This window comes from Mesoplodon densirostris, chromosome 4, assembly GCF_025265405.1.
Source record: "Mesoplodon densirostris isolate mMesDen1 chromosome 4, mMesDen1 primary haplotype, whole genome shotgun sequence".
Lineage (NCBI taxonomy): Eukaryota > Metazoa > Chordata > Mammalia > Artiodactyla > Ziphiidae > Mesoplodon > Mesoplodon densirostris.
This window is the reverse complement of record NC_082664.1, coordinates 160,389,796-160,678,153: the sequence shown is the minus strand read 5'-3', so window position 1 is coordinate 160,678,153 and position 288,358 is coordinate 160,389,796. Positions and strand designations below refer to the sequence as shown.

Here is a 288,358-nt window from a genome sequence, read left to right as displayed (position 1 = left end):
TCTAGAGTGAATTTTCTCATCATTGCCTCTGTGCAGTTTTATCCACGGGAAAGATAGGAATAGATAAAAGTCTTTGCCACCTGAGTTACTTAATATTTTCTTGTCTCATTTTATCCCTAGTAATTTTTAAGGGCTTAAATAATGCAGGTGAATGTAACCGGGATGGAAATATTTTAAAATAAATTTAATCTGAGATGAAACTCCTGCTTTGTTTCCTAGAGAAAGAATGGGTTCATAATTGGTAACTTTCAGTTAGCCTAAAATTTAAAAACAGTTTAGTAATGGATTTTGTCTTTCAGCATATATATGTTGCTTTGTGTCTCCATTTTATGTCATTTAGGTATTTGATTTCCAAGTGCCATGGTGTTTCATTTTTTTTTTCAACGTGCCCAGTTAAAAATGAAAGTATGTAAGTATATAATCTTAGGTAGGAGAACTCCTTTCTAGTTGTGACATTGAAAGACTAAACCATAAGGGAAAGTATTACTACACAAATATAGTATAGACCATATAAATTTGTATAGACTATACTAATATATTTTAATGTATATCAAAATATCATATATTAGGAGGCAAATAATTAATGAGAAGGTAACCTTAAAGTATGTGAGAATCAAAATTTAACTTCTTAATTTAATTTAATTTAATTTAATTTTTTTAACTGCTATGACAGGGCCCATGAACTTGTGCCTTAAAACCACACTTCATGGAATGTAAAGCATCACACCAAGCATTTTTTGGAGTGAATATTACTAAGATTCTAAGTCTGAAGAGGCTACTGTATAAATATTCCCATTATAATTGGTAACAAAACTAGTCAGCTCCATAGTGTATCTGGGAGGGGGTGGGGCAGAGAGATGGAGGTTAGTACTACTTTAAGGGGGCCCACAGAATGTATGTGAAGGTAGCCAATGAATTAGGGTATTTTAAAAATTCCTATTGCAAGCCTAACACCGACCTTACTAGTGAGACTTTAAAGACAAGCAAGACAGGGCATGTGTTTGGCTTCCAGATGCATGAATCCTATCCTCCCCTCAACCTCCATCATCTTAGCAGACCAACAGGACCCCTGTAGGAATATGGTGTAGGGAGGACAGCAAAGTAATTTCTTTTTTTTTTTTTTTTTTTTTTTAGCATTGATGAGGCTATTTATTTTTTTTCTGCTTTATAACAAATTTAATCAGTTATACATATACATATGTTCCCATATCCCCTCCCTTTTGCGTCTCCCTCCCACCCTCCCTATCCCACCCCTCCAGGCGGTCACAAAGCACCGAGCTGATCTCCCTGTGCTATGCGGCTGCTTCCCACTAGCTATCTACCTTATGTTTGGTACTGTATATATGTCCATGTCTCTCTTTCGCTTTGTCACAGCTTACCCTTCCCCCTCCCCATATCCTCAATTTTAAAAAGAGAGAATACTCACAAGTCAAGAAGACATAAATAAACAAATAAAAGAAAATGAGTAAAAGGCATGAATGAGCATTTCATAATGGAAGAAGAGTGATTGAGCAATAAATATATGGAAGTATGTGCACCTCCAGCCATCAAAGAAACAGAAATTAATACTGAGAGACAGTATTTTTAGCTAATTTCATTGGCAGAATGGCTTCTTTTTTCAATTGTCAACTTAGTATTGGTAAAGATGCAGAAAACAGGACTTTTCATACGTACCACTACTGGGGATGATATTCATTTCCTTTAACCCATCATTCCTCATCTAATAAAGTACCCTAAGGAAATATTTGCAAAGATCTAGCTGCAATGATATTTACTTTAGTGATCTTTAGAATAGTTAAGAAAAGGAAGCAAATTAATATATATCCAACAAGGAGCTACTTGAATTATGATTTTTTTATACAAGAGAAAACTATGCAGTTATTAGAAAGGACATTATAGATTGTCTTAGTCAATGCTCTTCAGTTGAAATTCACTTAATAAGTAAAGTAAGAATGTAAAATATTGAAAGGTCAAAATAAACTTATGAACACTTAAGGAAACAAACTCACCAGGTCACATAGGAGCTGGAAGCAGAAATCGGGTATCAAGACTATTCACCTTTTCACCCATAGATACCTGTGGTCTCCTATCCCTGCCTCTCCATGGATCACGCTGTTACCCTGCTTCTATTTGTAGATCAGCTCGCTTGCTTTACTCATGATATCTCTGCATAACTTCTATTTGCAGGTAGCATTTTATCTTGATTTCACCAGTCCCAGCCTACTCACAGGACAAGTCAGTACAAAACCTCCATCTGGTCATTATAACAGACCAGACTTTCACAGCCTGATTCCAGATTACTGGGAGAGAGAATCTGATTGGCCCCATCAGGGGAGAGAGAGAGATAGAGAGGGAGTATGTGTGTGTGCGTGCACGTGTGAGTGTGTGTGATGTGGAGTAGGGGGACACTGGCCGTGGAGTGAGTGAAGAGGTATTATGAGGTGTGATCATGAGGCCCCTAAGGTCACCTTTTTCAGTCCTAAATTGGGTGGAGAGGGTAGGGTCTCTACAGATGGACTTGGCATGTCTATTACACAGAAGAATTTTTAGTGATGTAAAAAGACATACAAACTCTACTGAATGTAAAACAGAGTGTGCTAAATATGGTATAATCCTGATTTTTTAAAATAAATGTGCATAGAAAAAATTACTGGAAGAATCCCTGGTGGTGGAATAATGGAAGACTTTTCTTTTTTAAGATTTCTCTTTTCTAAATTTTCTGTAATAAAGTAGTATAATATAAGTTAAGGAAAATATATACTTTTTTTTTTTTTTTTTTTGCGGTACATGGGCCTCTCACTGTTGTGGCCTCTCCCGTCACGGAGCACAGGCTCTGGACGCGCAGGCTCAGCGGCCATGGCTCACGGACCCAGCCACTCTGCAGCATGTGGGATCTTCCCGGACCAGGGCACAAACCTGTGTCCCCTGCATCGGCAGGCAGACTCCCAACCACTGTGCCACCAGGGAAGCCCAATATATATATTTTAATAAAGAAAATAAATACAGTAAGGGCATACAACATTTAAATGAATAAAAAGAGCTTAGGATCCTAAATTAATCCTTATGAAAATATAATCACCCATATTAATGGGAGACTACTTTATAACCTGCCAGACAACAATATTGTGGTGGGTGATAGTCTGAGAATCTCAAGGCAAGGAGTCCTTTTGCCGTAAAATTCATTACGGTTCTACTTGGGGAATGTGGGCAGTGAACATTTAAGGACATGTGTAATCTATAGGAAAAATATCAATACTGGGAATTTTTTTTCTTCTAAGATTTCTTTCTGTTTTTTTTTTAAGAGCAGGTCTAGGTTCACAGCAAAATTGAGAGGAAGAGACAGAGATTTTCTGTATCCCCTTTGCACCCCTCCACAGCCTCCCCATTATCAGCATCCCCTATCAGATGGTGCATTCGTTACAATTGATGAACCTACGTTGACAAGTCCTAATCACCCAAAGTTCATAGTTTGCATTAGGTCCAAGGGTTCACTTGCTGTTGTCTCACACGTGGTAGTTTTACTGCCCGAAAATTTCTCTGTGCTCCATGTATTCATCCCTCCCACCATCACCCCACCTGGCAAACACTGATCTTTTTACCGTCTCCGTAGTTTTGCCTTTTCCAGAACATCATATGTTTGGAATCATACAGTGCGTATGTAGCCTTTTCAGATTGGCTTCTTTCACTTAATAATATGTATTTAAGGTTCCTCCAGGTCCTTTCATGGCTTTATAACTCATTTCTTTTTAGCTCAGTGTAATAGCCCATTGTCTGTTGCACCACAGTTTATTTCTCCATTCATGTGTTGAAGGACATCTTGGTTGCTTCCAAGCTTTGGCCATTATAAACAAAGCTGCTGTAAACAACTCTGTGCAGCTTTTTGTGTGGTCACAGTTTTCAGGTCATTTGGCTAAATACCAAGGAGTGTGATTGTTGGATCTTATGATAAGAATATGTTGTTTTACAAGAAACTGCAACGTCCAAAAGTGAGTGTACCATTTTGCATTTCCATTCTGATAAGCTTTCTAAACATTTATATAGCTGTTACAGTTAGTGATCCAAAAAACACTAAGAAAATGTACAATTTTAAAAGGGAAGGAGAATTTTTTAATGCTCTAGTAGTTAGGACAAGACCCTTTCCCTTACAAACTAACTATATTCTTGTTTAAAAACACACTTTTCCCTCCAACCCCCTCACTTGTCTCTTGGCCCCCAAGCCTATAATTGCTCATATGCCCTGAAGATCAGCTTGGTAACAGCCCCCTATATCTCTCCCAACACAAATCTCAGTTTGCCAGCAAGAACAACCTTACTTTGTAAGAAGAACGTTTATGTCAAAGTGAATTTTTAAGAGATGCTGAAAGCTCCCCACTTCCACCCCATTCTTCCTAGAAAATAAATGTCCATTAAAGATTCACTTCTGTGTGTTAAGACAGTGCCCAGAAGCCAGCATTTAAGATGCAAATGGCCCTTGGAGGGGAATGCATTTAGCCACGAACACTTTAGCGTGGGTACTTGTATCAGGATGTGCTGTCCAGTTCCCTTCCGCAGCCCCGAGAGAAGGAGGGAGACTAGTGGCCTTTAAAAGAAAAGAATCCAAGATTTGAATGGATGCCAGGCGGCCTCTAGGAAGAAACAGCTGGGATCAGCAGGACGGCTCTAGACACTTGGCAGGAATCTACCCTGGGCAGGAGATGGGGGAGTCAAGGTTCAAAGGCAAAATAGCAAAGCGTTTATTTAACTCACAGTTATTCCCGAGAGGTGCCCCTCATCTTCACAGTTAACCGCTGGAGTTTCTGATCATCTCCCGTTATACAAATCCAGATCAGTGGGAGAACCCAGAGCTTTGTCCTCACCGGGAGGTGGGTTGGGTTGGTGGATCACCAATGGGCTGGCCGGCTGCCACTATGCTATCGCCGGGGCCTAGGGCCAGTTGTTGCTGCCAAGAGTCATAAATCAAGAGTTTTAACCTGTTGCTCGAAGGTAGAGTCCACAGTTATTTTTCTTGTAGTGCTTTAGCACCCAGTTGAGCACGTGGCTGATTAGACTCACAGGAGCCAGGGCACGGCTTGCTCCAGGTTGTGTTGGCTGAAAAGTGTCCCTAGGACACACTGCTCTGATGTGGCTGCAACTGAGATTTGGGGTTTTAATATTTTGCTGCCTAGTCGAAGCCTACAGTATTTAAGAGGCATTCCATCTCACTTAACCCTTGGCGGAGCATTTTAGGGGTCCTGGGGTGCCGAGATACTTGCTTTCAAGCCTCTTCCTATCCAATAGGGGTGCTTAAACAAATGCAGAATTAATTTGTTCATGTGAGACGGTTTGTGATAAATAGTAGGAAGGATGCCAATTTCCACGGAGGGAGAGATGGACGTGGTGGAGAGGGGTGGGAGTTGTAGGGGGTATAGGAAGGCAAGGGATTATCCAGTGGACTCAATGCAATCCCAGGGTCCTTGTAAGGAGAAGGCAGGGGACACAGGGTGAAAGGAGATGTGACAACAAAAGCAGAGATTGAAGCGGGTGATGTATTTTGAAGATGGAGGAAGGGGCCACAAGCCAAGGAATGCAGGCAGCCTCCAGAAGCTGGAAAAGGTTAGGACAAAACTCTCCCCTGGCGCCGCCAGAAGGGATGCAGCTCTGCTGACATTTTTACTTGGGCCCAGAAGACCCATTTCTGACTTCTGACCTCCCAAACTGTAAGACAATAAATTGGTGTTGTTTTAAGCCACTAAATTTGTGATAACTTGTTACAGCTGTACAGGAAACGAAAACACCCAGGGATGGACAATTTCATTTTGAAGTTTTATTTGGGCTGTTAAGCAGCAGAGAAGGAATGTTAAACACCCAGACTCTGGAGTCAGATGGCCAGAAACCAAACCCTAGGGAGCAGCTCTGTGAATTGGGTACATTACTTAACTTCTTTGGGTCTCGATTTACACTTTTTTTGGTAAAATGGATCCCGGTCATAAGGATTTACATGAGTTAATACAGGTAACATTCTTGGACCAGTGTCTGGTACACAGCAAATGCTCGACACATTTTAGTTTATTCATATAATATTTTGCAGCACATTTCAGCAAATGTTGTAGCTAAGACTGTGTTGAGAGCTCTCTAATGCTGCTTTAGGATGGCTGCTACGACAACCATAGTAACTGCTTAAAAATCCAGAAAATGGGCTTTTTCAGTACTCACCCCCAACAGATGCTGCACGGCTGTGATGACTTTGCGGCTCGGGGAAAGCCCCCCATTGCTCCTCCACAGCTGCACATACTTCCTTGGGAAGGATTCTCTTTCTTCTTCCTCTTTCAGAGTCTCTGAAGAGAGGATCAGAACACTCGTGCCATCTGGCCTTGGTAGTTCTGTGGTTCTTGAAACCGTTTCATTTCTGTTTATGAAGGTAGAAAATCCTCCAGGCTATATTTAAAACAGTTTCAAGACCAGCCTGACTATACTGTTCCTGGCTCACCCTGGGAAATTGCCCTTCCTGGTAATGAACTTCTTCCCCTCCCTAAACTGAAGCATGTACAGGATTTTTTTTTCTAGGAGCCCAAACTTGGAAGAGACTGATCTGGGCTTTGTGAGTGGCAATGAACAACGTTTGTGTGTGTGTGTGCGTGTGTTTGTGTGTGCACGCACGTGCTCATGCACCATCTAAGCACGCATGCAAGCATTCGGCTGCACCGTTAGCTGCATTTCAAAGCTGGCACTTGGAGCTCAAAATGTAACAAGAGTAATGATTCACTGACTGTGGAACAGATCTTCAGAGCTGTACAAAGCAGGAACTTTTAAGGTCAGTCATACTGTTTCTGGGGGAAAGGAACTATTGCATCATCCCAGGTCAGGAAGATGTTTGCCTATGTATCCTTTTAAGAGTTTTATGGTTTTAGCCCTTACACGTAGGTCCTTGATCATTTTTGAATTAATTTTTATGTATGGTGGGAGGCAGAGGCTCAAATTCATCCCTTTGTATGTGGATGTCCCATTGTCCCAGCACCGTTTGTTGAAAAGGCTACTCTTTCCCCATTGAATTGTCTGGGCACACTTACTGAAAGTCAATGGCCTGATAATGCAAGGGTTTATTTTTGGACTCACTGACCTGTATATTCATCCTTACGGCAGCATCACACCATCTTGATCACTGTTTTTTGTAGCAAGTTGTGAAATTGTGAAGTGTGAGTCCTCCCACTTTGTTCTTTTCTCGAGATTGCTTTGGTTATTTGGGGCCCCTTGTATTAGGATCAGTTTGTCAATTTCTGCAGAAGAAAGGTGGCTTATATATATATATATATATATATATATTTTTTTTTTTTTTTTTTTTTGCGGTATGTGGGCCTCTCACTGTTGTGGCCTCTCCCGTTGCGGAGCACAGGCTCCGGATGCGCAGGCTCAGCGGCCATGGCTCACGGGCCCAGCCGCTCCGCGGCATGTGGGATCTTCCCGGACCGGGGCACGAACCCGTGTCCCCTGCATCGGCAGGCGGACTCTCAACCACTACACCACCAGGGAAGCCCTTTTTTGAGAGAGATTGAGTTGAATCTGAAGATCAATTTGGGGAATATTGCCATCTGGACAATCTTTCAGTTCACAGACGCATCCTTGAATCCTTTGACAGCCTTGAATTCTGAACTAATGTCTCCAATATGTACCTGCCAGCTTAGCAAGGGTCAGGCAGGTGACTCTGACATGTCTAGTCAGAGCACTGAGCAGTGAATTAGTTGGATTTGGGAACATTCACTATCTATGCACTTTTCTGGGCTGCTTACGTCTCTAGGATGGAGCATGGTACCAAAAGGCCAGATAAATTCAGTTCAATGACCACAGGCTTTTTCCCCAGCCTCAGTCAGGTATCAGTCAGATGCTCGATGTTGGTAGGATGAAGTCCAGTGAAATTACTTTTCATCTTTGGGGTAATGGGCCTCCCACATGAGAATGTAATCATGTGCTGTTCTTCTGGGGACGTCATCTACTCCACGTGAGCCTAGGTGATGCTTGGGTGGCCTCCTGTATCCCGTCTATTCATCTACCAAAGAGTTTCTTCGAGTCTAGAGCTGGAGAGGGGTGTTCTCAGAGGAAGAGCCCAATGGTCCAGTGAAGATAGTTGCAGTAACTACATCAACCCTTGAGCACCAAGGAATTAGGAGGACGTGACAGCTTCCGGTGTCATTTTAGGAAAGCAGGAGCTGGTAGACCCACGCTTTCGAGCTGTAGGATTCAAACCATCAGTGGGGCTGTGAAATCAATGCAGCAGTTCACAACCAGAATTCGTGAGAAGTGCAATAACGAATAGAACAAGTTCATCGGGAAAGGTAAGAGTATGTTTTGTTTCTTGAAACTGTGAATACCAATGTAAATAATTTTTGAGGTTTTGGCGCTTTTGTAGCTGCTGCACGTTTGTTACTTCGGCTGCCCTTGTCTCTTTCTCTACAGTGATGAGCAGAAGAGGTTTAAAACAATAAGGTCTGAGCATTTATCTCTGAGCTCGTTAGAAAGAGCAAAGCACAAGAAGATTGAGCTGGACAGACAATGACTCCATTAGCGGTGGGTATTCTGGAAGGGGAAAGGCAGCCTGCTAAATCATCCAGTCCTTTGGAAATAAAGAAAAGAACTCATTCACAAGAAACTGGCCTGGGACTGAAAAATGACCACAGGATTTTACCAGCAAGAAGCCTAAATGTTCTTCCTCATTTGGCCACAAGGAAAACAGACCCAGAAAGAAAGGATTTAACTATTTCGGTTTAAATACCTAAACTCACTCTAACTATGGCCAGTCATGAAACGTGAAAGTTGAAATTGATGATATATGCACTTCTCATGCTAGACAGGCACTTTTTTTAAACACTTTTTGCCATGTGGAATAAGATAAGGACAATTCATATGTATGAAATTCCTTTGCAGTGGATCAGGGTAAGAACTTGACCCCCAGGGAATAATGTGCTCCAAATCTGTACTGTCTGCTACTTCCTTAGGTATTAGGTCAAGAGCTTCAGGCAAGGAAAGTCCTTCAAAATAAAGATTAGGAAGGCATACAGGGCACCTGGGTGTATATCCAGGAGTTTCAAGTGTTTTTTATTCACTAACTGAGATTTAACACCTTGCTGAACAAGGCTGCAGCAGGTCAAGTGTAAGTGAGGACAAGATATGATGTTTAACTCCCATCAAAAAGAAGGCAGGTTCTGATAAAGCCTCAGAATATGGTCTGAGGAAGCAGGGGTATCATGTGTGTACATGATGTTCTGGGTCCAGCAAATCCCCTCCTCCCACTCTTCTCCTGAGACCTCAGGGGAAATAGAAGCGCATGTCTATATATACGGTAAAGAGTAAAGGATGGTGCACCTTCCCAAGAGACCCCATTGGGTGAAACCTTAAAATTTGCAGTTGTTGAACCCTAAAGATCAACTTTCACCCTTCCTATAAAAGCCCTTCAAGCCCAAGAATAAAAATGCCATCGGGTACAACTCAGTACTCTGGAAATACAGATTCCCCCCAGCCCAGGGGGTGAGCTCCAAGGAGAAGTGTGCCTGCCACGTTGGTGCCTAGATTCCATCCCTGGCACTCCTAGCCACACCTCTACTCTGCTCTATTTCTTTCCTTTTTTTTTTTTTTTAATTCCCCACACTGTACCTTTCATCCCCTTGACACATTTATTTTGTAACTGGAAGTCTGTACCTTTTCATCTCCCTCACCTGTTTCTTTCTTCCACCAGCCCCCCTCCCTTCGGGCAAACACCTGTTTGTTCTCTGTATCTATAACTCTGTTTCTGTTTGGTTATGTGTGTTCATTTGGTTTTGTTGTTGTTGTTGTTTCTTAGATTCCACATATAAGTGAAATCATACAGCATTTGTCTTTCTCTGTCTGACTTATTTCACTGAGCATAATACCCTCTGGGTCCATCCATGTTGTCCCAAATGGCATGATTTCATTCTTTTTGATGGCTGAGTAACATTCCGTTGTATATATACACCACATATTCTTTATCCATTCTTCTGTTGATGGCCCTAGACTCCATCCCTGGCACTCATATCCACACCTCTGTTCTACTTTTAGGGAAAAAAAACAAAATAAAACATATTTAAAAACCATGAAGCCCACATTATTTGTGGTCTTGTTTTTAGTATTCTGGGGTTCCAGCCACAGTTGTAGTCTGCTCCAAATTGCCCTTTTTCCAAATTGCCCTTTCAACTCAATTCTCCTTTACGCTTTTCCATTTTTGTCATCAACCCTCTCTATTCCTGATTTCTACATGTTCGACTCTTCTTCTCAGACTGCCCCCACTTCTGAATCCTATGAAAAGCCTTGTGATGGGGGAGGGGGGAAAAAGAGATGTAAAACGTGGAAAGGAGACATTGAGGAATCATCCCAAAGAAATGGGACAAATCCGCCCCACTCCCCCAACCCGAGTCCCACAAGGAAGTTTCCACTTTGGTGGTTTTTGCTTCTTTTCACTCCTCTTTGATACATTTCCCAAATTTTTTTTTTCAAGTCAAAGTTGTATCTTCCAAAGATTGAAGTCCAAAACCCTGCACCCAACAGATAACCCACTACATAACATTTTCTAATTTGTATCAGAATGTGCTTGGAATAAGGCTTTTTTTCTCCCCCCAGAGTCGCTTTACCAAGGTTTTTTGGCTGATTATTTGGCAAGAAGCCCTGATTGTATAAAGTTAAAGTTTTAAAAATGTAATTTCCTTATATAAACAACAAGTGCTACAGCCTGATAAATAACTGCAGATTTGTTTGTTGTTTTATGTCGGTCCTTAATTCCCAATCCCTCCCACTAAGTCTTTCCTTATATCAATTCTAATTTTAATTTTTAAAGTAAGCACTGCAAATGATCATATGTTGAATGAGAGCAAAACCATTGTAATGAATTAGTTATTAAAAGGAAGGACATGCGGAATATGTGTTAGAATTTCGTATAAATGCACATCTAAAAGTGATCATCCTATTCATTCAACTCATTTTACAGGTGAGAAAACTGAGGCCCCGGGGTGTGGTAAAATTTGCCCAAAGTTGCATGTGAGTTGGGGATGTCCTGCCTCCCCTCTGGGCTTCTTCATTTATAGTTCTCTCCACCTGGAAACTAAAGGCCAGCACTTTGCCCTACCGTCACCCCCGCCTCTTTTTTCCTTCTCAGCCTGGTGGTCACTTTCCACGGAATAATTTCTGTGAAAATCCCCCAAACCCATAATCTAGCAGAGCAGCCCCTGCTTACCTCTCTCCCACTTATGGCAACGTGGTGCTTTTCGGTTGTTTATTTGTCAGTCTCGGACTCTGAACTGTGAACACTTTTCCTTAGTTCTTTGACACAGAGCTTCTTATAGTCCCTGGAGCCTAATAGATGCTGAATAAATATTTGCTGGGGGATTTATCCAGGTCTCCGGCTCTCCCAGACCATCCTCTTACTTTTATATCAGGATCTGCAAAACTTAGAGTGTACTTTTTGGTTTTGGCCGTGCTGCGCGGCATGTGGGATCTTAGTTCCCTGACCCGGGATCGAACCTGTGCCCCCTGCAGTGGAAGCGTGGAGCCTTAACCACTGGACAACCAGGGAACTCCCTAGAGTATACTTTTCACATTGGTTTTTCATTCTCTTCGGCGAGTTTTGGGCAAAGAGGTTGATTACCACTTTTAAAGTCCTTTGTAAAGACAAAAGCTCCACTGTGGTCCTGCTGACTCTTAGCTTAGAGACCTGTCCAGGATGCTGGGATGCCCGGCAGAGTTTGAGGGCAATTCCGTGTTGCTCTGTGTTCGCATACTACGTGTTACATGCTACTACACACAGTCACATCCCCCTAAAACTCTCTCACTGAGATGTTCAGAGAGAAATTTTCTCTGTTACTCTTTGTAGAGGAGCACACCGTAACTAATTTTAAAATGTAATTCCATTTTTTGTTATACTGGAAATCATTCATTATCTTTCTGGCATTTCATCCATGTCAGCAATTTACTCCAAATGGTGATGTAAGGATTTTTTGATGAAATGCAGTATTAAAGACTGACCTTTCCCCTGTCTTTCCTAATCTTTAAACGTCTATGTCAAATATATTTCTGCATTTAGGCGCCTCCAAAAGTTGTAGAACTTGGCAATTCTTCACCAATGACCTAATCTGGCCACTTTACTGTATAAATGAGGAAACTTGTTCATCACTGAGCACAGCAGGGCTCAGTGTTTGGTAGAGTCTCAGCCCACTGAGCTCTCTCTATTCAACCTCCTCCATGCTTTCCCCTGCACCTAGGCAAGCCAGTCATGAAGAGACATCCAACAATGGCTTATTCTCTTTGGTTCCATTTAATTCACGTTGAAAGGGTGTCCATGATGTCAAGGGCCTGTGACAGCTGGATGTAATGGGGAAGATGTTACTAACAAGGCCACTGATTCACTGTCTTTCTAAATGATTCCCCTCTGTCATTCTCTGGGGATCATCACCATTCTATGCCAAGAAGTTAATTTTTTCAGGGAAGGAAAAGGCGGATACCACCTAAAATGAGACCGCACCTTGTAGCACAGGCGGGCTTGCATGGGGGTTGAGCCAGCCTGTGGGTCTGTGTCTCCCTTAGCCTGGAGGGGTGTTGAGGGTTTGAAAGTCACTGCTGGTGTGGAATACAGCACCTGGGGAACCAGTCTGCCACTACAACAAAAGTACCATTCAGAGTAAGGTTTTCAGTTTTACTCAGCCAGGAAACATCTGAAATCACCAATAGCTGGAATGGTGACAATAGCCTGAAACTGGACCTGGAGATGGTCTCCAAGTCTATGCAACACTTCTCAAAACTCTACGAGCTGAACGTTAAAAGGAATGTTACTATGAATCATGAAGATCCTATCTGGCTCAAGGGAAAAAACTAAAAGCCTGCCCGGGGCTCTGTTTTCAGGGCCTCTGATGATTTCAGGATATTAAATGTCAGTGACACTTTTGGCCATAAGCTCTTCGACAATGGGTCTGTGGCCCCTGTTGAACAGCAGGCATGCAGCCACATTATTGAAGATCGCAACTTGGCAACAGACATAAAATCTAGGTTATGGATTATAAAATGCCCTCAAGCATTTTCTCAACAAATGCAGCATCGTGTGAATGATTTACAAGGACGCAATATTGTAGTAAAGGGAAAGTTCTCGCAACAGGAATGAGGGGTGTCTCGCCCGTGGGAAACCTCACTCCTCTTCTGGTGCATTAGGTTGTTATAGAAAAGCAGGTGTTGGTACAAGAAGAGTCTGACATAGGAATAAAGTATAAAGTAGATCAAATGCAATAAGCAATCATCCCAGAAACCAACTGCTCAAGACGCTGGTTATTAAACCTGATTTTTGCTCCATAACTGACTATACAGTAGGCCTAATCCAGTCACTAAGGTGGTGTCAGATACTTTGTTTATTCGTTTCTTTATTTAGCAGGTATTTTATTGAAAGTGTATTGTGCCAGGCATTATTATAGACTCCAGAGATAACAACATGGAAAAAAGAAAATCTCTGATCTCATGGAGTGTGCTAAGTAAATTTGAATTCTTCCTGATCTTTGGGCATTTTTACTTTAGTATATCAGGTGGGCCTGGGAGAGGCTAAATTACAATAATGCCACAGTTTGAATCTACAGACTAATGGAGTTAATCCTCTTCCTAAAATATACTTGGAGTACCGTGGAAGGCTACACATCTGGTTTTCAGTACATGAGAAGATCAAGTTACAATGCTATTTATACAATGGAATCCCATTTTGTTCAGATGTATCTGCAGAGAAGAAAGTACCAAAAGGCTGTAGCCCAAATTTTATTTTATTTTAATTAATGTATTAACTTATTTATTTATTTTTGGTTGCATTGGGTCTTCTCTGCTGCACGCGGGCTTTCTCTAGTTGCGGAGAGCAGGAGCTACTCTTAGTTGCAGTGCACCGGCTTCTCATTGTGGTGGCTTCTCTCGTTGAGGAGTATGGGCTCTAGGTGCACGGGCTTCAGTAGTTGTGGCTCGTGGGTTCAGTAGTTGTGGCTCACGGGCTCTAGAGCTCAGGCTCAGTAGTTGTGGCGCACGGGCCTAGTTGCTCTGCAGCATGTGGGATCTTCCTGGACCAGGGCTCGAACCCGTGTCCCCTGCATTGGCAGGCAGATTCTCAACCACTGTGCCACCAGGGAAGCCCTTTTGTTTTTTTTTCAATTAATTTTTATTGGAGTACAGTTGATTTACAATGTTGTGTTAGTTTCTGCTATACAGAAAAGTGAATCAGTTATACATATACATATATCCACTCTTTTTTAGATTCTTTTCCCATATAGGTCATATGGAGTATTGAGTAGAGTTCCCTGTGCTATACAGTAGGTCCTTATTAGTTATCTATTTTATATATAGTAGTGTGTATATGTCAACCCCCATCTCCCAACTTATCCCCCCCCAGTTCCCCCTTGGTAACCATATTTTGTTTTCTACATCTGTGACTCTATTTCTGTTTTGTAGATAAGTTCATTTGTACCCTTTTTTTAAAGATTCTACATATAAACAATATCATACGATATTTATCTTTCTCTGTCTGTAAACCCAAATTTTAAAAGCAACCATGGGATAATGGAGGCATTTCATTTACCTCTTGAGGCTTGTCTGTGTTTTCCAAATTTTCTATACTGGGAGTGGGAAAGGAAGATGCAAAGGAAGGAAAACTTAAAAGGATGTGATAGTGAGAAGGTAACACTGTGGGCTCCTGGGGCTCAGCCCTCCTGAGACGTCTGAGAGTCTGTGTAGAATGTACATTACAGTTTTCTCCCCAGGAAGCAAGAAGGCTGAGATTTCTATCCATCAACCGCCATCGCTTATTGGCTAAGGGCTGCTCTCAAGGCATTAACTCTCTAGCACTTCTTACCTATTCTTTATGCAGGACAAGCAACCCCTGTGCCCAAAGAAAGCCCTTGGGTAGAGAGAGACTGGCTCCTTGAGTAAGGATGCTCCAGACTGAGGCTGCAGAGGGGGGGACCTCTTGGGTGGATTCAGGGGGTGAGGGTGGGACAGTGACAGGGTCTGAGACACCTCTGGGGCAGATGGCTTGAAAATCCCAGTGCTTTAACACCATGCGAGTTCCCTTTTTGCTCATGTACATCCCTTGCAGGATCGGCAGCTCTCCTGGACAGCTCTCCTGGGCAACGTCCCCAGTGCAGTTCCCCCATCTCAGTGGCCCTTGCTCCTGGCAAGCAGACAGGGAAGAGCAAGGTCATGGAAGGTGGCAAGGATGTCTGGTGGCCCCGCCTGCCAGGGGAGGAGGTCGCTTCTGCATGTGATTCATTTTCCCAAACTCAGCCATGTGGTCCGCACTGAACCGTACAGGATTTTGGAAACCCCATCTTCTTGCAGAGCTGGTGAGCATCTTGCAAGGCTCGAAGGTGAGTCTTGTTTCCTTGCTGAACCCGTGAGAGTTCTCTAAATATCTGGTGCCTATTGGATGCTCAACGCTTTTTAGAAAATGACCCTGAGTTCTTTATACGGTCTATTTCAGATACAAATAATTCTATGTCATAGTACTGAGAGGCACAGAAGAGAAACTGAGGTCTAGTGTGGCCAGTGCCTTAGACTGGAAGACAGAACAGGAGCTCATTTTGCACCTGCTTTGGACAAGGCATGTGACTTTGGACATATTAGCCTCTTGATCTGAAAAAGAATAATGTCCTGGGACTTCCCTGCTGGCTCAGTGGTTAAGAATCCACCTGCCGGGCTTCCCTGGTGGCTCAGTGGTTGAGAATCTGCCTGCCAATGCAGGGGACACGGGTTCGAGCCCTGGTCTAGGAAGATCCCACATGCCGCGGAGCAACTAGGCCCGTGCGCCACAACTACTGAGCCTGCGCGTCTGGAGCCTGTGCTCTGCAACGAGAGGCCGCGATAGTGAGAGGCCCGTGCACCGCGATGAAGAGTGGCCCCCGCTTGCCGCAACTAGAGAAAGCCCTCGCACAGAAACGAAGATCCAAACGAAACCAAAAATAAATAAATAAAATATTGAATACATAACTACTTAAAAAAAAAATTATAAAAAGAATCCACCTGCCAATGCAGGGGACACAGGTTCGAACCCTGGTAAGGGAAGATCCCACATGCTGCGGAGCAATTAAGCCCGTATGTCACAGTTACTGAGCCTGCGTTCTAGAGCCCGCGAGCCACAACTACTGAGCCCACGTGCCACAACTACTGAAGCCCGCGTGCCTAGAGCCGTTGCTCCGCATCAAGAGAAGCCCATGCACCGCAAGGAAGAGTAGCCCCCGCTCACCGCAACTAGAGAAAGCCCCTGCGCAGCAATGAAGATCCAACGCAGCCAAATAAATAACTTAAATTAATAAATTTATTTTAAAAAAAGAATAAAGCCCTTTATACTTATAATATTCTATGATTGTTTAAGCTAAATATCTGGTTTTATATATATATATATATATATATATATATATATATAAAGAATCTATATTTTTACATTGATTATATATGTGTATATATATACATATATATATATATACGCACACACACACATTAAAAAACTATTCATATTTATGATGGTTAATTTTATGTGTCATCTGACTGGGCCACGGGGCACCCAGATTACACATGATTTCTGGGTGTGTCTAGGAGGGTGTTTCAGATTGAGATTAACATTTGAATCAGTGGACTCAGTAAAGGGTAAAGAAGATCACCCTCCTCTATGCAGGAGGAGCCTCATCCAATCTGCTGAGGGCCTGAATAGAGCAAAAGGTGGAGGAAGAAAATTGGCCCCTTTTGCTTCCTGCCTACCTGCTGAGCTGGGACATTGGACTTCTCCTGCCCTTGGACTGGGGCTTACATCCTTGGCTCCCTGCATCTCAGGCCTTTGGACTCACACTGGAACCACAGCACTGACTCTCCAGGGCTCCAGCTTGCTGAACGCAGATGGTGGGACTTCTCAGCCTCCATCATGGCATGGGTCAATTCTTCATAATACATCTCTTCATATATATTGGTTCTGTTTCCCTGGAGAACCCTGACTAGTAAATATAGAACAGGGCCAGGTGGGGTTAGAACCAGGACTAGAACGCCCACTCTGGAATGTTCTGTACTTGTTGAATGACCTTGGATATACATACACCTGTGTGTGTTGAACTTGACCCTTTCAGTTGTGCCATCTTATTATTATCTTGCTCTCTCCTCAGAGAGGAAGTGTGTTCATCCCGTGGGGCAGCCAGGCAGGTGTGTGTCGTCAGAGGTGAGGGAATGCTGGCAGTAGCAGGGGTTCCATCCCTGTCCTATGTGCTGTGACAGTAGAAACAACACAGGGCCTATTGAGAAACACGAGGAGAGCATAGCCCTGAAGTCAGTCTGGCCTCACCCGCAAAGCTGTATGCCTTTCTCAGTGCTAACGTTTCTAGGGTGAGAGGGGCTTTGGCTATTTATTACGCACCAGAGACCAGTAAACCACATGCCGATTAAAAGGCTACATTTTTTCTAGCTAACAAAACAGTGCACAGTGCCAAGCAACAGGGAAGTCTTTTTTCAGCAATGTTAACACAGACAAGGCTGTCGGCAGAGGACCGTAATTCCAAGAAACTCAGCTAAAAGAATTTGACATTATAATAGGAACAGTTAGTTATGCATTTAGATCCCAGTTTATTTCAGCAAAAAATACTGAGTGGTTTTCCTATCAGATATGGGAAACCATATTAAACATCTTCAGTAACTTTTTCATTCTTCATTAATTTGTTTCATTCTTCATTAAATTCTCCAGATATTGATTGAGTGGCATTTCAGCAGGCATCCAAATGGGCCCTTGACATTACCACCATGGGACTTGGGGGTCAAGGGGCACCAACACAAACTAACATGAAGCTCAATCTACGACTTTTGTCATAACAAAGCCCTTTGTCTATGACCCTGGAGTCTCCTGTCTTCTACCAGCATCTGTGAAACACTATCAGGAAAGCTCGATAGCTTGTAAATAGAATAAAATCTCAAATTCTACATAATTCTTGACAAGGCCACACAACCAGTAAAATGTGAAACTTTAATCTGAACCTTAATAGTTTGTCTCTGAAGTCCACAGTCTTAAACAAACACTGCTCATACTGCATCAAAGATAGGGAACTAATTTTTCCAGTAGAGTGAAGGCAGGATTTTAAAGGGAATGCTGCATTTGAATTGAATATTGGAGAACAAATGGGCATGTAGCAGAAGACAAGGGAGAAAGGATCTTCCAGGCAGAAGGACTACAAGGCAAAGGCTGGAGGCACACAGTAGGTTCCAGACACAGTGAGAAGGGTGTTGTCAACTGCAGTGCTGCGGAATTGCCTGGGCAACAGGGCAAGAGAGGGGGCTGGGAAGAAAGGCAGAGGCCAGACATGAGCGGTCATATGTGCTCACTTATCTTTTCTAGTGGACTGTGTGTTTGTGTCTCTGCCATCAAAATCATATGTTGAAATTCTAACCCCCGTTGTGATGGTGTCAGGAGGTGGGGCCTTTGGGAGGTGATGAGGTCATGAGGGTGGAGCCCTCATGATGGAATTAGTGCCCTTATAAAAGGACAGAAAGAGCTCTTTCGCCCCTTCCTCCAGGTGAGGACACAGTGAGAAGACACCATCTATGAACCAGGAGGAGGGTTCTCTCCAGACTCAGAGTCTGTTGGAGCCTTGATCTTGGTCTTCCAGCCTCAAGAACTAGGAGAAGTAAAAGTCTATAATGATTAGCTCCCCAATCTATGGTATTCTCTTATAGCAGCCTCCATGGACTAAGACATTTGTAGAAATTATTTTAAGGATTTTAAACAGGGAGATGACATGACTGGATTTGCGTTTTTGCAAGCTCCCTCTCGAACAGTGAGCAAGATGAATTGGGAGAGTCAGAGAGATCAAGTCAGAAGCAGGTGGGATCATCTACGTGAGATGTGGTGAAGGCCTGAGCTTTGCAGCATATACTGTTTAGGTGCCAGTATTTTAATGTAATGCCTAATGATAGTAGCAATTAACTTGGAATTACTCCATTCAGAATAGTGTGTTTTTAGTTCCTGAGCCTTGATCTTTTCACTTTATAAAAGAAGCAGAGAAAGTCAACTGAATATCATGATTTTGTGTCTGCCAATTCCAGATGCAGGAGACGACTGGGGAGAAGCTGAGTCCGCAGGCCCTGCGACTGAGGAAAGCATATATGATACTGAGGGACAGGCTCTGTCTCCTTACCTCACTATGGCCAAGAAACATGGAGAAAGGCTAGCAAGGAATTTGTATCCAAAGCAGAGATCCTCAAACCTTTCCGAGCAGGGCCCACTTAGGCAGAATAACATAGCCCATAGCACACATAACTCACTTTTTCCTCTTTCTTCATAGGAAAAACTCTGGTGACAACAAAGGTCATTGGAGAAGCAAGTTAGGGGGATCAGTGTGAGCATGATGGATTTATCTCTGTTTTGGCAATAGGATGTGGATAATTTATTCTTGGTTCACAAATCACGTCCTTAATTTTATTTTTTTTAGTAAAGTATAGTTGATTTACAATGTTGTATTAGTTTCTGGTGTACAGCAAAGTGATTCAGTTTTTACTATAAATATATATTCTTTTTCATATGGTTTATTACAGAATATTGGATATAGTTCCCTGTGCTGTACAGTAGCACCTTGTTGTTTATCTATTTTATATATAGTAGTTTGTATCTGCTAATCCAAAACTCCTAATTTATCCCTCCCCCACCCCCTTTCCCCTTTGGTAACCATAAGTTTGTTCTCTATGTCTGTGATTCTGTTTCTGTTTCGCAAATAAGTTCGTTTGTGTCATATTTTAGATTCCACATATAAGTGATATCATATGATATATGTCTTTCTCTGTCTTACTTCACTTAGTATGATAATCTCTAGGTTCATCCATGTTGCTACAAATGGCATTATTTCATTCTTTTTTATGGCTGAGTAGCCAAATAACGTCTTTAAGTTTAGTTACGGGAAAACTCTAGTCCGAAACATTGTTTATCAAGATATGCATCACTACACCTTGCAGGCTTACCAAAACAATCCACAACAAATTAAATTAATAATAAGGACACAAAAGAAACAGTAATCTGTGGTTAAAAAGCAATAATACCAGCAATCGAAAAATATAACTTGTGCAGAATCCCCTAAGTGAGTAACATCCATTCATTCTTCCTCTTTCTTAAGAGAGCCTGGAATTTGTTTGAGGAATATACTCTCCCCTACACAGCCAAGCATTTTAGGAGAGGCTAGTCCATTCCTAGCTCCCGATGGTAGATTCTAGTTTGCCACCATAAGCCCCATTTGCCTTGCTGGTGATTAATTTAGGTCTGGGCAGGTGACAAAGGCTCTTCAGGATGCTGCTGTGTCAGAATGTATTGCCCAGGAAAGCTTTATCTACCTTGCAACCTTGAGAGGTGCTGGCCTGATACATAGGAAGAAGAGCCAAGACAGATCCAAAGAAGTGAGCTACCACAGCTTTGGACTGCTTGTTATATGGAATAATAAATGTCCTTATTGTTTAAGCCATTTGAGTCAGATTACCATATTTGTTGTAAAACCTTCCTGATACATTGACACACCAAGAGTGATCATGTATTGACAACAAAACCCCCTTCCAGAAGTTTTGCATTAACAAGCCCCCAAATAGCAATCAGGCTTTTTAGAAGAATTCTGAACTAGAATCTTTGATTAGCTCTAATTAGCAATTAGAAATTGCTGATAGGAGTTTGTGAATACCGAGTGTTATTAATCCTGCCAACTCCTTCATTAAGTTACTACTAAGGAGACCTTCCAAGTGTATGTAAAATGAAGGTTTAAGAGACAAAGAACGAATGTCCATTTTTGGACCAGCTCTTGGCAAAGGATGGAATACAAACATTAAAACAACAACAACAGGGCCTCCCTGGTGGCGCAAGTGGTTGAGAGTCCGCCTGCCGATGCAGGGGATACGGGTTCGTGCCCCGGTCTGGGAGGATCCCATATGCCGCGGAGCGGCTGGGCCCGTGAGCCATGGCCGCTGAGCCTGCGCGTCCGGAGCCTGCGCGTCCGGAGCCTGTGCTCCGCAACGGGGGAGGCCACAACAGTGAGAGGCCCGCATACCGCAAAAAAAAAAAAAAAAAAAAAAAACAACAACAACAACAAAAAAACCCCAAAAATCACTGCCTTAAAAATAACTGGTGACATCCCCCCCCAGTGGAGGGACTGGTGGGTAATTTTTCCTACAATAAGTATTCCCAATAGTAGCTAAACTGCTATTTGTTGCATACAAGCTGTAGATAAAACACACTGCTAAGTTCTAACTACCAGGGGATGGTTTATTATAATTACAGTAATTTAGAAAAGACTCCCATAAACTCATTTTGGCTTAGAATGCACAAACCAGTGAAAAATTCTTTCCTGTTCCTCTTCTGATAGTTATATGCAGACTTTCCACTAGACACTTGTTTACAATCTTCATTAAAAATTTGGACTGGCTCATCAAAGCCAACAATCTGTTCTCTTTGATTTTATTTTTTTTTTGTAAACCAATGGGTAGTATTTCATTCTCTTTGCATTCTCTCTAAAGAGAGTTTGTGAAAATTTACATAATTTTAATTGAAAGATAAGGAAGCAGTTGCCTAGAAAGAATCTGGGACCCTGGGAAGCGGCCCTGTGCTCTTTTCCTCTGCCAGGCTGGGTTCTTCCCTCTGCTTTCACATAAAATGTTTGTGAAATGTACCAAAAACTTAGATGAGAAACCATATTGTCTCAAGGAATTATGTTAATTTTCCTCTTTCAGTTTGCAAGGAATAGAGACTTTCTCTTACTTCAGATGATTTATTAAAGAGGAAAGAAAAAGAAGAATCAGGAAATTACATCAATGACTGGATAGCCACCATGCAAAGGAAAAAAGAACATGGCTTTTTATCAGTTAGGACACAGTAACAGCATCAGTGACAAGAACTCTGGGGACCAGACAGCTTTTTGTGTCCTCAGACCTGGACATCTGTCACCCTCTACTTATTATGGCCACACTTGTGACTTTGTTTCTTCTAAATCTGGTTTGCTCTACTGCCATCTACTGCCTCTGAAAGATAGTTTCACTCTATATAGAATTCCAGGTTTTGACAGTGGTTTTGTTTTTTTGTTTCTTTGTCTGTTTTTTTTTAGCACTTTAATGTTATCATTTCATTGTCTTCTGACTTGCGTTGTTTCTAATGAGAAGTCAGTTATCATTCTTATTGTTGACACTTCATTTTTAAAAAAAATCTCTTTTCAATCTCTGACTTACCTGGATAATTTCTATCAACCTGTGTTCAAGTCCACTAACGTTTTCTTTTGAAGATTCAAACTGCTGTTAATGCCATCTAGTGAATGTTTAATTTTAGGCATCCATTTTAGAGTCCTAGAATTTCCATTTTGTTTTTTAGAAATCCCTTTGCTCTCATGAAACACCCCTATCTCTTACCCATTATATTCACCTTTTTCTGTAAATTCTTAAAAATGCTTATAATAATGGTTTTTAAATTCTTGACACTAATTCCAATAACTGGGGTTAACTGCAGGTCTGCATATATTGACTATGTTTTCTCTTGGTTACTGGTCATTGTTTCTGGCTTGTTTGCATGCCTCATAATTTTTTTTTACTGTATCTAAGATATATGTATTCAAAGACAATGAAAACCGAAGTATAATAATATTTTGATTTTATTTCTCAGAGAATGCAAGGCTTTTTCTTCTGTTGACAGGGTGAAGGGCTAATTATTTAGATTCCTTCCAGAGTCTAATTGACTGGGTCTGGGCTGAAGTTTTAATTAGATTGAGATGACCTATGCTTAGACCAACCCTCAGCTCCCACACAACTGCTATCTTTTTGAAGTTTTCCATATTTGAGCTAATGGGCTTCCCTTTTAAATATTTTTCATTTACTTTGGATTTAATTCAGCAGAGTCCTGGAATCCAAGCACTGTGTGAATGCCAGGGTCTTTGTGAGTTGCTTTGAATGTTAGCTCTTTCTTCACTGATTGTTTCTTGTCAAAGTTTGAGGGTAAGGGTCAGAATGTGAGAGTCAGTTGGGCCAATTTGTTTTTGCACTTGTGACTCTTCCATATTCTGGTTCACCTCTCTGGCCTCCACGATCATCTGAATCTCAGCTAATTTCTTCTCCTCCCTGCAAAGTCTCTCTAGGACGGCCCTGCTGTACTTATTCCAGAAGCTCTTCCTTATGAGCAGAGGCTGTCCTGACTCTCCCTTTGCCAAGAAACAGCTTGTTTCTCTGAAATCCAGTTCATTAAGCTTTCCTCTACCCCCGATCTTCGTTAGCCCCTTGGGAGAGTATGATTTTTATATGTCTGGGTTTCTCTTGGTGTTAACCATGTGAACAAAGGTCTTTCATGTCCTTCTACATTCTAACCTGAAGTGGAACTCAGGGTCAAACATTTGAATTTTTAAAAGTAAAACCATAAAGTCAATAAAAGAAAATGGAGGCTAATTTATTTTAAAATTTGGAGTAAAGAAAGTCCTTTCAAAGCAGGATCCAAACCTCAGGATCTCACAAGTCAGAAGGAAAATGATTTACTCTCTCTCTCATATATATGAGATACATATATATCTATATATACATATATTTCTATATATCTCTTCAACTTCAGTGTAGTAAAATATACCAGAGACTGAGATGACAAACTCTGAAAGAAATACTTGCAACACATAAGACAAAGATGATTTCAAAAAATATTAAGAGGTTTTTAAATAAATAAATATATATATTTTTAAATGGAAAAGGTAGGTAGCTAACATAAAAATCATCATAAATAGAGTATCCTCACAAAAATATACTCACACTCACTGAAAATTAAGAACTGCAAATTGGTCTGAGACACTATTTTTGCTCATCACCTTGACAGAGTTAGGTGCTAGCAAGGGTCTGGGAAACCAGCACTCATACACACTGTGGATGGGGTATAAATTAGCACAGCATCCTTAGATGTGTTCGCTTTGTGTTATGTTCAAGTGTTTTTTGGTGATATCTAACAAAATTAGAAAATTAATACATCCTTTGACCCAGCAATTTCAGTTCTAAGAATTTATTCTACAAATACACTGAAAATGCACATAAGGATATATGCAAAAGTGGAACCATTGCTGTATTGTTTTCAAGAGGGAAAACTGAACATAACCTTAATATTCACAGTAGGGTCCTGGCTCAAAATTTACAGCTTATCATCTCAGTGGAATATTTTGTAGCTAGAAGGGAATTAGTAGAGCTGTGTGTGCTGATACAGAAAGATCGCCAAGGTATATTGCCAAGGGTAAAAATCAAGTTATAGAATAATATGATTTATATGTTCCCATTTGAATATATAAATAAGAAGATCTATGGATGTGTGTCTACAGGACAACATGCAGAAGGTACACAAGGAATTGTTAAGGAGTGGGACTAAGAGTCTGAAGCGTTTATTTTTCATTTTAAACCATATTATTATTTGAATTCTTAAAAAATCAAGGACCATAGTTACTTTTATAAAATAAAGGAAGGAAGTTATCACTATGCTATGAAATAAGGCATTTAACAATGCTTATTACTGACTTACATGGATATTGTGTCATAGACCACGTCATATTCTCCAATATTCTCAGAGTCCATTGCAGAGTCTTGCACACAGGAGAAGCTTCTCTTGTTGCGGAGCACGGGCTCTAGGCTCATGGGCTTCAGTAGTTGTGGCTCACAGGCTTAGTTGCTCCGCGGCATGTGGGATCTTCCCGGACCAGGGATTGAACCCATGTCCCCTGCAATCACAGGCGGATTCTTAGCGCCACCAGGGAAGTCTCGAAATGATTTTTTTGGACAGTATGTGGGAGATACGCAAGTTTGCAGAATCTATTGATAATGTTAAAATGCTGATAGATTTAACAAATCTCCTTCTTCAGTTGGCCAGGTAATGACCAACTTTGCTGACCTGAATTCAGAGTTCCTCGTCCGTCATAAAGGTTTTGAAAAAAAAATAAACAAACTTTTCCTTTTGTGGGGGACTGAGCTGTCATTCCAGGAGAAACAAGGATCTCTTGTCTTGCATGAACTGTAACAGCATTTTGGAAATCAAGGGCCACTGGTTTCAGAGTCAGGATTCTGGGTTCTGTTGTCTTCGCTTTGCTGCTAACTGGCGTGTAACCCAAAGTGAGTGACTCTTCCTCTCTGGGCTTCATTTGTGAAATGTTGGCTGATGGCTAAGGTTGTTTATCCCTTTACAATTTTTTTTTTTAAGGACAACCCAAAATACATGTAAGGAGCACATTCTTCATTTATACTTAAAATTTTTTTTTATTTTTGTACAACAATCCAAATGCTAATTTACTTCCCCAGAGAGGCCCAACCCAGTTTGTAGACTTTGCTCCTATAAATCTGAGGCTGGGTTTTCATTGTCGATGGAAATCTTGGCTCTCTAAACTTTGGCTACTTCGTTTTCTGGGGGTATATATAAGCTCAGAGACATGCATTCAACACGTTTCTGGTTCCCTATGTTACCAATGGATATATAGATGTATATATCTATTTTGTGCTAAATTTGTCTCAGTTATCTAGGTGAAGGAGTATTTACCTGATGAGTTCACTCCAGCCATTATTTAGAGCTTCCAAACTTCAGCAAGAAGCTAGAGTAAAGCTTAAGTTCTTTTTCTTACACCTTCAAATGAGGTTCCCCAGTGACTCTGGGGAAAAGCCATTCAGTATCTGGCTTTCTGATGTTCCAGCAAATAACTGCTGAACTCTGCTAATTTGCTGAGAAACCACATCTATTGACAGGCGCACTAGTCTCTGCACAGGGGACATAGTTAAGATAAGCAGTGGTTCCTTCCAGGGCTTCCTTTAGCTCTAAAACTAGAAAGCGAAAGACTATTCATCAGTAGGTGAAACAGGACTGTGCCAAAGGGAGTTCAATTAGGCAGAGACAAATGGGGGAAAAGGGAGGGATGGGGTCTGTATCCAAGCACCGGCAGGATCTCCTTAGAAACGGCGGGGGCAGAGCAACCGCAGTCCAGCCCCATCCCAGAGAAGCCTCTGAGGACAAAACCAGTGTAAACCAAGCCTGTTTCCTCTGCCCAAGAAAAATGAACTTGTAGCCACCTTGCAGGGCTATTTTAGGATAGAAATGCTGCAGCTGGCTTCTTAGGGAGCAGTTCTGTTTTCTTGGGTTCTTTATTTATTTGCAATAAGCACAGTTGAAAAAAAAGCCACTTTTTTCATCACAAGTGTTTTTATCAAGTTATCTTTCCTCTTCACTAGATCAATGGTCCCCAAAAAGGGGGTGATGGAGACAGTTGAATAGTGCATGGGAAGAAAATTGAGAACTTCTAAGTAAGTTTATTTTCCTCTCATCCTTTAAATTCTTCTCCCCCCTTTTTGGGTGTTTTATACTGTATCTAATATATTAGTAGATACTAATATATTATTAGAATTATATTAGTAATAGTACTGTATTAGTGCATGATGATATTCTATAAATTAATAATTACACATTTAGTAAAGAGTTTAGGACCAGTTATTTTTTATATAATTTTTTTACAGGTAGGGGTATGATGCAGTACAAAATTTTGGAGACCAGACCTTTAGAATCTAGAGTCTAAATCCTGGCTCCTGGCTACTTAAAAAGTGACATTGAGCTGCAAGGAAACACTGGCGATTGTGGAAACGTGAGTATCTCCATAACCCAGCCCAGTGTTATGACAGGTTTTATCGAGGAATAGAACAAGGAAAGACAACAAGATACAACAAAAGTAAGAATTCAAAGGAAGATAAAAAGAAGATGCAATGCAAATTATGAGTATAAGAATTTAAAGTAAGGATGGGAATGAAAACAATTTTATATCTTGGGTTACAAGGTGCATAATCATTTATAAAATGTTAAAAATATATCCTTTTTCTGCGATGGAGAGGTCTCCAAATTGTGGACTCTGGTTCTCTACCTGTCCTTTTTACCACCGTGGAGTAGAAGTAGCTGAGGGCTCCAAGCCAGCTGAGGACTGGGTCTATTGATTGTTAAGCTTGCAAATAGTTTGCCCCACCCACTGGTACTCGGCCTTTGAACATCTCACTTAGCAATCATTTGATTGTTTGTTGAAGAGGGTATTTTAATACTAAATTCTCCCTCAGGTTATGCAGGGGAAATGAATGATGAACTTTGAAACCTTGGGACACGCCTAGTGTGTGGATGGTGCCCCAGCAGACATGGTTGTATACAGTCAGAGTGGGGGGACTTCCCTGGCGGTCCAGTGGTTAAGGCTCTGTGCTTCCAATGCAGGGGGCGCGGGTTCAATCCCTGGTGGGGGAAGTAAGATCCCACATGCCATGTGATGTGGCCAAAAAATAAAAATTAAAAAAATAAAAAAGAAGAGCACAGTTGGGCCCTGAGTACTTCCTCTGCTTGTGTGTCAAGGCACCAACTCCTCTCCAGCCTGATACTCACCATTTTGACTTGTTGCATTTCCCACAACAAGTTGTGAGCCTCAGACTCCCCATCACTTGGTACCCTTAGCTCTTCCCTTCTCTCTCCCCACAGCCTCTCCTTGGTCGCCTCCTAAGCCCAGATGCAGCCCTGGTGTGCAAACCAGTTGAGTAGTTCAAGGAAAGCTCCATTGGGAAGGACGTCCAATAGGGAAGCAGAACACACATGTGCAAAACCAAAGCTAGGTTTCTTTTAGAGAATCTGATCGATGGAGCTACTGTCAGCCCATGGGTCAGGAGACCTGTGAGAAGCATTGTATGGGTAGTACAATCACAAAAGTTACTGGAGCAAGGTGCTGATTCCAACCAGCAGGAATATGGGGCGGTCCCCAATGTGGCACTACCTACGCTTACAAGGTGGAATGAGGTGTCCCTGGGCTCTCCTTTTGACTGGTAGGGAGCCAGGTGGGGACCAGGTCAAGTGTTTGGGTTTTACACCAATGCTTCTGACTCCCACTATAATCTTTCTGGATCAGCTCCTTGCAGGCTTACTGTTTGGGTAAAGTGGGCTCTTTGATTGTCCCCACATCTGGTTACATTTCCTGTCCAGTTTATGGCATATTCATATTTCACACATTACAGGGATTCCTGGACTGAGTGCCATTTTCAGAGTGCAAGAAATCCATACTCAGCCTGGAGGAAATAATTGAGTGACTTCGGATCCCTTGGGTTCTAACACACCCAAGTGCTCAGATGCCTGAAACAGTGAGGATTTTTTTTTCCTGTTGGGCAGGTACTTTTTTTAAATATAATTTTTAAAACTTACCTTCCATTTACAATTATTACAAAACATTGGCCAGTGAGGGTTTTTTGATCTTGTTTTGATTTTTGCTTAGAAGTGGGAATCCATTCTTTTTAACTATTCATTTTAACTAGGTACTACCTGCTTCTTCAGTCTCAGAAATAATGCAAACCTTGAACAGAATACCCTATAGCAATCCTGTGTCTCCTAGCAGTTGCTAAGTGTTCCCAGAAGCCCAAGTGATCTGAGGAGATGTTGTACATGATCTTAAAATGGGACTGGCAAAAGAATCATTTTTCTTCCATGCCATCACCTCCATTTCCCTGTGACAAAGACCAGTGGGGAGGTGCGGCTTGACTCAGTGGCCTGAAAGCTTTGTAAATTACACTGGTGAACAACTGATGGATCATTTCATGGCAAGGGGGCAAGGAGAGTGGGCCCCTACACGTTCCTGTTCCCAGTCTCTGTTCTAATTTCATCTTTGTCCCATCTCACTCATTCTTCCCCATCTTCCTAATCACATTTTCTTCAATAATTGCTGGGGACGTTTTCCATGGCAAAAGCAAGCCAGGGAACTTGCTTCAGAAGAGAGGGCCAAGAGAATAATCATGAGGATACCAAGGGGGGCAAGGGGGTGAGATGAATTGGGAGATTGGGATTGACATATATACACTGTTGATACTATATATAAAATAAGTCACTAACGAGACCCTACTGCATAGTCCAGGGAACTCTACTCAGTGCTCTGCGGTGACCTAAATGGGAAGGAAATCCAAAAAAGAGGGGATATATGTATATGTATAGCTGATTCACTTTTCAGTACAGCGGAAACTAACACAATATTGTAAAGCAACTCTACCCCATTAAAAATTAACTAAAAAAATGAAATTTAATTTAATAAAAAGAAGAGAGAGCCAAGAAAAGGCTGAGGGCTCTGTGTGTGTGTGTGTGTGCACGTTGCCTGGATAGCTACACAACGCACGCCTAGAGGTGTGATCTCTATTATCATTGTCCTTTCTAGTTAAGTGACTGCCATGCATTATCCAACCTTGGGCTGCAGTGCAGTGGAAAGAATGTGGGCCTCCAGAGTTGGTCCAACTTAGCACTGAATTCCAGGCTCCGTTACTTATTAGTGGGTGTATTCTCTGAGCCTTAATTTTCTGATCCCTAAGAGGAGGATAAAAGTCCCCACCTTGCTGGGCTGCCGCTGTAAGGACTGTATTCAGGGCGTTAGGGACATTAGTTCTCCAAAAATGAGCAATTCCATTTTTCAGACTCTTACACTGTGATGGGTAAGAAAATAATAAATCAGATTTATTTTCTTTTAGGGAGAGTGTAAACGAGATGAAGAAATGATACTTTTTTTGGATTAATGATTTCAGGGTGTAGGTAAGGCTCTAGTTGGAGTATTTGAATAACAGATCTTCGTGTTAGCAGGGTCCTTGGTCCCTAAGTTGTGGCATGTGTTTTATGAATGTCATCATTCCTCATGCTCCTGTGTTTGCCCAGTGGAGAAACAAAGGTCTGCATACTGACAAATTAACAAATAAAGTTCTTCAGCTACTGCTATAGTCCTTGCCAATGTTTCAAGACACAGAAAGAAAAAAAACCACACATACACCTTGCCAAGACTTATAAAAACTGCACAGTCGTTGCAGAAAGTTCCCAAGCAAGGAATTTCTCCATAACCTAAATTATTTGTGAGGTGTTTTCTTCTTTTTTTTTTGAAATAGAAAATATGTTGCTTGCTTGAACCAATTCCCAAGTTAAATGTCTGCCTTCATCACTCATTTTTATTACCAGTCTAAACACAGACTGTTTCAATGGAGCCCATTTACAGCAGATAGTAAAAAGGATTCATTACTCATTTTCCTCTTATTATCTTTCAATTGCTCGAGCTCGAGATGGGCTTAAAGTGGACATTAGGCCCTGGTAGTCAGGACATTACAGGAATGCAATTAACAATGATACTCAACACCCTCCAACACCCAGACAAGGGAAACACTTTCTCTAATTCCTTAGCTCGGGCTGCCTTTCCTCACATTTTTTCCACTTTCATCTCATTAAACTTCACATTTTTATAGGAAGTTTTCCCTCTTCTATTCGCTAAGATGTCCCCCTCTTAGTCTGCAATCATCACAGGACCCTTTCAATGAGCTTGAACAATCTCTCCTTCAAAAAATGCACACAAAACACCTGCCTTGTCACTCTTATCATTAAGCAGAATTTCTCTAGAAACAAGCTGACAACAGCCACTAAAAATTTAGTGGGAGATTGGAATCCAGCACCACATGCAAATAATAGCTGTTTTTGCATGATCATCAATGGTTATGTCATAATCTGAATAGAGATCACAAGCCCCAAATTATGTTCTGGTATTTTTCCCATGGACTAGTCCCTTCTCTCCAAACCATCTCGACCTTCCTCTGTTTGATCCCATTATACTCATCATTATTTTGATACTTAAATGGAGTTTATTGAAATTGGAATTTATAAATTCTAAAAAAATAGATGCTGAAAAGTCTCTCTGGCTTTTTTTTCTCTTAAAATTTTTTTATTGAAGTATAGTTGATTTGCAATATTGAGTTGGCTTCAGGTATACAGCCAAATGATTTCAGTTATATATATATATATATATATATATATATATACATATACTTTTTGATTCTTTTACCTTACAGGCTATTACAAGATATTGAATATAGTTCCCTGTGCTATACAATAAATCCTTGTTGTTTATCTATTTTATATATAGTGGTGTGTATCTGTTATCCCCAACCTCCTAGTTTATCCGCCACCCCGCCCTTTCCCTTTGGTAACTATAAGTTTGTGCTCTGTGTCTGTGAGTCTGTTTCTGTTTTGTAAATAAGTTCATTTGTACCCACTGACTTTTATAATTCAAGTTAATGTCACCTCGCTCTTTTTTTACTCTTTTATTAATGTACTCTTTCATTAAGCATAGCCATATGGCAGCTTTCTCTATGAAGCTCTAAATCATTTCTAAATCTCATGGTTCCCTGGGGGTTAACTCCTGATGTATTTAATTAAAATGTAGTGGGCTTATACAAACAGGAACTGGCATTCTCTACTTACCACTTATCGTCTTTGGGACCCTGAATAAGTCAGGTAAATGCTCTATACTTTCATCTCCTTGTCAATAAAATGAGAATAATAATGCTTAGTTCTTAGGGTTGTTGAGAGGAACACAAAGGATAATGCCCATAAAATACTTATTGCTGTGCCTGGAGTGTATTAAATGCTTCATAAATAATAGCTATTACGTCTGCACTCACTACTTTTTAGGTGACTATTACGTGACGGGTGCTTTTATGTACTGTCTTAATTAATCCTTACGAAATTCTGTATAGTTGTCATTGTTATTCCCATGCTACAAAATGGGAAAACTAGCTAAATGAAGTAAGTTGCTAGTATGTTTTAGAACTGGCCTTGGAACTTGGTCAGCCCATCTCCAAGGCCTTGGAGGTATGTGTTTGGGTTTGGAAGGAATTGGAGTCCATGCCATAAACATCCGGCCATTTCCTACCTTTACCATCTCAGGCTTCTCTTATGGCCACTTAGTGGCATTCCTGAGCCCCTCCCAGTGATAGGTTAGGCTGTCCCCTGGGTATCCCATTGCCTGGAGCAACAGAAGAGGCTCATCCAAATGAGAAATGCTTATTGATGATTAAATTAAAGAAACTTGGTGCGACCTTCTAAGAGAAAGCTTCTTTAGTCTTGGGTAGTTTATAGTGCTAGAGGAAGGAGGGGATGGATTAATGGCAGAAGGTCTTTAGCATGATGTTAATATCAATGACTGCATATAAGTTCAAGATAAAGCCAAAAAAATACTGTTTGGGTTAACTTCGATCATACAAGTTAATTCTGTTTTTTCATGATGTAAGTTGAGCTTTGGAAAATGTAGTAGGGATTTAAAATCATTTAAATATTCATCTCCTTAAAAGCTAGGCTTTCTGAGTCAAAAAAGTTAACTGAACTTTGATTTCTATCTTAATAAATCACTATAGATCAGATCACTTAACAAGTTCAAAATGTGCACAAATGACCATCATCATTTTGAGTAGAAGGCACATCTGGCAGTGTTTGGATTGAGAGCACCCCTCTTTAGAAATATCACTGAAGTAATGACTCTTCATTTGAAAGTGCTGCAGGAGGTCAGGTGGGGTTTTAGCAGTTTTTTGAGCAGCTGAGCCTCTCCCTTTCATAGGAAGTGGAAAGAGAAGGAAAAGGGTAAGGAAAAAATGGAAGGAAGAACTAGGAGTCTGCTATAAAGCTCCAGGCCAGAACCCTTCACACTATCTCATTTAATTCTCCCACTGCCTCATCTGCTACCTTCCTTTAAGCTACTGCACTGGTCCTAGCAATGTCATACCTGTTCCGTACTTGTTTCTCTACTTAGGCCCATCTTTTGGAGCATGCCCCACCCATGTGGATTTGACCTGTGCTGTTGTCTTCCCAGCTACAGTTGGCTCTTCTCACATTTTTCACCCCAGCCTTCCCTCATTCTAAATCCTACTTCTGATTTTACCTTCCTCCCTCCTCATGTCTCACACTCCAGTCTGCCTGCTCTACCTCTCCTAACCAGGAGCTTCCCTGCAGGTCCCACTGCTGCCTGCTCTCTCTCAGCCTGGAAATCATGACCTGGATGACACCTTCTCAACTCAGTAAGGTGGGAAATACTCTCCTTATTTTATAGATAAGGAAACCAAAGCTCAGAGTTTAAAAAAATGAAGCTCAAGACAACAGAGCTAGTTTTGAAGGCAGAATCTGAATCTTGAAGTCATGTGTTTGACAAAGTAATTACTTAGTTGACCTATAAATACAAGCCTCTCTTATGCCAAAATGCATGCTTTTAAAACTATGCCCCATGGAGCACAGATAACAAGATACACTAATTGAATCTTCTTGATTATTCTGGCCCATGGTCTCCACCTAATCAACTCTTCATGTATGTTTGGGGCCATGGTGGGTGCTGAGAAAGGTAGTCATATGGATGTGATCACACCCATGGCGGGAGCTACTATGAGTTATAGTTTAAGGACATAAACACCTATATAGGCAAATATGTAATGAACCAAAATACACTAGCAATAAGGAATAGGGAAAAAAGGTCTGACTTTCGTTTATCCTTAAATTAAAAAGCTACACGTGGAATATCTGAAAAAGAGAAACAAATAATACCCATCTCTACACCCACTATTATTATTCCCCCAACGTTTAAACCCATACTTCAATTTTCAAGTTAATAAACGTAGACCCTTAAAGTGACACAAGTCTCTTGACACTTTTATTCAGCCATCTTTAATCCCTGAAAATGGGAGAAATCAGGATGGTGTTGGTGCTGTCAATAAATATTAGATAATAATCTGAACAGAGTGTTGAGGGGATGTTTGATGGCAGGGGGAATGCTCAACAGACTGACTGGCTCTGGCCATTGTTGGGCTCAGGGACATTCAGCCTCCTCTCCTACCTTCTTCTCCCCCAGGCACCTGGAAAGGCAGTATTGGGCCTTTCCTGCTCAAGAAACACCCTGGGCTTTGCCATCAAGGACACTGCCTTTCACTAGCTGTGTGGCCTCGAGTGAATTCTAAACCTTACTCTGTCTTGGTTTCTTTCACTGTAAATAAGCAGATCATAACCACCTCACATGGTTTGGGGGAAAATTCAAGAAAAGAATGCTTGTAAAACTCCCAGCTTTCACAAATAGAAAAAGAGGACACAGTAGGTTCTTAACACTTCCTTCTTTCTCTCAAAATCCACCGTAGCAGGAGAAACAAACATTTCCTAATCCCAAAATGAAAGCACACGCTCAAAAAATTATAGAGCCAACCCAGATCATGCAGATATAATCATGACGCCATTTAGTGGCTAGCTCCGTGTTTTCTAATAATATATTTGATGCTTAACTCATCAAGGGAGGCTTGGAGACTGGATCAGTTTCTCTTCCTGACACCCCTACTCAAGGAGTCCATGGAAAATAGGTTCATAGATTTTTCCCAAGGGTAGCCAGAAAGTAGAAACAAAACTGCACTGTGAATGAAGCAAAATGAAGACTGAAACCAGCCAGGTTCCTACCTGCTAAAGTCAGGATTCTAAACTTTATCAAGCAAACGATTTTCTTAATTGCATACATCGTTAGAGGTTGTTAGGGTTATTTATAAGACACTTAGGTCCCTTTTTCAGTATGGCGCCGGTGAACTGGCAACACTGGAGTCTGTATGTGTGTTTTCATGCAATCTGTTGGAGACCTCAGCAAGGAAAGCATTTGTTCCGCCCTTTTCAAACACAAATATCTGTGGCCTCCTTTCATTTGCTTCCCTCATGGAGTACTGTGTCCCCCCTTCAGGTCTCCCTTTGTTTATGCTGATGTAATAAACTGTCCCCACGGAGTTCTGGCTAAACATAATATTAAATAGTCAGCAACGTAATCAATTATTTTACCAGCAGGAATGGCTTGTTTATTTAAAATAGTGACTTTTAAATGACTTTTAAAAATAGTCATTTCTAGAAAGGCATTTCGTACTTTACTTCTTTTGACAGCATCAGGAAGCTCCATTGTTAATCAGAAACATGTTAAATCACACAGACATACATAAAGGCAACAGCCAAGATCTGTCAGCTGGATTGACTTTTACAGTGTAAAGCTGTAAAACATTTTATAGGAGGAAAACCCTATAGCAGCACGGTAAGCACATACTGTGTGTCAAAGCTCAACCCAGATGAATCCACAGACGGAATTGGGCATTAAATACCCAATTTCATTTTAACACACTATTTTTATAGGACAGGCGTACTTGGAAATGAAACTCTAATGATGGGAAAGAATATTAAGAATTAATGAATGTATAGAAAAGATAAAGAGTCAGGGATTCCGAATAACTAAATGTATTGGTTGATTTATTTTGACAGGTGCAGTTTAGTTTTAATGATTTCAAATAACACTTCATAGTAGGGTACTAAAAATCCTGCTGGGTGTGTGTATGTGCACGGTAATAAAATCTTGGTAATATGAGTTTCACTGTAAGCCTTAGCGGCTTAATCTTCATTAAAAATAAGTTTCTCTGCAGGTTTGCATGTCACTGAAGTGAAATTTTGCAGGTCTCTTCTACTTCATGATTTGATTTTTTTGATCACCATTATTTATGTCAAGTTTGGAATACAATTTCTTTCTGAAGATAACAGTGAAAATTTATCCCCTGGATAATCATTCAAGCTCTGGTGCTAAGTCTTTACGTGATTTCAATATGTCACTTTGCTTTCTGCCTCGGTTTCCCAAGGAGGCAAAATAGGTAAATTCCTGCTGAGAGAATTAATTAATATCTGTAAAGAACTTTAAGGTCTTTTTATGAAAGAACTCTTCATGAGGAAAAATACTATGCCATATTAGATAAAAGAGCAAAGACTGTAGATTTCAAACACTGTGGAAGTTACTGACGAATAAAAAAAATACCAGAGGCATATAATTATCTTCAGAAAGATGTCTATCACTGGGCAGACTATAATACAGGGATGAAAGATGTATTAAAAAGGTGAAGCCTTCAGGGAATTAAGCACCGTGTCATTGGCAAGACTACTAAGATTCATGTTGTAAAAACTCTAAATCGAATATCATCCATAAGACTGAATAAAATGGATAGATCAGTCAAATTATAACCTAAATGGAAGCCTTCTAGTAAGCCCCCCAAACCTTTCGAGGACTCATGTTTTCCTCGTGCCTCTTGACATATCATAATTGATGCTTCATTTTTGACTCAGAAAACCCTTTCCATCCTTCCTTATAGATCCGAAGAGCTGGGTAATCCTGAAGAGCTGGGGTGTAGGTTGTATCCCTCTCTCCATCACTTTTTGCTTCCTAGTCTCCCTGCCTTGGGTTTCGGGGGATAAGAGAGGAACATGCCATGTATGTTTGTCTATGTAACTTCAGTTTAAATGGAACTTCACTTTGTGCTTGATAACTCTCCCTCAAAAAAATGGCTTAGTTTTTTTGTCAATACACAGCCCATTTGGTGCAGAAAGCATCCAACTTTTGCAAAGTCTTGGGAAATACCATGTTTCATTTTGTCAAGGACAAATAACTGAAGCCAAAATATTCTTTCTGAAGATGACCTTGAGAGGTTGGCTCCGGAATGATAATTCCAGCTCTGATGGTAATTTCCTACACGGCATCCACCATCCTCTGCAAAAATACATGCATGGTGAACCACTAGGGATACGGTGGTCTGAAGGGACCATGGGTTCCTGGAAGTGTCTCTGGTCTTCCATTTTTTTCCAATAGTGCTGGTCAGTCTTTAGCCATAGACCATCAGGAATTCTCAAATAATAAGTCACTTGAGGGCTTCCCTGGTGGTGCAGTGGTTGAGAGTCCGCCTGCCGATGCAGGGGACACGGTTTCGTGCCCCAGTCCGGGAGGATCCCACATGCCGTGGAGCGGCTGGGCCCGTGAGCCATGGCTGCTGAGCCTGTGCGTCTGGAGCCTGTGCTCCGCAACGGGAGAGGCCACAGCAGTGAGAGGCCTGCGTACCGCAAAAAAAAAAAGAAAAAGAAAAAAGTCACTTGAGTGAGGAAAAAAAAAATTCTTTGGAATAAATCCCAGATGAGGATCATTGTTTTTAGAATCTTGAAACTCATGGTCAATTTAAGAGGTAAATACGGACTGAACAGTCAGTGTGATCATGTAAGTGCAAGCACCCACTACGTTGCTGGGTACACAGTAAGAGCTGAAAATATCCCAGGTGAATCTTTTATGCAGAAAGAAACTTGCTGAGAAAAGAGATGGATAACAATCTATTACTTGATATGGACAAATCCAACCAAATTCTCTTACGCAATGTGGGTATGAATTCAGGCGACTAGAGCTGGATGTTGCTATCAACTGAATGTTTGTGTCATCCCCAAAATTCACAGGTTTAAATTCTACTCCCCAGAGTAGATGGGGCCTTTGGGAAGTGACTAGGTCATGAGGGTAGAGCTTCATGAATGGGTCTCACGCTGGGTGGTGTAAGGACACGGTGAGAAGGCGCCAAGTGGGCCCTCATCAGACCCTGATCTTGGACTTCCAGCCTCCAGAACTGTCCAGAAATCAATGTTCAAGCCACCCAGTCTGTGGTATTTTTGTTATAACAGGCTGAATTGACTAAGACCCAGGTCAACAACTATTATTCTGTTCAGCTTTGTTAAACACTAACAAGTGTTGCATTTTTCAGGCAAACTGTTGTACCTAATTACTTATCTCTAAGCATTCAGGGAGCTATTTCAATTTTCAATCTGCTTCTAAATACTAATTAATCACGAACCCCTCCCAAGAAGTTAGAATTGGGACCAACCATGTTTAAATAACCTATAATTGCTTTCTCTCTCCCATGGATGAAAATATAAATGCTTCTGTCCTCCAAAAGGAAAAGAGAAAAAAATTCTAATAAATACCTAGCTGATTTGATACTGTTTGGAAAATCACTTGAGCAATGGAAATGATTGATAATCATAGTGCACAGCTAAGATATTGCATTTCACATTTATATTTTTAGAAGAGGGTTACATTTAAAATATGGCAGTAATTATCATATCATGGAGAAAACAGCCTAAAAAAAAATTTTTTTTTTTTTGCAGTTGTACCTGAAGACTGGGGAAAAAAACTGATGCTGGGAAAATTGCCCTCACTAAGGAAATACATTTTGCCCAAGACATTTTATCCCATTTGTAGAGATAAGGGTGGCTAGGAGTATATTGATTATGGGGTTCAACTGGTTACAGAAAAGCTGAAGTTAATTCCTATTTTAACATCACCTCTAATTCCCACTTATAACCACAAAAAATATTAATATGCACAGTGGTAGTTTAGAACTGCATGAGTAAAGCTATTTTGTATTAGTCCCTTTATATTTTCCCATTTGCATTTTAATCTTGTCTCTATGGAGCATGAGCCTTTGAGTTTGGCCCCTTGGTAGCACTCAGGTTTTTCATCTGAAAAATAATGGAATTAAATTAGATCGGTGTGTCTCAAACTGTAATGGTGCATTTGAACCATCTGGGGGTGTTGATAAACTGCAGATTTGAATTCAGGAGGTTTCTGGGGTAGGACCCTGAGCATCTATCTACTCAGCTATGAAGCCGTGCCAGTGATGCTGGTCTAAGGACCGTGTTTTGGTAATGATGATAATTCACACCTTTCCTTTCCTCTTCATAAGATATTTTGTTAGACGACCCAAGGATTCCTGTTTCTGTCATCACGTTGCTTGAATTGTCTGTTGAATTTAGGACACTCGGTACCTCGACTGCTCTCAGCATCCTGGAAAAAAAAAAAAAGGTCCAGCTTAGGTTTTTCTGTTAATTATTTACAGTGTCTCTCTGCAGTCTACATCAAATGCTGGATGTGGTTAAGTTTTAATAAAAACCACAAGCTTGGCAAAGTCTAAATTCAACTCACCTACATTTGAGACCACAGACCCTGGCATTGATACAATGACCTCGCTATCCAGTAACTTTCTCCTTGATTCCTTGTAATGTTCTTTGAGTACTCAACGAACACCTCATTAAATGGCAAGCATTTGTCATATTTCCTTTCAGTTTCTTGGACTGTGGCCTGTCACCTGTAAATGAGGCAACTCTTACTCTTACAGGTGAGGGAGTGTGGTCTAGATGCTGTAGAGCAAGAGACAGAGATTCAGGGCTGTCAGCTCCATTGACAGCCCTGTCAATGTCCATAACTAGGAAGATATTTATTTTAGGCATTACAACAAGCAACAACATTAAGTGCTGTATCGAAGCACGGTTTTATTTCTATTTGTCTGCTATAAAACACTTTAAGAGGCTTAGGTGAAAAGTACTGGCTTCCTAACATAAGAAACACCTCCCCAGAGCCCACGTGACCATCTTGGGTGAGTTATTTAATGCCTTCTATGCCTTGTATTCCTTATCCTTGTAAAATAGGGTAAATTTTCCCCAGGATTGTTAAGAAGATTAAATGAGTTAATACCTGTCAAGTGCTTAGAACTACACTTCACACAGACTGAGTACCATGGAAGTATTTGTCAACACTGCTTCTCCAGATCAAACTGTCAAATCTTGTTTCAGACCATATGCATTTATTTAGCTCTTAAGGAGTGATGTATTTCTTGCTTGTTGTATACAAATTATTATTTAGCAGTTATGATAATCTCTAGTATTAATAAAACCTTATAACATGAAATCTTGATATAGTATAAATATTATTTTATTTTATTGTACATAGGCGCTGTGGAGGACACAAAAATTGCATGACACCAATTCTGTCCTCAGAAAAAGGTATATGCATAGTCTTATGAGGGAGAAAGACACATACTTAAATAAATGCAACATAACAAAGAAGGCCTATTCCATACCCCAGAGTTGGGAAATATATTCAATATTTCCCGTCCACTGCTCTATTGCAAAACAAAGAAGAAAATCCAAGTCGTTATATTACGACTTTGGGTCCTTGATTTCAAGTTCAAAGGCTTAATTTTAATTTTCCTGAAATTATTTTTTCAAAACGGAACCAGTATTATTGTTTTTCTGATATGGAAAAGTGTAGACTATCTCAGAAGATTAAAGAAGATAGAGGAAACAGTAATTGCCTTCTGGAAGGGACTGTAAGAGGCAGGGAGCCTTACTTCTAATTGTTTTACTCTTGTGTCCTTTAAATTTTGTACCTTGTGCAAGTATTATCCATGAAAAACATTTTTCTAAATTAATAGATGTACATTGTAATAGACATTACATGATATATACAGAAAGATATAAAGTAGAAAATGAAAGTACTCCAAATGCTACCATGAACACAACACTTTGGTACCTGATTCCTTCTTTAGGCATACATACATGTATTGTTTTTACGAAGACAGGATTGATTGTGGTATATATGATATTTTTAAAATGCTTTCCATGCCAATAAATATAAATGTACAGCACTCATTTTTCATGTCTGTATTATGTTTTATTATACACACGAGTCTTGGCTGGTTTAGTTGACCCCGTATGGTCCTGTGATGAACATCTTTGTACATACATATTTGTGTGATTGTCTTGTTTTCCTAGAATATACTTCTAGAAATTCAACTGCGGGGCAAAAGGTCTGCATGTGAAGTTGAGATTGAAAAGAAACATAACATGAATAAAGAAATGAGCTATTTCCTTTCAATTCTCCCTCCACGGGAGAGAGGCGGGTTGTGGTTTATAGGCAGGAGAAAAGGGATGGAGTCACTCTTGCTTCCCCGTGGCTGGGAGGCGCAGGTGTTTGCCACTAGCATCACCTTCAGTACCCAGGTAGGGAAACGGTGGAAAGGATGAGAGTGGGTCTTGGCTATAAGTTGTGAGTGAGTCCCTGGTTGAATTTCATTTCTCTTTCTCTGTTTTCCAAAAGGAAATTCACTGCTTCATCTTTGAAGTAGCATTAGCTCTCCTTCTGCTAATGGACTCCTAAGTAGTTAAGCTGAATATCGTGTTAATGCTTTCCTTAAGGAGGGTGGGGCTGCAACTGGAAGGGGATCAGAAGAGCTCTTTAGATGGCTCAGCCTAGATGATAAGAAGAGGAGAGAAATGGGGGGTGGGGAGCGGAATGGACAACATTAGATTTAGAAGGCCTCATTCAAACTTTAGTTCCCCCCTCCACCCCCCTTAATATGAGGAGACTTACACTGGAAGGTTACATCACTCATCAAACTCATAAAGCTGCTGAAAGGCTGAGCAGGAAAAGGAAGTTAAGCCTAAACTGTGGTTTAGAGTCATTTGCATTAAACCAAGCACCCTAATTAGGTTCATGTAGAGTTATTAAAGACTAGACGGTACTGTGCATGTCTTTCACCTAGGATTTGCCTTCCTGAATGGTGCAACAAGTTAGCTGGGCAGCCTTGAACTAACACCAAGAGCAACTCTTTTTTTTTTTTTTTTTTTTTTTTTTTTTTGGTACGCGGGCCTCTCACTGTTGTGGCCTCTCCCGTTGCGGAGCACAGGCTCTGGATGTGCAGGCTCAGTGGCCATGGCTCACGGGCCCAGCCGCTCTGCGGCATGTGGGATCCTCCCGGACCCGGGCACGAACCCGCGTCCCCCACATCGGCAGGTGGACTCCCAACCACTGCGCCACCAGGGAAGCCCAGCAGCTCTAATTTTTGCCAGCCTCCTGAATACTTGAGTCCTCATGGGTTAGTTTGGAAGGATCCACTCTCTTCAAGTGCTGGAGGATAATGTGGCATTGTATTCAAACTATTAAAGTAACTGATGCGATAAGTCTTGGATAATGCCTGCAATCTACCTTGAAACCTGAAAGAAAAAAAGTTTATGAGCAAAAAACACTTTTAAACATTTCCTTTGGAAGTGTGGGAACTTCAAGGAGAAAAGGAAGATCATTTGCAGCTCTGGCTTCAAATCTTTTTTTGGAACCATGGCAAGGATCAAACAGAGGTGTTTTTTTCATAAGGTAAAGTGGGCAAGTGCCTGGGGTCGCTTGGTTTCTTGTGTGCTCACTGCAGAAGCCTTCCTCAACTGTAAAACTACCCTCTGCTCTCCCTCAGGGGTTCAAAAAATGTGCTGTACTTGAATATGTCCCTGCTTCATCCACATGTGCAGATTTTGTGGAATCTAGAATTTATGTAAACCATGTTTCTTCAGCCTTATTCAGGGAGACTTTGTGGTCTTTCTCTCACCCTTTATTGAACAGATATTTACAAAGCACCTACTATGTGCCAGGCTCTGTTCTAGGGGTGGAGGATACAGCCATAGTTAAGAGAAAGTCCCTACTTTCGTGGTGCCAACTAAAAACTGGCACTTGCCATCTGCCTCTACGAGGATGAGGTCACTGGCCACTGTAGCCGCTGACCCTCAACACAGCCTGACAGTTCAGGGCAGAGATCAGGAACGAGGCCCTCTGTGCTCCGGGAAAACCGGCAGAACAGGCCTTACGATAGTTAGCTATTTTCAGGAGAAGATTTTATGAGCCCCAATTCTTGTATTTCCTCTCATCTAGAAAAGCACTAATCGTTAACAGTGACATCTGTCCTTCTGACTAGCAGCGAGCCTCCGCCAACATGTGTGCTTGACGTACGTGCCCCTATTCACTAAAGTCATAAACAATACTGACCTCCCCTCCACCTCTCTGGAGCAGTTCCTCAGAGCTTTCTGAGATGCTATCTCCTGGGCTACAGTCCTCATTTTGCCCCAAATAAAACTTAACTTGCAACTCTCATGTGCATTTTTTTTTTCAGTCCACAGCACTGCTTTTGCAGTGGGAGAGACGGATGATAAAGTTTCTTAAAAATAATATGATATGGATGATGGTAAGTCCTGTGAAGGAAAATAAAGCAGGATATAGAGGCTCTGGGGGAGGTGTGTTTTTAAATATAGAAGGAAGTAGAAACCTGGAGGAGATAAAGGAACAAGTGGGCCAGTACTTGAGCAACCATAGTCCAGGCAGAGGAAGGGTGAAGGCAAAGGCCCTAAGAAAGGGCTGCGCTCAGCCTGTCCAAGGAACAGCTGACCCAGCTCTGGGAGAAGCCAGGGAGGCGAGCAGAGTGGACAGGACAGAGAGGCAGGCGGAAGTAGGAGACATAAAGGCTGTGAGAGGATGTGAGATCTCCCCCGCATCAGGTGGGAAACCACTGGAGAGTTTTGGGCAGTGAATGGTGTGGCTTGATTTACTCTTCAAGGGCTCTCTCCTGTGCCTCTGTGTAGGGACCTGACGGCTGGGGGCAAGAGGAGAAGCAGGAAGGCTGGTTTGGGGGTCACTGCTGAGCTGGCTGACCTGGAGGCTTGGGGCGCCTGACGGCTTGGACTAGGGAGGGAGGAGGTGATGGAGTATGGAATACATTTTGAAGGTGGGGTCAAAGCACGCTGCAGCATATAGTGACTGCCAGACTGCTATCTGTTTACTGAAACAAAACTGAAATGTACTAGGTAAAATATGGAAGTATCAGAAATGGTGACTCAACTATAGTCGTCAATATGGCAGTTTATAAATATAATGATGGATTTAAAAAAATCCACCTATCTTTAGTCATTAATAATAAAATAATGTGGTATGATAAAATAACATGAATAAGTACCAGAGCAGAAAACTGGAATCAGTTGGGCCATACACCATACCCAGGGGTTCATCCCCTAAGTGGCCCCAGAAGAGTCTAAATCAATACTTGGCCAAGCGTCGGCCAGTCGTGGCAACTCCACAGGCCCATATCATCGATGCCGAGATAGGTCAGGTCAAGTCTAAGGCTATCCCTTGCAGAATTCCCCCTTGCTTAGGGGAGGCCAGGCTTTGCTCTGTTAAAGCCATCAACTGATCAGATGAGGCCCATTGATACCATGAGGATAACCTGCTTTACTCAAAATCCACCGATTCAAATGTTTGTCCAATCCCAAAAAACACTTTCACAGAAACATCCAGAATAATGTTTGACGAAACATCTGGCACTGTGGCCCAGCCAAGTAGACACAGAAAATTAACTGTCAAAACCTCCAAACCCCAAGTTCCGTTCACTTACACTTTTGCCAAGAGCGAAGAAAGTTGAGGGGTTTAGGCATCACAATGCTGGTGCCATTTATTTACCCCCTGTTTTATCCTCAAGCTGGTGGTCTAAGGATATACCTTTTTAAATAAATTCATTTACAAATGAATGTGTGTGCTTTTCCTGTGATAAACTGGAAAATTCACCTCTCTTTCTACTCCCGGCCATGACTGCACAGGACCTTTTTACCATTAAAATTTCTGGCCTGGGGCCATGACATTGAATGCCAGGTGAACAGTAAAGAAAGCCACCATAAAAAACATGAACAACAATGGGTAATTTACCTCTCATTGCCTTCTCTAGGGAAAATAAAAAAAGACATTTTATACTTTTTGTGAAGAGGAAGGCTCACTTCTCTGAACTATTTGCTCTTTAGAGTGTCCGTCAAGGTGGACACCTTACTTTTTATTTTTGTGTGGTTTTTTTTTTTTTTTTTTTGGCTGTGCCACACAGCTTGTGAGATCTTAGTTCCCCAACCAGGGACTGAACCTGGGCCCTGGGCAGTGTGAGTGTGGAGTCCCAACCACTGGACTGCCAGGGAATTCCCCTCACCTTACTTTTTATTTTTTTATTTTTATTTTTTTGTGGGAAGATGGACATTTTTATTTTATTTTTTCAATTTAATTAAATTAATTTTTTTATACAGCAGGTTCTTATTAGTTATCCATTTTATACATATTAGTGTATATATGTCAATCCCAATCTTCCAATTCATCACACTTTTTAAAGCAATACAATCAGGGTTGTGTTGAGATGAAGTTGCCAGTGTACTAGCAAGTTCTCTCACAAAAGCCCAGCACTGAGGCTCAAGATGGAATAAGAACAATATTAATAGTGGCTCAGATTTGCATCATTCTTTGAAGCTGGCAAAATGCTACTGCAGCGTTGGCGATAAGAAAGATTTTGAGGTCTTTACACCCCTAAGGTTCCCCAATTTGACAGGCATTTATCCACAGATTTTTAAGAGTACAGACCACACTGCAGGGCACAGCATCCCCACATTGTTTTGTCACTAAAATTCAGTTTATAAAAATAGCTTTCTTATTAAAAGCATCGGCAGCCTGCTGCTGGGACTTCTACCCGGCAGTCTCTTTCCTCCTGTTCCAGAGCAACAAAACAGAAAGTAAATAAACCCGAAGAGTGCAAGCAATGGGTCACTCAGAAGCTATGCAAACAACCTTTGCTTTCAAAAAACAGAATCCTTATCATCCTTTTCTTCCAAGAAGCTAAAAAAGCGACAAAACTGTGATGACTTTCATACCATCTTTCCAAAAGTGTATGCATGGTAATATCCCACTCCTTTTACAGAAGGGGAAGAAAGGGAGGTGCCTCACTCCATAGTTTACATTCAGGTCAAGGCCAAAGCCAAGACCAAATTCCACAAACATTCACTGAGCTTTTTCTGTGTACAAATTACCGTGGTAAATGTCAGATTCAGGTTGTGATCTTCAGATATGTATTTTTTCACTATGAAAATTTTGTCAGAAGCATTCTTTTAATTGACAAATGGAATGAAGAGAAAAAACCTGGCATTTTTTTAAACTAGAAAATATTGGCTCTTTCAATGTGATTTATGCTACTTTGAGTCAAGAGAAGAAAGATGGAGATATTTCTGTCTCAAAGAATTCCTGGTTTCACAGATTTTCTTTCTTTCTTTTGTTCTTTTTAGCAGCTGAAGGCACACCAACAAAAGATTCTTAAGAAATAACAGCCATACATTCCATTTTTATAGATCTGTTGCTTCTAAGAGTCCAGAGCAGTTTGAAACCAGTACAAATATGAAAGCAAATAGTGTGTAGCACAGTGCTTGGAATAAAACAGACAATAACTGACAATGACTTGGACTATAGCATTGCCTCACAACATGTCTTTTTCTATGATTTCTTTGACTCATGGTTTGGGCTAGACTTGAAAAACTTAGTTTATTATTAAACAAAACAGGAGGATTAAAGGAAATGTGTTTTTATTTTTATTTTTTAGTACCCAAGTCAAAGCGTTATATCATTGGGTATATTATTACAATACATTTCCTTAAATTCTCTCATTCCTATGAGGTAAGAAGCTATTATGTCCATTTCACAGTTGGTAAATCTGAGGCTCAGAGAAATTCATTGACTTACAAAGAATCTATTAGAGGACACCACTGGGATTTGAATGCAAGTCTCTTCATTCCCTATACCTTTTTTTCACTATTTTGGGCTGTAGTATTATTCTATGATCCATCACATGTGAATCTAAAACAGTTTTCTAGGAGCTGGCTATTGGTGCTGTTGTCTGCTTTTCAAACTGGGTGTTAAAATTCGTTAGACTTTTAGAGATGGACAACTTTTCACAAAAGTAGTATAGCATTGGTATGTGTGAACGCTTTGCTTCCAATAAGCAGAATCTAACTTAAAGCCTTTTAATATCATATGAATCAGTTGATAGCCCCATTCTTGTTCTGGAATATTTTATTTGCATTTTCAGGAGAGGAAACTATTGAATAGTGAAGTAAGAATAAAGGTAACAGGAGAAGATGGTCAACGAGGAAGTGGCTGAAATGATCACACAGGGTGCAAGACCTTGGTGGTGCAGAAAATAAATTGGGGATATGATTTGATTCAATCGTTCAACCTGTAGTTATTAAACACGAATTTTAAAATGTTACAAGACTGTACTAGAAGTTTATGAACAATGCATATTTTGAGCAAGTGGCAGATGGGAGATGGAGCAGGTAATATTTTGGAGCAGGTAGTACTTCTGAAGCTTCTCTTATATGCCAGTCCTTCTCTATGAAAGAGAAATTGAATCCATTTTTACATAGAGACAGGTAGAGAGGGAGGAAGGACAGAGAGACACAGAGACAGAGAGACAGACAGACAGAGACAAAGGGAAACCAAAGATGGCAGAGCTAGGATTTAAGTACCAGTCCTTCTGGCTTCCAGTCCAAGTTCTTTTTTTAAAAATTTTTGGCCGTGCCCCCAGAGTGAGAGTGCAGAGTCCTAACCACTGGCCTACCAGGGAATTCCCAGTCCAAGTTCTTTCCATTCTAACATACTGTCTTATGGGGCAGATGTGGATTCAGTAGAACCAGGGAGTTTTCTGAAGGCCTCTGGTGAGTTTGGCAAAAAGATACCTGTTAGCTTTGAGTAATGCCTAATGCAGTCCAATCTTCAGCGCAAACCTTTTTGCCTCTTAAAAAACATGAATATAGGCAGCACTCAATAAATATTTGAGGTTGATTTTTACTTACCAGGAGTTAATTTTCTTCTATATCTAATTTTTAATACATTTACCATGTCAAGAAATTGGCTTGGGAAACCTTGAAAAGTCCTTGATTCCCTCCCCGACAGGGTATGAAATTAAAATGAAAACCTCTAAGAACTTATCAACTTTATTTCAGAAGCATTTATAAGTGTAAAAATTAATCTTTACAGGGATAAGGAAAAAAATCACAGCACTCTACTAAAAAGCTACTTGTAATGACCCATTTTAAAAAATGGAAGAGGTTTTACTTTCCAAAGAAACATGTTATATACTCTATATGTTATTCAAAAATGGAGTGATTTCATATGAATATATTTCAGTTTACTTATAACTAGAGCTGCCAAATTGTTATCTCTAATCAAATATAGTAAGCACTGAATTCTTCCTTTACCCCTGATAGCTGCATTCCCAACACTCCACAAAAAAACAAAAAAAAAAAACTATATAAAAAAATCTGAAAGCAAGTCAAAATTTGTTTCCAGTAGATGGCACTGCAAATCAAGGCTTTATGGGTCTATTAACTATTATTTCTTTGACCAGAATAATTATTTCTGTAGTGAGATGCACTAAAGAGACTTATACAGTAAAATCGAATAGGTTGGGGGCTTTAAGGCTACAATAAAGCTGCATTGTCCAGTGTCCTGACGCTGATATTTCTTCTCTATTTAGCATAGTTGGGGATTTATGAAGGTAGAGGGTGCATATAACAAAACTGTCTACTAGCTTTTACGTGAAACCCACTTTTTGATGTGGGATTTTGGCTGCCCATTTTAATTTGTTTAGTCTATTTTATAAGTCCAAGGGGACTTTTTATACTTTTGCACAGTGCCTGATTCAATCTCACTCAGGTTAGTTAACTTGCAGAGGCAAAACTGAGCCTGGGTTATAAACCATACCCCTGACCTGTGCTGGTTTTTGGTGTGTGTATGTGTTTGTATTGGGCAATACATAGCCTCAGTTATAGAGAATGTAAATAATTGCAGACAACTCCAGTTCTGCCACGTAAAACGTGACACATGCTTACATGACACATGACCACAGATCAGAGTCCTGCTTTGTATGTTAAGGAATACATGCTTAAAAGATATTTCAAAACCATTTAAAGGAGACATTACACAAAACAGAGACTAGAACATATTAAATGCTATCACGTATGTAAAGACACCTAGAAGAGCGTCTGGCACAAAATAGATGCTAAATAAGTCTCCCCTCCTCTTTCTACTTCTTTAATGGAGTGCAAGAGTGAAAGGCCAGGCCCTGCTCTGCAGCTGTAGGTGAGACCTCTGTCATTTCACCTCCCTGGACTCAGGCTTCCTTGCCTCTCAAAAGGGCTGGAAGCCAGGCTGCAAGATCTAGAATATTCTGCTTCATATAAAATAAGACTCACAAGTGGAGTATGTGATACTAGGCACCCAATACAAGTAGCCTCAGAAGCTGGATGTGACTTTCGTCATAATGTTTGTCTTCCTCAGTGAAAAAGAAGCCATCAGTCAAAACTGGCACTTTCACAGCTAAACCATCTCTGCTCTTTAAATAAATGTCCTAGGAGAGTTCAGACATCACGATTTTTTTTTAATACACCGTGTGTGTGCGCTGTTATCTTTTTCTCTTGTCAAGGAAGCCTGAAATTTCTTCATACTGTACAGGAAGCAACAGTGGGTTTCTGGAATTTTTAGAAATGGATGAGAAAGTGCTCCAGGTGATATCTTTGTGGAGCCCTTACTCACCACTACGCTCATTTACCCATTTAAACAGTGAGCTCCATCACCCAGGCTTTTCTCAGTGACTCTCGGGTACCTCGGCCCAGACACTTAGATGGGCAAACAAAAACCCATACAGTAAATACAAAAACACAACAGTAATCTAAATGAGGCAAAAATATGACTCGAGCAATACCTTTACTGCTGATCAGGAGGGCAAAGAAGGTGTTTCCCCTACAGATCTGTTCCTTTTTTTCCCTCTTTGTGATCCCAGGGTTTACACCTTGGCTATTTTTAATTGGTAGAGATGGTGTTAGGATATTACAGAAGGCAATCTGTGGCTTTGGGCCGTGGTAGATTGATAAGCACTCTTTAGAGTTTGAAAGGACTTTACAGAACATCTAGTCCAATCTCCTTTACCCGTGAGAAAAGAATGGCTCAGAGACATCATTTAATTTACATAGGTCACACAGGAAATGAGTGATGAAATGGGGATGAGGTCATTTGACTCCCAACCCAGGAGCTAAGTGCTTGAATGGGTTTAGGGGAAAAGGGTGAAAAAATAAGGGAGTGTCTTCAGATTTCACTCTTAGGGACCTCAGGAGGGGTGATGGAAAAACACAATCTCACCTGGCCTAAGAGACAATGTGTTAAGATCCCAAGCCTCCAGCAAAAAGAAGATTGCATACATTCTTCAAATATTTGTTTATTTTCAGGGGCTTTTGGGTGACACTTTTCCATCCTTCTGCTTTCATGTTAAGCTAATTTGTCTAATATCTCAGAGATTCTCTATGTTAAGGAAGCAAAATGGTTCATTTTCTTTAGGGCACTTCCTCATACGATAACTTAAACATGGAGTAATTATGAGCAAATTGACCAACATTCTTCTTGGTGTGAAGATTATTGTGACAAGATTTAAGTAATCATATGTTTTTTAGCATAAATAAGATAAATAATATGCATATAGTTTTGGACTCTTCTGCAATACTTTTTGAAACACACAGAATAATGAGTGGGAAACTTTTCAACTGTTATTTTTATTGCTAAATATTTTCCAGTTAGCAAATATAATTTTAATATTTTATATACTTTAGCCCCATTCGTAGGAAAGAATTCCAAAGTCCCTTGGAAGGCATAAATTAGATGTGTAGGTGTATTTTAAAAGTGATATAATTCATGGCGTAACCATTGTTTAGGCATGAAGTCAGTTACACTCAGTTAGTGTGATCAAAGCCTTATTTTTGCCAAGATTTTTTAGAAAATGTTAACAATTTATAGAGAAATCTCGTGGCGTTTATCATGAGATTTACGTGGTTGAACTTCTCTGATTTGGAATGTATTATACCTTCTTTACTTTGAAACAGTCCCAGTTTTTACCGAGGCTTTATCTTTGGCTAACTCTGCTGTTTTCTCTCTCCCCACCCCTTTTCTTTAATTGATTTAGGGTGGATTCTACATCTGGAGACTCACATCCCTGAAGTATCTGCTTCTGAAATAAAAATGAAAGTGGGAAGGTATTGGAATGGGATGAAGGGCCGCGTTAATTACCTCGGGGAGTCTTCGAACCAATTTCTTCTGCCTCATTGATGTCCTTGGATAGAGGAGAATGGAGGCAGGATGCAAAATAAAGAGCCAAGGAACGTTCAAGAAGTCACGTGGGAAAAGCAATATGAAAGTAGAAGGTTGCCGAACTTTGAGAAATTTCACCCTAGACAACGTTGAGATTCTTGGAGGTAACAATGTGATGACCATCGTGTACTGTGGCTTCATGATTTTATTTCTTAATCGCGATAAATATAAAAAAATCTAACTCCTCCACACTGTTCTCCAGACTCACGGGCAAAGTTATACAGGGGTCTGAGTACCAAAAACATAAAGAGACCCCAGTACTTTGGAAGAATCGTAAGATAATGTATGGACAGGCCATCGAGTTAGGGATTCGGTGTCCTTTTGCAATTGTTTCTTATTTTGATGAAATAACGTTCCGTTTATAATAATGACTCAAAACTGGTAAACAAACCTAGAGCCGGCGCAATGGCTGCTGCAGCTCACGTCGCCGCAGCTCTTGGAGAGGGAAAGTGCATCCTCTCTGTAAACTGGAGCCGCCCGGAAGTCCTGGCGCGGGGGAGAGGAGCGATCCTCTGCCCTCTCCCGGGCCCGAGCCCCGCGGCGAGGTTTGGGGCACACGAGGGAGAGCCACGGCCACCGCGGTGGACGCAGCGCGGCGGGGAGCCGGGCTGGCTGGAGGAGGGGATCCGCTCTCAGGCCCCTCTGCTGCGGCTGCGCTTCAGCGGTGCCGAAGCTGGTGACCCTGTCGAAGGGAAGGGCGCGCGGGGTGGGTCTCCCGCGCTGTAAGTCCCCGTGGGATGGCACCGTCCACCGCCCCCCTCCCTGCCTACAGGCAAGACTGTGTGTTGAAGCATCGAGAAGACGAGACCCGGGGGTAGAGTCCAGAAGCCTGCCTGGAGTCCCCATTCTGGATCCCTAGTAGCCGCGGTGCACACATGGACTCATTTGGGAGCCGTCTCAGAGTACAGAGGGCGGCAGTTTGGGGGTGCAGGCGACAGGGTTAATGTGCAGGAACGGGGTGCGGTCGGTTTGAGGATTCTTCGCCTTCAGTGACCTTCAGGTGAAAGAGGTCGGATGTCCCCAAGAGGAGGGGACCAGGAAGCTGGAGGGGATGCGGACTCCGGCTGGAGTTTGAACTATGAGTCGCTTGTCCTTCCTGAGTCTCAAGTGGTACCTCGAATGAACGTGTGACAGGACGAAGGAGTTTTATATCTCGCAGAGCGCCCTCCAACATGTAGGGAAATACAATTTGCCCAGACTGCAAGTGCACGGCGTCTCACTGCCGCCGAAGCCCCCGAGGATCTCCGAGCTCCGCCCACCGTTTCGGTGGAGGGGCCCTCGCGACCGCGTGGCTTGGCTGGAGCAGTTTCCCGGCACGTCCCTCGCATGGTTCTTCTAGACCAGCCGGGCCCCGCTGTCGGGGAGAGGACTCGCCAGGGCAGGACCCTGCCCGTCCCCCGCGCGCTCAGACTCTGACCTCCTCTCGGTCCTCCCCGCGCCGTGTCCCCCGCCCTGCAGAGCGTCCACCTATCCTCCGAGGACCTCTAGTGCCTGAGGTCTCCGGTCCGCGAGGACTCGCGGGGGTGGAAGGACGTGGAAGGGCGGGGGAGGGAGGGCGGAGCTGCGAACTCGAAGGAGCCTGGGAGCGCAGGGTCCTCTGGCCCCCCGGCCCGAGCCAGGGGAGGGCGCGGCGAGAGACGTTCTTAAGAAGGACATGGACACAATTAGGAGACTCTGGGGGATTTTACCCCTTGTGGCAATAGAGCAAAAACCCTGACAAAACGTGTCAGTTCTCCGTTTCCCACAGAAATAAATTCTAGCCCCCAGCAGCATCTCCTCGCTCCTTAGTACAGCAAAGCCCACCTTCGGAAGCTCTCCGTTCTTGCCCACTCGGGCGTCGCCAGCATTTCCGCATTGGGGACATTACGTTCAGTCTCTGCCCAGCCGTTGCTCGGGCCGGGGAGCTCCACTTTGTCTTCCCCCCACGCCCCGGGCAAAGTGCCCGCGGACCCGCACACGCCGCCGGGAAACCCTGCCCTGCGCCCGTCTGCGCTGTCCCTGTTTCACTCCCACCATCGCAGAGGGCCACGTTTTTCTCGGACAGGATTCCTTTCCCGCCCTACAAGAGCCAGCCCAGGCCAGGTGCCCTCTGCGGTCTCCCCGGCCCGGACATTTCCCCAGGACACGCCGTGGCGACCCTCGTTACCTGTGTCCTGCCGATCGCAGCGGCAAGCTGGCCCGAGCAACCCCAACTAAAATTTCCGACCCCTCTGGGCTCGTTTCCCTGGAAAACCTTTCCCTGACCCCCTCCCGTCATCCCTAAGGGGCCAGGAAATGTTTCAATCTCCATAGAAAAGGCGCAATTTAAGTGCCGGGTGGGGCGCAGTGGGCGGGTCGCGGGTCGCGGAGAGAATTGAATTTCTCTCCGCTCGGAACCAGCCTTCGGCGGATTAAGCGCAAATTTGTGCATTTGGTCCACGGAGGGATTGCAAACCGACGAAACAGAAAGTGTTCCAGTGAGATGCGGAGTTTGCCCAGATTTCCCTGCAGATGGGTGTGCGGAAACGCCTGTGATGAGAACTTTCTGCAGATCTTGTATGGATGGGAGCTAAAGAAAAAAAGGGAGGGGAGCGGGGCGGGGAGGGGGCAGCGGGAGCGTGAAATGTGCCTGTGTGTGTGTGTGGGGGGGGAATGTGCCCAGACGCGGGGGCGTCACAGGGGGGCGTCACAGCGGGGGCAATGGAAGGAGTGCGGAACGTCCCGCAGGCTAATTGGCTTAAGACGTTCTGCAAGCGCTTGGAAAAGGTCGTTGAAGGAGTTCGCTGCACACACACAAAATAATAATCTTAAAAAAGAGTGCCGGGCATGCGCACAGAGAGGATGCCATATTGGAATGAGGCTGTAGTGGGAGTCGGCGGAGTGGAGCGGGCGCGCTAGGGAGGCGGCGGGCGGGGAGCGAGCAAAGCAGAGCTAGCGGGTGAGGCCGGTGTCCCCCCCACCACCACGGCGGCGCCCGGGGTCTTGGTCCACGCCGCGGGGAGGACGAACTTCATCAGGTAGGACGCCGCGCGGTCGCTGTCTCCGCGCCCAGCCAGCCTAGCGAGCAGACCTCCGGCCCGCAGGTTGAGCGCGCCGGTCAGCTTCTTTTTTCCAGCTCCGAAAAAAAGGGAAGCTGTAGCCAGCCCGGGGGTCGGGGGCTGGAGGAGGGGGTGCTGAGGGAGAGGAGCGAAAGGGAAGGACAGGAGGAGAAAGCGACAGCACTGGAGCAGAGCCCCACAGTCCGCTCTGCGCTCCGGGTTGTCATTTTTGCTCCCCCTGTCCCCTTCCCCCGGTCCCTCGGCTTTGCAAAGCCCGGCCTTGCGGGGGTCCGTCCGTAGTTGCAAAGTGTCCTCCTTCCCGGGTACAAGCTGTCCCCTCCCGCCGCCCACCTTCCTCATTTGTGCGCTCATTTTAGCGACGCAGCCGCCCTTGCTACCCCGCGCTCTCTCGTTGGGGTCTCTTTCTTCTTCTTCCTTTTTTTTTTTTTTTTTTTTTTTTTGGTGTGTGTGTGTTTGGGGTGGCGGGGGGAGTGGGGGGAGAAGATGGTGGGGTGAGGACTGGAGACCAACCATCACGGGTTGGTTAAAAATCGTGGGCACATTCGGAATCCCCCCTTTGGAAACATTTGTCTGTACAGCTGAAATGAAATTGTCAGTAGTAGTTTCGGAGCGTGCTCCCGCATGGATGATCTTTTTGTTCTTTTTTTCCTTTTCTTTATTATTATTATTATTTTTTCTTCTACGTTAAAGTAATATCCTGTCACTTGGGGCTTTCCTGTTGTCTACACTCATATGACCTTTCAATTACTAATCTGATCTGGCTTGGGAGTTTATTTTTTTTAATGTGTGTGTGTGTGTGTGTGTGTGTGTGTTGGTAAAATCCGCCAAAAAAACAACTGTAGGAACTGCTAGATATATTTACTGATTTTTGACCCGAGGCGGCGGGAGGGGATTAACCGGAGAAAGGGGGAGCCTTAGGTGAGGGAAGTGGTTGATTTGCGGTGGCCAGACGCAAGTCCAGAGCCCGATCCGTACTCGTGTTTTCTTGGAAGCAACGGCGGGGAAGGAGTATTTAGAAGCTGTGCCAGTTTCAATATGGCGGGCTAAGGTGGCTTTTAAAAACTGAAAATAAAGGTTTTGAGGTGGGAAAAAACCCAACCGGAGGTTCCATCTCTTCGTTTCAACTCTCTTTGACTACTCCAGTAGCTGTTTTAGCGAATTAAATGGGAAAAAAGAGAGGGAATGAGCTGCCCTAGTTTTTTCCGTGGTTAGAGTCTGCGTGTGTCCAGTCCACTGCTAAAGGGGAGAGGGGTCCCGCTGGCCCGGACCGGGGCATCCGAGCACAACTGCTCTGTGTGCCTTTGGATCAGTGTGCATACCTGTGTGTGCAGTTGGCGGGGAGGGTGCCAAAGAGATCCGCCCTGAATTTGTGTGTGCGTCTTGGAACCAGACCCTACCATGATTTGACATGACAAACTGCTGACACGTGGTGCAAAATACATGAGGGCAGAGGGAATGATTTATTTCGGCTTTCTAGGAGACCAGTTCTCTTTCTCTGTATGCTGGATCCTGTGTGCGTAAAGCCCGGTAGGTGGAGCGGGGAGGTGCTTATTAAAAGGACTCACTGTCCAGGGTTTCGGGTGAAGTCGGACTGCAGACGCCCGTGGGGTTCTGTGTGCAGGGGGTGCGCTGCAGTTAGCGGTGGGCACCCGGTGCAGTTCGCGCCGCGGTGGGAGGTGGGGGGGCCGGCGTCCGGGGCTCGGTGGGTGGGGTGGGGGAGTGAAAGTGCAGCGGCGGAAGGGCGGGGGCGCGCGGACCTCCGCTGCAGAGTGTGCAGGGGGGAGGGGAGGAGTTGCTTTTGGAGTTGCGCTCTAGGGGCGGTGGGGGATGGGGAGAGCGTTAGCGGAAGAAAGTGTCCCTTGCTCTGATCGGGCTCCGAGAGGGCTGGATCCGCTAGGGGCCTTCTCGGCGAGCGAGCGGGGGTGTCGCCTTGGGCTTTGAGAGGGCGGCGAGGTGCCGGGGAAAGGCCGGCCTCTGGGTCGGGAGAGGGTCAGGGAGCGGAGTTTGAGGGCAAAGTCGGAGCTTGTGAGTGGAGCCCGAGGGAAAGCAAGCAAACCGAGCGCCCTTAGTTGGGAACTGGGGTCCCCGACAGGGGTCGCTAGTGGCCAGGATGCAGCCGCAGAGCGGAGGTCGCGCAGCGGTGCCAGCGGGGTGGACCTGGGGGACTGGGGCCACACGGCGGCCGCGCGCCGTCCCCAGGGCCAGGCGAGGGCGGGTCCGGGGGACCTTCTCTGTGCCCGTGGCCTGATGGCGCGTCTTCCTAGTGCGCCCAGATGATTTTAAATCATAGGGTTAAAAAGCGCTGGCCAGGTCTGTAGTTACCGCAGAAACGTGGTCCCTGGGCATTTTCAGAGGCCTGGAGGGAGGACCGATGGGGTCAGCTTGTCTTCCCACTTAGACGGACGCCGCGCTGTTGGACAGGGCAGTCCCTCGCGGCGGCCCGTGGGTGGGGCCTGGGGGGAAGCATCACCAAGATGCGAGACCCCGCGGCAGATTTTCCCTCCGACCTGGGCGGCGGGGCTGAGCGATCCGCGACCCTCAGGCCCAGACGCGCTTCGCACCCCCAGCCCCTGGGCCGAGCGCGTGGCGCATCCCCGACGCTCCGGTCCCGCGCGTCCCCTCGGGGACAGCTCTCCCGTGGGCTTCGCCCAAGTGGAAACCAGCCTAAGATGGCTCTGTGCTTGTAAACTGCAGTTTCAGCCGGGAACCCCTCCCCTCGTCCTCCTGACGTCGCGGCTGACAAGCGCACAATTCACTCCAACGCCCCGAAACCTGCGATTTTGCACCGAGCTGTGCGGTGGAAGCGAACATACAACCGACTGCGAAGAACATTCCACAGGATTCTCGCAGGGCCCAAGTTCTCCTTCTCTTGGGTAGGAGCGGGAGGAGGGAGGAACCGAGACGAGGCAGGAGCACGGCCGACCCCCGCCCCGAAACCGGGGCTGGGGACTTTCACGCGTAAAAAACGCAGGGAGGTGCCCCGGGGACGCGGAGGGTGGCCTTGCGGAGCGATGGCCACTCTCGGGGCCGCTCGTCCTTGACCACATTGGTGGTGTCGGGAGTCCGGACACGACGCCGGGAAGCCTGGGAGGCCGTTTCCAAACTTCTGTAGACCTGCTTGCAGTTTCGCTTTCGGAATTTTCGGGATCTTTGGGTTTATAGAGTTGGGTGGGATTCCGGGAAGGGCAGGGCGCCAGGGGCTGGCCTCAGGGCTACTCGTCCCTTTCTGTGCAGAAGTGAGACTGCTCACCCACCCGGGCGTCCCCCGCGGTGCCTCCCTGGACACCGAGCGCCGGCGCCTTTGAGGGTCTGGGGCTCCAGGCCCCGCGCTCCGCCCCGACTCCGGAGAGCTTGGTCCCCGCGCCGCGTTTTGTCGGTTCCAGCGGCGCAGCCGCGGCGGATCCGAGCCCACTGGTGGGAAACTGCCTCCGACGCGGGCAGACCCTGCCTGAATCCAGATCCATCGCCGCCGCCCTCTACCTTCCCTCACCCTTCCACCCTTGCACCGTAGCGGAGGGACCCGGGGGACCGATTGGCGTGTCTGTACCAAGCAAATGGACCCAGGTTTCACCAGGTCGGAGAAGAAGCGAAAACAGGCTCAAATTCGGCCCCGTTTCCTGGGAAGTCTTTGGGGGTGGGGAGCGAGGTGGAGCGGGTAGGTGGGGGGGGGGGAGAGGCCTTGGTGGTCAGACTGAATTGCTGGCTAGGCTGTCCTTTGAGATAGGAGATCTGCTACTTTCTCCGTTCGAAGCATTAAATTTGCACACACTCTGCTTCCTCCTTTCCATAAATAAGTAGTCTCAGATTTTTATCTTAGTTCATTGCTGGGACCCTGCCGCTGCCTGGAAGGTGGCCGGGGTGGGCGGGGGGACGACACACCCATGCGCACCAGAAACCCTCCAGTCCCCTACCCAAGCTGGGCGCAGAACCCATTCTAGGGCCAGTGGAAACCACTGCCCAGTGGCAGGGCGATTCAGCAGCCCTTACCCCAGAGAAGAGTTCCATCAGCCAATCTGTCTTGATGTGTGGTGTTCTAGAAGTCACAGCTGAGACCTGCAGGGGTGACAAAGGAGTATTTCCCATTTCCCATTAGGTTACCCCCATCTTGAACCTCAAACAAGCCATCTGCTGGGACATGAATTTCATTAATCATGGGAATAATTGATCAGAGAGGGCTTTTCCTCTTCATGTTTTCTTGCAGAAATTGTGGACTAATCTTTTGGGAAACCTTGCTGGTTTCCCAAAACCAGCTTTATGATAACTAGCTTTATGATTCTTGACTTAAAAAAAAAAAAAAAAGAAGAAGAAGCCGGAAGCAGAAGAGGGTCCTGAAGAAAGGGGGAAACCATGGTGATTTCCCTTTTCTCTTTATAATAAGACTTTCCTTTGCTGTCCTGGGAGTGCTGATGGGTCATAAGATCCCATTTTGCCCACTCTAGTTGAGGTGGCATTTTCCACCTTTCTCTCTGTGCCATTGTCCCCAAAGGACTTGCCAAATCTGAGCAAAAATGCCGGGTGATGGAAACACTGCTCTGAGCAGTAAGTGAATGAGACTTCCCTTGAATTGATAGAGGGTGCTTTTGGGATCAGAGAAGCACATGTAGTGAAAACGCAGAAGATTTCAAAGTAAAAGAGTTCTTTTTTTTTTTAAGTAATTTGAACAAAAATAGTCTACTGTGGAATTTGAATTACCTCCAGTTCTAGTATTAGATACCATTTCTTTCTTAGTATTTCACTATTTTTGGAACTTTTGGAGTTCCCGTAACAGTGTAGAGGCCATAAAGAAGAACTTGTAAAAGGTTCTTGTCCCACAAAGAAACTAGGATCCATAGTTCAAGACACATTCAGAGTTTTTTTTTTTCTGACTGTTCTTACATCGACATTGCCCTAGTAGCAACTTACTGTTACCATTGTACAAGTAAGAAAAACTGGTTAGGGAAATGATACTTGTCATGACAAACCATCTGTGCATTTGTAGTGGTGACCCGTGACCTGACAGCTCTGTTTTGTAAGGAAGATTCCTGACAGAGGAGGAGAGGACAGAATCAGGAGGAAGCCTGGCTTCTAGTTTCAGCGATGCTTCCGTCCGGCTGTATGACCTTGGACCAGTTACTGGAGGTCATCTTTCTGAGCCTCAACTTCCGCATCTGCAAACTAGGTGCTTTGGACTGGAATCTCACTCAGAGATCCCCATGGTTCTATCTGGGAAAAAAAAAAGATCTGTGGTTCAACACATCTATGCAGATCTGCTCAAGTGATTCATCTTTCAGACCCTTGTCCAGAAGGTAGGGTGGAAACATTACTGGCCATCATTTCAGAGGATGTCTTTGAACACAGGTCACTGTGCAGAAGTAACGTGGTTATTGTTAAGGGATGCAAGTTCCACAGGGGGTCATGATTTCACTTGTGCTCTGGAAAAGGAGAGGTGTAGAGAAAATTGAGGCACACCACTCTAGCCTTCACATATAATCCCAATAATGGCAGGGCCTGGGCCAGGTCATAAAGAATACAGGCCATAAAGAAAAACCTGATTTGAGTTTGCTCTAATAATTCCTAGACTAGAAGGGGCCATTCCAAATAGCCCTCTCTACACCGCCTGCCCAGACAGGGTGAGTGCTTGGACCTTATTCGATTATATTCATAGTGTGGGTGGATGGCTGCAGCCTCTAGGTAACCCAGCCAGTGAAAGAATCAGATCTGACCCTCCATTTTCCATTCCTGCCCTTCAGGCTGGGCCACTGGGCAAGTACTTCCTCTCTTTGTAAGACTGAGAATGTCCTGGGACATTCTTAGGAAACTTGGTTTTGTTGGTTAAACCAATTGTTGGCTGTTTGGATGTCCGTGTAAATAAACAAGATGTTTATAGACAGGACAGTGTATTGTAAATAAGGGAAGATACTCAATTTAGAGCTTGCGGTCTAAGAGGGAATGTTATATGATTTATATAAAGTTATCAAATAAAATTCTTAAAGGATTTTTTTTTTTTTTTTTTTTTTTTTTGTGGTACGCGGGCCTCTCACTGTTGTGGCTTCTCCCACTGCGGAGCACAGGCTCCGGACGCGCAGGCTCAGCGGCCATGGCTCACGGGCCCAGCCGCTCCGCGGCATGTGGGATCTTCCCGGACCGGGGCACGAACCCGTGTCTCCTGCATCGGCAGGTGGACTCTCAACCACTGCGCCACCAGGGGAGCCCAAAGGATTGGTTTTGCATGATCAGTACAGCAGTGTTCTGATTAAAAGATGCCACCATCATACTCCTCATGTGGTTAGCCAGTAGAGAATTTTAAAACGTGCTAATTCTTCGCTATACATTGATAGTTAGGGTCCTTCATGTTACCGGTAAGATGATACTCACTACTCTAAAGGTTTTGCTCTCTTGTCATGTAGGTTTCTCTTCTTGTGATAAGATAGATGTCTTTGACACTGATTTAAAGAAAGAATCCATTGTGCTTTTGGTTTCATTCTTTTTGACTTTCTTAAAAACAAAAGTGACACATTTTGGAAGATGCCTTGCATTTGGTGAATTCTGAAGTGGCAAAGAATGGCAAAGAGCATCAGCAGTTGTGACCACAAAGGAGGGGTTTGGAGCTGGTGGGACGGGGGAAGGTGGGACAGATTTGTATCCTGTGATATTTTTCCCCCTGCAGTTGTATTGGCTGAGAAAAGATACCTTATAAAGTTATTTAAGCATCCTTTCTCCTAAATTTGGCAAGTTGTTGTTTTTTTTCTGTTTCATTCAAAACTGAATTTATGAACTCAGTCACTTTCAGGTACAATGCGAGCATCTGAAATTCCAAGTTCAAGTTCCTACAAAGTCTCATGCAAAAGATAATTCAAACAGATGCTCACTGAAAAACCACACATTTGGATTTGAAAGGGTTGTGGGATTACTCTGATTTGGAATTATCTGTTTACTCCGAATAATACTAAAAAAATAGTAACTACTTATTTAAGCATCTACTATTTGCCAGCCACTCTTCAAATTGTTTGTATTTGTATATCCTCTATTTTATGAGTGTTGTCACCTCCATTTTGCACATGGGGAGATGGAAAGGGAGCCTGAGTCACTTGCTAGCAAGTTTGAGCAAGAGAGAGAGTGAGGATTTGAATCCTAGTCTTAAACTGTCTTGAAACTGTGTATATTGATTATCTGCTCTGTGTGAGACACAGCCTAGCAATTTAAGTGCATTAGCTTATTTAATCATTATAGGTGAGTGCTGGTATCTTTATCGGTCATTTATTGAATCTTTGGGGAGGTTATACAGGGCCACACAAATAGGTTTGTTTTTCTTAAAATATTTTATTGAAACAGAGTAAGACTAGAGCATTTTCCTTTTGCATTCAGTTCAGACGGTCATGGGAGAACAGAGCTTAAGTCACTGTTTTTAAAGTTTTTTTTTTTTTTTTTTTGCGGTATGCGGGCCTCTCACTGTTGCGGCCTCCCCCATTGCGGAGCACAGGCTCCGGACGCGCAGGCTCAGCGGCCATGGCTCACGGGCCCAGCCGCCCCGCGGCATATGGGATCCTCCCAGACCGGGGCACGAACCCGTATCCCCTGCATCGGCAGGCGGACTCTCAACCACTTGCGCCACCAGGGAGGCCCTGTTTTTAAAGTTTGAAGTGAAATTACGTGGTGTTCCTGGGGTGGGAAAGAATGTTGTTCACAGTCACGTGATTTGCTCATTAAAGCTTTGGAAAGTGTTGAATTTCTGAAATTTCATCTTGATTTAAAAAATAATTGGGAATTCCCTGGTGGTTCAGTGGTTAGGACTCGGTGCTTTCCCTGCCGTGGCCTGGGTTCAGTTTCTGGTCAGGGAACTAAGATCCCACAAGCCACGTGGCGCGGCCAAAAAAAAAATTGGCTTTAATATAAGTCTGTTTTCTTCCCCCCTCCTCTCTGAAAGACACTACCCACTAATGAGGGTGAGAATAAGTTTAAAAATTCTCAAGTCGCGGAAGTAGTGGAGAGTGGAAATCAGACAGCATGGAAAGCTGGGGAAGGAAGTACTAATTTTCCCTTCTAAGTAGCATTGGCCACTCGTGAGCACAGTCTCCTAGATTCTACTGAAGTTCTTGATGTTTTATTGGATTATTTTCTTCTGTGGTATGAAACTGAAGATAAAACCCCAAAGCTGTTCTCGCTGGGACGTCTAGGTCAACTCTGCTTCTCTTTGCTCCTGGGTCATCAGCTCCTTGCAGGCTCCTCCAGGGGTGAGTTGACCTCACGCTTGAAGCTGACAGCTCAAAGCCAGCTCCACTTACCCTGTGTGAGTGGAAGTTGATTTCACTTCCTTAAAAGTCAAGTTCTGCCAACTCAAAGTTGCTGGATTTTCATAGAAAGTGGCTTTGGCATTATTTTAGAAAGTGCACTAAAGATGGTGTGAATACACTATGGCCGGATGGTTAGAGTGAACCAGTCTTGGGAATTTAGAAACCCCAGTTCTGGTTCAGAGCTTTTCATGTGACCTTGGTCCAGTGGGTAAGGCTCTGTGCTTCCACTGCAGGGGCCGCGGGTTCGATCCCTGGTCTGGGAACTATAAGATCCTGCGTGTCTCTCGGCCAATGACAACAAGAAAAAAGAGTGGAGTGGTAGAAAAATCTAGGGGGATGGAGGGGAAAGCACAGTGCCAAAATTTCGGTTGGATTCCTCTGGTGTTTGCATACATTTCTGTAGGGAAGACACTGCCTTTCTAAGGGCAGAGAAGTGGACAAGGGCAGCCTTAGAATGAAGGTATGTGGGGGGGTTGGGGGGAGGTGAGGGTTTATCTGGAGAGAGTTAACCTGTGTTTTTGTGAACCGGAGGACAGAGGTCTTGAAGATGATGTTAAGAAATCCAGAGTGCAGAAGTTTACTGTTCCAGGCATCCCACTTGTTTTCTTAATTAACATCATGGTTGATATTAACTCACTAGGTTAAAGTTCATCTGCTTCTAATCATAGTTATTCTTTTTTTTTTTTTTTTTTTTTTTTGTGGTACACTGGCCTCTCATTGCTGTGGCCTCTCCCGTCGCGGAGCACAGGCTCCGACGTGCAGGCTCAACAGCCATGGCTCACGGGCCCAGCCGCTCCGTGGCATGTGGGATCCTCGCGGACCGGGGCACGAACCCGTGTCCCCTGCATCGGCAGGCGGACTCTCAACCACTGCACCACCAGGGAAGCCCCATAGTTATTCTTTCATAATGCATCATCTTTTATTTGTAAACATACAAACCACAGATGTAGAATCACTACCCCAACCTCTAGCTGTTTGTTGCAGGCTAATGGTTGGACCATGTTTTGCTCATTTTGCCCAGATCGATTTGCTAAGATTTCCACTGACCCGTCAGCCTGATTTTGGTCCTTTTTGAATGCTGCAGGCCTCATCCTGCATATTTTGTCTTTGTCCATCTTATTCTCAGTTCTCAGCCTTAATTTTCCACGTGGCCTAATTAAGAAGAGGCTTTTTAAAGTCCCAGAAGATAAAAAGATGTGTGTTGGAGAGACTTACCTCCCAGGTTTTTTGATTTTTGTTTTTTGTGTTTTTGGGGGCTGATTTTTCAGATATTTATCCAGTGGCAGGTGACAGGGAGAGGGCTCTTCTAGCTGAGTAGAGTTCTGGGAGGGGTCTGTCAGCCAGGCCCAGAGTCTTCCAAGAAGCATTAATCTAAGTGTGCTAACGAAACAGAAAAGAAAGTTATGCAGAACATAGCTGGTGATGCTTCATACTGAAGCTGACAATTTCCAAGATCCTTCAGGGCCACACGCCTAATGGATTGAACCCCTGCCAGATGTGCTCCCCTGATTTCAAGGAAGGAGATGTGAACAGCTGGATGCCATCATTTATTTATTTACTTTTTATTGGGGTATAGTTGTTTTACAATGTTGTGTTAGTTTTTACTGTGCAGCAAAGTGGAGTTCCGTGTGCTATATAGCAGGTTCTTATTAGTTACCTATTTTATACATATTCGGGTATATATGTCAACTCCAATCTCCCAGTTCATCCCACCCCCCGGGTGCCATCATTTTAATAAAGGCTGATGGTTATGGAGCAATTCGTTTTTCTCTGCTCCCCTCTGCCTTGGTCTCCAGCAGTCCACAGCACTGTTACTAAAAACAGCCAACTCTGGAATCAAACCTACCAGCCCTGGTTTTCTGTGTTTTTTGATGTTCTGCTTGGACGCCAGAGTGGCTCTAAGTGGGGTAACAGAATGTTTGGAGCCTTGAGTTTTGGTCCTTGTCATTTATTGTCTTTAAAACTTTAACTTAAATATGCTTTATTCTTCCCAGCCAGCTGCAAAATGCAGACTGCCCTCTTCCCCTTTTCACCCCTGCACTGTGAACTGGAGCGGCTTTGGGCAGTGTAGCAGATTGTACACTTTGAGGAGCCAGCTGGGCATTGGGGACCCGACCCCCTCTTTTGCGAAAGCTTCTGGGATCCAGTTTAGACCATGGTGACTATTTCCTTTTTTGAGTCTTTATTCCGTTGGAGCGGATGCTATATTGTTCTCTCCTACTACATACACTTTTAACCAGGAAGGTCTGGGAAAACCCAGATTTCCTGAAATGTTTGAGTGGGAGGGGCGACTTTAGGAGGCTTCTAGAACAGTCCCTGTGTTTTGCAGATGAGAACAGTGTTGCTTGTTGTTGCAGTTAAAAAGGCCAAGAGTACATTCTGCTAAGTGATGGTTACATTGTGGGGTAAAACCAGATCTTCTGCACTCTTTGGTAGGGTTTGTTACATTTCCCAAGTTCTTTATAACCAAAGTAAATTAGGGTGTTTTTCTTGACTTTGCATAATGATTTGCAGTTGGATGGGCTCCACTTATTACTATCTTATTATTTACTATCTTATTACTCTAGTACATTTCCTTTCTGCATTTAAATGATATCACTGATACCATGTGATTGGTGCCCAGTTTTATGCATATGTGTCTATGGCTTAAAGTCAGCACCTGAAATGCTCTTCAGTTCTTTTAGGAATCCTCAGCTCCGTTGCAGAACCCTGCAGTCCGCGGTGACTCTCTGGCTGCATCCTTCAGAGGTGGGCTTGCAGAGTCCTGATTGGTACTTTTCATCGTCGGTGTCTTAGTTGATGGCAGGATGACTGCGTGGTATCCCCAAAGCATCACTGCTCTGCATCCGTCTTGCTCGAAGTCATCTGATTCATAAAAATCCCCTCAGAAAATTAGATACTGATGATTAGATGTTATCTATGCATGTCTAGCTTACAGAAGGGTCCTTTGTAAGATTTCTTTACTTCTTGAGTTCTCATGACTGTACATACAACACATGGGCTAGCTTCCCTAAAATGACTCATATGCACACGTGTGTAATGTGAGATGCAATTCTCCTGTAGAATACGAGGTTACTTAGCTTTGTTACAGCCTTGAATCGATGCTCTAATTCATTCCTCTTAATATTTGTAGGTGACGGGGAAATCCTATGTTTGGAGTTTGTCCAAGATGTTAGCACTAAATGTCTGCATTAATTCCGAAACATCATGCTTCTTTGATAAGGTCCTACAACCAGGCTCTTCTGTGTCAAGTATTTCATGTCAGTCATAAGCTAACCTAAGGTTGGTGTTTACCTCTGTGGCTTGGAAGTAAATTTCTGGTGTAAGAAACCCTGTATCTCTACTTTGATGCAAAGACTGATTGTACTGTAGATTTAATTGGGTCTTTCAAGGCCTCCGCCGTCTTGACAGTAAATAAGTAGTGAATCATACATAAATAATTCATATGTAAACAGTTAATAAATAAATAAATGAACTTCCAGGATGGGGCACAGCTAGTCTGCAGTTTGATTAGGTGTTCTCTTCTCTTGAGCGAGTAACTTGGAAGGCTCATTTTCTCATTTTTCGCATGCCCGCTTTTGAACGACCGATTTTGCTCAGTCTGGAGCGCTACACTTGATGTTTGGTTGGGAGGTTAAGAGGTGACAAACCATGAATCAGAAGACACAATTTGCTATTGTGGGAATCGTAGGCCACCGCCAACCCTGGTATTTATTCCTTAACCTCCTCCTATCCCCTACATATCTTATTTCCTAGGACGGAGGTATGAATCGGGATGTGAAAAATTAGCATTTCTTATGCTGGGGCAGCAGTTTGTGTCAGATTTCAATCTATTTAGAGTGAAAACCCGATGAAAACCAGTTGCAGAACGGCCAGGAGATTGTGGTCCTAATCAAGGTAAATCAAGCTCTGAGCATATGGTGGATGGCAAAATTCCATGCATCTTCTGCCCCAGAGAATCAGTTCGTCTCCCTCGATGATGGAATCAGGAAGGCCTGTCTCTTCTGAGAGAGGCTGTATTGGCTGGTGAGAGTGGGGAGAGCGGGGCTTCATCATGCGTTATTAACAGAGTGATCTGCGTGACACGGTGCGTGTCAATAGAAGGAAGCCTTCCTTGATAAGTGCCTGGGCGCTTAACCCCTCTTTGCATCTTCAAAGCCATTTACAAGTATCGTACTTGCAGATACTCTTGTGATCCCAGGCTGTTATTTGCATGTTGCTTCTTAGGGAAATGGAAGCAGTGATTTTCAGAGATCAGGTTTGGGTCACAACTTGGGTTGTGCATCCTTCAGAATCCTCTGAGATTTTCCATTTTGATGGAAATGTTTGGAAAGGTCTTAGCTCAGATTAGGTGTCCTGTGCTCAGTTTGAAATTCCTGGAGTGTGAAATGAGGCAGTTTTCTCTGTGATTTAGACATGCTAGATTTCCAAGGGCAGCTAGAGTATGTCTGGAATTCCATAAGCTTTTACTTTAGGCCTTCACTTTTACTTTTCAGTTTGGGGAAGAGTCTCTCTTCAGAGTCACATAAAAAACAAAACAACTGCAAACATTTTTTCCCGTTTCTGAGTAGCAAGCTTGAAATTGTAAGCATGTTCATCGGTAGGAAAATTGCCCAGTCCTTGAACTAGTTTAAGGCAGGTCCCTTTGAAAGGACTGGATAATTGGGTAACTTGAAAAGAAATGCAACATTTCTTTTATTGCTATTATAATAATGCTCCCTGGAGTGAGTCCTTCTGAGTAGTACGCCTTTGGACCGTGCCTTTTTTTTTTTTTAATGTTTTAATTTTTTTGCGGTACGCGGGCCTCTCACTGTCGTGGCCTCTCCCGTTGCGGAGCACAGGCTCCGGACGCGCAGGCTCAGCGGCCATGGCTCACGGGCACAGCCGCTCCGCGGCATGTGGGATCTTCCCAGACCGGGGCACGAACCCATGTCCCCTGCATCGGCAGGCGGACTCTCAACCACTGCGCCACCAGGGAAGCCCCTGGACCTTGCCTTTTGATGAATGGAGAGAAGAATGATTTCTAATGCTAAGGTATCTTCATCAATCCAATGTAAAGTTTCACTTTTTCACCTGAACTTTGAGAATTTTGATTTCAAAGTCTAGTTGCACAATGATAGTTTAACATTTATCACGTCTAATAAAGAAATCAAGGAGAAAAATGGGGTACCATCACTAGCTTAGGGAAAGGAGAAAATTTATTGACACACGTCTGGAGATCTGAAATTGGGGCTGCACAGCTTTTTATTGCTGTGGATTTAGGAGGGAGATCTTGTTTCTTAGAGCCTACACTGCAGGGAAGAAAATGACTGTGTTTCTGGGATGTTCCCTTCTAAACCAGTGTCAGTAGGCGGGAGACCCCCACCCCCACCCCAGCCCTCGTGTTAGCACATGGGAGAATCCTTTTCTGTGTAATTTGACCAACCTAAGAGCAAAGACTTAAAGACACATTGGGGTTTCCTTTGGGAAGGACACAGCTGGGTCTCTGTGCAGTGGTTCCCAAGGTGTACAGTCTTCACCCCTGTGCACTGAGATGCCAGTCAGCCTTTTCATTCCCCACTCATAAACATGAGAAACCACAAAGTATTACCAGACTTCTGAGGAAAGCAGCTAATATAAAACAGTAGAGACCAAAACTAACCAAGGGAGAAAAATACCTGCTCTTACAAAGGAGAGATGAAACATCTTACAAAAAAAAAAAAATCATGAATGGCCTCAGGGATATAATAGAAGATTTTACATCTATGGAACAAGGTAGGATGGAAAAAGGGAATATTCAAAGAGTTAAAAAGAGCCTCTTGAAATTAGATTGTAAAACTCCATAGAAGAGCTAGAAGAGGAATTCAAGGAAATGCCCTAGATGGTAGATTAAAGAGTAAAGGGACATAAAAGGGAAAATGAGGGAGATTAAGGAGATTCAACATTGGAATGAATATTAGAATGAAAGAACAGAGAAAACGGAGGGGAGGAAATTGGCAGTAATTCCAGGAAATATCCTGGAACTGAAGAACAGTTTCCAATCTTGAAGGAAGTCATTCAGAGCCCTGCAAGCCACAAGTAGATTACCATTTGGTACCTCATTGTGAAATTTCAGAACATCAGAGGATCTGGTAATTAGGATGGGACCAGATTTCTCAACAGTGGAAGCTGGAAGACAATGTGGGGAACCCTCAAAATTCTAAGAGAGGATGTTTTTCCAGTTTAGGATTTTTAATTGACATCTAGGTGATTACAGTGTTGTGTTAGTTTCAGGTGTACAGCAAAGCGATTCATATATATTTATATATATTTTAAGATTCTTTTCCATTATAGATTATCACAGGATATTGAATATACTTCCCTGTGCTATACGGTAGGTCCTTGTGGTTTATCTATTTTGTATATAGTGGTGTGTATCTGTTAATCCCAAACTCCTAATTTATCTCTCACCCTGCTTCCCCTTTGATAACCGTAAGTTTTTTTTCTATGTCTGTGAGTCTGTTTCTGTTTTGTAAATAAGTTCATTTGCATCATTTTTTAAAATTCCACATTTTGGAATCCATAAGTGATATATATGAAGTGATATATATATCATATATGATATTTTCCTTTCTCTTTCTGACTTCATATAGTATGATAGTCACTGGGTCCATTCATATTGCTGCAAATGGCATAATTTCATTTTCTTTTTGTGGCTGAGTAGTATTCCATTGTATATATGTACCACATCTCCATTATCCATTCATCTGTCGATGGACATTGAGGCTGCTTCCGTGTCTTGGCTATTGTAAATAGTGCTGCCATGAACATTGGGGTACATGTATCTTTTCCAAATTAGAGTTTTGTCTTTTCCAGATATATGCTTGAGGAGTGGGATGGATCATATGGTAAAGAATATGTTTCACCCACCTAAACTATGGGTTAAAACATGAGAACAGGTTAAAGACATTTTTATGCAAGGCTGCACATGCTTCTACTAAATCCTTTCTTAGGAACCTTTTGAAGAATGTGCTCCATCAAAAGGTGGGAGAAAACCAAGTGAGGAAGACCTGGGACACAGAATAAGAGGAGAATCTCATAAAAGAAGTGAAGCAAGATCTCAGGATAACACCTGCTACCAGGCATAGAAGGCAGTTAGTCTAGATTAGAGCAGAACAGAAAGCCTTGGTAGAAATTACTTCAAGATGAAATTAAGAAAATACCTATATATCTCAGTTTATCGAGAGATTTAGACAGTTAATGGAAAAATTGACCTTGAAAGGGTGAAAAGTATGTAGAAAGCTAAGGTCATGGAAAAGACAAGGCCATCATTAACTCCAGGGAAAACGTGTGTGAGAAAGAAAAAGTAATCATAGTACACCACATGGATCTGCTGTAATGTATTTATAGAGCCATAGTAATGGGACCATACCTATTAGGAGGATGTATATTTATATATGTATACACACACACACACACACACATACATATATGAAAAGAGAGAGAGAGGTGATGTGAGTGGTAGAGTATCACCTGATAAAGACAAAAACTGAACAATTAATAAGTAAGCTGTTATTCAGAGATGAGATGAATGCCAGAACAATCCGCTGAAAGAGTTGGAAGTGACTGACTCAAGGAGGAGAGGGCAAGAGACTGCTGTTTCTTTTTTTTTTTTTTAGGAGGGGTGCATCATGTACAAGCCTTGTAGAATGTTTGGCTTTTGAAATTATATGCAGACATAACTGATATAAAAAATCATCTGCTAGTCTATTATATCTCAGTAAAGCCGGGGAAAATATCTGCTAGGAATGAGGGACCTAACACAGAGAGTTCCTAGAGACGATGTGATCCAATCTTCTCTCGACTTTTGAGAAAACTGAGGCTGGGAAAAAAGAATTTGTCCAGATCCTTGGCTGCATGAAGAGAATGGCTCTGCCACGAACAATCAACACAGTAAGTTCTTGGTACTGTAACTCTTATCGAACTTTTACGGACAGCAAGCTCACCTGACTTCAGGCAGATGGTAAAGCAAATCTTGACTTTGCAAAACAATGGAATTCAAAGAACAGGTATTCTATAAGGAAAATGATTTATAATGCAAAACTCATGCACATTATTTAATGCAAAACCATTTCTACAAAACCCAATCTTCCTCTTCCCACGTTTAAATGACTTTGCAGAAATATTATGTTCTCTCCTGTACTTATGATAGATATATTTTGATGAGGCACTATTTTTCTCTCTTTAAACAACCCAGGCAAAAATCTTCCTTTAATAAAGCAGTGGTTCTTAGAGTGTGGTCCTTGGACCAGCAGCAATCAGCATCACGTGATTAGAGATACCAGATGACTAGGCATTATCCCAGATCTACTGAAGCAGAAGCTCTGGGCAGGGGGCCCAACAGTCTGAGTTTTGATACGCCCTCCGGGGGATTCTGCTGTTCCTTAAATTTTGAGAACCACTGAAATAGTCGATGACATTAAAGACAATGCTGACCCCCGACTTCTTTAGAAGTTAGACTCATGGGGGTGAGTCCCCACTGCGTGGGGATCCTTTTTCATTTCCTACAGACCTCGTTCTCCTCGAGGTTTAAGCACCTTGGTCAGGATTTAATGTGAACTGTGACTTTTTTTTTGGGGGGGGGATGCGGAATAAACCAGAGGCAGCCTTTGGCATTATTGATGAAAAACTTAGAGAACACTCTGAGTTCTAGAGTACAATCCAAGCATCCTAATTACAAGCTTATTACAAAGGAGCATGGTCTTTCTCGGGTGTATTTGCTGAGATTTGGGATTGGCTGTGTATCAGGGACCTTCAGATAGAGCCGTGTAAACAAGATAGAAGCTTATTTCTCTTGAAGTAATCGTCTGCAGCTGATGGAAGAACCAAGCTCTGCCATCAGTGGGGCCTTCCTCTGCGTGATCTCAGGTGGCTCTGGGGGTGACTGGTAAAGGCCCACCCCTCCACCAAAGGGTGTGACCTTCTGGTTGAACTCATTCACTCCGCAAACTTCCCACTGGCCAGAACAGAGTGGTGCGACCACATGCAACTTTGAGGATGGCCCGGCAGTGTTTATTTTGGTTAACTAGTTAGTCCTCCCTGCAGACAAAAGAGGAAATGGAAATTTGGGGTGGGAGACGTTTAACAGCCTCTGGTGCACAGTCATTTCTACCTGTGTGCAGGTTCTGGTACATTCTGTGCACAGAATGCCGTGTGATGATCAGGCCGTGAGTCTGGGTTCCCAGGCCATGCAAAACCTTTGTCACCCCTTTATAAACCTACCTCAAATGGCCCCAAGTTCAGTGATTGCTGAACTAAGGATGGGGGAATGTATAAACAGTAGTCATAGTTCCTATTTTGCTGACTTTTCTCAAAATTAAAGGAAAATTTGGTGCATAGAAACACAGTCTTGTACGTGTAAGAGTTTCATGGATGGTAAAGACAGGGTATTAAAAACCCAATGGGGTAGGAATGGATTATTAACTACGGGAGGTGGTCAGCTCAGAACTGCACCGCACAAAGCACTTGAGCATAAACATATGGGGACGTATGTTAAAAAGGTAAATGTAAAACTTGAAACCCTAGGGAAGTTAAACTTCTGGTATCTTACAATGGGGGAGGACATTTTAGGAATACAGTTTTTAGAAGAAATAACGTCAATTATGGATTGGACTAAGTTAAAAAAAACAGCTCACGTTCCGTACGTATATCAGAAGGACCCACTAAAGGGAGAATTGGGGAAAATATCTGCAAGAGTTTTGTGGGATAAGATACGTAGAGCTCTTAAAAATCCACAAAAAATACCAACAAAGTTAAAATGTGGGAAGGATGTGAGGTATGTGAGAATGCATAGTACAGTGTTCATAATGGTGAAAAATAAAAAAACAACTTAATGGCCAGCAGTAGGGGAATGGTAAATAAATAACCTGTTCATATTATAATAAAAGTCATACAATCATTTCAAGTCATGTTTTCAAAGAATTTTAATGATGTGGGGAAAATGCTTTCTATGTGATGTTTAAATGGAAAATGAATTAAAATTCTAAATTCCATATGAAGTAAAAAACAAACAACAACAACCCACAGAGAAGCTATCAGGAGGAGATACTATAAAAATAAAAGAGATTATCCCTGGGTGTTAGAATTACAAGTGATTTTACTTTGTTCCTTTGTAATTTTATTTTGCAAGGCTTCTAAAGAGAGTAAAAAGTTGTATACCTTTTATGAGAAGGCAAAAAGTAAACATTGCCCTGAAAGCAAACGGTGACATGTCATTTGCCAAAATAAATACATTTTGCAACCTGGGGGTACACAGAGCCTTGTCACTTGCCCTTACAGAATAGTGTGGGTTTTTGGTATTTATGTCATTGCTTTTGACTTCTATTTAAAATGATGGGTCTGGTGCATTTAAATTGATCTTATTTTATAGTCACCGATTACCTTTTTATAGTATCTAGTTAGAGGCAGATGGATAGAGTTGAATCAATAGGAATCTTAAAAACTTGAAAAAAGCAAACTTTTTTCCTCCTTTAATAAGGGCTTGACTGATTTACTAATAGTTAGGTTTATAGATTTTTCCTTGAAGTAAAACTTTCTGCCTGGTTACATTTTGAGGTGGAATGATTTTCTTGAATTTGTAAATGAATGAAAAAAGCAATAATAGTATGACATAACTTAGCTGCTAAGACTATTCCTCTTTTGAAATTGATGAAAGCCAGCACATTCACTGAAAGCCTACTACATTAGGAAGATTGTGATGAAAGATTTGTGGAATATTATGGAGAAACTGCTCAGTCTCCTTTCGAAGTCCCTTACGTTTTAAAATTCCTATGTTCTCTTTTAACTAGCTCGCTGTACTACAACCTTCAAGAGAGCTAAGAATTGGTGATGATTTAGGACATATTCCAAACTCAAATATAATAAACTCCTGCCTGCCTAGGCAGTGGTCTAGCTGTTCACTACGGCAGCTGCTAGCCACATATGGCTTTAAAATAGATATATAATGGAATATTACTCAGCCATGAAAAAGAATGATATTTTGCTATTTGCAACAACATGGGTGGACCTGGAGAGTATTACGCTTAGTGAAATATGTCAGACAGAGAAAGACAAATACTGTATGTTATCACTTATATATGGAATCTAAAAAATATAATAGACAAAGTGATACAACAAAATAGAAGGAGACTCACAGATGTAGAGAACAAACCAGTGGTTTCCAGTGGGGAGAGGGGATGGGGTAGGGGATGAAGAGCTACAAACTACTATGTAGTAATTTCTCAGTTTTTGTCTTAATCATGGGATTCCCTACCAGTTGGCACGTTTCTGTTTTTCGTCTGTTTCCATTCAGCCTCCCCTTATCTGTCCATCTGTCTGATGTGCAGCTGCCCAAATGATTTTTCTGAAACAAACCTGATCATTTCCCTTCCTGGAATGAAACCCTGCAGTGCCTACTCCCACCTGCAGAGTGAAATGCAGGAATCGGGTCCTTATTTTGGCAAACCAGTCCTGAGTGGCTGACCCTTAGTAATGACTGTGTCTGGGTATTTTATGGGCTGTGATGTACACAAACTAGATCGTAGAGTTCTGTGAGAACCAGCTGTAATTTTACCTGTTTTTCCACCCACTCTATCAGAATGTAAGTGTGAAATAGCCATGTTATTACAGGAAAAGTCCAGTTGGTCAAAAAGCACGTTATTTGCAAGCATTGATTCTTTAACTGGTTTTGGTAATGAATCACCTGTGAGACCGCGGACACCTTACCTGTGTGTGGGGATGCTGGGGTGGGGGGCGCGTTCCTGCTTCACAGCATCCAGCGAGAGAGGAGGGAGAAGCAGGGTGGTGGAGTGTCTTGCCAACGCTGCCAAGGTAGATTGGGGGTTGGCACATCGATTCTATTTATTGGTGAAAAATGTGTCCATCTTAGTGGTGATGATGACCTGTAGAAAGTGGCTGCTTCTGCTGTGCTGTGACCTTGTTGTTGACCTTGTGTGGATATGTGCTCTTTAGTCTTCAGTCCTGGTATTTTCTGTTACATGACATTGCATTTTGCCTGTTGTAATGAAATGGTAGCAGCTCTGATGGGACACCGTTATTTTTGGAGAGTTGAAAAACGAGTGAATACAATTACAGTGCTCTGATTTCTGTTGTTGTTGGTTGCCCTTAGGTAACTCTTCCTTCAGGATGAATTAAGAGAGGACGATCCATAGTTGTTAAGAATGGAGAACAGCGTGTCCATTTCTAGCATGCAGGACCCTTCGTCTTCACCCTTGGAAAAACATCAGAGCTCAGCTGACCGTAACGGAGATCTTGAGTCAGGTGCGATTTTGTTTTCTAAATGCATTTGGCCTTTTGATGTCTTGACCAATATCTTCCTGAAAATGTTTAGAAAATATTGGGGCAGCATTCTAGACCTCACATACTGCCTGTTCCTGGGATTTGCGGGCACGTTTATAAGCATATAGCAGCTCGAAAGGTATGCAAAATTTGGTTAGAAATACTGGGCACAGTGGGCTACATTATATTGAGGTGACCCATCACTTCAAAAACTCAATGGCTTTATGATCCTGCAATCCCACTCCTGGCCATATATCCAGACAAAACTATAATTCGAAAAGATACATGCACCCTAATGTTCACAGCAGCACTATTTACAATAGCCAAGACGTGGAAGCAACCTAAATGTCCATTGACAGATGAATGGGTAAAGGAGATGTGGTACATATATACAGTGGAATATTACTCAGCCATAAAAAAGAATGAAATAATGCCATTTGCAGCACCATGGGTGGACCTGAAGATTATCATACAAAGTAAAGTAAGTCAGAGAAAAACAAATATCATATGATATCACTTGTATGTAGCATTAAAAATCGTACAAATGAACTTATTTACAAAATAGAAACACTCAAAAGACACAGTTTAGGGTGGGGATGGACCTATGCGTGTGGGGGCGGCGTTGGGAGGGCGGGGCCTTGGCTCAGGACCCGCGGAGCTGGAAAAGGCCCTGGGGGTGGGGCCTAAGCGGGGAGACTTGGGGCCGGGCCTCCGCTTAGGGCCTGTGCGGAAGCGGAGACGCAGCACGTTGAAAGGAGAGCCTCTGGAGTGTGGGGTGCCTGAGTTTGGAGGTAGGGCCCTGGGCGAGGGTGTGTGGTTGGGGTTTAGGCCCAGCGCATTGGAGGGGGTCTCAGAGTGTAGAGGTGGGGCTCTGCGTGGGGGCGTAGGGGTGCGGCAGGAGGGAGGCTCCGAGGGCAGAGGATTAGGCCCGGGAGCCCAACAGGCTCCCCAGTGCCTAAGTGAACAGGGAAAGCACTGGCCCCGTTCCCTTCCGTTCTTTCGCAGCCCTCCTCCACTGTCTCCCCCAGGGTCTCCACTGTCGCCGCTGCACCCCTAACCATGGGTGGGTCCCGCTGGGTGTAGGAACTCCTCCCCTCCCCCAGCCGCCCCTCAGGGGTGCCGGTCCGGGTTTCCAGCCTTTACTTTTGCTTCTCCTTCCCTCCCTCCCACTCCCTCAGGACCCACGTGGTGGAGGGGGCCTCGGTGGGCAGAGGGTCAGGCCCGGAATCTCAGCAGGTTCCTGGGGCCCAAGTGGGCACGGGAAACCTGGCCACGCTCCCAGGGGTTCCCCAGTCCCCCCCGTCGGGCGTGGGATCCCTTCCCCTCCCCCAGCCGCCCTTCAGGGGCGCCAGTCCCGTCCCGCCTCACTTCTCCTCCCCCCTCACTCCCCCGAGGCCCTACATCCTACCTGGTCACTGAGGGCTCTTCCCGTCCCCTTAGGTGTCCGTGGTCCCCCACTGGTGCCTGGTAGGTGCCCTAGTTGTGAAGAGACGCGAATTCTGCGTCCTCCTAAGAGCCATCTTGACTCCGCCTCCAGTTGCGTGTTTCTGCCACTGCAAGGGAGGTGGGGGAAATAGGATTTTCCCCCATGTGCCCGGAGAGAGAGGGCGGGAGGATCTGCCCAAGCATCGGATGCCCCTTCCCAAGACCCTTTCTTTTTTTTTCGGCTGCACGTTGAGGCTTGTGGGGTCTTAGTTCCCCCACCAGGGATTGAACCCAGACTACGGCAGTAAAAGTGCCAAGTCCTAACCACCGGACTGACAGCGCACTCCCCCTAAGACCTTTTGAAAACCTGGAAGGAATCTTTCAGAAAAGTGCATGACGTAAAGTATTTAGGTCATGTGAATTTGCACTAAAATATTTCTCCTTGTAAGAAATCCCAAACAAAGCAAAAGCAATCTTTGATTGAATTTCATGTTTAACCAAAGAATTTATAAATGTAATTACTAACTACTTACATGATAGTTTATTTTAAAAAGATAATTTTTTATTTTTATTATTTATTTATTTATTTATTTTTTCCTGGTACGCGGGCCTCTCACTGTTGTGGCCTCTCCCGTTGCGGAGCACAGGCTCCGGACGTGCAGGCTCAGCGGCCATGGCTCACGGGCCCAGCTGCTCCGCGGCATGTGGGATCTTCCCGGACCAGGGCACGAACCCGTGTCCCCTGCATCGGCAGGCGGACTCTCAACCACTGCGCCACCAGGGAAGCCCAAAACATAATTTTTTAAAAAGAAAGGATTGCATTATTTTCATAACAGCAAATTATACAAGGACAACTCAGCACTCTGAATTGTAAATGTTTGCTGTGGTGAATTCATGTAAACAAAAAGAGCATTAAGTCACTGGGCGATTTGACTACCATCCAAAAGTTTTGAGATGTGTCTTTGCATTTTGATGAGACCAGACAATGACAGGATTACAGATTGCCTGGTATCATTGAGTTTCTTAGATTATGTTTCTCAAATAATATCTGTACCTGAATTATCTTTTTATCTGCAAAAAAATCTGGAAAACCCTGAAATAATTGCTTACCTATGTTGAAAGATGTTAGTACCTGTTTCAAAATTGGCTTAGTTCTCCCCACTTGTGTTTTTCTGTACATAAAGTAGGAGTGAGAAAACTTCTCCTAAAAGCAGAGCTGAGCCTGTGTCTCCCAATGGAAATGTGGAAATTCTCTTTCAGAGAGAACATAGCCTCATAGCTGAAGGTTCATCCTAATTATTCTACTTTTATTTAAGTACAAATATATTTTTAAAAAGTCTTTATTACATTTGCTAAGTGAGGTTATCTTCCCACTTTTGGAGTCACTGAGCTTTTATTGTATTTTTGTCGGGCACACATCTGGTGCCTGTTACTGCGTTGTTTTCAGCGGTGTGTTTTCAAAGCTGTCTCAAAGCCAACCGTGTGTTGAGTTTTCATTTTCTTGCAGCTGCGGTATAACTCAAGCATGAGTAGATCCTGAACCCATTAATGATAATACGGTGTCGGGAATATTATTTGTACTGACTTTCTTTTGGGGTGATTCCATGACTGGGGAAGCATGAGCTTCAGGTTTGGTACATCTTCAGTGGGGGGTTGTATGCCGTGGGGAAAACTTATCCGACACACGTGGTTAGTTCTTGCTCTTGTGTGGGGCAGCCTGCATCATCCAAGGTGTTAAGATCTTTAGTAGAAATAGTAGCTCTAAATTACTTCTAAATGATCCTAACATTTTTCAGATCTTGGTCCTGACTCACTTTTTTTTTCCCCCTATATGTCTAACCTGCCTTTTCTCCTTGGAATTTCCCTATGTCCTTGTGTGGTGAGGAGGCATTTAGATGGTGCCACAAGACGGATTTCCTAGAGAGGAAACAGATTTACGGCAGGATCTAAACCTTCGTGGCGAGCAGAGGCCGACTTGTAGAAACTCGAATCTAGTTTGGAACGTTGAGATGTTCACAGACTCAAGTATGAGTCTTCAAGTAGTTTATTTTCCCTAGGAGTTTCCTTTTAACCGGTTCATCAGTAAAATAGTGTCCGTTCTGGAATCGCTTGCGGGGCTCTTTGGTTCTGGGACCCACTGTGATGTGCTTAGGGCTGGATGGCATCTTGGTGCCAAGGTTCTTTTCCCCAGAAGTGTCCAGATGAGATTCATGTGTTGGATGAACCAGAGAAGGCACAGACAGCCTGCAGCTGCTTCTAAGTTGGCTGGCAGGTGCGCAAGGAGAGGTTTGTGGTCCTGAGTTCCAACTGTCTGGCAGGCACTCTCTTAAGTACCTCCCACATGTTGGGTCCCTTCATCCTTCTGCAGCCCAGTGAGACAGCTGCTTTTATTAGCCCCGTTTAATAGATGAGGAAACGTCGGATGACAAGAGTCACTTGGCTCTTGTGTTCCAACCAGGGTTTCATCTCAAGCATCCCGAGGCTCTGAAACGCTGGGCTGTCCCTGCGGGAGAAGTTACCCTCATACATACGTGTTCCTGTGAGCACACTTCCCCTGCCCCTAACACTCCACACTTTATGGGACCAGGCGCACCTCAGATTCCCTCTTGTCCTCTCCTCCACTTGTCCCCCGTCCCTCTCCGGTCCCCATGTGTCATGTGACACACAACTGCATCTCCCTGAGAAGCAGCTATACTCTGGCTCTTCTCTGCCAAATTTTGGGGGCCATAGGATGGAGTCTAACGTGGTTGCCCTGGGGGTGTGCGCATCTTGTGCTGCTGAGGTCCGCCCCCTCACCCCCAGCTGCTGCGATTCCTCGCATGATGGTCCGCTTTGCTGCACTAGAAACTTCAGCTTAAAACAAATGACTTGTATGCACAGCTTTTTTATTTTTCACTTTTGCCTCTTTGCCTAAGGAAGGCTCAAAGAGTGTTGGGGTCCATGACTGACACTCGCGTTCTGTCAGTGAAATAGGCAGCATGTAAAATTCCTCCTCCTCCTGGGGGGCACCGAGGCCTCGCTGGCAGACAGCCTGGGCGGCCCCGTTACTGGGCACAGAGAAGGAAGGGGACCGGGATTGGATTCCTGGAGTGCTCGGTTTCTCTCATTGCAATTTGCTTGCTGGTGATAAAAGCAAGCAAAATAGTATGCTGACATAGTGATCGGTAGATTCCTTGACATTCTTTTTCTAGGCCAGCTAAATGTAATTTGCTGATGAAGTCTGCAGATAAAGTGGCATTGCACATTTAGACGGGGCAAGCCACCCAGTAAAAGAATTACACTGGAAATGTGGGCTTGATTCTTTTTTTTTTTTTTTTTTTTGGACTATTTTTTTTGGAGTATTTAACCAGAGTCCCATGGGCTCTTCTGTTTGGGAAGGAAAGGAGTCAACGTTCTTAGTAGAAAAATCTGAATCTCTTACTCTTCCAGTTGGGGACTAGTTCAATGTGACTCAATAATATTTCTCCTCCTCCCCTTTTTAAAGTCTCTTTTGAATACTTGTTGCCTCCCCTAGCTAGGAGATGGGGTGTTTCGTTTTTTCTGGAAAGTCTCTCTGGCCCTCTGGGGTCTGGGTGGCCGAGACACCCTCGAGGACCTTGTGTTCCGGTGTCTGTCCCCCTGCCCTGTCCCGTCCCCGCGCCCCACCCCCCGCCCCGCCTAGGTGTAATCCTGCAGCTGTGAACTCAGACTTAGGATTGATGTTGGCTAGTCCTTTCTGAGTTTTATCAGTACCCTGTGTCTGTTTTTTGTTTTTTTTTGTTTTTTTGCGGCACGTGGGCCTCTCACTGCTGCGGCCTCTCCCGCTGTGGAGCACAGGCTCCGGACACGCAGGCCCAGCGGCTACGGCCCACGGGCCCAGCCGCTCCGCGGCACGTGGGATCCTCCCGGACTGGGGCACAAACCCACGTCCCCCGCATCGGCAGGTGGACTCCCGACCACTGCGCCACCAGGGAAGCCCCCCCCGTGTCTGTTTAATGTACTCACAGTGGAAACATTTTCTAAACCTTGTGATCCTACCAACTGACTATCAGCAGTTAAAATGACAAAAGATTGAATGTCTTCTTCCTTGCTCTATCCACTTAAAAAAAAAATATCTAGCGCACAAGAAGGTGCCCTGTAAGATTTCATTCATTGTGAACCTGCTGATTCTCTGTTCCTTGACCTGGGTGCTGATGACAGGTTTAATATTCTCCTCTGCAAGATTAGTCTTATTTCAGCTTGTTACATTCTACAACCCAAGATCTGATGACTTAAAAAAAGGTAATGAGTCCTGTGTTGATTCCATTTTTCACTGTGAAGTTGTTTGCACTCCCACTTTGAGTATTCTTTTTCTAGTTAACATGAACGATTCCAGTCACATACACAGCTCTCTGTGTTCTAGAATTGGATCGCCACTAAAGAACACTCCCGCCTTCTTCTGAGCTGTGACATTTCCTTAGTAGCTTTTCACGGTCTGCTTGCATGACATCGTGGGGAAATGCCTCTGACCAGTTCCGATGCAGAGAAAAGAGGCCGTCAGAGTTTCCTTGATAAAATGTTTATGGGTTTAAGAAGTTTATGAATCAGCTGTAAATATTTGCTCTGGGTTTATGAGACCTCCAGTCATAAACATGGCCTGTCTGTCTCTTGCTCTTTGAAATGTCTTTAGAGAATCAGCTGCTCAGGGAGGGCATAGGTGGCGGAGGAAGTGTTATATGTTACAGGTTCCGAAAACCCTCAATTTTGTGTTTGATTTTATTGATCAAATAAAATATGATCAATAAAACAGCATACTTAGAGTTAAAGGCATAAACCTTTGTATGTTAAAACAGCATACTTAGAGTTAAAGGCATAAACCTTTAAAGGTATAAAGGTTTTAATCTTTAAAATCCCATTGTAGGTCTGACTCTTGGTTGCTTTTTAAAGTCCGCGGCATGTGGGATCTTCCCGGACCGGGGCACGACCCCATGTCCCCTGCATCGGCAGGCGGACTCTCAACCACTGCGCCACCAGGGAAGCCCAAAATGTTTGATGGCAGAGAGCAGCAGAGCTTTCCTGAGCACTGATCTCACTGACTCACATGTGGGGAGGGGGTGGGTCCCAGTGGTACCTTTTCCTGTCTTTCTTTTTTTATGGATTTTATTTACTTATTTGTTTATGTATTTATTGGCATGTGGGATCTTAGTTCCCTGACTAGGGATGGAACCTGAGCCCCTTGCATTGGAAGTGGGGAGCCTTAACCACCAGCCTGCCAGGGAGGTTCCACCTTCTCCTTTCTCGATTGACGGGAGTGAATGCTGGAGTGAGCACGAAAGCTGCTACAGCGTCTTTTATTGGGAGAAGAGACTGGAAACATAGCTTGTAATGAATTAAAATTGGGTGGAAACAAAATTTTTGTTAATAGCCTAGGTGGGAGTTTTATGAAGGATCAAGAGCTCTGATGAAGGGTCTCAAAGTTGCAATTGGGAGGTTTGAGCCTTGGTCTTCGCCTCACCACTGCCTCCAAGTGGTGGAATCATCAGGTCTCTTGCGGTCCTGATGAGGTTCATCAAAGTGCAGCAGGCAGCTCCTAAAGGCTCAGTCTCCACCGAGTGTCTCTGATTTGGAGGAGCCCGATCCGTTTTCAGCAGCTGGAATTCTCCAAAAACCGCTCTTCCGGGACCTCGTGCCTGGGTCGGCTCAGGGCCGAGCATCACAGCCACATCCTCTGCCGGCTCTCGCCTCCTTCTTTGCAGACAGGCCCCAGGAGCCCTGCCCCTTCTGTCCTCCTCCCCGGGGGTGGCAGCTGCCTCCCGCCCACCCCCCACCTCCTGGGTCCTCCTGCTGCCTGACTTGGCCCTGAACACATTAACGCTAACCACCACAGAGACAGATGAGCTGGCCCCGGGGTCCGCCTCGGATCCTCCAGGTGGAGAAGGGGGTGATGGAGTGGGGCTGCCTGACCTGGGAAGGTGCCTCGGAGAAGTTCCGGCTTCCACCCCAGGCCACCTGCGTTGGACCCCTGCTTCGTAGCTGGACAGTTGTGCGACCTGGTAAGTCCCTTGAGTGCCCGTCTGTCAGGGTTCTTGGAAGGATTAAATAAGGTGCTGCATGTGTAAAGCAGTTAGAGGAGGGCTGACACCCCCAGTTCTCATCACTGCTGTGACAGCCTGTGGTCTCTGGGTGGGAACGGAGGTGCCTGTCAGGGCTGGAGCTGCAGGGCCTGCAGGAGGCGTGGTTTGAGCCGCCGCTGGACCGGAGGGTGTAAAGGAAGCACAGACTTTCACTGCAGCAAGTCAGCTACCCCAGAGATTCGGTACCAGGCCACCGTGGCAAGGAAACGGTGCTGCGTCCATGCCTCCAGCTAGTGGGTCAGAAAACAGACTTGATCATTGATGCCCAGTGCAGTTTGGGTGAAAAGAATTGTGGGCAGAACTGTTGGGTGACCCCCTGAGGCATTTTCTAGAGCCTGACTGCTTTGCTTTCCCTTTGGGTTTGCCTCCGTGCCTTGAGCAGCTGGAAACCCACCTCACAGCCCTTGGTAGCTGGTGGCTGTAGGACCTGCTGACTCTTTCTAGGGAGCATGATTCTGATGGGAGGGCCTGAACCCCGGGGTGACTCTGCATCTTGGAAGAGCTCCAGGGGAAAGGTTTTCTCTTCAGGTGGCTTTTTCTGTTCTCGGGCATTTCATGATAAACCACCTTATTAAAGTTGGAGGTGGAAGTTCTTAGCAACTTGGCTTTAGAAGACGACATTTAAGGTAACTGCCTTTTTTTGGCTTAGCATCTTCTGATGTTACAAAGGCTATCCTCTTCTATCAGTTCCTGAGACTAGATAGAGTATTACAAGAAAATAACTTTTCCCACTTAATAATTTATAATATTTAGGAGAAAAAAGATAGTGATAGCCTCCAAGAAGTCTTTCTTATACCCCCAGCCACTAATTCCCCCGGCCCACCTACTGGGTTATACCACTGCTACATTAATACACGATTGATCACAGCATTTCTTCTGGGCCAGTGAAATGGACTCTTGCTAATAGAAGATACACAAGTTGAACGTCAGTATCCATTGAGTGTTATGGAAAGAAAGGAGAGTCTTAACTTTTGAAGCACTAAATGGCCTGCATGTTTGGACAACCCTTACTACTGTGTGTTCCTTCCTTACAACAGCCTTGCAAATAGGTTAAAATAATGTTTACGGCTCATCAGTTTTTTCCAATGGAAACTATGACATCACATTTATGTTATCTATATTTTAAAGTGAGATATTTGGTGCTTTTCAACTATACCGATTATATCTTACTGTACAGTCTGAAATGTTTTGGGAATTGCTTGATTTCCTCCAAAACAGTGATGGTTTTAAGAGCCACATCGTACATTTGATTGCATTTCTCCTTGTTCCTTGTCCTTGGAGAAATGCGTGTCCTGTAGGTTTCCACCTGGGTGCCTTGCCCTGAGAGTTCTGTCTCAGGGGAAGGCAGGAGAGGGTCCCTGGATGGGGTGGGCGTGGGGTCAGTCTGACAGCCGCTCAGTTCCTGTGGCTAACTGGCCGGGCGCCTCACACACCTGAGCGGTCCTTCTGGGTCTCAGTGTTTTTCCTTGAAATGACTTTGGAGTCAATGCTTTCTGAAGCCCCAATGATCTATGATATTACTTTATAATCTCCAGCTGTTGTACTGTATATACATCAAGGTGCTTACCTGGTGCTCAGTGGTTTCCTTCACCTTGTCCTCCAACCGCCTCAAAGACCAGAGTGTCTCCAGTGGATAATCTCAAACAGGCTGACGTGCAGCAACTATGCCTTGAAGCAAATCTCATTTCATCTACTGAAGAGCCCTTAATCTTACCCTTGATTCTGTCAGGGTAGTCCGAGCAGAATTTCTTCAGGGTTTTCCTTCATTTCCTTCCCTTCCCTTCTCTTCCCTTTTTTCTTCCTTCCTTTTCCCTTCCTTTCCTTGTATCCCTCCCTCCCTCCCTTTTCCCTTTCTTTTCTTTTCTTTCCTTCTTTCTTTTATGTGAAGTATAGTTGATTTACAATATTGTGTTAGTTTCAGGTGTACAGCAAAGTGATTTCTTTATACATATATGTATATATATTCTTTTTTCTGATTCTTTTCCATTATAGTTTTTTACAAGATATTGAATATAGTTCCCTGTGCTATACAGTAAATCCTTGCTGTTTATCTGTTTTATGTACAGTGGTATGTATCTGTTAATCCCATACTCCTAATTTATTCCCCCCACCTTTGGTAACCATAAGTTTATTTTCTATGTCTGTGAATCTTTCTGCTTTGTAAACAAGTTCATTTGTACTATTTTTTATATTCCACATGTAAATGATATCATATGATATTTGTCTTTGTCTGACTTACTTCACTTAATATGATAATCTCTAGGTCCATCCATGTCGCTGCAAATGGCATGAGTTAATTATTTTTCATGGCTGAGTAATATTCCATTGCGTATATAGACCACATCTTCTTTATCCATTCCTCTGTTGATAGACACTTAGGTTGGTTCCATATCTTTCTTGAGTCACCTGTCTCTAAAATCAGCAAACAGAAGCTTTGCAAAGAATTCAACAGTATTCTCCTACACGTTGAATTTGTTTCTCTCCTGTATGAAGGATTTTCTGATTTACATGGAAGGCCTATGCCTTTCCATTCTTCACACTAGTATTGATATGCTTCTGTGTTTTTTTTTGTTTGTTTGTTTTGTTTTGTCTTTCGACAGAAGAAGGCTCAAGCTTGGAGGAAACCGGCTTTAACTGGGGAGAGTATTTCGAAGAGACGGGGACCAGCGCAGCTCCTCACACATCGTTCAAACATGTGGGTGACCTCCTTTCTCCTTCTGATCTGTTTGCGGGGGTGGGAAGGGTGTCTTCAGGAAGATGCCAGACTTACTGGAAGAAAGGGAATGAGAAGAAAGGAGAAATTTGGCCAAGATTTCTTAGAAATGCAGAGGAGATGTGGAAGTGAGTTTGATTTTCACAGAGGGCTGCAGGAAAGGTGGGCCTTGCTTTAATCCAGGGCTGGGCCCCGGGGTGGTGCTCAGCCTGAGAAATGGTGTGTGGTCTTAACCTCATTGTGTGCCTCAAAAAGCCAGATTAGAATGATGTGTCCTCTGCTGTCTGGGGCGCACAGCCCGAGACAGGTAAGGTTGATGTGAATAAATAGAAAGCCAGCAAACTAGGCAAGTAGGTGTCAATGAGTAATGTCTTCTTAGGAGATGTAATGGCTGTATATTTTAAGTTTGAATTGATATTTTTCTTTTGAAAAGACACCTAAAAGTGTTAGAGCCATTTGTGGACAGATGAGTCAAATTACAGGAAAGACCATAAATATTCAGGAAGTGTTTGGATCAAACCAAAAAAAAAATCACCCTCATCTATACTGTTTTTTGAACAATGCAGATAGCATGCCAAGCAGAGGGCAAGTCCCAGGAAATTAAAAAATTAAGTTTTTACCAGATGTTTGCTTAGATATGAGATTTTGGTAATATATCATTAGCAAGAAAAAGGTTGAGTTTCCAGGCCCTAAGTTCTTAGGTATTACTATTGCTTTATTGGAAATGAAAACTTAATACTGAGAAACATTTTTTCCCCCCACTGGGCCTTTCCAAGGCAAAGATTTAGCCTCAGTATCATAAAGAAATTGGAGGACTTTCTCAACCTGGTCTTCCTTCTGGCTCTTTTGTTGAATTAAGAAGCCACTTTATTTTAAGGTGACATTTTATTCTTTTTGGAAGTGAAGTGTTCCTTTGAAAAGGAATTTAAGACCTTATTAAATTTGCATGACCTCGTTAAGGGTGGATCGCATTCTGATTCTCTTTTTATACTGACACTTATACTGTGATAATTGCTGGCTTATTATGAATGGGATTGTGGCCATTTAGTGAAACCAAGAGTGAAATATTAAAACATAATAAAACTAAAACTCACCCAGCATACAGTGTGGATTCCGTTTTGCAAAAGCCATTGTAACATCTGCCTTTACGATGCCAGGATGACTTGGTTAGGTTTCTCCAGGCACTTTAGGAATGAGATATAGATCAACAGCTTTTTCCTTCCTTTTCTGTACCAGGAAGTTCTCAGTATCTCTGCATACGGAGTCAGTCCTGTTCTCTTTCATCCAGTCCATTCTCCTGCCCCACTTTGAGGCACAGTATAGTGCCCTGTACTGTGGATGCAGAATGTCCCCAGGCCTGTCTGCCAGGCTTAAAGGAAGAGTAGCCCAGGACCCATGGGCGAACAGTTCATAATTCCATCATCTCTTAAGCAGCAGCTACTCAGGGACATCCGATGTGCTGGCCTTAGAATATTATAACTCACCAGGATGGAAAGCTTTCTTTTGCAGCGAGGGCTGGTAAATATTAATAGATGATAACCCTTCATTAAAAAAAAAAAGAAACTCCATTTTCTGAGGCTGCACTGTTCACGCAGTAGCCACTAGCCATCCAGCACTTGGCAAGTGTGTCATCCAAATTGAGATTGAAGCCAAGTAGGACCCTGTAGGGCCTTCCTGAGAACAGACCCGCCCTGTGTCCCCACCTCCAAAACTTCAGCCTCCTAAGGCTTTCTCTGAGTTGCAAAGAGCAAATTTAATCAGAGAAGAAAATGCAGAAACTAAGGAAAGCAGTCAAGCAAGACCAAATAATAATATTTTAGCCATAACACAAATTCAGGGGCCCTTAGTTCCTCCTCAGAGTCTATATAGATAATATCCTGAGCCGTATCCTTGAGTTGATTTGCAGATACTGAAACCCCACCAGATAGAAGAAGTTAACTGCATGCTGACCACCAGCAGGTAGACCCCAGAAGGTTGATGACTGAGATTCTCGAAACATCACCCTGTTACCTCACCACCAACCAGTCAGAGAATTATTCGTGAGCTGGTGACACACCCTGTGACCCACACCCCTCACCTTGCCTTTAGAAACCCTTCCCTGAAAGCCATTGGGGAGTTTGGGTCTTTTGAACACGAGCTGCCCGTTCTCTTGCTTGGTGCCCTGCAGTAAACCCTGCACCTTCCTTCACCACAGCCCGGTCAGTAGACTGGCTTTGCTGCACCTCTGACTAACGGACCCAAGTTCTATTCGGTAACAAGATGTACTGTAAGTGTAGAATACACACCAGATTTCAGAGGCTTCATTGGAAAATAAAAATGTAAAATTTCTCACCACTATATTTTTATATTGGTTCCCTTTTGAAATGATGCTATTTGGGATCTGTTGGGTTAAATAAAATACATTACTAAAATGAATTTCATCTGTTTTATCTCTCTCTTTTTTTTTTAAAGTGACCACTAGAAAATTTAACGTCACACCAGTGGCTCACATTACATTTCTCTTAGATGGTGCTGATCTAGGATAACAGAAATATTAAGTGCCGTGTTTTCAGTCGTTCACATAATCTTCTGGATGGACGTGTCTAGTGTAATGACTGATTTTTTGTGTTCCTTAAGGTTGAGATCAGCATTCAGAGCAACTTCCAGCCGGGGATGAAATTGGAGGTAGCCAACAAGAAGAACCCGGACACGTACTGGGTGGCCACGGTCATCACCACCTGCGGGCAGCTGCTGCTTCTGCGCTACTGTGGTTACGGGGAGGACCGCCGGGCCGACTTCTGGTGTGACGTGGTGATCGCGGATCTGCACCCCGTAGGGTGGTGCACGCAGAACAATAAGACCCTAATGCCCCCGGATGGTGAGCACGGGCGGGCCCAGCTCTCAGGCATCACTCGTGATGCGTGTAGAGAAAACCTTGTAGAGATTCAATAACTGATGTCCTAGGAAGGTCCAGCACTTTCAGGGTCTCTCCTTGAGTTGCATTAGCCTGAGGGCGCAGGAGTGAGGGGGGTCTGGGTGCATTTTCAGATGTTGGAGCTGAACCCGACGGTTGAGCCCGCCATGGCCTTTATGCCTTTGAGCCTAATCCTCGGGTGGGTCTCTGGAGGTAGGAAAGGAAGACTGAAGGGATGCCCGTGATGGAGACCTTGTTCTCCCTTTGCTGATGGATTATCTTGCTTTTCTTTTGCTTTAGAGACTTGATGTTCTGAATAGCACTATAGTGCATCAGAAACAGGTTTCTCTAATAGGTTTTAATCTGTCTTGTTGTGGGGAGACTGTCAAGGTGAGAAACGTGTAGAAAACCAAACAGATGAGGAGAAATGACATTACTCTCAAAGAGATTGCCAAAGCTTGTCTAGATTAGATCCATTTAGTTGCTGGAAAATGGTGGTTCTCTACTGGGACGATTTTACCCCCCAGGGACATTCAGTGAGGTCTGCAAGCATGTTTAGTTGTGAGAGGGGAGGAGGGGGGTGCTGCTGGCGTCTGCTGGGAGGGGCCAGGGATGTTGCTACACATCCTACAATGCACAGCAACCCCCCAGACGGTGACGTAATTGGGCTCAAACTGCCAATAGTGCTTCGAGAAATCTTGCTGTAAAAGAATGGGCTGCCTCTTAGGATGATCAGGAACTCATCCGATCCTGTAAGTGAGAGAAACTGCCTTACCAGAAAACTGCATCTCAACACCCTGTCCTCTTCGCACTTGAAAACTCCTGATGCTAATTCTCAAGCAGGTGTAATGTCTCCTTAGGACCTGCCTGCCTATCTTAATTTTGACTTGATATTTTTATTTCGAAGCAACACATAAAGTATTAGAGCTGACTCCGAGGTTCCTTGTGTCCATCCTATTCACAATTGCTTTTCCCTTCTGGAGCATTTGTAAAGTTACGTAGAGAAGTGTCATAACAAACGCACGGAGTTTGAGTTGCATTTACGTGACGTGTGTAAGGAGTGAATCCGTTGCCTCGGCCTTAGCGAATGTGTTGGCCCTTTATTGTCTCAGAAGAGAGAAGGCCCTTCTTTCTTTACTTATTATTTTTAAATATTTATTTATTTTATTTTATTTATTTTTGCGTTGGGTCTTTGTTGCTGCGTGTGGGCTTTCCCTAGTTGCAGTGAGCGGGGGCTACTCTTCGTTGCGGTGCACAGGCTTCTCATTGCAGTGGCTTCTCTTGTTCCAGAGCACGGGCTCTAGGCGTACGGGCTTCAGTAGTTGTGGCACGGGGGCTCAGTAGTTGTGGCTCGAGGGCTCTAGAGCACAGGCTCAGTAGTTGTGGCACACGGGCTTAGTTGCTCCGCGGCATGTGGGATCTTTCCAGACCAGGGCTCGAACACGTCTCCCCTGCATTGGCAGGCGGATTCTTAACCACTGTGCCACCAGGGAAGTCCCCTTTCTTTCCTTCTTGCACTAGGTCTTTTCACCTGCCCTCCCCTTTGCCTGGACCCTCTCCCTCTCCTTTCCTCCTCTGCCTGTCAGCTGATCTAGCCCTTCCTCAGGGAACCGAGGTCAGACCCTGTCTTTGCTCCCAAGGCTTCATGAACCTTTAACACTGATCATGTTTGCACCTGTGTCTCCCCCACAAAGCTTTTTTTTTAAATGAGATATAATTCACATACTATAAAGTTCATCCCTTTAAAGTGTATACAGTTCAGTGATTTTTGTAGTCACAGAGTTGTGCGACCATCATCAATGTCTGATTCCAGAACGTGTTCTTCCCCCCCATAAAGAAACCCTGTACCCTTTACCAGTCTCTCTCCATTCCCCTCACCCTGGCCCGGGCAGTCACAGATCGACACTTTCTGTTTCTGTAAACCTGCTTATTCTGGACATTTCACATATGTGGAATCGTATAATATGTAACCGTTAGTGAATGACTGCTTTTCCTTAGCTCATCCACGTTGTAGCAAGTATCAAGGTTTCATTCCTTTTCATGGCTGAATAATATTCCATTGTAGGGAGACCACGTTTTGTTTATGTTTGTCAACTAATGGGCGTCTGGGTGTACCTGTCCTTTCAGTTGTGTGGTTCTTTGAATAGAGAACTTTTGCCCCGCCGAGCAGGAAGCTCAGCGCTGTGAGTTCACCCCTGTGTGAGCCCAGCCGTAGCTCACATTACCTGTGCCAGGTGTGATCTCAGTACACAGCCATTGACTGATGATGTGATCTAGTGGAGACATTAAAATGTTGCTGGCCCAGGGGTCTGGGACGCCTTCAGGAAAGGAATCAGTTCCGGCACCTGGCAAACAGCGCCTGTCCCTTTCTCCTAGCATTTGGGTCCAGATTGATTGCATCCTTACGTCTTCCCTCCCTCATGGAGGACTTTTCAGGTGAGCATGGGAGAATGGGTGTTAATATCAGGCTTTGTTTGTTACTTCCGACCTGGTTCAAGTGGTGGGTTTAGGTTGTGCACTGTCCTGCTTCAGGTACTGCCTGTTTCCCTTCACTCTAGGCCCAGCCGGCATTGTGTCCTGGCACTTCAATTTTTAAAAATTTCTTTATTTGTATTCTTTTAATTTTATTGAACTATAGTTGATTTGCAGTACTGTGTTAGTTTCAGGTGTACAGCACAGTGATTCAGTTATACGTATGTGATTGTGTGTGTGTGTGTATGTGTGTATATATATATATATATATATATATATATATATATTCTTTTTCAGATTGTTTTCCCTAATAGGTTACTACAGAATATTGAGTGTAGTTCCATGTGCTATACAATAGGTCCTTGTTGTTTATTTTATATATAGTAGTGTGTATGTTAATCCCAAACTAATTTATCTCTCCCTCACCTTCCCCTTTGGTAACCATAAGTTTGTTTTCTATGTTTGTGAGTCCTGTTTTGTAAATAAGTTCATTTGTATCATTTTTTTCAGATTCCACATATAAGTGATATCATATGATATTTGTCTTTCTCTGTCTGACTTACTTCACTTAGTATGATAATCTCTAGGTCCATCCATGTTGCTGCAAAGGGCATTATTTCATTCTTTTTAATGGCTGAGTAATATTCCATTGTGTATATGTATCACATCTTCTTTATCCATTCCTCTGTCGACGGACACTTAGGGTGCTTCCATGTCTACTTTGTATTTATTTATTTTTTATCCTCTTTACACATTTGAAGTGTCTGGTACATTATTGTTAACTCTGATTGTGGTCAGATCTCTAGAAACCTTTTCGTCTTGCATGAAACTTTATACACACAGAACAGCAACACCCATTTCCCACCCTGACCCCAGCCCCTGGCAACCACCATTCTGTTCTCTGCTTATGGGAGCTTGATTGCTTTCGATGTCTCAGAAAAGTGGAATCAGGCAATATTTGTCCTTCTGTGACTGGCTTATTTCACTTAGCATAATGTCTTCTAGGTTCATCCATGTGGTAGCCTATGACACGATTTCCTTCTTTTTAACTGCTGAATAATATTCCATCTGGCTTTGAATTAAAACAGCCACTGAGGTGAGACTATAAGATTATTTAATATCCCTGTGATTTCCGATCTGTCATGGAAAAAATCAGTCTTTTTTTCATTTTCCGGCTTCTTGTGAACTATATAGTTATTATGATTCCTTTAAAATTTTTAAAAAATTGAAGTATAGTTGGTTTACAATATTATATTAGTTTCAGATGTACAGCATAATGATTCAGTATTTTTATAGAGTATACTCCATTTAAAGTTATTTCAAAACAATGGCTCTATTTCCCTGTGTTGTACAGTATATCCTCTCTGCTTGCCTATTTTGTACACCATAGTTTGTATCTCAGAATAAATCAGTCTTGATGGATGAATTGTACCGATGGAATATTGGGAAAATATCAGTTTTGGAGAACTAGACACTTTCCCACTTGCCAGCTCTGCACACAAAAGCCATGTAGATATGCCCACACACTCCCAGGGGGGTCCAGACATGAGTTGATCCCAGGGGCAGATACATACCTGGGGACACCGGTGGGGGGGCATAGAGGGGGACCGAGAGGCAGGCCCTTCTCCCGTGTCTAATCTTGCCTTTTTGCTGTCCTTGCTCATCTCATGACTTACTCTTAAATTTTGACACTTTTAAAAACACCCGTGGAGAAGATGTAAGAGGGTTTTACTTTATAATAGAGCCTCTAGTGGATCATTTTAGTGAGAAGTTCCAGGGTACAGAATTTTAACACTCTAAGAGCTAATGGGTTCATTTGGTAAAAAAAAAAAAAAAAAAAAAAAAATCCATCCTGTTGCTTGAGAAAAGAGGGCAGAGTTGATGAATCAATTCTTCTTCCTTGCCTGGGTGAAAAATGTGGCAGCTGCCACAGTTTCAGAAACACTATCAAATTTGTATCCTCCTGACTCTGTGCTCTTAGGCAAGACACAGACACACTTAAAATGACAAATGGAAAATGAAAAATGGGGAAGCCCCATGAAAAGAGAAACCATTAATGTGAATGAAAGATTTGAAGTCTGTTCAGAGCATCCCAAGTGATGCTAATTGGAGAATTTCTTTATTGCTTCTTTTAAAGAACTTTAAAAAAATTTAGTAGGTGATCGATACAGCTTGGAAATCTCGAGTACAGAGAACAGAGTCAGGAGGTAGCAGGTTCATGGGGCAAGAGGTTTTATTGATTGCTGTAGCGCAGGATAATTATTGCTTTGTAGCCAGAGGTGGCAGCTTGTTCCAGAGGGAATCGTAGGATCTGTTCTTGCACAAGGATTCTAGTTGGTGTGGTTTTCTGTCTTACAGAGCTCATTGCACTGTAAATCCCGCAGCTGTACCTGGTCGATCTTTGTCGTGGTTAAACTTAAAAGGTGTCCCAGAATATTAACACGAGTGAAAGCGGTCCATGGCACCTCATGTATTTGTTTGGGAGGCTCCGTGGTGATAGATTTTCTTACTGATTCCAGGAATCGGGGTCGGATGAAGCAGGAACGTGGCGTTTGGAGCCAGAAGATCAGGTTTCTTTCCTTGCCTCTGCCATTAATGTAGGTACCTCTCACTCTCCATTTCCTCATCTTTGAAATGAGGACGTGATAGTGTATAATCTCTAAAGAGCTTTCCAGTCTCACCTGCTTTGGTTTGTGATCTTTGGAAAGGAAAGAAGGAAGGAGGAGGGTGCTAGTTTTCCTATTGTGTGCGTGAGGAACGGAGTTTGTTCTGGGATTAGGATTGCTGGAAATCTAGCCCAGGAGTCTGTGCAAAGCACCGAAGTCAGGTTTCTGTGTGACTTTGTGGGATGGTGAAGTTTCAGTGGGTTGGGAGGCAAACTAGGTTGGGAAATTACGATGAGCATTTGGGTCCTTTGTCACCTGCCATGGATAGAATTTCACCCAATACAGAATTGTAGACTCTGGTTCCTCCATGGAAGTCAGAGACCTCGGGGTCCCCGAGAAATCCATCAGTATGTGGGTGTCAGTTTCAAAATATCATTGGGCCAAGCAAGAGGATGGGAGTTTGGGGTGATTTTGTTCATTAATGGGAGAAAGGAGAGGACTGCCTTTTCTGGTCACACTTAGATCTTCCTGGTCATTTTTGGATTCTCCAAGTAATCTTATGTCTTCTGAAGTCACTGCCCTGAGAGTCATTTTTAAAAATTTTTAGAGGATATTTTACCAAGCACGTAGCATCCTTTGCAGTCCTGTATTTTCCTGCCTTGCTCTTTTAAGTGAAATTAATCTTTGAATCAGTGCTGGCCGTCATTACTCCGTTAAAGTTAGGGGGAAGGAAACAGCATGGCAGCAGCTCTATTGTACTTTGTGAAGAGAATTCCCTGAATAAAGACAGGGAGACCTGGGTTTAGTGACCAACTGACCATTCCACGAGCAGTGTCCCTGCTCCAGAGCTAATCGGTACTAATCTTTCATATTAAAAGTATTAAGAAACATAGTACATTAAAGCCTCATGAAGTGCAGTGGAGGATGATAGCGCTCATTAGGGGAGCAAAATGTAAAACGTTTTGGCTTGGTAAATCAATGAGGCTTGATTTATTCATAAGCACGTGCAAGCTTGCAAAGGGCAGCAGCCAAATAATTATTGTTTATGGTGATAATGTAAGGAAGTCATTTAATCCAGTGACTGTTTCACTGTTATTTATTGAGAAGTAGCAACATTGCCTCTTAACGTCTGGGGTTGGGGAACTCTGGCGTCTTAAGGTTCCTATGGAGTCCTAGGAAAGAATGCTCCGATAAGACAGCAGGTGAATTATGTGTGAGCGTGCCCATCCAGATACCTCCCCCCAGCTTTTACATTGAGAAGTATTTATGTGAGCTTTCTACTGGTGCAATAAAAGTATTGGAATTCCAGTGCCTTAGGAATCATTCCACTAATTTTTATTCTCCCCATTATTAAAATTTCTGTAATTTGAATTGCAAACTCTGCAGTCTTGCCAGAATGACTCTATTTGCCATTCAAAGTTGAATCAGAATTACTGGAGTTAGTTAATAGGTAACTTATTTGAATAAGGGATGTTTATTCATGAAGCATTAGGAGAAAAAAGTGTGAATATGGCCTTCTGTTAGGTCGTGGAGGTGGAGCCCGCCCAGTTCTGAAACTTGGTCCTAGACTGTTCTGGGGAATTGTTGTTTTCAGTATAGTTGACTGTGAAATGCGAGATGTGGCAGTTGGTTCACGGGACCATAAAGTGAGCGGGTGACAGGACTTATCAGTCTGTAACCATTGTTTAGCTGTGGACTCAGAACTAGAATTTGATTGTGTTACATGAGATGATCAGCATTTAAAATTCCTATCTTTTAAAAAATTTAAATGATATTTTAGTAATACTAATGAAACCTAGACAATCACATTGTTTTCATTGGCCACCTAATACTGTAACTGGAATCCCATTTGTACACTAATAAGAAAATTAAATATATTTGCTAAAAACTCGAAGAGAAAAGGTAGACCTTAGTGTCCTCTTGGAGTTGAGGGAAGCACATACTCTCACGAAATATTAGATAGTTTAGTGTAAAGAGAAAAAAGCCCATGTTATAAGGAAGGGTAGGATGTGTCTGATAAATATGAGAGTAAATAAACTAAAAGACATAGTTAATATGTTGAAAAAAGTGAGTTAGTATCTTCTTGTCAAAAAAGCCACTTTTGATAATGGTATGTGAAAGAAGGAATATTCAGGTAGGAAATAAAGTAATCCTTTCTCTGAAGGCACTTAATGGCCCTTTAAAACGACACACGTGGTTTTGAGTCCTATCTGATCATGTGGAGACCCTGTGTATAGATTCACTGTGGCGTGGACCAGAGTGGACCTGGCTTGCAAATGTGTGCATGAGCGTGTGTGTGCGTTTATATGTGTGCATGAGCGTGTGTGTACGTGAACATGTAAGTGTGTTTGCAAGCATTTGTGTTTATAAGCATGAATGAGCATGTGTGTGCATTTGTATGTTTTGATCTGAACAGCATTTGAAATAATTTTGGTGTCTACCATGTACAGATTACGTCATTTAACAATTTGGATGATTTATCGGCATCTCTTGAGAACTTGGGAGATGTAGACCCGTCCCTGCATCCCACACTGCAGCCTCTGCCTCATCCCATGGTCCTTTGCTTTCCAGACCTTCTGTCCCCTGCTTGGTTCCTCTGATCTGCTCGGGCCCTGTCGGCATCTGGGTCCTCACCTCGAGTGTCAGCCTCTGAGCCTGTGACCTCAAGTTTCTGAGGCGCCATCTGACAACATGCCACGTTGGCCCGTATGGTCACTAAGATTTCCTTTAGCTTGAGAATGTTCTGAATCTAAGAACTCAAAGAGCAATGGATAAGAATTTATGAAAGGGCTCTGAAATAAATAGGCTTTATGAATAGAAGCCTAAGAAACTGTGGTTTTTTTTTAACCTATGGAAGGAAAAACAAAGATGAAAAACACAAAGGCAGACTATAAATGGTCTTCATCTAAATCAAAAACCTTTGAATATATAGGTAGTGGTGAACTCTTTGTTTATGAGTAAAAAATTAGTCTTTTCTTCTATAAATTTCTGTTTGGTGTTTGTATTTATCTCTTGAAACTCACTATACTCCACATGCCGCCTTTATCATTTTCTTGCCTAGTGAATAGCTGAATCACAAATTTTAGTGTTTGAGTCATGGCTCTCCAATTAAAAGCAGTTTCTTTCACCCACAAAATATTTTATTGTGTGCCTACTATGTACCGAGCAACTCAGTTTAACCCTCTCCTAAGAACAACACTGTAAACTGACTGGTACGATTCTTACTTTATATCTGAAAAAAATGTTGCTTGGGGTGTGTAAATAATTTGTCTCCAAGATGGCATCTTGGAGTATATTTTAAGCCCAGAGCGATTTTTTTCCTCCCAATTCTGAAATCAATGCTTTGAAAATAGCAAGGGTTGGTGAATATTTGTTGATTGATAAAGTGTCAATAAGGCTTGACTGTTCAGACTTGAAATATTGGACACATATTATTAAGAAAAAATGTGGAATTGGCTTCTTGTGATTTTTAAGAGGAGGGTAAAAAACTCCTTGTCCAGACTGTTATTTTGTACATTTTTGTCATTTTGTAGGCAAATAAATGGAGGAGATTCGGTCTGGAGCTTCCTTGCCAAATGGTAATCATGAGATTATGTAAAGATATGTAAATTGTATCAGATGCTATTTGGGTTTTTCTGCTTACAGGAAAACTGTAAGCACAAAAAGGGACTATAAGATTTTCCTTTTTGGTGTTAGTCATAAATGCATTTATTTTCTTTTGCTTCCTAACCCAGCGGCATATGTACTTTAAATCAAGCCGGTGTTTGATTCTGTGTGGAAGTGAGGGTGAGTTCGTTTTGCGGGTTTCCCTCCCTGTTGTCTGACTCGTTTCCTCATGGTTAATCCTTCATCTCTTTCGCTGTCAGAGCCCCAGACCCACGTCCACTCTCGGCCTTGGTCCCCCACTGCCTGTCTAGAGATCCTGGCCCCGGGCTGCTCCCAACTGGGTTCGGTCCTGATGGCCCCATGTAGGGGGGCTCAGCTTGCATCCGGTCCCTGTTTCTGCTCTGGGCAGATGCTTTTAACACCCCAGTGACCCTAATGTAGAGGCTGCAAGAGGAATCTTCAGTCGCCTTCAAACAGACTCGTCCCCTGGGCACAGGGGTTCCTCTGGGACCACTGCTCTTCTCAGCTCCGACCCTGACTTGTGGACCTCCCTGTTCTCCTGCCCTGAGCCAGGAGTCCTCAGTGCGGGCCGTCTTTCCAGGAGCCCTCAGTGCCGACTGTCCAGGAGCCCTCAGTGCCCTCTGTCTAGGAGCCCTCAGTGCCATCTGTCTGCTCTCCATCATGCCTCTACCTCCCTCTAGCCTGTTGGACAGGTGAGCTTCCACTTCTCTTCTTGCTTTGTGTTCCTGAACAAGTCTCTTGACCCCTCACTGCTTCTTACTAAGTCTCCCATCTTGGTTCCACGTTCCCAGGTCATGCTGACCTTCCAGGGCTATGTCCCATTCCAGGTCCGTGCCCCCCTTCCATGGCCATGCCTCCATTCCAGGATCATGCTTCCAGTTTGCGTCCTTCTGTTTGGCAGGTCCCTGGGAGAGTCTGCCTTGTTTGACTCCAGCTCTAAAGGAATGACTGACATTTGCATAGGTTGTCTCCTGAGCCTAGAATCTTGTTAAAGCTTGGTGAATACAACTAATATGCAAAGTCCTGGGGGCTTGGGCAGTGGGATTCAGAGTAGAGTTTGGTGTTGTGTTGATCAGGCTTCTCCAGAGAATCAGAACCAATAGGAGGTGCATATATATAGACAGATTTATTTTGATAAATTGGTGCAGAGAGTTGTGGAGGTTTGGCAAGTTCATGGTCTGATGGGAGAGGCCAGCAGGCTGGAGACCCAGGGAAGAGTTGCCACTCCAGTCCGGTGGTTGTCTGCTGGAGAACCAGGAAGAGCTGCTGTTGCAGATGAAGTCCAAGGCTGTCTGCTGGAGAATTCCCTCTTTCTCTGAGGAGGTCAACCATTTGTTCTATTCAGTTCTTCAACTTATTGGGTGAGGCCCACCCAATCAGAGAGGGCAATCTGCTTGATGCGAAGTCCACTTATTTAAATATAAATCTCATCCCAAAACACCCTCAAGGAACTATCCAGCATGGTATTTGACTAAATATATGGGTACGATGGCCAAGCCAAGTTGACACATAAAATTAACCATCAACGGTGTGGACTCAAGAGGTACATCCAAGTTAACAGGGCTGTTCTCCTCTACTATCTTAACACCTTCTTAGAGGAGGAATGTTCTATGTATGTTTGAATTGATATAGCAGTTTTCCCCTTAAGAGATGATCTTCCACTGATACTGCCGAATGTCAGCGCTCTTCACAGAATGCTCTGGGAGGAAGCTGAGAGATGGTGGAGTAAATATAATGCATATAATGCATTGGTAGCTTTGAATTCTCTGAAAGCAGAAATGCCAGGGTGAAGGGCCAGAGGTTCTCCTGAAAACTGTTGTGAAATGGACAGAGGTTGAACTTCACTGGCTCACTGCCTGCTTCTCAGGAGGACCATCAGCCTTTGTCTGAGAGGTTGGCAGGACCTACGTGAGACAGTGTCTATTCCATAGCTCTTGCTGCTGAGCAGACCTGCCTGCTGGGATTACTTACAAGGGCTTTGGCTACTGCAGGTGTACATCAGATACAGGGTTCTGTGATGTGTTTAAAAAGATAGGAGTTCATGTGCCTTTCTTCTGTCTTTAGCTTAGAGGGTGTGCATCATAATTGATTAGGTAGCCTGACCTCAGCTCTGAGAGATGGTATCATGGACCAGTGGTCTTTGATGTCAGTGCTACACTGACACCAGGACAAGAGGGGCTCTGACCTGGGCTCTGCATTATAGAGACCCCTGTGCATAGCCAGCATCAGCATCTGCATTTATTAAAGAGTACGGAGCTGCCTTGTTCACTGGGGATCTTGCAGTCGGTGCTGGCACGGAGCCACCCTAATTTTGAGCATTCTCTCTAACTGTTCAGACACCAGATGATCCTATCTCTCGTGCCCTCAGAGCAAAGGGCTGTGTCTGAGTGCTGTGGACTGTGTGGGTTGTGGCATTGCCATAAAGATAAAGTAATACATGTATTAGTAAGACTATATATTAATAAAGACAAAACTCCTCTCAGATAATAGAATATTTTAGAATATAATAGAATTTTTGAGTAATGAAGGATCAGTTTTCAGTAGTGCTGAGTGTCCTTTTTTTTCTTCTTCACTCTTTTTGGTGGTCTGTCTTGTGGTTCCAGAGGTACTTAATAATTAGTGCAGAATTTGCAACAGTTATACACATTGGCTGAAGAGTATTTCACAATATTTAACAAAATTTCATTTTGTTTTACAAAACCCAAAAATATATTTTGCAGTGTAAATTCATACTCTCCCACATATATGTAGCTCTAGACATGACATGTGTTAAGTGTGATATTGAGTTATCACATTGGCAACTGAATGGATATTGAAAGTTTGGACTGGATAATTTTATTTTTATAACCACTTAGTAAGATTAAATTCTTAAAAAACTAGATAAAATGTTCAATGTTATTTGAATATTTTATTTTTATAAATTTGAGGTTCATGAATTATAATTTGTAAGTCCTCTTTTAAGTTCAGTAGATAATTTAGAATATTTAGAGGGAAAATAGCTTTTTTGAAGACACAATAATTAAAAATTTTTATTTTTGCACTTCAGTTTTTAGATTAAAATATTAAAATTGTATAGACTGGATATAAATATATTTTTATTATTTAAACTTTGAGATGATTTCTGTGACTAGAAGACAAATTATGTGACAATCTGGACCTTTCTCTCTTTTTTTTTTAACTAGACAATAATTTTGCTGAAATGAAGGCAAGGAAAACAAATTTTATGGAATATATATATATATATATATATAACAGCTTACCAATTATGTAAGTCTTTAGTTTATCACTCATCCAAACATTGCTAGCCCATCAACAGAACACCCAGACAAGTCATCGTAATTAAATTTAGTAATCTTTAGCATTTTGCCAACTTACAGTCCTATATAAACCATAGCTTTTTCCATCCTTTTTGATTCTGTCAGTTATGAAGACGTATTTGTCAGTGTAGGTGGATAGGGCATACTTCACAGTTGGTTCGCTTGATTAATAACTTAGAAATACTTCCACATGTTTATGTGGACCTGAATTTGTACTCTTGCCTTGGGCCCCGGACACATCATGGGCGGGCCTGTTCCGGGTTTCCAACGGCAGTTTCCAGGTCCCCTGTGCACGGGAAGTCCTTCCAAGGTTACTCTCCATGGGTCGATTTAGGGAGGCGGTTTCCATTGCCTGAGGTAACACCATTGGTGTCCTTTCAGTTGCCTCCCCTACCCCAGCCTCCCTTCTTCCACTTTAGAGAAGAGTGTCCCCGGGGTGCATTGCTTTGTGATACGAAACACAAACTATCAGTTTTAAGTGATCCCTCCTTTACTCAAGGCCTCATACCTACCCTCCAACCGTAAGAAACGACAATTTCCTTTTTATGCTTAATCATCAAACTTTGTAATGTTACATGGATTGTTCTGCTCAGGACTGAAAATAATTGCAATAGCCTAAGCCAAAAGAAAATTTTTATTTTGTGGTCAGAGAAGTTTAAAAAAGTTTCATTATATATTACAGTATTGGTCGCATATGAATTTTTGTGGTTATTTCAGAGAAGTAGGGTCAGAGGAACTCTAAAACATTGTGGGGAACAAAAAGATGCTACGTTAGAGTGAGAGCCTGAGGATCTAGGATTTCAAGGAGAAAAAGGAACACCACACAAACTGACTGGTAATATTCATGTCTGTTTTGAAATGTGTGATGGAAGAGATCGGATCATTCCACTGACTGTATTTATGGGAGCGATATAGCAGTTTTATTCAAAATGGCATATATGCAATACATAGGAAATGACATCCTTTGTAACTGTTTAAAACGAGGAAGAATTTTAGAATGCCAAATTGAAAATACATGAAGTGGAGCCATTAGATTTTTTTTTTTTACAACTTTATTGGAGTATAATTGCTTCACAATGGTGTATTAGTTTCTGCTTTATAACAAAGTGAATAGGTTATACATATACATCTGTTCCCATATCCCTTCCCTCTTGCGTCTCCCTCCCTCCCACCCTCCCTATCCCACCCCTCCAGGCAGTCACAAAGCACCTAGCTGATATCCCTGTGCTATGCGGCTGCTTCCCACTAGCTATCTATTTTACGTATGGTAGTGTATATATGTCCATGCCACTCTCTCGCTTTGTCACAGCTTACCCTTCCCCTTCCCCATATCCTCAAGTCCATTCTCAAGTAGGTCTGTGTCTTTATTCCTGTTTTACCCCTAGGTTCTTCATGACATTTTTTTTTCTTAAATTCCATATATATGTGTTAGCATACGGTATTTGTCTTTCTCTTTCTGACTTACTTCACTCTGTATGACAGACTCTAGGTCTATCCACCTCATTACAAATAGCTCAATTTCGTTTCTTTTTATGGCTGAGTAATATTCCATTGTATATATGTGCCACATCTTCTTTATCCATTCATCGGATGATGGACACTTAGGTTGTTTCCATCTCCGGGCTATTGTAAATAGAGCTGCAATGAACATTGTGGTACATGACTTTTTGAATTATGGTTTTCTCAGGGTATATGCCCAGTAGTGGGATTTCTGGGTCATATGGTAGTTCTATTTGTAGTTTTTTTTTTTTTTTTTTTTTCTTTTTGCGGTATGCGGGCCTCTCACTGTTGTGGTCTCTCCCGTTGCGGAGCACAGGCTCCGGATGCGCAGGCCCAGCGGCCATGGCTCACGGGCCCAGCCGCTCCGCGGCATATGGGATCCTCCCAGACCGGGGCACGAACCCGTATCCCCTGCATCGGCAGGCGGACTCTTAACCACTGTGCCACCAGGGAGGCCCCTATTTGTAGTTTTTTAAGGAACCTCCATACTGTTCTCCATAGTGGCTGTACAGATATCATCTCACACCAGTCAGAATGGCCATCATCAAAAAATCTAGAAACAATAAATGCTGGAGAGGGTGTGGAGAAAAGGGAACACTCTTGCACTGCTGGTGGGAATGTGAATTGGTAGAGCCATTAGATTTTCAAAAGTAGAACCTGGGAGGTTTACATTCGTCCTGAGTAGTTGTTGCCCTGACCTTGCGAGTCTCTGAATATTTTGAATGTCCTCCCCTCTTCCGTCCCCCTCGTATCCATCCTGGAGATGGGATGGGATGAGATGTGACCCACCCTCAACCCACCTCTCATCCCTCTGTTGCCCTGACTCTGATGTGCTCCTTCAGCCCTCTTGTTCCCTCATGACAGTTTTTCTCATAATTTTGATGATTAGAAGTTCTCAGGGCTTTGGAAGTATTTACCGTCATAGGGCTTTTATGGAGTTTATGTGTAAGTCATTGAATTCCTTTGGTTGTGATAAAGTGCACATCTTCCTGTAAAGCTCTCCGCTGATGGGAATACAGGACCTGGTAGAGGAAGGTCTTGGGTTGATGGCCATCAGGGGTGCCAGCAGCTGCTTTGGTCCATAAATGGCATTACTGTCATAGAATGGAATAATTTTTATATCAGTCTATAAAGGATTATTTATTGAGGTTCTACTATGTACCTGTTTTTTTTTTTTGGTTTGAATATACAATATGGTTACTATTAAGTATTTAGTATGACACACGTTTGTAATACAGTCAGCTTTTGGCTGATGGCATGTACTCATAATGATGAACTTATTTTTGGAGAAGATGTTTCAGGTGGCAGTTGCTGTAGTTATTTATTTGTCGGTCTTTTCTGCTTTGGCTGTTCATTCTTGAGGCTCTCACTCTTGTCTGACTAAGAGGTATCAGAAGTCAATGTGAAATTCTGACCTCTGGAAACATGGATAACGTCTCTCTCCTTGTTCGCGTGGGAGCTTTTCTGAGACAGCACTTCTTTTTTCTGTTTTTAAAATTTATTTTTTTTGTGCTAAAGCGTTTTTAAAGGGTGGCTAGCCTGTAGTGGAAATTTACAAGAGCTGGAGAGATGGACCTGCTTGGTAATGGAGGTCTGAACCCTGATTTCTGGGGTGATCTGCCAGCAGCTAAATGGAGGAGTCCTTCTGGACCGTATTCTGCTGGTATTTAAATAAAATAAATTTGTGTCTCTGTGGCTGACTTCTGTGCAGTAAGAGTGCTTTTCGGACCTAAATGGAGGCATGGAGAGTATTGGTCTGGTTAGTGGCTCAGTTATGCCTCTTGCTGAGTGTAACCTTGGAAAAAAGTCACTTAACCTCTTTGCATCAAACTCCCTGCATCCTTAAAATGGCTAATTAATACCTGACCTTGCTCTCTTGGTGGTGGTGTCAGCAGCAACTTGCATGGCAGATGCAAAACTTCTCTGTAATGGGTTGAACACTGTGAAGTGGGAAGGGCACTTAGCATCACATTTTTTTTCTTCTTTTTTAAATGAAAGAGGCCCTAATGGTCCCCTCCTTAATAGGCGAGGACAGAGGGGGCTGTGGGAGGGAGGATGTGCCTGCATCTAACATGGGGAGCCTAGAAAAACAGCTCCAAAGGCGCAGAGACCCCTTACTTAGCTGGAAGCCCCCCACGCAGCTGTGCTCCGTGCCCAGGACACTGACAAGGAATGCCTTTTTCCCCACTGTGATCTTGGAGAATTTTGGTCATATCTCTTTTCCAACAGTTATTTTTGCCTTGTGTTGTAATTGTTTATGGATCTGTGATGGCACCCGTTTGATTATAAAAGTAAGGTTTTGTGAACACTGTGTAATCAGAAACGCATCTCTTGGATTCTGAGCCTACTGCGTAGTTAAGCGTGTGAACTTGGACTAGGTACCTCCTTTCTAAACTTCTTGACCTTCAATGTGCTCATTTGTAACCTGGGGATAATGATAGCTGCCTTTCAGGATTGTTTATAGTGTATGAAGTGGGGTTTGTATGACCCCCTCAGAGCTGTGCTAAAAGTGTGGGAGAAGAGGGAGAAATGCTGGTTCTTCTCCCTTCATCCTTCTCGTTACAGATGGTGTTTTATTCGTCTTTTTGTGTTTTTATTTATTTTTTATTTTAAAGACTTTATCCTTTTGGGGCAGTTTTAGGTTCACACCAAGATTAAGAGGAAGGTACAGAGATTTTCCTCTGCTGCTGTATCCTCCCCACCATCACCATCCCCACCAGATGGTGCATCTGTTACAATTGGTGAACCTACGTGGACATGTCATCATCAGCCAGTCCATAGTTGACATTAGGGGTCACTCTTGGTGTTGAACGTTCTGTGGGTTTGAACAAATGTATAATGACTTGTATCTTCTTGGTGTTGAATGTTCTGTGGGTTTGGACAAATGTATAATGACTTATATCTTCCATTACAATATCATACGAAGAGTAGCTTCACTGCTGTAAAAAATCCTCTGTGCCCCACCTCTTCATCCCTCCCCATCCTAACCCCTGGCAACCACTGATCTGTCTTCTTTCTCCATAATTTTGCCTTTTCCAGGTTGTCATAGAGTTGGAATCACACAGCCTCTTATTTTTACACCACGCACAGACTTAAAGCTCCGTCCTTGCTATGTGGATAAAGAACAAAGCCTCTGAGCTAAAACAGTGACAACAACAGAGGCTAATTGTAGGAGCGCATGCATGTTGTTTATTGAAAAGCCTTTTTAAATCCAGCCGCGCTCATGCACCCCAGTCACACTGCTTGATCTTGAAGCCTAGTGTGTGTCAGGAACAGTGGTTAGAGGCAGGGAGGAGAGCTGTGACTCATACATCCTTGTGTCACAGATAAATGGTGATTGACAGCCCATTTGCAAGGGAGGAGAGAGAAAAACGGGGGAAAGTGGATACTAACCCAAGAGCAATATAATGCCACGGAGTGTAGGAGCAAATAGCCCAGTCGTGGGTCTGGAGGGTCTGGGGTTATTACACAGTAAAGTGTCAGCTATTATATATTAATTGATCTGTATGACTCTCACTCCTCAAGGAGGTTTTACTTGTTTTGTATCTACTAAGTAGGGGGCAACAGAAAAGGCTCAGCTCAGAGGGGTATGGTGTGGAGAAACATAGATTGTAAATAGGTGCTGCTCTTTGATAGACGGGTGCTCTGTGAGTTGAATGTATTATTATTATTATTATTATTATTATTATTATAACTTCCATAGAACTCTTCTTTTATACCCAGACTTAGAGTATAAGGCAGTCATTATTCTGGCTCCTTAAACGTGGTAAAGCTCCAAGCAACACAGCCTGGGGGCATTGACCCAACACACAGATAATAGATGGTATCGATGTGTTTCGAGATGTCATGAGCTGTGTTGGTCAGCCAGTGGGATGGGTGTGGAGCCTAGGGTGGGGATCCCTGCTGGGCTGAGAGTCAGGCTGCCCCCGAGCATGGCTGGCTGGGTCCACAGCTGAGGCAAAGTCTGTGACCCTTCAGCTGTCTATTGAGATTAATCCTCTAAGATGACACATTCAGGTCCTCTCTGGTAGGTGGTGCATCAGATGGGAGGTTCATGACACATGCCCCAAGCCTGGGGACTTGGACTGGCCAGAGCAAAGCAAGGCCCCAATCAGTGGGGTGGGCTCCTTGGAAAAAATTCTAGAACCTACAACAGTGTTGGGCACTGGGCTTACCAGGAGGGGTCAGGGCATGACCTGACCTCCCCAATGGCGTAACAGAGTTGGGAAGAGGGAGCTGGGAAATGGGACCCCGTGATGCTTCCTAGGGTCCTGAACAGATTCCCTGAATGAAGCAAGCTTGGGCAGGGCCAGGTGCATGCACCCTGGGAGTGCAAAATGGATAGGGAGGTTTATAAATATCAGAGGTTCTCAAGACCTCAGAGTCAGAGGGAAAGCTCAGATCACAGAAGTGGAGAATGGGGGGTGAGCCCCTAGACCGGGATCTCGAGTGTCCAGTGCTTTTTTCGAAAGACTTTATTTTTTAGAGCAGTTTTAGGCTCAAAGCAAAGTTGAGGGGGAAAGTACAAAGAGTCCCCATAGGCACAGCCTGCCCCATTTTCAACATTCCCCCCTTTTGTTACAAGTGGTGAACCTACATCATCATCACCCAGAGTCCATAGTTTGCATTAAGGGTCAATCTTGGTGGTGTACATTCTGTGGGTTTGGACAAATGTATGTTGACGTGTGTCCACCATTGTAGTGTCACACAGGGTAGTTTCACTGCCCTAAAATTCTCTGTGATTCCCCTGTTAATCCTTCCCTCCCCTCACCCCATGGTAACTACTGATCTGTTTCTGTCTCTGTAGTTTTGCCTTTTCCAAAATATCATACCGTCTGAACCATACACTGTGCAGCCTTTTCAAACCGTTTTTTTGCGGTTGGAAACACTCACTAGGCTACCTCCACGTCTTTTCTTGTGTGTCCAGTGCTTTGTTCACTTCAGTTCTTGGTCTCATTCGTGGGTGTCTCATCCTTACCATGGTGATTATCACTTCACACACTTAAAGACCCTGCGGTCCAGATGCTGTAGAAATCACCAGGTCGTGTGCCCCCCTCCCCAGTTCCTAAGGGTACCATGGAAGTTCCAGAGTTTCAGGACAGGCCGAAATGTCCTGTGGGTTGTAGAAATTGACTTTCCTTAGACCAGAATTTATGTCAATAATTTTTTAAAAATTTGTCTGCTTTCCAAAGATGAGCACAAATCTAGGTCCATACAGCAGCTTGAAGGAAAGAATGAGTACACAAAACTATTGTTCATCTTTTCAAATCTTCTTAGGGTAGGCAGCAAGAATTTACAGTAGCCAACTATGAGAAATTTTGTATTTCTAGAGAGATTTAATCAGAAGGAAGTGCTGCAGAATTTAAGAGACATAGGATTTTAAGCATTTTAATAATCACTTTTCTGATTATCTCTTATCGACGGACAGAGCTGTTAAGCATAGTTGATTAAACAATACAAATTAATAAAAAACCATAATGATGTATTTATACAACGGTGACTGATAGCCCCCCAAAGCCCATCATGGGTTGTAGAAACAAGTTATAGCCATTAAAATAATCTGTAATTATTTTTTTTAACCAGACAGCATGTCAAGTCATTAGCATCTGTTCAGCTTATTTCTTAGACAATTATGTGATGAATATCTTTTGAGGCTGTCCTAAAGCACAATAATCACACCAGCTTCCCCCACCACCTTCAATCATAAGCGAAACAAAACTCTTTGAAAGACTCCAAAGAAAATAAAATTTACTGGGGAGTTCCCTGGCATCCCAGTGGTTAAGGCTCCACGCTTCCAAGGCAGGGGGCACAGGTTTGATCCCTGGTCGGGGAACTAAGATCCCACATGGCCGCATGGCGTGGCCAAAAAAATAAAAATTTATTTAAAACTTACTTTCTGGTTTAAATGTTATCTTGTCCTGTAGAGGTCAAGGGATGATTTATATGCCTTGTTGTGTGTTACGTGGAGCAATGTCTAATCACAGATTTGTTTTGTGAAATCAGTAAAGCAACACTCTCTTCAGATTCTTCATCTGTACATCTAATGTGTAATTTGGTAGCCCATCAAAATTAATTTTTGATCCCTAACATACATGGAGCTTTAGAGTTATAAGTTCTACTAATGGCTCTTTCAGTAAAGTGTATGTATTTACATGTCCTTCTAGGGTGGATTTCTTTGAAGCATTTCTGCAGGCGGGATGTTCACATAAATGATCAACCAGCTAATAAATGTCAATTAATTCTATTCACATAGCTGGCAGGAGTCCTTTAACAAATATTGAAGTACAGTATATTTAGATTAAATTTAGTTTGGGGGAAAATGCTTGCTTGCTTAGCTTCCCAATGTAACTGATCTTTCTCCTATAGCAAAAGAATGTTTTATTTTACATTTAAGGAGTCAAGGTCTACACTGCATACATCTGAATACTGCATGTCAGAGTGTTATGAAGATTTTTAAGTGGTTTTTAGAAACAAAGAGATTTGATCATTTTTAAATTTTCTTCTCAATTTCGTGGTAACCTTTCTTCTTTCTTCCCTCTTTCTATTTTTCTTTTTCAAAATTTCTCTTTCCTGAGGGTTTTTCGCTTCCAGCTCACCTGAGGGCCTTGATCGCCCAGTTTATATATTAGGGTACAACGTTGGCTGCTATGACAGAAAGACTGTGAGATACTGTGGTTCCTGTTGATTTAGAAGTTTACTGCTCTTCCTTGCAAGAGGCCAGGGTGAGCAGTGTGGGATGGTGGTACCTCTGTTCCATTAGATCCATCAGGCACTGGGTTCTCTCCGCTTTGCTCTGCACCGGCAGGTGTTTTGCACATCTGCGTAGTGGCAGCTTGATAGATAAACAACAAGGACCTACTGTAGAGCACAGGGACCTCTACTCACTATTTTGTAATAACTTATATGGGTAAAGAATCTGAAAAAGAATGCCTATATGTATACATAATATAACTGAATCACTTTGCTGTACACCTGAAACTAAAACAACATTGTAAATCAACTATACTCCAGTAAAATTTTAAAAAAATTAGCCTTTCCAATAAAAAAAAAAAAGGTAGAGGAGTGTCCAGGGTCCACTGCTCACCTCCCATTGGACAGAACTTGGCACTTGGCCATACATCCTTGCAAGGGATGATGGGAGATGTACCCGAGTAGCTTACAGGGCCCAACTTTGTAGCCAAAACTCCAGGTGGAGTTTACTCACAGAAAGAAGGGGAGAGAGGCCTGAGGACACTTAGCAGTGCCTGCCACAACTCATGGAGCTCACAGAATTTTTTTTTTTTTTTTACTGTACACGGGCCTCTCACCACTGTGGCCTCTCCCGTTGCGGAGCACAGGCTCTGGACGCGCAGGCTCCGCGGCCATGGCTCACAGGCCCAGCCGCTCCGCGGCATGTGGGATCTTCCCGGACCAGGGCACGAACCTGTGTCCCCTGCATCGGCAGGCGGACTCTCAACCACTGCGCCACTGGGGGAGCCCTAGCTCACAGAATTTTTTAGGATGACGATTTCACTCTTGCAGAACATCTCAGGGAAATGTCAAAACGCTTGAAAGATAGAACCAGACTACTTTTTTTCTTTGGGAGTCAAAATACATTTTCTGTAGCAGATCCAGTACCTTAGATTTCTAACTGGCAGTATCTGCTGTTGATTTAATAGGATTTGTACTTTCCCTGGTATGAACTTCTCAAGAGATTAATGGCCCGCGATATCATTGCCTTTCTAATAGTTGCAGTGTGCTTTTCAGTTGCAGTCCATCTGGAACAGTACATAAAATCATTTATCACTTCGGCTAGATGGCTGTTTATGTACTTAAACATAACATATTGGACCTAGATTAATTTTTTCATTTTTAGATTCTATTTTTTTAAGCTTGAGTTTATCAGTTAATAGATGCACAATATTTTAGAGACAAATGATTTTAAAATGCTCTAAAACAAAAACCTAGCAGTGTCTTACATCCTGCAAAATGTCCTCTTTCTCAAGGTAAGTGTTTTCAACTGTTTAAGATGAGTACTTGGTGTAAGAAACATCCTCCACCAAGACGTAGCATCATACAAGTTTAGAATACCAAGGTCAGAAAGATCCTACAAGCGTCTAGAAAGAAAAACATTATATACAGATTATATACAGACTGTTAACTAAAATATTTTGATTCAATTACTTTGCACAAAGATAAAAGAGGAGGTTATGGGGTGTGTATGTTCTTTGATGTATATGGTCAAAGTTAGGCTTAAAATTAGGCCAGCAGCTCCTGCCATTTTGGACCTTTGTCTTTAATTAAGTACCAGTGAGGGAACTGGGGAGGTGAAGACCACAGAGTTCAGGTATTCAGAGCCTTACTGTTGCCTTAAACATGGTAGGAATTTAGTAGGGTAGGTAGTGGAATTTCATTCAGTGTATAATAGCGTCAGGGCTGTTTGTTGGCAGTAGAAGTACAGTGGTGAGCAAAATAGATGACGTGTCCACTCCTGTAGGATTTACATTCCAGGTATCATATGTGTCCCTGTGAGAAATGGATGGAGGATGAATGCCATTTATGCAAATGATTGAGCCCTGCAAGCTGTGCGATCTGGAACCTCTTTTGTAAGTTCACCCCTTCTTTGTGGGCAGGGAAGTGGGATTCTCACATTTCTGGTTCCTTCTTTCTTCCAGTTTCTGTTTCCATGAGGTCCCTTTCCAGCCCTCTCCTACTGATTGCCTGAGATCACTTCACAGCTTTCTTTTTACCCTCTTTATCTATGTGCCATATCATAAAAAATTCATTTTGATTTACAGATAAAACAGCCAAATGAAAACTGTCTTGTTCCCTCTTCAAGGTGGCATATCCCTATGTTGGACTCCTGTTCCTGACCCATCAAATGCAAAAATGCCAGGACTTGAGTCTGGGGGAGGGAAGATGACAAACTATTTTCCCTCCCATTGTAGGAGGCGGGCAGATCAGTGCAGACAGAAGTAGAATAAAGGATTATGCCAAGAAGGCATGAAACAGCCCCTTGACTAACTATACTCAAATTAAAGCACTAAAAAAAGTAAAAACATACCACGGCTTCTTATCAGAAGCATATGAATAATTGTGAATTTGGTGGGTGATCTTTGGTTCAGCAGGTGAACTTTTTCTCCTCTCACTTACTGAATTCTCAGGAGATGTTATAGAACAACCCTGCTCAGAACTTGTAGACGTTCTGGTGATAAAGTCATATTTTCTGCCCTTTCACCTCAATGTCCCCATGACCTTAATGGTATGTTTCTAAGTTTCGATTATCAGCTCATTCTGCCTAAATCTATATATATATATATATATTTTTTTTTGTATAGAAAGGTTCCTGGCACAATGCTCTTTTTTTTAATCCCTCTGACACATACATATGTCTCTCCTCCTTTTCCCCCCAAAAGGCTAATAGAATTCTTCAGAAGACATTTTATTGTTAGTAAGATTGCTTGTGTTTTTAATTTGGGTCAAAGTAGCTTATGATTTGGGTCTTTTAAGCAAATGTTTCCTGATAGTTTTGGATAAAATAAAGGAAATGTGGACATTAGTGATTACTTTTTCAAAATTGGAGTTAGGTAAATGAACTTAAATATATATATTTTTTTATTAAAAGACTCATTCCTGGGCTTCCCTGGTGTTGCAGTGGTTGAGAGTCTGCCTGCCGGTGCAGGGAACACGGGTTCATGCCCCGGTCCGGGAAGATCCCACATGCTGCAGAGTGGCTGGGCCCGTGAGCCATGGCTGCTGAGCCTGCACGTCCAGAGCCTGTGCTCCGCAATGGGAGAGGCCACAGCGGTGAGAGGCCCGCGTACCGCAAAAAAAAAAAAAAAAAAAAAAAAAAAAAAGACATTCCTATATGATAACTGAATCTTGTAGGCACTCATTCCCATTCAGAATATTCTAGAAGGATATTTTGCTTTCCCCATTCCATTCAGTACACAGGCATGCATGTTATATGTGTGCCCAACATACTGGTCGTAGGCTAATAAATGTGATCTAAACACATAATAGCTCAGTTTTCTTGACATACGCTGATATATAAGGGAGTTCCCTTTAACATAGTGCCAATTTGTTCTTATTGAAGTTTTTTCACTTGGAGACCTTGGGGGTCTACACCATGAACACATGGTAAATCCATTTTAATGAGGACCAGGTAGGTTTAGAAGAAAAAAAGAATGCCCCAAATTTTCAGCTTCTTGACTCTATGTTGGCACGTTCAACTAAAATCTGGAGCTCTAAGAGTTATTTGCTGTGGTTTGCAGTTTTGCATTTCCCTGATCAATGCGAAATGCTCCCCTCCCCAATTCTGCTTTTAAAACTTGTTTATTGTGGAAAATTAAAAGATATGCAAAAGTAGATAGAATATGGAGTGAACCCCCATATGCTCATTACCCAACTTCAATCAGGATCAATTCAAGGCCAGCCTTATGTAATCAATACCCTCACCCAGGGCCTCCCTGGTGGCGCAAGTGGTTGAGAGTCCGCCTGCCGATGCAGGGGATACGGGTTCGTGCCCCGGTCTGGGAGGATCCCATATGCCGCGGAGCGGCTGGGCCCGTGAGCCATGGCCGCTGAGCCTGCGCGTCCGGAGCCTGTGCTCTGCAACGGGGGAGGCCACAACAGTGAGAGGCCCTCATACCGCAAAAAAAAAAAAAAAAAAAAAAAATACCCTCACCCATTTCCCCAGCCTGTATTGTTTTGCAGCAAATCCTAGACATATTTCATCGGTAAATATTTCACTGAGTGTCTCTAAAGGATAATTATGCACATCCTTGTGTAGAATCATTGAGAAGCTGTGATGTTTAAGGGGAAGACTTTGTTTACAAAATGGTTTTTAAAAAGTAGAACAAAAAATTGATTAAAAAATGCCCTTCAGTTGGAAGTTAAATGCATATATCTCCTATTTCCTTAAACGTTTGTTGAATGAATAAAAGCTAAAATCAGGTCAGCACTCCTCCCTCCCCCAAAAATAAACAGAAAAACAAAAGGAACGCTGCTTTTATTATATTTTAAATGATGAAAAGCTGCATTTTCCTTCCCTTGGTTGACCCAGAAGGAATATTAGGTTTAAATGAAGTAGGTTCGTGTTTAACTGTCATGGTGAATGTGACTTTGTGCCACTGTTCAGTTGTAGAGTTTCTATGTTTTGCATTTTGAAATGTCCCATCAAGTGAGCACTAATCCATAGTGGACATAATAGGAGCATTTTAGCTCTGATCCTGGAGTGAGCTAGGATGATAGTGAGCCCTTGGGGTGAACTTCCACATCCCAGAGTGAATTAATTAAGCACTAGTATTGGTGTTACTATTTTTTTTTGTTTGTTTGTTTGCAGTACACGGGCCTCTCACTGTTGTGGCCTCTCCCGTTGCGGAGCACAGGCTCCGGACGTGCAGGCTCAGCGGCCATGGCTCACGGCTAGAACCCTGCATTGGCAGGCGGACTCTCAGCCACTGCGCCACCAGGGAAGCCCGGTGTTACTATTGTTTTTTTTTTTTTTGCTGTACACGGGCCTCTCACTGCTGTGGCCTCTCCCATTGCGGAGCACAGGCTCTGGACGCGCAGGCTCAGCGGCCATGGCTCACGGGCCCAGCCGCTCCGCGGCATGTGGGATCTTCCCGGACCGGGGCACGAACCCGTGTCCCCTGCATCGGCAGGCGGACTCTCAACCACTGCGCCACCAGGGAAGCCCCCGGTGTTACTATTTTTAATTGCTTTTTTAAGAGGAAATTTGGGGAGTGGAAGGCATGGAGCTGCCCTGTGATGTTCAGAAGTTAGCTCTGCAGAAAAGACGAGCTTATTCTATCGCAGAGGTTTTGAAACTGGCCTGTGGTCATGTAGAGGCTCCCAGTTACTTGCATGAGTTTCCTTTTCCTACTTTATCAATTGTTCAAGAATCCTTGCAGTTCTGTTCCAATGACGTTGTTAGGAGTATTGCTATTATTAGTTTTCACTGAGTGTTGTGCATGGGGCTACGAGGAACCCTCTTTGTCTTTAGCTGTAACTGCTGAGGATGCGTTGTCACCTGCAGGACCCAACGTGGGTCATCATCAGTGTTCATCTGAGGGACAAGAGCCCTGGACACTAGCTCATCCTGCAGCCGGCCTTTCTGGGTCAGTGTTTAGCACCTGTACATTGAGGCCCTGCTGTGGGAAAAAGGGAGACTCACCCAGACTTTATAAATGGGAGCAGCCTGCAAACACAGAGGATTTTTGAAAGCTTGTTCCTGGCTGCCAACAGCCATGGAGCATGTTACCTTCATGTGAGGTGGAGATTTATTCAAGCATTTTCCTGCTGATGGACAATGCAGATCCCATGGCCTGCAATTCCCCTTCCTAGAAAATCTGTTACCTGATAACTTTAAAGGACTCAGGCTAATTTGTGGAGCATGAGGGATGGGGTAGCAATAATGAGCTTAACTTGAAATTAAAACACCTTTTTAAAAAATTTAAAAAAATTTTTAAATTAAAAAATCTTTTATTTTATATTGAAGTATAGTTGACTTACAATGCTGTGTTAGTTTCAGGTGTACAGCAAAGTGATTCAGTTATACATATACATATATCCATCCTTTTTAAGATTCTTTTCCCATATAGGTTATTACAGAATATTGAGTAGAGTTCCCTGTGCTATACAGTAGGTCCTGGTTGATTATCTACTTTATGCATAGTAGTGTGTATATGTTAATCCCAAACTCCTAATTTATCCACACCGCCCTCCCATTTTAGAACTCTGGAGAGAATCCTATGCTTCCTGCCTATCAAAAAATAAAATTCTGGTTGGAAGAAATTTTATTCCAAACTCAAACTGTGGTTGTCTTAAGCTAGGAGAAAATAAGGATCTTATTAAACTCTCAGAATTTTTCTGAACTGAAGAACATCTCCATTTCTTGATTTACCCTAAAGAGAATTAACAAAGCATTACACTCTGTCATGAAATTGATTTGAGTATGAGGCAAAAAGTCGATTCGGTCTTTACAGAAAATTTAAAATTAAGCAGATGTCCCTAAACTTGAACAGTATATATCAAACGTGAATATCCGCTTGCATTATTACAGGGGGGCCAGATAACCAGTGAAGGAACGGGGGTCAGAGTGATGTAGGGAGAGTGTGTCGGTTGGGGAATCAGGAATAGAGCAGAAAGTTAGATGTTAACATCTGAAAAATAAGTAATTCCAGTGAAGTTCATAAGCATCTCAGTCAAAAACAATTGCAAAATAATTGCAAAGTAATTCTTAGGGGAGAAATGGCATCTTTGTGAGATGAGCTCATTTTCCCACATGGTAGATTTCCTTACCGGTTAGCCCTGGGCTGGATAAACCAGGTTTTAAAAATGTTAATGAATTAATTATTATTATGTTTATTTTTCTTAGCTATTGTCATTGCTGGACTGTGGGAAACAGTGGGAGAAATTGGGTTGACTTAGGACTCCATGTGTGTCTGGGTTAGCCTGGATGTGGAAACACGAAAGTAAAAAATATTAGTGGAAAATCCTTGAGCCCAGCACAGTGAAATAGGGTTTGTTGTGGTCTTAAATGTGTGAGATGAGGAATAGTTATTTATGTTTGAGAGGTCCAGGGTGGCAAGGATTTGTATTCTAGAAAGTGTTTCAAGATAGACCTTGAACTGAGCTGAAAACATGAGTGATTGTGATCCTGGGTGTGAAAGACTGAAAGCTGCCTTCTTTGTCCTGGGGGTTCTCAGGATGGGTGCCCGGGACCCAAGACAGGCCGTAAGGGGAAGTGGGTCTCTGACGGCCGTGGAGGCTGGACCTTCAAATAGAGGCAAACGATGTCCTGGCAAAGGAACCTTTTCTCATGAAGAGCAACAGCCCACTTTTCATATCTTTGGGCCTAACAAGAGCGGTTTTGAACAGATACCCATACAGTGAGTAGGACCCTTGAGTAACGTCATCTTGCATATTTACAAACTTTCCTACAAACTGCCATTTTAATGAGAAATAGAGGCACTCCATCTCTAAATCAGAGTACATATCAAGTCCATGGACATAGTCATGGCGCATATTATCAATGAAAAGAAACGGACTGTTTTATCTTTTTCATGGGGTTCAGTCTAATTGGATGTAGAAAGTACCCTGTAAATTGATACCATAAACAGTTGGATCTAAGTCCATGTTTTCTGTCTGGGATCCTTGAATTTTTCTCGTCTGACATCCTCTGTCTCCATTTCCTCTTTCTCCATCTGCTTTCTCCTTACTGCTCAATTTTCTGTCCATTGTTGTGCTAAAATTACACTTTCAGGGCACCAGCAATTCTTACTGCCGAATTCGGTGGCCTTTTTCTGCCAACCTTCTCATAAGTGGATTGCATTTGTCATTTGTTCTTCCCTTGTTTTCCCAACTGTCTTTTTTTCCTCCCTGGTTATTTCCTCTCGATAGTTCTTTACATCCAATTTCCAGCTCTCCTTCGCTTTTCTACCTAATGGCACCACCATTTTAATTTGGTGACACCCCAGAAGATAAAATAAAATATCTTGTTTCCCCAAAGTAGCTCTGAAGGGGAGATACAGGCTCTGCTCTTTTGACCCCTGAGCATTTATTCTTCCTTCCTTGGCCAAGCTAGTAATGGCTTGTGTTCAGCTCTGTTCTACTATTTGTGAAACTCTTGTAATGAGCCATGAATTGCTGTTGTATTCAGAGAGAGTTCTAGCTAATTCTGCTGTGAAGGAATTAGCGAGAAGAAAAGTGAAACATAATTATCCAGGGAAACAGGCTTGTATGATGCCATGGACATATTTTACACTGTTTTATTATTTCAAGGCAATTTTTCACTTACAAATGATTAAGGATTTTAGAGACTGTTGGAACTGAGTTCAGATGGATTGAATTATTATTATGTCTTCGATTTTTATGTATGTTCGCCTGATATTTTACACTAGCAGGTGAAATACTTGTTAAAGAAGTGTTTGTCCTCCCTTTGAGGATTTTTTTTTCCTTTTTAGTGACTGAGAGTGTATTGGAAAAACTTTGGTTATGTCTCATTCCATAAGGCATTATAGCCCCAGATGTTTTAAGTACAGATACGGTCACTAAAACCATCAGGTTAGAAGGTTGTAGCACAGAATTGCTGGCCGGTTGCTTTCGGGGTTAATCTTTTGTTACTTTATGGTGCCAAGAAAAGTGTCATTTCTGATTTGGATCGGATTTTAGCTCATTCATGGGATACCCCATGTCCTAAAGAACAGTGTGGGAGGGATTCCTTTTCTAACTAATGTGATGCTTCTAGCAGTTGGTATATATATTCCTGTATATGGTTTCCAGGCTGTTACTTTTTTGAGAAAGAGAAGATATGTATTTGGAATTTTAATTGTGGTGGGCTGCAGATTCTACATATGAACCGGAGAATGGGTGCTTACTCCAAAATCAAGTGACATTTGGGGTCACCAGGTACTCACTGAGCAGTGTTTGCATCTCCTGCCTCCTAAGGCATTGTGACATAGATGGATTGCAAGACATTGGGTCCTGGTTTTGGTTTTTGTTTTTTCTGATTTCTTAATTGTAAAATATATCTAACATGAAATTTAACCTTTTGGCCATTTTTATGTGTCCATTTTGCTGGCATTAACATTATGTTGTTGGGCAACCATCACTGCCGTTCTTCTCCAGAACTTTTTCATCTTTCCAGCCTGGAACTCTGTCCCTAGTAAACACCAACTCCCCACTCCTCCCAACCCCTCCCCCATCATTCTACTTTCTGGCTCTATGAATTTGACAACTCCAGGCAAGAATCCGCTTCTCCTAAACTTTACCTAAATCCTCCAATAGATTCTGTTTTCTTTTCTTTCAAACATTGTTAAAAAAAAAAAACTTCTGGTGAACAGCGTGTTTCTGGTTATAGTAACACTTCTACGCTATTTCGTTTTTAATCTGTGTGTTTATTGCCCCGGGTAAAGTCCTTGATGGCAGGTTCTAGATTTTGCTACTTGTATCCCTGGCCCTTCAGAGTGTCTGCGATACGGTGCCAGGCTCAGTAGGGTGGTGAACAAATGAAACTGAATCCCATAGGCAGCCCAGAGGCGTTTGATTTGCAGTTTTCATTGATGGAAAATGGTAAGAAAAGAGGACAGTATTTTTAAAGCTGAATCAATATTATTGTATTGATGGAGGACCATAGAAATCCTTTTGTTTTGCCGTTGATGCTTTAACTACAGCTTGGTATCGGTTATGGGTCATGCTTTTCATTAGCAGCTTGATGTTAGGGTCTGTGTATGATGGAAACCCTAAGGAAAACGGCGTTCTCGTGCTAGTTAGGAGATTTTAATGGTGCTGCCGGGTGACCCTCCGATTCCATTTTGGCTCGGTAAAAATAGGGGAGAAGTCATTCCAAACAGAAGTGCTGTTAGCTAGTGAAAAGTGCAGCTACTGTGAAATCATGAGGCAGTGCAAAGCAGCCTTATTGTGTGTCTGAGGGTCACGTTTCTTGGCTGTTTTTGGTTTTGTTGCGAAGGGTCGGGGTGAGGTCCCTGTGGTTTCCTGAGTCCGTGATCCTGGTTATCCTCGCCAGGTGGGTGTGATGTGAGTTGCTGGACCAGATGGGAAATACACTTGAGTTTTTTTTCTCAGTATACGGCATTATAACGCGCGGGAGGTTTCCACTGATCCTTTGTTGGGAGCAGTAAACAAAATACGTGCTCAACTAAATTTGATTTTCCCTGATAAACTGTGATGTGTGCTTTCCCCAGATTTTAGATGCTCATTTGTTCATCACTCCTTTCTCTCCTTCAGGGGTTCCCATAACACCAGGGCCTCCTATCGCCAGTCTAGAGAAAGATGAGATAGTTTTTAATAAAGAAGGGAAGGAAGGAAGGTGGGGGAGAGGACATATCTTTTCCTCCTGTCGTGGAGAAGTTTCTGGAAGTGGAGGGGGCTGTATGATATTCATATAGCATTCGGTTTGCCTGGGTCCCTCTCGGCAGAGTTGATCAAAAGGTTATCCGACAGCCTCCAAGGACATTCTCACCCCAGGGGCTCTAAACACTGCTCTTTGGACCCCTCCTTGAGTTAAGTCTCCAAGTTACCTTCATCCAATAGATACTTACTAGGAGCTGCTCTGTGCCGGGCATTACAGCAAGTCTTTTAAGATTGAAAGACTTTCAATCTTAAAAAGATTGAAAGGCATTTAGCTGATATTTAAATAGTTCTCTCCATTTTGTGCCAGTCTTCCTCTTTTCCTATCTTAAGAGGAGAACATCGTCAGAAAGCAGAAGTCTGGCCAGAAAAAGTGATTTCTTTTAGATGCACCTCATACTCTCTCTTTGGCCTATCCTGAGTTATTTATTCATGCGTCCCAGGCCCTACATTGTGATGCAGAGAGCTGTGAAGGTTGGGAGGGGGGCGGCGGTGGGGACACCAGATTCCTCCCTTCTCCATGTGTGTTTGTGTCTGCCTTTGTGTGATGGACCTTCATGGAAATATCAAGGCTTTCATGCAATAATTCTTTTCTCCGAGGGAATTAAAGCAAATGGCCCAGGAGACTTGTTTTCTGGCTTGCTTTCGTAAAAGCATTTTTGTAACTGGGGGTGGGGGGAGTGAAAGGTGTTAAAGTTCCTCAAACATTTGTCCTTGTGCAAGGATAAATAACTATATGTTAGCTTAATTACAAAAGTGAATTATCGGACAATTCCAAACTTTTTCTATCCTTTTCCTGACCAGTCAGGGGAAACTATTAAAGAATAAGCATATAGCGGTAGGGGAGCAAGAAGTACAAACTATTAGATATAAAATAAGCTACAAGGATATATTGTACAGCACAGGGAATATAGCCAACATTCTATAATAACTATAAATGGAGTATATAACCTTTAAACCTTGTGAAGCACTCTTATTGTACACCTGTAAGTTATGTAGTATTGTACAACGACAGCAAAAACAACAACAACAAAAATAAGCATAACCATAGAGGTGTCAATTGATACTGAAGTGAATACCGCTGTTTTAAACTTCTTTCATTTTGTCATGTCTTCGGGTAAAAACTACTTGTATTAGGGTTCTCCAGAGAAATGGAATCAAAAGGACGGACATAGGTAGATAGATAGATGGATAGATCAATAGATATAAGAGGAGGTTTATTACAGGAATTGGCTCACAAGATGTGGAGGCTGAGAAGTCCTGTGATCTGGGAATGTGAGCGGGGGACCCCGGGCAGCCACTCTGTGGTCAGTCCAAGTATGGAGGCCTGAGGACCAGGGCAGCTGATGCTGTAAGTCTTCTTCTCACTCACTGGAACTTGGATGCCTTCTTGGCCACTCTCACTCACTTTATTAAAGTATGTTCATTGGAAAAACTGAAAAGAAACAGAATAAAGCTGAATAAAGCCTAACAGTCACAGCTGGACAAATCAGCCGTCAAGTGTAGCTACACACAAAAACTTCACGGCCCATCAGTAACAAGAATCCATCCAGGTAACTTCTGTAGGTACCTGTTGCCATAGAGATGGTACAGGTTTCAGGTCCCATGTCGTTCCTGGAGGAGCCATAACTATTCTGCTTTCTTTTTGCTCGATGCATATAGGGTTAGACGTGGAGGAGAAGCTGGGCTTCCGTGGGTCTTGGTTACTTCATCTGTGAAATGGGAGCCTTCGGCTGGATCTGAAGTTCTGTGTTGGCCACAGGATGGGGGTCTAGGAATAGATGAGTAATCCTGCAAAAAGACACCACTGAGACTCAGAAATGGATGGGGTAGACGTGGATGGTTGTGAGAGACACGCTAGTCTGAAAAACTCTCCACCTGGGAGCTCATTCTGGTCGCCTGTCCCCTCCTGGGAAAATGACATTCTGTGCTTACAGGTGAAGACAGTTAGATTCAGGGGACTCTTGGATGCGTACGTTTAAAGGTTATTTACTGAGATTATTGTAATACAGTATTCACCCGGTCCACATGGATCGTGAGAATTCTTTTCCTTTTGAAGAGTAACCCACTTACAGACGCATGGTTGGACAGCATGTCAGAGTTAATTATATGTGCTGCAGAGTGATGGAAGGTAGAGGGAAAACCTTAGCACGGGGGAGATGTCTGAGCCAGAGCTCACAATATAACTTTTATTTCTATACAGTAGCTTGGTTTGTAATGAAGATTGAATAAGCTGTCAGAATACAAGCACAAAAGAAGTCCCAGAGGAGTAGCCACTGAGAAGGTTTTCAAGGAAAAAACGACCAACAAACGCCCCTGCGCTGGTCTGTGCCCAGATGTGGTGAGAGAGGGACTGAGGCTTTGCTCCCTGCAAGGCTTGCTGTACTGGAGTTGGGCTGGGACTGGGTTTGAAAATGATGTCAGAGTTCTGACAGTCACCTGGCACTGAGGGCTATTCAGTGGAAGGAAGCGGGTAGAGGAAAAAGCATCAGAAGTCTTTGTTCCTGTGTTTCCTGCAGCAAAAAGGTGTTTCAGTCAGAGATTGGTTTAGTGGAAGTGGCACAAATTTAAAAAGCACATTTGACTAGGGTAGTGGCTGGCAGTACCTGAAGAAAGGGGGGCGGGGAGGAGGGAGGAAGGCAGGGGGAGGGAGGTACTTAGTTAAGGTGGCTTGGCTTGATGGAGTTTTTCTTGATTGGGTAATTATGGTGATTATCAATTAACAGGTCGTACTTACAGGGTGACACACCTTCTGGGGTGACCCGTGCTCACTCACAGGACTAAACTGGGGAAGGGCTGTGTCCATAAGGCCACTGGGTGCTGAGGTGCTCAGCTTACGTGCTTCCTCCCTCTGGGACAGGAGGGACTATTGCCTGTTTGATCTTGGAAGCTGGGGGGTGGGATTCAAATGAATTACGAGGTTTCGCTGAAGTGAGGCAATTTTAAAGGGAGTCATGAAATAGCATCTTTGGAACTGGCTGGAGCAGTTATTTTTAATATAATGAGAAATGTTATAAAGTTAGTGGAAGGCATCGATGTATCTTTCAGGTCGTTGAGAAACAGTCTTGAGGACTAGGTTGCTCCAGGGCTCTAAGAGGAATCATAGCCCTCCCCTTGTAAGAAAGCCTTCACACACCATATTTTTGGGCAGAATAAGAGGCTTCTAGATGCTGAGAGTGGTCCCTGGGGACACAGAGCATCTTAAGGAATCTCTGTCATTTCTGGAATTCCTGTTGGAATTCCAGAGGCATCAGAAGCCTGTCTGTTAGGCCCCAGTGTGTTGGGCTGGCTTGTTACACAGCTGTACCCCTGCAGCAGGGGCATTGCCGCCTTGTTGCCGCCTGTGCCCGGAGCATTTCTCCAGCTTGTGTTAGCAACCCTCTGTGATTGATGATGCCAGTTCTCCACTTCCCCTACTGCTCTTGTGTTTGTGGGGAGGTCCTAGAACCTGTCCTGTGTGGTCCCTGTGGCTCTTAAGGACTAGCTCTGCCAGTACACAGAACGGCTCAGGAGAAGCACCCTGCGGGCCGGGACCCTGGAATCAGATCGGAAGCCCCAGGTTCACAAACCTGGGTGGGAGCAGAAGCCGGCATCTCAGCGCGTCGGCCCTAATACCTGTCCACTTGTCACTTCATTGTCAGCTGTTAATGTTTGTTAGTCTGTGAATGCCCTGAGTTTTGAGGTGGTTTCATGGACTCTATGAACCCTTTTATCCCTGCTGTATGTGAAACCTGTGAGAGTGTTGAAGGTGCCGATAAAAACAGCCACATAGTCACAGTAGCAGTGGAGGTTGGGTGCCTGTTGGCCTAATGCACATTCAGGACAAGGCTGAGTCTAGGGGAGAAATGAGATGTTAGGCAAACTGTCCAAGGCTCAGGGCTGTTTGGGTTTTTCATGGCAAATGTGCATGTTGGTAGAGATTTTTCAGAAATCATCAAAAAGGGGATTACCTGCTATTCCTGATTTGGAAAGAAGTTGCTCAAGAGAAAGACTCTATATCAGTAAGAAGTTGAGCCTGGGTTCAAACCATCAGAGAAGATCCTCCTGTTCTCCTGTTGAGCAGAAACAAATGGGATCTTTGAGGGCTGTGAGTTTGAACTCTTCATAGACCCCTTGTTCTTAAAATCAAAATAATTTTTTTTTTAAGATAGAGAAGTCTTTGTATGTAGAGAAGCTTTTGTCTTTTAAGCATTAAGAGAGGATGACCTCAGAAGTGAGTTCTATCTGGGACAATTAGAATTTTAGCATTTACTTTATCAAAGAGGAGATTGTTTTGTTCAAAATCCTGCAGTAGGATACAAATATGCAAAGAACTGAAAGTGGATGTAAATCACACACAAAAATCTACAGAAACTAACTTGAAACGTATCAGAGGTGTAAAAGTAAAATGTAAAACTAGAGAACTTTTAGAAGAGAACGTGGGAGCAAATAAAATCTTCATGATCTGGGGTTAAACAAAGTGTTTGTTGACGTGTGACCAAAAACCAGATTGATAAATTGGATTTAATGAAAGTTGAAAACTTTCACTGTGTGAACAATACTACTAAAAGGATAAAGCGAGAAGCTACAGACTATTTGAAATTACGTGTGTGACAAAGGACTTGTATCCAGAACCAAAAGGACTTTGAAAATACAACATGGAGAAAACAAATAACCCAATTAGAAAATGAGTAAAATACTTAAGAAGACAAGACATAATCTTTTTAGCTATTTGCATCATTAGTCATTGTAGGAATTCAAATTAAAACCACAGGAGATAATTCCTCATTCCTATTAGAATTCCTAAAGTTAAAAAAAAATTGCTGACAGTAACAAGTGTTGACAAGGCTGGGGAGCAGCTGTACCTCTCAGACATTGCTGGTGGGATTGCAAAATGGGAAAGCCATCCTGGTACACAGTTTGGCAGTTTCTTATAAATTTAACCAGGTGCTTACCCTATGACCTAGCAGTCGTACTCTTGGGTATTTACCCTAGAGAAATGAAAACTTAACGTTCATGTAAAATCTGTGTACGAATGTTGATTGCACCTCTGTTCACGGTTGTCCCAAACTGGGAGCAACTCAGATGTCATTCAGGAAGTGAATGGATCAACAAAATGTGGTCCATCTGTGTGATGGAGTATTGCTCAGACGTGAAGTAGGATGGACTCTTGATACATGCAGCCACCTGGACTATTCTCAAAGGCACTAATCTGGGTGAAAAATGTTAGTCTCATAAGGTTATGTCCTGTTTGATTCCATGTTTGTGGAATCTTTAAAAGGCAGAACTATAGTGATGGAGAGCATCACTCTATGCGAGGGCTGTGGGGTTGAGGGGAGACGTGACTACAGAGGGACACCGGAATGGACCTTTGGCAGGGGGGATGGAACCGTGTCCCGTATCCTGATTGCGGTGATGACAGTGCGAATCTATACCTGTGTTAACCTTTATGCAAGTGTATACCCCCAAAAGTTCAATTTTGCCTTATAATAGAAAAAAAATTAAAGAAGCAATCCTCATAACTTCTTTTGTTGATGCAAGAGAGGCATGAGGAGAACTGCTCCTTACAAGGAAGACCTGGTTTCTCCGTGACAGCTGGTGATCCCTGCTGAAGGGGTGAACAGGAAACTGGCTGGTGGAGGGTCACAGGAAAGTGCTGCTTCCTTTCACGATGACGTTCCCAAGATTGTCTTCTTTTAACTGTTAACTCCCTAAAATATTACCCAAGGAAATGCATGGAGAAATCGGAAATCTCCTCCCTTCCCCCCAAAAAGGGGGAAATTGATTTGGTTTTAAGGGCACATGTGGAAGAGGAAGAGAGGTTCCTTTGGGACCAGAAAACAGCGCTTGACTTGATGTGATTATGAAGAGTGGGAGATTTGAAATTTTCCTTTTTCAGTGCACTGGGTGGAGATTTAAGTGCATGATTCAAAATCGTGGCTAATCAGAGTCATACAATTAAATTACCATGCACTGTTCAGAAAATTAAAGGGTAAACTCAGTAGTCTGTGTGATTTGAAGACAGATTTATTTTGAGACAATGCAAATGGTTATCTCTGGTATTCAGACTAATAATAATATTTACATGGAATGTCACGAGTGTTCTGGGTCTTCGAAGCTGTAGCTGCCTAAGCTGATTTCAGATAGGAATTGAAAGCTAAAGATATTGAATAGGCGAGATCAGTGATTCCCAAGGGTGCCCTGTTGCCGCTTGGGAGGATTTGGGAATTGGGGCAGGGGGATATTACCTGAATATTACCAATGTCCCTGGTAATATTCAAATAACATGCAACACACATGTATCCCTGTGCACCTGTGATAGTTGTATTCAGGGCAGGTATACACATGACAACGCATATGAATACACTGTGCTTCTTTCAAGATGTCACATAGAAAAGAGTGCTTTAGCAATGTTCAGTCTAATACTATATTCTTTTTTTTTTTTTTTTTTTTGCGGTATGCGGGCCTCTCACTGTTGTGGCCTCCCCCGTTGCGGAGCACAGGCTCCGGACGCGCAGGCTCAGCGGCCATGGCTCACGGGCCCAGCCGCTCCGCGGCATATGGGATCCTCCCAGACCGGGGCACGAACCCGTATCCCCTGCATCGGCAGGCGGACTCTCAACCACTTGCGCCACCAGGGAGGCCCTAATACTATATTCTTTTAAATCCCAACTGATTTCTTGTAAGTATGTAAAAACGTTGACTTCTGCATTCTACCCCCTGGTAGAGCATTTACATACTGAAACTCACCTTAATTTGATATAAATTGCTGTCCATGTATTTTTTATGTCAAAATGAGGACATTTTATTGATTTTAAAAAATTGTATGTAGAGGTAGGTTTTGTTACTCATGGATGGCATTTCAGGATCATAAAGGAAATGTTGGAAACAAGTTTATGTGGAGAAAGGTTACAGAAGTAACCTTTATTTATTACAGAGGTAGTAATCAAGCACCAATACCTTGAGATAATTAATGTATGGATTTTACACTTCTCACAAGTACAACTTTCTTAATCCATTTTTTCCTCTCTCTTTATGTTATGCACTGAATATTTGTGTCTTCCCAAACTTCCTCTGTTGAAGCCCTAACCCTCAGTAGGGCTCATTTTGAGATGGAGCCTCTAAGGAAGAAACTAAGGTTAAATGAGGTCATAAGGGTAAGGCCCTGATCTGATGGGATTAGTGTCCTTATTAGAAGTACCAGAGAGCTCCCTTGCTTTTTCTCTCTCAACAGCAAAGAAGGGCTGCCCTTTCCACCATCACCTCCTACTGTCCTTATTCTGTTACTTGTCACCACTGCATTGTTATTGAACTGCAGGGTTTAGCAAGCCTCCATTGCCTAGTCAACCCAGTATGCTGCAGAGAGAACTTTCTCCCACAAACACAAAAAAACAGATTTGTGTTTTTGTGTGTGTGATTATAATAATGATTCATACTTACTGTAGAACATTCGATCGGTTTAGGAAAGGACAAAAGGAAGGTAAAACATTCATGAAATACCACTATGTAGAGGTACCCACCATTATCTTTCCAGACAGCTATCCATGAACGCACTGGCCACACACCCCGTGCCCCTCTTTAGACAGGCAGACAGTTTTACATTCATGGGGTCCTACCATAGCTGCTCTCCGGTAAATTGCTTTTAAATCATTGTTCCTGGATGACCTTGGCAGTAAATAATGGATGCATGTATAACATTTTAAATAACTGCATGGAATTCCATTCTATGCATGTACTGTGGTGGCTCTAACTGGTCTCTACTTGATGGACTTTTAGGATATACATATATATGTGTATACATATATATATATGTATACACACACACACACACCTCCAAATATTTTATATATTAATTTTTTTTTCTAAAAAGAAAAAACATTCCCGTGCAACATTCTTGGAAGACTGCTCTGATTATCTCTGTTTCAAGGAACTTTTTGTTGATCTGTATTTTCTTTTTTAAAAAACTGTTTTGGGGACTTACTACATGGGCAGAAAAAGTACAGAGATTAAATAAGAAAGACCTGCACACTCCCTCTATAGCTCTGTCAAGGTCTCACATTTTGACATCCTTCAGATAGAAAATGTAATCCTGTGAAACCCCCTGTGTGTTGGTTCCCTTCCCCAATACCCTTCCTGTTCCATGGTAACCACTCTCCTGAGTTTGGTGTTTTTTCCCCGGATGTGTTTTATATCACATGTCTATTTCTCCATTAGTAATGTATAGTGTTGTTTTTACATGTTTTCAGACTTTACATCAATGACATCCATACAAATAATCCTTCAATTCGCTTTGTATGCATCTACCACAACGTATCAGTTCTCTTCATGGTGGACATTTAGTTTTTTTCCCGAATTTTCACTCTTATAAACAGTCCCACAAGGAAGTCTTGGCCGACTTCCCATTTGAGAGAATTTCTCTGATGATAATAAAATAATTATTTCCCACCGTGGTTACCGTGTAACAGAAGCAGGTGGAAAGTTCCAGTTTTCCCACATCCTTGTTGACACTTGATTTTGCCCTGGTAGGGGTGTGAAATGCTGTCTCTCTATCCCTGATTCCTGCCATGGTGGTGCATCTCTTCCTGTGTTTATTGGCCGTTAGGATTTCCTTTGACTGTTCTTCCCACCCACCTCTGTCCACTCTTTTTAAGTCCGTTCCTTTGCTGTTTGTGCTTTTTTGTGTCTTCAGTAAGCATCCTTCCTTTATTCCAAACTCTTCTTGTGTCCTCCTTCTAGAATTTCTAAAGTGTTCAAGGTCTTTATTCCATCTGCAATTGATGCCTGTGTAGGCTGGAGGGTTTTCCTGTCTTTTCTTTCTGTGACAGTGACCAGGTTTTCCAGGAACATACATGGAATGTCTCTTCCCTTCTCCAGTGACCTGCAGTGACTTCTCTGTCATAGTTTTCTCTGCATGCATGGGGGTGGTTTAGGGCTGCCTCTTCTGTTCCTTGAGTCTGTTGTCCTTTCCCTACACTGATCCAGGTGTCTTCAGTACTGCAGCTTTATATATGAAGCCCTTCATATCGTGCCCCCGACTCTTCCTCTTCACAGGTAGCCTTTTCTCAGGGATGCACCCCCAGCAGAGTCCAGCCCTCCCCAGCAACCTGATGATCCCGTCAGCTTTTGGGAATGCTGAGGGGGACATAGGGTTGTCAGTTTCAGGGCTGATCGCTTTCAGCTGGAAGCTTGCTCCCGTGGTATGGGTACAGATATGATCATTTTCTATGTGTACCGTGATGTGAAAAAGTTTGGGAAGTACTAGTCTTGGTGATCCATGGTCTTTGACAGTCCGCATAAATTTAGAGGTCAGATTTATCATGTTCTCTGAAAAACCCCACTGAATTTTTGATTGGAGTTGCATAGAATTTATTATTAATTGGGGAATTGGTACCATTATGGTATTAAGTTCAGTTTGCATTTTCAAAAAAATTGTATTGCAGATGTAAGTGTTCCTATTTCAACTGTCAAATACTCGATCTCCAAGCATCCAGATAAGTGATAAAGTCCTGCCCTCAAGCAGTTTATATCTTTGAAAGTGGACGAGACAGAGTCACAAACTATTGAAGGTAGAATATTGTGATTATCCTAAAAAATATACGGACTCTTGTGTTAAACAAATAATTCAAAGGGAGAAGAGACCATATCCTACCTGTCAATCAACTTAATGATTTGGCAGACCGCTCCATCGTGTACGTAAGACAGGATGTTTTATCCCTGACGTTGTTTTCCCCTCCATTGCTGTTAGGACACTTATAAGTGCTTTTGTGAAACTTTGAATTACCCCGTCCTTTTTAAAGGGGAGATACACATTTTGTTTTTTTTAATGAGATTTTTCCTTCTCTTCTCTCTCAGAGAGATTGTTAACTTGTTTTATATACAAGTGATCCTGTAATAAAAGTTGTATTATTACTTAAGAAGAACACACGCTGGGTCCTGAGGGTAATCCGTGTTGAGGAGATTTTTGAAAAGGAGTGCTGTGTAAGGCAATTTATCTCATTTGCTTTGCTGTCAGAACCAGTAGAGGAATGGGGTGTTGTCAGGGCTGTTAGGCTGGCAAATGGGATTTGCTGGCTCTCATAATAGGGCAGTTTGCACTGTCGAAATCAGTGATTTTAATCTCCCAATGCAGTATGGCACTTGGAATTAGCATGATGTCATAAAAAAATGTGGACTTTGGGGTTAGAAAAAGCCTAGCGCTGAATCCCTGCCTCAGCTCCTCCCCCAAACTGGGTGTACCCCAAATTAGACTCTTTAAGCTTCATTTTCTTCATCTGAAACATGGGGATGATATTACTTACATTCCAGGATGGTGGTGAGGTGGAAGAGAAACCATCCTGATCACAAGGGCATCCACAACAATAAAATACTTAGAAATAAATCTAATCAAGGAGGTGAAAGATCTGTACACTGAACGTTGCAAGACTTGGATGAAGGGAACCGAAGAAGACAAACGGAAAGATCCTGCGCTCGTGGAGTAGAAGAATTAATATTGTTAAAATGTTGATACTCCCGGAAGCCATCTCAAGATTCAGTGAGGCACACGGCATGACGTGTTTTTCCGTGCACGTGGTTAGTAAATCCATCCGTGGGTTCTCCACCTCCCACCTCCTCTCTGATTTTGTCTTCTGCAGTTCATCTTTATGACCCTGCTTTGCTTGGTCTGTTTGTTTTTTTCCATCATTCCACAGACATGCCAAGTTCATTTATACCCCAGGGCCTTTTACCTTCTGATCGGAACACCCCGACTCCAGATAATTGCACGGCTTTCTCTTCCTTTAAGTCTCTGCTAAAATGTCACCTTTTCAAACAAGCTCTTCCTTCCACTGTAATAATCTTGCCCATGCTAGCAGATTTATTTTTTTTTAGCATGTATCCTTGACATACAGCATATTTGCCAACTGACTGTACCTCTTCTCCAGCCCAGGACATCAGGGTGCAAAGACCAGAACTTCCACAGTTTTCCTCCCTGCAGTTCCCTCAGTCTCTAGGCTCTGTGTTTTACTGAAAGAAAGATTGACTAGATAGCCTTGGATTGATAACTCGTATTATGGCTCAAGACATATTTAACAGAGTCAGTGTGTTAAACTTGTGCTAATGAAAAGTAAATGTTACTGAGCTCATTCAAGTCATACAATTCATGACTGAGCCAGTGGTCCTGCTGAGTCTGAGAACTTGGCCATGGGCATCCTTGTGATCGGGCATTTCTAAGGGGGTGAAAAAAATCATACTTTTAAAATATGTAAAGCATAGAGACATATAATACCCGAAGAGATATAGTTTACCTGTGGTTTTAAAACGTCATGAGGGTGTGATTTGAAAAAAATGTCTAAAAGGGCTTCATAGGTGGGGTATTGGGGAAAAACGGGTGAAAAGCTCTGGTTTCTGAGCAGAGAAGATCAGTGAAAACAGGCAAAAGCTTCCTGACAGGATGCCCCCTGCATCCCCCTGAATGTGCGAATTGTGGGTGTGTCTTCCTGGCTAAGTCAAACCTACCTGTAACAGGACCCATAGACACATATGTTAAAATACTCTTATCTATTCAGTATTTATTATGAGTCTCAGAAAACCCTCTTTTCTTGATATGATGCCTATTTTTGTAACATCATGCTGATATTTTGGATTATCTTCCGATTGTGATTAGGATAGCATTGCATTTGACTTCCTTGTTGTTCCTCAGGAATGTATATGAAAATCAGGTGTCTTTTTCATCCAGAGATCATTTTTGTCTTCTACTTCATTCTCACCAGGGGCCTTCATGCATCTTCTTGTTAATTTAATAGAACTTGACACCTAATGTTTGATTAAAATTGATACATGAATCAGTATTTTTCTTAAGCAGGTTAGTTTCCACAAGGATCTGACTCTCATCTTTTACCTCTTCCTCTGTTGACAATGTCAGCTTGGCCATTAAATGATGATACTGCTGATAGGTGAATTTTTATGTTGATTTCTAAGGATGGGGTCTCATGACTATACCCATAAGCTCTCATTTGTTTAAACGAATGCACTCAGGCTCTGCTCTGAGCCTCCCTGGCTCTATCAGCCAAAACGCAGTATACCTGTAGTACATAGGTTCTGAAATTTCTCGTGTTCCCAGATTATTCCAAAGTGGATGGTACTTTCTAATGTTTTCCACGCACAAGGCTGCCTTTTGCTGTAAAGGCTTCCAGTAGTAGCTGTTCCTTTGCTTTTGAAAGGGTAGACTTTTTTGGAGAAGCAACATCTGTATTTGTAAAAATTGGCATTGCTCTGCTACATGGTCTATATTAAGGGTAAAGATTTAAATACTGTATATTCTGAGCATTAGGAGTGATAGCTTCTGGAGCAGCTGTTTTCAAGGAAGAGAGGGTTTTAGAATCAGATGAGGCTTATTCCCTTCCAAGCAGCCTGTCTCTCAGATGGACCCAAAACAACAAAGACCCCCCACCTCCAAATTCACATAACTAGGTTGTTGTGATTGGAATATGGATATTTAATAATATGAGAATGGAAAAGATTAAGGGAGGGCATAATAATTTCCCTTTTTCTTTGCAAAGGAAAAAGTCTGCATGACCTCAAAGGCTAGAATTTGGATTCGTGGGTAGAAGTTAGTGTGAGTAATTTTGGAACTTTTATAAAGAACTTTTCAGTGGTTGAGAGGAATAAAAATTGTAAATTTCTAGTTACTCTGATGATTGAAGGAGAGGCTGGATGATCAGATGGATGGTTAGCCTAGTAGACAAATGACTTTTAGGCTGTTTTGACTGTGACTCAGTAAACTCACACACACACACACAACACAGATACTTCACAAAACAGTTCTTACCTTTAGAAGGATCATTGCATTGTGTTGTGAACTGACTTGTGTCCCCTCCAAATTCGTATGTTGAAGTCCTAACCCTCAGTACCTCAGAGTGTGGCTGCTTTTGGAGAGAGGACCTTTAAAGAGGTGCTGAAGGTAAAATGAAGTCATATGCACGGGCCTTAATCCAGTTTGACTGGCGTCCTTGTAAGAAGAGGAAGTTTGGACACACAGACACCAAGGATGTAAGTACACGGAGGAAAGACAATGAAATGGTCTTTGGTTTCTTGGTCTTTGGTCTAATGGTTTCTACAGCGAGAAGAAATACTTTGGATGACAGATGAGCTTTTCAGAAGTGGTGGTACCAGCCTTTCTTCAGCTGTCCCCTGACTCCAGCATAAATCCTTTTTAGAGACTGTGGCAAGTGTCGTTGTACAGCAGATAAATTTAGCTCACATATTTCATCTACATAATCTGATTGTAATTTATATAGCACCAGCCTAGATAAAGCACAGCCACTTCTTATTACCCAATTTTTCTTGTTGTCAATGTGATGTGAGTGGGATATTTTGTCTCCCTGAAGGGTGGTGATTCATCACAACAGTTTGCCAGGGGAGATCATTTGTTGCTTGGTAGAGCTGAGTGACCGCTGGTTAGAGCCGTGAGTCAATCAAGATAAACAAGTCAATCAAGATAAATCTGGGTGGGTTAGTGCCTCTTGGATGACGGTGGATGATGTGATGGATTTATTAGTTAAATTCTCTTTTAAAAGTCACTTTACCTTCTTAGTGGGTGGATTTGCAAATAGGAAAATGAAGAGTTTCCACCAGTGGAAGAATCTGCTAGGTTGCACAATATAGTGCAGCCAACTGAGTGTCACAATAAAAGATAAAATAGCCACTGGAAACCTCTTGCTCAAGATTTATCCTATTAAGTGCAAAGAAGGCAGTTATGTTCTTAGCAGTTCAGCTGTTGGATAGACTAGGAAGGAGACCTTCATCTTGGGTGTAATGACACAGATGTCGTCATGGGATTTTATATTTTAAAATTAACAAAATACTGTGGGGTTTCTTTCCCCCAGAGAAAATTTTCTAACCGAGACTGACATCCTTTTTTTGTCAAGTTTGTGTGAGACCTGCCTTTTCCTCCCCAGAGTTAGCATGGATTCAGGAAATACATCTTAATATTAACCTTGATAAAAGACATTTTTAAAGAAGTTGCATTTAGGAAAAATCAGACAGACACTGCTGAAGTTCAGTGTCAGTGATTCTTGGATTCTTGACCCTTTTATCATTTGCATCACTTTTTCTTCATTTGAACAGATTGAGAGTGGGCCACCTAACTAAAATATTTAGCTGTAAAGGCAGTATGTGAGTAAATTACCCTTTGTAACGGTCCAAGTTGTTTGTTGCTTGGGGAAACAGGACAGTGATGATTTTCTTTCAAGCCAGAAAGGGAAGGCGCATTGCAGGATAACAGGCATGTAGAGTATGGGCATGGGACACCAGCAGTTGGAGTGGCCGTCTCTTGACACCGAGTTCTTGACTCTTGGTTTGTACCAGATTTTGCACCTTTTCCCCACTTGGACGTTTCTCTCTGGTCTGGAATAGCACTATGTGTATGTGTTGACAGAGGCGTTTCTATGCATCAGATGAACTTGGGGTATTTGGTTAGATAGCAGTCACTTCATTGAATACATTTATATATTTGTTATGTATCACTGTTAAGAATTTTCCCCCTCACTATAAGACCACATTTCCTTGACTTAGCTTTATCCCATTAAGGTCAGTTTTATCATATTAAATATTATGTTGATTTGAATCCTCCGCAAAAAAAAAATTCATGTATTTGATCCTGTTTACCAGGTATTCTGTCTGAACCAATGGTTCTCAACTGGGGAGGATTTTGTCCCCCAGGGAACATTTGGTAGCACTCAGAGACAATTTTTGTTGTCACAGCTGGCGGGGAGTGGTTAGGTGTTACTGGCATTAGTGGGTAAAGTCCAGGGACACGGGTAAATATCCTACAAGGTACAGAACAGCCCCCCACCACGAAGAATTATCTGTTTCCAAATGTCAGGAGTTCTGAAGTTGAGAAACCCTGGTCTAAACGACAGACATCTCTGCTCTTACTAATGGCATATTTCGGACTTTGGATCTTTACTGATTTTCCTGGCTGAGTTGTCTTTGGCTCTTCATCATTATAGACTTGTTCCCCTTGCTGAAATGATGATTATGGATGGAAGAGGCTGCAGGAAGTTTAATGAATTATTATTTTAATATCAGAATAAGGTGAGGGTATATATTCCCTTATAAAAGTGTATTAGAGTAACGAGGGTAGGTCTGTAGGGTGCCTCGCCAGCTGCTATAACAGAGAAACGTGAAGTCTCAGAGGCTTAAAGCTCTTCATTTGATTGTGTTACTCTTGTCACAGGCCATTGTGAATGGATGGGCCCTCTCTGCTGCAGGACCCCTTTCATGGACACAGGTGTTTTCCATCACGTGGCTCTGCCACGTCCTCGTCTTCAATCAGTTGGGGAAAAAAGAGCTTAGAGAAGGCCCAGCTTCCCTTTTTATGGGCTAGAAAGAGTCGTGTGGCCCCAGCACAGCTGCAGGAGGCCTGGGAGGTGTGCATGCGCGCTGGGAAGCCTTGGAGAGTGTAGAAGCGGGGGCGGGGGTCTAGTGGTCCAACTCAGGGAGCAGTGGTGGCTCTGCACTGCCCAGGGATGCCTGGCCCGCTCGCTGGACTCCCTGGTGACCTGAATTTTATTGCAGTTGAATATTTGTTGAATGTTATGCAGGTGATGAGATCATCAGTCTATAAAATAGGGCCAGACACATACTATGTTACTAGGTGCTGGTTGGTCCACAAACATTTATGAAGCCCCTTTAAATCTTTGAATGGATAGCATACATTTTGCTCCTTCTGAATACCTCTAGAAAGCCTTTCCCCCCACCCCTTTGGAAAAAGAAGAGTGCCATTGAATGTTAAACAGACGGCTTAAATTTTTCCCAAACTAAGATATGTGATGACTGTGTCTCCTATTATTATTTATTATTTTGTATGCAAAAATCAGGATTAATGAATGAGGAAACATAGCAAGTATAAAGGGATAAGATTCTTCAGGCACTCAGCTTCTTTAGAGGTTATAGAGCTATTTGAGTTTTCTCTTTTTTTTGAGTCAGTTTCTAGAAATTTGTCCATTTCATCTGTATTTTAAGCATAGTGTCAAAAGTACCAGATATAAATCTGTGAGGAAGTAGAAAGCAAGGTTTTCATGAATAATTTTAATATGAGCTGTGAGACTTCAAGGAAGTTTTGCCTTAGGGCATATTATATTCACTCATTATTATTGGAAACACTTACTTCTGGATGAGGAGGGAGGGCTGGTAATTTTATTTGTTTTCCCATCCCCCCCCCATACTGTATAAAAATGACATGCACTTATCACTTCAACCAGTGTAATCAACACTCTTCATGATAATCTAGCAGCTGAGGGTGTTCCACAAAATGCCCTGAAGCTGTCCTCTTGTTTTCTCTTCTCCTTTGTTATTTGTTATTTTTTTTCTCTCTCTCTCTCTCTGTGTCACTTTTTTCTGCTTCATTCTCTGGATCTTTCTTTTTTTGTTTGTCACTATGATTGGAATGTGTTAGTAGAGGGTTATTATTCGTTGTAATGATACTGATTTGAAAGCATTTCTTCACATAACGAATCGGAAGCTTTTTCTGACCTTCCCTTTCTCATCTCTCTAACACCTGCTGCTTCTGGGGGCTCTACAGCAGGGGTCAGCAGGCATTTTTTGGTAAACAGTCAGAGAGTCAGTGGTTTGGTCTGGTCTCTGCCCATCTGGTCTTCATTGCAGCTACGAGGTTCACCATCGGATCTCAAGAGCAACCACAGGTGATCCCTAAACGAAGGAGATTGCTGTGTCCAGTAAAGCTTATTGATGGGCACCAAAATGCAAATTCCATATAATTTTCTTACATCATGAACTGGTGATTTTTCCAACCATTTAAAGGTGTAAAACTCATTCTTGGCTTGTGGGCAGTGGAAACCCAGGCAGCAGGAGGGATTTAGCCTCTGAGCCCTGGCTTGCCAGTCCTGTCCCATAGATGCTGCGTTTGCCTCTAACCTTATACTTACTCCACCAAATTGTCATCGACACATGTATTTTTAGCAGCCTTTTGTTGACCCCCATTGATGATAATTTGCATCTTTGTAACATTAGTATGTAGGTATGTTTTAATAAAAGTTTCTGTGACCTTCCTGAAAATACAATTTTGAATCAACTTATATAGGTTTTTCTAAGTCTCCTGGGAAATGAATCAATATTAAGTTGATCTGCAATACTTATAGTTTAGTAAACAAATGAAATATATCAAATATATGTAATACTGAAGGTCGATTACTTTCAAACTCTACTTAGAACCTTGTGTTTCAGTAATTGGGTAACTCTTAGCGATTGTTCCCTTGAGAGTCTCCACACCTTCTTTCTTCCTGAATTTATTTGTGATACAAATGTGTGGAAATAAACTGTTGTTAATGATGGATGGCACATACATGGGATGTAGTCATCATTCAAATTCCGTTCAGTATATTTTGTATACGTAGACTCCTCTGGGTTGGCCTGGCAGAGCATTCTTCCTAGTAACTTTGCAATTGCTCAAAATGTCTTAGGGAGTTCTGAAACAGGTTTATTAATGGACCTTTGAAGCAAAACCAGTTTGTAGGCTGGGCACTCCCTGTAACGGTCTTTAAATGAGTGACTTTTTCGGGCACTCTCTGCCCTTTGACCCCTTACAGTGGAAGAACCATTTCTGTAGTCCCCACTCAGCCATGGAAAGAAGGTATCAGTAACGATGATCTATCCTCAGTTCTACCAGCACTTCCTGTTGGGCCAGCCAGGATCCTCACTAACACACAGAAAAGAGGACTGAGATGAGGGAAGAATGTAATAATTGTGGTTTTCTGTATCCCATGTAATCTTACTCCTTTTCGTGGTCAGCCAAGATAGGTTCCTGTTCAGCTCCTCTCTGGGGCCGTGTTTATGTAACCGCTTATGCAGTCTCCCTAAGATGATGGCATTACAAATATTTCTTTTCCGTTTTATTCCCGCAGAAATAGTCTAAAAAAATAAGAATTGTAACCAGGAATGGTTACTAAAAGAGGCATGTTTCCATGTTAATGCCATTTGGGACTGGTTTTAAATCTCAGCAGTTTATTGTGTTGGGGGGGTATGGAAATACTGGATAAAATGAAAGAAATCACCAAGAGCTAGTGATTTAAAAATTTTTTTTTATTTAAAAAAAATTTTTAGTATAGTTTATTTATAGTGTTGTGTTAGTTTCAGGTGTACAGCAAAGTGAATCAGTTATACATATATCCACTTTTTTTTTTACATTCTTTGTGCTTGTGATTTTTTTTTTTTAGTTTCTGCTTTATAACAAAGTGAATCAGTCATACATATACATCTGTTCCCACATCCCTTCCCTCATGCATCTCCCTCCCTCCCACCCTCCCCATCCCACCCCTCCAGGCGGTCACAAAGCACCGAGCTGATCTCCCTGTGCTCTGCGGCTGCTTCCCACTATCTATCTACCTTACGTTTGGTAGTGTATATATGTCCATGCCTCTCTTTCGCTTTGTCACAGCTTACCCTTCCCCCTCCCCATATCCTCAAGTCCATTCTCAAGTAGGTCTGTGTCTTTATTCCTGTTTTACCCCTAGGTTCTTCATGACATTTTTTTTTAATTCCGTATATATGTGTTAGCATACGGTATTTGTCTTTCTCTTTCTGACTTACTTCACTCTGTATGACAGACTCTAGGTCTATCCACCTCATTACAAATAGCTCAGTTTCGTTTCTTTTTATGGCTGAGTAATATTCCATTGTATATATGTGCCACATCTTCTTTATCCATTCATCTGATGATGGACACTTAGGTTGTTTCCATCTCCGGGCTATTGTGAATAGAGCTGCAATAAACATTTTGGTACATGTCTCTTTTTGAATTATGGTTTTCTCAGGGTATATGCCTAGTAGTGGGATTGCTGGGTCATATGGTAGTTCTATTTTTAGTTTTTTAAGGAACCTCCATACTGTTCTCCATAGTGGCTGTACCAATTCACATTCCCACCTGTGCTTGTGATTTTTTGACAAGTCAGCTCCAGGTTGTGGTGAGAATCAGTGTCTATACAGAAGGCCCCGGTTTCATTGTATACTCCCTTCTTTTAAAATCTCAAATTGCCCTCTCTTTCTTCTGTGGAAGGAGTCATGGTTGCAAAATGAGCAGGAAATTTATTCCTCTCCACTCATCTGGCATGGATTGTCTGCTCCACAGAAGTTGATGAATTGCTGCTTCCAAGGCTGACCTGAAAGTTTTTGTTTTGTTAAACAGCTATAAATCTGGAAGAAAACCATAAGTTAATATCTGTTATATTTCATTGACTAAAAATAATTATTACTTAGTAAAACTTCATTTCTACAAACATAATTTGATCTCACATAATTGATAGAAGAAAAATCCAGGGAATTTGTCCAGGCTGTGTTTACAGCTGCCTTTTTCAAGAACTGCCACATGCAGTAATCCAAATGAATTCTGTTTATGTAATAGAGCAGGCCGGATTTATAGTGAGCACTCAAAATGAATTACTGACAGCTGCTGGGACAGCCTATTCCTTTATGTATTGCGACCCTTTTGCAAAATTTTTATTGAAATATCTTATGATATACTATCAGTATTTTGGGGTGGTTGGTTGGTTTTAAGAATCAGAGGACAAAATCCTAGGCACTTTGCTTTTTGAAATTTCCTGTTCAGTTTCTGAGGATCATGAGAGAGAGAGAGAGAGAGAGAGAGAGAGAGAGGTACACTAAAATACACCTCCTTCTGTACTGCTGGTGCCTGCACATCAAATACAGCTCTTGTTTTAGGCACCATGATTACCCCAGTTTTCCTGCACTTTGGAATGTTCCTTATAGTCAATCACTCTTATTCTCCTTTCTTATAACAACAAGAATCTGGCCAGCTAATTGCCAAGGTATCTCTGTTTTTGGAATAGCCATTGGAATTCCTGCTTATCCTGTTCAGAAACTTTTCCTGGGGAGCACCCAGGGTCAAGGTTCAGTGTCATGGCCAACTTAGGATCTGTGAGCTCCTATTGGCTGCTTTGCCTAGGGAGTAACATCCCTTCTGTCTGTGGTTAACTAATGAATGGTAATTAGTTCCCACACTTTTCCTACTGAAGGAAATACTACGATTGGGGTCATAGTAAATGCTGAAGATGAACTCAAACTGAAAGAACTGGTTGATTTGTGAAATATTTTAAATGTATGAGTAGAAGAGAGAGGATGCCCAGAGTCTTATTACCAGACAAGTAACTATCTGGATGAAGGTGGCATGGGGACTTTGAAAAAGAAGGTGGTAGAAGGGGGTTGGCTGAAGCTGCAGTCAAGAAGACTGAGGTCAGAATTAAGAAGGTCCAAGTATTTTCTCCCATTCTGAGGGTCGTCTTTTCATCTTGTTTATGGTTTCCTTTGCTGTGCAAAAGCTTTTAAGTTTAATTAGGTCTCATTTGTTTATTTTTGTTTTCTCATTACTCTAGGAGGTGGGTCAAAAAAAAAAAGATCTTGCTGCGATTTATGTCAAAGAGTGTTCTACCTGTGTTTTCCTCTAAGAGTTTTATAGTGTCTGGCCTTACATTCAGATCTTTAATTCATTTTGAGTTTATTTTTTTGTGTATGGTGTTAGGGAGTGTTCTAACTTCATTCTTTTACATGTAGCTGTCCAGTTTTCCCAGCACCACTTAAAGAGACGGCCTTTTCTCCATTGTATCTTCTTGCCTCCTTTGTCATAGATTAGGTGACCATAGGTGCATGGAAAAGATGCTCAACATCACTAATTATTAGAGAAATGTAAATCAAAACTACAGTGAGGTATCACCTCATACCAGTAAGAATGGCCATCATCAAAAAATCTACAAACAATAAATGCTGGAGAGGGTGTGGAGAAAAGGGAACCCTCATGCCCTGTTGGTGGGAGTATAAATTGATACAGCCACTATGGAGAACAGTATGGAGGTTCCTTAAAAAACTAAAAATAGAACTACCATATGACCCAGCAATCCCACTACTGGGAATATACCCAGAGAAAACCATAATTCAAAAAGATAATGCACCCCAGTGTTCATAGCAGCACTATTTACAATAAGCAGGACATGAGAGCAACCTAAATGTCCATCAACAGAGGAATGGATATAGAAGATGTGGTACATATATACAATGGAATATTACTCAGTCATAAAAAGGAAAGACACAGAGGTAGAGACAAAAATGTATGGATACCAAGGGGGAAAGCGGGGGTGGGTGGGAGGAATTGGGAGATTGGGATTGACACATTTATATATATATATATATATATTTTTTTTTTTTTTTTTTTTTTTTTTTTTTGTGGTATGCTGGCTTCTCACTGTTGTGGCCTCCCCCATTGCGGAGCACAGGCTCCGGACGCGCAGGCTCCGGACGCGCAGGCTCAGCGGCCATGGCTCACGGGCCTAGCCACTCCGCGGCATATGGGATCCTCCCAGACCAGGGCACGAACTCGTATCCCCTGCATCGGCAGGCGGACTCTCAACCACTTGCGCCACCAGGGAGGCCCGACACATTTATATTTTGATACTACGTATAAAATAGACAACTAATGGAAATATACTGTATAGCACAGGGAACTCTATTTAATGCACTGTGGTGACCTGAATGGGAAGGAAGTCCAAAAGGGAGGGGCTATATGTATACATTATAGTGGATTCATTTTTGCTGTACAGTAGAAACTAACACAACATTGTAAAACAACTGTACTCCAATAAAAATAAAGAAAAAGAATTAAGAAGGTCCAGCGACAGGGAGAAATGCAAGCATGTTACAAAGGCAAGTTGAGCAGTTGTCTCACCAGGAGTTTTGTTTTGTTTTGAGTGGATGGTGTGTTCTCTGACTTGGGGTTGTCTCTCTGGGACCATGTTGAGGTCTTTGAAAATCTCTCTTGCTCCCCCCATCCCTTGTCACCTCTGTTCCTTGTGGTTAGTAGGTTCTGGTCCACATACCCACGCTAGGTTGACTCTTGGAATCCCCCATGCTTGGCCTGATTTTTAAAAAATATTCTAACCTGAATTCAGTGTATTGTTTTTATATTTTAACCAAAATATAATGAATCTATACAGTATATGTTTATTAAGAAAACTGAAAAGATAAAATAAAACCATGTCATTTTTATACTGTGAATTGTGGCCCTGCAGTTAATGTAGATGTTTTCATTTGCAAAAAAATCATCCGCTCTAGTATTTAAGTGATGGAAATAAAATACTTTAAAGATATAAACCAAAAAAGAATATGCAGAACATTTTTTCCCTTTGGTGATGTAGAGCTGTGTAGGTGTGTCCCCGTCTCCTTGGGCAGCCTTGAGGGGAGGACTCTTATGGGAGATGCCAGTTAACTTTGGGGGAGACTGTTTCAAGAAATACCATGTAGCAGTGCTGCTAGGTGCTAGGTTTCTACAGCTGTGAAGGAAACAAAATACTCTGGTGGACCTTAAGTTCTAGAGAAAGAAGGGGAGGCAGACAGTAAACATACCAGTGTTTAGTCTGTCAACTGGAAATAGGTGCTCTGCATAGAATGTTGGTGAGGTCAATAGGAAGGAAAATGACAGTGGCTGGTGGGACAAGAAGAGATGTTTTATGTGGTGGGGGTAGGATGTCCTCCGGAATAAAGTGCCATCTGAGCAGAGGCCTGAAGGAAGTGAAGGGTAAACCCACGCCTTGGGTATAACTGGGGGAAGAGTGTTCTGAGCAGAGGAAACAGCCCGTGCAAATGTCCTGGGGCAGGAATGTGCTTGCTGTGTTATAGGGCAGCATGGAGGCCCGCACAGTGGGACAGGGAGGGACATTGGAGCTGTGGCCCATGGGGCCATGTAGACTGGGGTGAAGACTTTGGCTTTTCCTCCTCAGAGGGTTTTGAGCTGCAGAGTCACTCAGTCATGACTTGTGCTCTGAAGGCATCATTCTGGCTGCTCTGTGGGGAGGCCACACCCACGAGAAGATTGTAGCAATAATCCAGGCGGAGTGGATCAGGGTAGTGGTTGTAGATTTGGCAAAAAAGTGATTGGATTCTGGATTTTGAAGGTGGGTCAGCAGGGTTTGCTGGTGGCTCTGATGTAAGTGTGTTTGTGTGTGTCTTTGGGGGTGTTGCTGGGGGGGTTTGAGGGTCAGGGAGAGAGTGTCAGAGCCAAGGGTGACTCTGCAGGTTTTGGCCCGAGCAGCAGGAGAAGCACAGTTATTACAGAGCTGGGAGAGTGTGGGCAGAGCACGTGGTGGTGGTGTGGGACAATAGGCTGTGTTTGACGTGTTAAGTTGGGGTGTTGGTGGAGCCGTCGAGGTGGGCGTTGTGTGTATGAATCTCGAGTTCAGAGAGGCGACCCGGATAGAGGTGTAAGTGGATGTTGCCAGCATACAGCTGGTGTTTGAAGCCATGAGACTGGATGAGATCAGTTAGGGGATTCATGTAGGTGGAGAGGATGTCCCAGGACTGTGTGCTGGGATGCTCCAGGGTTTAGGGGGTGAAAAGAAGAGGAGGAACAGCAGAGGACACTGAGATATGATGCCCAGTGAGGTTAAGATGAGCAAGAGAGCTTGATAGCTGAGAAGCAAGGTGTCTTGGTCAGTTGGGGCTGATTTAACAAAGTGCCATAAACTGGGTGGCTTATAAGCAACAGATATTTATTTCTCACCGTTCTGGAGGCTGGAAGTCTGAGATCAGGTGCCCAGCATGGTTGGGTTCTGGGTTGCAGACAGCTGACTTCTCTCTGTGTCCTCTCTTGGTGGAAAGGACACCAAGAGAGGTGTCCTCATCTCTCAGTGGGGGAGCTCTCTGGTGTCCCTTTTCTAAGGGCACTAATCTCATTCATGGGGGCTCCACCCTTATGACCTAATCACCTCCCAAGGCCCCACCTCCAAATACTATCACACTAGGGGTTAGAATTTCAACATATGTATTTTTGGGGGGAGGACGGGGCACAAGCATTCAAAACATAACACTAAGTGAAGAATGTTTCAAGAAGGAGAGAGTGATCTTATCCAGTGCTCTTAATTACATCAAATACATAAATGATTGGGAACTGACCATTGGATTTTGCAGTATGGAAGACACTGGTGATCTTAAACTACTACCTACTTAATCTTTTACACTCTGTTTTGTACTCTACAAGTCTCGCCCCACTTGCTTCATGGTACTTGCTTAACCTGCTTCCAAATAGTTGTGCCCTGGCATCAGGCAATTCTGTTCTGTTACAGCCTTTGCCCTTGGATTTGACAGATGAGAAATTGATCTCTGAATCTTGCCATATAGAGTTCTCTTCTAAGGGAAGAAATGTGTGAAGGAGTGAGGTTATATGTTGGGATTATTCTCCAGTTGGCAGACCGGTAATTTAGATGTCATTCCACCTCTGTGATTTTGAGTTGTTAGTGACTCTTGTCATTTAGACACGCAAAATGTGTTTTTAAAAAACCCCTTAAAATTCAATAATAGTTTTTTGCTAACAGGTTAAGAAAATTTACAGGTAATAATACTGTCCTCATAGAGTGTAGGGATGGAAAGGACTTAAAACTACAATAGCTAGATAAGAAATCTATTTTCAAGAACATACTTTCCAGGGGCTCCATTTTGCCAAGAAGCTCTGTTTTCTAGTACTTCAGAGACGGAATCTCAGTGTTTTTATAGGACTCATTGATAGAAGAGAGTTTATGTTTTATTAGTCTTCACACACATGGCAGGTTTAGAGAATTTAACCAGCTCTGGGGCTGTGTTTTATATTCAGGCATGACTCTTAGGTCACTGAGTTTGTCCATTACTTGTAGAATGCCTGCAAGCTATTGGCACTCACAGTTGGACCTGACTCATTATGTATGAATCATGCCTCTTCTCTTGAAGAACATGTTCTGAATCTTCTTGAACTTGACTTTAATAAGGGGAATTTCATTGCATGTCATAAATATGTCAAATCTCAATGTTGAATGCTTACAGAATTATTCCATTTCTTTTCTCGTGTTATTGTTCGTATTAGGCACACACACACTTTCGATGAGATGTATTTAAAGATGATACCTTTTTAATGATTATAATTAGCATGCTTATCAGATTTGAATCTCTTGAGAAAGTAATACTCAGTTACGTATTTTCACAGAGTATTACTCTTTAAAAAATTTCATTCTAAGGGAAATAACATTTAATGAGGTGTAGTTGTTGGCAAACAGGAGTTTTATATTTTCAAACATTTGTTTAAAATTTGCTTACCTAGTAATATAAATCTTTTAAAGTATATGAGAAGTAGATTTAAGAAATCTGATCCAGAATCTAAGGTTTTTTTTGAGTAATTGTGTTTTACGTCCTTGATTTCTGAAATAATTGGTGTTTTGCATCTGTTTTATTCTCTTAATTATATGATACATGTGTTTGGAGGAGTTACTACTCTAAAATGGAACTTTTATGCATAGGATGTGAGTTAACAGAAATCTGCCTGTTACAAACGTACTCTTTAATATATTTGCCACCAACTGTGATAGGCCTGCTTACTCTGTTTGAGTCTTTTCTTGTTGAATGGGGATGAGAATAACTAGTTCATTGGGTTTTTGGAAGCACTAACTGAGATGCTGTATGTGAAAGAGTGCTTGGTACGTAACGAACACTTAGTAGGTGTCTTTGTAATCAGAACGGTAGTGTCTCATACCCGTTGGGTTGGAGAAAGGTGAGAAGTTGTTTCACTTTGGAAAGCTGTGTGGGGAGCATTTATTGGGGCCTCTGTGCTGAGTGCTGGGATCAACAGTGATGATAAGAAAGATCATGTCGTCCTCAGGGAACTCAGTCTACTGACGTAAATTGTAGCCGTGTTTTAATATGGTATCGTCTCTGTAATCGTTCTTTTTAAATTTAATTTTTATTTTATAGTGTAATATAGTGGATTTACAATGTTGTGTTAGTTTCAGTTGTACAGCAAAGTGAATCAGTTATACATATACATATATCCACTCTTTTTTAGATTCTTTTCCCATATAGGTCATTACAGAGTATTGAGTAGAGTTCCCTGTGCTATACAGTAGGTCCTTGTTGTTTATCTGTTTTATATGTAGTAGTGTGTATATGTTAATCCCAAACTCCTAATGTATCCCTCCCCCCCACCTTTCCCCTTTGGTAACCATCAGTTTGTTTTCTAAGTCTGTAATCATTCTGAATCTTTCTGGGGTCATAGACTACTTTGAGAATCTGATGAACTCAATGCAGCTTCTTGGAAGAGGCCTTCAACACACACGTGCACGCGCACACACAAACACACAATTTTGTATTCAATTTTATGAGCTCATTTATTCACTGTACTCAATTTCATGAACTCCATGAAGGCAGTCATGCACTGTAAGTTAAGAATCTTTGCTTTGGGGATAAATAACTGGTCAGTCTGAGACTTTAGTAATGAGCTTGTCTAAGATGAGGGGATTGACCTGGCTGCCAGGCTTTTGGTTGAGTGACGTTGCCAGCAGTCCAAATATGGTGGCCCAAGAGATGGAAAAGCCAAGCATGAGCTGGACTAGAGTCATATGTGAAGGGTGGGTCTCGGTCTCCAGCATCTCTTTTGGGGCTGCTCCAGAAAGGTGAGTGGAGGCATAGTGGTCTGGCTTTGGAGCAAGGCTCTGAGTAGAAGCCCAAAGTAGTAATTTACATTTTCCTGATGATGTATGATGTGAGCATTTTTTCATAAGCTACTTACCACATGTATTCCTGGTGATGTATGATGTGAGCATTTTTTCATAAACTACTTACCACATGTATTCCTTTTTGGTGTGGTATCTGTTAAATCATTTAAAAATTTTTTAAACCATTTTTAAATCAGGTTGTTTAAGAGCTCTTTGTATATTTTGGATAACTGTCCTTTATCAGATGTGTCCTTTGCAAATATTTTCTCCCAGTCTGTGGCTTGTTTTCTTATTCTATTGATAATGTGTTTTGGGGAACAGAAGTTTTAAATTTTAATGAAGTCCAATTTTTCAGTTATTTTTTTAATGGCTAATATCTTTGGTATTTTATCTAAAAAGGCATCATCATATGCAAGATCATCTAGGTTTTCTCCTATGTTATCTGCTAGGAGTTTTATAGTTTTGCATTTTATATTTAGGTCCATTTTGAGTTAATTTTTTGTTGTTGTTGCTGTCTGTGTTGGATCTTCGTTGCTGTGTGTGGACTTTCTAATTGCAGTGAGTGGGGGCTACTCTTTGTTGCGGTTCATGGGCTTCTCATTGCGGTGGCTTCTCTTGTTGCAGAGCATGGGCTCTAGGCACGTGGGCTTCAGTAGTTGTGGCACAGGGGCTCAGTAGTTGTGGCTTGCAGGCTGTGGCGCAAGGACTCAGTCATTGTGGTGCACAGGCTTAGCTGCTCCGCGGCATGTGGGATCTTCCCAGACCAGCGACTGAACCCATGTCCCCTTCATTGGCAGACAGATTCTTAACCACTGTGCCACCAGGGAAGTCCTGAGTTAATTTTTGTGAAGGGTAATTTTTTGTGTGAGGTCTGTGTATAGGTTCGTTTTTTGAGTGTAGATGTCCAGTTGTTTCAGCATCGTTTGCTGAAAAGATATTTTTGCTCCATTGTATTGCCTTTTCTCCTTTGTCAAAGATCAGCTGACTGTATATATGTATGTCTATTTCTGGGCTCTCTGTTCTGTTCCATTGATCTATTTTTCTGTTCTTTTGACAGTACTGCACTGTCTTGATTACAGTAGCTTCATAGTAAGTATTGAAGTCACGTAGTCTCAGACCTCCCACTTTGTTCTCCTTCAATATTGTATTATTGTATTGGCTGTTCTGGGTTTTTTGCCTCTCTGCATACATGTTAGAGACAGGTTTCCAATATCCACAAAATAACTTGCTGGGGTTTTGATTTGCATTGCATTGAATCTGTAGAGCAAGATTGCAAGAACTGACATCTTGGCAAAATTGAGTCTTCCTGTCCATGAACAAGAATATCTGTTCATTTATTTAGTTCTCCTCTGATTTCATCATAATTCCCTCTTGCTCAGGGGAGGTCAGTCTTTTGTTCTATTTGAGCCTTCAACTCATTGGATGAGGCCCACCACATTTAAGGAGGACAATCTGCTTTACTCAAAAGTCCACCAGTTTAAATGTAAACCTCATCCCAAAACATCCTCTTGTTAACAGGATAATGTTGGACCAAATATCTGGGCACTGTGGTCCAGCCAAGTCAACACATAAAATTAACCATCACGAACAGTAATGTGAAAGCTGTTGAAAAATAGACTGACTCATGTAATTAGATATACAAAGGGCATGTGGATTTAAATTTTTTTGCAAGCTGCTTTCTTTCTTTTTAAAACATTCCCCTAAGGGGATCATTGGGAAAAATTTGAATGGAAACTATTTAGCTGCAGCAAAGAAGGTAACTTTACAGGAAGAATTAAGTCATGTATGAGGGAGAGAGATATACCGATGAAAATAAAATCTTTAACAAGCAATTGTCTTACTCCATTGAATTCAGAGCCCTGGACCTTTGTGATATGTCAATTCAGTCTTGACTGTTTCTCTGCAGTGATAGCCAATAAAAGACCTGTAGGAAATTTTTCCTAGTAGAGAGAAGAAATAGTTGCTGACTCTTTGGAAGGGTATTCTTTAAAAGCAGGAAAATGTTTAAAGCAATTGCAGAAATGTCTATAAAGTGAAATACTGACAGCTAGAGAAGAATTGAAGGGAAATGTGCAAGAATGAGAGAAATTCCATATTTTATTGGATAAAAGTCTTTAACCAGCAAACAGTGATAAGGTTTTAAATTTCTTCTAATAGTTTTAGAGGCTATTTATCTTCTAGGCTCCTAAAGATATGATGCAGAGTAATATGAGTTATACCTTGAGAATGTCATAAATAGTTCTTATCTTTATGGCTTTTGTTTTGTAAATTATGGCTGTTTATAGGGCTCAGAGGTCCTGGGGAACTTCAGAGAAAGCAGTTGGTCCCTTGGAGATTAAGCTATGGATATATAGTACCTTGTGTTTCTTTAATCTCTGGGTGATGCCCTTGTCTGAAATAAACAGTATCAGTGTTGCTTAATGCAGTAATACCATGTACTCACCCAGAAGGAGAACTCAAGAGAAATACTAAATTTCTGTCCTATCTCATAAGGTGTTTAATGCTGACTCAATTAAATGAATGATCTCTCGCTTTCTGGGTTATGTGTGCCAAAACTAAAGTCTTAAACAGTAACTTACATCATATGTAAGCAGTTACGAGCCAGGCAAATATTGGGTTGGCCAAAAATTTCTTTCGGGTTTTCCGTAAGATGTTGCGAAAACCCACACGAACTTTTTGGCCAACCCAATGAAAGAAGAAACAAAAAGCAAGGGCAGTTCCTTTATGAATGCTTGTGGTGTACTATAGTGCTAAATCATATTTTATCGAAAGGTCTGTGTAATATCCATGGTAACGGTAGTTCCTAACCTGAATTCAACAAGTTCTCTTTCATCCAAAGATTATTTAAAAAACAGACACAATTTATAAGACCATCTAATCTGTCAGACCTTCTCTCCTATGATAAAATTTTATTAAACACCTACTATGTGCAGTTGTTATAGGTATAGGTATATAGTAGTAAGTCAGTGATATGATGATTCCTAGGCTCACAGAGTCATCAGGTGGGGACTCATTACACAAATGAGTATGAACATGTCATTATAAATTGTACTAAGTCTAGGAAGGGAGAGAATGTGGGATTCCAGAAGAGAACACAGTTTATCATGGAAATTAGGGAAGATCAGGGAGCACGTGAGATGGGGAGGGGTTGGTTGGGGCGAGATGGGGGAAAGTGTTTCTATGAAGAAGGAAGAGGATGTGCAGAGCCCTAATGCAGCCCTTTGGAAGAGATGGGTTTAGAGAAAACCAGCATAGAGAGCAAAGAGAAGAGTGGAGTGGCCCCAGTGATGCGGGATGTTGAGCCTGGCTTAGGAGCTAGAAATTTATTCCAAGATTCAGTGTCTGGGTGACATGATCTCATGCCTTGTTTTAAAAGGCTCATGCTGAATATGATATACAAAGTTAAGACCTCTGCTATATCTAATGAAGAATTAACATCTACCATAAATAAAGAGCTCCTACAAATTGGCATTTAAAAAAAAGGTATCTCTATAGAAAAATACATGAAGAGTAAGTTCCCAGAAAAGAAATCTGAATTGTCATCATGTTTTGATACTAAGCCTCCCCGATATCAATAAAGTGAAAACTAAAAAATCAGTTTCGTATGGTTGAGATTGGTAACAGAATCAGAGAAGTCTGAGAATATAAACTCCTGGCAAGAATGGGGGGAAATGGGAACTTCTATATACTCATGGTCGTCGTTCGAATGGCAAGCATGATTTTGGAGGGCAGTTTGCTGACATCTAGTAAATCCTTTGCTCTTCTACTGCCAGGAATTGATCCTATGGAATGTCTCCTGTAAAATTTAATGGCCTAGGGGCTTCCCTGGTGGCGCAGTGGTTGAGAGTCTGCCTGCCGATGCAGGGGACACGGGTTCGTGCCCCGGTCCGGGAGGATCCCACATGCCGCGGAGCGGCTGGGCCCATGAGCCATGGCCGCTGAGCCTGTGCGTTCGGAGCCTGTGCTCCGCAACGGGAGAGGCCACAACAGTGAGAGGCCCGCGTACCGCAAAAAAAAAAAAAAAATTTAGTGGCCTAGTCTCAGCCGTACTCTTCCTTGTCCTATCAGCAGCGTTTGACACAGTTGATCATTCTCTTCTTGGTGGAAGTTCTGGGGGGTGAAGTTGAAGGGGCTGAACAGTGACTGAAGAGTTAAGTCTTCTTTGCTAAGTTTGGTTTTGGAGGGGAGCAGGGAGGTAGGGGATTGTCAGACAAGTGAGTTCAAGGGCTTTTTTAAAAAAAAAAAAAAAGGGTGAGTGATTCCAGAACTTGTGGGTGATGGTTTAGCCCAGTGTTTTTCTTTCCCCAGCAGTTATAAGTCTAGATGCTGTAGTTTTAGAGGGGCCCGGGAGGTGAGGCTGAGTGAGGCTGAGTGGGGACAGAGGATGGGAAGGTTGAAGGACTCAGAGTGTGTGGACCTGGGCTGGGCAAGATTGGGAGTAGGTGCATTTTTAAAAATGTTATTGGAGGGCTTCCCTGGTGGCACAGTGGTTGAGAGTCCACCTGCCGATGCAGGGGACACAGGTTTGTGCCCCGGTCCGGGAGGATCCCACATGCCGTGGAACGGCTGGGCCCGTGAGCCATGGCCGCTGAGCCTGCACGTCCGGAGCCTGTGCTCCGCAACGGGAGAGGCCACAACAGTGAGAGGCCCGTGTACCGCAAAAAACAAAAACAAACAAACAAAAAAACATGTTATTGGAATAGAGTTGATTTACAATGTTTAGTTTAGTTTCAGGTATACAGCAAAGTGATTCAGTTATACCTACATATATATCTATTCCTTCTCATTTTCTTTTCCCATATAGGTTATTCCTATATTACATATAGGAATAAAGAGTAGAGTTCCTTGTGCCAGACAGTAGGTCCTTGTTGGTTTGGAAGTGGGTGGTTTTAAAGGAAGCAGAACAGGCATGGCAGTGGGTCCCTTAAAGCGAGCACCACCTCACCTCTTGTGTGTCCCTGACAGGGACATTCCGTGCTGCTCCTCCAAATATTACGTAATCCCACTAAATCCCCTCAACAGTCCGTTCCTGCAAATAGATATGTAGGGAGGTACTTGAGTTACTTCAACAGGCAAAATAAGATACAAGAAGAGCTTATTAGAATCAATTCATTCTTCAGTAAGTTGCAACTTGCATAAATTGTAGGAATAATTTAACCGAGAAGTGAAGTTGCAAAGCAACTGCTTAAGCCAGATTTGGAGTATAAGGGTAATGACATCTGGTTTGAATGAATGCTGAGTTCTGTGATTATCTCAAGTGGGCTGTTTTACTTGTTTCTATGTGCTTTTGTGCATAACATAAAGAACAGAAGTTTGATTTGGATGTGGAGGAAATGTACAGTAGACTTTGGGAACTATAGTGTGCTCTGTTGTGTCAGTTTAAAATTATGTATAAATAGCTGTGTGTGTAAAACATTCATATTGATGTAAGCACTGTGTCATCTATTCACAACTGATCTCTTTCTCCTAAAAAATGTCAGCAAGTTACTATCTCCAATAATGATCTTTGTGCATGGGGTATCCTGTGTATTGTGTTAAGACTATTATTTCTAAGTTTAAGCAGAGAGATTGCATTTCACTACCATACAGCAGGTGATCAATTTTATAATAATGTGAAGAAGCAGGAATAGAAGATAAAAGTGGATTGGATTCCCATAATGGTTTATACTAGGAATTATTTTCCATGAGGTAGATTATAATTTTTAAAAATTTTTATTGAAGTATAGTTGATTTACAGTGTTGTGTTGGTTTCAGATGTACAGCACAGTGATTCAGTTACACCTATATATATCTCTGTTCATTTTCAGATTCTTTTCCCTTGTAGGTTATTAGCAAATATTGAGTAGAGTTCCCTGTGCTATACAGTAGATCCTTGTTGATGATTTTATATATAGTAGTGTGTATATGTGAATACATTTTTTTTAGATTCCACATGTAAGTGGTATCATATGATATTTGTCTTTCTCTTACTTGCTTCACTTAGTATGATCATCTCTAGGTTCATCCGAGATTATTATTATTTTGTGTGCCAGTTTGTCAGTGTTTCATGATGTGATCATGATGGCAAAGTTAGCATTAACATCCAAGTTAGCGAGGGGCGGGTAAGAGATTAGAAGGCAAAAAGTCACCCTTTTTTGAAAATTCTGGAAGGAATTTTTATTCTAATTATAATTTTTCAAATTAATAAAATATTAATATGTGATTTTATACTCATGGCCATCATTTTGTATCCATTGATTTGGTGTACAGGTTTATTCAAAGTTAAATTTGGATTGCAAGAAATTGTTAGCCTGTAGTTAAAACATCACTTGGAGACATTTCATATATGTTCTTCTGAAAGAAAACTTAGTATGTTATACAAACATTGGAATACATTAAAGAAGGAATGATTGGCTACATTATCAAAGAATACTTCACTTTTTACAAGGGTTGATACTTTACCACTTGAGTAATAACTGCTAGGAAGCTTATATTTATTTTCTCATTTAATCCGTACAACCATCCAATGAAGTAGCTGCCATTAAAAGTCACATCTGACCCCATGATAAGCTAGTTTCAACAAAAGATAACTTCTTATCTATTCCCAATATTGAGGAAATCTCTAAGCAATGTGTGGAATATTAAGTAGCAAAGGCCTATCGTTTTAAGGGATAAATTAAATCATTTATGCAGAAATACTGACCAAGGTTTTAATGAGTATGACATGAATGTTAAATGTCCTAATTATGTAGAATATTCTGAGGTCAACTTATTTTTTCTGTTTCAACCTAAGGTTATCATTGTCTCCATCATTTGCTTCCAACAATTCTTAGATAATTTCTTTGTTGAATTCTGTTCTTTGGAGCGAAATAATAATAATATTTCTTTTTGTAATTATACAAGTATATTTATATAATGGAAAGAGGTCTGAAACTTTGAATTGAAACTTTTCCTCCATTCTGTATAAGTTCTAAGGAATGTGTGTGTATGTGTGTGTGTATTTTTGTGCACGTATATATGATTTTTATGACATTCTTCACAAATTATATCTTAATTGAGGCTGTAATAATTATTAAAGACAGAAATACTTCTGTCTATATGTTTGAACCCCAGTAGTATGTAATGTGGTCCATTGCACTTAGTAGGAGCTTATCAGTCCTGTCCAATCATTTTATGATCTATTCTTTTGTTTGTAGGAACAATTTAATTTGAACCCTATGTGAAATATTAGTACAGATTCTTTCCTTTAAAAATCTCCAAGGGAGGGAACTCTACAGTCTTTTATTCTTAATAGTATGTGTAAGTGCTTCCATTTATAATTCAAGATTCTCTGTTGCCTCATTTCTTTAGCAAACTCTGTGTTAAAGAATCTTTTCCCAATAAGTCAAAGGCTGCTGCCTTACATTTTGTAATGGCCCAGTTCTCTGGTGAGCTGGGAGTAGCTGTGGATTGAACAGTCTTATTTATCTCTTTTTCCTCCAGAAACCCCATTAAAGTGATAGTAAAGGAATAACAAATACATAAACCAGCAACAGAAAGAATTGAAGAGGCACCAGCGCAGGAAGGAAATTTCACGTTTCTGGTGGCCTGAGAGCTGACGAAGGCTTGGTGACTGCTGATGCTTGGTAGGGGCGGCCGCAGCTCTGGACACCTGTGCGGGCTGCAGCTGAGTGGGCTCTGGGCTCCCCCGCAGGCACCGGACTTTGGATTGAACGCCCGGTGGGTGGGAGTCCCGCGTGGGGCTGAGAAGCATAGGGTTGAACAGAATGCTTGTAAGTGGAACACCTCCCAGCCTCTGTCTCCCCTACCCCTTTGGTACAACCAAGGACCGGAATCCACAGGCTCCTGCCTCAAGCTCATCTCTGAAGAAATGGGCAGAACTGACCAGGGAGAAGCAGGGAATCTAGTTTGGGAGTTTGCTTCACAGAGGGGAGTTGCTTAGTGCCTACTCTGAGTCAAAAACCTCTGTTCCAGGACATGAATCTCACTTTCAGGCTTTCTCTAGTGTCCAATTTAAGTATGATGCACGACTAAAGGCCACCAGTCACTCCAGGAGAGCCTTTGATACAGGAGAGAAAGAGGCAGATAAAAAAACAAAAAACCCCTAGGAATCAGAGGATCCAGGGCACAGAAGAGGAGAACATCCTCTAATTACTATAATGAGGGGTTTTGAAAAATGGCATCTGGTAAGAAAAATGTTTAGAAGAAAGGAACAACCAAAGAGCAAGAAAGAACCATTACAAATTAAGAACATGACTGATACAATGGATTCAGAGAAAGGTTGGTGGAAAGTGAGTTGAGCAAATGGCCAGAAAGAAGAACAAAATATCCTCTGTTTAAACTCTAGGATTATAAGGAATGTGACTTTCCTTTTACCCAGAGTGTGTTTGAGTGAAAGTGGCCTCACTGTTCATGGTAATTGTTCTCCCCATCTTTCAAATGAGCAGAAAGGCATGATACAGCCAACTTCTCCATGGACCTGTCTTTTCTATGTGGTGACAGGGAAGGAGAGGTAAGTGTGTCCATCTGACCCCAGCCCAGGTCTCAGTGTTCAGGATCTGCCTGAATGGGCAACTCGCATGGGTGACTTTGTGTTCCCCCAGACCAATGTCCATAGGAAGCAGTATCCTTGAGAAATGGTGAATTACTTTATGTTTACATGTGCTCAGTGGGGCTGGAAATCCACCAAGAGTGGTGGTTTCCCAAACTCTGAAAAAATGATGGTAATCTTCTGCCTTTCATTTGGAACTCCTATTATAGACAGCTCTCTAATAAAGCAGTTGTAGGATGTTGGGGTCATCTAAAATGTCTTCATAAAAAGAGTGTGTGTATGGGGGGGGGGTTTCCTTTTTCTGAAACTCAAGTTCATGATGACTTCCTTAGGTGAGATGTGGGTACCTCTCCAAAATGAGGTATGAAAATGAAAAATTGGGACTTTTAAAAAAGTGAAGTTGAATGTTTATATGTTATAACTGAGTAGAACCTTGAAAACATGAGAACGTTGTAGAAAGATCCTGATTTTATTCTTTTTATGGACTTCCAGGAGATTCTCTCTATAAATTAAAGAAATGGGAAAATGATTACCAAGTTGTGGATACACTTTTATCCACCTAAAGTTGCAGATTTTTTCCAGTTTAATCATTTCTTTCTTGCTGTAAAGTTCACATTTACTATAGTTAGGTTGCGTGTTAAGTTTTCTGAGATTTAATGTGTGGATCATTTGAAGAAAAAGATCAGGACCATAGGGCAAGCAATTGGTTTACATTTGAGAGAGATTTTTCTTACATTCATACGCCTTGATTTTGAGTCTTTGAAGAGAGATGTTCTGTAGTAAATTAAAATTCATCGTTTACAATTTTTTAGTTAGAAATTTATATGTGGAAAATTACAGATCAGCTTGTATTGCAATGAATTCTCAGGGCTTTCTGGGCAGTTTTTATTGTACTAGAATTTAACTGAATTGAATATTGTCTAAAACAAACCCATTGCTTGGGAATTGTAAATTCATCATGCATAGTTTTGTATATATGGCAGTACTTCTTGTCATAGATTTTTACATTTGAAAATTTAGAGTTTTGAGAACTAAATGTCCACTGAAATAGTTGTTCTAAAATTAGCACAGTTCCAGAGAACTGTTTTCTTTCTACTTTCTAACCTAAATTTCTAACCTACCTTTGTAGCTAAGATACGTTTTTCCATGGAGAGCCATTTGTCTAGATATTCTGTGGCAAATAAAAGCTTGCTTCAGAGCCTCATGCAAAAGCATATTAATGGACAGTTACAGGACCTTTGGAGTGCAGGGCCCCAAATATGTAAATTTCACAGCCATCGCCAGTGTTTTCTTGCTGTGACTCAGACTATTTAAATTTCAACACTGCACAATGTCTTCACAGGGTGCATACATATTTCAGAAATTCTAATTTAACTTTGATTACATGGATGTTAGAAACAACCCTTAAATGAAAAATTGAGTTTTCTTCTCATAGGGGATGTAGACATAAATTCTGTCAGTCACAGGACCATGTTTCCCTCGACTGTGCTAATTGTCATCCTTTTGGAGTAAAAAATGAAATGCATGTTTATTGGGTGCTGTTGTATATTTTGTCCTAATCTTGAAACTTTTTTTAAGCAGTCATTTTCATATTATCTCTTTCATGCCTACAATTTAAATGGTTGATTTCTCTGTATGCAAAAGCTTTGAGAATCATAGATCCTAGTGGAGAGACTCCTTGTACGTTCGGCATCTGCACGCTCGAGTTTGAGGCTGGCTCTGCCCTTGTTTTTCCAATGAACTTGGGCGAACGTTAGTTAAGAACAGCCACCTCCTAGCATTATTAGGATGATCCAAAGATACAAAGTAAATTTAAAGGCTTTGTGAAGTGAAAGATAAATACAAATTTTAATTAATTTATCTAGTATTCCATTGCTTTGGTCTTCTCAGTCACCTTAGGCAAGCGGGAGAGCTGTCTTAGTCCATTCGGGCTGCTGTAACAAAAATACTGGTTTGCTTGTAAACAGTGGAAATTTATTTCCCACAGTTCTGGAGGCTGGATCCAAGTCCAAGATCAAGATACAGGCAGACCCCATGTCTGGTGAGGACCAGCCTCCTGGTTCATAGACAGACATCTCGCTGTGTCCTCACATGGAAGAAGGGGCGAGGAGGGTCTCTGTTAGGAGGTTACTCATCCCACTTATGAGGGCTTCAGTCTCATGAACTTATTTAATTCTAATCACGTCCCCAAGGTCCCACCTCCTAACGCAGTTACATTGGGCATTAGGATTCCACAAATGAATTTTGGAGGTGACACAAACATTCAGTCCATAGAAATGGGTGTAGCATTGAAAAATGTTTGCTACACTTGCTAATGATGGCAAATAACATTTTCCAATCCCAATAATACAGTTTTTGCCCCAAATATATGCATTTCCTTATAAGTATGTATGTAGAAGATGGTATTTTATTTGAGGAAAAAAATCCCGAGTAGTAAGAGATGTTGAAGAGGTGGGTTGCTCTTTGCTAAGTGGGTCCAGGTCTAGGACATTGTTGTCCCACCCAAAGCTGGGCTTTCCAACTTTGCCCGAATCCCTTTCGTCTTGCTTGAATCCCTTCCATTTTGATGTTTCTCTTGGTCTTATGATCAGTAATGGGTGATGGTGGGAGATATTGACTGAGCTGCAGGTTAGTGATTGAAACAGCAGGTTGCTGCCACTGATCCCTAAGCTGTTGGCAGATCTGCCAAAGCATGTTGAAAGTTTCCATCTTCAGTTTGTGGGAATCAATAAAAACTATCTGGTGAGAATGTGTAATAACTCAGTATATACTTATAACAAAACTAGGGTTGTTATTTATTAATTGCATAGATGTGCCAGGTATGGTTATATTTTTCTGACAGGTGTATCTTCTTTAATTCTTATAGCATCCCACAAGCAAAATGTTGTAACACTAGAGGAAAGAGTCGAAGAGAAATTGGGTGAATTACTCAAAGTCATGTAGCCAGTGATGGCAGAGCCCAGCTCAGAGTCCAGGTCTTCACCACACCGTGAGCTTGCTTTTCCCACCACCGGTGTGGCCTCTTTCCCTTGGGTAATAACTCTGTTCCTTTAGGTTTGAGCTAGAAATGGTTGCATCTTGCTTTGAAAGAACCTAAACAATCTATGAACTGCTTGGGTCTTGAACCTTTCACAGAGGCTATGTATTGAATGTGGTACCTTGGGCAGTGCTCCTGGGTCCTCTGGTCTTCATGGGATGTGAAGGTCGGTATCACAGTGGGTGGATGGGAGTCTGGGCCAGTGTGCTGTTCTCATGTGGCCGAGGTTGTGAATCCTGTGATGCCCTGAGAAGGCTTGGGGCCTCTCCCAGGGGTGCCTGTAACCTTAGCTTTGGGACATCTGTAGCCTGGGAGCTATGCCAAGAAGTTACATTTTTCTCAAGTCTTGGGTTTGAAGCACTTGTAGAATGCTGGCTTCCAAAGGCCGATATTTCTTTTGCAAAAGATGTCTCAAATGCAGTGCTCTCACCGCTGTTCGGGGCCCCAGACAGCGGCCTCTACCTTGGCTTCTCTGCCGTTAGCTTCCTTTGTTTCCCTTCAAGCCTTTATGCTATTTTCAGATTCATCTTATACAGAGGTTTCCTGTTTATTAAACGTGTGTGCTGGCTTTCTGGCTGTCCACCGTTTTATTCCATGATTTCCCAATGCTCTGTGCTCAGGCCAGGCCGTGTGTCCGAGGGCTGCACTTTCTTCATCTCCTCCCTCCATCACTCTCATTAGCATATGCTGTTCCTCTCAGCCTGCAAATCCCTTCTTCCTCTTCTCTGCCTGTATAATAAATCTTTATATAATTCAGAGCCTGGCTTTATTTTCCCACCTGGAAATAAATAAAGCACCCTCATGGAGCTGTTTCTTCTTGGAACCTCCTAAATTCTGTGCTTTGGAATATTTTCTAGGCTTTTTCAAAATAATTTTTTTCTTAATGGTTAATTAATTAATTTTCTTTTTTTGGGCTGCGCCGCGCGGCATGCGGGATCGTAGTTCCCTGACGAGGGCTTGAACCCTCCCCCCTGCATTGGAAGCGTGGAGTCCTAACCACTGGACTGTCAGGGAAGTCCCTCTTCTTTGTTGTTTACAGAAGTTTCTGAACAGATGATAAGACTTCAGGGCTTCACATTCTTTCATCTCCTTGGTGCCCAGCAAAATCTAGGCACGTGGTAGGTGTGAAGTCACCCACTGCTGACAGATTGTTGTTGCCATTTTAGTACTTCATTTAAGCACGGCATTTAAAACGAAGAAAAGTCATGAAAGAACACATGTGTACAGAACAGTGCTCGGATTTTAACATGTTGAAAGCTCCACTGATTTGTTGAAGTGTGTTTTTTTTTTCTCTCCTTTGTCTCACCAGCAATCAAAGAGAAGTACACGGACTGGACAGAATTTCTCATTCGTGATTTGACTGGTTCCCGGACGGCCCCAGCCAGCCTCCTAGAAGGTGTATGTATTGTTATCCAGCTATTCTCTGTCTGAAGCAGCACAGTTACATGAGCTCACACCTAAGAGCACCTTTGCATATATCCTTCTGCGGGTACATGCGTCCACATGGATATCGGTGTCCAAATAGCATAACTTCCTGTCCTTTCCCAAATTACTTAGGTTACTGATTCTAATGGCACTGACGAATCTTCACCTTTGGTCCAATCAATAAGTGGAAAATTTGCTTTTATTTGAACACATTTTAAAATAATAACATGTTAGGATAGGTATCCACTATGCTGTATGTTTAAGACTCTATCTTATGTTAGTGAATGTATATAAAATCCTGTAGAATAACTGTTTTGTAGAGGTGATGACTAAGCATATATGTGCTGGGGTGTAGTCTCAAAATGTATTGATAAATGGTTCCATTAACTATTGCATTCCGAGGCATTATGCCGAAATTTAAACACGTACACGTTAAGTAATAGAAATGGCTAACCATATTTAAATGTGGTTAAGGTCATTTTAAGGTACTGAAGTAAAACCAGTTTAATCTGCAATCTTCATGGTAATATGAAAATAATTTTATCATAAAACATTTTAATATTTATATTCTAGAACAGGAAGAGAAATATACTGTTATAAATAATTATTAAGTCACCAAATCTGTTTGAAGAATTCCCCTGATAAAGGGGAGACCACAATGAATGACCAAGAATACAGCGTGGATTTTGACAATCTCATTATTCTCTTAACATTAACCATAAATTTCTCACCTGTCATAAATGCTATTGATATTTTGGAACACCACGGTCTAATATACAGTCATCTGGTTTTGTTTTGTGATGATTTTTGCCTAATGTAGTTTTGTATCTCAGTGGCTACTACTTTAATTGTTTGGTTGACAAATCAAAATGATGATTGTTCACCCTTTCAAAAGAACAAATTGTTTTACTCTGTTAAATTTTTTCAAACATATTTGCCTGCAAGGCTGGCTGAACAAACACCCTTTTCCTGTGCAAACATGTGCTAAGAAGGTTGCTTAAATGGGGCAGGTGTTATATATATTTTGTAAACCAACTATGGGGTTAAGTGTACAAATTACACAATAGCCTAATTTAGCTGATTATTAATGTGTATTAGGCATTCATCAAAAATGTCCTCTACACATATTCATGCATTACTCACGTAATCAAAGTACGAGAGTGTCCTGATTATGACAGTGGGGCCATCGTAAGATAAATGTCTGCTGAGTCAAGGTATAAATTGATCGCCCCATATCAGATGTGTCCGTCTATGGGAAGAGCAGACATTTCGCTACCGCATGTTTTCTAGCTCAAGGCAAATTTGGTGTAACGCTTCTTAAAAGCACCCTCGTTCCTCACAAATGCAGTTTTATCTGGGAAGGGTGATTTGTTTGGTGAGAACTTAGCACAAACTGTCATTTTCTATTTACTTGTGGCTTTGTTGTTGGATATGGAGTCGGGTATAATGGATGTGTGCGCGGGAGGGGAGGGGAGGGGAGGGCGGGGGCAGTGGGGTGGAGGGAAACACCAGACTGTTTGCCAGTAGCTTGGATGATGGTGTGAAAAAATATTATCTTCTGCTGTCATCTGTTTCCATGAGAACCTTAAAATAAAGTTTAAAATAAGGAGTTTTGCTTCTGTTTAAACAGCCTCTGCGAGGGAAAGGCCCTATAGACCTCATTACAGTTGATTCCTTAATAGAGCTCCAGGATTCTCAGAGCCCTTTTCAGTACTGGATAGTTAGTGTGATTGAGAATGTTGGAGGAAGATTACGCCTTCGCTATGTGGGATTGGAGGACACTGAATCCTATGACCAGTGGTTGTTTTACTTGGATTACAGACTTCGACCAGTTGGTTGGTGTCAAGAGAATAAATACAGAATGGACCCACCTTCAGGTAAGGGCCAGAGCTTTGGCTGCTCTCAAGCGTTTTAGAAAGAGATGTGATTATTTTCCTGGATGTCTCTCTGGAAAATGTATTAGCTCTGTGGTGTCTTTTACATCTGTACTTGTGGATATGAAGCAATTTAACTTCAAATGCTTTGTGTAGCAAATAGAACCCAAGACTTCTATGAATAGCATTCAAAAATGAGAAAGCAGAGCTGGAGGCTATGGAGAAGTTGATCTGGTTCCTTTGGAATCAATGGTTTGGAAATGAAACACACACTAGAGTGGGGCTTGGTGATATTCTCTATTTTTCTTTAGGAATTTGATAGTCTTGCGAGTAGGTTCTAAAGTCTTTGTACTTCTGCCCGTCCACCCATCCACTCACCCAGCCATCCATCATCCATCCACCCATCCATCCGTCCATCCATCCATCCATCTGAATATCCAAACCAAATGCTTATCATTATGTTATCTGTCCTGACCTGGAAATAGCAAAGAGAAAATCATCATGCTCTTTTTCCTGGCATATCATAGATTTTTAAGTAGCTTCAAATACCTTGTCAGATGACTTTCCAGAGACTTAATTGGGTAGAAGAGTGCATTATTCTTCCTGACATACCTAACTGGGCAAAGATCTCAATGTTTATGAAAGAACCATTCTTGAATGTTTACTACATGCCAGGTGATTTTACATCTGCTCTGATGTTTATTTTGATTCCAAAAAACTATTTCATGTGACTGTTTCCTTTTACAGCAGAGAAAATTTGAGACTGAGTTTAAGCTACTCGTCCAAGATCACCCAGTTTGTAGGAGGAACGTGCTGTAATTCAAATTCCCGGGTCCCCTCCCTCTTCCATCCAATTCCCCCTGCTGCCTCTGACTGGCCTTACAAACCTTTCGATATGTAGCTTCAGAACAAAAATGTTGTATTCTTATGGAATTAAAGATGCCAAGGAAGGAATACTCCTTTCTTCCCAAATTTGCTGATTTTCATTCTGGTCAATTTCACAGGTTTATTGGAAGCAAAGACTTGGCTCTTTCCTTCATTAAAATTGCCAGAGGTTTTTTTTCCTCCCATCTTAGTTGCCAGTGTTAGTCTTGAAGACATGAAGCTGAGGCGTTATATTTCCCTTTTCCGTCAGTCAAGGGCTTTAATTGAAAAAACGTCTTGGTTCTGTGTGTCATGTGTTTGCATTTGAGTTGAATTTGACAGGCATATAGACATAGAACATGGTATTTTATTAGTATTATTGTTGTCAACGTTTTGAGAAGCAGCCAGGAAATCCATTTATACCCTGAGTAATGTGGGGATATGATTACAAACGAAGGGCCTGTCAGTTTTGTGAGAAGAGATCTAAGCTCACGTTTGCCTTGGGATTCATAACCTAGCAGGAGAAATTTACTCTGTGCAGAAAGTTGGGTGTATAAGTCTTAGCTCAGTATCTAATTGCTTTATAAATTTTAAGAAAAATATATTTGCCAGTGTAAAACTTTATAGCAAAGCAAAGGATTACTACTGGCTCTTAGGTTCTGTGCAATGTGCCCTTCCTATGACATCGTGGACTCGTACTCAGCAGCCAGAATGGAACGTGTCCCTGCAGAAACTAAGGAAATATTTCCATAGGAGAGTTCTCTCTCTTCCTTTAGATAATTTGATGTCTTTATAAGACAAGAATAAATTGTGTTTACTCACCTTAGTAATTTTCTGGAATTGTCCATTTCACTGAAGCATTAAAGACTTTGGAAAAGGCATTCATCATCAAGAAGTTATCTTCCCAACATTTAAATTGTCGGCAGCTAAACTTAATTTGGGGTACTGTAGGTTTAAAATGGATCTTGGTCAGACAAAACACATCAGGAGACTTTTTGTTTCAAGCAATAAGTCCTGATGGCAATGGCAAAAAAAAAAAATTGCCTGCAGGAAAGGCTATGGGTGGGAAGAAGAAATTAAAAGGTGAAAGGACACCCCCAAATGTGACTCAGTTCTTCAGATGCAGTAGTTACAAGATGAACACTGAATTCTCCTCCTACCTGATTCAGCAGAGCAACACCCGGGAAGGCAATTAATCACCCAGGTTTTACACACAGGAACAGAACCCAATCCTTTGCGTAAATTAATTTCAGAACCCAGTGTGACTTGTTAAACTTAGATGATAGGGCTCTTTCCTTGAATGAAATCTAGGTGGGAGTAAAATTTCACACTTGCATAGAAAATACTAGGCTGTTTTTTCTTATTCCCAAACACGCTTAAGTAAATGAAAAGTGTTCATCATTGACTGGTGCTGGAAGGGTTGGGGAGGAGAGCAGGTAAGAGAGACCTTGGGTATAGAGTCGTCCCTCGGCATCCACGGGGGATTGGTCCCAGGACCCCGAGGATACCAAAATCCAGGGATGCTCAAGTCCTTTGTATAAAACAGCACAGTACAGTTGGCCTTCTGCATCTGAGGGTTGGAGGTGTTCTGCACCTGTGCTTTCCCCTTCCCAGGTTCCATGTTCGTGGGCTCCTCCATCTGTGGTTTCTTCCATCCATGGGTTCCACCCACTGCAGGTGGAATATTCAGGACCCGTGGGCTGGGAGGGCTGACTGGACTTTGAGAGTGAGGCCGTGCCAGGTCAGCCTACTCTCGATGCCCTCTTCACTGTGCTGACATCAACACCTTTGCTGAAAGTAATCATAGCTTCTCCTTTCCTTTCCTTATTCTTTCTACTTCTTGCAGGACACAGTATTTCTCAAATGTTTGGTGTGAACAGAGGTATAGAAATAGGTGACAGAAAGTAGCTGGCTAGTCAGTCTTCAAACACTGGAGGAGAAGGTGCTGGCTTTTATGCTGTCCGCCAGCGAGAAGCCTGCATCCCATCTTTGGATGGAATCAGAGGACACGGGGTGGGGGAATGGGAGGTTAGAAAGAGGGGCAAAGCCACCTTGCCCCTCTCGACCCACCATCAGGATTGCAGTGCTGCTGGGGTAGGTGGAGTCCAGCTTCAGTGAAGACCAGGTGAGGGAATGGAAGAGGGTAAAATGACAATAATCATGGGAGGGGCAGTGGCTTCCCGTGGTCCTTAGTGATTCAGGCGTTATCAGGACAGGACTGGGAATCCACGGGTGCCTTTTCTTCAGTGCTGAATGGAAGGCAAATCATGATTAGACAGACCTGGAGCTGCTTTTCCAGCTGTGTACCCCTAACGCCTCCCCTCATTTATTTATTTTCCTGTCCTGTGGCCTTCTCTGTGTTCCTCGAGCTTTCTATGCGTGTCCCCTCTTTTGGAATGCTGCTTTACCACGCCCCCACTTCATCCAGACCTTGGATGAGAGGATTTCACTCACCACTGAAACTGAAAGTGTGGGACCCATTCTCTGCTGTGTTCCCTGACACCCTCCCCAGCACATAGTAGGTGCTCAGTAAATATGTGTTGAGTGAGTTGACTGAATAAAAACTCGGGTGTGTCTAGACAGAAGGAAGGAACCAGCCAAGTCCACCTTCCAGGAGCCAAATAATTGATGGGGATTTGGAAGCCAATTTGGAGGTGAGAGCCCAGGTGGAGGCACCTCCACACAAGGAGGACTGTACTGTCCTCTTTCCCCTGAAGTGTTAGGGGGGCTTCTGAGCAAGTAGAGATGTGATCTCTTGTTTAGCACCCAGGACGGCTCCAGGATATAAGATGCACGGGAATGTGGTCTGTGGGGTTCAGGATGAGAATTTCTTCCTTTAAAAGGGTCCATGTATGAACAGAGCTTGAGAAACCCAACAGAGTGGAAGGAACATGGGCTTGGAGTCAGGGTTCAAGTCAGCCTCTCTTTCTACTTCTGTCACTGGCTACAGAGCTTCTGGGCAAGTTACTCTACTTTGAACCTCAGTTTTTACATCTGTAAAATGGGGATAATCATACATTGGCTGTGCTGTTAAGTATTACTAAGGTGATTGGTATTTTCTAAATATTCAATCTGTGATCAGAGTTTTAAGATTATATTTGATCTTCTAAGAAATTTAAGTAGGTCATTGAGGTCAGGGGTCATTTAGAGGCCCCACCTGCTTTCATATTTTTGGATGTTTAGAAAGCAAGGTAGAATCTGACATGGTTTTGCAGAAACTAAAGAGATGAAACTTTTTGAAGTTTAAGAGAAATCCTTATCTCTATATTCTTTTGTATATTTTTTCCCTTCATAATCTTTATGTCAACCATTTTCCCCCCTTTTCTTTCTATTTTAGGTAGTTTCTAGAGCCAGAAGTTTCTAATCATCTAATTCAGATGCTTCTTACTTGAACTATTTCTCATTCAAAAAGAGTTGTTGTTGTTTGTTTTAGCTCAGGCTACCTTAACGAAATACCATTGATGGGGGGAGGGGGCTTGAAAAACACAAATCCACGGTTCTGGAGGATTGAAGTCCAAGATTAGGGCATCAGCATGGTTGAGTACTGGTGAGGGCTCTCTTCGTGATTTGTAGATGGCCACCTTCTTGCCGGGTCCTCAGCTGGCCTCTTCTTTTTTTTTTTTTTTTTTTTTTTTTTTTGTTAAATCTTTTGGCCATGCTGCACAGCATGTGGAATCTTATTCCCTGATCAGTGATCGAACCCATGTGCCTTGCACTGGAAGCATGGAGCCTTAACCACTAGACCACCAGGGAAGTCTCCCAGCCTCCTTTTTATGTGTGCATGGAGATGTATATATCTATATCTGTATCTGTATCTATATCTATGGGGTATTGAGAGAGAGCAAGCATGCACTTGAAAGAGAGCTCTTTGGTGTTTCCTTTTACCAGGGCACTAATCCCATCATGGGGGTCCCACCCTCATGACCCCATCTAAACCTAATTACCTCCCAGAGTACCATGGCATTGAGAGATTAGGGCTTCAACATACTAATTTTGGAAGGACACAAGCATTCAGTCCATAGCACTTCCCAGTGTCTATTAAGAAGCATAGATGAGCCTTTCCTTACTGGTCAGAGCCTGGTGGCGAAGGAAGGAGAGGAGGGTGTGAGGTGCATGAATAAAGGGGATCACCCCTCCAGGCCTTCGATCACCCGAGGCTGAGAGATGATGATTTTGCTCACTCCTCTTCCTGCCACACTCTCTGTGAGATGGACTGCCAACATGCACAGAGGGGGACACCTCGTTTTCACTCAGGCTTCTAGTTAAAGATGAATCAGGACAGGTTTTAATTGCTTATTACTTCCCACCAACAGAAATTGACATGATACACTCTATTAAATTACCTGCAACACGATCACTTTAAGAACCTGTTTTATGTTCTTTTAATGGTGCTATTTATTGTCCATAAATTTGCTGGCGTAACCAAGTGCCTCTCTGTCTAATGAAACACACGCATGGACTGTTGTTCTCTGCTTATTGAAACTAGGAGGTGTTTAGCTTCTGCAGGTGGTTGAGCGTACTGACAAAACTGCAGTTGCTTTTCACCTTTGAAGACAAGGAGTATGCCCTGCCGTGGGGTTAAATTCCATATTAGGATTCAACACCCGCAGCACGAAGACAAAGCTTAAGATTGTAGGACAGAGATAAAAGTCCCGTGAGACTTCCTGGGGGTCCTCACGTATTCAGGCTGCTGTAACACAACACCACAGACTGGGTGGCTTATAAACAGCAGGCGTTGATTTCTTACAGTTCTGGAGGCTGGATGTCCAAGATCAAGGTAACAGCAGATTCAGTGTCTGTTGAGGACCCACTTCCTGGTTCATAGACAGCGTCTTCTCACTGTGTCCTCACCTGGAGGAAGGGGCGAGGGAGCTCTCTGGGGTCTCTTTTATAAGCACTGTAATCTCATCATAGGGGCTCCATCCTCATGACCTCATCACCTCTCAAAGGCCCCACCTCTTAATGCCATCACCTTAGATGTTTCAACATATGAATTTTGGGGGAGGGGGGCATATTCAGATCCAAGCACCAGGCTTCTTAGGCTACTTGTCTTTGGTTTGGTGGAACAGACGTGGCATCAGGTGGATGCAGCCTTCTAGGATGATGTGGCTGGTCCAGTCCTGCTCTGCCAGTGTGTGTGAGTCCAGGTGTCAGGAGAGGCTATGAGCATCCCTCTGGGGGCTGCCTGTCTCCTCACTCAGTTCTGAGTTTGGAGCTGACCATGTTGGGTTTTCATGGCTCTGGCCTTGGGTAATTCTTAAGCCGTTCATCTTTTACCCTCTTCTCTGCCTCAGGGGCTTCCCTTCCCCCCCCAGAGACCTCAGTTACAGACTGTGGGAGCTTGGGCACCAACACTTCCTCTTCCCTTTTTCTATCCCCTGTATGTCTGCAGACCCTTCCTTTGACCTTGTCTTTGGAGGTCACCATCCTTTTCCATGACTTGGTTCTCCTTTTACTACCATGTCGAGCTTGAACTCCCCATCGACCTGCTTCCAGAACCCTGGAAGAGTGGATTTGTTTCTGTTCTACTGAGGAAGTCCAGGGTCTTGTTTATTGTTTCCCTCCTGACCCCGTCTTGAACTGCTGCCTTTGGTGTCCTCTGGGCTTTGCTTCCTAGAATCCCGAATTGCCTTCCCTTTTCACCGAGACGTTGATGCAGTGCCCCTGAGCTGAACCACTGGTATATTCCAGGGAATCTGCCTCACCGTCTCGGGACAATTTGTAGGGCTCCGTGAATTGGTCCTTCTTCCTCCTTTGTGGGACTCTGTGATAAGCGGTTTCTCCCTCAGGACCCCCCCACCCGTGGAGGTTGGAGGGACCATTCATTCATTCTCTGTAGAGGTGTTTGTTGGGGGGACCTCACTGTGTTCCCCCAAACATGTATACCAAGAAGAATTACAGGCTATTTTGTCTCTGATAGAGAAACGCCAAATTGGGGGAAAAAATTCTGCAGCGGTGTAAGAGCATAAATAAAAGGCTAGAAAGAATTACAGATACTATACACAAGTAGAGCCTATCTTGTCATTAATTGTCCTTTATGTGACTTGGTGTGTCTGACAACGAGGGATGGTGGGCAGGGCATTGATACCTTGACTCCTTCTGACAGCATCTCTCACCTAACCATAATTATGATAGTCTGAAAAGACTAAGTAAACTGCTGAAACACAGGTGCTTCAAGCTCAAGGTGAGTTCAGAAGCTATGATCATCAAAATATATGGCCGCCTGCTAAAAAGCAGACATGCAAGAAATTAAAAATATAGCCCCAAAGGCTTAATGTTGCCTTTTAACTGTGCTTAAATTCATATTCATATCCTAGCTGTCTGTCTGAAGTAGCCTGGGTTGATATAGGGAAGGTATAAACATATCTACTCCAAGTGAGTGCTTCTGCAAATCCTATTTTGATAAGGTCTTAAATCTGTTGAGATCAGATCATAAAATTCCCCTGCAGTTTCAGCAGTCGGTAAAAACAGTGCTCAACAATTTTGTTCTTTTAATTTTGTATTCAGACAGTGTAACCACCTTTCGTAAATCCCTTCCCCCCCACTGCCTGGGGGAAAACATGGGCAACGTGACGTGTTAGCAACATTTCAAGTGTAAATATTAGACTTGGTTGGTAAATTTTAATTTACCTTTTCATAATTTCCTGACTTAAACGCGGACTATTTTTAGCATATGAGAGCTTAGAGATTTAGTGAAAAATAGGCTGTAATAACTGAAAACACCAGACAAGAGTCTTTTCTAGTTTGGAAATTTATCAGATAATAAGTTCTTCATCCATGGATATTACTTCCCAGGTGATGGAATGGAATTCGGGGCAGTGGATGGATGGAGTGTGGTTAATGTGATTTATACTATTAAATTATGCCCAGAATGCATGCATATATTCCCTGAAGAAGAGCCCTGTTAAGTTTATTCTTCATTTCTGATCGCAGAATCCCAAATTGCTATTTAATTTCAGGAAATCTCTTTAGCAGGTGGCCTTTTATGGCGGGCAGGGTGTGAATTCTTAGGGTTGCTGCGCCTGCCAAGTTATTATGAAATCCTGAGAAGATAAAATCCGAGAAAGAACCACCCAGTAGAACATTTCAGCCCTTAAACTCTTATGTGATTTGCTGTTGATACAGAAATCTATCATTTGAAGATGGACTCAGAGTGGAAATGTGCTCTGGAGAAATCCCTTATTGATGCTGCTAACTTTCCTCTTCCAATGGAAGTGTTTAAGGTAAGACGTAGATTCATAGCAGTTTTTCTCCTCTTTTCGAGAATAAACTGTAAAAAGTTGCCCATATCAAATTATTTCCCACTATTTAAAAAGCTACCTTCTTGGCCGGTGTTCATTTAAAGTGTTTAAAATGTTATCTGTTCCATTTTGCTCTGTTTTGTAATCCTCCCAAATACCCATATTCCAAGATAATGCTTAAAATCTTTTATCAAGTAATTAATAAGGATATTATAAGGTAATTTGAATCTTATTAAATTTTTTTTCAGGTTTACATTTTTTTTCTCCATCTTATATTATTATGGAAATCTCATTTTCACCCTCTCACTGCTTACCAAAGAAACTAAAGAAAATGGAGCAAGTCTAATTTTGGTATTTGCTCGGTAAAGATGATAGAAAATGATGCTTCTCTTGATGGCTTGAGAAACTCATATGAGTATCTGTTGGGTAGTAGGCCTTCCTCTATTAGACAATGAAAGAAATGTACCACGACTGAATTAGGTCACCTAGTTCTTAAAACTCTTAAAAATTATGCTTAAAATTTATATGATGTGTAGAATATTAAGTTCTGGGCAGGAGTGATCCCTCTAGCAAGAGGGACCCATAAAACGGTCTCTTCCTATTTGGAGCTCGAGTAGGTGGGAAACAGCTCTACATGGACCGTTTCCTGGGAGACTTGTGGATGGGCTCGTGGTGGGCTGACGTAAACCTGCTTTTCAGTTCCTAGCGGGCACATTTCTGCAGGGCCGTAGAAGTTTCATGTGGAAAATGAAATTAAAACGGTGTCTAGGTACCGCCTAGAGGCAGGAGTGTGTGAGGCTCGGACTGGGGCGTTGGCTTCCTGGATTTTACTTACGGGGAAGTCCTCGCTCAGAACCTTAACCTAGCAGGGTGAATCACCGATACTCTTGTTCCGCACTTTTCTCATTGGCAACATTGGACTTAAGACCTCTTCTGAAAATAATTATTAAATTATTATTAGCAGTAATAATCACACTGATCATGCGACATTATCTTGGGCTTTTTATTTTTTGCTAACTGACCAGATAACTTCTTTTTCCTCCTCCTTTCCTGCAAAAAATAAAATAAAAATAAAAATTAAGAAAAAGAGCATTTACTCTTCTGTGAACTGGCTCCACTGCCTCTTCGGAAGCCAGCCCACCACTCTTGTCACTCGTTTGACCTCTACAGCTGGTGTCCACTGTCTTTTCCCAGTGGCCTTGGTGATATTAAAAAAACACCTTTATTGAAGTAGAGTTGAGTTACAATGTTGTATGTCTCAGGTGTGCAGCACAGTGATTCAGTTATACATATATGTGTGTGTGTGTGTATATATGTATTCTTTTTCAGATTCTTCTCCATTATAGGTTATTACAAGATACTGAGTATAGTTCTCTGTGCTATACAGTAGGGCCTTGTTGTTGTTTATCTGTTAGATATATAGTAGTGTGTATCTGTCAATCCCAAACTCCTAATTTATCCCTCCCCTAGTTTCCCCTTTGGTAACCGTAAGTTTGTTTTTGATGCCTGTGAGTCTATTTCTGTTTTGTAAATAAATTCGTTTGTATCACTTTTTTAGATTCCACGTATAAGTGATATCATACAATATTTGTCTTTGTCTGACTTACTTCACTTAGTATGATCATCTCTAGGTCCATCCATGTTGCTGCAGATGGCATTTCATTCTTTTTTATGGCTGAGTAGTGTTCTGTGTGTGTATACATCACACCTTCTCTATCCATTCATCTCTTGATGGACAGTTAGGTTGCTTCCCTTAGTGATATTTTAAATGTATAAATCTGATCATGTTCCTTGCCCTTGAGAAAATAAATTTTATTTCAAAATAAAGTATCAATATATTTATTTTGGAATATATTATACACATACATTTGAAATATACATGTGAGGAGTTCACAGAGTGATATAGTGGAAATACAAATCCCCCCTGCCCCCTGTCTAGACACGGGAAGTTGCGGGTCCGTTAGCATCCCTCCACCTGACCTTTCCCCATCCTCTTTCCTGGCTCTGGGTAACCAGCTCCCTAACTTTGGTGTTAACCATTTCCTTGCCTCTCCTTGTAGTATTGCTACCTATGTATGTTTTCCTTAATATTAACACAACTTACTTCTGACAACACGAGAAACAAGACCAGCCCTGATTGTTTCAGGAGAGGGTGTTTTCCTGTTCTCCAGAGTGGAGGATGGATGGACAGTGCCTGGGCCCTAAGCCGGCCTCGCTTTCCCACAGAGTTTGCAGGGCAGTTGAGTAGGCACAGTCCTGAGCTAATCTTAGGGAATTAGTTGGGTCATCAGCCAAACTGCAGCTTGAACTCCAGGTACCGGACCTCCCTTAGAAATGCGGACGGGTCTGGCTCCGGTTCTCAGAACAGGCCCAGCACAGCATTTCTGTGCAGTGACTTGAATGTTCTCTTCTGCTCCAGGCAGCGGGACCTCGAGGGGTCCCTGGGACCTTGTTCAGAGTGTGGTCAGGACAAGCCAGGTGCCGTTAACAGTCTGGGTCCGGCTTACTTTGGCGTTTTGTCCTCAGCTTACAAAGATGATAAAACGAAGCAAAGCGTCTTAGTGCTGGCAGCCTGCTCGCCTCTCACCTCGAGTGACTGAAAGAATCCTGATTCTGTCCTCACGCTTCCCTGATAGTTTGGGTATAGAATTCTAGATCTGCTGTCACTTTTCTCAAGAATTTGGAGGTATTGCTCCATTTTTCCTGTTCTCCTCGGGCATCTTATATTCTCCTTTTCTCCACTGTTGTGAAATTTCACGATGATAGGCCTTTGCAGGTGTCTGTTTCCATCCAGAACACAGGGTTCCCCGGGTGTCTGCAACTCATACCTTTAATTTTGGGGATGCTTCTTCTAAAATGACGTCTTCCACCTCTCTTCTTCCACCTGTCTTCTTCATCTGTGACCAGGTGGTAGTCCTGGGCTGGCTATGTAATTTTTTCTTCTTCTTTTCATTTCAGGTTTTCATTTTCTCCTCTGTTTTTGCTCTACTGTCAGAGGTTTTCTCCACTCATTTGTGCTGTTGTGTTTTTATGAGCACTTGTCTGGCGCTTTTTCTCTGAATGCTGCTCTGTTTATGGCCTCCTCTTCTTGCAGCCTGGAAGCATGACTTTATCTTGTTGGAAGTATTGATTTTTTACAGTTTTCTTTTCCCAGAGTAGTTTGTTTCCTCCATGTTGCTTTTGGTTTCTAACTTTCTTGCTAGAGGCTTTCCTTGGGTATCTGAGAATCCTTGACTTGTGCACTCTTGAGTAAGAGGGAGATTCGAAAGCTGCGGGCAGGACTGGTCCACGTAGGGGGACCTTCTTTGTATGGAGGCTACTTCTTTGTATGATGGTTTTTCCTCTTTAGCTGATTTCCAAGGAGGAGAATTTCAACTTCCAACCTGGGGTTCAAGGTTGAGCTGCCCGCATTCTAGGAGCTGAGTGGCAAGAAGAGAGCCTGGGGTTTCCGTGCTGAGTTTGTATTTTCCTGCATCCACAGACCAGGGACCACCTGCTTCATCCTCTTCTGAGGAAACTGGAGGACCACTGGTCTGTAGAGTCAGGGAGGGGAGGATACCTGGGGTCCACCTGCTTCCTAGACAGGTCCCTACACATCTTATTCTATCACCTCCCACTCACCCCCAGTTTCAGACATACCTGCTGTTACCGGTTTCTGAGCCTCCTGAAGGTCCTGCCCCGTTCATTAGGCTGGGTCTCAGCTTTTCTGTATGAGGCTTGGGACTTGGCTCTGTTGAATATGTTAAATTAGTTGCTTCTTGTTCATCTGCATTTTAGCTTCTATTCTTTAGTTTCTGTTCAAGTGGCTTTGCGTCTTTAAAATTCTTTACTGTAATTTTGGTTAGAGTTTAGGAAGAGGTGAAATTAATGTGTGTTTTTAGTCAGCCGTCTTCATGTGGGACTCCCCTTTTTAAAGTCTTGTAGCTTGGACTGTAGGGTAAACTCCCACATCTTTCATTCAGTGAAACATAACTCCTAGGCTATAGTCATACTCAGTAAATATTTCTCAAATATACGATGAATTATTGAATGGAAAAATGCATTTAACTCCCTGATTTGAAATACTTTGAGTTAATGTAGTTACAGATTAATTGGATATGCACTTATTATTTAGAACTATGAATACTAAGACTCAAAATATATAAACATTAATAATCCTCATATATTTTAAACTAATAATTAAGTAACTCAGTAAGTGTTTATTGAGCAGTTATTCTCTACATAATTCTCTTGACCCGATTCCAGGGTTGCATAATTGTTTATATTTTCCTCTAAAATACAGTTGCCTCCTTCCCTCACTTTAATGTTTTTCTGTTAGAAATCAGACTACTATTTGTATGGAGTACTTGAGAATTCTCCCTGTCCTCAATATTTTGTTTATAATTAATGGTTGCTTTTTAAAAAATATTTTATTTTATATTGGAGTTTAGTTGGTTAACAATGCTTGTTAGCTTCAGGTGTACAACAAAGTGATTCAGTTATACACACACATATGTATTCTTTCTCAAATTCTTTTCCCATTTAGATTATCACAGAATATTGAGCAGAGTTCCCTGTGCTATACAGTAGTTGCTTTTAAGAGTAGATACTGAATATTTTCTATTTTTCACAGGGCCTACAGGATGTATGGAGTGGGCAATTAATACATAAAAATTGGCTGAATTGAAAATTCTGTGTTCTTAGAGCTTGTGAGACGCTTTTATAAATGTTTTCTTTGATTTCAATTTGACGGAAAAGAAAGGGGCAATTTTCTGAACCAGACTTTGTATGGAGGGAATATTTATACACTTAATTTTGAAATCCTGAGAACAACCACTGTTAGTTCCCTAAGGCCGTTGTAATAACGCACCACAAACTGGATAGCTGAAAACAAGGGAAATGTATTCTGTCATGGTTTTGGAGGCTAGAGGTAAACATCGAGGTGTGAGCAGGGCCACGCTCCCTCTGAAGGCTTTGAGGGAGACATTGTCCCGTGAGTCTGTTCTCACTTCTGCAGGGGGTTGCCTGCAGTCCTTACCATTTCTTGGGTATAACAGCAGACTTCCGATCTCTGCCGCTGTCTCCACATGGCCTTCCCTCTACGTGTCTGTCCAAATCTCCCCCTTAGGGACACTGGTCATTTGATTTGGGCCTGTGCTAAGGCAGCGTGACCGCAGCTTAACTTGAGTGCATCTGCAGAGTCCCTGTTTCCAAATCAGGTCATGTTCGCAGGTTCTGGGTAGATATGCCTTTTTTTTAGGGGTTGCTGTTCCACCCAGTACAACCGAATTTCATGGATGTACAGTAATTTAAGAAACCACAGAGTAGTATTCTCTACCAAGTAATTCCACTTAAATGGAGGTGATTAAGTTCAGAGGCATTGCATGGGGGCATGGGATAAGGTTCAAGCTCTCTTAGCAGTTGCTTCATTTTAATAAAAATGAGAGATTTATTGCCCTTGATTTGAGAGAACACTTTAAGTGACTTCTGGTTGCCATATTTTACTGAGAATTCTGACTTCCCTATTTGGAAAATGCAGGTAAATTTCAAAACATACATTTAGAAGAAAAATAAGTAATTAATGAAATGAGTACCAAAAAAAGGGGAAGGGATTAAAAAATATTTTTTGTTATTGAAACATGAATAATGAAAATTTTTTTCTTGTAAACCAGTCTCATTATTTAGAGACCCAATAGATTTGCTGAGAATAATCCATATATCAATACTAATTTATCTGAGAAAAATATTTAGTATATATTCCTGCACTGCAAATCAGCAAGGTCTCTCACTAGCTTTCTTTTTTACTTATTATATTACCTTTGCAGGCCATCATATGATTAACTTACGACACATCCCACTGTCAAATAAAGTGAAATGCCCCAATTTCAATAAAAGCTTTTTACTTTTGTCTTCACAAAGGACTACTAGGGTGGGTTTCTCTCAGAGTTTGTTTCTGTCATGAAATGAAGTTAATACAGGGCTAATCCAGTTTTTTGGCCAGGGATTTTTATACTGCTTCAGTTCTAATTCACTAAGTATTTACTACAATATAAGGAGTGGATTTGAGGTAATTTAGTTAAGTTTTAAAAATAGGGCCAAGGGAGACTAGACCAGAAGAGTCTAACTATAAAGAATGTAGTATTTCATGTGTGAGGCGCTCATAAGCCTTTTATAATTACTGCTACTTTTCATTTTCTGCTGTTCTTGTAAATTGTAATCTTCATTTGTGACCCCTCTTGTTTGCAAATGTTGTTATAGAAGTTTCAATGACAACTCCTATATACATCAAAAAGACCTGCAAATAAGAAACAGCAGTTCCTAATTTGCCAGGTACTTGAAATACAGTACTTTCCCCTTAGAGGAGTACACATGTTCAGCCCAGGGAAAGCGGGGGCTTTTCAGTACACCTCATTTGTGACTGCACCTTGTAATTGCAAGGAAAGAACATTATTTGAAGTGTCACTAAAATCGCTCTTCATTTTTACCCCTTAAAAAAGTGAAATTGTTTGAATCTTTTTTTCATTCTTTTTGTTAACAAAATATTTAAAACCTTTGGTGTTTGAAATACCAAAGAAGCTATTTAGAGATTTGCAGAAGAGTCGAAGGAACTCTAAATAAAGCATTGAGCTGGGGCCATAAACCTTGCATGCCTTCTATGTGGGGGTCCCCAGATCTGCCGCCAGGTTTGGTAATTCACCAGGACTCAAGGTTGTTATAATTATGGTTACAGTATATTATAGTGAAAGACAGATGGCAAAATCAGCAAAGGGAAAAGTCTCATGGGGTGAATTCTGGAAACCCACACACACGCTTCCAAGAGTGTTCTCCCAGAGAAGTTGCCCAAGGCAACTTTTTTTTTTTTGCGGTACGCGGGCCTCTCACTGTTGTGGCCTGTCCCGTTGCGGAGCACAGGCTCCGGACGCGCAGAGTCAGCGGCCACGGCTCACGGGCCCAGCCACTCCGCGGCATGTGGGATCCTCCCGGACTGGGGCACGAACCCGTGTCCCCTGCATCGGCAGGCGGACTCTCAACCACTGCGCCACCAGGGAAGCCCCAAGGCAACTTCTTAATTCCTCCCGTAGCGTGTTGGGCCAACATGTGCTAGGGATGCTCATGAGAGACTCACTGCCCAGGGCTGTCATGGGGGGCTGGCTGTGTGGGTACCCATCTTGCCCAGCACGTACCCATCTTCCAGACTCCCAGAGGAAAACTGGGGGAGGGGATCAGTATAAACCATATGGTTGGTACAAACCATGTAGGCACAGTAGACCACTCTTACATTTAGGGAAGGTTTCATGTCATTGTCGGGCTCAGTTTATCAGCTGTGTCCCCATAGGCCAGCCAAGACCTGATCCTGGAAGCAGACCTTTCTCAGGACTGCAGTCTCAGGCCTGCTACATGTGTTGGTTCTTCTCTTCACGCCTCCATTCCGTCCCTTTACACAGTCTGTTGACTCTACTTTCAAATTCCTTCCTGAGTTCAATCACCCTTCACTTCGTCCATCACCACTACCCTAGTCTAAGCTATCATCCTCCCCGGACTCTTGCATTCATTTCAGAATTTATTTCTGGGCTTGTTATTCACTGCCCCTCTGCAGTTTGTTCTTCCAAGAGCAGCCAGACAGATTCTTTAAAAAAAAAATTCAGATCATGTCACTCCATTGCTTCTGTGGCTTCTGATCTGACTCAGGTGTGATGTGCCCTCTGAGCCGCTTTGCTGCTCAAGGTTCTCATACACTCTGCTCCACCCTTCGGCTTCCTGCTGTCCATTCAACACACTGAGTCCTCAGGCCTTTGCAGTGATGCTCTGCCTAGAAAGGGGTCCCTCTGGCCAATGCCTCAAGGCTTCTTCCCTCTCTTTCTTCAAGTCTCTGCTTAAAATTTAAAAAAGCACCCTCACCTCCATCTCCCCACAGCCTGCTCGGCATTTATCCGCCCACATAGTCTGCATCAGTTTGCTTTCTCTGTGTCTGGTCTGTTTCTTCTTCCTGGAATGTACACTCCGTGAAAGGAGATTGTTTATTTTCATGACTGTGCCACCCCGGTGCCTTGAACACTACAGCCCATCTTAAGCACTCAATACCCATTCTTGAGTAGGTTAGTGAAGAACTAAGTACAGATCTCAACTTAGAAAGTTAAAGGCTCAGGAGAGGTCGTCAGTACAGCTTGAATGAAGGAAGTCCCTGGGAGCGGTTCCGAATAACAGGGATGACTTTGTACAGCGAGGAAGGCAAAGGGCTTGATGGCTCCTGTTTGGTGGGTTCAGTGCCAAACTGGTACTTTCATGATCAGCTAAAAATACCCCAGGTCAGTTCTTGGCTAAGTGGAGGAAATAGTTGAGAGCACCGAGGAGAAGATTAGGGATGAATTGAAATTAAGAAAACAGCTCAGCATAAAACCCCCCACGTTCTATGACACCCCATTGCAGGTGAGCTTGCAGGGCCAGTGTTTGCTTCTTGCTGGATGTGATCACAGAGTAGAGGGAATATTGCCTCCTGTATGTTGCCTGTGGGTTTTTTCTTTTCAAAGCATCTGGCCCTACTATCTCTCAGGGTCTTGACAATAACATAGTGTCAGGTGCTACGGTGTATGGTGTATGTATTGTTTCCTCTTTAAACACATAGATCAGTGGACACACAGGGAGCTTAAGGAACGCCCTGGGGGGAACGTGTTAGTTTAGGGACAGACTTGGCCATAAACGACAGGTTTCTGCCTTCTGCTCCGTCTGTTTTTCCACTGCTGTACATGCCTTCCTCATATCACATGCAATTCCTCTGATATGGTTGTAGCTGTGAATGGATGGGATGCGGTTGGACAGTGATGACCTGATGTTTCCGGGTTATTTCCGTTTTATTGGAGGCTGAGGAGAGATGTGATTTTCAGTGGGACACCTACACCCGTGGTACTAGCTACGTTCCCTTCCGTTGTTGCCTCCCTGACCAATTCCCTATCAATATCTGTGGCCAAGGTGGAGGGGCTATAGGGAGTCGAGGTTATGGTAACTAAGACTTTTACTTCATCAGGACTCACAGCAGGTAAAAAGTGTACCTGGTCCGGTACTTGGATAAAATACCCAGGCTCCTGGTGTCCCCCCCCCGCCATAGCTTAGCTCCTGTTGTCTTTGACTTGGGTAGCGGTTGAATGGATCCAGAATTGTGTATCTATAACTGATACGCATTAAAAGTTCCCTTGGCATCTGTAAATAAAGGGCTTCCACTAATGGCAAAGCAGTAAGTTAAATTCAGCTTGCTTTGGTCTCAAGTGATTCCTGTCTCACTTGCTTCATCGCTTCTTGCTTTCCCCATAAGTTCATGTTTAATTAACAGAAGGAAGGTGCCGCTGAGAGAAGGCTAATTGAGAAAAAAGATGCTACATGTGACCATTATTATATTTTTACACAAATACATAAGGAAAGGCATTCCATGCACATATTTCTTCTCTGTTGAGAGTGTTCAGGCTGTGCTCATAATACACGGAACATTCCACATCTGTTATTTCTTTAGCTCTTTTCAGCTTTGAATTATGTATCTGTTGGTGCATTTGTAGATTCAACCTTAAGGAGAGAACTCCTTGTCTGTTTTCGCATCTGAGACCTAGGTTACAGGCCAGAGAGAGAAGGTTAAGTGTGGCCAAGAGTGAAAAGCTTTCCTTTCTCATTCCGTCTGGTCCAGCCAAAGGGGTAAGAAAGGGTGTGAGCCGCTGTTACCATAGATTGTCAGGTTACGGTTTCTATGGTGACCGACTTTTGCTCTCTTTTGGTAGGTAAATACAGCAGCAATACAAAACTCGTAGCTGAGTTTGGCCTTCAGGTACTGGGATCCTTGGATTCTCCCAGAATTTGCTCGAGGCCACCTATGTAGGGCCAGAACTTAATTTCCTGAGCATGACATTCCCTGTCCCACCTGGCAGGGTGTCTGATACCAAATAATTTAGCAATAAGTGTCTGTGTGACTCTTGGTTGCTATTTCCTTCTCACCAACTGAAACCCCAGTGGTTCTTTGAAAGAGAGTCTGTCTTAGGCAGTAGGTCATGTTGTGACCGGACTGGTGGCTTGACCCCTGTATCCTGCTGGTGTTGATGACCTGACTTCTGAGTTTCTGCCCAGCAGCTGGTCCCAGGCTGGCTTACCTCCAGCTCTGGCCCCGAACACCCAGACCTGGGAGCTTGCCCTCTGCCATTCCCTCCTTTGTCCTTCTCATCTCTTTAAAGACTTGGAGAGGTTTGTTAAAGTCTCTCGGGGATGGTGAATCGCAGAGTTGTTCAGTTTGTGTCATGCCCATCCTTTGCCACTTTCAGAAACCAGAAGGAGGGGCTTGTTTGTGTTATTTTTCATGTGCTCTGGGTTCTTGAACTACAGCCCACGCATTACGTTAACTCAGAAAGCGCCACGGGGACATCATGTTTTTATGCATGTTGGAAAAAATCTGGTGAGACCTGCTAATGAGGGCAACTTTGGTCCAACAGTAAAGGTAACGATGAAAATCGCAAAGCCCAGAGGTATAAAGAGTTCACTCAACAATGGCTTGATTTCAGGGCCCCCTACACCGCTGCCTGCACCTGCTAGATAGCGACTTGCTTTTAATTCTAAACACTAAGAATTTAAAAATACAGTCCACTCTTAGTTATCTGAGCTGTGAGTTATCCTTCCCAAATGGCTTCTGTTGGCCGCTGATTATTCCGGCTCTCTCCAGTTCCTGGCTTTCAGGGAAAGCAAGATAATATTTGCGTGAACTTCATGTCATGGGTGTTGGGATACGAGGAGGGGACATCGATCTCTTATTTGTGAAGCAGACGCATTTCAAAGTGATTGTCATAGCATATTTTAGTTTTTTCTAGATTTTCCATGCTACTCGCCAGTAGTTAGAGTAATTAAGAATTGATCATAATTCTTTTTTTCTGTGGATGATTTGATAATAAATGATAGTATAGTTGTATGGAGGCAGGGTTTTTTTTCCCTCAAAACACAGACAGATTAATTTTTTTTGTAGGTTAGGTCGTACTTTTTTTTTTTAAGTTTTTTTTTTTTGATGTGGACCATTTTTTTTGGTCTTTATTGAATTTGTTACAATATCACTTCTGTTTTTTGTTTTGGTTTTTTGGCCACAAGGCATGTGGGATCTTAGCTCCCCGACCAGGGATTGAATATGCAGCCCCTGCATTGGAAGGCGAAGTCCTAACCACTGGACTGCCAGGGAGGTCCCCTAGGTCGTACTTTTAATCTCCATCTTTTCTTTCATGGATAGGCAGTTGTAAATTGCAGGATCTCAAGTAGGCAGATGGATGTAAAGAGAAGTTTAAGTTCATTCTGTCTACAGAGGTTTAAAATCTAATGGAAAATGAGGACCACGTATGATGGGGCCCCAGCTACTGAAGCTTCCACATATTCCCTCCTGCCTGAGAAAGGCCCCCTGGTGCAGAGGTTTGTGTGAGCTGCAGGTGTAAATGAAAGCGTGGGAATCCTTCCGTCCTGCGAGTTCTCTCTTTCCTTCCGTGGGCAGCCAGTGTACAGTGAATTTCCGTGTCGATGGCACAAAGTCAAGGATAAGGTGAGACTCTGCCTCCTGTTTCTTCTCCAGCTCCATTTATAACCAGAAGAACCCACATAAACAAATCAGATAAACTTTATTTTAAAACTGAAATTTTTATTGAGGTAATTGTACATTCAGATGCAGTTTTAAGACATAATACAGAGAGACCTACTCTTCACCCAGTTTTCCCCAATGGTGACATCTTGGGGAAAAAACACAGTTTTGCAGCCAGGATATTGACATTGATACAATCCATGATCTTACTCAGATGGCCCCAGTTTTACATGTGTTCATGTGTGTGTGTACTTTTTTTTTTTTTTTTTTGAGGTACGTGGGCCTCTCACTGCTGTGGCATCTCCCGTTGCGGAGCACAGGCTCCGGACGCGCAGGCTCAGCGGCCGTGGCTCACGGGCCCAGCTGCTCCACGGCATGTGGGATCCTCCCGGACCGGGGCACGAACCCGTGTCCCCTGCATCGGCAAGCAGACTCTCAACCACTGCGCCACCAGGGAAGCCCTGTGTGTGTACTTTAAAATTTTATTTTATTTTATTTTATTAAAAAAATTTTTTGAAGTATGGTTGATTTACAGTGTTTCAGATGTACAGCAAAGTGATTCAGTTATACATATATATATATATATATATATATATTCTTTTTCAGAGTCTTTTCCATTATAAGTTATTACAAGATATTGAATATGGTTCCCTGTGCTATACAGTAGGTCCTTGTTGTTTACCTGTTTTATATATAGTGGTGTGTATATGTTAATCCCAAACTCCTAATTTATCCGTCCCCCCTTTTCCCTTTGGTAACCATAAGTTTGCTATCTATGTCTGTGAGTCTGTTTCAACAAATCACATAAACTTTTACATGAATAGATAATGTTCTGTGATTAACATTAAAGGAAAGGAATGGATGAGTTTAGAATAGTAGAAACCTGACTTAAAGCCCCCCCGATATTTAAGAACATGTCATGCTTGGAGTCGGTGGAGAGATTTCTAGATTCCAGCAGAATTACTTTTTGCCTAATTATCTTGATTGTGCTCAGAGTAAGCACAAGCATACATGGCACACATAATGCTCATTTGCAAAGGAATTTGGAACATTTGATCATTTCACTTGTGGTTTTGTACAAGTTAGTCCACTTGCTGGACCTTGGTTGTTTCTGAGCTTCCAGGGCTCCTGGGAGACTTCAGGTCCATCAGCCACTGGGGTGGTGAGCAGGGCATGGCCGACGCATCACAATTCCTTGTTCTCCTGTAGTAAGTTACACACCTTTGGGATATCTTTGGAATATACAGTATATTAACATGCTCAGACCCTTCAGGATAGCGTACAGAATAAAAACGCAAATCAAGCCGTGGAGACTTCACCTGGACGCCCACATCATCCTCCAGTGGAAAGTCATTGCAGTGATGTCGACCATCGCTTCAGTTGTTGAGCCCAGACAGGACGGAAGAAATGATACCAACCACTTCTCACACGTAATCTCGTTATCCTCACGATAACCCGACGTGCAGGTATTATTAGTCTTCTTGTAACTTGAGGAAAATCAGAGAAGCTAGTCTCCTGTCCTACCTTGCACAGAGCCTATGGTGGAAGCAGGACCCAAATGCAAATCTTTACTGACTTCAGTCTTAACTGTATCTAAATCAGTGGTTCTCAACTGGGGAGTATCTGGCAGTTCTCTCAGTGTCTGGGGGCATTTTGATGATGACACAGAGCTGGGAGAGATGCTGGGAGATGGACGGAACATCCTGTGTGCACAGGACAGCCCCTACTAACAAGGCATCAGTTGCCCCAGGATGCCAGCAGTGCCCAGGTGGAGAAACCCTGGCTAGAGAATGGGTTTTTTTCTTAACCGGGAGGTAGGTTGACCCATGGAAGGTAAGGGCAGCCGGGATTTGAGGACGATGCTTGAGATTTTCACTGTTCTTAGATCTGTGCTGGGCTGGCTGGCAGTCGGCACTTTCCCACTGGGAATCTTCTCCAGCTGTGGCAGAAAGAACACAGATGGACGTAAGCCCCTGTGTTTCAGGAGCTCCTGCTGTGTCCAGAGAGGGCAGGACAGAGTCAACCTTGCCCATCACTGACTCTTCATTCTCCCTCTTGAAGGCTGGATTCCACATGCGGGGAGACAGTTCAGGGCCATTGGCCTTGTTTCCATGACAACAGTTGAGTTGCATTGAGGGCTCTCAATAGAAGGGGACACCCAGCAATAATTTTGTCAACCGCATCCTGGCAGTGGGGTGTGAGGCTGGAGAAAAGCTAACCCCCAGAGCCCCAACTGTGGTTTTCTTTAGCCCACAGCCCTCAGGCTGGACACGTGGGGAGATACCCTAGCTCATTAGGAGAGAAGTAACTAAGCTTAAGAACAGACAGTGTAATCACTGTTTACCTGTACCCACAGCATAGGCTCTGTTTTTTTCTCATAGTGGTGCTGTAAGTAAGGTTGAATTTCTTGCCAATTACAGTGCTTTTATGGTGCTTAAGTATTAATGAAAGGCATCCTCATTGCCCCTGTTGTTTTAAAACAACCAGTGTACCAGTTTTTGGACTTACTGTGGAAATAGTCCTGCTATAATCGCCTGTTATGAATTCTTGTGGTTCAGGTTGAAGCATATAGTACTACGTTTTCTCATGACTATTTTTTAACTTGATTGAATGTAGGACTAGTTGATAAAATTGCTGTTTACAGCTGTAAGTAAAAAAATGGAAACGCTTATTAGTGTTCAGCTTATAGATTTTTTATTACCTTTTTATAAATATTTCATTGGCTGAGTTTAATTCAGTGCAATGGAATTGAAATATAATAATGCTATTGATTTAATAAATGCTGGCATCCTAATGTTCATTTTTAGATGAAACTAATATAATGAGGGTAATTATCTAATGAACATATGAGCATTAGGTCTTTCGTAAAACAAAAAGAGGAACAGTATGATGAACTGCATTGGATTTTTTTTTAGCATAACACAGCATGCTGATAGGAATAAAGGAATTAAAGCCTAGGTCCTTATATATGTAGTACTAATTAAAACCTTCCTTTGACTTTTCTGAAGCCTGTTCTTGGAAATTCTGCAAATTAATTGAGGCCTTTGAAAAGATGCCTATGCAATGTTTGAGGTCCCTGTGGACCAAAAACTGGCATGTTGGAACTGAAAAAATTATATGGTGCAGTGTTTTTGTGTATGATGCACTCAAAGATTTTAGTACTTAAAAAAATGTGGGGGGGTGGTGAATTGCATTATCAGTTTTTTTGTCCATTTTTTTTTCATATCAACATAAGCAAAAAGAAAGAACCGGAGGATTAAAGATTGAGGATCAGATGGCCACCATTAAGGAAATTCCTGGAGCATTTGATTGTGGAACTCAGGCTGTAAGAATTAGGTTTCTGCCCAGGGAATGAGGCACTGCTTTTCTTACATGAAAATCCTCACCAAGTGCATTTTAATTGTGTTGTGTTAATTAGTTTGAACTCCCTCTCCCCTGTGCCACATTCTTCATATTTTTATATCGTGTGGGGTGTATTTATCCAATGAAGCAGGGCTGGCAAGAAGCATCAGCTGTCTTGGGAGTCTGTGATCAGCACATACTAAATTGTAAGAGCGTAATTGGCAATACTTCCAGCCTCTAAAGTAAATGGAGAGCCGTGGGTTAAGATCCAGGAGGCATTTGAGAGATGAGTTGAACCTAAGATGATCGAATGTTCTTTCTTTTCCTTGTCTTCTGTCTCTCAATTAGTAATACCATCTCCTCCTTCCATAGATTAATACTCTGTCACTCATCTGTTTCATAGAGAACCTCAGTATTTACCCTGAAGCTTCGTTGTCCTGCCAATGACCAATATTAAGGCAGCTCTGTACAGTAGTATTTCTTAAATAGCGATGCTTGATTCTTCCAGAGTCAGGTTGTGCTTTCTTCCCAGGGCTGGTAGTCCCTTCAGAGGCACTTAGGGGACCAGTGAGTACCTGGGGGTGCTCTGAGGTTGTCTGATGTCTTCTGTCTCACAGGTGAAATAAAGTGGGACACCAGCCAAACTGTAAAGGCAGAACAACCAGATATACTGTGTTTTGTCCAGACTTCTTTTTCCAGCGTTGTACTTGTATTTATCACATCTCTGTCATTTTCTAACTAAATTTCAAGCTTCTCAATGTCGGGAACCACATCCTCCTCTTCTTTTTTTCTTCATTCAGTACACAGGTTAGTGCTTAACATAGAGTATTGAAAAATACCACTGGCAGGTTGAGACTCATGGGGACTTTGCAGCTGGGGACGTTTACTAGATGAACCACATTTATCAGGTAAACCTGTCTGGGTTAACACTGATAATGTTATGAGAGATAGGTATCGACGGATAACTTGTAGAGCATCATAGACATTTACTGGACACATTTTTAAAATCTTCGTGGCTTAAAGAACACGAAAGCAGTTAGTAAAAAGAAAATAATGGTTCATTGTTGATAAAGACTGATTGACTTTATATATAAACATTGGGAGGTAATTTTAGTGTCTAAATTTTCTGTCTGACGGTTTTTTCATAAACCATTGAAAAGTGCTGTGAATTGACAGCAGAAATTGGAAGTTTTCAGTAAGTGGTCTGTATTAATAGCTATCACTTTTTTTTTTTTTTTTTTTTTCTTTTTGCGGTATGTGGGCCTCTCACTGTTGTGGCCTCTCCCGTTGCGGAGCACAGGCTCCGGATGCGCAGGCCCAGCGGCCATGGCTCACGGGCCCAGCCGCTCCGCGGCATATGGGATCCTCCCAGACCGGGGCACGAACCCGTATCCCCTGCATCGGCAGGCGGACTCTTAACCACTGCGCCACCAGGGAGGCCCTAGCTATCACTTTTTAACTTGGCAATATCTGTCTGAGATAGCATCTTAGGAGCTTATAGGTTATAAGGGTTTTGTTTGTTTGTTTGTTTACCATTAGCAATAAAAAACGCAAAGATCCATTTTGGTCTTTGCTTCCCGGTCTGTGCCATAACCTGATAGCTAATCACACACAACTAGGTAATCGGATGGCTAGATCATGTACTTAGCGTCAGACCACATGGATTTGAGTCCTGGCTCCTCTTATTAGCTGTGTGTTCTTGCTTAGGTAACTTAACTTCTCTGTGCCTTAGTTTCCTCTCTAAGATGGATCCTACCCCATAGTCTGTTGTGAGGGGAAAATAATAATCAAGGAAAGTGCTCACAAGTATTTACAGTGTGTTCATTGCTGTTACTCTTTCTACCGGCTTGAATATTATAAACCAAACCAAGCTACTGTCAGTGCAGTCTGTGTATCTTAGGAGTGAGTGAAAGCTCCGTGGGGTCAGGAGAGAAGAAAGCTGATGAAATTCGTGTGGATTACGGAAGTTGATGTGTATATAATCTCTTTTACATTGTCATTCGACTGAAAATAAGATTCCCTGAAGAGCAATTGTTAAGGTAGGCTAGTAAGACAGCCCTCCAATAAAATGAATGGTATTTTACTTCTGATCAATATAAAGTACTTCAGGGCAAAAATAAAATGTGTAGCCATGAATGTAGATGGGAATGACATTGCCAGCCTGTCTTAAGGAGTTTTTCTGTAAACAATTTAACTGGACTCCAGTTCGTTTGAATAAACAGTATTTCGTGAATGTGACAGGCACATTTGTAAATGTCCTGAGGATTTACTACTTACTCCTGATCTCAGGAATAACATCATTCTTGATCCAATAATTTAGAGGTGTGAAGGATTCTCTAGAGCTTTGCAAAGGCCAGAATGTATCTTTCAACCCACAGTGAATTTCCCATTATCTCTCGGTAGATAATCGGTTTTGTGAATCATTTCAGGAACCGGGAACTCTCTCTCTGTCTCTCTGTCTCTGTCCCTGTCTCCCTCTCCCCACTTAGAATTGAGAATGATTAGCTGGTGTTTGTAAATGAATGCATGTACTCTGACTGCATTAACAGCCTGAAGTAAATGGTCTAGGAGTGATAAATTTGTTTTTCAATGAGAATATCTGTACCCTTTCTTATATATTAATATGGATGTACATTTATGCACACAAAGAGCTCAGATGGTCTATGTATTGGCTTATTTAGAAATTAACTGGTGTTGAATTTTTTATCATAAAAATCTCTGTGTTTGTTAGGAGTGCTGAATGACTCCTTTTGCCTCTGAAATCAGACTTAAAAGCCTCAATCCAGTATCTTAAGACCCAGTCTCCCTAACTAAATTTACAGTTCCACCTTCTCAGAATCTTTTCTTTGTCATTCTAAGTCTCATGCTTTTTATATTCAAAATTAAGTTTCACTCCTTTAAATCCCTGGACTGCCGTCACCTTGGTGGTTATAATTTTTTGAAGCCACAAGTAAAAATAGTGTTTGTTCTGAAATTTTTTCTAAACCTGGAGCTTCCATAGCTGTTCTTCATGTCTTTTCCTTCTCCCTTTTGACAAATGCAGCTTTTGTGTGTATTCTGTGCATCACCTAGTGGCATGGTGTGTGGAACCCCAGTGGTTTCTAATGAATGCCAAACGAATGAATGAATGAATGATAGAATATAGAATCAGAATGGATGTCAAGAAATCTAGTTTTTGATGTTTCTCCAGCTTAATTCAATAATTATTGAACTGCATAACGTAAATGAGAGGGTTTGGCATTGACTGGAAAATATTGCATGTACTACATGGCTAACAGTCATGTGTTTTAAAGATTTCCAGTGACCAGAAATCTAATGGGCAAGCCCTTTTAGAAAATACTGCGCTTCCTCTTGAGTTCAAAGTTTCTGGCATTACCATTCATGAATAACATAAATATTTGAGGAGCAGATTTATAATCATAATCAAACTCATAATCGTTGTGGGTCTTTGCTCTTGGATTTAAAAATTTTTCATTTTGTTGACTTGCTTTTGAAACTGGTGGGACTTGTACACACTATTACCAGTTTTCTTTTTTTTTTTTCCTTTTAAATGCTGATTAAAAAGTGACCTTAAGAAAGTGGAAGTTAGGGCTGAGGATAAAGGGATGTATTTTATAGTTTTCAAGTTCCTTTCTGAAATTTGGAGCTCAGGTTTAATAAGGTATAACAGATAGATATGGATATTTGAGAACAAAATATAAAAAACCTATGTGTGTATGCAGCTACCTCTCAAAATGTCCGGCTTCTTTTTCAGTATATTAAACAATAGAGTTTAGGAATTTTCACATAGTTTGGAACAAAAACAGATGCATTTCCACAAGTAAGAAATTTGTGTGCTTCCAACTGAAACCTAGTAGAAGTAATTTAAGGTGTAGGAAATCTGAGCGGTGATTCACAAGGGAAAACTTGTTTCTAAAACTTTGTTCACTAAGCATTATTTTTAAACTGTTTAATATTTTAATGTCATCAGGACAGAACACTGTCAATATTTTAATTGTTTAAAAATATGTCATTAACATTTTATTTTCACCCCACATGTGGCCATGGATGATTTTGAGGTGGGTGGTATTTCTTATGTATGAGCAGAGAGAGAGATTCTCAGAGGTTGACAAGGGAGCACAGGGACATCTACAAAGAAGTAAGAAAATGTGTGATATCTGCACAAAGTGATCCCCTCTTAACCTAGAGGTACTGTTTGATGCAGGGTGCCCTGGAGACATTAACGATAAGCATTTATAATAGAGTCCACAGCCTTGAAAAGAGAAAGTTATCTGAGGACCAGATTGCTATCCTAAGCTTGTATGCTTTATTTCTAAGGAAAGGCAGGTCCCACTAGACAACTGTGAATCAAGTAAGGCAGCAGGTAAAGGACAATCATTAGTGTAGGGTTCCTGGGGGCTTTAGGGTTTCCAGCCCAGCATTGGGAGCTGTGATTGAGCACCTTCTGGCAGAGATATGAGATGGCTGTAGACTTGGCTAAAGACTTCAAGTCAGTGGTCAAGGTCACAGTGAGAGCCTGGGATATAGAAAGTGCCTGGGGGTTATGGGTCAACCCTACTTAGAAGGCTGGCTCTACTCAGAGTGCAGAGGGAGGGACAAAAGTGTGTGGGTCAGAGAGTGGGCACACAGTCTGAAATCAAGAGGGGATTCGGATGGTGGGTAGACCAGAAGCCCAGAATGCTGTCAGGACAGCCCTCCAGCAGAAACAAAAGGAGAAGCAAACAGGAGAGCAGGTTTGAGATCAAAATTGCAAGGAGAGCCCTAGTGTTAGAGGCAGCCAGGGAACAGGCACGAGTTTCCTGTTATTGGTGAACCGCATCTCAAGAACGTTTAGCCTTGTAGCTGTGAGTAATGGGAGAGACACTGCAGCAAGGAAGGACATTGCTAGCAGAGGGAAACGGAAGAACTTCCATGAAAATAGTACATTCATCTTGCCCGTTTATCATAGCTGCACGTGTCATTAGTGCCTGAGGACATTTATGTAATACCAAATAGTATCATAACGACTGCTTGATAAACTTGTTGAGTACATTCAGGCAACGTTTTATAGTATGTCTTAATTTTAGAATAATTCCTCTTTTCAGAAGGTTAAAGGGTTTTGTGCCTAAAATGGAAAACATATTTTTCTGCAAAATCCACTTATGTGATTCAGTTCTTATTGATAGTGAGATACTGGAGTGCGTTGATGTTTGCTGAGAGCATTAATTTTTAATCTTTTCTTTCAGTCATTTTGGGTTTCCTACTTTTGTATTAACACCTGTGGTTTCTGGCTCTGCCTTGGTGTTTGGGGTGATGTGTGTTGATTTGCATTAAATCTCTATGCTGTTTCTTTTGATTTCCTTTTCCAAGCCACCTTTAAAAGTAAATGCTTTATTTTCAGTAATAAAAAAAGGAAATCATCTCCTGTACCTAAGAATATTTTTTAATCAAGTGATGATTGTTAAGTTCAATGAGTTTTTGTCATGTAAGTCCTTGCCCACGGAGCACATCACCTTCCTCCTTCTGATCAACCCCCTCCCTGCATGAGGCACCGTGTGCTCCAGCCAGACCCAGCATTTATTGCTCACCCACTGGGTACGGAGACTTGCAGGCAGCTGTGGCCACATGAGAAATGACAGGTCCTTGTGGTTCTATAGGCATTTACATTCTGTACCTGCTTTGGTAAAGCAAAGCAGTGGTGGTGAGTTTAATAAGTGGATCTGGTGTCATACACTGTCCTGTTCTGATCAGCTTTTGTGGGAGGAGAAGGCACAGCCCTGTGGGCTCTGCACGGTCCTCAGGGTTGGGTGTATTTAGAATGGCATCCTTGAATTAATGAAAAATCCACTTTAGGTTCCACATATAGGTGATATCGTATGATATTTGTCTTTGTCTGACTTACTTCACTTAGTATGATCATGTCTAGGTCCGTCCATGTTGCTGCAAATGACATTATTTCATTTTGTTTTACGGCTGAGTAATATTCCACGGTATATATATATACACACACACACCATATTTACGAAACAGAAATAGAGTCACAGACATAGAAAACAAACTTAGGGTTACCAGAGTGGGGGGTGGATAAATTAGGAGTTTGGGATTAAAATATACAGACAGCTGTATGTAGAATAGATAACCAACAAGGACCTACTGTGTAGCACAGGGAACTCTACTCAGTATCTTGTAATAATCTATAATGGAAAAAAATCTGAAAAAGAATATATGTATGTATGTATAACTGAATCACTTTGCTGTACACCTGAAACTAACATCATAAATCAACTATATTTCAATAAAAATTTTTTTTAAATCCACTTTACATTGGCAGATAAAAGAAAGTCATAGATCCCCAGATATTTTTGTACTTCTCACCCAATTGATGTATTTAGAAACAGGAGGATTTACTTGCAGCTATTATTTCCTCAGGGACAGGCTGCAGAGACATTTATTTATCTGCTACTGTTTATACAGACTGTGAGTTATGAGGTGACCTTCATCTCTGCAAGATAAATCCTGGTGTCCAGAGTCCCGCCAGCCTCATCTGTTGCTGTGTAGCTAAAGTGGTTATTGAAATTTGTTTTCTTGAGAAGGCAGGAAAGCTCCACTCACACACATAAGGTTGCTGTGAATTGTCTATAAAAACTGCCAGGCACCTATTAAACAGGGGGTGTGGCTCATCTTTATAGAGCAGGAGACGGGTTCTGATTGGGCACAGGGCTGTTCTGGAGTCTTCTATACCCACATGTCCAAGGACCAATATCAGTACCAGTAACTGATAACCTGAGTGCTCTTAACACAGAAGACAAGCTGTATCCCCCAAAGCTCCTCCCCGAAGCCTGCGAAGTAACTCCAGTAGCAAGAGGCCATGTTTTCTGAGGAGGCCCCTGCCGTGTTTTAGATGACTGATTGCTTCTATTACTCTGCCGAGCTTTCCTGATGGCCCCTAGGAAGATCAAAGCTGTGTGGTGTGAATTTTTTTTGCTTAGTATAAATTTAAGCCTGGCCACCACGGCTTGTTTCTCCCTTGGAAAAGCAATTTAGCCTGCAGAAAATAATTAAATCCATGATATCTTGCCGTAATTAGAAATCTGAAATGGGGGAGGGTTAATGATTTCAATCCGATTTCAGTCGCCCACTAAAACGATCAAGGAAAGCATCCAGACAGTTACTGAATTAGCTTACAATACCATTGCTTTTAATATTTTCATCCTTTTCCCCGTAGGACCATGCAGATTTGAGAAGCCATTTTTTCACAGTTGGGATGAAGCTAGAAACAGTGAACGTGAGGGAGCCCTTTCACATCTGTCCTGCATCAGTGACCAAGGTGAGGTCCCTCCCTTGCTTTTCACCTCCACCTCCGGAGTGGATCCAGTAAGTCTTTCTACTCCAAGCCAACCAGAGGAAATAGGCTCGTGTGGGGATCTCTGGTGACGCAAGTAAACCCAAGGAGGAGGGCCTCCTCTCCAGTACACTGCTGTCCCAAGCTCCCTTTTTATCACTGATATCCGAGGAGCGTCTGAGCGAGTGTGATCAGATGCCTCCTCTTGCAGTGGGTGGGGTGAACTTCACTTGTCCTCCGATAGTACAGGATGCAGACGCTCGTGTCCTGCAGAGACTTGGAGGAAGATTCAGATGCTCAACTGTGAGTTCACAGCAGTGAACTCAGCCACTGGATAGGTGCCACCTTCTCTTACTAACCACAGTGACATGGAAACTGCCATTTGTCCCTGTGCTCATGAGAAGAAACCGCTGATGAGTTTGTAATCTTTGTAACTTGCTTCTCCTGCTGCACTGATCATAGTTCATATGATCTATTTTGTAAATACTTGAAAATGGTGAAAAGCAAGTTCCCATCTCCAGGGGATCAGAAGTTCACTTCCTTTCTCTCATCTGCTTTCATTGACTAAAGGAAAAGTCATACGTCTAAGATTCGTAGATTTAAAATGAAAGTACCGTTTCACGCAAAGACATTTTTATTATGGCCTTGATAGTCTTTTAAGATTATAATTTCCCTTCCGCATCAAAGAAATCTCAACAAAGCTACCTATCATAACATATAAAGTATGTGTTTCTACTTTAAAAAAATATATGTATATACATACATACACACACACTATTTATGTCCTGTTAATGGTGCGAGAAACCAACAAACTAAGATTCTTAGCCAATGTGTGTTTTACTTAACGGCCTTCCGTGCATTTCCTGGGGTTCAAAAGTCAATTCCATTTTAATTTCTTTTTCTGAAGGAGACGGGATTGTTAATGTGGTGATTAATAGTATGAAGTTGTTTGAGTCATGCTTTTTTATTTATGATTTTATTCAAGATTTGGTAAAATTTGAGAAATACAGTGGTGATCATGTATTACAGAATATGGGAAATGGTTATAATGAAACGTCCTTTTCTTCTTTTCTAAAGAGTTTTTTCTTTAGTGGACATAAATTATTTTGTAACTGTTCAAGCAATTTATTTAAAGGATAGCTGCATAGAACAAATAATGACTTATGCTTTGAATGATCATCTCGGGTTGAAGTGCATGCTCTCCCTGTTCATACACCATTCATTTATAATCTTTTTATTTGAAATGGCCTTTAGGGTTCTTATTGTGTGTTCTGGTAGTTGGCACATTTTTCCAAAACTAAGGAGTGATACCTTGTTGAACCCTGGCCGGAATTCCTCTTTGTTCCAAGCAGGTGATTCGGTAATGCCAGCTGCCCATTTATCTGGGTATGTGTCATCCTCTTCTCATTCTAAGAGGCCGTGGTGTCATCTTCACCTGGTGTTTATAAAATAAACCAAACCGAGGTGCAGTCTGTCAGTGGTTGACTCTCACATTTTTCTACCTTTAAATAATTGTAATACGTAACGTTAGAATGTGACATCCTGATTATCATTAGTTTCAGCCCAGATATCTTCATCTCATTGAATAGACTTCCAGGGAGAGTAGTTTGGTTTTCACAAAAAAGAATCTTCTCTCTAAATACATGTCATTGGAGGTTGGGGGTGAGGAGGTATTTTCTCGGGTTTTTGAGTCCCTTGTCATTTTATTTTTTCTTGCCCTTTGTACCTCAGATAAAAGACTTCAGTCTTTCTGTTTCGCATTCCTCCTTCCTTCCTCCTTCTCTTACTGGCCGTATACTGCTGCCCTCCTAGAACTTGGGTCAGCACCTCGCCAGGTGCAGGACTCACCTACAGGTCATGAAGTAGTAGAATATTCTTAATTAAATTGATTTCTCTTAACATTGGAAAAGGTTTTAGAATATTACGTTTGAGACTATAACACACTGTGCTGTTAAGTACTCATCCTAATGAAAGTTTCATTTTTATCTTCCTTGGGGCTTTTCTTCACGGCACAACTGTTGAGGAAAGAAATAACAAATAGACAAGAAAGCAGAGAAGCACATAGCAGATTCAGTATTAAATGACCAACCTTTGGCCCTACAGGAGTACTGTGTTCGCAGGATGGGGAGAATATCATCTGTGTATGTGAGATGTATGGTTTAGACAAAGTTTCCTGGAATTTTACACGTGTTGGGTTCTGTTTCTAGGTCTGCTCGCTGTGAGCTGCACAGTCTTGGGCAAGTTGGCTAACTGCTCTGGGCTTTGATTCTGAGGCCTGTGGTTCTGGACCAGATGGACCACTGTCTCTGAACCATTTGGGACCATGAACTGATAGATTTGAGGGAACTTAATTTAGCTTTTCCTCTGAAGTGTGTGCACAGAAACGTGCATTTTAATAGGCTTGGAGATTCCTTAGTGCCTATTCTTACACAGTCCAGTTTTGCTAAGGGATCCTGCCTCCAAAATTATATGATACATCTCTGTGTGAGTATGTGTGTGCGTGTATGCATGAGGGTCTAGATCACATTAATTTAACAAATATCTACTGAGCATTTGTAGGCACTGTTCTGGATGCTGGAAACATAAAGTCCCTGCTCTTACAGAGCTTATATTTTGATGGGGGGGGGAGAAAGACAATAAATAAAATTAATAAGGAAATAAAGTATGTTAAATGCTAAGGAGAAAGGGGCATCAGGGAAGGGACCTCTAGGGTGTTGGAGTGGAAGGAAGGAAGATGTGGTTTTAATTCAGGCTACCAGGAACAGCCTCCCTGAGAAGGGGAAGCTTGATCCTTTTCTCCTTAAAGGCTGTTTCCAAAAGCAAATCTCAGGCAGCAGATTTCTAACGAGTTACTGGAGTTATAACATCAAGAAGAACAGAAGTGAGTTCACTCTTCCTGCTTAGCTTTGAACCAGGTTGCTTCCACAAAGTGTTTTGTAAACGAAGGAGCCAGGAATCAGAGCTTAGTAAGAGGGTTAAGTTTCCTAAGAAAGACTGGTTTATGTCTGTTGAGTTGGGAAAGCGATTTTTTGCCTCTGGCCTGTTTTACATTCTACATTCTTTAAATCCATCATGCTTTTCAGTATGGCTGTCCACCTGATTTTTGCACTCTGCTTTTTCCATCAAGCATGTCTTGTTCTATTTCTTTTCCTCATTGACTTTTTCCTTATACTCAGTAGGTGTTTAACCAGTTCCTACGTACAAAGCGTTTGCTATGCATTGTGGGAATATCTTGATGAGTAACAAACAGGAGGCTGTCCTCAAAGGACTTGAGGTCTATTGGGAGAGATAGATGTGGTATCGGACCACAGGAGTGAATGAGAATTTTTGGTTCAGAGGTTCACGTCTGATGCTGTGCCAGAACATGGAGTGAGGCGGGGGCGGGGAGGGGCGTTCCAGCAGTAGTGGCTTTGGGGACACATCTTGAAAAATACACGGACAGTGGAGTGGGCTATTTAGACTTGTGAGAATGTTGAGTAGGGACATGCCCAGTGTGAGTGATTTCCTCTTGGGTTGGAGGGATGGGACGCAAGGTGAGGCTAGACATCTCTGAGCCAGATGGTGGAGATGGTTCCATCTTGGCTAGGGCTTGTCTGTCTTACTTCACCAGCTTGTTTTTCCTCTGGCTTTGGCTGTTGGTTTACTTCTATAAAGTCATGCTGATGTTCTTCCTTCTCTGTCTCTGACATATTCTAGTTGTTTGTTTACTTTCCATTAATATGACCACAATGATCAACTAATTTTTTCACTAACTTTTTCGCAACTGGACCACTTTCGTAATATACATTGAAATTCCAGTTTGTGCTGCGGTCATTGGGATGAAATATACTTACTGCATTTGGAAGCTGTGCCACTATTTCTTACGAGTCTTACATGTTAATCTCAAGGAATTAATCCCAGGCTCTATTGTCTTGCCTTTCAGGTTTTTAACAATCGTTTTTTTCAAGTGACTATTGATGACCTCAGACCAGAACCTAGTAAACTCTCGATGCTGTGCCATGCGGATTCTTTGGGGATTTTACCAGTACAGTGGTGCCTTAAAAACGGAGTCAATCTCACACCTCCCAAAGGTTTGTATTCTGTGAAAATTTACAGGGTTTGGGTGATTCAGGAGGGCGTCGTATTGTCACTGAAGTGATGCTTTTGTTAATCTGGAGAAGTTCACGCTGTAAACATTTTAGATGTAGTGAGAAAATAGTGTGTTTCATGGTTAGCCTGACATAGGAGTCTGTACAGCTCCCTCCCCTGTGGAGGTGTGTGGCCCTGGGCTTCTCCATAAACCATTGTTCCCTGTCTGTTATTGTATGATTGGTAGCTGTGTTGCTGCTGTGTGTTGAAAAAGGGTACAGTATTGCTAAGTGATCGGGGTTAAAAACTTGAACGTGAAGAGAAGTGGCTTTAAAAAGGCGACAACAGGGCTTCCCTGGTGGCGCAGTGGTTGAGAGTCCGCCTGCCGATGCAGGGGACGTGGGTTCATGCCCCGGTCCGGGAGGATCCCACATGCTGCGGAGCGGCTGGGCCCGTGAGCCATGGCCGCCAAGCCTGCGCATCCGGAGCCTATGCTCCTCAACGGGAGAGGCCACAACAGTGAGAGGCCCGTGTATCGCAAAAAAAAAAAAAAAAAAGGCGACAACATACCAATGAAGCATTTCTTTACATTTTTATCTTCAGTAAGTTGAATTTTCCCCAAAGCCCAGTTTCTTTCAGAATTCCAACACTTTGATGCCATAAGACATGACAGTAATTAAGTTGGGAACCAGGTTGCATTAAAGTCATTTTAAGTTGAGACCCATAAGCCACATGTACCATGCTGTACTTCAGGAACATGATTTGTTGTCCCTATAGGTCTAAGGTTTATCCAGGGAAGATGCAGCAAGGAGAAAGGTGAGAAGATGGGAAGGAAAAGAAAGGGAATGATAGAAAAAGACAAAAGCAGAATGCGAGTAGAAAAATAAACTTCAGTGGAGATTTTAACAGATAATCTCAAACAAAGCAGGGGTTTTGTGGTCACCTTTTCAGATCACCAGAGATTGGATTACTTGTACTTTAATTGTGCTGCACCTAACTTACCTATGGCGTGACTGTACTCCCCTGGGCTTTTATCCTAACTTACACTCCATCTTCATCCCTATGGAGGAGATTCTTCTGAATTATTTCCATGCAGCTGATGCTTCTTCCCATTAAAGTTCTTCAGTAATGGAGTGCAGTCTAATTATACTGTGGTGAGCTTCTACAGAACACTGATTCCACTGTTTTCAGTGCCAAATTCACTGAATCTTCAAAATGAGGAGTGCCCTCTGAGGAGACTTAGTTCCAGAGAGTTTATATAACGTGCCCAGGGCCCCAGGCTTAGTAAGTAGCAGGACAGGAGGTCAGGCTTCTGGTTCTGTGCTCAGTAGTGGGTGGTGAGGACTCCAGTTCACGTGGCCTCAGTGTTTGTGTCCATTTGGGTGCCTAGAGGTGACTGTCCAAATCAGTGTGCTTCAGTTTTTCAAGACGGTTAAATGAGGACACCCTGATATTCCACAGGTACTCTGCAGAATCAGAGACATGATACACGTCCACATATTTTTATAATCTTTTAAATGATGGTACAAGTTCTGTGCTGTAAACACCTATTGGTGGTAGGGAAGAGAAGTCTTTTCCTGCTGTGAAGTTTCAGCAGCTGGTCAGTTTTAGAGTTTGAAAACCCTCAGGCCAACTTCTAATCAGAGCATGTGTGTGGATGGGTCCCATGTCAGTGAAGAAAGATGTTTTCTGGATATCTAAAATGCTGCTTGGGGGACTTCCCTGGCAGTCCAGTGGTTAAGAGTTCACCTTCCGGGCTTCCCTGGTGGCGCAGTGGTTGAGAGTCCGCCTGCTCATGCAGGGGACACGGGTTCGTGCCCCGGTCTGGGAAGATCCCACATGCCGTGGAGCGGCTAGGCCCGTGAGCCATGGCCGCTGAGCCTGTGCGTCCGGAGCCTGTGCTCCACAACGGGAGAGGCCACAACAGTGAGAGGCCCGTGTACAGCAAAAAAAAAAAAAAAAGAGTTCACCTTCCAATGCAGGGAGTGCGTTTTTCATCTCTGGTCAGGGAACTAAGATCCCACATTCCTTGCAGCCAAAAAACCAAAACATAAAAAAAGCTGTGACAGAGTGAGAGAGTGGCATGGACATATATACACTACCAAACGTAAAATAGATAGCTAGTGGGAAGCAGCCACATCACACAGGGAGATCAGCTCGGTGCTTTGTGACCACCTAGAGGGGTGGGATAGGGAGGGTGGGAGGGAGGGAGATGCAAGAGGGAAGAGATATGGGGACATATGTAGATGTATAGCTGATTCACTTAGTTATAAAGCAGAAACTAACAGACCATTGTAAAGCAATTATACTCCAATAAAGATGTTAAAAGCATTATTGTAACAAATTCAATAAAGACTTTAGAAATGATCCAAATAAAAAAATATCTTTAAAATGTTGCTTGGTTGGACTTTGCAAATTCCTAGTTAGTTCCTAGTAAAATAGGATCTATGTAAGAATTTTAAAAAAATGAGTTGGGTATCTCCTCATATAGTTAAAAAATAGGAAAAACATTTATATATGCATTTTGGATTCATGGATGGCAGAGGTTTAACGTTTACCAGGGTCTTTAGAATTTTAAATATGTTTCAGACGAGTTTGTTCACATAGCTTGGACCTTTACTAGGAAATGGGTGTGCTTATTTGGATAATGGCATTTCATGATATTAAGAAAATTGTTTTATATTAATGTAATTGAACTCTTAAGTGTGCAGTGAAATGACGGTACAAATATATTTATGATATTAAATATTTTTATGTCTTAAGCTTTTTATACCTACTGTTTAGCCGTAATTATTGCTTCTTCTCTGTCACCCAAGTGTTTGTGATATTTGGTGAAATGAAATTGTCTTCATGTCATCTTCCAAACTATTCCTTCCCCTTTTGGAAGTGAAGCATACCTTTTCTAAGAGGAAAGTTTCTTTATGGATATTATATATTATTTGTAAAATATTGAGTAATGGTGATTAGTACCTTCCAGTAAGAAAATCTCAGTGATAACCATTTTTAAACCCTTGAAGCACTCAGGAATTGTGATCCACTAGTAATCTGTAGAGGTTGTCTTTTGGCTGTGGGATTGTTGTCTTGAAATAGTAGAGCTTTTGTTTATAAACCAGTGAGAAGAAGAGCAACAACTTACAGAAAAAGGTTTATGAATATGAGCAGATACTTCACAGTAATAGAATCACGACTCTTATGTAAACTCATCCTAATAAGAGAAAATGCCCGTTAAAAATCATACTGAGACGGCATGGATTTCTCAGATGAGGAAGAAATCCAAAAGAGAAAGAAAGAAGCGGCTTTGTTTTGATGGGAGTCTCAGATTTGCTGGCAAAACGCAGGTAGGTACAAACCGTATGGAAGGCAGTTTGGCAAATTTAACCAAAATTGTAGATGCATTTAGCCATTGCCTTAGCAGTTCGGCTTGTGAAAATTTCTCTTAAACTTACAATTTACAGGTAATATGCATAAGAGTTTGGTTTTTTCTGCAGCATGATATATAATAGCAAAAGGCGGGAAAATCCAAGTGCCTGTCTGTATGGGATTGGTTAAGTCAATTTTGAATGTTTATATAATGAAAACTATGCAGTTGTTAAAAAGAATGAGGATAATCTCTACATGCTGACATGGGAAGCTCTCCAAGATATACTGTGAGTGACAGATCAGTGAGTTATAGTATGATGTCTTTTTTGTTAGAAAAGAGGTTAATGAGGATATATATTTATGTGTGCACATATTCCTGGAAAGAGACTCTGGAAGGTTGCATAAGAAACTAAGAGACACAGATGTAGGGGACAAACATATGGACACCAAGGGGGAAAAGTGGCAGGGGGTGTGTGGTGGTGGTGGGATGAATTGGGAGATTGGGATTGACATGTATACACTGATATGTATAAAATGGATAACTAATAAGAACCTGCTGTATAAAAAAATAAATAAAATAAAATTCAAAAATTCAAAAAAAAAAAAAAAGAAACTAACGAAAATGATGACTTCTGTGTGGGGTATGGAGGTGGCGACCAGGGCAGATGGGAATGAGACTTTTCACAGAATACGTTTAAAATCTTTTTTTTTTTCTTTTTGATCTGAGTGTGAATGTATTATCTATTCAAAAGGAATCATATGATATTACATGTAGAGGGTTTTTATAACTAAGGGACTCTTAAAGATTATCTCATCAACTCCAATCATTATATATGTGGGGAAATTGAAGCTCAGTTGTGTTAAATGATGTTTTAAGTCTTGGGGCTGAACTTGGCTTAAAACCCCAGTCTTAAGATCCCAAATTGAATGCTTTTTCTATATAACCAGATCCACCCTTTATTGCTGTTTTCTCTCACTGGTACCTTCGTAAAAGCCATCCTTCTCAGTAGTTTGGGGGCTTTTTGGTGGCCTTATGCAGGACTGAAGGATGTCAATGGACCATGACTTACCCATGACTGGAATGATCTATGTGTCAAAGCATTTGGAGAATTTCAATTCTAGAGAATAATATTCCAAGTGTTTGCCATTATAACAAAGCCACAACTTTAATTACTGAGCTCCCTTACCATTTGGGGAGACTGTATATTTATATGTACCATATATCTAGTAAAGTATATTTATTTTTGTAATTAAAGTGAATTAAAATTGAGAGATGCTGGTGGTTTTGGTAGTGATGATTTTATGGTTTCTTTTTGAAGTAACTTGTTACGTGTCTTACGTGTCAACACCTGGTCTGGGAATCATGCTGTCGGATGTTTTCCAACACCATTCTTTGCTTTATTAATGTATGAATGTATAATGTATAATGTATGAATGTATGTATGCTCTTTTTAAAAATTTGTTGTTTTTCACTTGAATTTTGAGAGTATGTAGGATTTATTACACATGTTGAGAAGTGAGTTTAGATGTTTTCTTGTAGGTATGTTTCCCACAAAATTATTACATTGTTTAGATTTCTGCTTATAGTTACAACGTGTTGCTTGATCCCCAAAAGAGAGTACCCGCTCATTCCCCAGTGGGAAGCAGCTGATGAAACAAGACACCTGGGTGGTAGAGGAGATGTGCAGACAGCATACATCCCTACTCACATTATTTTGACTCCTTTCCTATTAAAAAATCTATCCCCAAACTTTATATACAAATAGTATAAGCTAGAATGGATTGAAATGTTTTAGTGTTGTCTTTGAGCATGTGCTTTCTTGGTAAGCAAAGGACAGAATCTTGGAGATTTTATCCCATTCGCTGAAACCCAGCAAACAACAATTCAATATTATAGGCTCTCTGAACCGGGGTCAAACAAGTAAATAAATCAAGCAGGCAAAAATGCATATAGGTTACCAACCATGACTTGCTATTTTTAAATCATTTCCTTAATCTCCTTGGCATGTAACACCCAGGATTAGTCACAGAATCAACAGGGGGATCTTTGTAGACAAGTGAAGCCTATCCATTTCTGTCGTAAAATGTGTGAGCAAAAGCTAAAGTAAGTCACTTATTTTTGCACTTCGTCTCTGCTCTTTGGCCATCTTAATAGACACACAGACTTCACACAATTTAGGAAGTAAAGATGTGGGGTTTTTTGGGGGTTTTTTTTGGCTGCATTGGGTCTTCGTTGTGGTGCGCGGGCTTCTCTTTGCAGTGGCTTCTCTTATTGCAGAGCACGGCGCGCAGGCTTCAGTAGTTGTGGCGCACGGGCTTAGTTGCTCTGCGGCATGTGGGATCTGCCCGGGCCAGGGCTTGAACCTATGTCCCCTGCATTGGCAGGCGGATTCTTAACCACTGTGCCACCAGGGAAGCCCGTAAATGTGTTTTTTTAATGATTATCAAGACCCACATTGGTGAACCCTAATTGGTATTCTCTTTTCCTCAGACACTGACTCATGCAACCTAATCCTTTCTGTCATCTCTTTCAGACATAAAAACAGAAATGTCTGAAAGGGGACAGAAAATAATAAACATACTCATGGATGTCCCGCCTCAGTTGAGCAGATGCTACCATTTTGCTGTTTTTGATTCAGAGTTTTAAAAAATGAAACAGAGCATCATAGATACAATCGAAGACCGGGTCAACCTTGACTCTTCTATTTCAAGAGATCTCAAGATCTCCATCAGGGAGGTCTTGAAAATGAACATCAGCTGAGAATGTGGAGGGTGCTGGTGGATTCCAAAGTGGGGGTGGTAGCTCTTTAAAAAATGACATGGACAAAAGGAAGTGCTTTAATCCATGACCCGGGTTTTTATCTTGCTCCCTATAAGCGAACTCATGAAACAAATGCAGAGGTCGTTGAGAACACTTGCTCAGGAAGAGACCTGGCTCTCCTGCACCTGAGGACTGTGTGGTCCTGCTGCCACACCCGTGCGGTGGGCACCTCCATCCTACTGATCACTCAGGGTGGCTGTGAGGCTCAGTCAAGGAGATGCTGTCATGGGCTAAGCCTGAGTAAGTGTCCGAGGGACTCAGTGAAAGCCTCGGGCTTGAGAGGAGAGAGATCACCTTTCAGTAAGGAGATCAGTGCCCTAGAAAGGTGCCCAGTAGGGCTTTCATGAGATTTTCTGAGAAAGGGTTAAGAACCTGCTCTTATTATAATGTGATTTCTGTCGTGTTGTCTCTCGTTCCTGTATCTCGGTCCTGCTCTTTGCTGATCTTTGAAGATGATTGTGTCATATTTCCTTTCAAAGATACGTTAAACTAGAAGCTAAAGAAGCTTCCTGTGAACCCCAGGTGCTCCAGCACCTCAAGGATGTGTACGTTCTCTGAGTTGCGGAAGATCTCCCTGGAGCTCCGTGATCTTCCATCATGAGGGGTGGCTTTCTTCAGGGCTTTCTCTCCTCTTTCTCCACGTCTCCCTCCACCCTTGCCTTTACCCACTGCGTCACTCTTCCCACGCCATGTGTCTGTCACTCTCTTAGCTGCCGGAGCAGGTGAAAGCAGAGCACATGCCTGTTGCATCCTCGTCTTACCAGCAACTAAGCAGAGTCCAGCAAGCTGGAGACTTACAGTGAATTGTTATGAAATGGATGCATTTCCTTGCTTTAGAAAGTGTTACCACTTTCTAGGACTTCAGGGTCTATTTCTAAACACTTCTTTTAAACTGAAGATTTAATATGCATGCATTCTTTAAAATTCTGATGAAAAGTAGAAAAGTTTCCTGTTCTGAAAAAAATAACTTTTGGTATATATTCTTCCAGATTTCTGTTTCCTTGACTATGTAACTTTGTATTTCTATGTAATTATTTTAGACAGCCTTTACAGTGGTGGATTTGTATCATTGTTTTTCATTTTGTCATTCAGGTAGATGTCAAACATGATATTCTTTGGCTATTTTTATGTTTTATTAAGATTGTACTTTTTTTTCATATCCACCTAGCACAGAACAGGACCTTTGACTCCAGTGGTCTCTATTTTTTTGAGAGAGAGAGAAATCTTTTTTAAAGCCCTGCCCTGCCCTCCATCCCAAGTCACTGGCAAGGGGCGTGAGACCGCCATGATTGTCTCAGGGTTGTCATGATTCACTTCCTGGTGCTGAGGAGAGACCTAACTTCCTCTAGGAACTGGATACAGTCAGGATTCTGTTAGCAAAGGAGAAGCAGGAGGATGGCTGAGGGGAGGTCGTCATGCTGTATTCCTGGATTGGTTGACCGGTGCTTTGATTATCTTTTAAGATAGCATGAAGATGCTATGCTTTCAAAATTTTTGTATTATTAAAATAATTCATGAACATTAGTGAAAACTTGGAAAATACAAGGAGGTAGAAGAAAAGGATATCTAGGAGTCCCACCACACAGATAATTATTTTGATACTTCCTTGTAAGTTCTTCTTACATTTCTTCAGGTCTTTTCTTTTGCATATTTTAATGTGAGTTTGATAATTCTGTGTATGCTTATAGCAGTCTTTTCATCTAAACTTACAGTAATCATTTTTTCATGACTTTTTTTAGTAAACTAGGTGCAATTTTCATGCCTGCATGACTTTCCATTGACTTGGCTAAGTTTCACATTATTTTCTACTTTTGGATATAAAGATTTTTTTAATCAGAATTATTAGTAATAATGCCATTGTATCTTAATGTACCACATTTTATCCGTTTTTGGGGTTGTTTTTATGGGTTACATTTCCAGAAGTGCAATTGCTGTGTCAAAGTTCATGGACGTTTTTACTGCCAAATTGTTTTGCAGAAGAATTGTCCAATTGCACCGCCAATAGTAATGTTTGCAAGTGGAGCTGTTTTATGTCAATTAATTTGTATCATAAGGAAAAATGGGTCATTGACCTGTTTCCTTTTGGACCTGTAATAGTTGGAACTTCATGCAGAATAAACACTAATTAAATCTTAAATAACCCTAGTGGTGGAAGTTCAACAGTCTGATGGCAGCTTGTTGCAAATTTTAAGAGCCCAAGGGGTTTTGTTTTCCTTTTATTTTCTTTTCCCCTCTGGTATTTTCCTCCCTCCTGGGTTTAAAACATGCTTTCCTGGCTGTGGTTAAGCCTTAGTACTTCTTGTTCTGTCTTTGTTGATTAATGAGCATAATTGACCCCTGTTGTCTCTATTATATGAGCCACAGCAATTTGTTTTTATGTAACAGTTATTTTCTGAGCTGTCACAAAAATGCCTTACAAAGTGAGCTCATTATCAGCCTGAAGGAGAAGAATTTTAAGTGATGAAGCGAATAAAGGTCCCTAAGAGAAGGAGGAGGCAGAGAAGTTGAAGCTGTTCCAATATTCAAGGAAAGGAGAGAGTTCTGGGGACAGAATAATGGCTTGTTGCTTAGGTACCCAGCAAGAGTTGGATACATCCTGAAATTATTAGATTAAAAGTGGCTTCCCTTGGGCTTCCCTGGTGGCGCAGTGGTTGAGAGTCCGCCTGCTGATGCAGGGGACACAGGTTCGTGCCCCGGTCTGGGAAGATCCCACATGCCGCGGAGCGGCTGGGCCCGTGAGCCATGGCCGCTGAGCCTGCGTGTCCGGAGCCTGTGCTCCGCAACGGGAGGGGCCACAACAGTGAGAGGCCCGCGTACCAGAAAAAAAAAAAAAAAGTGGCTCCCCATAGAGAATCTTGGAGACTGGATGTAGAAAGATTGAATATAGGTCCAAGAAACCGTGAGCCTGGCATTTATGGAGTGGGTTGAAAATCCATTGGAAGTTGGTGGTTATGAACGTGATAGAAAATCCAGCTAAATGTCTATCTGTATAGGGTGTAGAGGTGACCCCTAAGTTGGAAAGTTTTATCTGAACAGATACTGACCATACAGAATACCTAAATTTGATGTTATTTCAGAAAATGGTTTGCTGTTCATTTGTATGGGTTTTTTTCCCCTATTTCTCCCCTTCCCCCATGATCTTGATAAGATTTTCCTTTGCTCACAAACTAACTCAGGAAGTAGCAGAGGTCCAGGGAAGAGATATGTAACAAAACGAGGTCTTGACCTTAACAAAGCCTGTTAGCCGTGGGCCTAAACAACCAGGGTCCTTCTGTTGCAGGATTCAGCTTATTTCCCGCTGTTCACTTGAGAGCTCTTCTAGGGAATGTCTTGTTATATATCCTCTCTTCATCCAACCTGTCACACTTTTCCCCTAGGAGAAGAGAAGGGAATTAACCGCAGAGGGAAGGGAAATCATCCTAAATAGCAATGGTAATTAGTAATAGTGGCTCTGAATCATGAAATGCAGAAGCTTGAGGAAAGTTTGAAGCTCTTTTCTTTCTTTGGCGGATTCGTAGATAGGGAAAGCCAGGTACAGAAGACTTAATTTATTTCGACCTTGGTTCATCCAAGTCCTGGTAGAACTGGGTCCTTCATCTGGTTCTCCTTTCTGGTCCAGTATTTTCATACAGTGAGGTGACTTCTCACCAGTTTGAGGTGTCTTTCGGTGAATTCTTCTATTCTTATATATTAACGCAAGGATTTGCTCCAAAACAGTTACAGAGAAAGTACTCGAAGTGGATGGTTACATTAATTGTAAAGAAACTCGCAGTGCCTTGATTAAGGCACCTTTGCTCTGTTTGCAAATGTTCAGGAGAAAGTTGGTTTGGTTGCTTCCAGAGACCTCTGGTGCCAGAGCCCTCTGGCTGGAGGGACAGCTCTGGACAGAAGGTCTGGGGGGAAGGGAATGTGGAAGAATGTGCAGAACTTCTTCAAAACCAGCTAGAGAGATTACACAGCATCTCAGGACTCTGAGACGTCTTATCTCATTGGAAAGTAGTGAGGAGCTGTCACTCTTTACAGGGACGTCTCAGGAGCAAGTTGGTGGGGGGTGTGCTCTGTCACTGATGGTCGGCAGGGGAGGGGGGAGGGGGGAGGGTTAGTCCCTGGGCCAGGAAGACAACTGCCTTCTTGGTTAACCTCCACCCCCATCTTTTAAAGAATTGAGTAAATTGAGCTTACTTAATGAAAAGCATACTATTTTGTACAGGTGGAGGTAGGAAGCAAACAGTATCTTGAATATCTTCAATATGGAATTTCTATAGTCTTTCTGCAAGTGTGGATTTAGTAACACAATTACCCATGTTAAGTGAATTTGCAGGTGTAGAATTTATGATGATACAGGGCAAAGAAATCAGGGGCTTGGCTTAAAAATATACTTAAGAAATCCCTTATAGATTTATTTTACATATACTTAAACCAGTGAAGAGAGAACTGTAAGTGATGATTATAGGGACATTTTGCACAGTTTCAGGTAATCCTGATTGGTACCGTATTTTTTGGTTCCATTCCCCCTTCCTTTGTTCACAGGAAATGTAAATGACACATTAAGAGGTATTTTCCTACCTAGGTTCAGCCATACACTCAACTCCTTTCTTGTTTTATGTTTTAAACTTCTCCCATGTCTTGTCTTGGCGGTCACGATAGATCGATATATATTGTATAATTATGGACCTCTTCCCCCAACCCCAAATGAAATGAATAAAGAAAGAAAGAAAAAAACCATGTTAAAGTTAGTACATATGAATAGTTGGTTCTCAAACTCCCCCAATATCTCAAATTTGCCCCCCCAAACTTCATCCGGAGAGGCGCACCTTCCCCAGTTCTCATTTTCCATCCTCCTCTGTGATTCAGTTCTACGGCAAGGTTTATTCCTCCCTGACTTCCATGTCTTTGGAGGATTTCCCGCTAGAATCTCAACTCCTTTTTTGCCATTTGTCTTACCTTCAGTTACTCTTTAAAAAGTATTCTCCTCTAGTGTTGTTTTCCAATAAAATCTCACGGTTTCCACGAAGATGTCGAGATGTAAGTTCACCTGAACTCAGAATTGATATGAAGGCATGTGTTGTGTATTTCTGCCAAATGCCTTGTGCAGGTGTGCTCTGTGGGATGTTCTGTCTCCTCTGTTCTCCCCAGAGCAAATCTATTCCCCCGGCATGCATTGACGGGGGTCAATTCCCCCCGTCTTCACCTCGTTTCGAGCACCGAATTATGATAATGATGGTACACCCTACCTATATTTAGTACTTTACACTGTCTGCAATATTTCATTGAATCCTCATAAAATCCAATATGTTGTCACACATGAGAAAGGGCTTCACCTTTTGGGGAGGGGGCCTATACTTGCTGCCCTTATTACTTTAAATTCCCGACACACCCTGGCGCTGTTCATTGGTCTGAGATGCGGCTTGGTTAATGCGTTTTATCTGCATTTTCTCACGCACAGGTTACTCTGGCCAGGACTTCGACTGGGCAGATTATCACAAGCAGCATGGGACAGAAGAAGCGCCTCCGTTCTGCTTCAGAAACGTAAGAAGCCTGGTTCTTGCTACGCCTTTACCCATAAATGTTGTCCACTTTGAGTTGTATAAGTTGCTTCTTATTTATTGAACAAGATGAGGTTAGAGTGCTACCCTGTACCATGGGATCCTAAGCCTTTGGTCAGTTTTGAAAAGTCCTCCTTCCCGTTTTTGTGTCAGTTAGGGCGACGCTGGGCTGTAGTGACAGATTAACTACTAAACATGTCGTAAGTTTCTCTCTCACCTATGGACGGTCCAGGTTGTTCATGATTAGCAGGTGGTTCTTCTCCTTGCACTGAGCCTTGGTCTAGGTCTGTACTCGGCTTCGTCACCTGAATCTAGTGAGCAGATAGGAAAAGAGAACCAGGAGACGATAACCCTAGTTCTAGACACCGTAGCTTGATATTGACACATATTACATCTTACTCTGTCACCTTCTGTCGTTGAGAACTAGTCACTCGGCTACACCACGCCATGAGTGAGACCAGGCAGTGTGCCCTGGCTGGGCGGTCCCCCCACCTTGAGCCTGTACATAGGCAGGAGGAGGACGGAGTTTGGCGGACCGCCAGCCACCAGGGCCACCATTAGCTGTGCACTTGCTATGGAGTGTGATATTGATAAGTTCATTGAATGGGAGATTCTCTGCTCCTGAGGTATATTCTTAACATATGTTCCTAAAGTTTTTATTGGATTAAAGTAATAAGATGCTAACCCAACAGTTTTCTGCTGTGCTTACTTGAAGCCACCTCCTTCTTCAAATACAGCTTATCGGCACAGAGACACATAAAATAACTCCGTGTGTGTGTGTGTGTGTGTGCGTGTGTGTATGTGCCAACGTGTGTGTACTTGCTTATTTATAGGAGTTTGTTGTATAAAATAGTTTACAAATTATTCATGTAAACCTTATCAACCGTAGGAACTAAAAAGGGATGTGAATTATCATCTTCGTTTTGAGAGTGAGGCAGAGATGTATAGCCTCGTATGTTTAACATGCATTTAGTTACGAGACTTAATTTTTTATGCTAAGAAAGAAGATGCAGTCCTCCGGTTGGAGACTCCAGATACTACAGTACAATGTGCTCCCACACCAAACAATGGTTTTCTGGGCACGTGCGCCTAGAGCTGCTGATTCATTGCTGCCCCACCGATAATTTTTACTCCAGGGATTCAGTTGGTAACGCTTTCTGATGGGAAGAGCTGGCTTCATAGAGAGAAGCTCAACACTGAGCATAAATTATAATCAGATTTTGGAGAATTAAGTAGGTTGATGACGAGGTCAGCTTGTGCTCATAAATATGGAAACACGTCAATGGCAGGGTTGGAAATCAGGGCTCCTTACATGATTGAATGAACTTCTACTGGATGACATTGCCTTTCACAAAGGTAGCTTTTCTGAAGCATTGAAAGAGCTGTATGAAGGGTGTGAGGTGGTGTGGAGACAGCTGTGCAACCTGCCACCATGGGAACAGCAGCTGGTTAGCTCTTAAGGCATATTAAGTCCAGTGGAGTCTTACTACACTTCTAACCGTGTTGACATCACTTGTCATGGAATCTGCTGGCCTCATTGCCTTTTATTTGCGATTGTGGAAACTCCTCATTTCATCCTCAAACCCCTTTGAGGTTGTGCTTTCTTCCAGACGGGAGATCGCCCTTCCCTAACTCTTTAGCCTTGGGAAGAAACTCCTCACATCTCCCCCTTGTTCTGGATTTAGGGAGTTATTTCTTCTGTGACAACGTGGTTCCCCCAAAGTGTCTTTTTATCTGTCTTCTGCTCCCATCAGCCAGCCATTGTCCACATGGATCTTTATAGTGGAGCCAGGAGCCGTATCCCCAGGTGGCCTCTGAGCTTTCAGGATTCAGCTACCAAGATGAAATCTGTATTAATGGAAATGCTGGCGTATTCATTAGGAATGCACTTGTTACAAAGATGCCCCCCTTTGTTTCTTGCTGTCCGTTTATTTAATCAACAGGATTGTTATCTGCCTGGTGGCACGTGCATTGCATTACTGGTACTTTGCTGGGTGATGTTAACAGGCTACAAGTGCTCTTTAATGGAATGCTTATCATGAATCATTTTTTAATCACACATCTCATGTGTACCAGAGGAGGGGTAGTGTGGAAGTGGATGCATGGGAGACGTTTCCCTGGGGATGTTTAACAATCCGAGGCTGTTCTGAGATGGATTGACACAGGCAAATGCTTAGTAAAATAAACTCAAAGGTAACAGTTTTGCTATTGATCCTTTATAAATTACCCTCAGGCAGTGAGCTGAAATGAAAATAGGTTACACGGTTGTAGCTTTCCCTTATTAAGTAGGATAAAATGCATTTTAACTTACTTAGAGGCTTTTCAGGCAGTGTATCGAGTCATGTCATCAAAAAGAAACTCAATACCTAATATGCATGACTGAGGCCAGACGACTTGCAGAAAAACAGCCAACCTAGAATTCCTTTGATTTCGATTTCTGAAGAAACGTAAAGGAAAGGAGCATATTGGTTTCTCAACATACATTGGATAATTTTGTTCTGGTAACATAAAAATATAATTGCATTTTCAGCTTAACTTCTATAAAAAGACATGGAAATGTGAATTACCTTGGTTTCTTTCCATGAGTCATATAAAGATGTAATCTCTCTTACTTACGGGAACCTATTTATCTCAGTTTATGTATTTCAAAGTAGATACATTTATATAGTATTGCAATGTCTGATAAAAAATGTATAGTAGTGGGTAATTTTGGAAAATTTCGTATTTATTTTTAAAGTGTTTAGAGGGAGTTTTGCTTCTAGTATTGGCTGAGTAAGCTCATACTGAATTGATCCCCCTGCAGATAGCAACTATAAATTCTGGGCAGAATACCAAAACTAGTACCTGAGAGACATGGAAAATGAACAAAAGCAGAAGGATTCTAGAGGGGAACAGATGCTTGGAAGAAAGTAGTAGCAGGAGTGGTCACCCATTTTTTACAGACTTTTGGCTTAAGGTCAGCCACAGTTGACAACATAGGGGATAATGAAAACAATGATATAAAATTCAAGGTCTTTCTGGTCTGATGAACCAGTTAACAGAATTTGGGCAACCACAGCTACTAGAAAGTGAGGGAAGACTCAGACAGGGGAGAGGCAGGAGGGGAGACCACAAATCCAGTGTATAAACTCTGCCTAAATCTTTAACTGATCCCTGTACCATGTATGTGCCAGGAAAACTCCAAGAAGCCTTGCTAAGGATGAAAGAACTGAACTCTGAGATTTGAGCTGCTTCTCAAGAGACAGAGTGTGTAGTTTGTGTCCAGCCAAGTTAATTGCTTGCTAAAACAGAAAAATCAACACTCTTGGGAGGAATATAACACAATCCAGAGTCTCTGTGATATATATTTAAAACATCCAGGTTTCAATCCAGAGTTGCTCAGTGCATGAAGAAATAGGAAAATCAGACTCATTCTCAGTAGAAAAGATAAATCAACACAGACCAAATCCAACATGACCCAGATGTTGAAATTAGCAGACAAGTATTTTAAAGCCCCTATTACAACTAAGCTCCGTGGAGTAAAGCAGTGGTTCTCAAAGTGTAGTCTTTGCACCAGCAGCTTCAGCATCTCCTGGGAACTTGTTGGAAATTCAGATTTGCTGACCTCACCTCAGATCAACTGAATCACAGACTTTGGGGTGAGCCTTAGCAGGCTATGTTTTTAAAAAGCTCTCTAGATAATTCTGATACACTCTAAAGTTTCAAACCATTGATGTAAAGGAAAATATTCTTGTAATGAATAAAAAGATAGGAAGTGCCAGAACAGAAGTAGAGATGATAAAAAAGAGAAATTTTAGAACTGAAAAATACAATATCCAAGATAAGTAAATTCATGGGAAGGGCTTAATAGCAGAATAGAGATGACAGAGCAAAGAGTCCATGACCTTGAAAATAGAAATTATACTATCTGAAGAACAGAGAGGAAAAAAAATGATTGGAAGGAAGGAGAGGGAAAGATGAATAGAATCCAGGGATCTGAGCAACCATATCATGTGTACTTGGTGATGCAGAAGATGTGGCCACAGAGATTGTGGAAGAAAAAAATAGATAAAGAAACTCCAAATTTACCAGAGTAGCTGAAAGATCTAAATTAATGGGTTCAGGAAGCTCAGTGCATAAGCAACACAAATACAAAGAAACACAACCTAGTCAAATTGCTGATAACCAAACAGAAAGAGGAAAATCTTCAAAGCATCAAGAGAAAAATGATACATTCCTTATACAGGAACGGCAATTTAAATAACAACAAACGTCTCATCAGAAACAATGGAGACTAAGAGATGGTGAATTAATGTCTTTAGAATGCTAAAAGAAGAAAACTGTAATTCTATATCCAGCGAAAATATACTTACGGAATGAAGATAAAAAGACATTTCATCCAAGAAGATTGTACACGTGACAGACACTTGAAAAAGTGCTGAACCTCATTGGTTACAGAGAAAATGCAAGTTAAAAGCACAATGAGGGCTTCCCTGGTGGCGTAGTGGTTGAGAGTCCGCCTGCCGATGCAGCCGGTCCGGGAAGATCCCACATGCCGCGGAGCGGCTGGGCCCGTGAGCCATGGCCACTGAGCCTGCGCGTCCAGAGCCTGTGCTCCGCAACGGGAGAGGCCACAACAGTGAGAGGCCTGCATACCGCAAAAAAAAAAAAAAAAAAAAAAAGCACAATGAGATACCACTAGACCTACCTATTAGAAAGGCTAAAATTTGAAAAATTGGCAATACCACGTGCTGGTGAGGATGTTTAGCAACTGCAACTCTGTACACTGCTGGTGGGAGTGCAAAATGGCATATTGGAAAATAATTTGGCAGTTTCTTAGAAATGTGCATTTACCATATGGTCCAGCAATCCTTCCGTTTCTAGAGAAATGAGAACTTAGTGTTAGAGGCTGAATTTTGTCCCCCCAAAATTCATGTGTTACGGCACTAATTCTCAGTATCTCAAAATGTGACTGTACTTAGAGTGTTTAGAAAAGTAATTAAGGTAAAATGAGGTCACATGGGTAGGCCTTTCTCCAATATGACTGGTGTCCCTATAAGAAAAGGAGATTAGGACATAGGCCACATACAAGGAGGAAAGATCATGTAAAGACACAGGGAGAAGATGGCCGTCTTCAAGCCAAGGAGAGAGGCCTCAGAAGAAATTAACCCTGCTCACAGCTTGATCTTGGATTTGCAGCCTCCAGGACCATGAGACAATAAATTTCTGTTGTTCAAGTTGCCTGGCCCATGGTATTGGCTGTGGCAGCCTGAGCAGCTTAATATACTTATGCTCACACAAAAACTTGTCTTTGAATGTCCATAGTGGCTTTATTCACAGTTACCAAGACCTGGAAACAACTCAGCTGTCCTTCAGCTGGTAAATGGATAGATAAATCATGGTGCATCTGTAGAAACCACTCAGCAGTAAAGTAGAATGAGGTACCCATCCGTGCGATAGCCTGACTGATTCTAAGATGCGCTTAGCTTAGTGAAAAAAGCCAGACTGACAAGGCTAAGTAAGGTAGGATTCCACTTAGATGGTATTATAGAAAAAGTGGAATTACAGGAACAGAAAGCAGATCAGTGTTCCAGGAGTTGGGGGTCTAGGAGGGATTGATCACCGAAGGGCCGGTGCAAGGGCATTTTGGGGGTGACAGCACACTCTGTGTCTTGATGGTGGTTATGGCTACATGATTGTGTGCATTCATCTGACAGCCCTGCTTGCCTAGAACAGCACACCAAAAAGTGAATTTCCCTCTATGTGAGTTTTTAAAAATGAATTTTAAAAGTAAATAAAAATAGGGCTTCCCTGGTGGCGCAGTGGTTGAGAGTCCGCCAGCCGATGCAGGGGACATGGGTTCGTGCTCCAGTCCGGGAAGATCCCACATGCCACAGAGCGGCTAGGCCCGTGAGCCATGACCACTGAGCCTGTGCGTCCGGAGCCTGTGCTCCGCAACGGGAGAGGCCACAACAGTGAGAGGCCCGTGTACCGCAAAAAAAACAAAACAAAACAAAAACAACAAAAAAAGTAAATAAAAATAAACAGAGAACAAAGGGAAAATGCAGACCATTTCAGATAAAAGAAAACTGGGAATTCATCACCAGTGGACCTTGCACCAAAAGAAAAGCTAGAGGACAGACATCCTGCTGAAGGAGATGACCCCAGGTGGAGGTCGCCGTCTCCTTTCACCCTCAGATACGCCCAGGAGGACGTGAGTGAGGAGCACAGGGACGTGGGAGGAGTGATCGGTACCGCAGTGATTCCGAGGTTGGAAGGACGCACATGGAACTGGGAAGTCAGAGGGGACTCACCCTCACGCTCATTCAACAGATATTGTTAGGCACCTGCCCTGTGCCCAGCGTAGTTCTCATTTCTGGGAAACAAGCGAAGGGTGTGTGGTTCTTTCCTCATGGATGGTGGGGGAAAGACTAAGCAGGTGCACACGCCTGTCTGTCTTATCAATAAATCTGTGTGCGTGCGCGTGCACGTGTGCGTGCGCATATGTACATCTCTGCCGTGCTTGCTGGCCACTCTCTCGCTGCGTGTTATCTGGCTGTGGTATCTGCTGGCTCAGTGTCAGTTCTGTTTCTCTTTCAGACGTCATTCAGCCGGGGCTTCACACAGAACATGAAACTTGAAGCTGTGAACCCCAGGAATCCGGGAGAACTCTGCGTGGCCTCTGTCACTGCTGTGAAGGGGAGGCTGATGTGGCTTCACCTGGAAGGTACTCACAGTTCATAATCGTTCTGAATTCAGGGTCCACCTGGAGAGGGCAGGGTGCAGATGACGTCAGCACTGCTCAGAAGTGCCCCTTTTGCTTTCCTTTTATTTCAACTGTCTTAAATTATTCAGTGTTCTTAAATAAGTGAAACTAATCAAATATGAATTTGTTCAGAGGCTCTCATCTTAACTAATAATTTCATGAAATGAGACTCTGGTACAATAATTATGTTTGGAGCACAGTGGTCTTTGTGCATCTCTGATTATAAAATCTAATGTCACAATTAAATTAATATGAGTCACTAAAACTTGGTATTTGAGGTCTTGGTTATTAAGAGGATAAAATTATATGTTTGCATTTTACTGTGAATCAAACCCTTTACTTTGGTTTCTTTCGTAGATGTTTAATTTTTCCTTAAAGTAGTAACTGGACATGACTTTCTCCCCAAATATATAATAAACAGAATTTAGGCTTGTTTGTTTAATGATGTTTAAACTGTTCTTCATAGCTGCATTTTATTTCTAATTGTCCAGATAATTCACAGAGCCATGCACTTTGTAAGCAGAACCTTGATCAGATTGTGGGCTTAGATAGGAGACTGTCTTTTTCAGATGTTATATTTTCAGGGAGGAAGAATTAAAATGAATTTGCTCTCTAAGGTTGTGTCCTCTTTCTGTGATTTAAAATTCTTTGGGTCTTTTGTTTGTTTGTTAGTTGTTCGATTGTTTTTCAGTTTGACAGCACTTGGTAGTTATTTCAAATGAATATGGAAAAAGAATAAGATGCTGTAGATGACTAATGAAGTGATGTTAGCTTTCCTAGTCCAAATTTTAAATTTTATGACATGGTCAACCACCATTGGAATAGAAAGTTTGGAAGGTCATAGAATTGGTGCCAGTATCTTTATCCTCTTTCGTCAGTAAACAAGTCTAAAAAAGCACTGAAGGTTCTTTGATAGGCCTACCATCTAATAAATATTATAGTCTAAGAGATTGGGAGGGGCAGAGAACAGTGATTTTAGCTGAAAGTCCAGTGTGTTGTTAATTCCCAGAAAATAGTTTAAAACATAACTATGGTTTAGGATTTCAAAATCAATCTGAAATAAAAGGAAATCCTCAAAAAGTTGGTAGCTTAGTAGATTTTCGAGTAGAATGGCCTCGAGTTGGAATTAGCCAAAATGTAGACACACATGTCATGGTGATATTTCTGTAGCTACTGGAGTAGGACGTGAACTTACTTTCATTACTGCATATAAAGTTGAATCAACTGCTCTTGGAAAAACAAGATCCCTTTGGTGATTTGGAATCCCTAAATTGAACTTGCTACCTAATACTGTGCTAAGCCTAATATTATGAGAGATTAGAGTCTTGTTTACATGATTAATTTGAAAACAAAAGTGGTAAAGTTCAAGGCCCATGTTTCATCACTATTATTTAGCACATGACAGTTAAAATTCTCTGGCAGTCATAATTTATTTAGCAGTTTGTACTTCCAAAGTGCTTTTAGCTGTTAATTACCTAACAGAGAGAGCAGTAAGAGTGTCCTGATTTTTATAGATGGATAAAGTAGCTAAGCCATTAACATGTGCCTGAGGTTCGGTTTCATTGCTCTTGACATCTTTGTTGCTTAATTCAACATACCCTACAACTTCCCAATTCTTAAAGAGAATGATGAGCAATGTCTAGTGTATATTTAACATTTTTGACAGTCTTGCTTTTTCTTTGGTTATAAACTTCTGGTTTTATAGCAGAGAATTGTAAATCAGCTCATGTCAGCTCTTTTTCTTATTCTCCGGAGTGCTTTCATTGGGAGTAATGAAAATTAGTTAACATTAGGAAGCAGGTTAGGAAATTGATTGTCCATTTTCCCAGACCTTACGTATTAAAAAATTCAAAAAAAACAATCTGTTGAATATTGTTTACCTGATGCTGTTGGTCAACATTATGCATTTGCCTCATCAATTAAAGTTAAAATTCATTCAGTCTGCTGATCTTTCTTGAATTTGGTGTTTTGGGGGGAGTTCTGTTTTGATTTTTGGCCCTTCCTGGACACTGACCTTTTAAAGTGACAGCAAGCTTAATGGCACTTACTTCTCATTTTATCTCCAAGTTTTATGTATTTAGTGTTTTCTTTCCTCAATCCTGGGGACAAAATGTTAGAGATTCACTCCAGTCACTTTGGGGCAATTAAATTATTTTTACGATGATGATGATTCTTATTATAGACCGTTTATATGACAATTTATAACGTACTCCATACCAATTTGTTAGTTATTTTTATGTAATAAATTGATTTGAAGTATTTTCAACACATGGCTAATTGACTACGTTTAATAGTTAAAAAAAACATTTTAATTTAGTATTTGACTTCTTTTAAAGTCAGATGGTTCTTTAAGTGCCTCTAAAGGAACTGATGTTGAAGAGGAAGCGATAAATCAAATACGTGAGATTAGTGTAATATTATTTGGGGTGCATATTTGGGAAGAATGCCAAGTTCTCAAAAACCACTGACAGCGAGCCAGGGCCGTTTCTGATGATGGGGTTTTGTGTTTGGGAAAGGACGTTGTGATGTGTTCTCTTATGTTAATTATCTGCTCTAGGTTATCATCTCTACAGTTACGAGCATTTTTTCATATTCTACGAATTACATTCAGTTTTAGTACCTCTCGTATCGTAGCCCCACACACTGGCTCACACCCTGGTACATCTGCATCTCACAATCCAAGTCATGTTACGTTCATTGGCGATCATTTTCTTACGGGACAAGTAGGGTGTGGGTGTTCTATTCACTCTCAAAGTGCATTCATTCACGAAGAGGGTTGACATCTTTGCGTTGCCTTCCTTGGTTTCTCTTGTCTCTGTTATTATTAATACTGTTTTCCTCCCGTTTCAAAGAGCTGTGATACGTATTCCCTTTATTCCCCAGTATTAGGTATTTCAGCCTTTTAGCTGAGGCAGAAAATTCCTTTTATGTCATAAAAAGTATCACAACCTGCAGGCTTCATTTCCACTGGGTTGTTTAGGTCTTTTATTGATGCCACTATAGGAATTTGTATAGAGAGCTTAGAACATGAGCAGCAAATCCTGGTTTTGACATTGGGAGGCCTGTTAAAAATGAAAAGAGGAGGGGGTTCTGGAATGGCATTTTTGCACTTTGAACGTGGGGAAGGGATGGTGGCCCTCCCATCATTTGTTTCCTGGGGCTTTCCCTTCCGGTTTGTTAAAAACAAACATACAGAGAACAAAAAAATGAAGATGACCCAGAGGTCATCAGGTCTGTGGAGAAGTACCAAAATGTAAGTTCAGGGAGCTTAACTCAAACCATCAACTTAGGTTATTACTAGCATCTCATGATCTTTACTTTTTGCTGCCCTCCGAAACAAAATTTAGAGAAAATAAAATTTTTCCACAGTCAATACTATCAAAACATAGTGTATAAATTTCAATCTGTGGGTCTGAGCTGTGTATCACTTTGGATGGTAGCTTTTTGAGGAACCGTATCCTTTCACCGTGAACTTCACATCGCCATTGACAGGGACCGAATGTGCAGGGACGTGGTCCCTGATTTCCGCAGGAGATGACCATCGCGAGCCATGCGTGGGCTCTTTAAGTAGACTTTCAGCGTAGGTGTTTAAACACCAGCGACAATTCAAGGATGGATGTGATCTCTCCTTTTCCCTCTTCAGAAACGCATACACTCTGCAACTGTCCAGTGGCATTTCTGATGTATCTGATTCGCTCCCAGCTTCTTGGCTGTAGGGAGTTGGATCTCTTGGCACTTTGTACTCTGCTGGTTTCCTCTGCTTGCTTTCAGTGTCATTCACCTTTCAACGTTGGAAGGCAGCAAGCAGCTTGCAGAGACCATGTCCTTGCCTCCTTCACCTGATACCAGCGTCCTAAGCCAGCTTCCAACTCTGTTATTAGGAGTGCTGGCGTAGGGGTGTAAACCTTTCACTTTTGATGCGTGGACTTTCCCACAACCCTCTCTTTTTGCCCTTGTCTTTCCCATGTGCTCATTGGTCGTCTGGTGTTTCCTTCCCTCATATGGGAAGGTCAGAATTCTTCAACATCCTTTATTTCCCCGGTTCCCGTTCAACCTCCTCTTCCTCTGTGACTCAAGCAGCGGTTCTGTGCTGACGTGTCCAGATGCCCAGCGCTCACAGCAAACACGTTCAGAACTCCTGTTTCCAGCTACCTGCAGAGCGTCTCCCTGGGGACGTCTGCGTTTCCCAACCGGAGGCCACTGTTGTAACCCCTGTGTTTTCTCTTCTCGACTTTCCCATCTCACCCAGAGGCACCATGATTCTACCCAAGTTAGACACCAAAAAGTCATCCTCTTGTCTGTTTGCTCTCCCACTGCCCCCATGACCAGTAGTGACTCCAGGGCCCCCCACCCCCATCTCTGTGCTCTCCCTGCCACACTCTGGTTCCAAGTCTCCATCCCTTCCTCTTAGGATGTCGGTAGTCTCTCAACTGCTTTCTCTCCCATCCTCATAGAGCAGTAAGGCTTAGCTCTGTATAATACAGCCCCTACCTTCTTCCAAGTATTCAACGAGTCTGTATTTCTCACAGAGCAAAGACTCAAATTGTATAACTCAGCATTCAGCCACCCCCTCCCGACATGCACATCTGCTTCCTAGATGTGTGATCTTGAGTACTTTGTGAACTTAGACTCTCCTTTTTCTTCGTGCAGTTCCATAAAATGTAGGTAACGGATTCTGCCTTATAGGATGGTTATGGGTGAAGTCCTATCTATAAGGTGCTCGAGTTATGCTGGGCGCATCCTAGGAAGTGGAGGAGGTTGATGAGCAGAAAGAAGGCAGCACCCTTCCATTTCAGCCTCCCCGCCTGGAGCCTGTGCACCAGCAGAGTGGACCCCTCGTGTCTGTAAACATCTGTGCTCTTTGCCTTTTATCACACAGCACAATGTTTGTATGAGAGTTCACGTGCGCTCTGCTCGCTAAAGGCTTGCTGAATAGATACGAGGAATAAATAAAATCGGTGTCCCTTAACGAGAAAGCGATTTAAGATACGAGCAGCCCCTTAAGAACTGCTGTTTGGCTAACCGAGTTTTGAGACAGTGAGATGTTTTTTACTTGTAAGCTAAAATTCAAAAACTCCTTGGTCATTTTTTTTTCCGTGTGTGCTTGGTTCAGTTCCAGTAAACTACCTTCTGCATCATAACACACGGGAGTCCTATGAAAGTGCACATTACTGGGGCTGCTCCAGACCCATGACTTCCGAGTCCTGGGAACAGGGTCTGGGAATCTGCATTTTCATGTCACCCTCCCCGGATGATTCTTTTGCACGGAGAGTTTGTAAAGGCCTCTAGGAGATCAAATGGGCAAAGAAACTCAGGTGACACAACCTCTTCTGTCTAGGAGACCAGGTGCAGAAAACGGCTCTTTAAGCCTTTTCTGTAATTTGTGATAAAATCAGGTGGTTAATAGCGTTTTGCAGAGACCTGCAAGAATGAAACAAGGGAAAATGCAAATGTGAAAGTAATTACATTTCAAGTCAGTGTGGGTGGTTTTTAAATCTTTAAAAAGAGGTATGGGCTGCAGGAGACATTTTGGGGAGAAGCTGCTTTAGCAGATAGGGGTATATATGGGAGCAGGACCTGTATTCTTGCACAGTTAAGGAACGTGGCCCAGAAGTGGGTGCTGTCTTTGAACAGGCTCTGAAGACTCCCAATCAGTTACACAGGTTCTGAGTGGTCAGCGACAGCCCTGGCTCTAGCTTTCTTAAGCAAAATGGGAATTTGGGGGAAGGCTTTTGATGGGAGGCTGGAGGGGGGGAATCTCCTCTCCAGAGGGCTTTGCAGCAGGAACCAAAAGAAAGTTTGGGCTTTCAAGCTGCCGTTGTGCTGAGTGTGACTTCTGACTGACCACGTTTTCCTCACGAGCCTGCCTCAATTGCTTTCTTAGGCTCTGGAGCTAGATAGCTTAGGTTCGAACCCTAGATCCCCCTCTTACTGGCCGGTTGATCTTTTCCTGACCCTCAGTTTACTCATCTGTAAAATGGGGATGAAAACCATCCGATCTCTTTGGGTCGTGAGGATGAAACACTTAGAAAAGTATCTGGTCCAGAGTAAGTGCTGTAAGAGTTTGCCATTCTGTGGCTGAATCTCTCCCTCCACTCACACATTTAGTCCCATTCCTGTTGTTTTCCTTCAGATGGCTTCCTATCACATGTCGATCTTGCCAGCCACAGTTTTGCCGTCTCTTGATTCCTTAGGAATTTATTCCAGAGCTGACAAGGGATCTCTGAGATCTTGTTCTGGGGGCCCCCGTCTGCAGGTGGAGGGCCCAGGATAGATGGCGGGTGGGGTTTCCAGCACCCAGTTCTTGCTTTTCTTTCTTCCAGTGCTTTACCTTTTCATCACACACTCGAGCCCATCACAACTTGGTGTAGCCTTTAACTCTTGATGAGGGCGCTGGACGAGTCCCTCAGTCCCTCTCGCCTTTCTTCCTGTGCTGGCTCTCACCTGAGATGCAGGGACCATTCGGATTCTATTAGTGTAGTCAGTGAACATCACGTACTTCCTCCGTGGCTGCTCCTAGCCTCTGCCCTCACAGCCCTCCTGCCTCTGGTCCCACCAGCATCTCCACTGGTGCTCGCCCAGGCTCATTCCCATCCATAGTTTGCTGGGAATGAAGCAGTTACTGCTGTGAGAAGTTTGATTGGATCGTGTTCCTAGGAAGATACTTTAGCATCATCACAGCCATCCTCTTCTTTCATCCTGAAGTTCCCAATAGAAGGGGCCACCGATTCTATCACAGTGCCCTGCATCCTCTGCTGGGTGAAGCTGTGATAGTCTCTGCAGACAGAAGGGCAAGAGGCACTTTGTGGAAGTGGATGGGATGCGCTGGTCTGAGGACAGAGTCTCAGGATATCGCAAATTGCAAAACCATTTTAAGGTTCCAAAGTGATTCCTCCAACTTTATATGCTGGTACATGGGCCCTGTGAGTATGGAAAGTCTTTCTATTAAACATCATAGTTTAATTTCCTTTTAAGGTAACTTGTCCTCCCTTCATCCGACCTCTGTGGCCATACCGTGTGAGAGCCTCCTTTCTTCTCTGAATAGCTTTGTTGTGTGGTTGTCATTGTGATGATGGCGAGGTTGTAGTTGTAAGATAGGTAATTCATTCACAAGGGCTGAAAATACATAAAGTATCTTTGGTCATATTGTCTCCCCCCACTCCTGTCCCTCAGGCCCTTTCCCAGCAGACACCCACTGAATTAGGATTTTTCATTTCTTCCAGATTTATCTCATGCACATGTAAGTATGTTATTTTCCCCTTTAAAGCAGATGGTAGCATACTAAATATACACAGTGTTCTGTGCCCTGCTTTTCTTTTGCTCAAATATACATCTTTATGTATAAATATATAAAGAGGTTTCTCATTCTTTTTTATAGCAGCAGGATGGATATTCCATTATAGGAATGTACTGTAACTTATTCAAGTATGGCCCCGTAGATGGAGATTTAGGCTTCCCAGTGGCTTTTGAGATGAAGGTTTTGGGTAAGAATGAATAAGTAGAATCCATGACTTGATGCAGCTGAAACAAAGTCAGAGATTGAGTATGGCCTTGTGTTTTTCATCGGACATTGTTCTATAAAATGATAAGGCATATTGCAGAGGCCCTTAGTGGAGTATCTCTCCACATAGGTAGTTTTGGCCATCCTAGAATAATCAAGAAGGAGCATTGGCAACATTTTAATGACTTATTTTGTAAGCTACTGAGTCTCTAATCTTGGGAAATAATGAGTTATGTTTTAAAAAATTATTGTGAGTCCAGCCATATATTTCTAGATTCATAAGATGGATAAAAGGAAATAAAAAATTAGTACTCATCATTCAGAAGAGGATTGGAGAAGTTTCAGGTTCACAGATACTTTCCTGGATGATAAACACCCCACTTTTCCATCAGTTATTATTTAATAGATGCCTTAATGGGCCAGATTTGGGGGTGGAAGGAAGGCAGGACTGTAACTTTCTTGAGAACATGGTTGCTGACACATCTGTAGCTCCTAAGTGTTTGTTTACTTGAACGGAAAGCATGATCAAAGAATATTAAAAGTATGGTAGGGGCTTCCCTGGTGGCACAGTGGTTGAGAATCTGCCTGCTAATGCAGGGGACACGGGTTTGAGCCCTGGTCTGGGAGGATCCCACATGCCGCGGAGCAACTAGGCCCGTGAGCCACAACCACTGAGCCTGCGCGTCTGGAGCCTGTGCTCTGCAACAAGAGAGGCCGCGATAGTGAGAGGCCCGTGCACCGCGATGAAGAGTGGCCCCCGCTTGCCACAACTAGAGAAAGCCCTCGCACAGAAAAGAAGACCCAACACAGCAAAAATTAATTAATTAATTAATAAACTCCTACCCCAACATCTAAAAAAAAAAAAAAGTATGGTAAAGATGGCCTTAGAAATATATGAATGTATATATTGTTATAGAAGTGTATATGTTAAAGCATTAGTATGAACTAGCAGAACACTGGAAGATAGAAATAATTCAGGAAGGAATAAGCTATAAAGTCACTTTATGCTCCCTTTTGAAGTACTTCTTTGACCTTGAAAATCTTTTTTGTACCTAAACAGAAATCTGGAAATACAAATGTATCTAGTAGATGAATTCAACCTGTGAGCAAAATTGCTGAGTAGCTAAGAAATATGCTCTATCTTTGTGTTTTCATGAGTCTGAAGCTGAGGCTGTGCCTTGTGAATTGGGCAACAGCCTGGTGACCCTCTTCATTGGCCCCTCTGCAGAATCCAGCACGCTTCTCGACAAGAAAATTCACTTCCACATTTGAAGCTACTTGGAGAGTTTCTTTACCTTTTGTCTGTTGTGGACATCTTCTTGTGTATTTGATGATTTCTTTGGCAAATAGATTAAATATTGTCTGAGTCCTATCACACAAGACAGAAATGCTTTCTTTCAGTCAACTGTGTTGGAAAATAATCTCTATAAACCTCCTTGTGTTCTTGTAGCTTACATATCCTTCAAATTATAGGAGAATTCAGTGAAAAGGAAGTTAGGATTGATCATCACAGTAATGACTTTTCTCTGAGAACAAATCAAAAGTTCAGCGTGACTAATGTTGATGATAATACGTATGTGTAAGTATCCACTGTCAGAGTGTTCAGGGCACTTTGTCTACACCAAAATAACGTTTTAGCGCTAAACTGAGTACCTACCTTTATCAAAAAATGTACTCTAGGAGCCAGCGTAGCTAAAATGGTTAGGACCTTTTGTGTTTGCTGGTATTGAGCTTCAGGAAGTTATGTTTTGAGGGGGATGCTATTCCAAATTCATCAAATGTCGTGTGATGGAGTTTCTACAGTGTTATTTTTGTCTTGATTGGCAGTGAAGAAACCAAAGCACAGCAAGATTAAGTGGTCAGAGCCAGGGAGTCATTCTATTAATAGAGCTCTTTCTTATCTTTTGATTCTTAGTTCAAGAGTGTCTTCCCTCCAAGAGTGTTTTTAAAGAACTATTGATTCGGTGTAGAACTAGTCCTTTTCACTAGTTTGCTGGGTTCTAAATTTAACTCTCTCAGTAAGCAGAGCTCCTTGGAACCTTTGCTCATATTACATCCAGATCTTTTCTCTCTTTCAGAGTCTCTCAGCTGTGATGCTGATTTATCACAGGCATCATTATGATTATGAAACAGGAGGTGATACGTAGGCACATCCCCACTAAAGAGACATTCCTGTATAAATGATTTTTGTGTGAAATGGCGAAAGTATGCAGGTCGCAAACTGAGTTCAAAATAAGTGACTTCCATCACAGGATCAACGAACACGTTCCCTAGGAAATTGTGCCTTGATGATCACTCCTGATAACTAGTGTTACTGAGCCCTACTAGTTCCTTTTAACTGGAGCATTTAACTTTCATGGGTTGAAGGTTGACCTCTGCTTGGTGTTGGGTGAAGAAATCTTGTCACTTCCACCCCACAAGCTGGACCACCTTCCTTAATTTCAAAGCTGTTCTTAGGAAAGAAGTAGGCTTGTTCCTTCCAGCCTTTCTAGCTTAGATGCCAGTTGTCCCCAGATTCCTTCCTCTTCCTTCCATTTTCAGGGGGAAGTAGCTCTCCTCTCCAGACCCCCACTTCACGTGAATGCCTTGTACTCCTGCTACTTTACATTTCAGGCATTTGTATCTGTTGTAAGATACTGTCGGCTTTGTGTTTAACATTCAGAGGAATGTCTTCCTCCATCTCAGGGGTGCCCTGTGTTTTCCCTCCTTCTTCTGTGTCTTTGTTGGTAAAACCTGTTTTCACCTGCTGTCTTGACTCCTTGCAGGCCTGCAGAGTCCGGCTCCAGAGTTCATTGTTGACGTTGAATCCATGGACATCTTCCCCGTGGGCTGGTGTGAAGCCAACTCCTACCCTCTGACCACACCGCACAAGACAGTCTGTAAGTATCGCCCTGCTCGGAGCCCAACTGGGTAACATCTGGGACTTGGGTGAATAAACAGGCAGTTTGGTAAAGATAAGTTAGTGGGGCCAAATTGTAAAAATCAAAAAAGGTTGTTGATTTCACACAGAGCACCAGTACTTTTGTCTCATTTATCCTTTTAATGTCTGCGTGAGATGAATATTCGGAAGCATTTCCCTGGTTGACAGACTAAGTCACATGATGAGTCAGAGAGAGGATCTGGAATCTTCACTCCCCATTTTGTGTACAATTCGTGATCTCGATTGGAAAAAATTTCAGCTAAATACTATATGTTTGTATGATCATATCTGAGAAAGAACTACTTTTCCTCATGAGGTTTACCCCAAAATAATCATAATTGGTCCCAATAATTTACTGACATAGATATAAACACTTAACTACTCTGAGCACTAACTAAACCAGTGAGATTTCAACTGGACTTTGAAAAGTGCATTATAAAATATCTGATCACAAAAATGCCAAATTAAAACAATATTAGTAATTAAACAACACAGCATCACACACACACACACACACACACACACACCACTTAAATACCTACAAGTGTGTGTTTTAACATATATTATTGTAGGTCATTTTCCTGAAATGGTAACCATTTAAAAATCTTCAAACCTAATCAATCTCGGCATTTATTACTCCCCACAATGGGTAACAGAAGTATTATTTTAAAATGTGAGTCCTTAAAGGTAAGGGGCTTTAATTTTTTGTGAAATATATATTTCTAATGTTTTCTTTATTAATTTATATGCTAGCTGACTTCTTTGTAGCATCCTACCCTAAGGTCCGCTTATGCAGATGCTCAGAACTTTGCCATAAAGAGAATTCCATCCCATAGTCGGCTTCCTGTTCCCTGATGTCAACAGATTTTGAAGGACACTTAAGAGACCTACTACATATTCATTACAAGTTGGATGGGGCATTATCCATGTGAATCAAAGTAGGGGGCCCAGGTTATAGACAGGCGGATTTTAAGGGATTCTTCTGTACCCCATACTGCACACTGAATCTGATCCAATAACAGTGACATCACTGTCCCTCACTTTAAAATATTTCTAAAAATTTGAGCTTAGAATAATGATTTCAGTCTCAAGGGCATTCTTTTTCTTTTTCTTTTATTTTCACTTAAAATGACACGGTTCCTTGGCTTTCAGCCTCCACAGCCACTGGGCAGGTTCTCCCCAGGTTCTCCGGGTTTGGGCCGGATCCCCTGTGCCTGGTTGTGCCTCAGAAAGAAATCTGTGCCCTGATCCTCTTCCTCCTTCCTTCACATGGGTTTGGGAGGTGATGAGCATTCTGAGTTTTGAGTTTTTCTGGATGAAATCCCACGGGGTTAAGATGAACATAATGATGTTTCCTCTCTGTTTCGCACTTCGCTTCCCGGTCTGTTGTGTGTGGCTTCTCATCAAAACATCACACACTTCACGCATCTCACCGTAATTAGCAAAGACTGAGTTAGGCAAGTTAGTCTACACTCATTTTTCACTTTAGAGATCACAGAGTTCATACTTTTTAGTAGTAATTACAGGCAGACCTCTTGTCACAGATACTGCGTTTTTTACAAATTGAAGGTTTGAGGCAACCCTGCATCAAGCAAGGCTATGACACCCCTTTTCCGACAGCATTTGTTCACTTCGTGTCTCTGTGTCGCATTTTGGTAATTCTTGCAATTTTTCTAACTTTTTCTTTATTATTGTATTCATTGTGGTGATCTGTGATCAGGGACTTTTGATGTTACTACTACGACTCACTGAATCTCAGATGACAGTTAGCATTTTTTAGCAGTAAAGTATTTTTTAATTACGGTATGTACATTGTTTTTTGACATAATGTTATTACACACTTAGTAGACTACAGTATAGCGTAAGCATAACTTTTATATTCACTGGGAAACAAAAACGTTCCTGTGACTCTTTTATTGCGATATTCACTCTATTGGGGTGGTCCAGAACTGAACCCACAATATCTCTGAGGTCTGCCTGTACTGGATTTGGATACTAAATAAAATCAAGAATAGATAAAATTTGAGTCACTATTTCTCTTATTTATTTTTGTTTTCGTCTTGTTTCTCACACGTACATTTTGCTTTGAAGACACAAAGTCTAAATGAATCTGCCAAACTCTGACAGCTTTAGAAGTTCTGTTAGAATTAATTTTTGCTAATGTTGGAAGATGCAGGCTTATCTCTGCCCAAATTTATATATGCCAGAAGCTCTGGTCTGTCTTTGTGAAGGTGACTCTAACCAGTTATAAATGTAAACTGGAAATGTTCTTAACCCCAAGTTTATTATTGGCTGGTTTATGTCACTATTTGACAGACGTATATGTTTGCTAGGCACCAATCCTCCTTTTAATGATAAAAAGTTGTAGTTTATAAACATGCCTCTAATCCTAATTTGGGAGCATGCTGCTATGGTAAAATTTTTTGACTTATCACATTTTCTGTGGGGAAAAAAGTCATCTGGGTAATCATGTTTATACCAATCCATCTTACCAGCTGTGTTCCTGGGAGGTCTGATATGTGTGCTCTTTTTCTTTTTATTAGAAGCACATTTTAGAATAAAGTAGCCAGTGTAGTGATAAAGTTAAATGTACTAAATTCTATTTAGATTTCATTTCTGAAAAGTCAAAGTCTATTTTATGCTAGAAGAAATTAAGATAGAATTGTGGCCTGAATGAAATAACTTTTCAGTTTTTAAATTGTTACTTTAACACAGACAGTTCTATACCTACCGAGCCATTTAAAAAAATGCTTCTTCCTCGCTAGCTATCAAAGCTGCTTTTCTTCTTTTCCCTTTTTGCCTGTTTTACAGCACAAAAGAAGAGAAAGATCGCAGTTGTGCAACCGGAAAAACAGTAAGTTTGTTTTTTCACAAAAACTCCGTGGTAAACTCTGAAGTGTCTTTCAAGAGGATGGGAAACAGGGCTGTTTTCAGTAGAGAGCTAGTCAACACCTAGCACGGTAGTAGAGAGGACAGTAACACATAGCTCCTGTTATTTATTGTGCAGCTGTTACGTGCAGGACACAGGTCTTGCTTCTAAAGCAGTTTCTTCTCCAGATCGTAACTTACCACCTTCCTCCCAGCTCAGCTGACCTGAAGGATGCCCATTGTCCTGCATTGCTGGTAAAGGCACTCTGTGCCCATGGTTCTTAATGCCCTCAGGGGCCCCGCAGAGCTGCCCATCCAGGCCTCGTCTCTGCCCGCTCTCAGCCCAGTGAGCTGGAGCAGGTTGCTTTATTTCTCCCCATCTCAATGCCCTCCTCTGTAAAATACCCATTTCCCAGGTGTTTTAAGAAGATTAAATTAGATTCTATGTGAAAATGTGTGGGCCCTCCATTGCTGAATAAATGTAGGTTACGCCACATTTCTGTTGTAATTTTATGAGGAAGGAGGGTGTTTGACAGCCTGTGGACAGGCCGGCTGTATATTTTTGGAAAATCGTCACTGTTGGTAACATTCTTATATATTGGAAAACGTCTGGAATATACTATGATGCACATCCCTTACCAAATCATTATGTTTTCTTAGTAGACTGTTGGAAAGGGAGTTGAAAACAGCTTTTTTTTTTCATGTACCTGAATTAAAACTTAAATAAAATGAAATTGAATAATAACTGCATTGTTATTTGATGCAAATAACAGTTTTCTGGGTATTCTTTTTACAGTTCTAACAGTGCTTCAGGTTAATCATCTCACTCCAGTTTTATCTGGATAACGTTGAAATAGAGAGGAAAAACTAAACTAACAGTCACATCACGGGGGCCAGATTTGAATTCATGACTCCTCAATTTGCAGTCTGTGGATCAGTGGTTTTCACCCTTTACTTGCATCTGTCGCTAGACAGCTCGTTAAAACACAAGTTGCTGGGCCCCTTCTGCAGAATTTCTGACTCAGGATGTCTGTGGTGGGGCCTGAGCATCTCTAGGTGTAACAGGTGATGCTGATCTGACAGCTGGGGGACCCCACTTTGGGAACCAGCACCATAGATGACCCCACTAAGATCTCTCATTACCGTTTACTTGGAGTTTACATAGTTTTCCAGCTATGCGGTTTCTACACAGCCAACCTGTACATCCCCGGGAGAGCCAAGTTGCCTCTTTTCCCCCAAGGTGACAGTTTTTATATTTGTTCAGCAACGTTTTACTGAACAGCAGCACAGACTTCCGTCTTAGACTCATAAACCTACTTCATACTTTAAGAATCATCACTTCTTAGATTTTCTTTGGAGATTTTGTTTTCAGTGCAGCCATGACCCACACAAGCATGGACGCCAGAAATCAAACGTCAAGAGAAAGTCATTGATGAGAAGTCTGACTTTAATTAAAGTTAGTGCAAGCTGACTTTAATAGTCAATGCAAGCTGACTTTCTGCGTGTCCTAAATATAATTAAGGACATTATTATAATTCTGTAACAAGTGACAAGTCCAGGAGTGCCCTAGAGGAATCTCAGTGATCAGTGATGACTCCTCCAGGGGCTGGAGACCCATAGGCTTCTTGGAATTATTGTAAGACTTGCCCGCAAAGATCTTACCTGTTGTTATACATGCACACATTGTATCTGACCACATTGTTAGCTTAGATTTCTCTAATAGTTGCTTTAAGTTATGAAAAGACTTTGGAAGGTACCGTGAAACCCATGGGAGTTTTTTCTTTATCCACAGATCGTCATCCACAGTGCCTGTTGAGAAAATACCTCACGACCTTTGTTTATTCCCTCACCTGGACACCACAGGTAAACGAGCTACTTAGGACGCCCTGACACTTCCCAGTATGTCGCTGTGACTGGAGACATGGATATATTTTTAGTTCAACATGAGAATACTCAACTTTGAGCCAACTGTCTTTTTTTCTTTCTTTTTTTTTTTTTTTTTTTTGCGGTACGCAGGCTTCTCACTGTTGTGGCCTCTCCCGTTGCGGGGCGCAGGCTCAGCCGCCATGGCTCACGGGCCTAGCCACTCCGCGGCATGTGGGATCTTCCCGGACCGGGGTATGAACCCGTGTCCCCTGCATTGGCAGGTGGACTCTCAACCACTGCGCCACCAGGGAAGCCCCAACTGTCTTTTTTTCTTGCTGCTTATTTACAGATACCTACTCTTTTTAAAAATTTTTCTAAGCTAAATTCTTGGTGCCTCTTCTTTTCTGCTTCTTGGTCAGTAGCTCTGGACACTTCCCGTGGTCTGAGGAAAAGGGTCCATGTGTTACTGGGAAATTACGAGCCCAGTTAGGACTGTGTATCACGAATAATCATGTGGAAAAAGAAGGAGTTGAAAATATCGTTATTAGGCATTTCTCTTTGGACATTTTATGCCAGTTGCACTTGCATGTTTACACTCGTGGTTAATCCTTAGGTCCCTGTGGGCTTTTGAATTGTTCCCTAAAACCGTCTGTTTGAATAGCTGGTTGGGAACAGTATATGTGTTTTGATGTATGAAGTCCTGTGTCTTATAATAACCTTTAAAAACACAGACGTGAATTACCCTTTGACCACAAATCTGATTATAGACATCTTTGTACATTAAGTAATGTATTTGATTAAGAATTCTTTTTTCCAGCCCAAACGAAGCCTGTTCTGAATTCCAGGATTAAAACCTATATACCATGGAAGAATCCTATTAGGCAAAGTTTTCTTTGTAGTAAAGAGAGCGGTTTTGTGAGTAGACTTACTAAGGTTGTTTTTTCCTAAAGGTCTGGGCAGAGTAATCCTGTCCCCAAATTACCATGTAAATGCAGCTATGGACTTTTTTTTTTTTCCTGTTGTATAAAATTCAAACTTCAGAATGGTTTTAAAAGAACCATGTCATCTTTCAGAGTTGGTAATTGTTATTTTACTTCTTCTGTTTTATACCCAGAAAAGTAACATGTCTCCCTCCTTACCTGTTGGTTCTCAGTTGAAGTCCTGTGAGAACAAAGCTTCCCAGACTGTCAAATCACCATCCCAAATGAATAACAAGTTTTTATACAGAAAGAAAGTTTTCATACTGTTAGTGCAGCTTGACTTGAAACAGTGGCAGGAGAAGATGAATCTCAGCTGGCTGTGTGACCGCAGTCCGTGTGTGTAGACGCCAGGACGCATCCCAGTGATGACAGGGATACCTCACCATTTAGTTGTTCTGCTTTTTCCCCATGGCAGCTTGAGACACAATTAGATCAGCACCTTGCCCTTTTTCTTTTTAAGTGGAAAGGCTAATGAGGAAGATGCAGAGTTAGGCCCCTGGGAGGCGCGTTTCACATCCATGGACTGGCAAAGTGAGGAAGCTTGACCATACCTAGGGTTGGCCTGGGTGTGGGGCAAAGACTAACAGATACACATGATTATATACAAAATAGATAACCAACAGGCACCTGCTGTATAGCACAGGGAACTCTACTCAGTATTTGGTAATAACATATAAGGGAAAAAAATCTGAGAAAGAATATAGATATATACATACATATGTATGACTGAATCACTGTGTTGTATATCTGAAACTAACACAACATTGTAAATCAACTATACTTCAGTTGAAAAAAAAAAACAGGAACTGGGCAGTGCTTATTCGAGTGTAATTTGGGTCCCTGTGGTGAATAGCTTGGCCCCTTCTAGTAAAACGGTACACAGACCCAGTGGCTGAGCGGCTCCACCCCTTGTTGTAGACCTGGAAGAATCTCTTGTCCTTACGTAAGCAGGAGTGGATTTTCACAGTTGCGTTCATTAAGGCACCATAGGTAATATTTAAAAAGTAGAAACAACTAAATGTCCATCAGTAAGAGAATAGAAAATTCAATTGTGTTATATTCACACAGTGGAATACTACACAAAGTGAAAAGTGAATGAATTTTCTGGATATACATTTACCCGTTTGGGTGGATCTCAGAAACCTCATGTTGAACTGACAAAATGTTGCAGAAAACCTTTATGGAATATTTTAAAAATAACCTAAGTATCCTGAATTGCTTGTGCATACACATATATGTTGTGTGGTAAAGTTTCTAGACTCGTGGGAATGGTAAATGCCAGCTACAGGGTAGTAGGTTCTTTCTGGGGCGTTGGGTGCGGGATTTCCTGAGGTAGGTTAGGGGAACTTAGCTATGTAACTGGTGTTTTTCTCTTAAAGCTACGTTGGAGGAGACCTTAGTTGTCACTGTCTTATTTTTTGTGTTTTGTGTGTTTTGAGTCCTGCGTCATAAACAGAAAGGTTCATTTATATGGTAGAAAAAAATAATCAGGATTCCTAAGATATTCCTGTGGATGTAAACCGTTCTGATATGAAGACACAGTGCACCTCTGGGTAGTTTTGCCAATGCAGGGGGTTATGCAGGTTTCTCCGGTCCGAAAGCATCAGCTGTGTTTCTCTTCCCCGCAGGTACCGTCAACGGGAAGTACTGCTGTCCTCCGCTTTTCATCAACCACAGGTGTTTCTCGGGCCCCTACCTCAACAAGGGGAGGATCGCAGAGCTGCCTCGGTCGGTGGGACCAGGCAAATGTGTGCTGGTCCTGAAAGAGGTAAAGCACAGCCACAGCCATGGGGGACTGGTCTTCACGGGGTGGTGGCCACGTGGGCACAATCCCTGCAGCAGGGGCCATAGGAATTTGAGTCCATTCAGGCAACATGAACCATGACATGCACCTCTTTCCTCTCAATCCTGTGAGCTGGAGGCTGGCGGTACAGAGATAGAAATGGTGTTCCTGCCCCGGAAACACTCCCTGTCTAGTGGGAGGGATGTGCCTTCCACCCCGAGTCAGGGAAACGCTGCTCTACATTTGAGTAAAGTCTTCTGTGAATCATCGCTTTTTTGTTTTAAAAGATGGCCTATTTTGAGCCTTTGTGTAGGTACATTCCTGTTTTTTGTGACAAAAAAGCACCCCCCAAACATCAAACTATACCATGATGAGTGTGTTTTAATTCCTTGGGCACAACGATCCAGTTATCCATTTATCCGTCCATTTATCCATTGAACAAATGTGTGTTCCGCAACTTCTGGGAGCCAGGCACGGCATCAAGCACCAGGTTAAGAAATAAACACCCCCCGGCCCTCTGCCCGTTTGGGTTTCACGGTCCTCTTGGGGAGATGACATAATTCTAAGTGAGACGTACAGTCGGGTGGAGGCTCGGTGGAGACCAGAGCGTGTGGTCTGGGCGCAGGGTGGGATGTGATGGATCTCTGGATGTGACACTTGATCTGAAGTAGGCAAAGTGATGGCGCCTTGAGTGCACAGCACAGATAAGGCTGCACCGGTGGAGTTCAGGGTGGTCACGTATGGCTGGAGGACAGCATTTGTCCTTACGTATAGGTGTAAAATTCACTGGTATAAAAGAGTATGTTGGGCTTCCCTGGTGGCGCAGTGGTTGAGAGTCCGCCTGCCGATGCAGGGGACGCGGGTTCGTGCCCCGGTCCGGGAAGATCCCACATGCCGCGGAGCGTCTGGGCCCATGAGCCATGGCCGCTGAGCCTGCGCGTCCGGAGCCTGTGCTCTGCAACCAAAAAAACAAAGCTAGGCCAGAGCAGTCTTCTGATGACAGGAACTAGTTTTTTTGCTGATGTTCAGAAAATGCATGAGGCAGGAAAGAAAGAAAGAAGAAAAGCAAGCACTTCAGTTCCGTGAATGCAAGAAAAACGTAAGTCCCACCAAACCAGCGTTCATGCTAATACTCCTGCTTCAGCCCAGGACCTGGGCATGGTTTCCAATTGCATTTCGCTTACAGAGAATGAGGGCAGTAGAGCAAAGACGGAGCACGTTCGCTTCTTCAGGCCATCAGGGATGTTAACATTTTTCTGTCTTTGGAAAATGTACAGTGATGGCTGTTTTCCCTCTGTCTGGTTCTTGGAGAAATACGTAAGGTCTGTGGGCGTGGATGTGGAGCCGGCCTTTGGAGAGGGGTCCTGAGCGCTGAGAGGGCGGTGGACCAGAGGGGAGGAAGTTTCTGGCAAATGGGAGGATGAACGCATGTTCACTTTCTGGGCAGTGACCATCCTGAGCTTGAGTGGGGCTGAGGGCATAGGGACCTCGATTCCAGAAGGAGGGCGGTGGAGGGAGATAGGCAACCTCTAAGAACAGGAGCCCAGTCAGGTCCAGTCACCTTGAACAAGGGGCTGCCAGCGAGTAGCCTGGAGGGGAGGGGGCAGGTCGAGCCCATCCACAGCCCCTCAGGTCCCCGGGGCGTTTTGTGGGACCCCCGGGTGCAGTCGCAGGGAGAGTGGGCCCTGTGACGACAGACAGGAAGTGATGGTGTTTGTCATAAATGAAACTCGCAGGATCAGGATGGTCGCCGCCACCCAGGACTGTCCTTTTCTATCCCCAGTACTTTGCCATGCACGCCTGCCCCAGTCACGCCAGGGTCTCCCCGAGTCAACTAAACTGCAGGTCCCTGGGGGCCCTCGGTGAACTTGGGAGGTTTTGCATCCCACACCTCCCACGCCTCTGAGATCATCAGCATCGTGGGATGGAGTCTTGTCGGCCATTCGCAGAGGCATTCAAAGAACTTCTGCTTCGTGCTTTATATGCAAGCTCGTGAGTGGCCAGGTCCGTGGTATTGACTTTGTCTACAGTGCAGTAAGGCAGACGTTGTGTGCCTGTGTCGGTGTGTGACAGAGAGAGAGAGAGCTACTGAGCACAGGAGGAAAAGGTGGGGGGGGGGCACCTGATGTATTCACTCCTGTCCATGTGTCCTGTGATGGAAAGTTCAGCTTCTAATGCAGACACACAATGAGATGGGAGAACACCGACCGGGTCCTCCTGGCAGAAATGGCTCTGAAAACACCTGCTCAGGAAGAATGAGAGTCTGTGTTTTCATAGCAACTCTAAAGGCCATGGGTTTGAAGGCAGCCTGCCAGGATAAAATCCCACGTGGCTTACAGAGATTTGGGGGGAGCCCAGGGCTTTTCTTAAACATTATTTGGTTTAAATTATTTGCGGCGTGTAACCTCTGTTTTTAGCAAAAGAGAGGAACGTATCATTTTCGGTGGGGAGTCGATAGGAGTCCTTTTTCCCATTTTCCACATCACCTTCCGACGCGTGAAGCTACAGGTGCTAACGGAATTGCTCCTCAGCAGCAGGGGTGACCTGTGTTTCACTTGCTGCCTTTGGGCAGCAGGGTTTCAGCCGTTTAAGAAATGAACATTTATAGAGGGAAAATCGACAGGTTGTGCCTTTTCTGTGGAAAAGCAAAAATACGGCACTGGATTTTTATTGCCTTTTCTTTCTGATGTGGAACTTAGGAGAAAGCAACATGAGTCCTGGACACTCAGGAAACTTTCTGGATCCATGAGCCTCCCTGGTTGCTTCTTTCCCTCTAGCACAACTGTCTGCCCCACTTAGTGGAGATCGCCAGGCTTGGGACCTCTGACTCACCCTGACACTGAGGGACCAGTCTGAATACGACGGGCTAAGTGGATAAGATAAAATAAGTGAGGCTAGACACAGCCCTGCTCCACCGAAGGGGGAAAGTTGTTCCTGATTCGTAAAATACAGAGACACACATGTGCACGCGTCCACTATCCTCCCCTCACTCCACCCACCTACCCATCCATCCATCATCTGTCTATATCTATCTTTCTATCATTTATCTCTATATATCATATTCACCCATTCATCTCTCCATCATTTTTCATCTTTCTATCCATTAATCGTTATCTATCTATCTATGTCTAATGTACCTAAAAGAGTCACTCTGGGGCTTCTCTGGTGGCGCAGTGGTTGAGAGTCCGCCTGCCGATGCAGGGGACACGGGTTCGTGCCCCGGTCCAGGAAGATCCCACGTGCCGCAGAGTGGCTGGGCCCGTGAGCCATGGCTGCTGAGCCTGCGCGTCCAGAGCCTGTGCTCTGCAACGGGAGAGGCCACAACAGTGAGAGGCCCGCGTACCGCAAAAAAAAAAAAAAAAAAAGAAGAAGAAGAAGTGCTGCGTACTCCATTGATACACTGGGGACCTCTGGGGGATGTAGGATAAATGTGACTCCACTCCGGGAAAAGAAGCACAGCTGCTACAGTTCGTCTGAAACCCAAACTCCTTCTTTGGGTTTGGAGACATGTTTTAATTAATATTCTCCATTTAAATCTAGTTACAAAAATAAAACTCTGCTTGTCTGTCTGCTCTGCAACTCGCCGGGCCTCTAATTGTATCGACAGCACAGGTGCTCACATCAGAGTCTTGTCTCATTTTGGTCCTCTCGCACTTTATGTATCCCATCCACCTGGTGAAGCCCTACTGATGGAGAAATTGCTGGTTAGGCAAGAGAAATTTTTTATCATTTTATTATTTAAAAAACCCATTCAGGGCCTCCCTGGTGGCGCAAGTGGTTGAGAGTCCGCCTGCCGATGCAGGGGATACGGGTTCGTGCCCCGGTCTGGGAGGATCCCATATGCCGCGGAGCGGCTGGGCCCGTGAGCCATGGCCGCTGAGCCTGCGCGTCCGGAGCCTGCGCGTCCGGAGCCTGTGCTCCGCAACGGGGGAGGCCACAACAGTGAGAGGCCCGCATACCGCAAAAAAAAAAAAATAAATAAATAAAAAAATAAAAAAAATAAAAAAATAAAAAAATAAATAAAAAAAATAAAAAACCCATTCATAAAATTATCTCCATTTCATCTGATTTTGAAATTGAAAGAAATCATCTTTGAGGCCCATGAGGGCCTTTGATGGTTCCGATTTCTATAAAGAGCTAATTATTGTAACTGGCTCTTGGATAGACTGCAGAGCAGAAAGGTCTGCTGTAACAGTGAACATGTTGAGGGGGGGCTCCTTTGCATCCAGATCCTTCTTCTGACTTCACCAGAGAGAGAATATCCTCCTTCCTGTTTCCCTGTGGGCCAGTCTCTCTCTAAATGTTTGCCCTAAAGAGGCATCTCCCACCCTGGCCACTAGAATTCAACAGATGACAAACCTTTGAGGTCAGGAACCTGTCTTTTTTTTTTTTTTTTTTTTTTTTTTTTTTGCGGTACGCGGGCCTCTCACTGTTGTGGCCTCTCCCGTTGCGGAGCACAGGCTCCGGATGCGCAGGCTCAGCGGCCATGGCTCACGGGCCCAGCCACTCCGCGGCATGTGGGATCTTCCCAGACCGGGGCACGAACCCTTGTCCCCTGCATTGGCAGGCAGACTCTCAACCACTGCGCCACCAGGGGAGCCCAGGAACCTGTCTTTTTTTGTTTTTGTTTTTGTTTGTTTTTTGCGTTACGCGGGCCTCTCACTGTTGTGGCCTCTCCCGTCGCGGAGCACAGGCTCCGGACGCGCAGGCTCAGTGGCCATGGCTCACGGGCCCAGCCGCTTCGCAGCATGTGGGATCCTCCCGGACCGGGGCACGAACCCGCGTCCCCTGCATCAGCAGGCGCACTCTCAACCACTGCGCCACCAGGGAAGCCCAGGAACCTGTCTTCTTTCCATTAAGTTAGCCCAGCCTGAGCTGTGGGAGCTCATATTTGCCTTCTGAAGTGTTTTCTAATTTTAACACTCAGAGAACTAATTTTCCTATTAAGTGGTTTCCTGCATTTTCAACATTGTTACAACTTTAATCGTATGATATAGTTGAGGTTGGAAACCATCTTAGTTACTTTCGGTGTTTGGGGAGAAGTTTTCATGATAGTGCATGTGAAAGGAAATAACGGAATTCCGTGATTTCACGAAGTGAACAGAAAAAAATCCCATCGATTTACGGAATCCTTTGAGTGCTGACTTTGTACCTGAAAGGGCAGGGGCAAGAGAAGGAGACACGCATTCACTGAGGGGCTCCCGGGTACCAGGCGCCTGGCGCTGTTTGCTTCTGCCCCTGCCGACACCACCTACGCTCTGTTCTATTTGTCTCTTCCGCCCTCTGGTGACCCTTCTCTCTTCTCCTGTAACTGACTCACTCACCGTTTGCTGAGCAAACGTTTGCGCCTGATGGAGCAGAGGTAGGAGAACAAGAGGTGCAGCAGGACGGGGCCATGGAATACACTGTCGGAGTCCTCAGAGGTTCAGAGAGATGGGAACGCAAATCGGATTTGAGAATTAGGTCATCGGTGCCCTTCAGTTTTGTGCACCGCTTGGAGAAGAAGCCAGATTTGGGTGGGTTGAGAATTGAAGATGAAGAATTTAAAAGTATAGACTTTTTTTTTTTTTTGAGAAGTTGGGTTCTGAAGAAGAGGCGGTAGCAAGAAAGTCAGGAGCTTCGAAGGAGAGTTATTTAGCGAAGGTGCGAGACTGAAACATCAATACAGGCCAACGAGAATAGAGAGAGGAAGGCTCAGGGAGAGTTTATTTTGTGGGTGGATGAGGACTGCTTGGATATCAAGAAGAGGGCTACCTTAAACACTTTTCATATGCCGAGCTGTTAACCTCCTTTATTTCTCACAACATCCTTGTGACAGGGGAGAAAATCTCTTCCTCTACCCTCTTAGGTTCTGTATGGAGGGCCTGTAAATTAAACTGACAAAAGACAGATTAACAGGAGAAAAGGGTTGAAAGAAATGAAAACAGAAAAGAAATTAAAAACCAAAGAAGCCATTAAGCTTGAGATTTTTACATACCATTTTAATAAAAGACAGTACATTGTGGAGAGGTGATCAGACAAAGGGAAAGGGGTCTGGGCTCCAGGACTGTTAAGTATATGTGGGAATCTAACGGAAGATAGGGTTTTTTTTTTCCTAGTAATATTTATTTGTGCAGAGTCATCTCTGGGCCATCTTTGTTTCTCCAGTGACAAGGGTTGTTTTCCTCCTGGTCCAAGAACAGGGAGGGGGACGCTTTCACAGTGTTTTAGGCAGAAAGGGGGAGGGCAGAGAGTTCCTGCAGTGTCTTCTGTTTCTCAGTTGTGTCAGGGCAAAATTAATCCTATGCCAAAGTGGCATATTTTGAGGTGACAAGTTCTGACCCCCTTCATTGTGAACCAGGTAAATGGCAGCACCCCCATTATACAGATGAGGAAAGTCAATCAAGCATCTTGCCTAAGCTTGATTAACTTCTAAGGGGTGGACCTGGGATCCCATCCCATATCTGTCCCAACTTTACAAAGGCTATTGCTTCTCTGCTATAATATACTGTGGGGACTTCTGTGTAGAAGCATGTTCCCAATAAACATTTCATGAAGCCTAGGAAATCCAGTGAGGCATTGCTCTAGCGCTAATTTCCTCCTTGAGATACTCAAAGCAATCCTAATGCCAGTTTATTGGGAAGAGTGTTCATCAGCCTCACAGCTAATATCCTGTTAGTTAATTGGGGGCAGGGTCTGAGCTACCCTTTGTGATCAAGAGTGTAATAACTTGAATTCTGATGTTTTGCAAGGTACAGTAATTCAGTCTAACTTGGGTCATAATAACAGCTGTCAATTTAGTTATTTTCATGGAGTAACTATAATACACTAAGATGTCAGGTACATAAATTATTCAGCTCACAATTCCAAAGTTTTATAGAGAGCTTGTTGAATTTAGAGACAAATGATGTGACATTGGGAAAAGCCAGGGGAAAATTATTCAATATCACATGCCTTTTACGATTTAATTGCTGCCTGTTTCCACTCTGAATTGAACTCTGGAAGGCATTTTCTTTTCACAGTCACAAAATGCATTTCTTTATGCAGCAAATAAGATGTAGCTCTGGGGTTTTCTCAACGAAACACAATGAAAAGATTCAGTTGAAACTTTATTGTCTGTTGATAAACACTTGGTGCATGATTTCAGCCAGTTTCAAATGGATTTATTTTTAAACTCGGTTTCTGTAAATTGTACTGACAGTAAATAATAAAATCAGATGATTATTCTAATAGAGAAAACAAACACAATAGAACTGCTTGTATTGCTGTGTCCTGGCCTTTTAGCGTCTTGGCTGAAACATGTTCTCTTGATGGGCTTTACAGGGACCTGGGAACATAGCAAAATGCCACCCAGGCAAGAAAAAGACAGTTGTCATGCTGACTGCAGAGTATAGAATATTTCAAGATCGAATCCTCAGTTATGAGAAGGCTTTGTTTCTCTTAATTAAATCAGGGTGCAGACCACACCAATTACATTCCAGAACACACCAGGTACATGAAAACTGGGACTTGAAAATTTCTGCAGCATACTTTTCATCTTCTTTCTTCCCGTTAATACTGTGCTGGTCTCCTTCACAAAACAGTAGGCGCTTCAGCAATATAGCCAGTGTCCTCCCAACTCAATAAGGAATTTTTCTCACTCTCTCAGTGGGGTTTTGCTCTGAAACATGGCATGTGAACTCAGTGCCCGGCTCATTCCTCTTCTGGACGGGGAGGGGCTTCAGGAACGGCGGGTACTGTGTGCTGTCTGTATGCTCCAGGGCTTGGCACAGGGCAGATCCTCAACGAATGGGTGTTTCGTGGAATGAAGCCCCCGAGGTCTCAGTGTTCCTTTATGTGCTGCATTGCATCTTCACATTTTCTTGAGCTCTCTATCCAAATAACAGCAGCTCACGAGCTTGCCAGAACTCATAAATGTTCATCGCTAATGAGGATTTGCTTATGGAAAACGAGTGCCTCAGAGCGTGAAGTTGAGGCTTTAGAAGGGAGATGTCTGGTCCCTCTGGGACTGTTGCAGTGGTTCTGACCACGTGTTCATTTTCTCGCACTTGGGACTTGGGAGTGAAGGGGTAGCTTGAGGAAGCTGTCAGATGGTGTTAGACGCTCAGGCTTCCTTTCAAAACACTCAGGTCTCTGAGAAATGTCCTGATGTTAAATGTCCATAAATTGGGTCAGCGTCAGGTGAGTTTCAAGTAATTTGTTAGCCCTCCGTACAAGTATCTGAAGCTTATCCAGAAGCGTTGGAACAAACCACCCATCTCCATCTTAGTGATTCCTTTTGAAATATATTTTTAAGGATAAAATGGAATTCTTAGTAACCGATACTACTGAAGAGGAATCCAGTTGAAGGATGATCCATGGCTCTTTGGAGAAAATGGTTCAGTTTTTCTGCAACCAGCAACATTAGTGAGAGCCAGCCGTCCCCTCTGGCCAGTGGTTCACACTCTCCCAGGCAGAGGCGTCGGATTTCACCGCCCTTTCTATCCCCTTGATGGCGAGCACGTCAGTGCCAAGCTGCAAAACATTCGCTCTGACTCCATCCCAGCCCTTTGCTGACTGGAGGTGCAGGGCAGACAGCTTTGAAGTATCAGCGGAGTGGTTTCTAAAACACCCTTGTTTCAGCAGAAATGGATGCGGTTGACATTCACGGCGATTCCTTTTTCCTGACAGGTTCTCAGCATGATCATCAATGCAGCTTACAAACCTGGAAGGGTATTACGGGAATTACAGCTGGTGGAAGACCCACACTGGAATTTTCAGGAGGAGACACTGAAGGCCAAGTAAGTGTTTTCAATTCTGGAAAACCAGGGTTCTCAGCGTTCTTTGCCTGCCACTTTGAAACTTGTCCTTCCTCTTTTTCACATGGCCCAGAGAAGTGGAAACCAACAGAAGGCTTGTTGTTCTGCAGTTCTGTGCACCACACACAGAGTGTATTGTGTTAAATATTCAGAATAAAAATGTACTGATGGGTTGTTTGATCCAAAGGGAAACATTTATATAAAGAGAGGATTTCTCTTATCATTATTATACGTTTTTCATGAACAGATCTTAATATCTGATACTATAGAGTTTATACCAGATACAATGTTCCTTACTCTGCGACCAGTTTTAAAAAATAGGAAGAACCAATACCTCTCTTTGGTTTTGGTTAATAGGCTGTGGCTGGACATGTAGTTGGTCACTTATTTTATTTGGAAACAGGCTAATTGGAAAGGTAATGTTTGCTTTGCTTTAAGTTTCTTGAACTCTGAAATTGGGAACACCCCCTGGCCTGCTTTGCGAGAACTCAGTTGTTTAGGAGACAGAAAAAGACTCATGTCTCAAGATAACTTTATGTTTAATAATACTTTTGGTGGTTTGAGAGGACTTTTCATATCCACTTAATTCTTTTCAAATGGAAAAGATCTTCATTGATCCACTTCCTGTATAATGGTGTCAAAAGGTATCACTTAGCTGTAACATTTGGAAAATGATGCGGTTTAAACAGTGAACTACTTTTCAATGGCTAGAGCATACCTAAGTCCTCCTTGAGGGAAAGTGCCTGTCCTATTTGTAGTGAAAATTAAGGAATATTAAATAACTTATATGACCAGTGGTATTTTCCTCCATGGTTAACTTACACCAGAACTGAGTACAGACGTGGAGAAATTCACAGTTATTCGCATTCATTGTTAGTTATCCACTCAGCCTTTCCTGTGGCTTTTTTGAGCATCTCTATAATTTTAGATTCAACAAAAGTCATGTATGGTCTAATGATACTCCACTAAACCACAAAAGTTAAAGGGAATACATGTAAATAAGGAAGGAGAGTTTTGGTTTGTTGGAAGGTGTCGTGTCAATGAAGATTGACATCATACCTCACCCTTCCCTTCTTTCCCAATAAATATTTAACTGAGCTTCACCTGTAGCCCAGAAAAAAATAAAACATGTTATTTTTCCAATCTAACATTCTGTATTTTTCTACTTTATATAAGCTGGAGATCATCAGCCACAGTAGAATACTTTGTTATAATGTCGATTCATACTGATAGTGGTGGCAGGAAACCCGGGCAAGTATTTATAGAGAGAAACCCTTATTAGGTCTTGTTTTAAAATTTTTCTGTAAAATTCAGTACATCCAAAATACACCCAAGGATATGGAAATAGTAAAAGTACAACAATCTTAAATTCCATTAAAACCTCCCCTGCTCCCTAAGCTAGCCAGAAACTCACTCCAGATTCCCAGAGTGACAGGGAGAGTTCATTTTGCACTGTTTGCACTCATTTTCCCATTGCCAAGTTGATCAGAGCTTTTCTGAAACCAGCCTGATACAATCAAAACATACACAGCACGACCCAGCCCTGCTGTATCGTAAAGGCAACGTATTACCTATTATATCAAACATGACAGCGCGTTCCTTAGCAGAATCTTACACAGCAACTTATAATGAGAAAGTGTGTGTCTGAACTGGATTTCAAGTGTCTGGATCACAGTAGCATCTTAAAGCAGCTGCTAACAATGACAGATTTACAGTCAGTGGGAATATCCCTTATAATACTACATGTTGAGTCACCTCTTTCCTTCTGATGTAAAACGACAACGTTTTAGATCTTGATAACTTTGATGTTTTCATTGGTGCCAAAGAGAGGAGAGAGAGTTGACTTCTTCCCATTTTGCTGAAAGGCTAAGATGCTTTCTTTCGTGAATAAATTAACTCAGCGAGGGCGGAGACCTGCGTTTAAGGCATTCAGTTGTCTTGGTTGTGGTCCTTGAATTATATTAACCACAGAGAGTGTTCTCAGTAAGAAAGGGCATGAGATTCTTCTCTGTAGACCTTTGGGAACATTGTCACTTAGCACCTGGGGGTTCTGATTGGTTTTTTCCTCTTCTGAAAAGACCCATTTAGTTGAGATGGTAGGGGTGGCATTGACAAGGGTTGATCTGTAAATAGGCGAAAAACGGACACTGTCATCTACAGTCGTCCCCCAGTGATTTTGCCTATTTAGCCAACAACCATACCTTTTATACTAGAACAAATTATCGAAATGTTTGAACACTGTATAAGAAGCCTATCATATAATGAGTCTTCAATGTGGATGGAAAGGCAGAACCAGGAATAGCTTGTGCTAAAGGAAAAGTGGATGCTAGTGTGGTTCACTTCAGCAGCTGTGGAAGAGGACATTGTTTCTTTCCGATGGACTGAAGTTACTAAATTGACCTACATTATTTAGAATTTCAGGAGGAGGAATTTAGGCTATACCGGGCTATACCTTAGGGGGATTAAAAAAAATCCAGTCCTATGCTTTTAGAGACATTTACGTGTGTTTTCCAACATGTTATAGAATCTTCCTGAAGGGGAAAAATTGTTAACTCTTGTTTGAATGGCTTTTGTGACAACCTTTATAAAAGCCAGGCAGAGGTTTCATAGATTTCCCCAGTCTTCTTTTGTTACAGTTATGCAGAATATTTAAAGTGAAAATATCCTGATGTAATTTTGAGTGAACTAGATTTCACTATCACTTAGGCAGAAGCAAGGAGATAAAGTCAAATCTTTACTTTTAGGTGAGTCATGTTCAGCTCTATGGAAATGATATTTTGGTTTCTTTTTTCATAAGCAATGACAATTTTGTATGTGTTTTCATTTATTTTACCTTTTGGGGGCATTTATTCATGCCCATGCTTTATGAACAGTAAGATGTAATATTTGACTATCAAGGAGATTTATGTGAAAAAGGATTCCCAAATGGAGAGACTTCTCACTGAAAAAAGATTTTGTTGGTTCATATGTTAATTTTTACTTTGCTCAGATTTGTGAAATTTGCTCTCGTGAAAATGTATGCCGTAAAAATTATGTTAAGCAAGCGGGTGAACCCGTTTCTGAAGAGAAGACTGAATTTCGGTGTGTAATAAATTCATCAGGTTATGGGCGTGGCATTTCTGGGTCACACACAGACCAGTTTAGGATGTTCTGAATTAGAGGTTGTCTTTCATAAAATAAACGCCCACCCCATTTATCACACAGAGTTCCCATGACTTGGAAATACAGGAATCAAGAAGGAAGAGAGCAATTTCTGAGGTTGAGTATCTTAAGACTGACAACCAGTGTTGCACTGACTCTAGTTCTAGATTAAGAATCTGTGACCAGTGAAGTAAAAGCTTTGTTTTGAAGGAAGTCGGGGCCGTCTCTTACTGTTTATTGCTAATGAAAAGAGTGATTTTTCTCACTGTGTGCCACGCATCCTTGTTTCTGCAGTTACCATCTTTTTTTTCCCCTTTTAATTCTTCCTTAAATATTTGAGGATGTGAATTCAACTTGACAGACTGGAGCCTTATTCTCCAGTGTCATCATAGTCCTGTCACAAGTAAATCTTGCATCACAAGATTTTTAAGAAAGGTCCTGATATGGGTGATTTTGAAAGATGAATGATAGAACTTAGACCAAATTGAAGTCATTCTGCTTGGATCAGCGTTGGTGTTTTCACTTTGTATTTCTTTTTGACTCAACATCCATTTTGATTTTTCTCAACTCTTAACTGAAAGAGAAGAGACCATTTTCCCCAGAACTCTTGTTTGTCCATCTTCATCTGTCTGTCTCTACCCTGCCACATGCACTCACATGTGGACATAAATCCCTACTTTGGCTGATAGGAAATTATTGGAAGGCTACCCACACTTCCTTATTGATGTCAGGGTGAAAACCCCTTCATCTACCCTCTTAGGTTCAGTACCTGGGAGCCTGCAAACTAAACTGACAAAAGACAGCAAAAAAAAAAAAAAAAGACCATTTCTTTCCTGGTGCAATGGATGTACACACAGAAATGCCCTATGATGTGTAACTCAAAGGGACAGTTAGGGTTTGGAGCTTATACCTAAGTCATCCCTAACTTAGTTGGGGGGAAGGGAGTGGGGAGAAAAGGCCTCTGGGGAAGAGCAAATAGGTTTCTTTGGGAAAGACAAATGGGTTTTTAGGAGAAAAACTGGGAGAGAAGAAAGTTTGGAATAGTTTGTTTATGCAGGCAGGAGTGGCCTTTCTGTCTTCTTCAAGGCCATGAAACTCCTCCAAGAGGGGATTTATGGTAGGTTTATCCCTAGGATGAGAAGCGCCCCCCAAACAGGAGATTTATGGCGATCCTCATTGCTCAGAAATTTCTGCCTTTAGTCAGATAATGGAAACTCCAAGAAAGCTGTTTTCTGTATCTGTTGAATCGTAAACATCTTCCTCTTAAAATAGTCTTTGTGTGCACTCTGAGACTCTTGAGTGGGTCCCCACGTTCGCAGCAGGGAGGCAATCCTTCCTGGTCCCTCCCTTGTGCTGCCTTCCTGTACTGTTTCAAAGTGTGCTCCCAGTCAGCCCTGCAATCACGAGGGTGGACAGCAGGTACTCTTAACAGCCATTCTGGACCCAGACAACCATTCTGTTTTTTACTTCCTGTATTCAATAAATTACACGAGATATTCAACACTTTATTATGATAGAAGCTTTGTGTTGGATGATTTTGCCGAGCCATAGGTTAATGTGAGTGTCCTGAGCACATTTAAGGTAGGCCAGGCTAAGCTCTGATGTTCAGTAGGTTGGGTGTATTACGTGCATTTCCGAGTTACAATATTTTCAACTTAAGGTGGGTTTATTGGGATGTCACCCCCATCGGAAGTCAAGCAAGATCTGCATACAGCTCTGCAAAGGAGCAGGTTGACACTGCTGATGTGGAAACTGACAAGGTCAGCCTTCCTTGGTGGTTCTTTCTCTCTCAATTTTGCTTAGTTTTCCAAAAATTAACGCAAGTGCTGTCAGCCAGAGCTACCACTACATGCAGTTTTCCTGGAAAATAAATTATCGTTCAGGATTTCAACTTGAAAATTAGGGTGCACATCAAGGACATATTTTAATAGGCCCAGCTATTTGGATGTATTCTCATTTCAGTGGACTCTTAAGTTTAGTGAGATGTGAAGTAAATAAAGACATATGATCTGCTGCCAACTGAGAAATTTATCATTATTTTGTACCAATGATAGTTTTAAAAACTGTATTGAAAAGTGACTCAAACTGTTTCAAAGAGCTCACCTTTTCAGCCAGCATGGTTTCCATCATTATTAAATAGGCATTTGGATGAGGGCTGTAAGTACTTATTTTGAAAACAGGAGTCCATCCAACCTGCTTTCCAGAAGATCTGGTTTCTAGTTTTTCGTTGGTGACTTCATGCGGTTTTTCTTGGGGAGGAGAAAGTTTTTTTTTCTCAAGGGTCATGAGCAACGAGTGATACTATCTAGATTCCAGAAGCATTCTGGAGGGGTGTTCAATTACGTAGACCCCGGTGAGAATACGCCAACTGGGAATCTTTATTTTGGGATCCTGTTTTAGCCTGGTCACCACATACATTGCCTATGGCACTGGGCATTTCTTAAAAATATTTTTGTGAACTCATAAGGAACAATGAAAATAAATGACAGAGAAACCACACACAACCTGCTTTGTTTTTAGAAAGTGAATGGTGCTGCTTTGGAATCCACTGTACAAAATAGATCTGAGTAAGTGTGTGGTCTCTCCATCACTTTTCTTCTTTGTTTCTAGGTATAGAGGCAAAACATACAGGGCCGTGGCCAAGATCGTCCGAACATCTGACCAAGTAGCGGATTTCTGCCGCCGTGTTTGTGCCAAGCTCGAATGCTGTCCAAATTTGTTCAGTCCTGTGCTGGTTTCTGAAAACTGCCCGGAGAACTGCTCCATTCACACCAAAACCAAATACAGTAAGTGCAAATCGGAAAAGAACGTTGGTCTGTGGGCCTACCCACGGACCATGTAGTCATGTAGTTGGTGGACTGTTTTTTTGTTCGTTTGTTTATTTGTTTGTTTTTGTTTAAACACCTTTTGCATAGTTTTTCCTAGGAATTGCTACAGGGGAATTCTTTAAGGTTTACTTAGTAGATACTTGTTTCTCTCCTAGAATAAGGAAGGGATGGGGATGTCTCCAGCTCTGCTGTGACCACACTCCAGGATGAGCTGCTTTGTGGTTCTCTCTAGGTGTCAGACACTAATGGATAAGTGTTTGTTCACACCCAAGAACCCCATGGCGTTTCTTGACAGTTTTATAAGTGCCATCTTTATGGACCAAATTCAAGTGGAAGGTACTGGAAATAGACAGCTTTAGTCCTGAAAGAAACCTACACTAGTCGGTCATTTTGCATATAAGGAATTTGAGGTGTGGAGGCTGAGTGACTTTCCTCTAGGGTACAGTGGTGTGGGGATGTGTGAACACGTGCTTCACTGCAGGGTGGGAAACAGCCTCTGTCATCCAGGAGCTGTGCATTTGGTGTTTTCCTTTGTATGCCTCCAGCCATAGATAAAGGTCCCTTTGGTGCATCTGGTTCTTTTATGGAATAATGGGAGTTCCACATGGAACAGTTGAGGCTTTGGCTAATGAGGAAGCATCTCAGTGTTGATCATAATTGAAAACTGGACCCATAATAGGTTTTAGTTAGTTGATTATACATTCAAATGATAAAATACATCAATCATTATTGAAAGTTGGTAAATAATTTTCTAACTATTGCTCTAGGTGGTAATACAGATATATAACTCTGTTATTGAATTCAGAAGTAATGAAAGTCTCCACTGAGAGAGAAAAGAATAAAGTGTATAGTTATGTAGTAGGTAAGGAACACTATTTGAAAAGACAGAAAGTGCCCCATTAATTGGGGCTATGTGTTTGCCAGTTGGTCTCGGTCAGGTCGAGAGATGGGGAAATCCTTCGTGACCAGGACCCTGCAGTAGGTGCTCACTGTGCTTATTGGCTCTTCGAGCTTCAGACTCGGGGGCAGCTGTCGGAGCGTCTCCAGTGGGAGTGGTTGCCACCACTGTGTGCAGTGTTGGGGGCAAGGAAGGTGGGGAGCAGAGAGAAACTCCTGAAATAACTCTAAGCTTGTGTGGCTCACCTTCTGTCTCAGTCTGCTCAGGCCGCCACAGCAAAGTCCCACAGACTGGGGGGCTTAAACGACAGACATTCATTTCTCCCAGTTTTGGAGGGTGCACGTCCAGATCAAGGTGTCAGTGGGGCTGGTTTCTCCTGGGGCCTCCCTCCTTGCCTTGCAGTCGGCCGCCTCCTCACTGTGTCCCCACAGGGTCCTCCCTCTGTGCATCCCTGGTGTCTCTTCCTCATCTTGTCAGGATATCAGTCCTGTTGGGTCAGGGCCTCCCCCTTATGACCTCATTAACCATAATCACCTCCCTAAAGGCCCATCTCCAGATGCAGTCACATTGGGGATTAGGGCTTCTACATTTGAATTTGCAGGTGGCAGATGACGCTGTTCTGTCCGTAACAGCTTGTAAACACGAGGGCACTGGGGACAGGTTTCCCCCCTGTGGAGCTGTTTTCTCAGAACTGTTTCCTGAGGTGTAAATGGGATGTGAATTTTGTTTGTTTGTTTGTTTGTTTGTTTGTTTTTTTGCGGTACGCTGGCCTCTCACTGTTGTGGCCTCTCCCGTTGCGGAGCACAGGCTCCGGACGCGCAGGCTCAGTGGCCGTGGCTCACGGGCCCAGCTGCTCCGTGGCATGTGGGATCTTCCCGGACCGGGGCACGAACCCGCGTCCCCTGCATCGGCAGGCGGACTCTCAACCACTGCGCCACCAAGGAAGTCCCGGGATGTGAAGTTTTGATGGTCTCAAGTGAAGGAATGATCTCTCTCACTTTCCTCCTCCCTCTCCTTTTACTTTCCCTTCTCTCCTCCCTCTGCCTTGCTCCTGTCTCCATCCTCCCCATCCATGCATGCCCATGGGTGTAACCTTTTAATGCAGTTTTTAATCTCATCATCTCTCTCCCTGTAGCTTATTATTATGGGAAGAGAAAGAAGATCATTAAGCCCCCAATTGGAGAAAGCAGTGCTGAAAGCGGACACCCTAAACCGGCCAGACGCAGGAAACGACGAAAATCCATTTTTGTGCAGAAGAAACGGAGGTCCTCTACTGTGGGCTTTGCCGCAGGCTCCGGGGAGGTATGTTCTGCTCGGAAGCTTCCCACATTCGATTGGGAAGTGCGGCCCTGGCTTCATAGCCAAGGCCAGGTTGAAGTTTGGTGCTAAATGGTGAGAATCGTGAACTGGCAGAACCCCCTCCTTATTTGTCGAACGCAGACTTAACATTGCAGCGTCTCGGCTGGAAAGGGGCTGCAGGTGGGACCCGGGGTGGGACCGTAGGATCCATTTTCCGAGGCCTCCTTGGACAAATCTCAGTGGGAGGGTGGCACCAGCACCTGGGCAGGAGAGGGTCTGGGGTGGAGTTGCGGGCCCCCTCCCCCGCCTTCCCGGAGGCCCCCTTCCCCGCCGCCTCAGTGCATCTTCCGTCCTCCTAGGAAAGTGAAGAGGAGGATGCGGATGCCCTGGACGATGACACCGGGAGTGAGGAGACCGGCTCCGAGCTCCGTGATGACCAGACGGACACATCCTCGGCCGAGGTACCCTCCGCCCGGCCCCGGAGGGCCGTGACCCTGAGAAGCAGCTCGGAGCCCGAGCGCCGGGCGCCCGTGGAGAGGACGCGGAGGGGTCGGAGGGCCCAGGCCACCCCCAGCACCGAGGGGGCCCCCAGGGGCCCGGCCTCCAGCCAGGAAGCAGCGGAGGTAAAGCTCAGGCCACTTCAGCTGGCCCGTCTAGTGTCCCCAGTGGGGCAGCACGGGACCTCGCTTGGGGAACCCCTGTTTTAGTTAAACACTAGCAGCTGCTCCGGCTGCGTCGCTAAATCAGGGGCAGAAAGCTTGGTGATTCCACATCCCACGGAGCAGGACGGTGAACCTCAGGCTGCGGTTCTGGGAGAAGTAATAGCACCTCTTTTTCTGGAAGGTTTTAAAACCACAGGGATTCTTGTCAGGAGAACAGACAGAATAAGTCCTCAGGGTCTCATTAAACACTAGGCTTTCCCTCCTTAGGAGACCTTGTGATGCTATAAAATGTGTCGTCGGGGTATCTGGTCTCCCCTGAGCCCACGTGTTACACGATCAGCTGGAAGGTCGCTGGCACCAGCATCACACACGTAAATGGGGGCATAGCGGCCTCGCGCGCCTACACCGGCTCCTGCCCTGTCTCCTCCTCGACCAGAGATCCCGCACTCAGCCCCAGACTCCTGAACTTGGGGGTCAACAGCGGCCGTCACTGTGCCTTTTTTTTTAACCTCTAAAGATACACAAGTCTTTGGAGCAAAGTCATAACCCAGACAAGTTGCTAAGAGCATCCCTGGATACCGGCCGCCTCTGCACCTGTCCAGGTGCCTAGTGAGGAGGCCGCGAGTGGTCCCAAAAGCCCGGCTCCAGCCCTCAGGGTTCAGAGAGGGTCCCGCTGTCCGGGAAGCGATAAAACAGCCTCCTGCTTCCCTTCCCTCTGCAGGCGGTGAAGCAAGAGGAGGAGGAGAGGCTGGTCCTGGAGAGCAACCCGTTGGAGTGGTCGGTGACAGACGTGGTCAGGTTCATCAAGCTGACGGACTGTGCCCCCCTGGCCAAAATATTTCAGGAGCAGGTACGGGGTTCCGCTGTGCAGCAGGTGTTCTGGTTCTGAGCCTCTGGGTCTTCTGTGTTAGCTGGCTTCCTGGGGCTTGGCCACGGCAGGGGGTGGGGGGCTTCCTCGTCTCTGGGGGCAGGGGAGCAGGACACCCGGGCTCCACGTGCAGTCCCACCTGCAGCTCCATGGGGTCTCTTTGCCGTGCAGTGGAGTCAGCAGCTCTGGCCTCTACTAGGGGTTCTCGATGCCCTTTGGTGAGGGCTGGGTCTTATGCAGCCTGGCCAGGCTGGAGGTCAGGGCTCCCAGCTCTGCCTTGGCTGGCGGGTGGGGTGCGCATTGTCCCGTGGTGGAGCAGTTGTCGTCTGAAAGGCTTTTGTCTCCCCAGCTCCCCCTTTCCAGTAGAGAAACAGGCTTCCGTTGGCCCTCTTTTCATTTGTGCCCGTTGGCATTTCTGGGCTGCCAGCTTGTGTAACACTAAAGACATAGGAGGCCAACAAACAAAAACTCAAAGAACTGGCTACCGTGTCAGATCTGGAGTCCCACTGTCCCTGGCTGGTCTGCCTTCTTTTCTCCACCTTCCAGAGCCTTCTTATGTTTGTCTTATTTATAACATTCAGGGCTTTTACTTCTCCAGAGAAAGAGGGAAAAGTCTACTTGATCTTCCCAGAGGCAGAAGCCCTCGGGCCATTGCATTTTATTTAATGCTGCTTTTGTCACTGTTTTCTTACTGTCTTCACTTCTTTCTTTGTAAATTATTTTAAAGCCTATGGTGTGTTAGGTACTATGGTAAATTATGGATAAATGGGAGAACTATTGATATAATTTATACCTTAAAATTTTTTAATCTAGCAGATGAAATGATGTGCCATAAGGAAGGGAGGGTTTTTATCTATGTTTTCCCTTAAGTTAGTATGAAAATAAATCCCCACTCTAAATATAATCCACCTTGCACACTTCTCACTGGCCTCACATAGAAGGTTCAAGTGGAAGCCTGTCACTTGCTCTACTATGTTTGCTCAATTTGTTGACATTTCTTGCATTGTTTCACAGTGTAAGTATCTTTCACAACTTTGCATTTCACTAAAGTACTGTTTTCCATGTCATAAATTAAAGATATGTCCATCTAGCTTTTTTTAGATTATACAAACCAATAGTCTAGAAAGAGGGTAATTCAAGCATTAAATCATTAAGGAAACAAGAAAGGCCTCTGATTTCCCCCGTACCCAGTGAATGTCTCAGATTTTCTCCGAAGGCCACCAAAATGCAGTAATGAATTGTAAAAAGCAAATTAATGTGGTTCCAAGCTCCTCCCAGGAGAGGGGAGTTCTCAGTGTTCCCAGGGTTTCCACTGATGGACCATTAGCGTCTTCTGTAGACACCCAGTAAGGGCACCGAACGAGTGAATGGTGGCTGGAAGGCCAGGCCACCTCCTCGCTGTCTGACACCAGCTGCACTTCCTCTCTGGGCGACACTTAAAAGCAGACAAAAAGAAAAAGCTTTCTTGTCCGTAAAGAACGTGGTAATGAGCATGTCCCTTCATTTAAACACACAAACAGGAAAGAAAGAGAATTGTGAGAAACGTGAGGACTCACATGATTTGGGGCTTGTTGAGAAACTGCATCTCGGTCTTGAAAACGAGAACAAAGCAGGAGGCTGAAATCCTGCTTAAAGCATTGCCCGATGCAGCATTTGTCCGGTCTGGTATTTATTACTAGCAGCACCTTGAAAACAGCATCGCATTTGTATACGTGACGAGTGCTGATGACACAGATTTAACACGTGTTCCAGCTGGTCCTATGTTCATTCAGTCTGCACCCACTGAGTGTCTGGTACAGACCTCGGAATATCCACGAGGCAGATACCGAAGGTATCGGTCTGTGTTAGTCCAAGGTCTTGTTTTGAGACTCACGTGCCGCTTTGAACTGACAAATGCTTTCCAGTTGGGCCTCTCATGGGACAAAGACCAGAGGCTATTTAAGCTGTGAAGGACAGACAAGCTCAGTGTTGATTGCTTTCATAAATATCTGGTAATAAGCAAGAAGGTGAAAACAAAGCTGATTTGTGAAAAAGGCTAAAATACTACTTATACTAAATCATCCTTAATTGGACTTTAATCCCTGTTTATAACAACATGTCGGGAAGTTTCGTGCCTTCCCAAGCCAAGGCATCTAAGAAGGAAACATTCCCGACACTCGGCCACTTCTAGGATCAACAAGGGGCATCTGCTCACATCACCTAAAAACTTGGCCTTACATACCTACTTATTTCTCTTATAAGAGAGAAAAATAGGTAGAATTTCATTGATTATAGCCTTATTTCTATTTAAAGTTCTACGTTAGACCGTTTCATCTGTCACAGTAAAAGGCTGTTCCAGGCGGGGCTGCCTGAAGTCCGTGGGCACTTGAGCGTGTTTTTTGTTCAACCAGACCTTTAATTACTAATTTGTTCGATCACCTTTGAGGCCAGACACCACAGCTCTGATTTGATGGGGTCTCCAGTGGGTCACTCCAGGCGTCGTATGAGTTTTTAGATGAATGGGGAGGAGCTGGGGGTTTATCCGCCAGCATGTGAGAGAAATCACAGCGCGTGGAGTCACAGCTACGTGCCTTCACTCCCTGGATTCCGAGTCATAAATTCAGAGACTACCATAATCACGGAGCATTTACAAAAATTATAAACTTCCCATTACCAGAATATATGCTTTTTAACTCTGAAATGTTATAGTAACTGCTTAAAAAATCTATACTCTATAATTTCATGCTGCAAATATGTACATTATACAGGGAAACTCCACACGTCTATAAAAAAATAGGAAAGTCTTAAATAAAATTTTGCCTATTCATTCACCTTTTGTGAATCAGAGCCATGCAATAAGCAAACTACCCAAATTAGTAGTTTCCTTTTTTTTTTTTTTTTTTTTTTTTTTTTGCGGTACGCGGGCCTGTCACTGCTGTGGCCTCTCCCGGTGCGGAGCACAGGCTCCGTACGCGCAGGCCCAGCGGCCACTGCTCACGGACCCAGCCCGCTCCCCGGCACACGGGACCCTCCCGGACCGGGTCACAAACCCACATCCCCCGCATCGGCAGGTGGACTCCCAACCACTCGCCACCAGGGAAGCCCCTTGGTGGTTTACTTTTAATAAAGAAATTCCAGGATGGCTTCAGGTATAATCCACATTTAGACTAATTTCCCTTCTCTTTCTACTGCTGTAAGCCCTGAATATCCCCTCTAAGGAACCACCAACTCCTAAACTGACCTCTGTATCAAAATAAATGTGATTTTCTCATGTACTAAGTATAACTTTTATGTTCTGTATTTTATCTTATTTCATTTCTTAAAAATTAGTAGTCCATTTATGGTAATTCTGTATTTAACATAACAAGTGATTTGCCAGCCACTCTGAATTATACGGGAGCATATTTCTAAAAATTAAATCAACTGTGAGGTCTGTAACTACATGATCAATGAAAAAAATAACTTCTTTGGAACCAAAACAAAAGCTACGATGAGAGGGATTATAAGGGGGGGTTCCCCCCGCCCCCTCAATTTTTCACTGCCTACAGTGGTGACTTGCACGATTTCACTCCAGTAGCTGGAATTTAGCTCATTATTTCTCACAACTCATTTGCTAAGATAATTCTACAGAACTCAGACTACAGTTTGCTGGTCCTTCTATAACTTGCACACCTTTATAGATTAAAAAAAAAACTAATCATGTAATCAGCAGGTGGAATTTTCTTGCTAATTTTGTTTAACTCTCCCTTTAAATACACCATTCTTATTTCTAGTTAAACTACATTTTTATTTATTTATTTATTTATTTTTGCGGTACGCAGGCCTCTCACTGTTGTGGCCTCTCCCATTGCGGAGCACAGGCTCCGGACGCACAGGCTCAGCGGCCATGGCTCACGGGTCCAGCTGCTCCGCGGCATGTGGGATCTTCCCAGACCGGGGCACGAACCCGTGTCCCCTGCATCGGCAGGCGGACTCTCAACCACTGCACCACCAGGGAAGCCCGAGTTAAACCACATTTTTAGATTGCCAGCCTGGCATCTGACAGACAGATACCTCTCTGCCTTTGTAAAAATGCTGAGTATCCCTGAGCTGTATCCATTTTAGCATTCTCATCCAAAGTTTCCAAAACAGAGGGCTGAAATATATCCATTGTAATAAAGGGCAGGTTAGTTCTCCATGCCGTGAACCCCAGTTCTAGGAAATGTGAGGAAGCTCACAGAGGCCTCAGCCTGTGTTCTTCTTGCTTTAAATGCCATTTCCAAATCTCCCATCGCTCTTCCGAGGATCAGCCATCATCTGAGCACCTACATGTGTGCTGGCGTGGTGCTGGGCACTGTGGGCGTGGAATGGGAGGTCACGACCTTCTGATGCTCAGGTTTCTCCAAGTCAGAGGAGGTGGATCATTGAGAAAGCCCTTGATTTCCTGTTAGCCGATGATGTGTAAGATCTCTCCTCATCTCAACAAGAATTTACAGATAACCTATGTGCAAGGCACTCTATTAAAAGCTGCCTGAAGACAAAGGTGGGTAAGATGCTTGCAATTCTAAATGCTTCCGATCGACTGGGGACAACAGACACATCAGCAGCTGGCAGCGGCACGTAAGAGACTGAAACAGTGTCATCCTCGGTGCAGGAGAGGACGCAGCTGTAGGCAGAGAAATCTGGGAAGATATAGCCCAGAATAGGGCCATAGAAGGTGATGCCGACTGCGGGAGTGAGGCTGGGTCGGCTGAGCCAGAGCACACACAAGGGGTCTTTGCAGGAAGGTGGGCTTACAGCTGAGGTCCCCGGAGCAGCTGCTAGCTGCAAGGTTGGAGAGCAGGGCTGTGGTCCGCGTGGCTGATAGTCAGTCCTGCTACCTGTCCAAACAACGTGTTTTCCCAACAAGTGTCCCGGGAAAGAGCCCAGATTCTTTATCCAACTTTGTAAAAGTAATTTGGCAGATTTAGCACTTAATCTTGAGGCCCCACTTTATCTCAGGCATATTTTACAACACCTCATCATTTCGGGAATCCTTGCGTGTCCGCTGTGCACTTCTGAATGCTGCCCCACACACTCGCAAACACATCTTGTGTTTCTCGAAGTCACTGTCACTCTTCCGATGAGCTTGGAATTTGATAGCAGCGGCCACCCTGGTGCTGACTGCACAATCAATTATAGGACTGCGGGACCAAGCACATTTGTCCCAACAGGCAGGAGGTCAGAGTTCGGGGAGTCATTTATGGAAGTGGATCAGACTCTGTGCGTATGTAAACCAGCATGTCTTCGTGGTTGATTTAAGGCGCTGTGGATCCCCCAGGGTCAACACTTGGGCCGTATGGGAAGGAATCCATGGTCCTCAAAGCTCCATAAACACTGCATTTACTCCCACTCTCTGCCCTGGAAAAGACAAACTGAAGGGCCATCTTCGAGTTTCTGTTTGGGGATTTGGAGACCCCCTTACCACTGGATGTGAGTTTTTATTTTGAGGCTATATGCGGCTCAGCCAGTTCACTGTCATCATCCTCATTTCTTCCCATAAGAGAGTAGGGAGTCCTCGGGAGCTGAGGACTTGAATTAAAGGAGCTACTCTTGGTCCCTGTCAGCCTGCTTGAGGCACCTCGCAGGAAGCACTGGGGTGGGGGGGTGCATTCTGGTACATTCCAGCTCACCCGACAGACGGTACAGCTCTCCCTGCAGGAGCCTCATGACACTGCTTGTGGTGTCTGTGCTGTAGACTGAATGTCTATGTCTCCTCCAAAACCCATATGTAGAAATCCTAACCCCCAGTGTGATGGTATTTGGAGGTGAGTCTTTTGGGAGGTCATGAGGTCGTGAGGGTGAGGCCCTCACGTTGGGATCAGTGTCCTTATAAAAGAGACCTCAGACAGCTTCCTCCCTGCTGTGAGGACACAGCGAGAAGTCTATAAACCTGGAAGCAGGCCCTCATCAGACACCCCACTGAATCTACTTGACGTTAGACTTGCAGCCTCCAGAACTCTGAGAAATCCATGTTGGTTGTTTATAAGCTACCATCCTATTCCATGGTGTTCTTTTATAGCAGCCGGAACAGACTAAGGTAGCCCAAGAATACCCTATTCTTTCTCCTCCACTTCTGTCCACCTTCCAGATTCTCTCTTACCCTCTCCTTTACTTAAAAAAACTTTTATTGAGGTACAGTTGATGCACATATTGTATAAGTTTCAGGTGTACAACTAGTGATTCACAATTTTTAAAGGTTATATTGTGTTTATAGTTATTTCAAAATATTGGCCATTTGGGGGCTCTTAATCTCCACCCCTGTCTTGCTCCTCCACCTCTTTTTCTTCATCTTTTACCCTTTTCTTTTACCCTTCTGTTGACTTTTAAGTTTACCAAGGCCAATTCTTCCCATTTATTTATTCAGCAAATGTTTAATTAGCACCTATTATGTGCCCGGCAGGCATTTTTCTAGGTGCTGAGGATAGAGCAGGGAAAAACAAAACTCCATGCCCACATTGATATGCCTTATCGCAAGGCAGTTAAACGTGAGGCCACCCTGGCTCCCCCAGCCGGGGTGAGTGTCCCAGGGCCCATCTCTGGCTCTGGGTATCTTTCCAAATTTGCCGTTGGTAGCTACTTGCTCAGGTGTTTCTGCTCCCCAGCTGCAGAAGGAGGAAGCCAAGTCTCACTCATTTTGTATGTCCCACATCTCCTTTGGGGTCTGACATATGAATAATTTAATAAATATTTGGCAAAGACATGAAAACAGCTTTAAAAGGCTTATAACACCTCCCCCAAAATTAAGATCCATGAATTTAGGATCCATGAATTTCCTTGGCTGTGATGTGTCAGGAAAGTGTAGAAACTTTCACTTCAGAAAGAAAACCAGTGAGAAATACTGATTCACATCAGAGATGTAGATGCACTGAAATGCTTTTATTGAGAACTAGTTGTGCATACAGAAGAGTATATGTTCTATTTGTACATATGGGGCTTATTAATAAAAGGGACACCCATGAAAGCCAGTAACCCAAGGAAGAATCAGGAACTTTGCAACATGGCTGCATCTACCAAGGCCGTCCTCCTTCTCACACTCCCCTTTATTTCCACTGGCAGTTAATACTATTCTGAATTTTGTGTTTATTGTGCTCTTGTTTGATTTCCAAAATGTTTCCCAGAGTAGCATATGAATGTACCTTTCTACTCGTCACATAGAGGCTTCTGTGTCAACACTTAATATTGTCAGACTTCTTAACTTTTGTGGGTATAGAATTATATTGTAGTGTGGGCTTAATTTGCACTTCCCTGATTCCTGAGAAGGTTAAGCATCTTTTCTTAAATTTTTCACCATTTTTGTTTCATCTGTGAAATACCTACTCATGGTTTTTGCCTAATTTTTTTAAAAAGTTTATCTTCTTTTAATTGATTTGTAGTAGCTCCTTCTGTATTCTGGATACTGCTGCCGTCCTTTGTCAGTTGTTTACGTAGCAGGCTTTTACCCCCCGCTCTGTGGTTGGTTTATCTGCTTTACAGTAAACTTCAACGCATCCGACGGGAAGCATCCGAGTTCTGGCTGACGTGCTCTCTCAGTGGACTCAGTTTGCCACCTCCTAATAAAGGTCCTTGCCTTCAGCCTCTCATCCCTTTCCCACCCTACCGCCTAATTCATTCTGATACCCTGTGGCCAATATTAGGTTGCAGAGACACCTGATAAAGTCACTTATCTGCTTAACGTCCTTCAGTGACTACTTATCACACATCTCCAGAATAAGTCCCCATTTCCTGTCTGGGCCCATCTCAATTCTGCCTTCAGTGTCTCCCCGCGCCCCTTGAATTCCATGCACTGATGAACCACTTGTGTTCCCTGAGTCCATCCTCACCTTAATACTTCCCACTGGTCCCCTAGGTCTGAGTACCTCATCGTCTAATGTCTGAAGCCTTCCTTGACTCCTGTAAGATAGGCTCTGTAGCCTGGCCTGATGGGGCCCGTAGCACTACGTCCATACATTAAGTTCCCTATATCATAGGGGTCTGCTTATTTGTCTACCTCCCTTAAGATTCCTGGCGTCTCCAGGGCAGGAGTCTTCGTTTTGTTCAGTGTGATGCACCCAGAGGCCTTCAGAGTGCCTGGCACCTAGTAGTTGCTCAATAAATGCCCGTTGAGTGATCAAATCAGTGACATCCTCCACTCAATGTGGTGCGTGCATATGGCAGCCACCTTCACTGAAACGGACTGTGGAGAGTTATACAAATATTTTAGGGCTGATTTTCGATTGTAATTAATCTGTGTGCCCAAGGATAGTGCTTGTCCGTAATTTAACGATAATAAATGGCATTTGCATTGATGCTTTTTAAGTTCTTTATTGCTTCCATACGTCTTAGGGGATAATAGTGCATCAAGGTGGCTTTCAAAACCGATCAAATGATAAATGTTGCTTATCCTTAACGTTAGTCTTCGAAGGCAAGGCCAACAGTTATACCCATTTTGGGTTTTTTTGCTTTAGTTGCTTTCAAGACAGCTAAATAAACTGTTAGTTTAAGAAAAAAAGCTGCCTGTGTGAAACTCACCGACACGTGGTCACTGAGATACGTGCCTGCGTCGATGGTGTGGCTGCTGCGTCTCTTTGTCTCATGGTAGCCCTGGGGCACTGCTTCTCCGCGTGGCAGAGAGCCTGGTGTGTGTGCCGACTTCAGTGTCTGCACCTGTTCCACCACGACCTTTATCATTACCTCAGGCCTGCAGGCTCTTGGGCCCTCGTTTATTTCCTCCAGAACATGAAGCCTGGGTGAACAGGAAGAGGGGTTGCCTTGACACTCAGTAACCCAATCAAACGATGTCTAGATAAATAAACCCGATTCTTTCAGGAAGCACGCTGGTGAAGAGACAAAGCCCACTGGGGTGATCGTAAAGCTTGGGGCTGAGCCTTTGTGCCCTTTCTTTCTACAGTGAATGCAATTTCACGGTGATTGAGTGAATATCTCCATCGTGGGGACCCCTGGGTATGGATGCAGAAGGGCTAAGTAAGATAGCACAGGGAGTAGACCTCAGACCCCTCATTCTGGGTGACACAGGTTGTAGATGCGGGGTGTGTGTGTGTGTGCACGTGCACACACATGTGTCCAAGTACACGTGTTCTCCTCTGTGGAAGATCGTGCTGTGGCATCTTCTCACCCCTTCTGATGGTAAACTGTCCGGGCTTGGCAGGGAAGAGAGAACGTTTCTGTTGTTCCTGCAGAACCCTTTCCAGGGCTCAGATGGTCACAGCAGAGCAGAGGGAGGACACCAAAGCCCAGGAAGGACTGGATCTGGGGGCCTGAGGCTCACCAGCAAGAGGCGAAGGGCTTAGCGAGAGCCCAGTCTAGCTCTTCATCCCCTCCAGCCCAGGCTGGTGAATTTCACAGCAGCCCATGTTATCTCAGCAGAAAGATTTTATTAGCCAGGAGATCAGGCAGCCATCAAGCCAAGTCGCCGTCTTGGCCCGCGCTCTGCAGGCTCAGAGGGAACGAGAGCCACCCCCATGCCCTGGGCCCGGGAGGAAGCCCGCCGTGGCTCACGTGTTCCCCACCCCCTACCCCCGTGCACCCTGTCCCGCCTGGGCTCTAACCCGGCTTTGTCTCCCGGCAGGATATCGACGGCCAGGCGCTCCTGTTGCTGACCCTCCCCACGGTGCAGGAGTGCATGGAGCTGAAGCTGGGGCCCGCCATCAAGCTGTGCCATCAGATCGAGAGAGTCAAGGTGGCTTTCTATGCCCAGTATGCCAACTGACCCCGCCCGCTCCGCCCGCCGTCCCGGTGATGCAGCGTCTCGTATCTCGAAAGGTTTCCGGGACTGGAACTTCCGTTTTCCCGGGATGCGTGAGGCGGTGCACATGCTGTGTCCCCACAAGGCAAGAAGCACGAGGGCCTCCTCTGCCCACCAGCCTGCTCGAGGTTTCCATGTTTCCAAAGCACCCAGGGCCCCGCAGCAGTGGCTCCCAGAGGGTGTGAATTTAAGTTTTGTACCCTGCAGATGTGGACGTGCATCTCTGCAGACCACGCCCCCCGCCTTTCTCCCACCCCAAACCAGGCAGCTTCCTCGGAACAAGGTTTCCTAAACCAAGGCCCACACTTCTTTGAAAACTAAGGCGCAAGTGATGTCTTTTAGGTTGTGACCCAGGAGGAGGCCTTGCAGACAGCTTTACTGTGATTGTTCCCAGGCACATCCGTAGATGCTTCTTCCAGGTTGACATGCGTGTAGCTGTCACTGCAGTTTGATCTGGTGGTGACTCATTTCTCACGCACAGCTCTAGGCGATGTTTCAGGATGGCAGTTAGCAAATGAGGGACTCCGCCTGTCGGAGGAGACTTCAGGAAGTCTGGGCAGAGAAGGAAGGCCGGGTGTCATGACAGGGAGATGGGCATCCAGGAAGTCTGCAGGGAGGAGGTGTGCTTGCAGCCTTGTACGGAACCTCTGAGATCTCCGATATGCTCATTTAATTGTGACCAGGTCAGGGAGGGTCTCCTCTAGTCTCTCGGAGCATCTTGAATTGTGTATTGAAGGCAGAGCTTCATTCCAGAGAGCAAGAGTGGGGAAAAGACCCGAGGGGAGCTGTTGATCCAACAGCTCCTTCCCTTAGAGGGGCACTGCGCTGGGTCTCCCGAGGAGGTTCCCTCCAAGCCCCGCCCTGCTCAGTCACCCCTGCCCCAGCACATGCCTGTACCACAGGGTGATGAGGGGCCCTGGCCCTGGAGGCAGCCCCACGTTCTGCTGGCTCGGCCATTGACTGACCCCGTCATCTGGGCTGACTTTGAATCACCCTGGACCTCCTTCCGGTAGAGTAACAGGTTTGAACTCTTAGGCGTGTGGCACGGACACGTGTGCCCCGTCCCTATCCTCCTGCTGTCAGGAAAGGGTACACATTGGCCAAAGCGAGAAAAAGAGAGCATGTAATTCCTGCAGCTCACTCCGGCTCTGGTGTGCTTAGGACATTTCTTGGCTGTTTTCATTAAGTGGGTCTAGTCATTTGTAGAGAGATGTGTGGCTCCGGGGACCAGCTGGTCTTTTGTACCAGCTTCATCTGTGTGCACCCTGGACATACCCAGTATATTCTTTGAAGCCCAAATGGACCACTGTATTCTGTGCTGGTTGTTGGCCAGATGCCTTTTTAAACTCGTGTGAGGAAGCTCAGGCTCCACGTTGCCCAGGAAAAGTGGGTACTGCACGCCCTTCTGTTCCTTTAGCAGCGTGATTACCTTGACCTCTTCTCTTCGACGAGAGTGCCAGCAATTCCAGGCCGAATATCCTGGGTTGGCTGACGAGCGGCTCATGTTCCTGCCACATGAGGGCTGGTTATCTGTCAGATTTCGAGAGGCTCCATCACTAAGGCTAACCTTTGTCAACATTCTGTCACCGTTACTGATGAAAAGAGAAAACATATATTTAGTGGTCGAGACTGTCGTCGCCCCTGTAGCTGATCCTAAGCCAAGTTTAAACGTTTGGCGCTGGACTTGCCTGGTTGCCTCTGCTGGGAGGCCCAGTGCCTGGCCTGTGCAGACGGGCGGCGTCCGTGAGGATCCCAGCCTGGCCTGCGGTCCCATTTCTCTCTTTGGTTCCCCACCGCTGCCTCCTCAGCCATGTGCTTTTGGCCTTAAACGCTCAGTCCCGTGGAGTTGAACTCTGTCAACCAGTTGGAGAGGGCATCCTTTTCATGGTGTGGGGCACTTCCCGTCGCTGACAGTTTGTGATCCTTCACTGTGGCCTTTTTGAGCTGAGTTCTTCCCGTTGCACGTGGGACGGGAATGAAGGGATGTGAAGGCTGCAGCCTTCTTTCAGAACGAATGGCACCTTCTCGTGCCCGTTCCAGGAATGGCCCAGAGGAGAGGGTGCTGCATGGGAATAAGTGGATCTCCGGGCGGTAGGGGGAGTCCCTGGGGCCCACCCAGAGGAACTGGAGGCCTCCCGCCTGGCAGCCCGGGGGAGACGCGGCCACCATTGCTGGGGAGGCATCCTCTTCCCGAGGGACCAGATGCCCAGAACTCTGCTTGTCCTCGGTCTCTTTGTGGGATCCGCCCTGCCAACCACATGTGCTCTGCGTGTGCCTGGCGGGGAGACGGCTGTGGCCGAGGCAGAGGACGCCCGGCTCCGGGGCAAGCGTCCTAAAGGCTGTCTGCATGCCATCTCCCTGCCTGCTGCGAGCCAGGAAACATTTTAGGGGCAGGAAGATGCTTTTGCTCTGAATGTTGCCAGCGTTGCCCTCTAATTCAGATTCTTTGGGGACTTCTGTGATGGGGGTCTGTGCTTCTCCACATCAGCAGGACTTGGGCTGCAGAAGTGTCAGGTGGTGTTCATTTCTCTGTAGGATTCACCTCTCACCAGCTTCTGCCTTAGAGAAAGGGCCAGTTTTCAAGGAACATTTTTACAGTGTTGTTACTCTGTCTTCATCCCTTATGGCGGGAAGACTTGCTTTCACACCTGTAGCCCCCAAGGCACCCCAGCCCCTAAGATAAACGTTTCTTGGTTGAAACACTCCAGCTGGCAATGCCCCCTCCCCTCTTCATCCCCAGATGTTCCCGTCTCCCCGCTGTTTCTCTGACAGCGCTCTGGGGTCAGAGTCCTCTGATCTGTGTACCTGCGTCCGGCATACACCGGGCTGCTCTTTGCCTCTGGGAATGGCCCGAGAACTGTGTACCCCTTCCCGGCCAAGCAGACCCTTCAGTCTGTATGTACAGTGTGTATCACTTGAAAAGCAGAAATGCCACCTCATCTCTAAGGCTGAGAGTCCATCACTGAGTCCCGCCCTAAAACTAATGGAGCTTGTATCGACCTCTGACCTCTTGACTGCTTTTGTCCTGTGTGAGGAAAATATCCTGTCCACAAAAATATAAAAGTAGAAAGGCCACCATTCCGGAAGAACTTCTTCGCTTTAAAAAGAAAAATAGCAACAGCAAAAACCCAGTTTGCTTCACCACAGAGTTGCATAGCATGGAGAAATCCATCACTTTTAAAATTAGGTTCATTTGATCAAAGTTTGACTCAGCGTGCTTGAGCTGTACAGCCATTAGGTTGCTTTGCCTTATTTGATCATATTTGAAAGATGATTTCTTGTGTTGGCTTTGATTTGTTCCTCAATAAATTAAAATGACTCAGGCCTTTCAAACTGCCCCCTTTTGCCCCACACTGAAGTCTCTGGAAGGTTGATTTTGATCAGCCTTTGAAGATTGGTCTCAGTTTCCTTAATTTGTGTCACAGAATCTTGAGTGTTGTTATCAGGCAAGTTCTGAGATTTGCCTTTTATCTTAAACCAAACGCCCCTTTCTAAGGGCTGTTCTCCCTTCTTTTTGGAAGCGTTAGGGGTTTCATACTTCTTTTGTCGAACACCCGTTTGTATTTATTTCTGTAGATAGAACTATAAAAACAGTAGTGTTAAGTCTTTGTGGTTTGAGCATCATTGTTGCTTTTTTGGTTAAGATGGTGAGTCTAGGCTCCAAGTCCTACACTATTCTGTCTTTAGAAAGCTGTGGCTAAGCATGCAATTATTTGAAGGGAAAAATAGTAAATTTTAAGGTATCTGTAGTTTTTAAGGAAAAAGTAATCGTTGGGGAGACATACATACTGCCCATGTCTCTCTGGTGCAGTAACTAAATAGCAAGGGAGGCTCTATTGGCAACGATTACACTGTAATGATTCTCTTTTTCCTTCACTTTTTTTTTTCTGTTAAAGAGTTTTCTGGAAATTGCTTTACTCACTTCAACTTAGTTGAGTTTTTACGCTGGGTGACTCTCATAGCTTTTATCACTAGAGTTGATTTATACGTATCCCAAACACGATGTGGTAAGATCCAACTGTGCTATTTTTGACCCACTTAATTCACCTAAAAATTCTAAGTGTTGATACATGATGCTGCCTTGGGTTTTGGTTAAGAAAAGAATCTCTGGTTTAGATGATCAGTAATAATACAATTTCCTGAGCTGCAGACTTTCCATTTTCTTGGTTTTGTTTAAAAAAGGCTAGGATACGGTACCAGGGAGTCCCAGTAGGTCAAGACCTACATCACCAGGCAGAGTGGGTACTTCGTGTGGACCGAAGAGATGTGTTGAAGAAAAAGTAAAGTTCTAACAAGCATTTGCTGAAAATCACTTTACGATGGGCAATCGGAGACAAAAGTTTTTAAATGACAGAAAAAAAAAATCATCTCATTTGTTGTTCAAAATGGGAGCCAGCATGATATCTAGAAGCATAAACTACCCCTAGTTGTGAATGTCGAAAGCCCTTTTACTGCTTTGCATTCCAGTTTGAATAGTTTGTATTGGAATTTGATTCATATCTTGTGTATGTTTTGGTGCATAAAAGGGAAAAGTTGGTGTTTTTACTTTCGATATTTGCAGGACAAAGGGCATGTCGTGGTTTGCTGTAAGATTGTATTCTGTATATATGTTTTCATGTAAATAAATGAAAATCTATATCAGAGTTATATTTTAATTTTTATTCTAAATGAAAAACCCTTTTTACTTGAAAAAAATTGTAAGCCACGTTGTTAATAAAGTGAGAATAAATTCTATGGTGGTGTTTGTGTCTTTATGTGGGAAGTTATTAAATATTGTTTTTAAGGTTTGCATTAAGATTATTTTTTTTTTCTCACCATGCACTGAAGCAAATGTTTATAGGGTTTTAATAACCATGGCTCTCAAAATCCTACATTACCTTTCAAGGTCACCTGCTAGCTCTGGTTCCTTTTACTCAGGAACTTGGGTTTATTCTTTTTATTAAAACATTACTATACATCCTCACGATCGCCTCTAGCCTTCCCATTTTCCATTACTTTAGTTATTTTATGATTACCTGGTGCATTAGTAGAAACACTCCTTTATGTCTATGAGAACGATAAGTAAACAGCCGTATTTACATTTTTCATTGCCCCTGAAGTGTCACAAATAGGTCTTAGGCATCCAAGTTGGAAGAGGAAGAGATATCTTCGCACCCATCCTGCCGTCTCTGTCTCTGTCGCCAGATTAGGATGCTCCTTTCCCCTCCCCCACTGCTGCTGCTGGTAGCATCATGGAGGGACAGATAAGGTGAGGGGAATAAGGGGCATTTAGGGAAGGGAGGTGGGGGAGTGCTGAGCAATTCTTCCTTCCAACCACAGACAATCTCCAGTATCTTACTTCGCTTTAAACATTTTCTTTTGCCCTGCTGGCAATCAAGTTCTGCGTATAGATTTTTTTGTTTGGTTTTTAATTATGGGAGCTTTGCCTCCTAGCAAAGACTTAATAACAAAACAAAGCCTACGAGGGCAGACAAGAGCAGAAGCCTATTGTTCGTTTTCTCAAAATATTCTAGAAGCATCTAGGGCAGGATTATGTGGCCAAGTACATATGATCATCGTATTTCTACTTGTGATGAAGACCTTTGACAACAAATCTAAAGACTAAATTTATAATAAAGTGAAAGCCAAACACTTTTCCAGACTTGTAGATTGAATGAATTAAGGCAAAACAATATCTACGTTTCTCTCCATGTTGCCACCCAAAGCCTATTTCTAATTCTTCCGCCATCTCGCAAGGCTGCTTACAGCTCCCAGTTCACTGGAAGCCGCTTCCCCTTTGAGCTGGCTCCTGCTGGTGCTGCAGCTTTATTCCAAGCCTCTGGGACAGCATCCTGTTTAAGGGGGGTACAAAGACTGCATTAAAAAATACTGTATTTGGGGCTTCCCTGGTGGCGCAGTGGTTGAGAGTCTGCCTGCCGATGCAGGGGACGTGGGTTCGTGCCCTGGTCCAGGAAGATCCCTCATGCCGCGGAGCGGCTGGGCCCGTGAGCTGTGGCCACTGAGCCTGCACGTCCGGAGCCTGTGCTCCGCAATGGGAGAGGCCACAACAGTGAGAGGCCCATGTAACGCAAAAAAAAAAATACTGTATGTGGATGTGACCTTGGGTGACTCCAGCGTGAAGGCTGGACATTTAACCGCTGGGGTAAAAATACTCCATCAAGATAATAGATGGGCCACAAAGATTTACTAGGGAGTAACTTCATCGAGACCTTTTCTGGAAGTCAGCCCAACCCGAGCTGCCACACATCCCATGTAATGCGGTTCCTTGGTTATGTCTGAAGTGCCCTCTGCAATGTGGATTCTCCAAGAATACTCTTCTGAAGTCAGATCAAAGCACGATGACCACCACCCCACCTTCCCACCCAGCCTCAAGATCTGCTTTATAATAGGTATTGCCAAATAACTGGTTTCAAACTTTGGGAGTGACAGATGCGCTACATCTATCTAGGTGTACGTTGCAGAGAGAGAGACCCAGATGAAGACAGATAGCACTAGCTTGCAGGAAAAGTACAAATTGTACTTTTCGGACAGTCCTAGGTTCAAATCCTTTTTCTCACATTTGCCAGGTATGTAACACAAAACCTCAGTTTTTGTTTCTATAGAAGGTAGAGAGTAACATATCCATCCAGGGTTGATAGGACTAGAAGTCGTGTGTGATTCTAGGCAGCGAGTCTGGCCCGTAGTAGGTGACTCAGATCCCCATTCACTGGGCACCATCGACTCCTGGGCCCTTAAGCACTTATTCATTGGAATGTCTGGGCCACCACTAACTGGTTCCTTCACTCCCTCCTTGGTGGGAACCTCAGATACCCAGGCCCGAACCAATCAAACCCTTGAGAGCTGGTGCCCGTCCCACCATTTCTGGATTCAGATGAAATACATACCACCAGCTGCAGGATCTGGCTTCCAGGGACAGCAGTTGACCAGAAGGGCTGGGTGATCCAAGCTGACTCTCCAGGCATGAGTACCTTAGAATATCAGCTCAGATCCATGAAGGAAGTGGGAGGGACCTGGCAGGAACGTGACCGCTCTATGTGGCCTGTCCAGAGGGGTCTCACCTACTGGAGGAGCCATCTTTGTTTTCTTAGAGGCGAACTCTGTGACGTATCACCTTCATATGTTTTCCCTCCTTCCCCTGCCTCGATTTCCATATTCCCTCATTGCTGCTGTCCTGGTAGTTTATTCCACAGTAAAAATACTACCATATGAGCATAGCCTCCTACTCTGTTATCTTTGGAATGTCAAGTAAGATCATAGGTGCCAGATATTTTCTAGAAAACAGAGCCTGCAGATGGGATCTGGGATGGGATTGTCACCCATCTGAAAGCAGTAGGGACCCTGTCACTCTTAGTAAGCAGGGGTGACAAATCCCCACAGCAGCATTGCAGTTACTAAAGCTTTGGCCTCTGGATGAGCAGCAGGTGGAAGGCAAGGCTGTGAGCAAGAACAGTGACATTAATAAAGAAAAAGGCAAGTGGCAGGCTTAGGAAGGCGGTTTTCAAAGATGCCAGCCACAGGGAAGACCCGCTGAAACCTCAGGCAACAAGGATGGCAGAGCTGCAAAGGATGTGAAATGTGCAGAACGGACAGTTTTCCTTCTGCAGAGTCAGGACCCTGATGCTGACAGTGTGAACCTCTGAAACCTGGGGTGGGGTTACTGGGCACATGATCCAAGTATCTTGAACCTCACATTGCCCCGACCCCTCCCTAGTTGGCAGAAGCAGGCCCCTGGCCTAAACCCTGTAGAACAACGTCACCTGAGGGGGGGAGGCGCTTTGCAACATGACGTTATTCTAAGATGTGCCCCTACCCTTTTCCTGCCCACCATCGCTTCCATGGTAACCAGACAGGTCTCGGCACAGCCGGGCTGGGAATGACAAAGCCTGATCATGGAAGGACAGTCCACTCACCGAAGGAAAGGCAAGATGTGGCCAGTGCACCCTGGCAGAAGCTGAGGGACTCTAGTGGGGGTAGATGAGGGTGTTAGACCAAGCTGGACAGAATACTAGACTGGATCTGGGAACTTCAGGACGTTGGGTGTTTACCTGTGACTTGGGGTTTCATATTCTTGTAAGGATGACTTGGAAGCCAGTTCCGTGATTACCTGGAATGGTTTCCAGATGTTGGCCTACAATAAACAAGGTGGAAATCCAGAGCATCCTGTTCATGGTACTGAGGAAGGAGTCAGAAAAACTATAGGAATGTGATGGATATACTATGTACGTCAGGGCTGTGCTAAGGCTCATTCATTTTTGTAGTTTGCAGGGCCTTGCACTTGCCCTCCTGGGGAAAAAATGAGGGCATCTTGTCCTCAGCCTGTGAGAGTTGGGGTTCACGGGACCGCGTGGTGCATCTGAGAGGCACAATGGATTGCCGGTGTTGGGTCAGTTCAGTTCCTCCACTGCTCCCAGGCTTGCAGCTCCTTTGTGGATAAACTCGGCCACTGCGGCTGTTACATCACCTCCCGACGCCGCCAGCTGCTGTGGCCACCCCCAGGGCGAGGGCTGTCATGGTGGCAGCCACAAGCCCTCTGGCGCTCAGGATCCATTGCTCCAGACCCATCAAAGCTTTCATTCCTCCCATCATCCCTGGGCCCAGATGAAGCGCTGGGGCGTGGACCGTGGCTGCTTCAGGTGACAGAACCTGGACGTGCTCGGGAGTTCTTGTCCCACAGGCAAATGTTGATTCATAAGAGACAGGATGTAGCCAGCAAGGAGATTCCTCTCCCATCCTCCCCCCAGATGGACTTTCCCACATCTGGTGGTCCAGAGACACCCCATGTGTCTGAACAAGACCCCTGCTCTCTCATGAAACCGTGGCCAGCTCCATGATGCACTACTTTGCACTGACTTTCCTTCCTTCCACACTTAACTTCCCACAGCCTGGGATTCTACCAATAAAGCCTCAGCTTGTGAGCTTATCTTCAGGATCTGTTTTCTAGGGAACAAGCCTGAAACAGGAGGCAACTATGGTTACAGTCACATAGGCAATGTGCAAATAATAAGGACAAAATATGCTGGTGTAATCCAGCCTGGGAAACCTACCAGCCGCGTGGAAGTGGGACTGCTCGTAACATGAATCCTTTTGGAATGACTTTACAACACGGGTTGAAAGTTTAAATTGAAAATGTTCTTTCTGGTTATTAAAGTAATATGTGTGCGTTAAAGAAAATTTGGAAAGTAAGGGACAGTGATTAAACTGCCCTGTTATCTCACTGTGTCCAATGACCACTTTATCATATTTCCATGTGGATTTATAACACAATCTTGAATCCAGTTGTTTATACCGTTTAAAAAACTCCCACTAGCAGTTATTTTATAATCATGTTCTGTGGGGTGGAGTTAAACATCTTTATCCAGCTAATAGTTTTAATGTTTCGATAAATACTTAAATAAGTCAACATTACAAATATTTATGTACCATCCAGCCAGCTTCTAGAAATAATAGCATTTTGCCATATTTGCTTGAGATTTATGTATTTTATAAAATCCTATAGATGGAGTTGAAAACCCCTTTAACATCCCGCTGATTCTATTTCCCTCCCTCACATCCCAGGGGTAACCACAATTCCAATTTTTCCATTCCTAGGCACAATTTTTATACTATTACTACGTTTTAATAGGACCATAGTAATGTACACCACTGTTTTGTGGGTTTTCAATACTTTAGTGAGTGTTATCGTGCTTCTTGCATCGTATTGCAATTGACTCTTTTTGCTCAATGTTATAGTTATGAGATCTTATGTGTGTTAATATAAATATATCTAATTCCTTCATTTCCACTGTGGCACGAATTCCATCAGCTATACCGTGATTGACTTATCCAGTCTCCTGTTGGTGGACCTTGACATTCTCGGTTCTTCTGCTATTTCCAAGAACGCTGCCATGAATGTTTCCACACGATTCTTCTTATACACACACGTCACAGAGTCTCTAAAGGACATTTCCAAAACCAGAATTGCTGGGCACGGACTGTGCACATTTTCGACTTTACTGGGCACTGCAGTGGCGTCCCACGTGGTGGTACCAGTTTGCACTCCTGCCAGGAGTGGATGCGCTTTCCCTGCTCCACAGCCTTGTCCATACGTGGCAGAGGTTTTCATTCTTGCCCATCTGATGAGTGTGGAAATGGTAACTCAAGATAGTTTTGACTGGCACAACTCTAATCGTGAGAGAAGTCTGTCATCTTTTCATATGCTTATTGGCCATTTATGCTTTTTTTCTTTTGTGAAGGCCTGCTCACCACCTGTACCGATGGTGCTCACTCTCTCTCCCTCCTTCCCTCCTCTCTCCTTCTCTCCCTCTGATTTATAAGAGTTTTAAAAAGTAACTTCTTGGTATTAACCCCATATCAATCGTCTGTGTTGCAAATGTGTTTCTCCACTCCGCTTTTGTCCTTTTACTTCATTTTGCCCCTTGTAATCCAGGAAGGTTTCAATCTGAATGTACTTCAATATGTCACGTCCTTCCTCTATGATTCTTACTTTTATTCTCTTGTTTAGGAAACCACTTCTACTCTGAAGACTTTAAGATGGTCCCTTTTATTTCTTTTTAAGGGTTAATACGTTTTCCTTTTTCCAATCTCTCTAGAATATTTTTGGGGGAGCTGGTATTTCCTGTGTTATCCAAAGTGGTGGTGCCAGTTTACACTCCTGCTCTACAAGGTGGTATCAGTTTACACTCCCTGCTTCACATCCTCACCTGTACTTGGCCATGGTTTTAATTATTGCCAATCTGATGAGTGTGGAAATGGGGTAGTAATGGAAAGAATAAGGCAGTTATATTGCCCAGAAATTTATGCTTTTCCCAGTGACCTGCCATCCACGTGTTTCAAGTTTATAGATATGTGTGGGTCTGTGTCTGACTCTATATCCTGTTTCATTGGTCTGTTTGTCTATCCCTGTGCAATTACCACACTAAGTATTATGGCTTCGTACTACCTTTGATGCTTAGAAAGGGAAATCTCCCCATCTTATTCTTCTTATTCAAAGTTGTCTTGGCTATTTTGTTTGTTTGTTTGTTTGTTTTGCGGTACGTGGGCCTCTCACTGTTGTGGCCTCTCCGGTTGCGGAGCACAGGCTCCGGATGCGCAGGCTCACCGGCCATGGCTCACGGGCCCAGCCACTCCGTGGCATGTGGGATCTTCCCGGACCGGGGCACGAACCCATATCCCCTGCATCGGCAGGTGGACTCTCAACCACTGCGCCACCAGGGAAGCCCTTGGCTATTTTTGACTTGCCATTCTTCATCATGAATTTTAGGCACAACTTGTTGAATTCTGTAGAAAACTCTGTTGGGATATTGATTGGAATTAAATTAAATTTATGGGAAAATTCGGAAAGCATTAACTTCTTTTATCCTGTTGAATCTTTTGCACCAGAAGACGGTGTAATCCTTTATTTATCAAGATTTATGTCTTTTATAAGTCCTTCAACAAGGTTGTGATTTCTGTCTCCATAAAAGTCTTACACATATTTTGTTAAATACATTCCCTATATATATTTTATAATTTTTGGACTACCTTTTTTTCTATTAGGTTTTGCTAGCTATTACTGGGAGCTCTATTGATTTTTATATGCTAGTATTCTATCTAGAAACTTCTGTGAACCCAACTGAAAGAAATTTCCATCCTGAATGTTTTGCCTTGCTTTCCTTAGCAGTAGGTGTTTTTTATGGTTTTGGAATTTTGATGTGCAAGATCACTTTGAGTGGAGGTTTTTGTTTTCCCTTTTCTTCTCCTGCTTATTGAATTAATGGTTTGGCACATGCCTCCATCATCCTGTAGACCAACAAAACAGAACCGGGTCTGATATTTTTGGGGAAGGCAGCATTCCTGGCCCATGGCGATTTTGTCATGCTATTGTGTATCCAGCCATTGAGCTAATCAATGGTCAACTTATTTCATTTTCCAGTGGTTAAGCTTTGTCCTCATCCTCCTGCTTTCCAAGCCCATTACACCAGGGTCAGCCTTTCCTTGCCGTTGGAGAAAATCCGCCTTAGCCTTGCTCCAAACCCTGAGCCCAGCTCCCGCCCCATCCCTCACAGACCGCTTTCTCCACAAGGACAGAGCTTCCAGTTACACTTGTTTGGGCCCTGCTCCAGAGCCCAGCAAGCCTTTGGCTGCAGCCCTACTTACCACGTTTTGTTTCTCTACCTTTCTGGTCAGTGGAGATCTTCACCTTATTTTTGAGTTCATCCACGATTTTCTAATTTATCTGTCCTTGTTCCGTGTTTTGAAGAGAGGATGTGTGTCTAAGTTTAAACTTACAGAGCTATCTTGACTGAAAGTCTCTCCAAAATTACCTTTCAAAAAAATTCTTCCAAGTAATAGGTGGTATTAGAGCATGTTTGGAGACTGAAAATAATTTTTGCCTTATTCAGACTATTTAGAAATGAGATCTTTAGCCCATATGAAAATTCATATTCACATGGGGTTCATTTGAGTTACAATTCCCAAAACGCTCAGCTAGTTGACATTTCTAAATGTCTCTTCTGCATAGTTTAACTCTTAGTAAAACCTCGTTTTTCCACAAATGGTTTGAAAAAACTGCTTTGCATTTTATCCCCTGTGACTTTTTGTCATAAATTCCTGAGAGGCGTGAAGTTGGAGTGTTGTTAAATGTGAGAGTGGTCTGTTCTGTTCTAGATCACACACTAATAATGCTTAGGCCTGCTATAATTTGAGCAAAGTGATCCATTCTCTCCCCACTGTTGGCATGAATGATTAAGTATGGACACTGTCTAAATACAGATATTGGTGCTACAGGCTACCTATCATCTGACCGACCTGAAACCAGGTATCCTTCACATATAAATGAGCTGATCGGGCTTCCCTGGTGGCACAGTGGTTGAGAGTCGGCCTGCCGATGCAGGGGACACGGGTTTGTGCCCCGGTCTGGGAAGATCCCACATGCTGCGGAGCGGCTGGGCCTGTGAGCCATGGCCGCTGAGCCTGCGCATCCGGAGCCTGTGCTCCACAACGGGAGAGGCCACAACAGTGAGAGGCCCACGTACAGCAAAAAAAAAAAAAAAAAAAGAGCTTATCTATGCTGTCCCAATAATTTATGCGAGTGAACAGAAATGGAAACATTTTATGAGATGCTTAAGCATATATGAAGCTAGTCATTCTTATGAGAACCTTAAGAGAACATGAATTCATATAACAAAAATACTTCACACTTACTAAGTGGATATATTGTGCTAAGCCCATTAGGAAAAAGAACAGCCTTGTGTTTGCTGCTCTTAAGAGGGCAGAAGCCACCTAGGAGGGGTGTAGATGAAGCCTGGAAATCCCTGTCAAGGAAAACAGGAGCTGATGTGTGTACAATGGCAGGTCAGGCTGAAACTAAGGAGACAAGGGATGTTTATACTGCTTCCCGGATTCCCGTGCAAGGTCCCAGCCTTTGTTACTGGCTGTAAAGTGGGATTGAAAACTCAAATGCCTGCAGGGGTCAGCAGGACACATAGATGAGTGCAGGGACCTGGTGGGCACCTGGGAACCAGAGAGGACGCACCTGCCCTCTTAGCCGCCGTCAGGAAGACTCTGGGCCAGTTGCTGCTTTATCTTCTCATTTTCCCAGGGGAACCAGAAATCTCAAATTGTTCAAGGCTGGAATGAAATTCAAACATTTTAAGGATGATGGTGCACCATAAATCCTAGCCTTCTAGGCCTTCTGAATTCTGACCTCTGTAATCTCGACACATTGAGGTCACTGAGTTTGAGTTCCTTCTTTGGGGGCAAGGAGGGGACCAACCATTCCATTTTGCCTGGGATGGAGGGATGTCTGGGGGGCACTTGCAAGTGCTAAAACCAGGCCAGTGCTGGGTAAACTGGGACCACTGGTTCCTGGTAGTCAATCTGGACATGACTCCAAACAGGAAGTCCAGGTGTCCACAGGGATGACCTCTTTTGTGTCCTACTTCTGAAAATTATTGTTTCCTAGGTGTTATCCTCTAATTGCTTCCAGTGGGAGGCTGAGTCTATAACCACCTACTCCCCACTGACTGTAGGTAGAAGTTAATATTCTTTATCATTATGAGTCTAATTTTGTCTCCTACAAATAAGGATATGGAACTAAATCTCAAATTGATGTGAAGATTAAGAGCTTATATGTATAAATGTTTGAAAATAATAAAATGTTATATAAATGTTTAAATTTTTATTTACCAAGATACTACATTCATTTTCATACTTACAACAGCATTACTTATACATATATGCATAGATATTAAGCCTAAATAAATTCAAGAAGAATTAAAGATGGAATGCTAAGGTAATGAATGTGCACCAAAATAGGGGAATATTTTCATGAAAGGTAGTCTTTATATAACACCAAAGGAGAATAAAATAACAAGTGTGACTTTGAGAGACACAGTAAACAAAGTTTAGAAAATTGTTTGTACTTTTATGACAGAAGATCACTATTATTAGTAATCAAAGAGTCCTCAAAAAAATAAATGAAAAATATGGACTCTCCAAAGGAAGAAAAATTGGAGAACATTGTGGCCAACATGGCTTGGAGAAAACTAACTTTATATGGTAGTTTGGAGCTGTCCCAACCTGCTCTTGTAACTAGATTTGTCATTGACACTAGTTAATGAATGTGTTACTGGCTATTGCTGGGTTTTCCCCCCTCTCTTTCCTTATGCAGATCTGATCATCACATCCCAAGGGTCTTTTCTCAAAACGAACAAATAATCATCCCCTCTGGGGCAATCTTGCCACCAGAGAACCACCGACCGACTAAAGCATGTGCTTTTGCATCTCTCACAAGGACCTGTCCCATGAAAGGACCACTTGCTTTTCCATAATTGTTTCTCATCAGATGCTAAATGGCATACAATGTAGAACACGTTTAGATGACATTCTAAATGACAGGAAGATTACAAATAGAAATACCCAGGGCCAGCACGTTTGGTTACTGAGTTAACACTACACCACAATCCGGGGGACTGGGGGCAAACTTGAGACCGTTGTCTCTGGTGGCTGAGGAGAAGAGAGGAAAGATTCTCTCCCATCTCTTCTGGCCAAAAACTCCTGGAATTCCTAAAGCAAGAAATAATTTGATCTGATCTTTCCTTTTGCATCCTTTCACCCTCTCTTTTTTCATGCTTGTCAAGCTTTTGAGCCTGTCCTTCCCAGCTTTAGTCAATAACGGCTCAGTGTCTACAATGTGGTCCCTCCATGCTGGCTGCTGAGGGTGGGACCCAGCTGTGTGATCCTGGGCTAGTCATTCAACTTAGGCCTTGGTTGTTCCTTCTGTGAAATGGGAATGAGGACTAACCTGGTGGAATTGGGACCCTGTGATGGAGGATTTTGTGAGCTATGGAAAGAGCGACACCAAGAGCCAGTTCTCTAAGGGCTTCTTGTGTGGTCGGAGAGACGATGCCAACAGGTGGATGAAACGATGCTGACTGGTGGATAAAGGGAAAACAGGATGTGGCTAGTTGACAAGGAATAATTGTACCAATGACTCCAAAATGAATGACTCACTCAGAATGGCTTAGCTGTCTCTTCGGACCTAGCAAAGTACTCGTGTGTGAAATTAAGATCTTTAGAGTGTGTGTGTGTGTGTGTGTGTGTGTGTGTGTGTGTTAAGGATTAACAAGCTCCCTGTATATCTTTTAAAAATAGTACAATTGTCATCTTTTCAGACAACAAATAATTATCATAATTTTGTAATCCCAAGCGTAAGTCACACTGAGGCAATTTGTTTCATGTTTTTTCAGATTTTTAAAATGCAAACATCAATATAAATTACATATGTGCATATATATGTATTTCTTACATATCATCTGACAACCTTTTTATACATAATAATATCTCAATAAAGTAAAAATCTACCTTTTCCTTTTTAACAGTTGCACAGTGTTTTCCTACATAGCTATACTGCCATTTATTTAAGCAATCCTCCAAGAGAGATACTTAGGTTGTTTCTAATTCTCTGTATTGTAAACAATGATTCAGTGAACATCTTTACACATACTTTCTACACATACACATTTATTATTTTAACATTCCAGTCTTTAATTCTTCTCGAATTTATTTTGGCTTAAAGTCTATAGGTATAATAAAGCCATGATGTATAAGTATGAAAATATATGTAATATTTTGTCCTTTATGTTCTTTTATTTTTCTATTTCCTTAGGACAAACTTCTAGGTAAAATCATTAAATCCAGAGATTTGCATATTCACAGTCCTAATGCCTTCCTACAGGTTGTCCCAACTGATATTCTGATCAAACTGTACAAAAGTGTCGTTCTTTTTATATATTCTCATTGGCAATGGTTAGAGTCTCCCTGTAATTTTTGTCAATTGGTAGGAAAAAAGAAATCGTGACTCCTAATTCTCTATTTGCATTCTTTGAATAGTAAAAATATTTTAGTTTTTCATACATTTATTGGTTATTTATGTTTCTTCTTTTCAGAATCTCCTGGATTCCAATTCCAGAGAAGTGGAACAAAGGTGTGTACTGATAAAATACCTAAACTTGACCGCGTATTTACCTGTACCAGGTGCTACCCCCTCGGGTCTTTGATCGTTTTCTCCCTTTCGGAATTTGAATAGGTGCTCAATTAATATTTATTGAATAAATAAATGAGACAAGATCTTTACATGAATCATCTTCCTGAATCATCACAACGATTGCTTGAGGTGGGTACCGTTTTCCCTCATTTATATCCAAAGAAAATGAGGTTTAGGGGATGAACTTGACCATGATCAGAAAGATTGTGTCAGGATATAGAACTCGAGTCTCTCCAAATCCAGAATGCTGTTACTCCTCCAAGAGTCATGAGCCAGAGGAACAGGAGCTTATGTTAGAATCAGTAAACAGACACTTTTGTAGAGAGATGTTTTCACCCTGTTTTCAGGGTGATCAAACTGTGTTGCAAGGCATATAGTGAATTTAATACAACCTGGCCTATTTCTAGCCTAAAATAACAGCCACATCAACCAGTGCTCTTAAGATCAGCATAAAAAGCAGCTTAATTTATTCTAGCAATAGAGTCCTTTGCAGCAAGGATAGGTGAGAAGGAAGAAGGTTCTGTGAATGAACATTTGTGGAGCAGACACCTGTGCCATGTGCCCGGTACTTATTATGTCATCCAGTCCTGACAACAACCATATGAAACGTGCCACCTGGGCTACGCTTCCCTCCCCCGTGTTCACCCAGAGCCCTGGGCTTAGCTTTATCCACAGTATATTAAATTCTGGCTCCCGATCTGTCTTCCTCACCACACTGGGAATTTCTTGAAAGTGGGCACTGTCTCTTGTTCCTTGTCTAAGGAATCTCCACATTCTAGCATGTTGCATGACCCCTCTAAGGCTTTAAAAATGTAAATTAATCACTTGTTGTGTATTGTCCAATTTGGAGAAAGGACTTCAGCTCACCTTGAGGGTTTTAAAGTTTAGAGAAATTAGATAATCATGTATATGAAAGAGTTGGAAAATAACCCAAGATATTTTGTAGTGCAACGCTTGATTTTGTGGTATACAAGCTTTAAGAAGCAGAGACTTAAAAGGATGGAAGGATCATCGTGGATGGAGATTAATCCTGGAAAGATTTATCTCTTTATTCATTTATTCAGTATATTACAAATGCTTGTACTATATCGTGAACTCTCTTGTGTCTAAACATTAGCATAATCCTCAACCTCAAGGCACATACGTTTTAATGGAAAAATCAGATATAAGAAGATCTGAGGCTAAAACATAGTCTTCTAATAGTCTGGTATAATTTTAATAAAAACATAGGGTGCCATTTTCACTTTACAAAGGCCAATTCTGATCATTTGTTTTTTAAAAAATAATTTTTAATACCACTTGCATCAACATTTGGCATAACTGAATATGCTTAAATTTTCCAAGTCTGTTTGAATTCACACCTCTTACAGATGGCAACTCAATCCTCTGGCTCACGCTAAGATATTAGGACCCAGAGTTCAAACAAGTACAATGACATCATCATCATCAATGACATCATTATTATTATCATCGTCATCATCGACATCATCAATGACATCATGGGAACATCTATCGAGCATTTACTATGTGCCAGGCTCTGTGCTGATTTCTTGTTAGCTGAAGGATGATGGATGCTCAGCAGCAGCACACTGAGATACAAATATAAATAGTTTATGGGGGCAGGGATGACTTACAAGCAAAGAGGAATTAGAGTCCATACCATCTCCTGATGTCTTAACCTATGTTTCAGAGCAGGCATAAATGGGCTGCGTACTCTGGTCACAATTTAAGGAGGGAAGGAAGTCCTGCCCTGAGCATGGTCCACATACTTATAGTTCTGGGCCCACAGAGCTATGTGACGACTATGTGACTGTGTGACTATGGAAGCCTCCTGGGTTGGGGGACCCTCTGGAGATGAACAGTTGTATCAGCTCTTCCTTTGCTAACTCAGCCCCCTAGAGCCAGCTCTCTGCCTAGTGACCCAAGTCAGCCTCCGGGCCATCCAGATTCGCTGTCTCACCCCAGTGGATTGTAGGGATTATCTCATCTCATCCCCCGACAGCCTTATGAGGCATTCTCTATTATTATTTCCATTTTACAGATGAGAAAACTGAGACTTAGAGAAATTAAGCTAATTTACGGTCATCAACCAGTAATGGACAGGTCAGGGACTCGAGTCCAGCTCTCAGTGATACATTGGCATATAGATTCAATCTAATTGATGGCTTCTACATTTGTATATATTTATAATTTTTATTATATCCTCCATATTGTACAGCACCTAGGCAAAGTGTTGAACTCAGGAAAATTACTCCATAACAACACTAATGGGCATGAAAAATAAAGTTAACTAAAGCTTATTGTTAAACAAAAAAAAAACTCTGGTTTGAAGAACTGAGAGCTTAAACAAGCCTGAAAAAATCCTTAAAGGATCCAACCAGCCAGCAGCTCATAACATTGCAGAAAAGAGTATTTTCAGCATCCAACTTCGAGAAGACATTCAATACACATTTGCTGACTGGATGGAATCAAACAAATAGACTTTCGTGATTGATACAACATGGGAACTAATTGCAAAGCCTATTTGGGGAACAACTTGATGAAAGAAAACAAAACTAAATGGGCCAATGTGAAGGCCGTGTGATGGTATTTGAGCATCTTGGTTTCTGGACTGAAAGGCAGTTGAAGAGAATGTTGTTAAGTGTGGACAACGTGTGGGCAAGGGCCAAATAGAATTTCTTTAACAATCATTTTGGAAGCTGTTTATACAGTCGGCATATGAAATGCTGTGGAAATTGTTTTTGCGTCTTTGCAAGAGAGTGACTGCATTCAGTCTCCCCAGCAATCTCTGTGTATTTGTAAGGTAGTTGCTACAGAGAGCAAACTTGTAATAACTGCATCGCCTGCATCTCTTATTTCAGCATTAAAATAATATATTGAAGATGATATTCATGTAAGTGGTATCATTGCAAGATGAAATCGAATAGTTAAGCTTCACGGGAGCGGGGAGGAGTGGTGTCAAATGGTAATGCTGAGCTTGAGTTCCTGAGAAGGGAATTTTCCATGGAAATGCAGCCCTCCGTGATTCTTCTGGTGTTTGGGAAGTCAAATTGTCGTATTAAATGGTGCAGAAATTGACAGATTCCAAACAAATAGAGAGAGTAACCATTGGAGGGTGCACAATAATCTGGCAATATGGAAATTACAAATTATAATATTTTTCCCTTGAGTAAATGAAATATGCAAAAGAACAACTACATAATACAGTAGAGTTTGTGTAATCCCTCGGTAGCTACGGTTAGCAAGCTACTTTATCACAGTTGCATACTTCCCAGTTAATAATTAATGCACAAAATTAAGTTTAAAATAAACTGTAAAACTTTTTTAAAGTTCAGCTTTTACATAAAGTGCCATCAGGAAATATCAGAAGGCTCTGGCAACCCATGGCATAAATCTTTTAAAATATCTTCATTTTTTCTGAACACTCTACTTTTTTATGGTAATGCTAACTCTTCTTTATATCAGGGAATTTTTCTAGTCTGCTTTCAGCCTATCTTTTTTCTTTTTTTTTAGTTTTTATTTTATATTGGAGTATAGTTGATTTACAATATTATGTTAGCTTCAGGTGTACAGCAAAAAGATTCAGTTTACATATACATATCTATCTTTTTTCATTTTCTTTTCCCATATAGGTTGTTACAGAATATTGAGTAGAGTTCCCTGTGCTACACAGTAGGTCTTTGTTGATTATCTATTTTCTATGCAGTAGTGTGTATATGTTAATTCCAAACTACTAATTTATCCCTCCCCCCAGCCTTTCCTGTTTGGTAACCATAAGTTTGTTTTCTATGTCTGTGAGTCTGTTTCTGTTTTGTAAATAAATTCATTTGTATGTATTTTTTAGATTCCACATGTAAATGATATCATATGGTATTTGTCTTTCTCTGTCTGACTTACTTAGTATGATAATCTCTAGGTCCATCCATGTTGCTGTAAATGGCATTGTTTCATTCTTTTTTATGGCTGAGTAATATTCCATTGTATATATATGTACCACATCTTTACCCATTCATCTGTCAATGGACATTTAAGTTGCTTCCATGTCTTGTCAACCTATTATTATACATAGTAACCTTGGTCCTAAAGAAATAGAAAAGTTTAATTCTGCCAGAAATATTTTTACAATCTTGATAGAATCTTAATTAGATTGTATCTCTTCGTGCTTTTCTGTGGAATATGATATGGAAATTCGATACTGGTGGGGACGATAATGTTAATTCATTTTAGTTGACAAAACTTTGGGGAGTGTTCTCTACTTTAAGACCTCAGAGCTCAATATTATGAAGGATGCAGTAAGCACAGCACACAGATTTGCCTTTTAGCAATTTACAGCTCTTTAAAGAATTGTTGGAATCAGAGTTTTTTTCTTTGTTTGTTTGTTTTTCTGGTACGTGGGCCTCTCACTGTTGTGGCCTCTCCCGTTGCAGAGCACAGGCTCCGGACGCGCAGGCTCAGTGGCCATGGCTCACGGGCCCAGCTGCTCCGTGACATGTGGGATCTTCCCGGACCGGGGCATGAACCCATGTCCCCTGCATTGGCAGGCGGACTCTCAACCACTGCGCCACCAGAGAAGCCCGGAATCAGAGTTTTTAACATTGGTCTGGTTCTCACTCTCAAAGCAGCATTCACTGCAAGATCCATGTCTTTTTTTAGAGATATATAGGATGTTTATTGTAGTGTTATATATAATAGCAAAGATTAACAACCAAAATATCCAACAGTGGAGTCCTGGTCAAATACAGTAGTATATCGGATAATGAAACCTTTTGATAGATGAGCTGTTAAAAAAACATGTTTACAAAGAACATTTAATTGTAAGGGAAAATAAAATATATTGTGTGGGAGAAAAAGCAGTTCAAAGAATAGCAGGTACAATTTTTAAAAATGCATAGTTAATATGTATGCATACATACACGCATACATATCTAAATGAGAGAGAAAAAATGATGTGTTATAAGGGAAAAAAACCACAAAATGCATGTTGCAAGATCCATGTCTTTAGTCAACTCCTGATTATTTAAAAAGCTTGCTCATCTCATCTTCTAAGGCCTTGCCTTATCAATTTCACTGCCTATAGTGAAAGGACACAAAGAAGGCAAAACTCACATCAATATGGATGTGAGAAATCTGACCAAAGACGCATAGGGAAATGTCTGACTCGTGTTGGTGTTGATCATTTCTTTCTTTCATTCACATGAGTCACCTGGAATTGCCATATTCAATGCAAGGGTGCATGTCCTAGGTTTATACCAGGTCTTTGAAGTGGGCAATCTTTGTTTATTTCTGTCTTGCCACTGCCAATTCCACCTTCACTATAACTGTTTCCTTGAAAGTTTGGGTGAGTCTTAACTTCCCCCTACATGGAGTTGGAAGATTTTGCTTTTCACCTGCTCATTTTCTAATGAAAGTGAGTTGCCTCATATTTACAGAGACAACAGGTCAGCCCAGGGGAAGTTTCTGAAGTATGTAGACAGGCATGATGCTGAGATGGAAATACTGTACCAGAGGCAACACTTAAAGGATCAGGGCAAGCCAAGTGGCCCTGTCCTCGTGGTCAAGCCAGTCTTGAATGCCAGGGGAGGATAAATGTGCTTAGGATAGCAATGATTCTCAAACATTTCCTCCAAAAGTGGTTCTAAGCAACTGTTACAAAGGTACAGAATCAGCGAGATCCAGATATTATATCAATACTTGGACTTAACCAAGGAGACTTTATGTGCCTTCTGACTGATGCTGGGCTGGTTACCAAGCAAAGAGTAATTGAGAGCAGAATAGCGGAGTTTTATATGAACTTGGCAAAACTAGAGCAGATTCTGTTGGGATGTCCCATAGATGTCTACTCTTTATTCAATCTTTGTTATGCTTGAAATGCATGAAAACAGGAAACTGCCTTTAAATGGATGCAAAGTATTAGGAAAATGAATGCCCAACTACTAGGAAGGGAAGTCTTTGGTAAAATGTTGGTGGATTGTTTGGAATTAAACTTATGTAAACGGATAAGAGTAAATCGAAATACAGTAAAGCACGCACTTCTAAATGTGCTAAAGAGTGTCATTCAGAAATAATTTAGCAGGGACTCATTCTTTAAGTTGAACTCAGTAAACATCCATTACATGATGCTCTCACATTGGACAGTGGGTGAAAAATGAAAGATACTGATCCTCAAAGACTAACATGGTATAATGACAAAGTCAATGAACAAAGCAGAACAATTGATCCAGGTTAGGAGAGCTGAATACAGCTCACTTCGGAGTGTTTGGGAGGCTGCTGGTCAAGGAAGGGGGTTTGGAGTCTTCTGGAGAAGACTCCAAATGGAAGGGCTGGGCTGGTTGGTGCTGACTGGACGGAGGAAGCGTGAGTACAAGTAGGAGGGGCAAGGAGGCTGGCTCACCTGTGGAGCGTCAGCAGGAATATCAATGAAGGGTGATGTATACACTCTTGGAGTAGTTCACACACTGGGTAAGTGCATCGAGGAAGGCCTCACGTGGGTGTATGTAGAGATGCATGTGGATGGAATTGTGGCTGGTGATGGGGGCTGACTGATTACAAAAACGTCCTCAGTGTGACATGAGGACAATTTGCTACTGCCACCTGGGTTAACCTCTCCTGGCAACCTTGCAGAGGGGACATTATGGGAAACTTTCAGCAGAATCCCTGAGACAAGGCTTGGACCTATAGATGAGACAGTTTCTATGGTGTTTCTTGGCTCTCAAAATTTCACAGTTTCAAAGTTTCTCTAATTAATACCGCTTATAGCCAAACATCCAGGATCATTCCTATTGCATCTCTTTTGTTCACTGTACCCTTGTTTGTTACATTGTTTTCCCCACTAATCTGTAAACTCCCAGAGGCCACAAACCACATGTGCTCTTTTTTTCTCTGCATCTCCAACGAGGTATGAGAGTTGCATATTATCCCATTGGTGCTTCACCAGTTCTTGTCCAGTTTGGGGGTTGGTATCAGAGCCTCTAAATGCTTGTGTTATTTTTTTTTTTTGAGCATCCACAGAAGAGATGGTACGTCTCCAGTCTTCCATGACCTAATCAGCAAACTCATACCTGCTGTAGCCCAGAATTACTCAGCCAGAACACGGCGCCAGCATCTTTATTCCCCCAGTTTGAAGTCTTTGATGCAAATTAAATGGAGGGGCCCTGTACAGCTCATTTACTTACCCTGCCATTTTAACTGAATGCTCCTTGACTTAATTTTATCCCAATGAGTATAAAGCATCGAGAGACTCTCCCATAAACATGGAGTTGCCTCTGACAGCTTCTGGGAAGGAGCCCCAAGGGGGTAGCTTGGTGATTTACTGTACTAACAGCACTGCAGAACAGCTTTGGCACCAGAAGTTTCTAGGGCTTAATTACTGCCTTTAAAATTTAAGCCAGAGTTAGGCACTGAGCAGTACCCTGCAGAGGAGGGAAAAAAAGGCATAATTACATAGCAAAAAAAAAAAAAGACTTGTAAGATGAAGTTGGTGTTATTCTTTGTCGTAGGTCCTGTGGAGACACCAACCTAAATATTTCATCTTTCTTTCTATGGTTAATATTATCCATTCTTTGTATGGCCTCTATTATCTATACAAAGAGACCTGACCCCTTTGAATCCAACTGAAGTATTCTCTCCAGAGGTATTACAGGACTTTTACCTACTCCTTAAAAAAATCAGGATTTTTCTACTCCTTTCAGACAATCTCTGGCCAAGGACATAAAAATTCCAGTAGTCTCCAAAAAATGTTCATATACTTTTAATTCTCTGAACCACCCATACCCCCTTCTCTCCCATTTAACTGTTGAAAATATATTATATTTTAAGAACAGTTCAGGGCCTCCCTGGTGGCGCAGTGGTTGAGAGTCCGCCTGCCGATGCAGGGGATACGGGTTCGTGCCCCGGTCTGGGAGGATCCCATATGCCGCGGAGCGGCTGGGCCCGTGAGCCATGGCCGCTGGGCCTGCGCATCCGGAGCCTGTGCTCCGCAACGGGAGAGGCCACAACAGTGAGAGGCCCGCATACCGCAAAAAGAAGAAAAACAAAAAAAAAAAAAAAAAAAAGAACAGTTCAGAGTTCCAAAGACAAAACACAGAAAAAAACCCACAAATAATGCGGGGCTGCTAGCTATTTTAAGAAATAACAATTTGAGAAATACAGATTTTTCTCTAAGGGGAAAGCCTTTCTTCAAAGTGGGAAATCACTTTTCATTAAGAAGGAGTTGGTTAATACTCCCCAAAGTTCTTCATTTAATGGGGAAAGGATGCCTCTCATGTTCGCTTCAGTGCTCTGTTGATTGTGCTTTAAGAATTTAGCAGCTGTGCTGGGCTTCCCTGGTGGTGCAGTGGTTGAGAATCTGCCTGCCAATGCAGGGGACACAGGTTCGAGCCCTGGTCTGGGAAGATTCCACATGCCGCGGAGCAACTAGGCCTGTGAGCCACAACTACTGAGCCTGCGCGTCTGGAGCCTGTGCTCCAACAAGAAAGGCCGCAATAGTGAGAGGCCCACGCACCGCGATGAAGAGTGGCCCCCGCTTGCCGCAATTAGAGAAAGCCCTTGCACAGAAACGAAGACCCAACACAGCCAAAAATAAAATAAAATAAAATAATTTAGCAGCTGTGAACCTGAGGGCAATATTCCAAAAACCAGGCACTGATTGCCCGTGTCCTTGGGAGAGGTGGAAAACCTAAGTGAATGGGAGTTGAATTTTAAAGATGTCTAGGAATTCTGAAACGTATTTTGGGCAACTAGGCTAAACAGATCGGGTCATCTTTGGCATTTGGCAGCTAAGAGCTCTGCAGAGAGAAAACTACAGAAGAGGAAGGAGTGCTTCAACCCCTTTTACCTGCTGCACCCCATCTGCTGGGACTGCTAGTTCCTGAGCCATCCTTTGGCACTATTGGAGCTACTTATAATTCCCCAGTTGGATGTTGTTGCCACTGTCTTCTCTCTGACTGGCTATCGGATAAGAGCTCAAACATCACCTCCCCCAGGTAAGATTTCACTGACTTGCCCAGCTGGCCCCAGACACTCCTCCTCTCTGTTTCTTTGATTCCTCATTTATCTCCCTTGTAACACCGAAATCTCCATTCAGCTTCCTTCCCAAGGAGAGTGAATTCTAGAGATCTTGAAAGATGTCTTGATTTCTGTAGCCGCACAGCTTAGCACACACAGGTGCTCAGCAAATATTTACTGACAAACAAAACTCCTAGTCACAGGAGCTCTTTTACTATTGACCTAATTTCAAGGGCCACCATTCTGCAAGTGTAATATCAACTTTCCAGTGTTCCAGAGATATGCCTGTCAGAAAACAGCGAGTCATTTTAAAGTCTGTGTCTAGTGCGTGGATGGATGGTGACCTGAAATAGTTTCTCTTCCCAGAAGATAAAATAAAGGGAAATTAGGTGTGATTAGGAAAGATGCATCCCCACCCCTAATTACGTTAGTATGACATGAAACAGATAATAGGGAAATAATAACGTGGTTGGAAAAGTCTTGGCTAAGGAAGGACCAGCAGTGAGTGGGGCTTTGAAAGAGGAGGAGAAATGCATTGAACAGAACTGATGGTGCTATGTCACCAGCCTCTTCATCAGATTGAATGTGTGAGTCACGTGGCCCTTGGTGGGCTGGGGTCCTTTATCCCACCGAGTTCTCTGATCCTTCTAGCACACAGTGTCAGTTACATGCTCCAGGATTTACATCAGACTTGCCAGGAGCCAGAAATTGTTCTGTGAGATTGTGAAATAGAAAACTGAATTCCTGAGCATAAATAGCAGCGGATGATATTTGCTTTCTATTGTGTGTGGCTGGGAGGGCTCAAAAAAAATCGTTTTTCTAAAGCCTTGGTATCATTTTTGTTGTTAATTCACTTGTGATAGAAAGACTCAGGGAAATAATTAAGATCACTTACATATATGTTTCTAGCCAATCAGAAAGCACAGCAGTAAGGGACTAGGACACAGATGCAGCCCAGTTGGGACCTGTCTTGGTACCATCACTACTGGTTGACCTTGGGAATGACTCGTCACCTCTCTGGACTTTAATTCTGTCACCTGTAGAATGAAGAGTTTAAACTGGATGATATCTTCCTAGCTCTAAAATCCTGCAAGACGAAATCTCTTCTTCTTCTTTTTTTTTTTTTTTGAGTACCACACTGGAGTTTAATTGTATAAGTTTCATACACCAGTATAGCAACATCCATAAGTGAAAGTCTTTTCATAGAATTACAGCAAATATCTTCATAAGGGCCATACATATAATACATTTAAAGTATTAAAAGGTGCAGTTGAACTCAACAGCAAAATGTAAAAGCTATATCCTGTTAACACGCTTAATCTGAATTAACTTGAATCTTTCTATGATTTACCATTCAAGAAATTAGGATGGAATACATTCCTTGTCCAAAGCAGTTTGTTCATTTATAAAACTATAAGTTAATTAGGATCACTACCTGCTCAGTCAGATAGCAGAGGGCCCTTCTTCATCATGTTTATGCTGCCCCAGATATTTATAACGTCACCTTAAAAAAAACCCAACACTTTGTAAGGGCAAAGCTGAAAATTACCATTTTCTCTACTAAATAAATGCAATGTATGCAGAGCTTCTGGAAATAATTCAAAGGTTCAAATTCTTTTTTTTTTTTTTTTTTTTTTTTTGGTACACGGGCCTCTCACTGTTGTGGCCTCTCCTGTTGTGGAACACAGGCTCCGGATGCGCAGGCTCAACTGCCATGGCTCACGGGCCCAACTGCTTGGCGGCATGTGGGATCCTCCCAGACCGGGGCACGAACCCATGTCCCCTGCATTGGCAGGTGGACTCTCAACCACTGCGCCACCAGGGAAGCCCTCAAATTCTTAATGTGAAACCAAATAGAGAAAGATTCAGAAGCAGTAAATTTTTTCCACTTTAAGAAAATGATACCTAGGTATGACAGGGGATAATTCAAGTTCATAATTAATAAGTCACTGAAAAGACATTGCATTCATTCATGTATCATTAGGTTAGAAAAGATAAGAGGACATGCTCAAGTCACTTAACTGGCCAAGAGTCAACATTTTACTGATTTATTGTGTCCCAGACTATTACCATTTGAGTTGATACTCAACAAAAAATTTAAGTGTTCAATTATGCTAAACATAAAGCACCTGTGAGCAGTGGAAACCAAAACATTTTAAAGCTAAAAATAAACATGTTTAGACACTACTTCATTTGTTGTCAAAAACGGTGACTACTAATGCCAAATGATTAACTTTAAAATATAGTGCCAGATCCTCTCAAGGAAATGTAAAAATACTGCTATCATTGTTATTTTTCAATTTTATAGGAATTATACAGAAGTTAGAAATTTATGACTGTCAATATCATCTTTGGAGAGTTATAGTATAGTATATAGTTACAGATGGCTTTGTCTAGAAGACTGGAAAAGTGCTCATGGAATAAACACTATACTCTGATTGCCATAAATCAACAAAATGCCAACTGTGTCCTGTAGACATGGCAGAGAAAATGGCAATTTTGAAGAAGGAGCACTTCTAAAGACTTTCTCTTGGAGGCAGCCAGAGTTTTTTTTCACATTACTAAAAGACTAAGTATGTGTTTATGATTACTTTAATTCCTACAACCAAACTTCCACTTAGGTATAGTTCTGTATTCCCACAGTATTTTCCTTCTGTCCGCCAAGCTGGCTTCGGTACTCCATGGTCCACTGTATCTTTTGGTCTTCCCCCTTTATAGCAGCAGCCTGGTGGTGCTATCCGTTGAGCAGGTAGACCACTAATTCATAGGTGACCATCATAATGGCTGTGTTTGGAATCTGTCTCACCAGATGAGCTGTCAGACCACAGTAAAGAGACCCTGATGGCACAGTGGTTGAGAGTCCACCTGCCGATGCAGGGGACATGGGTTCGTGCCCCGGTCCAGGAGGATCCCACATGCCGTGGAGCAGCTGGGCCCGTGAGTCATGGCCGCTGAGCCTGTGCGTCTGGAGCCTGTGCTCCGCGACGGGAGAGGCCACAGCAGTGAGAGGGCCGCGTACCACACACACACACACACACACACACAAAGAGACAGACCCGTAGCCTTCTTCTTTTTTTTTTTTTTTTTTTTTTTTTTTTCTTTTTGCGGTATGTGGGCCTCTCACTGTTGTGGCCTCTCCCATTGCGGAGCACAGGCTCCGGATGCGCAGGCCCAGCGGCCATGGCTCACGGGCCCAGCCGCTCCGCGGCATATGGGATCCTCCCAGACCGGGGCACGAACCCGTATCCCCTGCATCGGCAGGTGGACTCTTAACCACTGCGCCACCAGGGAGGCCCCGTAGCCTTCTTCTTGAACAAGCAAAAGCAGTGTCTGAAAAAAGGATCTAATTTTTTTCCCTCTTCACGCAGTCTTGTTCTTACAACTTCATGTGGATATGCTATAGTGTGGCACACATTTTTGAGGTGACGGCAGCTAGCATCATTCCCACAAAATCTGATGCTTCTTTTACAGACTCTTCTTCATTCTCCATCATAGAAGCAATCTTATATTCCAGTAGTTTTTACTTGATACTTTCATAAATAACAAAATGGATAACAGTCTCTGATATGCCAGCACATGAAGCAGGCATGCCCCTATAAAATCCTCTAAGTCCATCTGTCTGATACACTTTACAGACACACTCAAAAGTGCCCATTCGCTTTTCCCCACGGCTCCTTGCATCAAGCTGTCACCGAGTCTTTATCAGCCAAATGGGGTTGGTCGCTGTGATTGCGGTAAAACGAGGTGTAAGTCAGTCCATATTTCTACAGGAAGTGACCTGCGGAGGGGGAGCATGAGATGACACAATCTCACTCTTTTCTCGGGAGAAATGTGCAGTAAATGCCTGCCATTGCAGCTGAAATCGTGTACCTGGGTAGAATCAGGATCAAATAAACCATTCAAATCTTCCGTGCAGTTTGAATAAGCAGCGAAGTACTGGAAGGGGCCACCCCCAGCAAATTGCGGCCTAATCCTCTAAACAGAGAACGAGGCCCTTCTTTTTCCAAGATCACCTTTAGACAACGGAGAGGTCCGGGAGACACTACTCGATGGACACTGGCTCCAGCCATGGTGTTCAGCTGAACTTCAGAGATGTGAAGTGTCACAGAAGATGACTGCAGCTGTGGTTGTTTTTTTTGTTTGTTTGTTTTTTTGTTTTTTTTTTGCGGTACGCAGGCCTCTCACTGTTGTGGCTTCTCCCGTTGCGGAGCACAGGCTCCGGACGCGCAGGCCCTGCGGCCGTGGCTCACGGGCCCAGCCACTCCGCGGCATGTGGGATCTTCCCAGACCGGGGCTCGAACCCGTGTCCCCTGCATCGGCAGGAGGACTCTCAACCACTGCGCCACCAGGGAAGCCCTGCAGCCGTGTTTTTACAACTTCCAGTGGACATGTCAGAATACCTCCCACTGTGCCACCACATCCTCCCGCGGCAAACAGACGCGCCCGCGTGGCCCTCTGGCTCATTCTCCCTCCCGCGTGTCCTCCGGGCGCTGAGGCGGGACCGTAGCTTCCGCCCCGGCCCAGGACTGGAGCCGCTCGGCGCCCCCGTGACGGCAACGGGAACTGACGGAGACGCGGCTGCAGAAGGCGACCTGAGGCGCCCTCCCCGCGGCGCTGCAGTCACGCCGCCTCCCACTCCGGCTCGGTTTTCATCACCCGCGCTGGAGGGCAACGCCGAAGTCTCTTCGTAATAGTGTTTTCAGCACTTTTATAGAGTATTTGTGTTTTACCCTCTAAGAATCATCTATTATATATTGCAAACGTGTAGGTGGTTAATAAATAGTAAGTTATCGGGCTTCCCTGGTGGCACAGTGGTTGAGAGTCCGCCTGCCGATGCAGGGGACACGGGTTCGTGCCCCGGTCCGGGAAGATCCCACATGCCACGGAGTGGCTGGGCCCATGAGCCATGGCCACTGAGCCTGTGCATCCGGAGCCTGTGCTCCGCAGCGGGAGAGGCCACAACAGTGAGAGGCCCGCATACCAAAAAAAAAAAAAAAAAAAAAAAGTAAGTTATCGACTTTTAACTCTAAGTTTTAGGAAGTGAGGTTTCTACCCTAGATATACTTACATGTAATCTGTTTGCTAATGAAATAAAGGAAGGAGGTGGGCACT

The 288,358-nt window shown here is 42.8% G+C and overlaps 1 protein-coding gene and 1 pseudogene across 2 annotated transcripts; one reads left to right on the top strand and one right to left on the bottom strand.

Moving 5' to 3' along the window:
* The first annotated feature begins 52,728 nt into the window (after positions 1–52,728).
* SFMBT2 (Scm like with four mbt domains 2) lies at positions 52,729–258,104 on the top strand. 2 transcript variants are annotated; one of them, XM_060095412.1, is made up of 21 exons: positions 52,729–52,796; positions 73,694–73,845; positions 83,981–84,075; positions 86,710–86,950; positions 156,728–156,816; positions 158,474–158,720; positions 166,707–166,804; positions 188,929–189,030; positions 192,968–193,115; positions 204,741–204,823; positions 211,420–211,546; positions 221,852–221,965; positions 224,818–224,860; positions 226,667–226,737; positions 229,349–229,488; positions 238,153–238,262; positions 244,032–244,207; positions 246,283–246,449; positions 246,806–247,069; positions 247,830–247,958; positions 257,542–258,104. In XM_060095412.1, exons 2-21 carry the CDS (start codon positions 73,746–73,748, stop codon positions 257,680–257,682), a joined length of 2,685 nt encoding a protein of 894 aa, XP_059951395.1. In that variant the 5' UTR covers positions 52,729–52,796; positions 73,694–73,745; the 3' UTR covers positions 257,683–258,104. The 2 variants fall into 2 exon arrangements, with proteins under 2 accessions (XP_059951395.1, XP_059951394.1); XM_060095411.1 differs by lacking the exon at positions 52,729–52,796 and adding an exon at positions 53,108–53,257.
* Positions 258,105–285,980: 27,876 nt separating this feature from the next.
* Positions 285,981–287,710, bottom strand: LOC132487667 (solute carrier family 25 member 36-like; annotated as a pseudogene).
* Between the last annotated feature and the right edge of the window lie 648 nt (positions 287,711–288,358).

Bases quoted from the DNA above. Each gene is read 5' to 3' on its own strand.
- SFMBT2 (XM_060095412.1), top strand. From the start codon at position 73,746: ATGGAGAACAGCGTGTCCATTTCTAGCATGCAGGACCCTTCGTCTTCA. The intron at 84,076-86,709 runs GTGGGTGACCTC...GTGTTCCTTAAG, and splicing joins CTCACACATCGTTCAAACAT to GTTGAGATCAGCATTCAGAG. The intron at 246,450-246,805 runs GTATGTTCTGCT...CCGTCCTCCTAG, and splicing joins TTGCCGCAGGCTCCGGGGAG to GAAAGTGAAGAGGAGGATGC.